Consider the following 265367-nt stretch of genomic DNA (forward strand, 5'->3'; position numbering starts at 1 on the left):
CACTGTACATTTCATACCCATAACTCATTTATTGTGTAACTGGAATTTTCTACCTCTTAATCCCCCTCACCTATTTTTCTCCTCCACCCACCCCCCTTTCCTCTGGCAACCACCTGTTTGTTCTCTGTATCTATGACTATGTTTGTTTTGTTATGTTTGTTCATTTGTTTTGTTTTTTAGATTCCCCATATAAGTGAAATAATGAAGTATTTGTTTTTCTCTGTCTGACTTATTTCACTTGTCATAATACCCACTAGGTCCATCCAAGTTGTCACAAATGACAAGGTTTCATTCTTTTTATGGCTGAGTAATATTCCATTGTGTGTGTGTGTACATATATCACATCTTCTTTATCCATTCATCTATTAATGGGCATTTAGGTTGCTTCCATATCTTGGCTATTGTAAACAACACTGCAGTGAACATAGGGGGTGAATATATCTTTTCAAATTGATGTTTTCATTTTCTTCAGATAAATACCCAGGAGCGGGATTGCAGGATCATATGGTAGTTCTGTTTTTAGTTTTTTGAGGAACTTCCATATTGTTTTTCATAGTGGTTGTATCAATTTACATTACCACTAACTGTGCACAAGGGGTCCCTTTCTTCCCATCCTAGCCAGTATTTATTTGCGGACTTTCTGATGATAGCCATTCTGACAGGTGTGAGGTGATATCTTGTAGTTTTGACTCTGCCCATTTTTTATCTGTTTTTTTTTTTATGTTGAATTTCATTAGTTCTTTGTATATTTTGGACATAAACCCCTTATCAAATATATGGTTTGCAAATATCTTCTCCTAGTAGGAGGCCTTTTCAGTGACAGTTTCCTTCACTGTCCAAAAGTTTTTTACTTTGATGTAGTCCCATTTGTTTATTTTTGCTTTTGTTGCCCTTGCCTGAGGAGACATATACAAAAAATATTGCTAAGTCAGATGTCAAGAGCATACTGCCTGCTTTTTAGAATTTTATGGTTTCAGGTCTTACATTTAAGTCTTTAATCCATATTAAGTTTATTTTTTATATGGTGTGAGAGAATAGTCCAGTTTGATTCTTTTGCATGTAGCTGTCCAGTTTTCCCACCTTCATTTATTGAAGAGGTTGTATTTCCCATTGTATATTCTTGCCTCCTCTGTCATAGATTAATTGACCATAAGTGCATGGGTTTATTTCTGGGCTCTCTATTCTGTTCCATTGATTTATGTGTCTGTCTTTGTGCCATTACCATACTGTTTTGATTACTGTAGGTTTGTAGTATAGTGTGAAATCAGGACACATGATACCTCCAGATTTGTTCTTCTTTCTGAAGATTGTTTTGGCTATTTGTGGTCTTTTGTGTTTCCATACACATTTTAGAATTACTTATTCTAGTTCTGTGAAAAATGCCATTGGTATTTTTATATGGATTGTATCTACTCTGTAGATTGCCTTGGGGAATATACTCATTTTAACAATATTGATTCTTCCAGTCTACGAATATGGTATAGCTTTCCAATTGTTTGTGTCATCTTCAGTTTCTTTTATCAGTGTCTTATAGTTTTCTGAGTATAGGTCTTTTACCTCCTTAGTTAGATTTATTCCTAGGTACTTCATTCTTTAGATGTGATTGTAAATGGGATTGTTTTCTTAATTTCTCTTCTAATAGTTCATTGTTAGTGTATAGCAATGTAACAGATTTCTGTATATTAATTTTGTATCCTGTAATTCTACTGAATTCATTGTGAATTCATTGATGAGTTCTAGTAATTTTTTGGTGGCATCTTTAGAATATTCTATGTATAGTATCATGTCATCTGTAAATAGTGACAGTTTTACTTTCTTCCCATCTGGATTCCTTTTATTTCTTTTTATTGTCTGATTGCTGTGGCGAGGACTTCCAATACTATGCTGAATAAAAGTGGTGAGAGTGACCATCCTTGTCTTGTTCCTGATCTTAAAGGAAATGCTTTCCATTTTTTACTGCTGAGTATGATGTTACCTGTGGGCTTGTCATATATGGCCTTTATTATGTTGAGGTATGTTCCCTCCATACCCACTTTGTTGAGAGTTTTTATCATAGATGGATGTTTTGTCAAAAGCTTTTTCAGCATCTATTGAGATGATCATATGATTTTTATTCTTCAATTTGTCAATGTGGTGTATCACATTGATTGATTTGCAGATATCGAACCACCCTTGCATTCCTGGGATACATCCCACTTGATCATGGTGTATGATCCTATTAATGTATTGTTGAATTTGGTTTGCTAATATTTTATTGAGGATTTTTGCATCTATGTTCATAAGTGATATTGGCTTGTAATTTTCTTTTCTGTGTGCTATCTTTGTCTGTTTTTGGTAACAGGGTGATGCTGGCCTTGTAGAATTAGTTTGGAAGCATTCTTTCCTCTTCAATTTTTGGAATAGTTTGAGAGGATAGATGTTAACTCTTCTCTAAATGTTTGGTAGAATTCACCTGTGAAGCCATCTAGTCCTGGACTTTTATTTGTTGGGAGTTTTTCTATTACTGATTCAATTTCATTACTGGTAACTGGTCTATTCATATTTTCTATTTCTTCCTGATTCAGTCTTGGGAGATTGTACATGTCTAGGAATTTGTTCATTTCTTCTAGGTTGTCAATTTTATTGGCATATAATTGTTCATAGTAATACCTATGAGCCTTTGTATTTCTGTGGTGTCAGTTGTAACTTCTCTTTCATTTCTGATTTTATTTATTTGGGCCCTCTCTCTTTTTTTCTTGATGAGTCTGGCTAAAGGTTTATCAATTTTGTTTATCTTTTCTTAACAAACCAGCTCTTAGTTTTACTGATCTTCTCTATTTTTTAAAAGTCTCCATTTCATTTGTTTCTGCTCTGATCTTTATTTCTTTCCATGTACTAATATCAGGTTTTGTTTGTTCTTCTTTATCTAGTTCCTTTAAATGTGAAATTAGGTTGTTAGAGATAGTTCTTATTTCCTGAGGCAGGCTTGTATTGCTATAAACTTCTCTCTTAGAACTGCTTTTACTGACGACCATAGATTTTGGATTATTGTTTTCATTTTCATTTGTCTCCAGGTATCTATGTATTTCTTCTTTGATTTCTTCAGTGATCCATTGATTGTTTAGTAGCATGTTGTTTAGCCTCCACGTGTTTGCATTTTTTGCAGTTTTTTTTTCCTTGTAGTGTATTTCTAGTCTCATAGCACTGTGGTAAGAAAAGATGTTTGATATGATTTCAATTTTCTTAAATTTACTGATACTTGTTTGATGGCTTATTAGCATGTGATCATGTGATCTGTCCTAGAGAATGTTCTATGTGCGTTTGAAAAGAATGTGTATTCTGCTGCCTTTGGATGCAGTGTTTATATATAGATTCTATTTGGTCTAATGTGTCATTTAAGGCAGCATTTCCTTATTGATTTTCTGTCTGGATGATCTGTCCATTGATGTAAGTTGGGTGTTAAAGCCCCCTACTATTATTGTGTTACTGTCAATTTCTCCATTTATGTCTATTAATATTTGCTTTATATATTTAGGTGCTCCTATGTTGGGTGCATGTATGTTTACAATTGTTATATCTTCTTCTTGGATTGAACCCTTTATCATTATGTAATGTTCTTTTTTGTCTCTTATGACAGTCTTTGTTTTAAAGTCTATTTTGTCTGATATAAGTATTGCTACCCCAGCTTTCTTTTTATTTCCATTTTCATGGAATACCTTTATCCATCTTCTCACTTTCAGTCTGTGTTGTCTCTGGATCTGAAGTGAGTCCCTTGTAGGCAACATATATATGGGTATTGTTTTCGCATCCATTCAACCACTCTATATCTTTTGATTAGACTATTTAGTCCATTTACATTTAAACTAATTGTTGGTAGATACGTACATTGCCATTTTGTTCATAGTTTTGGGGTTGTTTTTGTAGTTCTCTTGTGCACTACTTCCTTCTTTTGTCCACTTCGCTTGTGATTTGATAACTATCTTTAGTGTTACATTTGCATTCATTTCTCTTTTTTGTGTATCTATTGTAGATTTTTGGTTTGTGGTTTCCATGAGGTTCATATTAACTATATATGTGATTATTTTAGTTGATGATCTCTTAAGTTTGAACACATTCTAAGAATCTTGCATTTTTACTCCCTCTCACACACATTTAATGTTTTTCATGTTACATTTTACATTTTTTTGTTTTGTGTATCCCTTAACTACTTAGTGTGGATATAGATGATTTTTACTACTTCTGTCTTTTAACCTTCCTACTAGCTTTATAGGTTGTTGATATACTACCTCTGCTGTATATGTCTTTACCAATGAGATTTTTCCTTTTGTAATTTTCATATTTTTAGTTGTGGCCTTTTCCTTCACACTTAGAGAAGTCCCTTTAACATTTCTTGTAAAGGTGGTTTCATGGTGCTGAAGTTTTTTAGCTTTTGCTTGTCTGTAAAACTATTTCCCCTTCAAATCTGAATGATAGCCTTGCCAGGTAGAGTATTCTTGGTTGTAGGTTTTTTCCTTTTATCACTTTAAATATATTGTGCCACTTCCTTCTAGCCTGATAGCCTTATGGGCGTTCCCTTCTATGTAACTAGTTGCTTTTCCCTTGTTGCTTTTAATATTCTCGCTTTAATTTTTTTGTCATTTTAAATGCAATGTGTCTTGGTGTGGTTGTCTTTGAGTTCATCTTGTTTGGGACTCTGTGCTTCCTGGACCTGGATGTCTGTTTCCTTTCCCAAGTTAGGAAAGTTTTCAGCTATTATGTCTTAAATATGTTCTCTGCCCCTTTCTTCTTCTGGGACCCCTATAATGTAAATGTTCATATTCCTGATGTTGTTTCAGAGGTCTCTTAAACTGTCCTCATTTTTTCAAATTCTTCTATGTTCTTCTGTTCAGCTTCAGTAATTTCCACTGCTCTGTCTTCCAGATTACTAATCTGTTTCTCTTATCTTCTAATCTACTAGTGTATTTTTCACTTTAGTTATTGTATTCCTCAGCTCTGTTTGGTTCCTCTTTATATTTTCTCTTTGTTAGAAACTTCTATCTTCTCATTGTGTTCATCCATTCTTCTTCTGAATTCTTCTGGCCATCTTTACAATTATACCTTGAATTCTTTATTGGGTAGATTGCTTATCTCCACTTAGTTCTTCCTCTAGAGTTTTATCTTGTTCCTTTGCTTAGAACATATTTTTCTGTCTCCTCATTTTGCCTAATTCTCTATTTATATTTCTCTGTATTTGGTAGGTTGGTTATATTTCCTGATCTTGGAGATGTGGCTTTATGTAAGAGATGTCCTTTAGGCCCCAGCAGGATACTCCCCTCTGACCACCAGAGCTATATGCTCTGGGGGTGCCCTCTATGTGTGCTGCATGTGCCCTTCTGTTGTAGTGGGCTGACTACTGTGGGTGTGCTGGTAGGTGTGGATAGCCCCTGGTCAGGTTGGTTGTCAAGCCTTGCCTAGTGTGAATGCTGCCAGCTGCTGGTGGGTGGGGCCTGGGCCCAGGGGATCCTGTGGCTGGTGTCAGCCTGCTGGTGGGCAGGGTCAGGTCCTGAGGGCTGGCTCAGGGCCCTGGGTGTCCTGAGGCTAGTGCTGGCCCACTGGTGGGTGGGGCCAGGTCCTGGGGCAGCTTGTGGTTCAGGGGTCCTGTGGCAGCCAACCTGCTTATAGGTGGGGCTGTGTCCCTGCCTGGACAGCTGCTTGACCTGGGGTGTCCCAGGACTGATGCTGACCGGCTGGTGGACAGGCTGGGTCCCAGCACTAATAAACTAGAGGGAGGATCCCAAAATGGCACTTGCAACACTAGCATCCTCATGGTAGGATGAGCTCCCCAAAATGGCAGCTGCCAGCATCTGTCTCCAAGATGATTCCCAGTTGCCTCCTGCTTCTCTGGGAGGCTCTCTAAGATTAGCAAGTGGGTCTGTCCCAGGCTTCTTTCAAATTACTGCTTATGCTCTGGGTCTTGGGTGTGTGAGATTTTGTGTGTGTCCTTTAAAAATGGAGTCTTTATTTCCCACAGCCCTCTGCCTCTCCTGAAAGTAAGCCCCAGGGGCCTTCAAAGACAAATGTTCTGGTGGCTCATCTTCTGGGTGCAGGACCCTTGCGCTGGGGAACCCAATGTGGGGCTTGGACCCCTTGCTCCTTGGGGACAACCTCTGCAATAGTAATTATCCTCCAATTTGTGGGTTGCCTACCCAGGGGTATGGGTATTGACTATACTGCATCTCTGGCTCTACTATCCATCTTGTTGTGGGTCCTTCTTTATATCTTTAGTTGTAGAAGATCTTTTCTGCTAGTCTTCAGGTCATTCTCATTGCTTGTTGCTCTATAATTTTGGTGTGTCTGTGGGAGGAGGTGAGCTCAGGGTCTTCCTATTCCACCATCTTGGCCAGTCCTCCTCTAGTACATATTTTGTGGGAGTGGATTTGCTAAATTATAGGATACGTAGATGTTCATTTTTACTAGATAATGTCAAATTGTTTTCAAAGGTGTTGTAAAATGTACTCCCAACACTATGAGTTCCAGTTGTTCCATGTCTTTACCAACACTTAGGATTGTTGAACTTTTTCATTTTTGTCAATCTGGTGGGTCTACGATGGTCTCATTTTATTTTTGCTTTGATACAAATGAGGCTGACCTTTACATATGTTTTCTGTTTATTTTTTTAATTAGGGTGATTGGTTTATATTTGTTGTTCCAGCATAATTATTAAAAGGCCTCCCTTTGTTCTCTAACATCTCAGTTTGGACAATAAATTATGCAGCATTCCATTCTTAGTTGAGTTCCTCTACTAACATGGAAATTCCCTTCTTGCTCTTTAGGATTAAGGATGATACGTGGTCAAGCGGCTCTGAGGGAAGAAGACTAAATTTGGGTAGATACAGAGGATGGAGCAAAAAACAAATGAGAGGGAAATCAAATGTATTCACTATGACTACTCAGTCTGACTCAGGATGACCATTTCCAAAATAATGTGAGATGGTGCCTTCTAATGGGTACAAGCAGATGGGCTTGATCAATATCATTCAGCATCAAAGTAAAAGAATTTGTTTACTTATTTCTGAGACATGACTCAAGTCACAATCATTATTTGAAAGTTGGCCACAGTGTATACTGCAGCCGCTTACTTCCCTCTCAATCTGTAATAATTCTTTTAAACACTTGCATATGAAACCAAAGAGTACTTTTTATACCTTGAGATCATTTTGTGAAGTCCCCTACTCTTTAAAAACCTCACCTGTAATGGTGCTATTGAACCACTTCCATATTATACTCAACTAATGCTTCATTTCCCCCAAAAAGGAAATCAAATAAATAACATCTCTGTAAATAATTTGTATTGAGGGGTACTTTGCATTTGTTAAAATGATTTATGGTTCTAGTCTTCTTCCTTGAAGAAACCCTGAGAAAGCATTTTTCCCCATCCTTGTAGATGAAGGAGAAGAGGCCCATCAAGGCTGAGTGTCCCCCAGTCATTAAGGAGGGGAAGTCACGCTGTTGCCCCAGAACTTTGGAGTCTCTGGCTTAGCCCCGCACATTTCCCAGTAGAGCACATTTCCTTCCTAATATGATTTAATGGGGTTGCGTGTATGAACTCATGCTGGGGACCAAATGCCAAATGATTTTCTTGCTCAATATTCTTCTGCCATCATGTCAAACATGAGAAATTTCAACATTCCAAGTTCATTTCATTTCTAATCACTTGAACAAAAACTCTCCCAAGACAAGCTTGACAAATGTTATTTCTCCTATTTAGAAAGCTCCTTAATAGCTGGAAGGATTTTTCTTCCAAATCTCCCCCAAATTGAAGTAAGTTTAAAGATAAATCCCACCTTTGGAAGGAAACAAAAGGTGGGAAATTCTAGCTCTGTTTCTTTAGTTATAAGTGACTACTAGGCAGGGGCTTATCTTGTACACATTTGGCGAACATAAATACTAGTGTTTCCTGCAGAAGATGCTCTAATTCAGTGTTTAACAGATTAGATCCTGCCTGGTGGCTAACCAGTGGTTTAGGGTCTTTAGGAGGTGCCATCATTCTCTTTGCGCCCCCCCCCCCCACAACTCTTCAGATTGCTAGTAATTTAAATATGGAGCACTCAATAGCAAGAGGATCACTGAGTTCATTTGTTTGGCACAATCCTTTCCCAAACTGTTGATGTGTTGATGTGTTGGGAGACACGTCAATCAGTGTGTTATGAGGACCACATGGCTGTGTTATCCAATATGGTAGTCACTAGCCACATGTGGCTATTTACATTTTAATTACACAAAACATAAAATTCAGTTGCTTAGTCTCATCAGCAACATTTTGAGTGCTCTGTAGCCACCCCATTGGATAGTGCAGATGTAAAATACTTCCATCACTGCAGAAAGTCCTATTGGACAGGGTTGCTTCTTAGTGCCCTGGTGAGCAAGATTTCCCAAATGGTTTTGGTGTTTTCCTTGCGGGCTGTCTCAGATCTCTCAAAGCCCAGCCTCTAATTTGCTCTACCCCACACATATCACTCTTCATGAGGGCCAAGGTGCCTCTTGTTTGTTTCTGCATTCCCTCACCTCCACAGAAAGCCTCTTCCAATTTAATTCACAGGTGTATTAGGGAAGGAAACTTTTGGGCAATGACTTTTTAGAGCAAGGCGACAAGAATGCCAGTCTCATGAGTGCAACCTATTTAGTTCTGTTGGCTTTATTTAGCTCTTGATCCGCCTGGTCACCCAGCTATCTTCTGTTGGCTGGTGTCACAAATAAGCATTGCTGGTTACTGGTGAGCATGGGGTCATTCCTCACCATCCCCTCTCCCCCAGGTGCCCTGCCCTCCAGGCACTTCTTGCTCCCCAATGTTCCTCAGACTTCCTTGTCTCACGTCTTTGTTTCTTCCCTGGCCAAACCCTCCGCATTTATCCAATTTATCTTATCTGATTTCTCTCTGGATAAGCAGCTCAGTTTATGTACTTAACAGAGCAGAAAGAAAACTTGTCATTTCTGAAAAAAGGAGTGAGGTTGCAAATGTACAGGGTAGAACAAGATTAGGCAGGATCAAAGGGCAAGAGCAGGATGCTCATAACAAAGACAGTTTAAAAATTATAACCATAATTGTTCATCCTATTGGAATTTACTGGCTGTCAGCACACTGTGGGTGTAAATTGTTAGGCATTTTGATGAGTGATCGTCCTTCATTCCTTCTGGCTCTCTGATGACATCCTCTAGCAAAGCTCAATGTCATCTTTAAAAAGAAAGAACAGCACACTGATGAATTAATTTGCAAGTATTTGACTAGCTCTTCCAGTCACAAATTTGGAAATAAATAGATATTTTGCATAAAACAAGTGCAAGAGCATGGAGTTAAGTACATGGAATATCAGTCCTTATTTGCTGTTATTTGTCAGGGATCTCCAGAGAATCGGAACCAATAGGATGTGTGTGGGTGGTGGGAGTGTATTTTTAAAATAGGCTCATGTAATTGTGGGGCTGGTCAGTCTGGTATATGCAGGGAAGGCAGACTGGACATTCTGGCCAGAGTTCATGCTGCAATCTTGAGTCCAAAGACAGCCTGGAGTCAGAACTCCTTCCTCTTTGGGGGATCTCAGTCTTCTTATTTAAGACGTTCAACTGATAGCATGAAGCCCACCCATATTATGGAGAGTCTAAGTCTACTGACTTAAATGTCCATCACATCTAAAAAGTACCTTCACAGCAACATCTAGGCTGATGTCTGATCAACTAGATACCATAGCCTAGCCAAGTTGCCACATAAACTTAACCATCGCAGTCACCAAACATGTAATTAACATGATGAGTGGGTGTATTTGCTAGAGCTGCCATAACAAGTACTACAGACTGGGTGGCTTACACAACAGAAATGTATTTTCTTACAATTCTGGAGGCTAGAAGTTTGAGATCAAGGTGTCAGCAGGGTTGGTTTCTTCTGAGGCCTCTCTCCTTGGCTTGTAGATGACTGTCTTCTTTCTGTGTCTTACCATTGTCTTCCCTTTGTACAGGTCTGTGTCCTAATTTCCTCTTCTTCTAAGAACACCAGTCATATTGGATTAGGGTTCACCCTGTGACCTCACTTTGATGTAATTACTTCTTTAAAGACTATCTCCAGGGACTTCCCTGGTGGTCCAATGGTTAAGACTTCACCTTCCAATGCAGAGGGTGTGGGTTCGATTCCTGGTCAGGGAGCTAGGATCCCATATGCCTTGTGGCCAAAAAACCAAAAAAACATAAAACAGAAGCAATGTTGTAACAAATTCAATAAAGACTTTTTAAAAAATGGTCCACATCAAAAAAAACCTTTAAAAAATAATAAAAAATAAAGACTATCTCCAAATAGTCACATTCTGGGGTATTGGGATTTAGGACTTCAACACATGAAATCTGGTGGGGAAGGGGCACAATTTAGCCCATAATAGTAAGAAAATTCAGGGGTGGTGGTGACTTTCCATTGTGCTGAGAAGTGCTGAGTTCGATTTAATCGTTTGCAAGTGATCGGGGTGGATCTGGAAGCAGATAATCAGTTTACTTTGATGGATGGATAACTTCCCTGTGGTAAGCTTTAAAATGGTCTTCCCGTTTAAAAAATGAGTGTTTATATGCTAACTATTAGATTGAAAAAACTGAGATATGGGAGAGGGAATCAATTTGCTACCCCAAAATGTAGGATAGGCATGGTTCCACATGGGCATCATCTGCAGATGTCAACATCTCCTTCCCCAAATTGTAAAACAAAGCTGTTGGATGAGAGAAGCAGGATTGTTGGACTCTCCACAGCATATGCGGCTGTTGGTTACTTTCTTTGGTTTATAAACTCACTATCTGGTTTTAACACTTAGACTGAAGTAGTCTTCTTCTTGATTGACCGATTGGTTGATTTTTAAGTGTATTGATTTATTTTCTAATTAGAAAAATATTCTGGCTTATTGAATACATTTAGAAAATTCATAAAAGTATGAAAAAAATTATTAAAAATCAGAGAAATTTCACCATATATTTAGAAAATCTGTTAATAGGTTAGTATATTTCTTTTTTCTAGGCATACTATACATTTTCAGTAAAATTAGGATTACACTATAGTCTGTTTTCACATATTATATTGTAATTAACATTTCCCTGTTTCTTTCTTATGAAAATATTTAAATGGTTATGATGCATTTATCCATTTCCATGCATGTATCCATTCTTTTCACATGTTTTTTAGTGCCTTCAACATGCTCTGCCTTGTGCTAGGTGCTGGGAATGCACTGGTAAAATAGACAGGAGTCTTGCATTCATAGAGACTTTCCCATTTTATGGACATATGAACATGTACTTAAGCACACCTTTCTTCTGCTCAAAGAAAGCTGAGTTGGGAGAAAGGCATTTTGCCCTTTCCCTCTTCCAGCTGTACACCTAGAAATGTGAAATAATGGTTGGCACTCCAACAGCCATCTTGGACTGCTGTAACTTTGAAAACGGAAGCCAAATATTGAATACAGGATGACATATAGGAAATCTGGGTGTCCGAGCAAACCATGGAGATAGTTTATGGGCCCTGGGCTGTCCACATCACTTCATCTATGTGAAACGAAAATAAACTTCTAACCTGTTTAAGCACTGTTATTATGCTGTTAGGCACAAAATATATCCTAACTGATACAACGCTATTTGTATAGAGCCTGCAAATTTCTACATAATAGAATATCTCACATTTCATCAACTCTAAGACATGTTTGCTTTTGTTTCTACAATGCAGTGTCTCAAATCACTATCATCTTAAAATGAAAGACAGCTTAAATGACTTTTTTTGAGGTGAAATTCATATAACATAAAAGTCACCAGTGTACAGTTCAGGGAATTCAGGGAATGCCCTGGCCATCCAGTGGTTAGGACTCCGCGCTTCCAGGGCAGGGGGCACGGGTTCAATCCCTGGTTGGGGAACTAAGATCTCACAAGCTGCGTGGTACAGCGCCCGCCCCCCCCCAAAAAAATTAAAAATATAAAGTGTACAATTCAGCTGTTTTTAGTACATTCACAATGCTGTGCCACCACCACATCTAGTTCCAGAACAGGAAACCCTGTACCTGTTAAGTATCACTCCCCATCTCCCCTCCCTCCCAGTCTCTGGCAACCACTAACCTGCTTTCTGGCTCTGTGGATTTGCCTATTCTGGACATTTCATATAAATGGAATCATACAGCATGTGGCCTTTTGGGTCTGGCTTATTTTGCTTAGCATAATGTCAAGGTTGATACATGTTGTAGTACATATCAGTTCTTCATTTCTGTTTATGGCTGATATTCCATTGTTTGGCTGTACCACATTTTGTTTACCCTTTGCTCAGGTATGCATGCGTGTTTGGGTTGTTCCCACTTTCTGGCTATATGAATGACGCTGCTATGAATGTTGGTGTAGAGTCTTTTTTGAGGATGTGTGTTCTCGTTTTCTTGACTATATACTGGCAAGTGGAATTTCTGGGTCATATGGTCACTTTATTTTTAACTTTTTGAGGGACTGCCAAACTATTTTACAAAAGTGGTTGTACCATTTTACATTCCCACCAGCAATGTACCAGCAGTGTTTGTACCTTTTATCTATTAGGAATAATGCTGCTATGAACATTAGTGTACATGTTTTTGCTTGGACATACATTCTCAGTTCTCTTGGGTATATACCTAGGAGTGGAATTACTGGGTCATATGTAATTCTGTGTAAATTTCTGAAGAGCTGTTGAGCCGTTTTTTCACAGTGGCTGCACCATTTTACATTCATACCAGCAATGTATGATTCCGCATGCCCTCACCAACATGGTTTAAATGGCAAATTTCAAAATTCTTTCTTAGTGGTGTATAAAATAACAGTGCATCTTTTGGTCAGTGTCATGGAGTCAATGAAATATGATATGCAAATTTTCTTTGGACTCTCATTTTTTGCCTTTTTTATCTTAAAATCTAAATAACAGCGATAAGCATGTAGAATAATAAGCATTTTTATACTTAGCACCCATAATTGACAAAAATTAACTTTTTGTTCACTTTTTGACTTTAGATATTTTAAAAAAATAAATAGAATGTAACAGATAAAGAGTTCAAGCCCTCCCTTTCCCCTTCACCACACCTATTACATAGAGAGGGAGACCCCCCTCTCCAGAGACAATTGTTACCACAAATTTGGCATTTATCCTTCTAGACTACATTTTATTACCATTGATATTATAAATATATAACATTTCTATATGTTTTTGAGCTCTAAATATATGCCACCACATATTCTGCAACTTGCCTTTTAAAATAAACGCTGTTTTTGAAGTCTATCTAGTGATGTGCTGGTAAATATTTAACTACCAGCTCTTGTGTGGGGGGAAAGGGGGTGTGATTTGTAGCTTTTTCTAATTTCAATGTTGTAAATGCTCCTAACATGGCTGATCTCAAAGTACTGATGTAATATCAACCAGCTCGCAAAATTCCTGAAATTTTAACAATCAGCTCTTGAGACCCGGCCGCAGCATTCCACTAAATTTTCCATATCCATGTGTACATCTGGGTTCTGCTTTTGTTCTTCATTTTAATATTGTAAGACTGTGTCATGATGTTTCTATCCATTCACTTGCTGACAGACACCTAGATTGTCTCCAGGTTTTCATTGTTATAAAGCAGCACCGCAGCAAGCACCCTTCTACATCTCTCTTGTGCACATGTGCGAGATTTTCTGGGTCACCAGGTATGTTCATCATCAGCTTTGCTAGATGTGGAAAACTCCTCCCCTTAGTAGTTGCACCAGTTCACCCACTCACTGGTGGTACGTGAGAGATCCCACTTCCCCACAACCTTGCTGACACTGGTGTTGTCAGATGGTGATTTTTGCCATTCTAAAGGGTAAAATTCCATTGATTTCAATATATTTTTGAAGTATAGTTGATTTACAATGTTGTGTTAATTTCTGCTCTACAGCAAAGTGATTCAGTTATACGTACATACATTCTTTTTTTATATTATTTTCCATTATGGTTTATCATAGGATACTGAATAGAGTTCCCTGTGCTATACAGTAGGACCTTGTTGTTTATCTATCCTGTATACAATAGCTTACATCTGCTAACCCCAGCCTCCCACTCCATCCCTCCCCCAACTCCTGCCCCCCCACCCTTGGCAACCACCAGTCTGTTCTCTAGGTCTGTGATTCTGTTTCTGTTTCATAGATAGGTTTATTTGTGTTATATATTAGATTCCACATATAAGTGATATCATATGGTATTTGTCTCTTTCTGACTTACTTCACTTAGTATGATAATCTCTAGCTGCACCATTTGCATAATGCAAATGGCATTACTTCGTTCCTTTTTATGGCTTCCATTGTGTATATGTGCCACATCTTCTTTATTCATTCATCTGTTGATGGACATTTAGGTTGTTTCCATGTCTCGGCTACTGTGAATAGCGCTGCTATGAACATAGGGGTGCATGTATCTTTTTTTTTTTATAAATTTATTTATTTTTCCCTTCTTCTGTGCACGGCTTTCTCTAGTTGCAGCGAGAGGGGGCTACTCTTCGTTGCGGTGCGTGGGCTTCTCATTGCAGTGGCTTCTCCTGTTGAGGAGCACAGGCTCTAGGCGCCCAGGCTTCAGTAGTTGTGACACGCTGGCTCTGTAGTTGTGGCTTGCGGGCTCTAGAGCTCAGGTTCAGTAGTTGTGGTGCACAGGCTTAGCTGCTCTGCGTCATGTGGGATCTTCCCGGACTAGGGCTCGAACCCGTGTCCCCTGCATTGGCAGGCAGATTCTTAACCACTGCGCCACTAGGGAAGCCCTCATGTATCTTTTTGAATTAGAGTTTTGTTTGGATATATGCCCAGGAGTGGGACTGCTGGATCATATGGTAGTTCTATTTTTAGTTTTCTGAGGAACCTCCATACTGTTTTCTACAGTGGCTGCACCAACTTACATTCCCACCAACAGTGTAGGAGGGTTCCCTTTTCTCCACACCCTCTCCAGCATTTATTATTTGTAGACTTTTCAATGACGGCCTAAAAGTAAAATTCCAATGATTTCATACATAGTTGTCCTTCATCCTGAGATCCAGCACCTATTTATATGTAATTACTTATATATTTATCGTTTCCTATTTTTTATACACTTAACTCTGGCATTTATCTCTAGTGATGATAATAAATACAATAGGTTATTGTAGAGCTTCAAAGCTCAAAACTAGGGAACGTGGCTACTTGGCTTCTCTATGAATTTAAAAGAAATGTAAAACTTCAGTTTGGATATTTAAAGAGAAGCTAAGATGTGTGTGCAAGGTTGTATTGGTTAGTATTGCATTTGGCTGCAAGCAGCGAAGAACCACATTAACAGTGGCTTAAACAAGTGTGGCAAATATTTATTTCAAGCAATAAAAAATTCGGGGCTGGTAAAGGAGGCAATAGACCATCCTGGACTCAGATTCCCACCATATTTCTCTGCCATCCTTAGCCCGTGGCCCCTTATTCTCATACTCATCACTTCATGGTTGCAAGATAGCTGTTGCAGTACCTGGCTTCACATCAGCACTCAAGGCAGGAGGAAGGAGCAGTGCCCAGTTCAGGAAAACAAGGGCTTTCACATAACTACCGAGAGGACTTTTGTTAGTATCATTGACCAGAACTGTCACAGTACCATCTCATGTGGTAGGCAAGTATTTTTAGCGGGGGATACATTATGTCTCATCCTCTGAACAAAGCTGGCATTCTGTTAGGATGGGAAAAGAAGGGTGATGCATGCCACAGGTTATCTGAATGTGGATTTTATATGCATTATTTTTTCCTAGTATCATCAAATTGGGTAAATGCCGGGAACTTGTTCAGAAATTTCTACTATCCAAAAAAACACAGAACACACAGTTTTCATTGCCTTATTCATCACTGTTTTGTTCATTTTACACTGCCCATTAAGTATTTAGGTTTCACTTCCCTTTGTCTCTTTTCACTAATTCAAAAAGAATTTAATATTTAACCAGGCACATGCTATCTTATGATGAGTTTTCCAGGCATGCCTCATGCCATAAAAGTGCAGAAATTTTATAAGTCTATGTTGTGGGGTATGAGAAAGAAGCACATGGGGCCTAAAACATCTGATTTGTCATTATTGTTTTGTGTTTGTAGACAAGTCCCTTTTAATGTCTCATATTATTAACATAACTCAGGAATGCTTTCTCCCAAAGTTGAAAACTCTTAGCAATATGTGTAGGCAGGACCAAAAAAGGTGTGGTTCCTTATAGACCATTACCAAAAGGTGAATCATGGAAGGGTTGTAAATTAAACAGGAAGGAGGATATTTGGATATGAAAGGAGGAAATACATTAGATTCCACAGCAATTAGACTTTTGCATAAAAGAAGCATCTGGTTTTAGAACTTGCAAAAAGAATAAAAAGTGAGAATTTGAAGGAGATCTTGAAGAAAGCACCTAGGCACTCAACTAACAGTAATTAACTACTAAGTCCTGTGAAGAAAGGCTGAGCTGTGGAATGTAATCATTGCTCCACTTCCCAGGACATCTGTTATTTAATTTTTTTTAACTTTTTATTTTATATTGGAGTACAGTTGATTAACAATGTTGTGATAGTTTCAGGTGTACAGCAAAGTGATTCAGTTATACATTTTCCCATTTAGGTTGTTACATAACATTGAGCAGAGTTCCCTGTGCTAGACAGTAGGTTCTTGTTGGCTATATTTAAAATGGATAACCAGGACACCTGTTATTGAGATGGTACCTGCAGTGTATCACCATTAGGACCTAAAGAGGGTGGGTGTGCCTGTGTGTCCATGTTACTTTGTAATATTCATTTACTGAGGTCTCAATTTTATATATTCTACATTGTTCAATTTTATACATTCTAGAATAGATCAGAGAAGCAATTAGTCATCTACTACCAAGTGTTTCATTTAACATTTTATATTCCCACTGGAAGGACTTCAATTCAAGTTCTGGATTCAAAACTTTCTGAAATAAGAAAAGAAAAAACTTGAATGATGTGCTCTCTGATCTAAGACAACACAATGCGTATGTGAAGCTGAACTCATATGCCTCGTTAGGAGTGCATATATCACATAATGCAAGGCACACAGGTTATTAACAAGAATGGTTTTCTCCACCACGGCTGTGTGTGGCATCCATGCTTGTGCGCAGGTTCCTGTGAAAGGAAGTTTGAGACTCGCATCTGCATCAGGCTGCTGTGAGGATGGAGGTAGTTTCCATTTCACACCTGGCACACAGGGGATGATGAGGTGTTAGTTCCCATCCCCTCTGTCCTCCAGGGTCATCTGCATTCTAAGTTTGTCTGTACTTGCATAGGTTTAGCTTTTCCCTTCGAAGAGCCATTAGGAGGGGCAAAGGAATGGTTCTAGGGACAGGCCTTCCTCCCCAGAATCACTGGGGAGGCCCTTGGGGGGGCCCTTGAGGTCAGCTCCTACCTTCTGTTTTGGAGGACCCCTCAGACATCTGGATTAACATAGCTAAGAGAAGCAATGGCTCTTTCCGTTTCACAGATTAGCAGACACGGAAAATCAACAGGGGGAAAGCGACTACCTCCAAAGTCAGAAAGACACTTAATGGGGTAAGTTCAGATTGAGACCTGTGGGTGTAGGTCACTGTCCGGGCAACACCTGAGGACAGAGTGGTACCCATCAGAGCGCAGCACTGGTGCTTCAAGTGCCTTTTCTCTTGCTGACCTGAGCATTGGCTTGACCGGCCATTAGAGTCCAGGAAGAAGGTGAATTCTTTTCTTAAAAACAAAAGACTATTTTTTTTAGATCTGTTTTAGGATTATAGCAAGATTGATAGGAAGATTCAGAGGTTTCCCATGTAACCCATCCCCACACATGCACAGCCTCTCCCATTACAATATCCCCTACCAGAGTGTACATTTGTTACAACTGATGAATCTACAGTGACACATTGTTATCACCTAAAGTCCTTAGTTTACATTAGGGTTCACTGTTGGTGGTGTACATTCTATCAGTTTGGACAAATCTATAATGGCATGTATCCACCACTACAGTATCACACAGAGTATTTTCACTGTCCTGAAAATCCCCTGTGCTCTGCCTATTTATCCCTCCCTCCCCACCTAATCTCTGGTGACCACTGATCTTTTTCTTGTCTCCATAGTTTTGCCTTTTCCAGAAAGTCATACCGTTAGAATCATACAGTATGTAGCCTTTTTGGATTGGCTTCTTTCACTTACTAATACGCGCTTAAGTCTCCTTTTCAAAGTTTGATAGCTCATTTTTTAGCACTGAATAATATTCCATTGTCTGGATGTGCCACCATTTATTTATCCATTCACCTACTGAAGGACATCTTGGTTGTCTCCAAGTTTTGGCAATTATGAATAAAGTTGTTGTAAACATCCATGCACAGGTTTTTATATGGACATAAGTTTTCGACTCCTTTGAGTAAATACAAGGGGCACAATTGCTGGATTGTATAGTAAGAGTATGTTTAGTTTTGTAAGACACCGCCAAACTATCTTCCAGAGTGGCTGTATGTACCAGTTTGCATTCCCGCCAGCGATGAATGAAAATTCTTGTTGCACCACATCCTTGTTGGCGTTTAGTTTTGTCAGCGTTCTGAATTTTGGCCATTCTAATAGGTGTATAGTGGTATCTCATCGTTGTTTAGAAGGAGAATTCTTCAGGTAAAGATTCCCTTTATTTTCCTCCTACAGAGAGGATTTACTTTACGCCCAAATTTGTTATCTCTTTGGCTCTGACCATGGTGCTGAATCCTCTGATCTTGAAAATTCAACTCCTACAATGGTAGTAGATTCAACGCTCTCACAGCTGTGGGATGCATTAAAAGTGGTATAAGGAAGCATGTGCCCCTCCTAAAGCCATGTATTTAAGCTATAGACTTCATCTGCTCCCTTGAGCTCCTTTTAAGGAATATAAGATTTGGGGAGAATTTCTGTTTAAAATTTACAGCTTAGGATGCTCCCAGTTCCTGAACTCCATCTGAATATGAGTAAAAGGTTATTTTTTTGTTTTTGTTTATTTATTTATTTATTTATTTTTGGCTGCATTGGGTCTTTGTTGCTGCATGCAGGCTTTCTCTAGTCGTGGTGAGCGGGGGCTACTCTTCGTTGCAGTGCACAGGCTTCTCATTGCGGTGGCTTTTATTGTGGAGCACAGGCTCTAGGAGTGCAGGCTTCAGTAGTTGTGGCAATGTGGGCTCAATAGTTGTGGCTTGCGGGCTCTAGAGCACAGGCTCAGTAGTTGTGGCACACGGGCTAGCTGCTCCGTGGCATGTGGGATCTTCCCGGACCAGGGATCGAACCCGTGTCCCCTGCACTGGCAGGGGGATTCTTAACCACTGAGCCACCAGGGAAGTCCCATGAGTAGAAATAAAGTTTTTAAGTAGAAAACCAACCAGTGCCAAAATAAATGGAATGCAGGTCAAGTACAGTATTTCCCCCTCAGTTTCTAATGGAATAACAATAGCTATGTCACAGTTCCTAAGATAACGACCACAGAGAGGCTTCTGCTTCTCAGAGTGGGGATTCCCAACTTCACTGTGGTGCTGCCTTGCTGACATTCAGCAAATTTTTGTTTACGTAAAGCTTTGTCATAGGTTAATCCTCTAAAGACAGAATCTGCGGGAAATAGCACTTTTCATGTCAATTCAGTTCAATGCTGAGTGCCTACACTGTGCTAAACGTGTGCTGGGAGATGTGGACCCTGACATCAAGAAGCTTACAGTCTATTAGGTGAGAAAAACATGAATGTGAGTGATGCTAGTGGAAGGCAGAATGTACTATGTGATTTAACAGAGACACCATGTGTTAGAAGAATTGTGAAAGGACAGTGATCCTTCCTGATGTAAAACCTAAGCAGAGAGTTCTCCAGAGTCCTGAGCTCTGGTCTTGACCTTCCACTTACCCTCCATTCCAGGCCAGGGGCAGACGTATCTGAATTGACGAAGTCCGGTCAGCCATAAATTTCCTGTTAGAGATGAATTCCACTTTGCTACGAGATCCTGGTCATGACTCTTGGGACTCCCGCTTGCTGGGAGCTTGGGTGGATCGCCTTTTTTCCTTCAAGTATTGCCAACCGGGGAGCGGATAGTCTCAGGCAGGTTGGGGCAGATAGTGTTTAATCTGCTCCATGGACACAAACTGCAGCTCCATCTCCACCAGCTCTCTGCAAACAGACAAGGCAGAGATTAGTGTGTGGAGGTGGTGTAAACAAAGGGTCACACAGGAATTTGTTCAGCAAGGATAAACCACACGATCAGACTCTCCTCCACTGATTTGGGAGGACCCTGGTCAGCAACAGGATTACAGTGTCTTTCACCTGATTAAACAGCAGGTTTTCCTGTTGCCCTTCTTTGGGTCTCTTTCTCAGGACTTAAAAAAGTACTTCAGAGAGAAAGTTGTGGCATGCTGGGGGAACAGCATGGGGAGAGCAGCATGGGATTTTAATTGCATGAAAAGATGGCACTTGCAATCAGTTTACCAATATCTTGAGGTGGAAATGGCCTGAGAAGTAGAGTTCTGGGCACGTTACAGAGGAACTCGCCTCTCAAGGCCTAGACAGTGCCTAGAACATAGTAGGTGCTCAACAAATATTTATTCAACTGAATTGTTGCTGAGATACTAAAGGAATGGGGGGACCGCTGCTTCCCAGGGCCAGTGTTGTGTTCCAGAAGGCAAACAGGAAGTAGTCGTGTGTTCTGGACCTTTGGGACACTCCCACAACCCAGCAGACCATAATCCTCACATTCTACAGCACCGAGGAGAACTCTTGCTGCTGGGACGAGAGGCATGAGCTCAGGAAAAGCTCACCCAAGGACCTGGAATCTGGCCCATCTCAGCCGGCCACATCATCTTCAGATAAAAAAGGCCAATATACATGTACACAATTCCTCTTTTTCTCTTTATGGCCATTGCCACTTTCATTTTCAGGATATCTCAATGAGGTATTGCTATTGACCTTACCTTCTAGACAGGAAAAATGGGGCTAGTGGTTTCTTTCAGTCCATCAGTGTGGAAACAGGACCTTTTCCAAGGTCATTTCAAAGTCATTCACGGGTGGGGTCCTCCCAAGAATCTCGTAACTGTTCATTGTTTTGTTGTTGAATCTCTGCTCATTTATATTTCTCCCAGCCTTTTCCCTACCCAACTCTATTTTTTGCAGGGAGTCAGTCAGTGAGGTAGGATGAGAACACAGCTCCATATACAATCCACACCTTATTCCTTTGCCCTTGTTCTCCTGCCTGCCCCTTGACCTTCCCCTCTGGCCTGCTCAGTCACTGGAAGGAAGCCTGAAGGGAGGGGCAGCTGTTTTCATAGAGTAAAAATGCCTCTTACAAAAGTATACCCAAGGGCTGTGCTTTTTTCCGAGACCAGTTCTGACAGCTAAGAAGGCTGGCGCCCAACTGGCACACTCCAGTACCTTTGTCCTGTCACCTCCTGCCACATCAAGCCTTTGGCACAGGACTGGCTACCCAACCTCTGCCAGGTCTGTACCATCTCTGCCCAAACCATGGCGGGTGGTATCCAACATGTTCAGGGTTGATACAGACTGGTACAATGCCACACTTCTGTGGATTTTTGTTTTTACAAATCCTGGAGACAGGATTTGTAAAAGCAGTAGATGTACCATCGCCCTTCCTTCCTCCTCCTCTTTGACTTCCTCCTAGGACTTTTGATGAACAGCTCCCTGCCCGCCTACAGACCCCTCTTATCTCCCAGAAGGAAGAATTATGTGTCTACCGCCACTCATCTCTTCTCCAGCTTTAGAAAGTGCTAATTGTGAGACAGCAAGTCTGCACAGTTTGGCCACGAGGCTTCGCAACCGCACCCACATACCAGGGCAGTGCCAGCTAAGGCAATTAACTATTGTTTCCACACAGTGGGCAGGGTTGGCCATTGGGTACTAAGGCCACCTGGGTGGAACGAACCTTTTCAAAGCAGGGTGGGTCCAAAGCAGTTGGCTACAGTTTGTTCCTTGGCCTTGAGAAAGAGTGAATGAGGGGGGCGGAGCTCAGAACTTCTCTAGAATCCGGTCATGGGAATTAAAAATCAATGCCAAAAAATCCTTTCATCAACTTAAAACAATTTCGATGGGGTTCTAAGCTCCAGTCTCAGGAGAATCAAAACTCATGGCCATGGGTGGCCATCGTGCCTAGATAGGGTAGAACAAAGGGGATGCTGGTGCCTCTTCCCATCCCTCATTGACCCACCATGTGGGTACTGAGACAACGGTTCTCCCTTTGCATACCTCTGTTTTACCAACTGTAGAATGGGGTACATACTGTTAAAACTCATTTCAAAGTCTTTTTTAAAAAAGGAATGATTGGCTGGTGGAGCTAATGCTTTAACTATATGCTATATGAAATGATCAAACATAACTTGTATTCAGCAGACTCAACTTTCTAAAACTTACAGCAGCAAAAGAAAGAGGGTGAACAAAACTACTAAGGCAAAGGAAGATGGCACCAAGGTTACAGGTGTATGGCATCCATCCACTCGATAATAATCCTATTGTGGCCGTACACCTGGGTTTCCAAGTAGCCTCAACCAGATAAGAAATGAAGACATTAAGCCTTGTAGGGCTGTTCTAAGCTCGTGTCGGGTCCAGAGATAAAGAACTGCAACTGCAGTGTTGCTCTGATTTCTTGGAGGACAGTTAGTAGATATCCTTCCCTTCACAACTCCTCCTGACCTAGGCAAAAACTGCCCTCATTCCTTTCATCTTTCTCAGAAATACAGAAAAACAGTTCTGTCAGCCACTTACATGCAGCCCCAGACAAGTCATCTTGCTCCTTATCCACACACAGCATAACATGCACAGAATCCCAGGAGCTATGCTGCCCTTCAGGTCCTAAAGAGCTGGAAATAAAGATCAAAACTAATACAGAGTCGTTTGGGTACATAGTGATGCTATTACCTACCATCTGTAGTTTTACCTAGTCTGTAGTTCAGTTGAGCCTGTTTTCTTGACATCATTATTAAAAACTGTGTGCCATAAGAGTGCACGGTCAGAGAGGCCATTGCTAACGTAACCTGGACTACCCCCAGTGGCTGCTGGCAAAGCCTCTGCTGAGATTTCTCACCATGATTCCATGGCGTTTTTCATGATGAGCAAGTGAGAGACTTCTGGACCCCTCTTCCACCAGCCATGCCGACTAACCATCTAGAAGTCCACAAGCCACTTAAACTCTAAGCCCCCTTTTTAATTTACTTAAAAAAATTTTTTTTATTGATGTATAATCGATTTACAATGTTGTTTAATTTCTGCTGTAAAGTGACTCAGTTATACATATATTCTTTTTCATATTTTTCCATTATGGTTTATCACAGGATATTGAATATAGTTCCCTGTGCTATACAGTAGGATGTTGTTGTTTATCCATCCTATATACGGGGTTGGCCAAAAAGTTTGTTCGCGTTTTTCATAACACCTTACGGAAAAACCCGAACAAACTTTTTGGCCAAACCAATAGTTTGCATCTGCTAATCCCACGCTCCCAAACTCCCCGCTTTGGCAACCACAAGTCTGTTCTCTATATTTGTTTTTGTTTCATAGATGTGTTCATTTGTGTTGTATTTTAGACTTCACATATAAGTGATATCACATGGTATGTCTTTCTCTTTCTTACTTCACTTAGTATGATAATCTCTAGGTCCATCCATGTTGCTGCAAATAAAGCCCCTTGACCTCTCTGAACTGAATTCAGACTAATGCTTGGACTCCAGATTTTTTGGTTTCCTGATAAATAGTGCATTGAAAACTATTTCATTAACTCTTAAAAAGGCCTTGAAATGTCACCTTTGAAATATACTACATTTAAACCTTACAGCTTTGAAAAATCGGAATGTCAGGTGACCTCAAAGGTGATCTGAGCCAGGGGTTCTAAACTTGGGGGTTAATATCCTTGGAGGCTTCTTGGAAGGCCCTCAGGGACCTGTGACCCTTCTAAAATATACCCAATTTTGTGTGTTTGTGCATGTGTACTATTTTTCTTCTAAGGGAGAGGGGCCACAGCTGTCATTAGAGCCTTAAAAAAGGACCTCGATGGGACCACCCTGTTTTTTTTATTTTTTTTATAAATTTATTTATTTATTTATTTTTGGCTGCATGGGGTCTTTGTTGCTGCGTGGAGGCTTTCTCTAGTTGCGGTGAGCGGGGGCTACGCTTCGTTGCGGTGCACGGGCTTCTCATTGCAGTCACTTCTCTTGTTGTGGAGCACAGCCTCTAGGCGCACAGGCTTCAGTAGTTGTGGCTTGCGGGCTCTAGAGCACAGGCTCAGTAGTTGTGGCACACGGGCTTAGCTGCTCCGTGGCATGTGGGATCTTCCCGGACCAGGGATCAAACCCGTGTCCCCTGCACTGGCAGGGAGATTCTTAACCACTGCGCCACCAGGGAGTCCTGGGACCACCTTGTTTTAGAGATGAGAAAATGTGGTTCCTTAAAATGGTAAGATAGCTGTAAGTAGACTTAGGCCACTTGGCTTTGAGCTCTTTGCACGATATTATACAATTTTCCTTAAAAAGCTTACAGACGTTCAAGTTAAACACAGTGAACTCATGGGCTTGCTGACTTCCTTCTGAAATCCCACTAATATGATGATAAAGTGTAAAATAAGTATGAAGCAATAAGGACAAAGTGAATGTGAGAGTAGACAGCAGCCCCTGAGGCTGTCAACAAAATCTTAGAGAAGGGACAGATTTGTGGTAAGGAAACTTAGGCCGAAACCTAAGACCCCAGAGAAGAAAGCCTGCAAGAAGCAATCTGATTCCTGTGCAGATCGGGGGAAAGTCGGAGGTGCAGCCAGCCGCCTCTGAAGACGGGGACCGAAAACCGGTCTCACTGGGAGTCTGGGTAAGGGCTCAGTTAAACTGCAGTCTTCTCTCCCATCCTCCCCAACACAAATTCCATTCTCTGGAGAAGCTCTGGACTTAGGAATCTCAGGCACAGCCAAGGGAGGATTAGGTGCCTTACTACAAAGAGGGTTAGATTTAAGTCCACGTTGTGAACAGTGAGCTTTCCTCATTGTTCAGCTTCCAGCCATTTTCTTTAGTTCAGCTTCCAGAACCTGGCAGCCAGGCTTACAATATACCTCCGGCTGGGTTGTCTACTGTCAGTCAACTCACGGCCATCACCATGCCTGTCTATGGCTGGGAACCACGCTTCCCAGAACCCCTTTCCCGGCATGATTCCAGGCTCAGTCTGCCAGTGAGAGGAACGTGCGTAAGATTCGGGCGGCTGAGTGGAGAGAACGCCATTATTCCAATGGTCAGATGTGGCGGGCTCATGGATCTCTCCCCACAAGCTCCCATTTCACGGCCTCTTTTGGTAGATGCTGTGGCTTCTTGGAATTTCCTGGTACCTCCAGCTTCTCCCACCCCAGTGCTGCAGGCTCAAGTCTTCAGTGACGATTTCACTAATTCTCTAGCCGCAGCTTTCAAGCCCTTCCCTTCCTCAGCAGCCTCCTCCCACATTTGTGAAGGCCCTAATGTCTTAATTTATTCTAGTGAAACCTATGGTGATTCTGTTTGACCGAGTCTAACTGACAGACCCCCAGCAGGAGAATGAAGGGTTCGTTTCTGAGGAAATTGACCAGACCAAGAGAGGAAAAAAAAAAACCACCCCAAACTTTATAAATAACGACACTGGGAATCCTCAGCGAAGCAGCTGACTGTCCTTCCAATCACCTTATATTAGTTTTCTATTGCTGCTGTTACAAATTATTACAAACTTAGTGGCTTAAAACAACATGAATTTATGACCATACCATTCTGGAGGCCGGAAGTCTGATACAGGTCTCACTGGGGTAAAAGCAGTGTCAGTAGGGCTGTGTTCCCTTCTGGAAGCTCTAGCGGAGATTCTCTTTCCTCGCCTTTTCCAGCTTCTAGAGGCTGACTGTATTCCTGGCTCATGGCTTCCTTCCTCCACCTTCAAAACTCGCAACGTGGCATCTCTCTGACCTTTCTTCCGTAGTCACTCCCTCTGACCACAGCTGAGAAAGGTTCTCTGCTTTTAAGAACTCTTGTGATTAGATTGATCCCACCTGGGTAATGCAGGCTACTCTCCCCATCTCAAGGGCCTTAACCTGAATCTCATCTGCAAAGTCCCTTTTGCCATGTGAGGTAACATTTCCACAGGTTCTGGGATTTAGGATGTGGACATCTTTGGAAGGTCATTATTCTGCCTATCACCCACCCTAAGATGAGCCCACCAGTTGGGAAGTCCTGCCAATGTATAGAGAGTTTCTAACAGTTTTAAGATCCCCATCCTTAAATATGAACGGATAATCAAGGATCACAAGATATCTGAGCAAGCCTCTAACATGAAAGACAAAACCAAAAATTAAAACACAAAGAACCTGGAAAAAACAGCAACAATGCAGGGAGCAGAAACCTTTAAAAAGGGGGAAGGGGAATACCTATTTAACATCTTCAGAGGCATTTGTGAATCCTCAAAATAGGAACAAAAGGCTAAAAAATTAAAGACAAAAACTCTCAGATATTAAACACGTTAGCAGAAATAAGAATTCTGTATTAAGTTTTGAAAATACAGGTGGGAATTTTCCCAGCAAGTAGAACAAGATCAAAAAGGTAGGAAACTGGAAAGGAAAAAATAAGAAAAATCACAGGGTTAGTCCAGGAGGTCCAGTATAGGAAAAATAACAGTTCTAGAAAGAATAGTGAAAATGAATAAAGGAAATTACCTAAGAAATAACAGAAATATTTTTGAGAGTTGAAAGAATAAACCTCCAGAATGAAAGGGATATTAAATACCTGGTCAAATAAATGAACAAAACCTCTATCATACACATGATGAAATTTAAACAACACAAGGGAGAAACAGAATCTCCTGAAAACTTCCAGAGAAAAGGAGCCAGAAATCAGCATTGTATCAGGCTACTCAGCAACACGGGGGGCTAGAAAACAAACGTCTGTTTTCCAATCAGGAATTCCAGTCAAATTATCAATAAAATATAAGAGTTAAATAAAAAGCCTCAAAAAATTACCTCCTTGTCATCCTTTCTCAGGAAACTACTGAAGGATGGGCACCAAAAAAAAGGGGGAGAGGATGAGAGTTAAAAGTAAAGCAAGAAACATCCTGTGATCCAGGGTGGAGAATCCAACCCAGGAGAAAAGATAGAGAATTTCCAGGATGGTAATGGAATTAAGTCCTGGGATGATGGCTGGGAGCCACGCCCAGAGAGCAGCCAGCCCAGATCACCGCAGAAGGAGACACAGCTCCGAGAAAACAATGCTGACATGGCCTTATGGTTCTATAGTAAAGACTGGGAAATAATTAAGTGTAAAGAAAATTAAGCAAATTAAAATGAGGAAATTATTATTTCAGAAATTTCAGAATTAAAGTTTGAAAGGAAATGTAAAACTATGTGGCTATGCTGTCAACAGTATTTATATAATTATCAACAGTAATTTTTGATTTAACCAAAACTCGTGCTATAACTAAATTGTGACAGTAAATGGAGTAGTATACCTAAGTGGTGATGTTAGAGCTAAATCCTCATTTCACACAGTAGAAAAAGTAAAAAAAAAAAAAAAAAAAGCCAAAATGAAGAAGTATCAATATGAGCATTTTAAATGGAGGAAGATAATCAGAAGAAACAAAATGGGCTGAACTTCCCCGGCAGCACAGTGGTTAAGGATCTGTCTGCCAATGCAGGGGACACGGGTTCAAGCCCTGGTCTGGGAAGATCCCACATGCTGTGGAGCAACTAAGCCTGTGAGCCACAACTACTGAGCCTGCGCTCTAGAGCCCATGAGCCACAACTACTGAGCCCACGTGCCACAACTACTGAAGCCCGCATGCTCTAGGGCCCATGTGCCGCAACTACTGAGCCCATGCTGTAACTGCTGAAGCCCGTGCACCTAGAGCCCGTGCTCTGCAACAAGCCACCGCAATGAGAAGCTGGCGCACTGCAACAAAGAGTAGCCCCAGCTCGCCACAGCTACAGAAAGCCTGCGCACAGCAACGAAGACCCAACGCAGCCAAAAATAAAAAATAAATACAATAAAATGTAACTCTTTAAAAAAAAAAAGAAACAAATGGGCTGAAAGTGGTTGCTTGTGGGAGGGTAGAGGGTGGCTCATTGTTATTGTGGGACTAGCACCATCTGACTTGATAGTCTATGGACATGTATGCCATTGATAGAAATAAAAATGTAAATGTAAAGAACAAGCCAAATGCCCATCAAACTGATGGCAAATAAACAAAATGTGGTCTACCCATACAGTGGAATGTGATTCAGCCACAAAAGCAATGAAGTTTCCATGCTACAACATGGAAACATTATGCCAATTGAGTGGAGCCAGGCGCATATATTGTGCGAATCCACTTGGATCAATGCCCAGAATAGGCAAATCCACGGAAAGCAGACCGGTGGCAGAGGGGCACTGAGGCGTGCCTACTTAATGGCTACGGAGTTTCTTTTGGGGGTGATGAAAATGTTCTTGAACTAGATAGTGGTGAAGGTTGCACAACGTCGTGAATGTACAAAAAGCCACTGAATTTTACACTTTAAGTGGTTAAAATGGTGAACTTTATGTTAGGTGACTTGTATCTCAGTAATAAAATATAAAGAATACTGGATTCTGTCTATAGAGTATACAGATTTTATTTTTGGCTAAATGAGAGTTGTTTACAAAGTCTCTGCAACATATTCCTACATTCTTCTGGCTTTAGTAAGCATAGGATGATGAATATGATTGAAGCCTTCGATGATTTATGGTTTCCACGGTTTCTGAGGATCAGTCATCATCCTGCATAGCCAAGATTATACTTTAGGCACATTAGACAGAAATGAATTATGTACTAACCTCAAAATATAATATTAGAAATATTTATGCATGCAGTTCTTCAGTAAACTTAACAGCTTGCTTTCTTGTCATCTGACACTTTCAGAGTAGAGAAGTGCGGAAAACTTAATGAATTCAGAGTTCTGGGAAGTGACGGCTTGTGAATGAGGTTACATTGTATTCTGCTCCTTTTTTTCCCAATCATATTTATTTCTCATTCTTTGGCATCCTCTCCTTCTGCAACATCTTCTATTGTGTTTTATTCAATAGTCAATTACTGAAAATCAGGTAAGTCATTCTGACCACAAAGAAGAGCTTGATCCTTAAGAGACAAGCCAAGAAGCAAACCTTGGCCACTAAGACTTGGGGTCTCATGTGTGCATTATTTTCAGAGTTCAAATTTGTTTCTGTTGTTATTTTTTAGTGGTTTGTTTATTTGGGTTTTTGGTAGGTCACCAAGAAGATTTGAAAAATCCTATCTCACTTAATGGCTTTTTAGGATCTATCTAAAACTTCGCTATGCTTGTTATTTTCTCCTAAGTCACTTGATGTCCTCACTTATACACCCTACTTAAAAAACTCAACCACGAGAGTGTATGTAGAAATGGGATGTCTTTTCTCCTTTAAGCAACATCACTCATTCTTTCCTAAAAGTTTTACTTTTATGTGGATTGTTCTTTAAGAATCACTTGGAACAACGCTGCAAAATAATGCAGCTAAATGTTTAAGCAATTAGAGAGTGGTTAGTTTTATTAAACTTTGTACACAGAGTTTTGTTTGCAAAATGTTTACAGCTACTAAGTGGTTGTAGTGCATGACTAATTTGTGGTAAAATTCTAGTAATATAAATTCATTCCAAAGAAAAACCCAGAAAGACCAAGTGACTTGCCAGGATCACACTGCACAGGAATGAAGAAAAATGCAGATTAGTACTTTTAGTTGAATAGTTGCCATTTAAATAGTTACAAGCAAATTAGGTATTTGCATATTATATAAATAAAAATTAATTTATACCAACATCATAAGGCAAAAGAACCATTTGTGAATCTTGTAGTATTTGACATGCTTATTAATAAATGAAAACTTTAAAAGTTTTAGTTTATTAAAATATTATTGCTTTTTAGTAAAGTATATATTATTTTTTTAAAGTATTTGTGACTTGTTACAGCCTTATCATTTATTACTTGGAGCCACTCCCACCTCTCCCCTCAGTAACTTCACATAATAGTTTTCAGTTAAGTTAATGTAATGGTTATTTTTCCAAATAATTATAAAGAAGATCCCTGATTAAAGACTTTGGTAATATTCCTTTCTTATCTATGGGTAGGTCTCCCAAATTTTAGCAAACACATATATATTTCATCTCTCTTTCTCTACACATACACAAAGAGTTATCGGGTGTGATATCTATTAGGCTATTACAAATATGACCCCAATCCTGGAATAGAGAAAGGACCTTAGTGGAAAAACTAGTGAGATGTGAATCAAGTCTGAAATTTAGTTAACAATAAGGTACCAATGTTGGTTTGTTAGTATTGACAATGTACCATGATTACATACAATATAACAGAGGATGAGAGATAGAAAACTTCTTTGTACACCTTTTCTTTAAAGTTATTCCAACAAAAAGTTAGGTGCTGTAAGCAGAAAGTTTGAGTCTAGACATGAATACTGTGAGTTGTATAGTTATCTACTGCTGCATAACAAATAACCCCAAAATGTAGTGGCTTAAAACAACAAACATGTATTATGTCACAATTTCTGTGGGTCAGGAATCTGGGCACATTTTAACTGGGTCCTCTGGCTCAGGGTCTCTCACAGGCTACAGTCAAGGGTTTGGCTGCAGCTGCAGTCATCCCCAGGCTGGTTGCAGGGGGATTCATTTTCAAGTTCACTCATGTGGCTCTTGGAAGGCCTTGGGTCCTCATGAGCTACTGTCTGAAGACATCAATTCCTCGCCAGATGTGCCTCTCCATTGGGCAGATCCCAACGTGGCAGGTGTCTTTCCTCAGAGACAGACAGACAGACAGCACGTGCAAAAACATGAAAGAATCACAGTCCATTTGTAACCTAATCTCCACTTTTGCTGCATTTTATCTGGAAGAAGCAAGTCACTAGGTCCAGCCCACGCTCACGGGGAGGGGACTACACAGGTCATGAATACCCATAGGTGGGGATCAGTGGGGGCCAGCTGAGAGGCCACCTACCGAACTAGCAGCCCCATGATTACATCCACAATGAAGAGAACAGCACTGATCAGGAGAGAGCCACTGGAATCAGAGCGATCTGGGTTTGTACTCCTACGCAAAAACCTTACAGTCACATCATCGTGGACAAATTATTTAATTCTTCTGTTTGTTCTCTCACGTGCAGAAATTTGAATTAATACCTACTTCATGGGACTATTTTGAAAGTTAGATTACGTGAGATAATTCATGTAAAATGCTGAGCAAGTGCCTAGCACAAAATAAGAGCTCAGTGTTAGCTGTTACTATTGTCATCATTATTGTTGTTTCTTATCTGATTTAGAGTCACTTGAGCCTGACGCTGAAGAATTGCTGGAGTTCACAGGCTGAGGAGGAGGAGGAAGAGAGGGAAGATCTGGGCAGAGGGAGTATTACACACACGCTTGGAAATGTGCAGGTGCCTGCAGGTCAGTAGCAGCAAGCAGCTGGGTGAGCTCAGAAGCCAGGCCCTAACCGGGGGGGCAGGGGGGTGGGTGTCTGGAGAAGAGGGTGGCCACCTAGGCAGGGGTGAGACCCATGAAAGACGGAGAGGGAGCAAAGTCACGTGTCAGTAGAAGAATAACTGGAGGCAACACAAAAGCTGGACTAAAGGTTAAGAGGTGGGGCAAGAAAGCCACCTAGGAGGCTACTGAGGGTGCAGAGAAAGGGGTGGATTTTAAAGAAGTTAAGACAGAAGAGAGGCAAGGCTTGGAGAGTGTGGGTGAGGCCGGGGCAGGGGAGGCGGTCAGCTTTAACCACTGTGGAGAGCAGGGAGAGCTGGTTTTGGGCAATGAAAATGAGCACAGCTTTGGCACTATAATTGAAAGAGGTTTAGAACAGCAGGTTAAACTATCTAGTACCCTCTGGAGGCAAGGTTCAAGTACAGCTGCCCCATAGCCTGAGTAAGGCGTCCTCGTGGAAGAAGGTTGCAGGGAAAGTGGCTGCTTGGTCCTGACGTGACCAGTTGAAGAGTCATGCAAATTATCTTCCAAATACCTGTGTGTGTGTGTGACTTATTGGGTGGCCAAGTCTGGTAAAGCTATCTGAATGAACAAGTGATCCTTTCTTTTAAAAGTTAAAGATTTTGTATGAAAAAAACAGAAACATGGAAACAAGGAGTTGTGGGGAAAACAGAGCAAGTAAGAAAGCAAAAGACAGAGTTCTGGGGAAATAATAACCACAGGACAGAAAAGGAAGCGAAATGGTCTCATTTGATTTGCGTGGCAGACAGAAATTCCAAGTCCTAGCCCTGAGGTGAAAGGACTTTCCCGGACAAATTATAAGCAGGAGTGGGGAGAGGCAGGGCGGGTGTGGGAAGGGTAGGGAGGTGGAGGCCTGAGCTTTGGGAAGCAGGGCGAGCTGTCACCTGACGTCAGGCTGTGGAGCTGCTCCAGGCCGGAGGGAAAGTGGAAGCACAAGGCCTGGACTTTCCGAAGGTGCCCCTTCCATGCAGCAGGATGGCACGTGGAGACAGCTGGTGGGGTGGCAGGCTGACCTTCGGCTCAATCAGTGCCTGGGGCAGAAAGAAGCGGCAGAGGAGCCCTGGGAGGTGGGCTGGCTGAGACAGCTCCCTCCTGAGCCTTTTCACCCCCCTGCTCGGCCCTAGAAAACCCGGCGTTGTTTTCGGTCTAACAACTTCCCTTCCAGCGTAAGAAGGTAAAATTTAGGAAAGTAGTTCAAGTGTGACCTGGGGCCTTCTTCACCTTGCTTTCTAAACCGAATGGAAACGTTAACTTTTTGTCGTGTCCTGGACACAGAAACCTAGTCGTCTGTGCCATGTTTCCTCCCGTGCCTTGTCAGATTTGGCTTCCAGCCCACCTGAGCCTGGCGCCGCCTGTAAGAAGAGGGCCTGGTGGACCACGGAATCCACTCCACTCCACGGAGGCAGGGGAGCGTCTGAAGGTGAGGTCTACAAGCTCCTCACTGGGAGCGGGATATACTCCCGCTCTACGCCTTTCAAGTGACCCGAGGCATCGACTTCACCCACTTTTTCCTAGGTATCCAGCATCAAAACGAATATCCCCCACAAATTCTGTGGAATTCCTCTAAAATACAACCGTTAGCAATATGCTAATAATTAACCATTTATTATCATTAAAAACACAAGTAATTCAGGGCAATGAAACTCAAAAACTGAAAGAAGAAAAACCACCTTGGTATTTCTGTTTTCTTGTTTCTTATTTATGGCTGCAAAGGTCACCAATACATTTTCTCTTCTCAATCGGCGGCACGGTGCTCTTCCCCAATCATTATAACCGATTTCAGATGGTGCTAGAAAATTATATTGACTCTGAACACCAAAAGAAATCAGTCATCCTCTAAGGGGTCATAGGAGGATGCGAGGGTTGGGAAGGGCCCAAAGATTAATACATCCGCCATACACTCAGCCTTTTAACCCATGCACGACGGAGTCTGTGTTACAGGAAAAGTACTACAGAAGGTTTACTGTACAAATGAGTGTGAAGTTCTAGTAGTGAGACGTCGCATAATTAACCTGTTGTTTGTAACACCGCTGCTCACCGCTGGCGGCGGGGAGCTGGGGGGTGGGTGACGGCGGGGAGGATGGACCAGCTGCAGCGGCAGCGCTAGGTGGGCTCTCCTCACCGGCTGGTCTTTGCTTTCAAAGTCTTCAGGGCTGGTCCCATTCGTTCCTTTTGCCGCTGGCAGCGCAGCTGGTCTCCCCCAAGAACACTGATTTCAAATGGTGCTAGACAATCACTATTTAAATCTAAACCACCATGTGAAACCAGCTTCCTGAAGAAGCTTTAGGATCTGTTCTTCCTTCAGAGTGCTCTCTTACAATAAATAAGACAACCTAGAAAGGAAAAAGTTGAAACTGCGCTGTGAGGTATTTACTTTGTGGTCTAAATCGAGCTTTAGCAAATCTCTGTGCACGTGCTGTTCTCACCAAATCTGATGCGGGGCGGGGCGGGGGGGTGGTGCGTGTGCCTGTGACTCTTTATTCTTGAGCTGCCCAGACAAAGATTCAGTTTCATCATTTAAAGGCAATGGCACACGTCAACTCCTTCACTCCCGCTGGGAGGTCCAGGGAAATCCTTTCCTTGGGGAAAAGATTGGCCAGAGCTGATCCAGGGGTCAGAGTGCCCAGGTGCAGGATAAGTCAAAGTGCTACAACATACATGTAAATGGTACCAAGTAAGCAGGCGCTCTGGTATGAGTTCAAGAAAACGCTTCCCTAAATCTGGTGCTTTCGTTTGAAGATAATTTTGTTTGATTCAAAGGATGACTATGATTTGGGGGTCTAAGGAGGACAATGGAATAGCTCAGAGGCAAAGTAATATATTGATGCTAATGAGATCCTAATGTTTTTTTCCAGAATGGAATTCCTTAGATTGCACCTATGAGTAAAGGATTTTTGTTGGTTTTACTTAAGATTCTACTCCCCTCCACTCACTGCACTCCCAGTTCTCCTTAAATTATTTTTTGCTGCAGTTCTTTTCTCCTTCCCATTATGGTTCTTGATATCATTTTATTAGGAAGCTTACTGCCGTTCCCTTCAGGGTTCTAGGGATTCAAGAAGATACTTACTGTATCTGGGACACCTAACTAAAGAGATATGCATTCTTTTTTTAAAATGGTTATGAAAAATTTCACACATACATTAACTTTGAATGACAATAAATGTATTCCTAAATTTTTTCCACCTAAATTCAATAACTGTTCATTTCTGCCACCTTTGCTTTAGTGATGTTATCTACATGTACAACATACGTATACTTTTTGCTGAATCATTTGAAAGTAAATCAACAACCATCCTGACATTGTTTTCCTAACTTCTTGAGCAGGCCTAAAAAAATAAGGCCATTCTTCTATATAGTTACAATATCTTATTCATACCAAAGAAAATTAACAATTTCTTAGCATCATCTAACATGTACCCTATATCACAGCTTTTCCCACTTTCTGCAAAAAAATTTCTTTTGTGGTTTTGTTGGCTTGTTTTCAACCCCAAATCCCGTTGAGGTTCACTCATTAAGACTCTTTGGTTTCTTTTAACCTAAAACATTTCCCCACCCTTTTTTGGTTTTATCATGATAGCGTCACCTTGTGAGAATGGTTCTAATCTTGGCTGTACCGTTCACTTATTCTGCTTTCTTTGCTTAAATAAATTAACAGAAACTTAGCTTTTCTTAACTTTCCTCATACATCAAATGCCTGTGGGAAGAACAGGCAATTACAATGGAGGGAGAGGGGCTTCAGCTCAGGTCTGATTCCCATTCTTATCCCTGACAGGCTTGTCCAGTTACCCCTCAATAGGAGATCCCAACACAGACTCACCCTTCACAATGGAAAAGCATCACTGCACGTGCCTACCACTACTAGGCTAGTTTTTTCATCTCTTTAAATAAGGAAATAGAACACTATGGGCCGCAGAACTGGGCAGCAATCATTGCTGGGCAGCAATCACTAACTTCATCAAAGTAGCTCACTAACTGCAAAGAAATGCACATATTTTGTCAAGTGACAGGCAGTTAAATATTTCAACTGGATAGTAAAGTCAAGCATTTAAACTTGAAAAAGTGCCAAGAATCACTGGCACTCTCAAATAACTATTTCACAAATTTTGTGATTAATTTAGGGGTCCCCTGAATCCTTCTGGATATGCTATTGTAGTTGATAATAACAATGACTGAAGTATGCAAGATGCAGCCAGATTGTTCTCATTAGTTAAAAAATTCAAAATCCAGAACAAAAAGGTCTGTTTATTTTTTACAAATGACTAGTTACAGATTTTGCTTACCGCCACTTAGAAGTTTTTTTGTTTTGTTGTTTTTCTTTTGTTTCCCTGAAGAGTGAATTTCTTCCTTTTACTTATGACTAATAAGATCATACATAAAATATATGTCACACCCACACATGCACATATATGCGCGCGCGTGCGCGCGCGCACACACACACACACACACACACACACACACACACACACACACACACACACACACACACACACACACACACACACACATATATATCACCATACCGTTCTGTTACCTGAGCAGAAGCAAAGAGATATGGTAAGTTTTCTGTATTATCCTTTAAGTATGTTTTTCAAAAAATTCAGCAGAAGAATGAAGGTGGATATATTCTTTCCCATGTATGTCTCTTCACACGAGGAGGCATTTTCAGCAGACAAAGAGTAATTACTAGCACAGGGATCAGTCACGTAGTATACTTCTCTGAAGTCTGTAAGCCCTTGGGGGGAAACTGAGGTATTTAGTTGGTGACTGTGAAATGACTTAAACAAAATACAGTGAATTAGAGATCTTGAGTTGGATCTCTGTTTGTGTTTAATCGTCCAGCAAGAGGTCGGTTTCCTGCAAAGCCGTCTGCATGGGCAGACTGGCTATCAAATTAACACAGAGAAAAAAATCGCATTGTTCACTAGTAGGGAAGTGAAAAAAAAAACAGTTGATAAATTAACAGGGGCTCGTTCATTCTCTTTCCAGGACGTACATAGGTAAACAGGACGACAGCACGTGGTATCTGCTTACTTCGTTGAGTCTTTCAGTGACAGTCAACTGCAAGGAAAGATTTTACTCAGTAAACATCAGCATGTTTCCACTCCTCCCCATCCTCCAACCTCCAACAATCAACCTGATTGTTCTGTATTTTCAGGGCAGGAGACGGCAGGGCTGAACTTCTGTAACTCAGGGGGTCTCTATTTTAACCATTGACAGTTTTAAGGTACTGCATCGTTTGAAAGGAATGTTATTTTTTAACAACTCTTTCTTACACACAGAACACACACTTAACATTGTTAAACTCTCCACCTCCACATTAAAGTGATCACCTTTCAAGAACAAAATCCCTCCTTGGTGTCTCTCAGCACACGGGCTACAAGAATGCGTTTCTATTTCAAAATCCCACCTGCGATTCTTTACTTCATGCTGTTTTGGAGCAAGCTGCCATTCTCTGTTTTTTTTCTTCCAGATCTGATAGGAAAGTTAGAGCCTGAAATGTGAATCAATAAGCCACACCGGTAACTCCTGTGTGGCAAAAGCGGAACAGTGGAAACACGTTGTCTTCCTTGAAGTGAAATGCCAGTCTGTTCTTGCACGAGCAAACTGGATTAAGATAACGTCCCCTGGGGCTTGAGGATATTTCACAAGGAGACATCATCTGACTATGACGCTTCTTTAAAGAAGGTAGCTTCAGAACGTTACAGACTTCAGGATACAAGAGTCCTAACCCAAATATTCAGGCCAGGCTAAAGATGCAACTGTTATCGGTTGGAAGGTGCTGGATCGTACGGTGGGAAGTAGTTCTCTGTTGACTTACATGCCTTTAATGAATACTTTCTTACAGGAAGCAGATAAATAAGAGCGCAGGATCTGGAGCTCCGGCTCTAAGCTGAAGTCCTGGCTGTGCTGTTGACTAGCTATGGGATCTTGGGCAATCATTTAATTTTGCTGAGCCTTAGCATGCCAATCTAGAGAATGGAGATACAAATTCCTATCCTGCAGTGGTTCTTAGAGGCATATGGATTTCCATATATGGCAACAACTGTAATTTTTTAAAAAGCACTACACACAAATATTGTTCTATTAGACGGATCAGGACGCTGCAGTGCTTTTTGAGTGAAGGCCACATGAACTGCGAAGTGGATGGAAAGGTACTCTGATAAATCGTAACAGCTTCCATCTTTGGAAGACTTACTCTGTGCCAAACACTGTGCTACGTGCTTTCTATGCATTTTCTCATCATTCACAACCACCTACAAGGCTAGTGGCGTTATTTCCATTTTTCAGGTGAAGGAACAGAGATATAGCGAGGGTACAGGACTTGCTCTTGGTCACAAAGTTTAGGAATGGCAAGACCAGGATTCAGACTCCACTCTGCTTGGTTCCAGGCCCAGGCTCTTACTCACCATTCTTTGCTGCTTGGTGCTTTATAGATACTGTGACGGCCAATCTTCACATGGCCACGTGGACCTCTGAACATAAACGGGCTCTGAGGTGCAGGGTTTCGTCAAAAAGCACATGAGCAAACCACTGAAACCAGCTTTGGTCCCGAACAGCAGAAGCGGCACCTAACAACCAAGAGGAAGGAGAAAACTTGGAAACTGGTAGGATTTGGCCCCAGACCCTCCGCCACACTCTGACTTGCAGTGTGACCTTAAGCAAGTCACATCGTCTCTAAAGCCTTGTTTTCCTACTAGTCTTAAGCAAGCTCAAGTCTTTTTAAGTCCAGCAGCCCCCTCCCGCATGGGATTGTGGCAGTGCTAAAACACCGTCTCCAAATACAGCCCGCCAGCTCTTCCTCCAAAGCTGCCCGTTTCTATGGGGCAGTTCGGTGGGATGGTCCAACGCAGACTTCTGGGGCTGGAACGTCAAGTTCTGGAACTCACTCCCCGCACAAACTGGGGGAAGTTACTTGACTCTGTGCCTCGGTCTCCTCACCTGTGAAATCAGGGTAATAACAAGACTTACCACGTAAGGTTGTTGTGAGAATTAAGACAGAGAAGGAGAAGCAAGTAGAACTAGAAATAGCACATGTACACATTCAATAAATGATGGTTACAATGATAAAAATAAGAAATCGGTTTTCCTTCAGCCTGTTATAAGCAGAGATGTGGCTAAGAGATCTGTCACGGCTCCCAAACGGAAGGGCTCCCGGATCCCGCGCCCACACCCTGAGCTGTATGGGGCACATTCCACAGACGTTAACCACAGAGGAGTCTGACGAATACTAAATCCTGAAAAGATGCCCTCGGATCTACGAATGGCATCTCCAACTGAACTGACCGAAGTGAGTGGTTTTAATATTTTCTGCCTTCTCCTCTTCCCATTCTGAGACTTGAATACGGGATCCATACCCTTGATTTTAAGCAGAAGTTCATGTTATAGACTTTTTCTGATAGTAAATTGGAAGTTGAGTGTTTCAGAGAAAAAAAATCCGAGATCAAACACTGATGACCACCTAAAAAAACTTAACTGGGGGATCCTCCAGGAACAAAATAAAACAAAGCTCCCTTGAGACTGATTTTCGAGCACAAGCCTCTACTTACACAGGGTGTCAAAGAAATCTGTAGACAGATATTTTCCAGGCACAGAAATCCTCAGGGGGCATTTGTTCAGAAGATCAGCACCTGGAATTTAAAGGACAGTATGAGCCCTTAGGAAATATCCCAGAGTTGACAGAGGAAACAAAGTCAGTTGTTTTCTCTCATTACTCCACCAGTGTGATAAAGAGATGAATTTTTTAGAAGAAGGAAAAAGGAGCACCTTCTCTTTCCTGCTTAAGACACACAGGTCGGGAAAGTTCCTGCCCAGCGAGCGGCACACGCCTCCTCAAGCTGGAGGTCTCTCTGTGTGAAGCTGGTGTGGCTGCGTGCATTTCATAGCCCCTCAAGGTGTGTTCAGCTAGACGTCTTATGAAATAAAGCACCGTATGGACCCTACACCTCCAGTCACAGAGAAAGGCACGAAAGCAGCCTGCACAGGCGGCTTCTATTTTCAAAACTGGTTTCGCAACCTCCTGCCACAGCGGCACAGACTCCAGAGGGCCAGCAGAGGGCAGCACGAGTCTGTAAATTTGGCCTTTTCCTGCTTGGGAATCAGGCGGAGGACAATCTAGAACAGGATCCGGGTGACACTCTCTCCTTTGTGGTCTAACTTTAAAGGTGGAAAGCACCTTTCACCACATCACAGGAGCGGGAGCCCAGGTCGTCGAGGTCTTCGTTCCTGAAAGCTGGTTGTTCGAGGGAACGCTCGAGTCTTCCGCACACGGGACCTGCCCAGCTCCTGGGAGGGCTTCGGAGCAGCTCCAAGGAAGGTTCCTTAGGGAGGCCTGGCTCTCAAACGCTCACGTTTCAGCCAGCGAGAGGCTGAGTGACTCAGCAGTGCCATGCAGGAAAGTCTGTCCTGTCAAGTGACTGCCTATTGAAATGTCTAAGTTAATGATTACAACCCCTCGGAGGAGGAACTTAAACACAGCCAAGGCCAGAGAGCAGGCTTGCTCACCAGCGGACGCGTCAGACCTGGTTCACAGGCGTGACCTTTCAGCCGAGTGCTACTGAGCCGGACTGTGCTCAGGTGCTTCAAGATGCCGTCACAACAGGGACACACTATGTTAGGAAGATTCTTCAGAGTTGGGATTGAAATTCAAGAGGATCTTGACCAGTAAGAGAAACGGTTGAGAAAAACAACAGGTATATTCAGTACTGTCTTACAACAGAAAAATCAATCTAAAAAAAATCAAGCAAGTGGAGAAGTACACATGGGAAGGAAGATCTATCAGGGTAAACACACACAATTCAAGCCGACGTGGAGTCACACACGATTCTGGAATATTTAAACAACGTTATAAAATGATAGTGTGTTTCCAAAATTGTCTGATCATAAAAGTGAGGACAGGACCCAAGTCAGAGAGGAGGAGCTCTTTCCCTTTTTGACAGTGGCTGAGACGTGCATCAGACTGTGGGGAATGCCAGTCTGCTGTTTTCTGGGAGCTTTTCAGTCTTGGGAAAAGTATTTGGAATAGTTCATTTAAGCTGCTGGCAAGTCCTCCTTCAATTAACCTTTTCTTGTAAAAGCATGTGATAAAGCCTAATTCTGCACTATGCTTCTTCCATCCTTGCTGTCACGTCTCTTGAGGAACTTGGGACCTGTGCCTGCAGCCTCTTAAGACTTAGATGCACGGACATCATCTGCAGTTGGGGAGACCAGAGCACAGAAAGGTCTGGTCAAGAAAACTGTATGAGTTGGTGCTAAGGTTTCTTAACTATGAGGATATAAGTTTGACAGAGGCATTTTCAGCTTCCCATAACTTCTCTGCCCTGCCCCCTTCCCATGAGCACCGGAAGTCTGTGCCTTCCACAGTTGCTCTAATCTAAGTATGGTGCTGAGGCTCGTACTGAGCCCATCACCAGACGGGAGAGCGAAAGCCAGTGAGCACGCTTCGCTAACGGGATTCCTGCTGCTTTCTCGGGGTGGGGGTGGGGGTCAGGAGTCAACCTACACTCTCCACTGACAGCCCCCTGTCACAGAGCCCCCAAAGGTGGTCTTCTTAGGTGCTCAGCGGTCACCCTTTTGAACTTTTAAGGTGTTAGAAGCTGACCTCTGTCAATCCCTGCTTAGAATCAACCTACCAATGAGCATCTTCTCCTCACCTCTGCCTTTCCTCATGAGCATTAGCTTATCTGAGTTAGTATTTATGCGCTGCCTTTTTAACCTCAAGTGCTATTAAGCAACCTCCCATTTAATGGCCCATTTAACTGGGAACAGAGAGACGAGCAGCATAAGCTTTGAGATCCGAAAGACTAGGATTCAGATTTTCCCTCTGTCACTTGTTACACAGCTTGGACACGCTGTTTAACCCTTTTGAGCTTTAGTTTCTTATTTATAAAGTGAAAATAATAATGTTAATTCTCAGAGTTGTGAAAATATAACTAACTCAAATAAGACACACGGTAGGTACACAGACCTTCAATAAATGTCAACTAACCCCGTCACCCCCAAGTTTCCCCGTGAGGGGGTGGCTCATCTAACATTCTGGATAACAGTTCCTAAGGCATTATAATCAATATGTTAAAGTTGGTGTGAAAGACTGAAATAATATTGGCCATCAGTACACAGAACCTGTGGGTCTGGGGGCTTCTCTGGCGGGAAAGGGTAGCACATAAGCCAAGGGATGTTGCAGCAAGGAGTCGAGAGTCCAAGACAAGACAAGACAGATACAATCTGAAACTGGGATGAGGATATTCTAACCACGTCCCACCATCTATTCACGCATCACGGATTCACCGAGATGACAACGTAGCAGGAGCTGAATGAGGCTCAGAGGACACGAGAGCAAGCAAGGCAGGTGAGTCCAGTGTAAGTAAACAAATAAACAGATGATGATAGGATGTAACAAGGGCTCCAAAGGAAAACAGCCTGTATGGGGGCCAACTTAGGGCCACGTCCGAGGGAGGGGCTGGGACAGTCATGTCTTTCATTGAGGGATTAACAACAGCAGTGCTACAGAGCCACGAGTCACTTCTCAGTACTACTGATAAAGACAGATGCTTCAAAATCAATCAGCAGGCCTCCTGATTGCCTCCTAAGAGCCCGGCACTGGGCTAGACACTAGAAAACCAGGTAAGGAGATGATGTGGATGCACTTGCACAAGACCTTACAATCTAACTGTGGAATGACGTCTAACACACAGAACAGGTAAGTTGCTGCAGGGTGCACGCAGAGGAGAGCACAGCAGTCATTTAGGGCTGGGTGAGTGTGGGGCTGGCTAGAGGGGGCGGGGAGGGTGGGGTTCGAAGCAGAAAGGGGCCTGAGCTGGGCTCCACAGGCGTGACGTGGGCAGGTGGAAGAACGGGAGGGTTTCCGGGAGGGGATGCTAGCATTGTTAAACGTAGCAGGGAGGTGAAATCAGTGAGAATGGGGGAATGCCACTGCATTTGGGGCCTTTGGGAAATTAGACTGCCACGGATTTGAGGCAACACAGGACTGCAGTCAGGGGGTGTGTGTGTGTGTGTGAGTGTGAGCTCACGTATGTATTCCCCACACGCGCACACTCACACAGTGAAAGTTAACTGAGATCTGGGGTGGCAGGAGATGAGAAAACACACGAAATTTATGAAGAACAGAAGAAACAGATGTTTGTTGGATTTTACGTGGGAAGCACTATGCTGGAGACACAAAGTGAACAAGACAGGGCGCCAGTCCTCATGGCCTCAGCAAGCTAGCAGGGGTCCAGACAAGCAGGCAGTTTTTTTGGACAGTGGGTTAGGTTCTAGGACAGGGGAAACTCTAGGGGCTATGGGGCCCACAGGTGAGGCACCAGATTTTGGGGTCAGGATAATAAGCTTTCCCAGGGCCTCCTAGCTTCCTCCACGTCCACAGAGGAGTGGGCAAGAATATACTAGGGTGGTCGGTTCCTTTGGGTTCCCCAGAGAGACTGGGAGCCCCTTTCTCAGGATGACTTGATGAATAGGGTATGCGGGTACCCGTCTGTGGGGAATGCGGGCATCTGGGGTGCTGGGTTACATCAGCTGGAGATGCAGCACCTGCGCAGCTCAGATGCTGCTCTCTGCAGGTGCGCAAGACACTCGGGGAGGGGCAGCTCCACACCCTCCGCCCCAGTCCCTTCGTCTCACGAGGCCCGAGGCGCCTTCGAGTCCCATGAGAATACAAAAACCTTAAGGAGAACTCCGTGCGGCTTTCTATTCCGTTTCTCCAGCTTACCGTGTAATTTTCTGCTAGGAAAATTTTACCCACGGCTTAAATTGGAAACATTTGCTAGATTATAATTTTTTAAGCCCATACAAATAAAGCCAGTACTTAAAAAATCCGAGGCAGACGTAAGTTAAACCACCGCCCAGGCCTTCCCTGTGGCCACCTCTGTGTGCAGCACGTGGAGGGACGGCCCAGCGCCCTGGAGCGCGATGCCCGGGAAAGCTGGCAGGGACACGGCCAAACGCTTCTTCCCGTCTCTCTTTAAAATATATTGTCTACCTTAAGAATGAAGACAATATAGGTGATGGGGAGGAAAACGTTGTTATTCATCCCGTAAAATCATGCTCAGAAGCAAAACACAAGCTGACTGCCCTCCGCGCTGTCTCCCAGGGCTGGGAGGACGGAAGGCGGCACTTACTGTTGTTGGCACTACGGAACGGCTCCTCCCACGAAAACATCTTGTCGGATGTGCTTCACTGATACTTCTGACATGTTTAGTTAACGCAATCATCGTGCGGTTAACACAACAAAGCGATCCGTAACAGCTGCCTCCGCGCCACCTGGAAGGACCCTGCAGCACTTGCCCCCCCCCCCGCGCCCCCCACCCCCCCCCCCCAGGCCTTGGGTGGGAAACTTCCTTTGACTGGGTTTTCCTCCTCAGATGAGTAACTGTATCCATCTCTTGGTTCAGGGTGTTGTCCTTATACAAAGACAGGCAACATCGTCCTCCTAGGGGATCGGGGAAGCCGCTGGCAGAGAGCTAGGGACCTGGCATGTCCTTCTCTGCAGCTCTTGTGGACACGGAAGTGGAGAGGGGGGGGTGTCGGAGGACATGGTGGCGCGTGGGCCCAGCAGGGGTCACTGGTTCACGCCGGGGCTCACGGGGAACCGAGTCCTTTCCCGTGGGCTTCTCGAGGCCTGGCCTGCAGTCCTTGGCCAAGCAGGGAGGGTGAGTCACTGCTCCTCCAGCGGCGGCTCCCCTGCCCCATCTCCACCGCCCTTCTCTCTATTCCCAGGAGACACGTGCAAGCTTCTAGAGCATCTTCTGAACATCACATTCACTCAGTGCCCCACGGAGCACAGTGTGCTCTCAGAACATTGCTCAATTCTGTCTCCTGTGGGAAGGAGTCGACGTTTGTTTATTAAGAACCAGCGTGAAATAAGTTAATTCTCATCCAAAAAAAGAAGGAGAAAGGGGTCTATCAAGTCTCCCATTTCAGCACATAGATAGAAATTCTATCATTCTTATTTCTGGAAGCCCAGGAGCTAATAAATTCACCAGGCTGACAAAGGAGGTCGGGCGGAAGCTGTCTACACAAGTAAGTAACTGATTTGTTTCATTCTGTACAAATGAGGTTCTCCTTTCTGACCTAAGCCATTTTCTAAGCATCATCCAAGGGCAGCAGCTTCTCCCGCCAGGCTGGGACACGAGCTGTGTGGACAGAGGAGGGCGGCCCGGCTCCCACCGGCCTCTCCTTCCCGCGCCGTGACCTCCGGCCGACCACGGCCCCTGGTTCAGTCTCCTCATCTCTGAAACAAGCAGCTGTCTGTGACAGTTTCCCTTGTGCTCTAAAATGATTCTAAGATGTGACATGAAGTGTGAGGCTGGTCTCCACTCTGGCCTGCACCTAAGGGGCTTCAGTCGTCAGCCCATGAGTGGAAAGTGGCCCTGCCAAGAAAGAGACATTCTGAATCACTCAAAACCATGAAGAATGTTGGCTCTGACTTCAGAAGGGCAGGAAAAACAAATCCATGCCCAGACGGGCACTTGCTGACTGGCTGTCTCTGCCTTTTTAACTCCTCAGGGCCTGAGTGCTTCTCAAGAGCCTTCTGACGCTCTGATGCTTCAACGCTGTCAGGCTGGTACCCTTTGCCGGCTTCCTTACAGGCGGGCATGCCAAGTCCGGGGCGAATGCTCATTAATCTTTCTGTATGGTCACTGGGATTGGCTTTTTTGCAACTTCCACCCCCAAAGCAGATTAGTTCTCCCTCCCAACACAGGTCAAAAAATAAAGAATAAAGCTGCCCTCTTTTTAAAATCCTTTCTCCAAACTGCACGCTCAAATCCAGTGAGTCTAGAGATTCTTTAGACTGGAATGGATTCTAGAATCAACTGACCTCTGACTTCCAAATGCATTTCAATTTGGCCTTTATTGATCTGAGATCATAAAGGTTGTAGGAATCAGGATATGGCTCTGGTTGCTAGTAGAAGCTGCATTAATTCTTCCTGCCTTTGAGAAACTGGGAACACTTTGGACCATCCATAGTTTTGTGTGGCTCATGGAAAGTAAACAAGATAATAACAGAGAAAACCCAACTTCCTGGTCACAGCTCACAGCATCTTTGGCAACTAAGTAGCGAGTTCCCTGGCCCTGCTGAAAACTGCCCCAGGGTGGTCAGAGCATGTGCATACACCCAGTGCTCAAGACAATTTGCCCAAGAAAATGACTGGGTTTTTGCCTTCAGGGACACTTCAGCTGTAGAGAATAGCTAGCTGGGCACACGATGTGTGAAGTTTAAAAAATGAAGCTTTTTTTTTTTTAAGTTAAAGAACTGCATACTCAAAAAGCAAGAGATGTGGTGCTGTTTTCTCCGATTCTGAAAGCTCACAGTGGCCACAGCACAGTTAACCACACAGAGCATTCGCATTCAGGCAACTGTCTGATTAATTGTCACCAGACTTGTTACGGCCTTATAGGAACTGAGCAAGCTGGGAGTATTTCCTAAGAGCTATTCAGTTGTGAAAATGTAGAGGGCCTTCTGTTTTGTCTTTTGGAAAATCTAATCAGCTAAAATGATGACTTGGTAGTCAGACTTGCACTTCTTTTGCTACTTGAAAAAGGCTTATTTTGCCAGGCAAGGAGAGAGATTATGGTTAACTTGTTTTTTTAGACTGAGGTCATCTCTATTCATTGGTGTAGTAAATAAGCCAGACTTAAACAAAACAAAACAAAAAAACACCAAAAACAAAAACAAACAAAAAAACAACCCTCCTTTCAAGAACAACACTACATTTTTATCTTCTCTGGGATGAACTAAAAGCACCATAATTTTTTAAAAACAACAGCCATCAGAGTATCTATGAATGATAAAGAAAACTTAAAAGAACCCTAAACCTCATTTGCTCATTTCCGAGAATATCGACAGCTTAAGGTATCTCTTCATATCATTTTATTCCTTAAGCTCTCTTAATTTACAAGGTCTAACAGAATCTTAAACCATCGTTTTAAAATCCTCTTCATCCCATTCTTAAAGATATCCGTAAATGGATAATTTTGGTACGTTCAAATAAAACAACCACAGCCCATAAGTATAATTGTGAGGAAAAACTCTGTACTTTGCCAAAGATACCAGCTAGAAACTACCATTAGGACAGTTTCCTTTTTGGTCTTCAATTGCCTTTATTTCACTTTCCTATCAGCTCGGTGACACTCTAGATGCATAAAGCTTTCTCCGCAGCTCTGGCGGTGCCTTGAGAGCCTTGCAGAGCCGGGTGAGGTGGAGAACTCCCGGTGTGCCAGGGCACCGTTCCCAGGGCGGTGACTCAGCTCTGGAGGCCACCTGCTGCAGGGGTGCTGCCACTTTCCGGGTCATTGCCAGTCACGAGGGTAGAAGGACAGGACAGAGCTGAATGGACCCAAAGAATCAACAGCTCAGAGCCAGGTCAAGGGCAGCGTCAGAAGGAAAACCTTTGTTTATAGAAAGTCCAGCCTTTCCAGGTGAGGCTCTGCGTAGTAGAGGGGCTTCACAGCTGGGGGCTAAGCATCTTGGTCACCACCTGGGCCTCTGGCTGCGGTATAAAATGAAGGCAGGGCCACAGGGCAGCTCCCACTTTCAACACCACTTTGATCAAGTCACCACGGTTTTCAAAAGTAACAAAGGGCGTCCGCTGCCAGCAAGATAGCCCATTGCTTTTGAGGTCTTTCCTCCGCCTAAGTCCAAACTTTCTCCAGGGCATTCTCTCGACTTCCTTTAGGTAAACCCTCTGCTCCAACTGAAATCGGCTGCCTCCACCGCCCCACTCTGCGGGGCTCCCTCCCTCTGGTCTGTTTTTTTGTTTTGAGAGGCCGGGTGGGTTGCCAGCAGCCACAGACACTGAGCTACTCCACCTGGGATCCTTCTCATTCTTTGCCAGTTTTAGGTGTACAAAACCGCTAAGGTTCAGTTCAATATTCCCTTCTCACTCTACGGAGCCTCCCTGGACCACTCGGGCATGTCACCCTCTCCTGCACTCACAGCACTTAACATCTTAACCGTGCAAAGCCAACCGATGTTTACTCAGTCCTTCCAACGTGTTAAGTCCTTTCAGTCAACGACAAACATTTAAGGGACGTGTGCTCCACGTCAGACAGCATGTCAGGTGCTCCGAGTATGAAGGGAAAAGACACTGTCCCTGCAGCAGTTTACATCCCTCGCAGGACAGAAGCACGTGAGCATCGCCACCTAGCACGTGGAAGGAGCTCTGCCTGCAGACTCAGCAGGCTTTACGGAGGAACTCTAGGCTGAATTTTGAAGGAAAAGGAGGGTTTTAACGGAGGGACAAGGTTGGACAAGGAAGGAAGGAAGGCAGGTGCTACAGAAATAAGACGGCGAGTTCTCTTCGGTATCTCTGCAGCTTTGGGTTGAAGGGCTGCGGGGCACACGGGGCTGGGAGGTGGGCCGGGGCCTGGGCGTGAGGGGCTTTGCACTGGCCGAGTACCTACATTGTATGAGGTGGATCAACAGGGTGTGAGAGAGGCGGACGGCAGGGCTGGCTGGGGTCAAGAGTGCTGAAGGGCTGAGGCACTTGGACATACATTATCTTGCTCAATGGCCACCACATTCTTGAGCTCTTTGTTTGGCAATTAATCACACACTGCCTTGTGACACGTTCACATCTGCTATCTCGTTCCCTAACGTGGCCTGCATGCTCTGTCTTCTCCCCAGCTAGAAGATCAGCTCCTTGCAGGCACAGAACAATGCCTTCTCTCTGCTGGCCCACAGTGGCCAGCGCAGTGCCTCATACCCACAGACCGTCAGAAACACACGCCTTTTTTTTTTCCTTCCCTGTTCTTTTTTTTTAAATTGAAGTACGGTTGATTTAACACAGGTCTTAATTGACACTTCAGAATGTGCTCTTGCCGCCTGTCAAATAAGTAATTAAGTCCATCAGCAAATAATTCTGGATGGTACTTAGGGCACATATCAAAAAGGTGTGCAATATAGGTGGGTGGGTCCTGCCATGGAGTCTGGACTCTTCCCCAGAAGCATTCTGAGTGAGGAGCAGGAGGGCGGGCTGGAAGGAGAGGTTAGCTGGCCTGCTCCGCGAGGTGATGGACTTCTCTTCACCCGCACTGACTGGCTGTGCCTTTACTCTCGGGCCTGGAGCTTAGCTTAGTTCTTTCCCGAGCTCTATCACGCCCAAGGGGAATTAGTCGGTGATCTGGGTCTTCGCCTGCTTTTATCCTGCCTCCCTTTATTCCCTCTATAGTGGTGAGCAACAGTGATATGCCGGACACTGTGACACAGAGAAAAAAAGTCTCCCCTCTCAGGTACCTTATGTCTTGTGGGAGGGGAAGAAAAGCACTTGGTTATAACGCGGTGTGCTCACTTTTTCTCCCTCCCCTCCTCCCTCTTACTACATCACATTATCTAATGTAATCCAGAGGGCTCCCTGGAGGAGGTGATACCCGAGACAACTCCTAAGAATGCACAGGTGTCAGCAGATGAACGGATGAGGAAAAGAGAGGAACACAGGTAAAGACGTGGTCCGGGGCAGAGAAGCGGGCTTCAGGGATCTTCTGAGAGAGGCACTGGAACCTGGAAAAGGAGGAGCCATTAAAGGGCTCTGAGTAAGAGAAAGACAATCAGATTTACATTTTAAAAAGATCAGTTGGGAGGCCAGTGGAAGAGCTTACTGGAAAGTAGTGACCTTGGAGTCCAAAGAGGGCAAAGTACGGATTAGAAAGATAACAAAGCAGAATGGTTAAGCCCTGGATATGGAGTGACACGTGTAGAGAGAGAGTGACTGAGAAAAGTCTTTTCAAAAGACCTTTAAAATGACTATTTCAGAGAGCCTCCATCAACAGGTTACACACGCACTGCTGATGCTGGCCCCAAGGGGGCAGCCTCACACAGCCATTCCATGGCCAGACCCTCCAGGATGCTGGGAGAGAATTTCCAGGTTTTTGTGCAGAAAACTGGGAGCACTTGGTTTTAACCACCAGAAGGGGCTGGCCTTTTCTAGGCCTTTTGGACTAACAATTTTGAGTGATGAAGAATATCTACCATTCTCAGCTTAGTTCCTTGTAGTCGATTTAAGACATTGTTATTCTATTCAGGGTGGTTCTCTCCTTACCCAGAGATCTGACAAAACTTCAGGTTTTTGACTTACAAGGCAATCAGCACAACTTCACCTGCCCTCGACCTGGCTTTCTCTTCCCGGTTGCTCACCTCTTCAGCTCCCCCCTTGGATTCATAGATGCCCCTCGCCAATCCCCAAGGGAGTCCTGGACTCTCCTGCCCAGGCAGCCTTTAAAGATGTAATTCCCGGTGGAGGCTGGATGGAACCACCCAAACTTAAGAGAACGGGGTTCTCCACCACATAGGGCAGAGCCACCAAGTAAATTCTGGAAAGGAGACACAAGCTCTCTGAACTTGCCCCATAAACATAACTTTTCTCCCACTGAGAACCTCTGTAGAAAGCATGGAGTATCAGGTGATTTGGGGGGTGGAGAGGTGTGGGCAGCATGAAAACTGGTGGTCTTGTCTCTCACTGGGATATCTGAAGGGTAGCCAGCCAAGCCCTCAGAGAAGTGTGTTGGGCGTTTGAAAACGCAGACTGAGAAGGAAAAGTTTTCAGTTAAGTTTTCACCAAGGAGAACCAGCTAGTAAAGAGCTTGGCCCCATGATCCAGTCTGACAATGATCCTTGAAACTGCAGGAAACTGGCACATGCTGCCGGGACCTCGACAGCCCCAGGGGCACTGTCCCCAGGTCAGCGACACTGCCCACCTGAGACCCCGTGTCCCCCTGCGCAGTTATCTGCGGGGGCTGCTGGGGCCTGTGCTCTGTGTGGGGCTGAGCCTTTCCTGGGGAGGCGAGGGCTGCTGTGTAAGCAGCCGGGGAGGAAGGCAGGCACAGAGAGGGCACCAAGACCCCAACCCAGGGCCCCTCGGGCTTCCTGGGTTGTCACTTGCTCTGACTGGCTCTCGTGACCACGTAGGTCTATTTGCCTGAAGAGGTAGGAGAAAGTAACAGAGACTCCATCACTGGAACCAGAGTTTGTGATCCTTCCCAAGAAAGGCAAACCACCTTGCAGGCACTCCACACACTTTAACCCATTCAGGCCTCACAGCAGCCTGTGAGGTGGGTACTACTCCCATTTGACAGACTAGGAAACTGAGGCACCAAGACATTAAGTAACGTTAATGTGCCCAGAGTCACACAGCCAGCAAGTGGCAGAAGCGGGCTGCAGACCCAGGTAGCCTGACTTCAGGGCCTGTAGGTTATATCCTGTCTCATCTTATCGAGAGGGAGAGGGAGAGGCCCGGGAACCTCCCAGGGTCACTGGTGCTCACGGGCTGGCGTGGATATTGGGGAGGGGGCGGGGATTGGATGGAAGAGACAGGGATCCGGTCTCCTAATCCCACCCAGTGCTTCCTCCACACAGTACGTGGTGCTTTCTGTGCTCTTACTGGCACCACTTGCTCAGAGGGCCAGAGAGACGGACCGGCCCTCAATCAAAACAACGACCAGCCAAGCAGAAGTTTACCAAAGAGGCAAAAAACCTTGTATGGAAATTGACCTACACTTTTCTTACTACAGACAGAAGCCCTTCAGCTTGCAAAAGTGATTCTAGAGACAGCTGGTATATTCCAGACAGGATCCCTTCCTTTTATCACTTTTTGCAGGTTGTACTTGATTTATAACCTCACTGAAGTTTTCAATTGATCTACCATTGCTAGTGGTTAAAATCGGCTCACCCCAAATTTTAAGAACCTACTTGTAGAGGTCATGTCAGCATCAGAACTTCCACGCGTGCCTGAATCACCTCAATGTAGGAAAAGAGAAAAAGAGTGAACTATGTCCCCAGGCCCCGATTTCCAGAGAAAACCACACCTCAGAGGGAAGGCACTGGTCCCTGGGTGGGACACAGAGCCCTCTGAGAGGCCCCCTAAGCAATATCACAGACTCGAGCTGAATTGTGTGGGTTTCAAAGCTGCTTCGTCAAATCGGCAGCCCACCAGGCCTCATGAATATTTGAAAGCATAATATAGAAGTGAAGTGAACCAGAGCAAGTGCGCCTGGCACTGAACCTCCCGCTGGGAAGTACTGCGGTAGGGGAGGAACCCGTGTCTCAGAGCAGCCCTGACAGACTATAAAAATACCTTCTGCTTCTACTCTCATCCGTCTGGTCCCTGTCCCAGACGCAAGCTCAGCACAGCCTGGTCCACAGAATCTATTACATCACCGTCTACCTGCACTTCGTAACTGGATAAAGAAGGCGGAATATTCTTTTTTTCTTTCTCACAGACTCGAGTTCAAATTTACAGACTAGGATATAATGATATTCTATTCAAACACAGGCGCCAAGGGTACCTGCTTCAGCCTGGCATCTCAGGAAAACTTTGGAAGTAGAGTCCTTTAAAGGAAATCACTTACTTTAACTGCAGACTGGCAATAACGACTCACCCCAGAGATCCAGCTAAATGCGGGCACAGGAATTCTTAATGACAGTCAAGCAAATAAGATCTTATATAAAGGGAAACTTCTGCGTAAAATGCCTTGTGGACAAGCTGCTCTGACCTCCTCCTGCATCCTCAAAGCTCTTCTGCTCTGTTGCGTAACCCATAACCTTGAGATCAATCAGCCCTTCCTGTCAGCAGCTTCTCCGCGTCCACCTGCCCCTACAGGTAGTAAAAGACAAAAAGGATCAGGACCAGTGTTCACACAACACGTCCCAGCACTCTCTTCCTCCTGGCCTCACCCCACCCCCCAGCTTCGAAGTTCATTTCTTCTAAAATGGGGGCGAGGTGATTCAAAGAGCGAGGGTGCGCGGAGGAAAGAGGAGGGACGCGTGGCCGCCTGCCCCGACCTCACGGGCAGCACAGGGGAGCACTCCCTTCCCACACGGGACTCGGGGGGGACTCGCCAAGCAGGAGGCCGCCAGGCTGCTCGCTAGGGAGGCCCAGACGGGAGGAGGTTTAACGTCAGAAAAGGGCCTCTCTCGCCCCGCCCGCGGAAACAGCTCCACCGCTCAGCGGACCACCAGAACCTCGGGGGCCAAGAACGCAGGTTTCACTTTGCAGCCCTGACCAGGGTTTTTGTTTAAATCCTGCCGCCTGGCTGTGTTCCCGCCACAAGACTGGCACGTGTGACCCACGGCAGGGCGGGCAGATCATCGGTTTAAACCCAGTTCCGTTTAAAGTCACTGTATAGTCCTGTGGGCATATTCTCACACTTTGGGGCACCTGATACGACTACTGGTTTCACTAAAATCTGCTTTTGCTGTATATCCTTGTTTATTCCCCTCAACAAGTGACAGCATCAGAAGAGGAAAGGCAGGCAGCCTTCTGGGGGGACAAGAGCTCTCCTAAGAGCCTGGGTGCCTGGGCCGCGGACACTTCCGGGGGTCATCGAGCATGTCCCTGAGACCTCTGGGATGGACACCTTCCAGAGCAGGGAGGGACCAAGCTGAAGGCCTCTGAGGGGCCACACCTGCTTGCCCCTCTCTCACCTGGGCCACACCTGCCTTCTTCCTGATCCTCAAAGGCCAGGCTCATTTCCCACTCCAGAGCCTCTTAAACGTGCTGATCTCGGCGCTTGGAACTTTCCCCCCGACTCCTCCGCCCACACATTCCTTCCCATCCTGCAGCTCTAACCTTGGAGATCACCTCCTCACAGAACCACTTGAAAGGAAGGCCCTCTTGCATCACAGAGCACCTTTCCCCTCGTCTCATGGAGCCTGAGTTTTAATAGACTGCTTTTCTGTGCATTTACTCAAGTTCCATGGTGACAGAGATCACTGTCATCATCTTCTCAGTGCTGACCAGTGCCTGGCACACAGCAGCTCCTCAAGAAATATTTGTTGACTGAATGAACAATGACGCCAGACTGCCTTGACCTCCGAGTCACTCTGATCTGTGAATGTCCTGTAGAAGGTACTTCTAACTGCATCGCCATCTCATCCTGACCTTGCCCACCCCCCAGTTAAACCATAATAAAATGCTGGGATGGCTTCTTACTGTGGATAACCAGGTACAAAAGGAGACGTCCATAACTGACACTCCAAACCACCGCTGGAGGAATTTATGAACTTTGTCTAACGTTCTACCGTGGTGGCAAAATTAATTTCTGTGTGAAATTAAAAATTCCTCCCTTTGACAACATTCCCAGGAGTACCTAGAACAGAGCAGGGCTGAGTATTAAATCCTGAACTTTTAAAGTTTAGGAAATGTTGCCCAAATCTCTCTCTCTGACTCTGTATTCCGCGGGTTACCTGCTTATGGAAATGACACAGGCCCTGCACTCCAGGTGAGTCCGTCATACCTAGCTCTGTGTGTCCAAGATGCTGCCAGCTCACTAGCTTGCCCTGCCGCCCACCCCAGCCCGCCCCCGCCGGCAGGCCCGTGGAGAACACCCCAGTCTGACATTAAGATCTATTCAACTGGTCAATTACACAGCCAGCAACCTCTCAACAGCCTCTTAACTTGTCAACCGAACCAGCCCCCGACTCATATCCTCTTGCTCACTTTCTCGGTGCCCAGACACACACACCTCCCAACCTGCTCATTTCGTACTCCCTAATACACCAGGATCTTACTCAATTTGCTCAAGAGCTTTACCAGAACCCCCGCAGTTCTCCATTTTTCCAAAAGCTCTACTACTCCCCTCCCCCAAACAAGAGCAGCAGCCAGCTTGGTCTGCATACAAAAGATTCACCGTCAACACCTAGAAACTTGGAAAGGATCCATCACAGGTCACTGTAAAGCTTTCCCTGGAAACGTGGGTGGGGATGGGGGGGTAGGAGGATGCCAAGGAAGACATTAAAAGGGAGAGAAATTAAAACCTGTTGATTCTCCCTACTTGGTGAGGACAAGAATGACACACTGCTTTGTTACAGAGTCTAATACCTGAACTAAGACCGGCCTTGGAATATTCACATTGTATGTCAGAGACCTAAGCTCAAGTCCTGGCTTTCCCACCTACAAACTGTGTATATGAACCGGGGTAAGCTGATGTTTCCATGTCAGTGCAATGGGGTTAAAGAAATTGACTTCCCAGAGTTGCGGTGAGGATTCAGTCAGGTAATATCATGAATGTACCTTAGGAACTGTCAACACTGGATATTTCATATATTAGCTTCCCTTGTCACCAAGTATGTCATTTCTACCTCTCTCTCATTCGAACATTTGCTGAGTACCTGCCATGTGTCAGGCACTGTCTTGTGTGTCAGGGTGTTTATCCAAAGGTAAACAATACCAATCCTGGCTCTTAAAGGGCCAGCGCAAGTCAGGGAAGACAGACAAGAAACAGGAAGTTAGAATTTGGTATGATGTGTGCACAAAAGGGTAAGCAGAGGGTGCTGTGGAAGCATGTGGGGCACTTGACCTGGTCCTGAGCAGTCAGGAAAGGCTGCCTGGAGGAGGTTTCATCTGAAGGGAACAGTAGTGGTCGGCTAGGAAGAGAGGGAAGGAAAGAGCTTCCACGCGGAGGGCAAACATGACCAGCTTCATCTGGCTGGACCAGAGACCATGGAATAGAGGTAAGGATGGGGTAATGCCAAAAGATGAGACCAACGCATGAAGGGCCTTTGTGCCATATCACTGGAAAACCCGCTCTTCCCGACTGAGGCATTATGTAGTCAGTCTACCAAGCAATAATAGTCTCACAAGATGACAGATTTCTGGGTCCTGACAGTGCGCTTAAAGTACAGGGCCTGAACTTAGTGGAAGGCACAATATTAACAAGTTTCTATTCATTTCCAGTAATAAAAGAAAAGGGGATTCCATCATGGGCCACACCTCATCGCTTTTTTGGTAGCTGGGATAGTTGCTTTGTTAATTACCTTTTTGGGACATACTACTCTCTTATTACCAAAAGCGCGTTGGCTGGAGCCGTGGGGGCAGGTTGTGGTAACGTGCATCATTAATGACAAGCTGTAACCAGGTGAAGATCCAGAGCAAGGTAAGGCACGATAATGCCCAGCTTTGGGGGCTGCATCCATCCTCCCTAATATATGAAAACCACTACAAAAGATAATTGACTAAATGAAATTGAGTGGCCCCAAAGGATAAAAATACTTCCAAAATATGAGTCATTTATGGAAACTGAATAGGATACAAATTAAGAGCTTGGGTTTAGGAGCCAGACTTCTGTGATTTGATCCTGGCTCCTCCACTTACTAGCTGTGTAATCTTGGGAGAAAAAACTTAACTTCTCTGTGCCTGTTTCCTAGCTGTAAAATGGGTATAATAATAGCACCTGCCACACAGGATTGTTTATTAAAACAGACAACCAAGTAAAGTACGCGGCCCAGTGCCTGACATATGGGGCCCAGCTAAAAGTGTTACCTACTGTTGTTAGTATTACTAATCTCTTGCACCTGTGTTGGGTCAGGTCTATTCTCACCTATTGTTTACATGAATGAACAATTAGAGGCCTGAACACAGAAATGAGTTATTCCTTGTTAATCCTGCCCCCGGAATAGTGAGGCCACAGGAAATACCACCGAAGTGACCTGGAATCCTTGGTTAGTCATGGTTGGTACAGATTAGGTCACAGCTAACTGACACTGTTATCACCACAGTGGTGATGATATGCATACTTCAGTTTCAAATGAGAGGGCTCTCAATTTAATCAGTACATGAAAGATTCTGTACTGGAAAATATCCCCCATCTACCTAAAACATTGTTTCTGTGCCCTCTGTTGTTTTTTTAAATCCCTGAGAGTAACACCATAGGGTATTTCATTAGAGTTTTCTCTTCAAGACATCTATCTTAAAAGTTAAGGATGGGGCTTCCCTGGTGGCGCAGTGGCTGACAATCTGCCTGCCAATGCAGGGGACACGGGTTCGAGCCCTGGACCGGGAAGATCCCACATGCCGCGGAGCAACTGGGCCCGTGAGCCACACCTACTGAGCCTGTGCGTCTGGAGCCTGTGCTCCGCAACGGGAGAGGCCGCGACAGTGAGAGGCCGCGACAGTGAGAGGCCTGCGCACCGCGATGAAGAGTGGCCCCCGCTTGCCGCAACTAGAGAAAGCCCTCACACAGAAACGAAGACCCAACACAGCCATAAATAAATAAATAAATAAAATTAAAAAAAAAAAAAAGTTAAGGATGTACCTCACATATCTTATTTTCCTTACAAACCTGTTATATAATCCCACTGCCTGTGAATGTACCCCAAACCTTATTTTATGTTTAAAAACTTTATAATTTAATTTAAACTGATTTTAAAGCCATTTATATTTTTGACATGTTAACCCCTTTGGAGATACTAGGTTCCAAACAGGTACAACCCAACTTACAAAGCAGCTTTCGTACGATTCCCAAGTGCTAACATAACAGGACCTGGTAAATAACTTCATACTCACTCCATAGCATTTATGATCTCACAGTCGTATTTCCTGCAGACCTAGCCCGGAAGCTAGATTTTGAAACTAGCTGTGGATTTAGAAGACGATTCATAAACCCTATGCGCAGCATGGTGATGACTGGTGGGGACAGCTGGTTCTTACATCAGTCTGCTTTACATTCGAATAGCGCGGAAAATAACAGGTTAGAGTAGTTCTTTGTAACTACCCTCCCCTTGCTTCTGGCAAATTAATGAAAGCCAAATAAACTCCACACTTTAGTATCTGTGTATCTGTAGAGTGAAAGGCAGCACTGGGCTGGGTGGGGCGTGATGGTGTTCGGGAGGTGGGCAGAGGGGTAAGGCTGGAGGCGCCGTGTGTTCAAAGGGAGGGTAACAGGAAATGGCCCAGCGGGTTTGGGAAGCAACAAGATGAGTCTTGCTGGAGAGTAAAGGCGAGAGGGGACAGTGGCATGGGAAAAACTCAGGTTCTTGAACTTTTCTTTTTCCTGAAAATCCCTCAAATAGGATGCCTCTTCTGAATACTGATATTACTAGAATATCAATTTAGATTATGTTAAATTTTTTCAGTATAGCTATCCTTCCATTTCAAAGCACTCGTTGGCTAGACTTCTAAAATACTATTGCATCATCCGCTACGAGCAGAAAATTTAGAACAAAGGTGACACTGGACCACAGGATGAGTCTCCCGGAGGTCGAGGAGGGAACATGCTCTGTAAGCGGCTAGTCAGCTAATATGCTTCCTGTGAGTAAGGCTTCCCCCTCTGCGCCGTCTCAGGAATGCCCTCTCATTCCTTTCACAAGGAACTAACGGCTTTACAATTCTAGCCCTAGATCCAGAGTCTGGTGAGCTTCATCGATGGTCTTAACAGCCTGGAAAGTATTATTCAAAGAAACTGGAAAAAAAGAAAACAAAAAACTGTCTTCCCAGATTTCTGAGAAAGGGGTGAATACTGACCTACATTTAATGCTCTAGATTAAAATCAAAGGTTTAGGATAAAGAAAAAAAATCTTCTATATAATCTAATGAAATCAACTTATTCTGCATATAGGAAATTGAGGCTTGGATGGGGAAAAAAAAGTACAAAAATTAAACCATGGTTAATTTCTAGCGGTGACCACGGGTGAGTCTTTTAACGCAGGTTGTGCCTTCTTCCATCATCTAATTGTATGCTGCACCAAGAGGCAGACGCAGTAGGTCAGTCTGCTGTTAAGACATGGCTGCAAACCCATCTCTAAGCTGAGATGCTTTCAAGCACCAAAAACTCATGGGAATTTAGGGTGCTCATCATTTAGGCTGGAAAGAGGTGACTAAGCTCCTTGACCTAAGGTTTATTCGTCCTGATCACTCGCTGTGAACCAGGGACATTCAAAGCCAAACGTTAGCAGGGCAGGTCTGGGACAGGCTGCCCTGGGCAAAGCAGCCTTCATGCTGAGGGCTCCGGCGGCAGAGCCTGATGGCAGCCACTCGGGAACGTGGCTGACTCCGGCAAAAGCCTTCTCTCAAAGCCCACTGCGGCCCAGCCAGCCCCCTTGCCAGCTCTGGCAAGGCCCACCCACCACAGACTTCCACAAGCATCTCGGTGTCTACTGAGTGGCCTTTCTATCCCTTTCTTCAATGTCCTCTTCAGTTCCATCCAAAAAGAACAAAAAGCAACTGTACTGTAGTGGAGGACGGAGCCCTTAATAGAGAATGATGTTTGAAAAACAAACCCATCGTGATGTGAATCATCATCATAACGCTGACAAATCAAACCATATCCATGAAATTAAGAGAAACCAAGCAGTTTCTCTTGGTATCTATTAGGATGTTCACTATTTTACTGTATTAATATAAATTGCTAAAAGTTTCCTGGAAATCAAGCCTACAAGTTAGAGAAAAAACAGAATGAAGGAAAATGTCTTTGAGCCCAGTTTTGAATTCAAATGATTCAGGAGGTTTGAAAGGTATTACATGAATAGATAAATGATAAAGGAAAAAGTGCTAAAACATTAATTGCAGAATCTAGTAGGTGTATATATGGGGGTTCACTGTAAAATTCTTTCAACTTTGCTGTGTGCTTGAGATTTTTTATAATAAGATGTTGGAAAAAAAGTATTTTCATATCTCCGCTTGGGTGCTAATATCCACCAAAACTCATGGACTCCTACAGCTAGATATAACAGTACAGGGTCTTGAAATATAAAAGAAGCACCAAAGATTAACTGGGCAAATGCAGATGACTCAGCACACAATGCTGAGGGATCTACTTTGTGAAAAAAAAAACCCATTTGGATCTTTTTCTCATACTTCACTTCCAATTTGGTGGATTTTACATAAAAAATGTTTCTCTAAATTTTTAATTAGATGAATATTTTCCAACTTCTGGGTGGGAAGGAATTCCTAAGCCCAAGGTAACAGAAGTCACAAAGAAAAAAAAAAAAACAGACAAAAATCATTTCATTTTCAGCTAAATAAAATGTAAAGGTTCTATATCTCAAAAAATCATAAGCAAAATTAAAAATCAAAGAAGCTGGGAAAAATATTTGCTGCAAATATCACATGCACACGTGCACACACACATACACAAGACTAAATAAATTACAGAACAGTTCAAATACATTATAGAATAATTACACTCCAACAGAAAAGTTGGTAATGGACATGAACAGAACATTTACAAAAGGAAACAATGGACTAATAAACACATAAAGAAGTTAAACTTTACTGATAGCCATGAAAAAATGCCACATGCCTGTCACAGAATGGGTACTCATCAAATAGCTGTTGAATAAATCAACCAAAAATAATGTAATGTTTTTGTCTAAAGATTTAAAAATAGGTAAAACTCAAGAGATTATGGTGAAACGGGCATTTCATCCATTGCTAGAATGTGTGTGACTTGATATAAATTTTCTAGAAAACAAACAGGCAAAGGGTATCAAGAATCTTTAAAGAGTTCAGCTCCTTTGACTTAATAAGTATACTGCAAGGAATCTATCCTAAGGAAATCATTAAAAATATGTCCAAGACGCATGTATTTAAAAGGTTAATTACTGTCACAGCAAAGGAAACCTTCGACAAAACGAAAAGACAACCTACTGAATAGGACAAAACGAAAAGACAATCTACTGAATGGGAGAAAATATTTGAAAATGATATGACTGAAAATGGATTGATATCCAAAATATATAAACAGCTCATATAACTCAACATCAAAAAGACAAACAATCCAGTTTAAAAAATGGGTAGAAGACCTGAATAGACATTTTCCCAAAGAAGACATACAGATGGCCAATAGGCATGTGAAAAGATATTCAACACACTAATTATTAGAGAAGTGCAAATCAAAACCACAATGAGATATAACCTCACACCTGTCAGAACAGGTATTATCAAAAAATCTACAAATAGCAAATTTTGGCGAGGATGTGGAGAAAAGGGAACCCTTGTACACTGCTGGAAATGTTAATCGGTGCAACCGCTATGGAAAACAGTATGAAGGTGTCACAAAAAAACTAAAAATACTGCCATATGATCCAGCAATTCCACTCCTGGGTCTATATCCAAAAAAATAAAAAATAAAAACTAATTGAAGAAGATACATGCACCCCAATGTTCATAGCAGCACTATTTACAAAAGCCAAGACATGGAAGCAACCCGTGTCCATCAACAGATGAGTGGATAAAGAAGATGTGGGGGGTGTGTGTGTGTGTGCACGCGCACGTGTGTATATACATACACACATATATGTATACATACACACACACACACACACACACACACACACACAAAATGGAATATTACTCAGCCATGAAAAAGAGTGGAATTCCGCCATTTATAACAATGTGGATGGACCTAGAGAGTATTATGCTTAGTGAGATAAGTCAGACAGAGAAAGACAAATACTGTATGTTAGTGGAATCTAAAACAATAAAATAAATGAATGTAGGGACTTCCCTGGTGGTCCAGTGGGTAGGAACCTGAGCTCCCAATGCAGGGGGCCTGGGTTCGATCCCTGCTTGGGGAACTAGATCCTGCATGCATGCCACAACTAAAAGATCCCGCATGCCGCAACTAAGACCTGGAACAGTCAAAATAAATAAATAAATAAATAAATTTTAAAAATAATAATAAGTTTTAAAAAAATAAATGAATGTATATAACAAAAAAGAAACAGACTCACAGATTTAGAAAATAAACTAGTGGGTACCAGTGGGGAGAGGGAAGGGGGGAGGGGTAAAACAGGGGTACGGGATTAAGAGATACAAACTACCTTTTATAAAATTATTTTGTAATAACTTTAAATGAAGTATAATCTATAAAAATGTTGAATGACTATGCTCTACACCTGAAACTAATATAATATTGTAAATCAATTTTAAAAAAACTTCTCAGGAAAATGCTAGCCAAAATATAATTAAAAGTTTTATACTAACAAAAAAAGGATAATTATTGTAATGTAAAAATAGCTTTTAAAAAAATGGAAGCAAACTGAACACTCCCAAATTAGAGGATAATGCACCACTATTTTAAAACATTTAAAAATGTTTTTAAAGCATTTTAAAGCATGTGGAGAAGATGTGCATTTAATGTGAGATATAAAAATGCCTATACAGAATGATGCTGATCTTGCAACTGTGTGTGTGTGTGTGTGTGTGTGTGTGTGTGTGTGTGTGCACACATGTGTGCATATTCAGGAAAATATTGGAAGGAAATAAATATACATAAATATTAACAGAGCTTTGGGTGATGGAATCAGAGGTAATTTTTATTTCATCTTCATCTTATTCTATATTTTTTAAAAAGTTTCATTACAAGTTAGTCAGAAAAAATTTTAAATACCATATAAACAATTTGGAAGAGTGACCCACTGCTTTAGAAACAGGTCTTCACACAAGTCAAGGCCACCACCACTTTGAATTGTTGCTGCTAACCTACATTTCAAGGACCACACCCATAGAAACCGCCTTCCCGCTCGCTTGGGCTCTTACACCTCAGCCTGCTCCATCCATGTCGCCTTGTCTTCCCCTCCAAACTGTTTTTCCTCTCGGATTTCATTCTGTGGTGAACGATACCAACTAATAACCTAAGCCACTAACCTTACTTCACCTTTTCCCGATTTTCACCTCGCTAATCTCTCTGAAATCCACAGCCATCGGTGTCCTCGTCGTTTCCTCACTGGATGACGAGGGCTTTCTTTCTATCTGGTCTCCTTGCCCGACCCATCCCCTCCGCCCCCAACACACACACACACACACACACACACACACACACACACAGGCCGCTGCCTCCAGGGCAGCCCTGTGATCTTTCTGAAGAGTACATCTGGCCTCGTTACCCTCCTAGGTGGACACCTTCAGGCAAACACGGCACAGCGCATTAGACCCCTTTATCAGTGATTCCTTCTGCTTCACCTTCTCTCATCATTCCTTTCCCCACACCCTCCACCATACCACCTATTGCTCTGAGCCTGTGCCTACACTGTTCCTCCTGCCTGAAGCCCTCACCACAACGCCTGCCTCCCTGGTCCAGCTGACTCCTTGAAGGCTGTCCTTTAAGGGTCAATTCAGACACCACCTCCGCTGGGAAGACTCACGGATGGTGGCTGAGTGTTTTGAGGTCCTGCGGCATGTGCTGTTTTCTTGCCGCCAGAGCACTAATCATACACTGTGAATCTGTTTTTGTACCTTTGCCTCCTCTATCAGATCGTGAGCATCTAGCAAAGGAGGCCCTCAGAGCTTGTAGAAGGAATTAATAAATGTTTCCGCCGTCTAAAACAGAATTCCCCATTCTCATCTTGAAAGAGATCCCAGAGATTTCATAACTTCCCTCAGCCACTCGTTTACTTTATCATCTTGGCAAAGGAGGTTTTCTTATCTATTAATCAACAAAGAAGTGTATTTATTATATACTTTATATCCTGATGACATCTCTTTGGTTTTATTTGAATTTACTCTTGCCGAAGCTATCACAGAAGTGTTACAAATGTCCCTACACAGGACAGCCATTTAAAGTACTGCAATTTGCTGAAAGCAGGCAGTGTGTTACAAAGATAAATCAGACTGTTACTACTTAAAAACCTTTAGCAAGAAATCCTTTAGCCTTTTGGGGACTAAAACCCCTGGTTACTTTCTCTTTTGCTAGAAGGGTATATAACTTTCTGTTGCTTGTATATCGGAGCTCTTCACAATTACCCAAAATCTTTTTTCAAATGTGACTCAGATTGGACATAATAATGAGTCTGACTAATGCAAGTCTTATTTTCTTACCCTTTTATGTCATACTCCTTTTAATACACTCAAGAATCATGTCTATTTTTTTTCCACAACAGCATTACAGTACTGACTTAAATTTAGTTGACGGCCAATAAGAGCTACATTTTCTTTTTAATGGCGTTTTTTTGTGTACTCAGCTAAACTACCTTATATCTATCCCCACCCAGCAACCACAGAGAATGACTTCTTTCCGACCTGGATGCCTCCTCTTTTAAATTCTAGTGTTTGCTGGGAAGAGAGGGAATGGCAGAGTCGATGGTGAGGTCTTGCTCTTGGCGGGGCCCTTAAGCGGGGCCCGCGGATGAGCCCCACTGTGGCTGCAAAAGCGCCGAAAATGCGGGCAAGTGTTTGTGCATTAGTGTGGGAAGACGATTCGTGGCTTCCATCACAATCTCAAAGGGGTCCAACACCCTGGAAAGGGTAAGAGCCCCACACTAAGGCATTCAGACATAAAGCAGTAAATTAGATAAACAGCGCCAGCATGACCGAATCAACTTTCTCCTCATCCATCTCCAAAGAGAATGAGAAACTCTGTAATAATTATACACTAGGCATCTGTTGCATTAGTGAAGAACAGAACTTGAGGGTGTGATTTGGTGGACCCATCATATATGAAATTATACAGAGGCCATAATCTAACACTTTAAATACCAATCACTTCAAACACCCTCAGCTTCTACTTTTATCCAAGTACAGTATACTTTCTTTGTCCTCTTTTGATACCTTTAGCTGATTCGATAAAACTTACTTTAAAACCAAAACATCAAGAATCAAAAGTTTCTCTGCACATAAATATTATGTTAGTAGCCAAAAATATATGCCTTTCATGAACTATTAGTAATTATATTATTTTTGCTAGAATATACTGTTACCTTCCATACTGGTGTTTTAAATAACATTACCAAAAAAAATCACTTAATTATGTCAAAATCGAAACTGCCTTCATGTCATTAAGTTGCAAAAATCTATTCTATCAAAATATATCTTAAATCTCAACTTTCATTGCTGTCTACGGGTTATGCTATCTTTTGTAACTATCACCGCACCTAGTGTATTTTCTACAGGTCAACATAAAACGTAGCATAAATGTGTCAGGAAAAAATGCTCTTTAAAGCGTTTACTTGGATAAAATGCCCTTCAGAAATTGAGAAGCAAAAACTAGTAAAAATCAGAAACTGCTGTCTTCTGTACTCACCACTGAACAGCCACACAAAGGATCCCCAAGCACAGGCTAGACTTGTCCTGGAAGCAAGGGACTGAATTCCATTAGGAGAACAAGCAAGTAGAAACAGCAAGTGGCAACACTAACTTTCTCCAGCTCATCTTATTTGCAGACACACAGACTTTGGAATCCTCCAGGACTAACAATGAAAACCACACTAGGTTGTTTTCCCCAATTCCTATGAAATGAGTCAGTAGGTCAAACAACTTCTCCGCTCAGGAGAGAGAACAATTTCTGAAGCTGCACTCACTGTTTCCAGTAACTGGATTCCCTCTCTTTGCCCCCTCGATAAAAGTGCTGCCAATAATCTATGGAGAGCCCACCGGGTTCTGGGTGAGACACATCGCAGATACTGCCAGAAGGTTAGTCTTTTTCATGGGGTAGTTTCCCCTTGTGAATAGTCAGGAGGACAAAAATCCAGTTAGGAGTAACACGTGGATGAAGTTTCTTCACTTAAAAAGAGTTGGCATAACTTTTTCTCTGTTGAAACCGTGTAGTCATTTCTTTCTTTCACACAAGAAGATGGAGTGATACTTAAAATAAATACAGAAGAGAAGTAACTGCATCTCTAAAAGACCCCCAAAAACTGCTTCCTTCTGTAAAACATCTTTTCTTCCTCAAAAGGACTAGTATATTCAAAAGATTCAATGATTATGCAGTTAACCCATGCTCTGAAAAACCTTTCACAGGCTTCCATGAGTCCTGCAGCTCCATCCATTAAATAATACAAAGCAGAAGTATTTAAGAGCTTGCTAGCAGTCCTCTGAATCCATGACTCAAGAGGATGAGCACGGGGTTAGCAATAATCTTCAGAATCTACCACCTACTCACCGCACGTAACATTTCTTGTAGTTAGCGATCTTCTGCGTAGGAGATCACCAGCTACCGGCAATGAATCCGTAATTCCAAGGACTCACACGTTCAGGCAAATATATGGACATGTATCTCTAAATACAAGTACAGAGATCTTCTGTGACAGTGCGTCAGGAGGAGACTGGAAATACTTTTGCTTTCTGTATTGAGAGTACTTTCTTTCCTTTTAAAGAGGAAGTTTCGTTTTGATCTTGAGAAATTCTCTCTGATAAAACCACCAACTGAAAACCTGCCATTATAAACGAGGGATTTCACAACCTTCATTCCAAAAAACTGTGGCTATTCATTTCTGGAAGTGATTCATTGCAAAAGAATCGTCGTTGGCGGTGGAGGGAGCACTAATTTTTAGAAGACAGCCCGCCCTCTGAGAAGTGAGCAGAAACCTCAGAGACGGCGGCAGCCACGTGCCTCGCTGACCCCCCGTCACAGCTCCCTGAATCACCATCCACCAAGATGACGCGCGATGACCAATTTCCTCTTGTAACTCCCTCAGTACACAAAAACCCTCTGGTCTGTACACCCTGAATATTCTCGGGCTCTGGCAGAAAGGTTCAAATAAATCTGGGAGGAGGGCAGCAGCACTCTCCACCTGTCAATGCTCAGTTGCTGGCGAGTAACCAGCATATGGATACTCACTTCCTGTGAGTACTTCTAAAAGAGCTTATGATATTTCCTTTGGAAAAAAAAAAGTGGGGAGGAAAGCAATACAGGGAGGAGAAGTAACTCCAACAAGCATTCAAAGCTAAAAGCATGCAATGTGATCGCTGTTTACCAGCCACGCCTAATTTTAATTTGGTTTTTCAACCCCTGTGTAATTAAGACAGCCAAGAGAGAACAGCATCAGGAGAAAGAAAAAAAAAAAAAAAAGACATTTCACAAATGCTTAGACCTTCAGTGCGCGTGACCAGAAAAGTAATTTTAAGATTCAAGTGAACCAATCTGAAGCTGTTTAGAACATTAACCCTTCAAGGAAAAAGAGCTATTTTCGTTTGTCCCTGAATTTCAAACATGGAAATCATCTTCCCCACTGGGTGCTGAGACACTGAAGACACAGCCTCTGAGTGCCATCCCCGGGGTTTGGGAGAAGAGGGAACATTTTCAGATTTGTCTGTGATGGGGGCAGAAAAACACCTATTTCTAACACCCCCTCACATGAACAGTGACCACGTGATTTTCGCACCAAAGCGCCCCTTGAAAACCGACCACGAAGGGCTAAGATGTGACCTTTTGTATTTCTCTTGGCTTTAACCAAACCTGATCACTTAGAGAGGAGTAGAATTTCTTGATAACTGGGCAAACTAAGAAAAATTGCTTTTATCCCATCTTAAAGAGCATCAGTGTGACACAGCTCATTTTCTGAAGAGACTTGTAGACATTTTGCTAAATGAGGAGCTTAAAAAAAAAACCTGTCCTTTATTTTCAGGCTGTTTATGTGCTTCTATCTTGGGTGGGAATGGTGGGGTACGGGGGCAGAGAAGTTCATGCAGGCAGAAAGAGAAAAACACGAGCTTCCACTTAATGGGACTGAAGAATAAAAACAAACAGATCCAATGTGTTCACGTTATTTGTTACACGGCACCGCTCAGCCCTTAATTTCTAATGTGGTGACACCTTCGACCCCAGCTCCTGTATTTCTCATTTTTGAACACTCAAGATAAACATAAAGAATATATGTGAAAAATTTTAATAAAACCGTCTGTGTTTTATACTCTGGAAGGAAATTTTCACAAATGTGAAATGTTTTTATAATTTTACCAAAACTGATATTTTAAAAAGAAGAGTATGGAAACCATATGCATGGTGTGAATATAACCTTCAAATTGAGGATGAGTAAAAAACAGCACCAATAAATGTCCTTAAGGATTTGATTCAAACCAACAATACCACACAACAGTCATCCCTCTGTCCTCACCCCCAAGACCTCATCATGAACTTGCTCAATGTAAAGAGGACCTCTCTGTATGATGTCTAAAGAACAGGAACCCTAGAGGGAGTGCAGTTTTAAGTATCTACAGCTTAAAAAACTCCTATTGATACTGAGCTTGGTGAATGATTAGAGGCCACTTACTCAAATGTTAGAATATCTAATTTCCCCTCCCACTGTGTCATGTTCATACACATGCTCGAAGTTCTCAAAGCTTCTGTGCAGTTTGTTCCTGTTTCAGACTGTGCCTTATGAAAGTTCCTCTTAAGTCCTGGGTGGCCAATGCAGAGGTTTCAAAAAGAGAAAGGAAAAGTAGAACAAAACAGAATAAAGATCATAAAAATACATGCGGGGACATTATGGAGAATATGAACCCAACCCATGTGGCCGCTGCCGAGAAGCTCCTGCCCTCTAGGAACTCCTGTAAGTGGGGAAGGCTGAGGGGACTATTTTTAAGGGTGGGTATTCAGAATGTGATTAAGCTACAGGGACTATCCAGGTCCTGCTCTAATTTGCTATGCTGCGGACATCCTGCAAGCCCAAGTTTACAGCATCAGTGTTTGCTCTCCAGACCTCTGGGCCCATTGTCCCCCCATGACCCCCAAACAAAACAAAACCCTGTCACAAATGTTCTTCACAGCTAACGTTTACTCAAAGTTTCCTTTTAAACAACGGAAAGGAGTGCGCTCTTTAGTGGCCCTTTTATAGAAACGTTGGGGTGTGGCCTCACACAGGAAGGGCACCAGACCCAACACGGGAAGTCGGGAGGCCTCGCATTCGAGTTCCACCTCTTCCCCCGGTGATGCTTTGCTCTGGTCCAGATCACCCAGCCTCTTTCAGCCAGTTTGTCCATGGTGACAGCAACCTGACTACAAGGGCCGGTTTAGGCACCTATACGGATCTACTCATTCGATCCTCACAGCAACCCTACAAGCTCAGTTCTTTTGATTATTCCCATCCTACAGATAAGGACACTGAGCCTCAGGGGCTTTAGGGGTTTGACTACGGTCACACAATCGGCAGATGGTGGAGTCAGTGTTCAAAGCCAGGGAGGCTCACCTTGACCAGTCTGCTCGGAGCCTTCCATCAGCACGTCCGCCCGCCACGCCAGGCTGCAGTGCGTGTTAAGTAAAGCCGCCCTGAAAACTACTACTCGAGGCAGATTTTTACTCATGTCACATGCAAAGATATTCTCCGCAGAACTGAAAGAAAACTAATGACAACTAAGTACTGCTAACTCTAACACATCAGTTTGTTCTCTGAGAACAGCTTCGCGTAATTTGCAAACTACCACTTTGCAAAATTTGTGATACTGAGTTTTGGAGGCAGAAGGGATCTAGAGATCCCTTCAATCAGAGTGGTGAAGTGAGGATCCCCGGCACAGAGGCAAGGTTTGCCCCTCCATCACAAGGCGCTGCACCACTGCCTCACAGCCACCCGCAACTGGGAAGCACTTCTTGAGTATTATTTTGATCTCTCCAGGCATTCATTCACTCATGTGACGCATGCATGTGTAACATCAGTCCTCAGAAATGTGTCAGACATTTTCTTCTCACTACAAGCTCCTCAGGCTTTAAGAAGAAAAGAGAAAGATGAGGGAAAAAAATCTTTTCTTCCTGTTTTTTCTTCTTCTTTTTTAAGTCAGGGAAACACAAAGCCTCTCTTAAAGTTCTCCTATGATGAACATAACTTAAGTTCTGTCCAATTCTTTCTTTTCTCTGTAAACTTGCTCATATGCAGATCTGATGTTAAACAAACTATCTTTCCCATGTGCTTATGGAACGTGGAAACCAGAGGAATTGGAAGCTGGGGCCTCCTCGACTTCGATGGTGATTGATAATTTGGTCATTTACTCTTGAAGGAAAAAGTAATTTCTTACTTAGGGTATTCAAACTTTTCATGCTATTTATTCTATAACGTTTGGCCTTATTATATTCACTTAGAATTTTTTTAATGGTTCCGTGTCATATTGGGTCGCAACGAAATACCCGAAAATACCTCATCCTAAAACAAAGACATCTGTTGACAAGAAAAGTTAAGAAGAGAAAGAAATAAGATCACATTCTGCTTTTATTTCCGCTTAAGAGAGCAAAGATTCTGGGAAATTTATGTACGTTAAATTTATAAGCGGGCACTCTTCCCCCCAAAGATTTATTTGGCATGAAAAGTTACTTCCTGTAATCATAAAATCAAATGTTATTTACTCCTGTCATAACTATTCACATACTTCCTGTCATAAAAACTTGAACTTGGCTGGAATATTAAATAAAACATGCAAAAAACTACAGGTAGGAAGTGACTGTATAAATATGTATTATGATAAGTTCATATTCCAATCTAAGAAAGGGACGAATCACCTCTTCTTGGAAAAACTAGTATTATACTTTATCATCTTGGCTGACTAATCCCACAGAATGAACTTGGAGGGTAAAAAGCTTTCTCTATTTACTGAGCTCAATCAATAGTTTTAAGGTGGTTGTAGGATGCCTCCCAGGGGTACTGTATGTGTATCGGGGCTGCGATGTTCTTGAGGAGTTCATGGCCCAGAGTTAGAATCGTGAAGAGTCAAAAACTTACACAGGGTAGATGTGCACATTTTAAATGCATGCCCACATTTTTCTTTGATGGCTGCACATTTCTAAAAGAAAACAAGCTTCTAAATTCCTAGGCTTCCGTGTGTCTGGTGGGAAAAGCAGAGCCAGTGTACACATACAATGATAGAAGAAAGTGTGTGTGACCAGATTTGTTTACAAAACAGGGCCCAGCAAAGTCTGTTTCTCCATGCCACAGCAGGATCCATCCAACAAAACAAACACACAGACACAGAAGAATCTATGGGAATAGCTCTTCTTTCTGATGAAGGTATAACAGTTTGTAATTATAACTGAGCAGTTAAGTTATAATGTGGCTTAGTCCTGAATTGGGAATATGTCACAAAATCCAGTTTAACACACACATGCACGCGCATGCACACAGAGGTGTGTATACTTCTATATAGCACAGTGGTTTCAACGCTCCTTCTTTGGCATTAGAATCTCAAAGTTATTTCTTCACACAGGCGTCTTCTCCTACCTTCAATCCTACATACTTCCATCTGGACAGGGTGGTCCTTTCAAACTCATCAGGAAACAACAAAACCAACAACGTCTATTTATCTTAGCTTAATTAACTGTATGGCCATAGGACCAGGCTTGAGAACTTGGACCCTAACCCTTCTTCAGGGAGCAGACCTGAGCCAATCGGTCGCCAAGTCTAATCAGCACTTGTTTCCAGTGACTGCTGCCTTTGTCCTCTCCCGCCCATTCCCGATTCTAAAAAATATGTCGGACCTTTATCACTTTGTTCCTGGACAACTATGACAGCCTTTTTAATTGGTTCACTTGCCAACGAGCAACTACATGGCAGAAAAACACAGTAAAGAGTAGGAAGATTGGGTTCTAGGTTTGGCTCTGCCAGATGCAAACCATGTGGTCCTGAGAAAGTTCCTTGGAACTTGGTGTTCTCATCTACAGCATGAAGAAAATGGCTATCAGATGATATGATCTAATCTGGGATATACAAAGTCACCAAATACGACCTTCTGAAACTTAGTTTCCTCAGGTAAATGCACACCTTAAAAATCTTCAGTGACTTTGCTAAAGTTTAAGTTCTTCAGCCTGAAGCGAATGTGAAAGTCTCATAACATGTACGGCACCGCACAACTGCAATAGTGACCCTAACAAACAGGGATCATTTCTTGAGCTACGTGCACTATGCATTACCCAGGAATTTTATATATGTGGGCTCTAATCCCCATGACCACTCCACAAGGTTGGTTTTATGACTCTACATTACACACCAAGAATCTGAGGTTCTGCGAATAACACACCCAAGGTTATAAAATCTATTAAGTGCCAGGAATGGCATACAAATCTACATGTGGTTGATTATAAAGCCCACTAAGCCATACTGAGTGCTTTAAATGTACCATAATACGAGAGGGGGGGGTGTCCCTAACTACTTGAATGATCATTCTCTGAGTCCCTGTAGTTACCAGGATGCAAAAGGAAGCACCGATCATCAGAATATAAAAAACAATGACAAAAAAAAAAAAAAAACAATGACAAAGTGATCACTTAGTGTTTAGTCCTCGTTAATATCAGCATCTATTCCTGCTCACTTTCTTGGCTGCTCAGTACTACAGACTAAAAATGCAAATACAATGTAGTTCACTTGTAACAGAAACTGCAGTTTTACTCATAGCTGATAAAAGTGATGCTGGGGAACTGCCTGAGTCACACACAGTCACTGACAAATAAGGATCAAAGGGAGTTTGAACAGTTAACAACTGAGGAAGCAAAAGTCAACAGAGATGATTATAGGAGAGGTAGGCTCTTCAAGAGAATGGTTTGTGTATCAAAAGATTAAGAGAGGTCCTTGGGGAAGTTAAATGCTTATAAAAAAAATCACCTTCTTTATGATTCTGCCACAGAAGTGAACAATCTTTGGTCTAAGAAATAGTATATTGTTGCATCATAGCCCAAATTTCTGTTATATAATGTAAAACAAACTGAGATTCAACTTTTTTTTAACTTTTCAAGACTTAATCCCAACAAAATCTTTTTAAAAATTTTACTGTTTAAAATATCTGATTCAGTTTTAAGTCAATTCTCTAAAAGTAACAGTTTTCTCGGAGCGGTTATCTTCAGATAACAAGGACCTCTTGAAATGGGAATAACAGAAAAAGGAAGAATAAAAGAATTACTGATATGCAAATAGTAGTGAACAATAAGAGAACTAATTCTCCAGCCCACAATTGGAAAGTAATGTCCTAGGTTTCCTCTCATTTCAAGACTCTCAGGCTTACCCAGCCCAAATCACCCATAAAGAAGACGTGCTCATCAGCTCCATGCCCTGGTCCCACCACTGTATCTATGGTGGCATAGATACGGCATTCGTACGGCATTAGGCCAGCCTTTGGGCAAGTTTGATTGTCTAGGCAAAACTAGACCGCAGTCTAGTAAACTGTGTAAATCCTAACTTTACAAGATTCACTCCACCTATTCTATCTTTATCTAGTTACCTGAAGATCTCTACTTTTTTCCCCAGAAGACAAGAGTTTATAATCTGGAAGAATTTTGTCTTATAATAATTCAGATTATAAAGGCCTCAACGTGTATCAAGATCCCACATGACACGTGTATATACACCTCTGTATAAAATTAAATGGTTTTGGTTTCTGCAAATATCCTTCAATCAAGCGTTCAGAGAAGGGTTGTTTTGAGAAAGATTTAATGGGATTTGTAACATAAAACCTCAAAAGCATATTATTGACTTAACCAAGACAACGCTGGAATACAAAATGTGATTGCTGTGCTTTTTCTCGTAACTGTCATGTCCGCCTCCAAGAATCTAATAAAATAATGTTGTCTCTGGTGCCAGAGAAACCCAAGAAGGCACACCCTCGGGAGACTGAGTCTTAAGTCGGTGAATTCTGAGGCATGTAAGTAAGCGATCAGAACGTTATTTGTGAGCTTTCGGCCTTGCAAGATGGTTGTTTGCTGTAGGGATCTTGGCTTGTTACTAAACAGAGAGCGGTTTTGTGATACTTTGAAATAGCTCCTTCTCTCTGAAAAGCAAGAGGTGTTACTCTTCATAAGGAAAAATCCAGAGTCTGTGATCTACACCTTATAGTAGAGATTCTTTTTCCATATACATGCAGAGGCCATACAAGCACAAAAATGCACCATGAGAAATTAATATGTAAGTAAATACAAGAGGCTTTCTAGAACTCAGAAATCTGAAACTGGGGAACAGGGTGAGCAGAAGTGGGATGGGAAGAACCAGTGGCAGTTCCGCGGTTTTGAACTTTTGACTGTGATTCCGAAAGATTTATAACACAGCACTGGTTTTCCAAAAAGGGTTTTGTAGCACTGACCCCAAAGGCAGCATAATGTCGTTGTTGCAGTGTATGTTAATGAAGGCCATTGTTAATGATATGCTCTCTTTTAAGACTACACAGAAGCTGAATATGCAAGCAGATAATGCAGAGCAATGCTGCAGTTCCATTTACAGTCCTCGGACGCAGTGAAGCCTGTGCTTCAGAAGCTCAGGGTGGAATGCTTGTTTTGGAGAGCATTCAACGGAGAGCATTTGGTTTCCTCCATTTAACCAGGTCACCCAGGCATGGAATGCACAGCTCTGCCAGACAGAGAGCGTTGTGGATGCCTGAGAAACAACGGCTTGCCCAGGCTACTGATGCGAAGAGAGGCCACGGTTTCCTTTTTCTCTGCTTTGAATGGCAGCCTTGACGTCACAACAGCTAGGAACCGCTGGAGGGACAAATAAAAAGGCTCAAGCCAAGAGTGCCCTGCTCTGTTGCAGGGCCATTTTCATCCCGTTCTGGTATCTTCTGTGGCTGCAGAGAGTCAGCAAGAGCAGAGGTGAATGGCTGGAGCTTAAAAACAGAGGCGGCCTCTGGGCTGATAAAACAGACCTTTGACCATGTTAATCATCACCTTCAAGAAACCTGGATAAACCACAGCTCTTGCATTAAGCTTGTTTCTGACCAAGTGGACTCCCCAGGGAATGCCTGGAGTGATGTTGCTCACGGTTCAAACCTCTGTATTTTCCCCGAAGAGCTGAACTTCCTGTATTTCAAAGCGGACCTCTTCTAAGGGGGACTGCCACAAACGTCCTGAGAGAGGCAAGGAGCTCAGGAGAGCGGGCAGACAGTTTTTGCAAGAGACTTATTTTCTACGATAAAAACATCCTTTAGGGATTTTATAATTTAAGTTCAAGCAATTAAACATGCACGTTTAGCACCCAACTGCAGGTGTTTGAACAAATGGGTGAAAAATGTTCAGCTGGCTGGCAGGCTTAATTCACCATTATCTAAAATGAGTTGTCTGTCTAAGTCATCACAGCAGTTTGAAAAGCATGCTCTTTCATGTTTCAACCTTACATCAAAATTATAAATTATATTTAGCTACGTGAGTGTCGGATCACTTATTTCCATTATAAATGCAATGCTAACTGTAGACATACCGGGCAATCTGCAGGCAGGATCTGAAAGCATCATGCCACTGCTTTCATGGAACAGAGAACAGCTTTCTGTTGCCACATGTTTGCCCAAGTTCAGCCCTCTGCCTTTGAAGCAATAACAACTTTCACCAAACCCCAACTAGCCTAAAACCCACAGTGCTCGGGGTCCTTTGGGACAGCCGAAGCTCGAAAACCAGGAGCTGATGGGACGTCTTTGAGGTGTGTGTGCTGTAGCAGCACAACACACAGAGGGCAATGGAAACACCTGCTCTTATGACGTCTGTGCTCGTGTTTAGAAGAGAAGTTCAGCAGAAGGAACAACACCTCTGAGCTACTTGGTCCCTTTTATAAGCTCTTTATTTTCTTGATTTTTAAAAAAATATTTATTTATTTGGCTGCACCAGGTCTTAGTCGCAGCATGTGGGATCTAGTTCCCTGACCAGGGATCGAACCCGGGCCCTCTGCACTGGGAGCATGGAACCTTAGCCAGTGGACCACCAGGGAAGTCACTCTTTTCTTAATTTGATGAGCACTCCCAAAGCATCACTTCCCTGTGGTCATCGGGTCCATCTTGTTTCAAGATAATCATCTGCCATGAAGATATACTCACTTTCAAAGATAAAAGAGGGTATAATTCTGATACAAAATTCTCATTTAAGACCCCCTACAACAGAACACTTCTTGCCTTCAGGTTGTCTTGAACATCTCTCGTCTTCTGTAGGTATCTGAGGCCTGTTTTGCAATCTGGTCTTTGGACTCAAATGATCTTTACCTGGGTAGAGAACAAATTCCATGCCTTGTTTCTGCTGTTTAAAAAAAAATCCAAGTATTTTCAGTGATTAAACAATGGAGAAGATACAGCAAAAATTATTTGTTAACTGCATTTTCTTTCAAACGACGGTTATGCTCAAGAGGTGAAACTTATTCTAGCCTTACCCTTGTTTTTATTTTATAAGAGCTTTTTATAGTTTAAGAACTGTAATTAAATTTCCTCAGAACTGATTTATTAAACTTAAGTTTTCAAGAAGAGAATGATGGGATTTCTTAAACTATTAAGTTTCCAAAAGGAAGACAAATTATTTTTATTCTAATATAAAAGATGAGAGACTGAAAGGGAAAATTTTTTCCATCTGTATTTTGATTAGAATTTTTTAATGTTCAAATTCTTGGTTATAAACGACAGTAAACAACCAGTCATTCATTAAGAAGCAACTATTGAAAAGGCGATATTTAAAGGAGAAAAAATAAAACATGATGTGATTAAAACCCCACGCACGTCTTCACTTCAAGGCAAACGCTGTGCCCATCTGGGTATTTAGAAGGTGCCAAATATCATTGGGATCTAGATTTAATTCATGTCATAAAGAAAGTACTGTGTTTAATTTGTTTACAAAAGACCTAGAACCTCATGGAAATGATGATGGTGATATGAACATGAAGTGAACTCAACATTAAAATGAGGTACTGATTTTTAAATTATTTAAATATACAATCAGTCACAAACATGAACAAACTTTCAATGATCTAGTGTTCTACTCTTAATGAGAAAAGCTAATTTTAAAGATAACTTGCAGCTTTAATAGGTTTCTGCTCTAATTTTCTCCTCTGTTCGGAAATCTTTAAAGGATAGTCGGTTTAAAAATCTTGGCTGCTTTTAGTCAGAAGGGCCAAAGAAGAAGAGACAAGGTCTGTCCCGAGGAGACTCAAAGATGGATCGTGAGAATGTAAACCCTGGACATGTTACCTGAACTGAAGGCACTGTCTTTGCTCGCTTTAGTGGTGAGACTTGGGAAGGACCCGAGCTCCAAAGCCCTCTCTTCAGGTGACAGGAAGTACGAAGTGCACTGATCCCAGCAGCTCCCAGCACATGTGCAGAGGTATCCACGTTCAGCTCCCAGCACATGTGCAGAGGTATCCACGTTCAGAAGTTAAGCCTGAGCTGGCCAACCTGCCGGCCAGGGTGGCCACCCTCAGCGGGGTGGTGGCTTTCCTTCCACGCTCTCTTGCCCACTGAGTCTTACATGAACAGCAGACCCAATCCCTGATTTCAGTCTAAGGACACTGATGGGAATTTTCCATGAAATCTTCTTTAGGAACAGACAGCTATCGTAAACACCACAGAAATGAGCTCTCCCTTTCCAAATTCCTCTGAAAGTGGCAGAGAATATGTACAGCCTTGCTCTAAACTTATTTGTAACAAATAAAATAAAATAAAATAAAATAAAATAAAAGCTTCTCCTCCAGGTTATTACAACTCAACCAACAGTCATCATCCAACCCTATAATGTACATGAGACATCGGTTTTCACAAATTGTCTTTTGTACTTGTTAGGAAAAACTAACTTTCTATCTATCTATCTGTTCTTTACCTATATGGAAACAAACTCATAATACTAATCTCCAAGAGTGATTCCGTGATAGGTAGCTTAATAAAACCAGTTCCCCCCCCCCTTTTTTTTGGCCATGCCTCGTGGCATGTGGGATCTTCTTAGTTCCCCAACTGGCGATGGAACCTGTGCCCCCTGCAGTGGAAGCAAGGAGTCTTAACCACTGGACCGCCAGGGAAGTCTCTAAAACCAGTCTTTACGCTTATAAATCTACCCTCCAATAGGTAACAACAGAACAGCTCTGTCACTCTCCTTAATTTCTAATATGTACACGGAGAGGCGAACACAAGGTTTTATTGAGACTCTTACTGTACATGCTTCTTTTCTTCATAGCACATCATAACCTGCAGTTGCCTTTGTGCATTTGTACACTGCCTGTTTCTTCCACTAGTTTGTAAATTCCATGAAGGCAGGATTAGTGTCTGTGTTATCCTTATATAAACACCATGGGATGGATGGAAGGAGGGTGGGGAAGGGGTGGGGAGGGAAGAAGAAAGAAGTAGTAAGAGGAAGAAGGGAGGGAGGGAAGGAAAGGAAGAAAATCGTTGCAACAGCAGCTACACTGGTTTTAGCAAAGACAAGGAGTACTTTTACAGTTTCATCAGATTTTTCATTTATAGAATTAAAAATTCTTTATAACTATTATCTCATCAAATCTCATAATAACCCCAAGTGATCTTTTAGCATGAAATTAAAATTATTACGTATGACACGGAGGCACAAAAATAAGGAATAATTAGCTCCTAGATCTTTCATGTTTTATCTGTACAACAGCCACTACAGCAGGTCGTTCTGCTCACTGACTTTCCAGGTTATCTGTGTGTAAATACAGAGCTATGTTTCTTAAGTGAACAGTTTAAGAACTGCGACCAAGGTCCAGTATTTCTTCCCTTTTTATTCATTCAACATCTCTTGGAAACACAAAGCCCGATTTTAACTTTGGATATATCTATGTGAAGGCAGAACTAGTTCTCAAGCAACTCTTGTCATTTTTACCACCTACATAGAAATGTAGCTTCTGGTAAAGGATGCCTCTCAATGAGGAAATCATTTACCAATAATAAGCAGGGTCACTGGGGGCAGAGGACAACATCAGACCTGACAGCCAGGAAGGCAGGTGGTGTCACTAAGAGGATGCTCGTGATCCCTCCCATCACCTGGCTCCAGGGGGAGCATCCAAGGAGTCCTCTCCTCACGCAGCATATCCTATGAGGGTGTGATGGGCACTGTCGTCAACACAGGACTGAGGAGGACTCGCCCGAGTTTACACAGCCCGTGACTGACAGAGTCAGGATGCAGCCCCAGGTCTTAAAGGCTGCGTCTGCTGCCTCATCTGGCCACCAGGCTGTTCACTGCTCAGGCTCTGAACTGGCAGGGCCGCAGGAAGTGGCAACAAAATCATCTGCACCGCAGAGAAAGTGTCAACACAGACAAGCCCAAACCGATCATCATAGTTTTGAAGCATCTTGTCTAGGAACAGTTACCGACAGGAAAGTTAACCTGCTGAGCCAAGCGCAGACCTAATCGGGTCCGTTTTTGCCACAAATGCCTAAAGCCCTTCTGTCAGGGCAGAGACGAACCTCGACTCCCATCATCTGTGGCTGCCGTGGGAATTACGAGAATTAAAAAAAATAACGCACGCCCTTGTGCACCTTAACATTGTGGGTCTCCTGCGAAAACTACATTCAACCCCAGCTCCCATCTGAACACAACCAGACCAACCTTGGCAAGTCAGCTTTCATCTTGCTCAATCCTTTCAGTTTTTCTCTATCAATTTATCACAAAGTATTAGTGGTTGAGGGTCTACAATACGTCTAGCATTCTTCTGATGACAAAACAAAAAAATCACTCCCTGTACACTCTGCACTCAAGTACTTTATGATTCAGAATTTTTTTCTCCCTTCTGGATGCCTATAATTTCTTCTTGACTGACTAGGGTTTAGAGAATATGGCACGTTCACAACCATAGGAAGTTAACTGCACGGCACTCATCACAGAGCAAGAAAGGCAGAAAGGTGTCAGTTCTGACCGCTGGGCTAATTCACCTGGGTCCTGACCTGTATCACCAACGTCCCAGGAATGTAACCTTCCCCATCACACCCCCGACGGCAATCAGCTGTGACATGCTGATTCTGTGGGTAGGATGTCATGCGTTCCAGCTTCATTTGCAAGAGTATTTCCAGGTCCAACTGCCGCCTTGCGGCCACAGCAGAGGTCCTGACCCCTTCAGCCAGCTCCACTGGGAGATGGAATCAAGGCCAGCGATCTATGATCGAATCCCAGTGCCAAGGTGAGTTTGTCAAAGCCCCTGAGAGCAAATTATGGTTTCCCTGCTTGGGGCTTGGTTTCTATGCTTTAAAAAGGATTCTCAGTATTTATTGCAGTAAAATTAAGCACTTTCAAATTTCTGCCAGATCCCCTGGAGAAATACGGTTTATTAACACAAAATAAATGCGGTGCCTGAAAGGCAGGAGACCCGGAACGTAGTCCCTGGCCCACTACTGATTCACTGGGTGGCTTCAGGCAGGGAACTTAAATCAAGTGCATCATTTTAAACGGGCACAGAGTGGACACTTGGCAGGTGGGCAGTGCCCTGTGAGGTCTGAGGCTGGTCCAGTGGTGCAACTAAGTCAGTGCAGACAAGGCCCTTTGCCAGGGCCCAGGGCCTTGAATGCTGTTTTGTAGCTGGCTCAAGGTGGCCACGCTGAAATGTGACCATAAAATTTTTGAAAGCTTGAAGCTGAAGGAACTGGTTGAAACCTGTCCTTGAAAAGAGGGGCAGTCCCTCTTACATATTAGGTAAGAGCACAGGTTTTAGGAGCCAACTCTGTGGATTCGAATCCTGAGTCTACCATTTTCGAGCTTTAGTTTTCTCGTCTGTAAGATACGAATAAATACCATCTACCTGTCACAGGCTGTTGTGAGGATTCGATGCGTTAATTCTTGTAAAGTAAACACTAGGTAAACATTAGCTGTTAGCTAAAAGTTAACAAGGTATTAAAATCAAATGTAATAATTTATTAAGTATATATTTTTTCAGTTTCCAAAGCAAATTTACATAGAGTTTCAGTTGGAATGAATGAAACTCCATGAGAGAGGTAATAGTAAAATACCTAACCTTCTACACCCCTTTAGAGTTTGCAAGACACTTTCCCCTGTTTTCTTTGAGGCTCATATTCTCATTTATTCTTTTACAAGTCACACTTCAGCAAAGTGACCAGGCAGATTGGAAAGACCAGAAGCAAAAAGAAAGATAAAACTTAAAAACTTTTTTTAAAATAAAAATCTCAATCGATAGGTTAAATAGCATTCCAGAAACGGCTGGAGAAATAATGCTTTAGAGGCCATCTGCATGCTGGTATCTCCATCTGAGACCTCTCCCCTGAATTACAAACTTGAATATCCACTTGCCAACTCAACATCTCCACTGGAATTGCAACAGGCATCTCAAAGTCAACACGACTAAAACAGAACTCCTTCTTTTTCTCCCCTCTCCCCATAAACAAGATAATGGGTAAACTGTGATACATTCACACCTCTGGAACACTGCAGCAATGTATATGAAGGAACTGCAGCTATACTCCCAACAACATGGGTGACTTTTATAAACATAATATGGGGGAAAAACATAAGCTACAAAAAACTACACATGGTGTGACACCATTTTTTACGTATCTCAAAATACCTGTAGCAATGCACATTTGTGTGATAAAATTTATATGTTTGTTTAAAATAAATCGAGAGAATTAAAAACACAAATTTCAGAATTGTAAGGAAGCTGGAGAATAGTGGGAAGGAAGTTCACAGAGGGATCCAGAAGCATCTGTAATGTTCTAGTTCTTAAAGTAGGTGGTGGGTCACTGGAGTACATTTTTAAAAACTGTGCTTTAGAGCTTACTTGTATGTTATGCATAATCTTTTGTATATATCAAATAATCAACAAATTAAAAAGACAGAAATACAACCCGTAAAAATGAACTGTGTTGAAAGTTATACTTTAAAACAAACTAAGCGGTGAAGGAGAGTAAGTCTTGCTAAAAATATGAAGAAATTAATGTATACTAATAAAGTTGGGTTACGGAATATAATTATTTTTACAAGGATGAATAAAACACATATGTAATACATGGATCAAATGCCAAGGGAAAAAATGACTAGGTTTAGAGGTCAGAACAAATTTATTTATCGGGGATCTTTTTTCTATTTCGCTAGGCTTTCTTTCTTAAAAAGAAAATGGACTGATTGATATTACTTGTTTAGTGTTCCCTGTTTAGCTGGTGGACGATCCAAGGCCGCTAAGGATGAGAACATCTCCCTGTCCTGCCCGGGCATGGGTCTCTCGAGGCTTGTCCAGGAGAAGCTCAGCACCTCACCTGGTGAAGGCCTGTGATTTTGGAGTTACCCTTCTCTCCCCCATCAGCACTGATAGCGGCAGTTTATTGTAGACAGACTTAAAATATATGCTTTCTTTCTTTTAGAGCATCTAAGTTGCAATTCTTAAAACGAACACAGCATCAGAGTCTATTTTAGAAGGAAGTGACCAAGCTTAAAGCAGCACTAGGCATGATGTGCCTTGTTTATTTATCTGTTCGAACAGGCAATGAAACAAAAAGAGGCCTGTGCATTTCTTGTGCTTTTCAAATAGGAACTGGATCTATCTGAATGGCCAGGGAGGAGAAGACAGTTTGATTTAGGTTTGGCATGGGTTTAGGGGAAGAAATGTCTTTGTAACTGGTCCTAAATATTATGGCAACTTGGACTGAGTTAGTCTCCAAGGGAGAAGTCGCCACATGTTATAACAGAAGCCAGTGGGCTTGGCAAGGAAGGGAATGAAAGAATTACAATTAAAGCAACACCATTCTTCCACCATGGTGAAGATGCGCTGGCCAGGACCATGGCCTGTCCTCCTTTTCCATGGCTGATCAAACTAAGCACTGCCCTTTCAAATCAGTCTTTATCATCATGTTCTGAAGAACACTAAATGCTGAGATTAATGTTAATTTCTAATGAATTCTTAAGGAGAACTTTTTCTTCCTCCTTACTAAAAAAAAGAATAAACGATTCAGAACAGAGATTCAAAAAGAGGAGTGCCAGCAAAAATTCTGTTAAGAAGGTTGACAGAGTACATCTTTCAAATGTACTTATTAAGATTGTGATCTGTTTTGATGCATGCTTCCACCCCCCGCCCCCGCATTTAAATTTCTGAAAGTTAGATTCTTGCCTGTCTGTCTTGCTATTTTAACTGGTCATTCCCAAACATGAACTGCCCCACTTTGAAGCTTTCCAAAGCTAAGAGGAGGTGAAGTCTGGCACAAAGCAGGCTGTCAGTGTAGTGTTTACTGAGTGAATCTGCATTTTTGCATGGCCTTGAGTTGGATGTAAATCCTAAGGCTTCTTACATTAACAGTAATTTTTCGGTCAACATCATCATAACTTACTATTTCCAAGAGGAAAAATAAGCTTATATAAATGGTACTGAATACAGTATCTAGTTTTCATTTATGAGACGCAAAGGAAAGGAATTTTGAGAAAAAAATGAGACAAAATATAAATATAACTCATACAGTTTCATTTTACAAAGTGGTTTTCCACGTATACCAACGTATTTCACTAAAAAAGAAAGGAGATATATATGTTTGTGAGATAGGTAGGTAACAAACTAAGGGGTGTGTGTGTGCATGTGTGCAAGACCAAGAAAGCATGAGAGAAAGACACAGACAGAAAGAGAGACAAAGAGGAACCTGGAATAATTAAAGAAACAGAGAGTTTAAGGAATGTTTTAAAAACACATAATTGATGATTCCTTAAAAGCACCAGAATTACTTAGATGTTGCCCTAGACCAGTGTGGCATACCAGCTATGAAAAGTCGGTCCTGAATGCTAATGACAGGGATGTACACAGTATCATGCAGATTTCTTTTGGGAAGGAGAGTTACTGACAGAGCCATGTGGCACTGACTGAAGCCCAGGCTGATAGGCTCATCTTGAGGAGAAAACATCCTCCACTAGGTGCCTGAGGGCTAAATCCACATGCATCCGTAATACCCTCTCTCCCCATCCCCATGGCTATTTGGGAGTGATCTCAGAGAATAGAGTGAGTCCGTCAGTCACTCAACGTATATGTGTAAGAACCTACTATGTGTCAGGCACTGCACTTGGTAGATGCAGAAATATGATGATGAACTCAGTGAAAAAAAAAGTTCCTGCCCTCATGGACACCAGGGAGCTGGCAGCAGAGGCACAGCAGAGTGACTGAGAACACGGCGGGGGTCATTAGATGAGGTTTAAATCCTGCCCTGGAAACACTGTTTAACTCCCCAATTATTGCTTTCTTTATATGTAAAATGGGATGATAATGTTGAGAAGATTCCATGAGATCATGTTTGTAAAGCACTTAAAACAGTCCCTGGCACACTAAAGGCCCCATAAATGACAGTTACGAGGGTTATTTCCTCAGAAAGCTGAAGGACACACACAAAGAAGTTTGCCATCTTCTTCCCCAGAACACACCCCAAATTGTTGGACGAGGAACTAAGCCACATTGCCACTTGATCACATTTCTGTATGACTTTTGGCAAATCAGGTAGCCATCAGCGTCACTGAGCTAGACAGGAAAGTCTAGTCGCTAAAAATATACCCCAGCAAGAATATACCCCACACTGTTGCTGTAATGGGAATGTTTTCTGTTTCTCAAGGAGGTAGCAAGGGAGTATCATTGGAAGGCCTCTTGAAAAATCACTTAGAGCATTTCTCTTTTAAAACAAGCCCTACCAAAGCACCACTAACCATGATGAAGGTTCTAGATGATGGCTCCAAAGGGACAGATGAGAGGCCACATTCAGGACATCTTAGACTGAGAAGCAGTAGAGCAGAAGGGTTAGGAGCACAGCCCCCGGAGCCAGGCTGCCTGGGCCCCACGCCTGGCTCTCTCACTCACCTGCTGTGCAGCAATGACCATGCTGCTCACTGGGGCTCGGTGTTTAAAATCGGTAACAGGGGGTTAATATCAGTCCCTATCTCATTGGGTAGTTGTAAGAATTAAAATCACTAACATCTGTGAAGCAATTACGATAGAACTGAGCCCTAGAAAATAGTCTATAAATGTTAGCAATAATTATGCCTGGCAAACCCAGTAACTTTATTATGCTGCTAATAAGCATGTGAGAGCCAAATAGCAAGAGAGCAACTGAGCCACACCCGAGGAGTCGGGAGTTCTCTCCTTGGCTCTCACATCTTCTTTCTGCATCACACTGGGTGCACCACATCCCTTCTGTAATTCACTTTCCTCATCTACACGACAAGCAATATACATCTCCACCAGGAGTGCCTAGAGAGGCCTGATGCCGTTTTTTGCTAATATCAACAGCAGCTGAACAGTTTAAATTTCTGTATCTTCCTGTCTATATTAGTCAGAGTTTTCCAGAGAAAGAGAGCCAATAGGATGTGGTGTGGAGGGGGCGGGGGAGAAAGAGACAGAGATCAAGAGATGGAATTTTAAGGAATTGGCTTAGGCCAATTCCAGTGGGGTTTGACAAATCCGAAATCTGCAGGGCAGGCTGGTGACCCAGGGAAGAGATGATGCTGTGGTCTCAAGCCGGCAGGCAGTCTGGAGGCAGAATTCCTTCATCCCTGGGGGACAACAATCTTTTCCTCTTAAGGCCGTCAGTGGATTGAATGAGGCCCACATACCTTATGGAGGATAATTTGCTTTACTCAACACCCCTGATTTAAATGTTCATCTCAGCTAAAAATACCTTCAACAGGTATTTTTATACACCTTCTTGACTGGTGTTTCACCAAATACCTGGGTACTGTGACCCAGCCAAGTTGACACATAAAATTAACCATCACACTATCCTTTCAGAAGAGATGGTGTTCAGATGGTTCTTTGCTGCAGGAAAAGCCTCTAAGAATGCACAGCAACTTCACTTTCTGAGACCAGATTAGAGGCAAGAAATTCAGATGAGGCACCCATTTCTTTAGAGATGAATTCTAAGGCTGAAGAAAAACCTTGAAAGCAGACATAGAAGATGGTACCTGAATAGTAAGTAGGAAGAGTCAGGAGAATGTACTCCAGTCCACAGAAAGGACAAGCCTTTAGAACAAGGGCTGCAAACTCAGTACCTGTAAGGGCCGGACAGATAGACAAATGAGTGAAACGAACAGGGTGGGGGACATGCAGAGTGCACACCCCATGTAAAACTGCTCCCCAGCTTCTGGTCGAGGAAGGCTCCAAGTCCAACTTTCTTTCTGCAACAGCCCGAGGGCACACACAAGCATGATCCAGTGGGAGGACAATCGACTTTCGGTCAGGTCAAAGGAGCCCTGTCTCCCTATTCTACCACTCATTAGCAGCATGACCTAGAATAAGTTCCTTAAAACTCTCCAGGCCTCTGTTTTGTTTGTAGAATGAGGTCACTGCCACTTACACTACAGAATTATTGTGAACACTCAGGGAAAAGTGGCCAAAATGTGACGGTTGATATACATGCTTCCTACTTTGCTTTTATTAACCACCATTTATATGGCACTTACTATGTGCAAGGCACTACTTTGCAACTCATGTAATCCTCACAACAACCCCACGAGGCAGGTATTCATTTTACAAATGAAGCAGGGAAAGGGTAAATCATTTGACCAAAGACACACAGCAGAGAATACTAGAAGATTGTCAAAAGATATAAAACAAGAGGACTATTAGATGCTATAATAGATTCTATCCCTCCAGCTACCAGAAGATTGCTTGTCTTTTCTTTCAACCTAAAATTTGTTGCAAGTGTAGGTGATGCTCGCTGCCAGTACCCATTGACTCCCACTCACTCCTCCACATCTTGCATGCCCCCCCCCATCACTCCATGAACCTCTCCCCTAAAGGCACTCATGACTCCGGGCTCAGCAATCCGAAGGCCTCGCACAGTCCTCCCCTCCTTACCCCTGCGTTAGTGGGGCACCTCTCAACAGTTCCTCTCCCCAGCACCAACGTCCACTGGCCTTCTAAGACTCTGAAATTGCCCGTTTTCCCCTTTGAAAGCTCCTCCGTGGTCTCCTCCCACCCCTTAACGCCTCTCAGAGGTGAGTCCTGGGTCCCAGTCACTCTCTCCTCGTGCTCCAGCTCCCTTCTCTCTCTGACGCTGTGCACGCAGTCCGTGGAAATCACGTTTGCAACTCACACACCTCAGTGCCCAACCGCCATACCTACGCCACAGGTAGCGACCGACCTCCACGCTGACCCTCTCCACTCCAAGTCCTGCCAGCAACCTGTGTGACTTTAACCTCCACATGAACACCCATCCAGCACGGGTCTGTCAGCTCCTTAACCTCCTCACATCCCACGGCCAGCTCCCCCCTCCTCTGAACCTGTCCACTCCAACGACCTTGCTCTCTTACTATCACTTGAACTGCTTCACTTCTGAAATAGTACATGCTGATGTCCCTCTCTCTGACCACGATCCCCTCTCCTTCAGCTCCCATTACTATTTAGGATACCAGTTGGTTACTTAGGATAACCAAACCTAATAATCCTAAACCCCACACCTGATCCTTCCACCGTGTCCCCTAGGAAAGTACCAGCAACAACCCAGCGGCCCAGTTAGAAACTTACATGTTAACTTTTACCCTTCTCTCTCCCTCATCGCCCAATATCCAACAACCCCGCAAATTCCATATGTCTACCATTCTTAAACATCAACCAGAGTCTCTCTATCCGGATCTCCCTCACCTCTCATCTAGAATCCTCTCTCCAATGAACTTGTGACCAGTTTTCCTGCTTCCGGTACTTGCTTCCCTAAAATCTGTTCTCCAGCAGACAGAACGGTCCTTCTAAAACATGAGTCTAATCACATCACCCCAGTGCTTAAAACCCATGAATACTTCCCATGTCCTTAAAGAGATGATCAGATCCCCTAATACAGCTTCTGGGGCATTTCTTGACCTAGCTGCTGCCCACCTCTCCGGCCTTATCTCCTGTTTTCTCCGTTTCAGCGCCACATAATTTCCAGTTCTTCAGATGTATCATGCTTCTCTCTTGCCTCTGGGGTCTTGGTACATTCTAGTTCCCCTACCCGGAATATGCCTTTTTCTTCCTTTTTACCTTGGCACTCATCATGCGAGTGTCGTGTTAAGTACTATAACTTCCTTCAGAGACTTCCTGGTCCCCAGACTTGGTTAGGTCCCCCGGGTCGGTGTTCCTGTAGCAAATCTGCACTCCCCCCCCACATTACAGTCACCCCACAGTATGGAGTCTCCCTCACGAGCCTGTTCTGTAGGGTAAGACTATGGCTCTCGTTCAGCACTGTATTCCCACTGCCACGCGGTGCTCGTCCATAAGGACACTCAACAAGTATGTGTTGAATAAAGGAGCACGCAGCTGATTCTTAAATCCCTGTCTCCGATCCTCTTAACTTTGTCCTTGAGATTCGGCTCCACAACTCCAGTTGCCTGATGGATGTCTGAACCAGTATCTAAACTGAACATGTACAAAGTGGATAGGGATCATCTTCTCTCTCACATCTGCTCTCTTCAAAACCTAGTACAGTAGAAAGAGCACAGGTATGGAAATCAGGGATGCCTGGAATATGCTGCTCTATATCCTATTAGCTGGGCAGCTTTAGACAGATCTTTCTCCGAGCCTTAGTTTTCTCATCTCTGAAATAAGGGCAAAAATACCAACCTCATAGGATTAGTCTAAGATTGAATGAGATAATGTACATGAAATGCCTGGCAAATGACATAGAAATAACAAATGGCACCTGAGTTCAAAAATCTGGAGTAGGGGCTTCCCTGGTGGTCCAGTGGTTAAGGCTCCGTACTCCCAGTGCACGGGGCCTGGGTTTCCTCCCTGGTCAGGGAACTAGATCCCACATGCATGCCACAACTAAAGAACCTGCATGCTACAACGAAGACCTGATGCAGCCAAAATAAATAAATAATAAATATTAAAAAAAAAATCTGGAGTAATTCTGCTTCTATCCTCCTCCCCGCCAGGCAACCCCTCTCATCCAGGCCTATTCCAGTCGTGCCCCCTCACTTAGGCCCCCTGCACCTCCCTCCTGGACTATCACAGCAGCTCTGCTGGGCTTCCCTGGCTATGGTTTTCTCACTGTCCAGGCCACCCCACACACTGATTCCAGAAGATCCTATTGTCATTCACCTGACCGAAATTCTTCAACTGTTCCCATGACTTAGTATCCAGTCTAAATCGTTTAGTCGTAAGCCTTCACAGCCCTCCTGGGTCAGCCTCAACTGACCTTTGCTGCCTTCTCTTCCCGTTAGTCACTTATACACACACTGTTGCCCAGCAACAACACATTAGTCACTGCCCACTCTGTGCACCAGTACTTCCCATCCCTTTCTATATGTCTCTGCTCATGTGTCCTCGGACTCAGACCCTCACAGTCCTCAAGTCCAACACCACCTTTCTTTGTCCGGCCAAAGCCTCCTCGATCCATGATGCATTTCTTGATGGCCCAGCCTGAGAAAAATCTCTTCTACAAATGTGTAGTGTGTTTGATTTATCTCTTTTCTTTTATACATTTTATCTCTCTTCTCTATGTTTATCTGTGCACGGAACCTTAGCTGCAAGCTCTCCGCGGGCAGTATGACGTCCAGGCCTACACTGTCATGCTCAGGAAAGGCACCCAGGAAACAGCAGCTGAATGTGCACACCCACAGGGTCCTGCTGAGGATGTACCAGCACCTGGGGGGGTTGCAATCATCAAGCTTCTGCTCAGCTCCTAGAACAGTGCCTGGCATAGAGCGACACTCCACAAATAACTGTTAAATGAACTTATCCACAGGGAGATCACCTATTGGCTGTGGGACAGAAATTCTGTCCCTGCGGAAAAAACCACGAAAGAAGACCTGAGGAAGCCTTTTCTCTCCCACCATATACTTAGGATGCAGGCCAGCTTCAAGTTCACTGTCTCCCGAAAGCTAGACAGCTATTCTCAGGAATCAATATGGCATGTAATGCTTTGGTATATTTAATGTGTCAAAAGTACTCAATTTTAACATGTAAGTAAGAATGATTCCTCAAACATAATCTCCTTTGGAGAACACGGAGTTATTCTAACAATGTCCAAAATCTTTTTCAGACCTCACCTTTTATATAGCCACAACTTCTTTTGTTTTAAAAAAAGAAGAAAAAAAGATGTCTATTACAGAATGAACACCTTTTTTCATAAGGCTTTCAACTAGCTGAGAATTACAGAATTTCAGAAATAAAATTCCCATCTCCTTATCCTTAAAGTAGAAGGTGTTTTTCAGGGCTTTCATTTCCAAAATTCTATTATGTAAGCCACTTTATAAATCATGTACACCAACAATCCTCATTTTTCCATCAAGTTTTAACTCCCCCCCTCCAACCCCGCCGGGCTCTGGCAACACCATGCACCGCGTGTATCTCTGTTATAGTACTTGTCAATCTGTGATGTTACCTCTTTATATGTCATTTATCCCACTCAACTGTCCTCCTGGAGGCAGGCCCCTGACATGCCCGTTTCTGAATCTGCAGTGCTGACTGCTGGAATGTAGTCCGTGGCTCAGTAAATGTTTACATGAATCAATGACTCAAATCAGTTAGTGGATCATAAACCTTTTCATCAGACCTAACTACTGGCTCCTTCCTACCCTCCAAGGCCAGAGAATTCCCACCACTGTGGATAATGAAAAAGGATGGGAGGCTTTTAAGGCAATGGCGAAGAAAAGTTTTGAATGTGTCCTTGGCAAAGATGGCACTGCTGTAGGAGAAGTTTAATTTCTTCCCAGCTAACACAGTACTTTAAGGAGGCAACATCCATTTGCATGTCTATGTGTCTTTTGCTCTGTGAGTTAAAATATTAATTGCATTACTTTAGAGTCACACCTTATACATGTGCTTCATTTAATTCGTTTATTTAGTTGCCCTGAAATATATACTGATGGGTAAAAACAAATTAGTGTAAATCACAACTTTAAAAAGATAGTTAGGGAAGCATCTAGTTCAATGTCCAAATTACATGAAAAAGCCAAAAAGACCTGCCCGCTCAGCACCGTGTATCCTTCAGTGATTAGGAAATGAGCTACTTTTCAGGTATCATCCAATCATACAAACTGTTGTCAGTGTCTCCAGAATCTACAGACTGCTCTTCCCAACATTCAACAACATAAGCACATCTTAGTTTCCAAGAAACCTCATTACAGGTCGATGACAAATTTGAAAAAATACTCTAAATAAAATTACAGACAACGACTCTGACATTTGGGCTTTCCAAACATATTGCTATGGGTTTAAGAAACACATTTCCACATCACAAAGAGTTCTAAAAGTCAGCATATTCTGAGACGTCCATTATCTACTGCTTGGGGAGGCTTAACAGAGTGTGTTAAGGACCAAATCTTTTTAGATAACTGGTGGCACTTTGCTAGTTTTTGTATATGAAAACTGAAAACAAAAATAACCAAAGATTTTAGAATTTTTCAGTTATAATAAATTTTCTATCAAAGACAGGAAGTATTATTTCATATTCTCTTAAATATTTTTAAAAGCAGCACATATTTCTTCCATTTAAAGGTGTGGAAACCGAGGCAAGAAAGCTCAATCATTTTGTTAGAATACTCTATGTTTCAAAAGCAGTTAAAGCCATGACCCCAAACTACAACTAAACTCTCCAATAACCTATTCTCATGAGAAAAGGTTTGAAAGGCTTATTGCTTAACTGAAGGATAATCAATGTTAAGTTATTTCAATGACTGGAACAAAAAAGCTGCAGTAGACCAGTAGACCACTGAGTATCTTGGAGATCTGTTAACCTCTTTGTCCACAACTTCCCTTGAGATTATATATATATGTATATATATATGTAATAATAATTAACAGGTGTCCTTGGTTTTGGTAAGAAATAATATTCCTGTACATCCTCACTGGAGAGCTACATGCTGCCATCTTCTACATTATGCCTGGTGGAGTGTAAACAATTTTTCATGAAAAAACAAAATCAATAAAAGTAGAACCCCCCACTTTTTCTGCCAGTAGTGCCCTCAGCGACAAAAGGGGCAATGACACCAACAAAGGGATTACAATACTCTCAGACATAATTCAAGCAGAATTCTAAATGGATAAATTCATGTTATAAACTTATTATTATTTTTTTTTTGCAAGTGCCTTGCATGCTTATGTTACTATTCATTCTGAGATAGACAGATCATCAATGACCTTCTGGGTCACTGATTAGAGAGAAAGCCGACTATAAAAAAGAGTGGGAGAAAAATAAGAGGGGGGGTTGCTTCCTTCCACCCCAGACCCCCTACTGCCTTGAATGAAAGAAGACAGATGGCAGCCACCTTCCCCTTTAATTAGGAGGGGCAGCTCAGAAGGGGACAGCCCTGCTCACTTGGCACCATCTTTAACAAACTGTTTCGATGGTAATGCTCTGCTCATTCACCCTTGTTTCAAACTGTTCTCAATCTTTGATTTATAAACCAAATCTCTGTAAATTTAATTGTGAAAAACTATAGCTCTGAGCACAACACTATACAGAAAGAAGGTACTTAAAGATGTTTGCTGAATTAATAATTCACAGACATTCATATAGGGAGCCTGGAGTGTTTCAAATGAAATACAGACACCTCAAGTCCTACCATCACCACTTTGAGATAAAATGGGAACTCCCACGGCACAGAAGCCCGAACTTAAATTCACACTGTATTCCACACTAGATTTAGAAGTAAGACCCCTGACTTCTGCTTTCCAACGCCACACTACAGACATGCTGCCCCCTTCTACCTTCAAAGTGTCACTCTTTAAGTTCAGAGAAGTCAAGAAAATTCTCCGGTAAAAGCAGTCCATTTTATGAGGAAGGATAATTTTAATTACAAATCACAAACCACTCTGCATTTCTATTCGTTTTGCATTTTCAAAACCACAGAACTTTGTATTAAAAATTTATCAAGCCATGTAACATCTTTGGAGACAAGATCAGCGTAAAAAACAAACAAACAAAAATGTAAGACAGGGGCCAAGTGTCAGAATTAGGCTGATGTCACAGAATCTTCTGTGTAGGAGATGAAGCCTCTTAATTATTATTTTTTAAAGTTATTAAACATATTTTCTATAAATCTACAAGGCACGAAACTTTCTAACATGAAGGAAAAATTCGGTTAGGACTTTATACATTTTATCCCATTTTTATATTAAATTTTTTTCCCCAACATCGTTAAATAATTTGTATTCTTCAGGTCCTTTCCATTTCCTGACAGGCTTTAAAATTACAGCCTTTTATCCAAGAGCCATTCATTCCCACCTAGTGTCTGCAGTTCCCACGTGCAGACACCCCCGTCCTCATACCTGTCTTGTACACGCACCCTTCCTGCTTCCCAATGGAAATAAGGGCAGTGAACTGGGGCTGTTTTGCTAGATGTGCTCCTGGCTGCACCTCCTAAAAAGCCTTGTCTGTGTCACCGTCATTTAATTAATGGCAAAGTTCTTGAACCATTTAAAAAGAGAAAAAAAGAGAACTTTTTGTTTTCTCATTGATGATAAATTTCAGTCTCTTTCTACCTCTTAACAAGCCAGCCAGCACGGCTAGATACAGGAAGAGAGACAGAAAAGACAAAAGAAGCAATCAGCTATTTAACAAACTTCATCTCCTACTTCCCAATGAAAAGGAAAAAAAAAAACCTTGGCATTTGCCAGATACTGAGTGTTTAATAATGTTAGCAAGAAAAACATGTAGGAGAGACTGACTAAAAACAAACAAAACTTACTTTGTTTTCCAGCACAGTAAGCAGGTCCCGACGAGATGAGGGTAATTCCCTTGCTCAAGGCCCCTGCTTTCACTTTATAAGCTGTGTTGACACTTAACATCCAGGTTTGCTGCGGAACTCCAAAATGCCTGCGCTTCTCAGGATGCCCCAAGTTCACAGTTCAACTCAGAAGCTTCAGCGAGGACCAAGAATCTCCAGGACAGACCAAGGCGACCTCTGGGCGCCACGTGGCACCACTGCTGCTATTACCACACGCACGCCTGGGACACCCACTTGTTAGCTCAGGAACCAGGCCACCAGCAGATAACGGCTCAGACGAGCATTCAGAGACTTGAGCCTCTGGCAGTCTCAGGTTCAAGGTTGGAAAATGTATTAAGACGAGAACCATGCGGTCAGCAGCATTCTGCACCATTAACTTTCTCCTACGTAGATGCCTAAGTAAGAGCGAAAGGTACAAAATTAGAAGGAGTGTTTTACTGGTGATGGTGATTGGCATTTGCTGTGTGCTGGGTCATATCTTGCTCCATAAAACTGCATTTAAGAATCCTAGATCAGAAGTCTTTTCATTTCCTCTGTGGAAACTACAGAGAATCAATTAGAAAAAACAAAACAAAACAGGAAAAAAGTATAATTCTGCTTAAAAATGTAACCCTTACTAAATCTCATCTGGTTAATTTTTTTTAAAATCCAAAAAGTAGGAAGAAAAACCCAACATATAAATTTGATGTTTGTTTTGAAAAATTACTTCATCCATGTACTGTCCAGCTCATAAAAACAAACCTTCTTCCAGCAAAACGGGACACTATGACCTTGTTTACTGCAGTGTTTTGAAACTGCTGTCTCGTAACTCCTGACATCACTGGACGTGTATTAGCACCTTTACTGCTGTTGGCTGCACATGCTGCTACCCTGACTGTCTTGAACCACCTCTGGTTGAACAAATACTCCACACAACAGTAGGGATACTGGCGTTAGCATTAAGCCCACAGAACTCACATGATACCTTTTGTAAGTGTCACATCTCTCTGATCACTTTTACAAGAAAACAAAAGCATCCAACATCTGACACTTTTTCAAGTCCCAGCATCTAGACCTAGTACAGACCATTCTTTCTTCTGACCCTCTCCCTGCCCAAGAGGGGCTTCTTTCCTCACCGATCGCCATGTTGGCAAGAATTTCTGCCACAGAGCTTTGCTAGCAGAAGATCCTGACCTACTTTCTCCCAATAAAAAAATTCCCACAAACTTTCCTAGAGGATAATTTATTTTAGCGTATTTTAGAGTTTCAAAGAGCACTGTTGTTGCATTTTCAATTTTGATAAAGTCAGATTTATCCATTTCTTTTTCTTTTGTGGAACACAATTTTGGTATAGTATCTGATTGTTGCATTTTTAAAGAAATAATTTTCTCCTGTAAGTCTGACATTTCCCTTCTGTGTTCTTCAATTCTTACTCTGGACCTAGCAGAATTAAAAAAAAAAAAAGAGGATAGTTGCAACACAATTTAATTGTGTAAGTCACAATAAAATTTGAGCGAACGTCTCCCATAACCCATCCCTTTAAATAAAACTAAATTCTGGTCCTACAACGGTCGTGCAATTTTACAGAGAAGTATTTAAAAACCCAAGTTTAAACTATCTGAAATCAATTGATAACATTCTCGTTCCTTTCCTGAAACAACTTGCAAAACATCAAGTCCTCAAACTATAGTCACCAAGAAATAAAGAACACCAAATACATACTTGAGCAATTATGGCCCTTGTTTGTCAGAGAAGAATAAAAAGAAAAACGTCCAGGGTTAATAAAATTAATTAACTCTAGCTAAAGAACTACTAAAAAGACCCTCCAAATATCATGCCGTTACTATGACAACTTCAAAACTGCTTTGAGAAAATGTGAGGGGTTTTTAGATTCATGATAAACCAAGTGTCATCCGGCCTGCTAGAAATTACTTTCATTTATATCAGGCAGGAGAAAGGCTAAATGACCATTTACAACTCTGAAATATCAAATCGTTACCTTTCGAGAGATGCTGCACTCTCCATTCAGATCATGAAAAGAATAAGTAAATGAACAGCTCTCTCAGTAATCGGAACCATTTTGATTTCAGTCCTGCAACTACACCACTCCTACGTTCTATCTACTTGGTACTTTATTTTTATAATGAAAGCAAACTCTGATGCAATCTGAAAGGGAAGGGATAAAAACAAAAACAAAAACAAAAACAAAAAACCACCCTAACAGTCTCTAGTTTCCAAATACAAATAGGCAAACACACACTCCGATTTTCTAGGCATCAATAATGAAACAGAAAAAGAAAACAGCATTTTTCCCTTAAAATTCCTGCTCTTAGGTATTTAGACTGATTTACATTTTACATAATCTTGATGGCTCAATCAGGAAGTGAAATTTTTAAGTGCGTGTGTTATGGACGGGAGGAATCACGTGACCCATAGAGCAAAGAAAATTATGCAGTAGACTAGCATGCTAAGAAAAATAAACTTAACAGGAGTTTAAAAATACTGTCTTTGGGATTCATTGAGCCATGAATATATTATGGCTTTTAAGAAATAAAAATTCATTTGGAAGCCTTGAAAATAAACCCTCAGGATGTTTTAAAAAATATTACGAGATCAAAGCAATGCACTATGAAAAACAAAAGTTTAATTAATAAAGAAACTTTCTATGAAGATCATAACCATTCAAGGTTTATTTTAAAGATGATTTTTCATGTTATTTGAAGATCAGGCAAGACATAATTGTAATGAAATGAAACACAGTTGCAGCTATGTATAAATATTTGTGCTTTATTTAATATATAGTGCTGTGTGCTCCTGGAGCACAAAGAAAAAACTGTTTAGGTTTATCCAGACTTCACACAAGTTTTATAGATTTCAAGTGGTTACTGTATTTTATTACAGCAAATACATTCTCAAGAGGAAAACGTCAACACCACAGAAATTTTCATCTGAGGTATTTTACTCTGGAAACCAAAAAGTGGGAGATAAACATTAAAACACCTTAAAAAGTGTAATGGATTGACTGATAGATGACTTCATCATATAAAAACTACCTGACCATAGTCTCTCTGCTGGTTGTCTAAAACAGAGTATGTTAACATAAACATATTTGAAATTCAAAAGGTTTGGCCTGTGACTGTTTTGTTTCTCAACGCAATTTCTGTTATTAATTTGTTAATAAATAATAATTTATTAATACCAATAAAAACAATTAACATGGTTGAGAGCAGGTATTTGTACCTCATAACTATTACTTTTATCACCTAATGCTCCACATTTTTCAAAATGCTTTTCATATCTTTATTTCAGCTTTTTAAAAAAATTTATACCCCAGGCAAGTGGCAGTGCAAGGTCAGTGACAAACATCAGTTCTGAGTGTTTCCTGATTACCAGCTCATCTTTTTTAATTCTTAAACACAAGAGGTAGCTGGAGAAGAAATTATTAGGGAAGACAGAAGACTCTCAAAAGGGAAGCTTGAAATAGACTAGGAACGGTCAGGAATGGTAAGAAGCAGAAACGCCCCAAGGTGGAGTATTACGTGATACTGTGATATTCTTCCTAAACTTGGTACCATACTGGCTGACTGGATTAATAAGGAAAGATGAACTAGTTACCAAGAAATGTTCCCCAACAAAGTCATAGCACAACCTACCTCTGCCACTTGCCGAGACCATAACTTATTGAGACTAAATCTCAGATTTATTCTATAAATCAGGAAATTAGAGAAGTTAAGAGACTTTCCTATGTTACACAGATAGTTGACTGACAGCTGAAACTGGACCCAAGCTCTCTGACTTTCCCAGGCTAGGACTATTTTTTCACCACGTGCCGCCTTACCTTAGCTATAACCTGAGGTTCAAGTAAGTCTCCAATGAGCTGAGCCCTGGTAGCTTATCTTAGTCGAGGAAAACTGAAATGGGGTCAAGACTTTGAGAGGCTCACTCTGGGCTACTTAGTCCCTAGCTCATGGGCCCCCATCCCTTATTACCGCTGCTGTCTGTGTCCCCCACCAACCCGTGTGAGGCATCACACTTCCTGAGCTGGAAAGAGACAACGGCAAGTTCTGAGCTGAGAAGTAAAGCTTCTGATCCTGTCCACAGGTATATCGCAGCCTCCTCATTTTTCTCAGTGGGAAAAGCAAGGCATTAAGATAAGAAAAAGCACTTGTTTTGGTTCTCATCACAATTTTACTGGGATTTTGGACAAACATGAGAACAAGATAATATTCTTGAAAAAATAAAATTAGCTCCCACTTTATAACCTTCATCAGAATTAATTTTGTGGAGATTAAAGAGTTAAATGTAAAAGGGGAGAAAAAGAAACAATTAGAAGAATATATTTCTGAATTTGAGATAGGAAAAGAAGTCTTAGCTTTACAAAAGCAATGGAGAAAAAAGCAACAAAAGGCAAGGTAATCAACTCAATCTGACAACATTAAAATATTAAAATCTGTAGCTTCAAAACCAGCAGACAAAACTGCAAGGTAAACAAAAAATAAAATACTTGCAAGAGGATAATATATTTTATATTATTATAAATGTAAAAGGTAAAGATATTAACAAACAATTCACCCCAAAATATAAAATGTCAATTAACACGAAAAAGTATTGAATTTCACTAGCAAACACCAAGGTTTTTTTCATCAATCAGATTCACAAAAATGCACAACAAAAAGAGCAAAGCAGGTGAAGTGAGGTGAGACAATCATTTCAGGAAATCAGCAATATCTTTTTACAAACCCTCAAACTGTTTTGACTGATAACATGTCTATAAATATCTCCTGAAGAAACAATCACAGATACACAGGAAGATAACTATACAAGGACATACATACAATAACATAAAACAGGAAACAACCTAAACATCAAAAATTGGAGGAAAGCATGTGACTAAATAAATTAGCAAATTCATATGTTTAAATCATGGTTTTTGGAGAATACTTAACGACACTGGAAATCACAAAATATAATATTAGGTAAAAATGCTGGATATAAAATTGTATATAAATATGATATCAATGGAGAGAGGGACAGACAAACGGTGGGGGGTGCGGGGGTGTAGAGAAGCTAATCTCAAAGAGAGACTGGAAAAGAATACATTTAAAAAGCTTAAGAAGGGGTGGGCAGAGGACTTACATTTTCATTACTTCTTTGCAATACTGAGATATCTGACATTTCATATGAGAAACATTATTTTTATAATTAGAAAAATGTTATTTAACCTAATGAACACCCTGTAAATATCTCTCAGTCATATAAAATAATTAAACTATTTACAAAGACCTAACAAGAGAATGCTTACACTTTAAGTGCAAAAAAGAAGTGCAAGACAATATGATCTTAAATAGATAAAAATTCACATTAAAAAGACCAGAAGAATATGCATCAAGATGTTAACAGTGTCTGCTTTTTGATAGTGCTATTGTGTGTAACATTTTTTCTATACAAGTTTTCTATGATTGTCATATATTGTTTTCATGAGGAAAAACAGATATCAATATCACAACTATAGGACTGATACATCAAGAAGATGCTACTATTAACAGTTAAATTTCAAAATACAGAAGGTCAATAGCCACAAAAATCTGCCCTGTCACTAAGGTGTCTTTTTTTAAAAATTTAGGAGCCACTGGTATGTCTTCAGAAAATAGCAGGAATTGGTGGGTGTCCAGGAGGTGGGAACGAATAATACTTCTTAGTTGCCAAACTGTTTTCTCCACATAGCAGCAGCTCTGTGAGGGCCACACTGAAGCATGAGAATCTTGACAGTAGGATGTTCGTTATTAGCAAAATGGCAAAGAAGATTGATGGGCGAGGGGTGGTAAATGGCCAAAAGAGGAAGGCAAGAGTTCGTGAAAACAACAGAAGCATCAAGAAAGAAGGTTCAAGAAATCATTAGATCCAAAATAATTAAAAGAAGGGTCTCAAAGAATTATTTGTATACCTATGTTCATAGCAGCATTATTCACAATAGCCAGAAGGTGAGAGCAACCCAAATATCCAATGAATGGATAAACAAAAATGTGGTCTATACGTACAACAGAATGTTACTCAGCCTTAAAAAGGAAGGAGATTCTGATACGTGGTACAACATGGTTGAACCTTGAGGATATCATGCTAAGTGAAATAAGCCAGTCCCAAAAAGACAAATACTGTCTGAGTCTACTTATATGAGGTTCCTGGAGTAGTCTAATTCACAGAGATAGAAAGAACTGTGCTTGCCAGGGGCTGAGGAGAAGGGAGAATGGTGAGTTGGTGTTTAATGGGAATGTAGTTTCAGTTTTGCAAGATGAGAGGGTTCTGGAGATGGAGGATGGGGATGGCTGTTCAATAATGTGAATGTACTTAATGCCATTACACTTAAAAGTGGTTAAGATCGTAAATTTTACATTGTATGTATTCTACCACAATTTAATAATATGTGTGTGTGTGTGTGTGTGTACACATACCATTAAAGGAAAAAAGAAAGAGAGAAAAGAATAAAGAAAGAAAGAAGTCATTAGAGTTAGTAGTTCTGAAGAAGGCTTTTGACTTGGCAGGAAACACAATTTAAAGGATGTCAAGGGTGCAGGCATCAAAATAAAATAGACCTTATTTCTGATACATCTTTAAATACAATTATAGAAGTCAGCTCAGAAACAGAGACAATCAGAAGTGAAAATCAGAAGGGACATTATGTTTAACTTGAAAAGAACATACCAGACCTCTCTGTGGTTCTTTGAGACCCTCTCATTATAGCCAGCTTGAAAAATTCCCCAGGACTAGGAAAGAACCTGCAAGCCCAAGAAACAAGATGACATTTTCCCACCAGCTAACAGGAAAAAACATAACTATGAGGGAAACCCTGAGTGTCCTAAAAACGTACTCTATCCTTACTGCGCCCTGTTACCAGAGAACTGAAGAATTCTGGAACTGGACAAAGGCTCTCAGGCAGAGCTGCTCCAGAGACACCGACACCCAGAGAGCTTGCCCAGGCCCACTCGGTGATGCTGGATTTAAAGACAAACCCCTGGAGCACAGTTACGTTTTGTTTGTCATGTTTTATTTTTTAACAGGCATGCTTTGTATTTTAAAGGCAGCTTATTAAAGGTAAGAAGTATAGAATATTTGGAATACTCTTTTTACAAGTCATTTGATTAATTCCAGTCAAAAAATATTTATTGAGCACACAGTACATACCATACACTATAATACCAGGCACTGGGCTAAGCGCTGAATGGTGAACAGGATGCCATCATCCTTCCTTCACCAAGCTAGCAAGTATGATTTAAAAGAGGCATAGGATGCTATTGGCACACATAAGAGGGGGCTCCCATATGGTCTACATAGGTTGAGGATGGAAACCTGTATGAAGTGACATTTTTAATAACAGTAGTAGTCATTATTATCATTGTTGCAAACTTGATTGACTACTATTATGGGTCAGATCGAGTTTTGGGATTTTTTTTTTACATTTTTTTAACATCTTTATTGGAGTATAATTGCTTTACAATGGTGTGTTAGTTTCTGCTTTATAACAAAGTGAATCAGCTATACATATACATATATCCCCATATCCCCTCCCTCTTGAGCCTCCCTCCCACCCTCCCTATTCCACCCCTCTAGGTGGTCACAAAGCACCGAGCTGATCTCCCTGTGCTATGTGGCTGCTTCCCACTAGCTATCTATTTTACATTTGGTAGTGTATATACGTCAGTGCTACTCTCTCACTTCAGACAGACTTTTTAAAGCACTCTCCATGCACAAATTAATTTAATTTTCACTATAAAGTGGAAATTAAATCTTATAAAGTGGAATTTTAAAGATGAGAAAATTGAGGCACAGAGAGGTCACCCAGTTCTTACATAGTGGAGTCAGACCAGACTGTATCCTTTTCAGAACCTGCCCTGAAGGGAACCCAAACTAAGACAAGACAGGGATGAAACTCAAGGATCAGAACATTCAGCAAAGAGCTGCGCTCTCTGAATACGGGGGTGGTAAATGGAGTAGGAGTACTACAGGTAGGGGCGGATGGGGCTGGGAGGCATGACCAGGTGAGTGGGGGAGGGTGGGAGGAATATGAAGCCCATGATCAGGAACCTTGGAGGGCAGCGGTGAGTGATGTCCAGTCGGGATTTTCATTAGGTTCTGCTGTGCGGAGGGGGGAAGTCACTCTCTTCTGCGTCCCCCTGTGAATCCTAGTGTTTGATGATTTGTTTACGAGGACACATACTCTATAGGGCCCTGATCAAGTTGGGTACAGGATATCACAGAATCAGGTGAGAGTCAAGCAGAGAAGTGACACGATGAGGCTGCTTTTCAGGAGCATCACTCTGAATGCAGTCGGGAGAATGGATTGGGGAAGAACATCAATAAGCAGGGAGAGGGATGCTAAAATGCAGTAATTTAGGTCAAAGGTGATGGTAACCAAGAAGGACACACTGGAGACAGAGTAGAGATGGATTTGAGAATGGTTGAGATGTGGAATTTTGACCAGATTTTGTTTCTTTGTGGATTTGGAAGATGAGGAAAGAAAAGGCGCAGTAAATCACAGGTTTCAAGCTTGGGTAACTGGGATCAGTTTGGAATCTGTTGGCTATGAGGCGCTATCAAGATATCAAGTGGGAATGTCCAGTTGGCATCTGAATACAAAGCATGGCGCTCAGAGGTGGATAGAAAGAACCTGCAAAGGGCAAGGAGGAGAAAAAGGCAAAGGGGCAGGGCAAGCCAGAGAGGAGAAGACATCAAACAGGTCACGGTAGAACCAATGCTAAATATATCTGGCGAATGTGGCAACAGAAGGATAGGAAGACAACTATCACCTTTGGCCAGAGCAATATCAACTTGGTCACAGGTGCAGAAGCCAGACTGGAGTAGCCCGAGGAGGGGGCAAGGGTGAGGAAGTGAAGGAAGCAAATGCACACAATTCTTCCAAGAAATTTGGCCCTGGCAGGAGAAGTGAATGGAGAAGTAAGCGAAAGGGAAGGCAATATGAAAGCCGGTGGTTTTGTTTTCAATTGGTAAGCCTTGAGTAGGTCAACACGCTCATGGGAGAAAGTCAGTGGTGGATGGCAGGTAAAGGTCAGAGAGAGAAAGTCTCTGAGGAGGTGAGAGGGGATAAGGTCCAGAGCGTGGACACGGGGAAGGGCTCTTCTTCCACTGGAGCAGGAGGCAAGGAAAGCAAGGCGGGTGCAGAGGAAGTGTCGACTGGGGCCAGAACCTGAGTGAACTCACCTTTTGGTGTCTGTTTTCTCCGTGCACGGGAGGCTGGGACAGCTACAGAGACCGAGGAGTGAGAACGAACACCAGGGAGAGGGCTGCTGAGAGATGAGAGGGGCCTGGGACGGCAGGGAGCAGCCACGCTCAGCAGATAGTGACCTCCCGGATGTCAAATCGTGACAGCCACATGCCACCACTCTGCGCCTCTGCGGCATTTACCAAACAACACTGGGAACATAAACAAAAACCCGACGACACCGAGTGGACCTCGTGAGAAGTCCACCTTTCAATACAGTAGGGTCGGGTAAGTCAGCTGTAATAACATCAGTCTTCCTTAGGCCTTAACCATGTACGGTACAACGAAGACAGATGCTTCCAAGGCGTATGACGGCCTTCCTGTGACAATGTGTGGAAAGCTCACACTTCAGTCTATAGTCAAACCCGGTTTGTAGGTATAACCAAAATGTCATATTTCAACACCATTAACAACGCATTAGCAACCTTCGTGTTTGGTCTGAGCTGGATTTTGCTTTCGGGCATCTCCAACCCTGCTAAATGGGCACACGGATTACACTGAGGGTCGGACACACCCCTCCTTCCAGAGTCGTGCGGGGAAGCACGGGTGGGAAAACAGGCCTGTCACAGTCGCTTCTCCCAGACTCAGCTCTAGTTCCTGCTCTGGCCAGGAAATTGCTAGAGAAAGCAAAAACAGGGGCCAGGAACTGAGCACAGCGGTACAAGTCCAAACACAGGCTAGGGGAGGTGGTATTTCAAGTGAGCAACTGTTGCGTTTTACTTGAGCTCAGAGCAAAGTAGGAGGAGAGGAAGATGCGAACTCAAAGAATATCTTTCCCTGTAAAGTCTCTTTGTAGCGACAAAAGGAATTCTAGTAATTAGTATGAAGCACCTCTTGTATTTCCAGGGCATACACCTCCCAAGAAGCTCAAAAGAAAAACCTTTAATTCAGCATCCTTTTGGGGGGGGGGGTGGAGAATGGAAATTAACAGTAAAACCTGACCAGTTCAATCGACTGGGGAGCGTGCTACAAATAGTGAGATATCCGGACCGTAGGAGAGTAGTGTACTTTTGCTTTTTAGTTTCTTCTTTTTAAAAAGATTTCCTTTTCTTGTGCACCTTTATTATAAAAGTAATATCATATTACTACCGGCCGACAGTCCCCACGGTGCTCACTCTGACTCAGGCACAGCTCTGAGCCTCCTGCCTTCCTTGAACTTGAGGAAGGCGCTCTGATTCTGCCGGTTTTAGGGAGAAGCACAGAGGGGCTGAATCCTTCGCCTATGGGGACCCGCAGAGCTGGTGTTCCAACCCAGGCCGTCCAGCGTCAGAGTCCTGCGCTCAGCCACTTTCCTGCGCTGCCATACCATGAAAACACGAATTCTAGTACTCGAAAATTCAGGGTGTCAAAAAGAGATAAGCAGCATTTATTCTACCCCTCTAATGGAATAATGCGGTGTGTTTCCTACTCTATTCATCCTTCGGTTTTCAAATCAAGGACTCTCTGAAAAGAAGATGGTTTTTAACCATATTCAAGTAAAAACGCTAGATAAAACTGTTTACAAAAACCCTTCCAAGCAGAGATTCTACTCGTAGACAAGACTTATTTAAAGTCAGCAGATCTATTTTAGTGTACAATATGCACAAACCAGCAAAACAATTTTTTCGTCACAAGTTTCTTTACGTTACGGAAAATTTTCTTAAGAGTAGTATTTTTTTGTCTGACCCACACTTAATTATAATGAGTTCCAACATCAGTCATTTTGAATCCATGCATATCCAAGTTTTCAAATAAGAAAACTGAAGTTCAAATATTTTGTTCTCTTTGAAGCTGCCTGCAGGCTCAGGTTGGGTCGCACAGATTTGATGGTATACTTCTGTGCAGATAAGAACCTGACCTTCAGTGCGGGAATGCTGGAACTTCTAGAGGCCTCAGCTGGGTTAGCTTTATAAAACAAACAAAAAATGGCCCCCAAAATGGCCCCTGCAAAGTTTCTGTTAGTGACCTCTGATGCAAATGTTCCATGATATGTAAGTTCAAGACTGTCAGTCACTTGAGGCTTATTAAGGTTGACCAGTGTGAACTGTTATTTGCTAGACTTAAGTGCATGCCACATGTGGTCTGCACAAACATTCTTTAGGGTTCCTTTGAAATAGACTCACACATACATGGATAACCAATTTTCAATACAGGTGCCAAAGCAATTCAATGAGGAAAGGGAAGTCTTGTCAACAAATCATGCTGGAACAACTGAAGAAACATATGCAAAAGAATGAGCCTTAACCTCTACCTTACCCAATACACAAAAATTAATCTGAGATGGATCATAGACCAGAGTATAAAAGCTAAAACTATAAGGCTTCTAAAAGAAAACACAGAAGGATATCTTTACAATCTTGAAGAGGCAGATTACTTAGGAAACAAAAAGTATTGATAATATATGAGGAAATTTGATTAATTAAGTTACTTCAAAATTAAAACCTTCTGCTCATCAAAAGACATTTTTAAGAAAATGATACAGACTGGGAGAATATATTTGCATTAGAAGTTTCTGACAAAAGAATTTTATTCAGAGTATACATAGGAAAAAAAACTCCTTCCTATCAATAATAATAGGGACTTCCCTGGCGGTCCAGTGGTTAAGATTCTGAGCTCCCACTGCAGGGGGCACGAGTTCGATTCCCTGGTTGGGGAACTAAGATCCCTCATGCCATGCAGCCAATCATCATCATCATCCAATTTTTAGAAATTTATTTATTTATTTATTGGCTGCGTTGGGTCTTTGTTGCTGCGCGTGGGCTACTCTTCATTGCAGTGCACGGACTTCTCATTGCGGTGGCTTCTCTTGCTGTGGAGCAAGGGCTCTAGGGGCGTGGGTTTCAGTAGTTGTGGCACGCGGGCTCTAGTGCACAGGCTTAGTAGTTGTAGCGCACGGGCTTAGCTGCTCCGTGGCATGTGGGATCTTCCAGGACCAAGGCTCGAACCCGTGTCCCCTGCATTGGCAGGCGGATTCTTAACCACTGCGCCACCAGGGAAGTCCTCATCATCCAATTTTAAAATGGCCACGAGAAAAATAAAAATGGGTAAAAGATTGAACGAAGGTATACAAGTGGCCAATAAGAACATGTTGGTCATCAAGGAAATGCACATGAAAAATCACAAAGAGATACCACTTGCCATCCAGTAGAATGGCTAAAATTAGAAAAACCGACAATCAACAATTGTTAAGAAGGAACTGGAACATCTGGAACTCTCATCCACTGCTGGTTGGAGTATAAAATGGTATAACTATTTGGAAAATTGTTTGGAAGTTTCTTATAAAGGTAAACACAGATCTACTGTCTGGTCCATCAACTAAGCCTAAATCCAAAAAGGAATGAGACTGAGAGAAAGAGGACTTGTTCATAGTAGCTTAATGTTCATAACAGCCAAAAAGGTGAAAACAATCCAAATGTCCATCACCAGGAGAATGGATCAAAGAATTGGGTCCATTCATACAACAGAACACTACCCAGCAATAAAGGAAGAATGAACTAGGGTACAAACAACAACATGAAACTGCTGTGTGAAGGAAGCCAGACACGAAAAAGTACATGCTCTGTGATCCCATTTAGATGAAGTTCAAGAACAGGAAAAAACAGTGATATAAATCAGAAAGTGTTTGCCAATGGGGGTGGAGGCTGATTGGATGGGGCATGAGAAAACCTAGGTGAAGAAATGTTCTACGTGTTAACCAGCATTGGGTTACATGAGTGTACTTAACATCACCAGCATTGCACCATGGCCGTCTCATTTCTTTGGGACCATCCATACAAGGTATTTCCTCCAGAGGAAAAGATAAAACTTGCTGATTTTTCTCTCATCCAACAGTAGCAGTCAACTGATATGACAGGTCCCAGAACCAGTGTGACGGTGCTCTAAATTCTCAGTCATAGTGTCCTTTTAGGCCCATCATTTTTCAGTAGACTACAGACAAGCCGCACTCAACACATTCCAAGTGGATATGGACAGAAGGGCACGTGGAACAAGCTGATGATATTTGTTCTGACCAATACCAGAAATAAATTACAAGCATGTTCTGGGAGCTTGCATCCTCGGAGCTCAGGACATTTCAGCACTCTCCACATCTGCTTCTAGGGCATGGCCTCAGAGGGCCTGCTCTTTGATCTAGAACAGTCCAGAGGCTCTAAACTGGTAAACAACTTACAGAATACAGAGGTCAGATACCAGAAGATCTTTACTCTCCTCAATTACATCTAAGCCATTACACAAAGGATAATTAATATGCAACAGTACTACTTTGCAAATTCTCAAGATAGATTTGGGGCTTCTAGTATTGTACTAGAGATCAGGATAGACTGAGAAGATTCTGTGTTAGGTTCAATCACATGGGAGCAACCGGCCCTAACTGTGGGGACCTCTGGGGAAGATCTCCAGGGATTCGTCACAGGGAAACAGCTGCTTTTTCCGAGTAAAATGAGGGAACGGTAAGACTGGAAACATCAGTTCAGAGTTTCTTCTGAGATACAAATGGATACCCCTTGTGTGAGGGAAGTTAAAGGACTAATTAGTTAACATCTGATTTTTCCCATCTTCATGGTATCTACTATGCATTTTCAGGAACTATGGGACAAATACGAGAAAGGGATGATCAATAAGAATTTGGAGCTTTTTTCCACAAAGGAAATGGGAAGGGAGAATATGAGATGCTTCTTACAAGAACAGGGAGAAGTATGAGGGTCTATCCGCTAAGGAATAAAAGTTATAGAAACGAAGGAACAGGAGATTCTTTCAGAAATTCCTATGTCTAAGGGCAGACAAGAAATTAAAAAGTAAGCATATGCACATTTATACTTGTATTAAAGATCAGGAACAACTACCACTACTTCTATAGATTTTTTTTTTTTAATGACTAAGTTGCATGTTTCACAAGATGCATCTTTTCTTCTAGCAACAAAGCTAGAAGAGTGTCTTGGGGTGTTCTATGATGAATGACTATAGCCTCCACAGCTGGAAAGTATGTCTTTGTATAATAATGTCAGCTCACTGTTTCTTCCCAGCCAAGTTATTTTTTTTTTAATTTTTATTGGAGTACAGTTGATTTGCAATGCTGCGTTAGTTTCTGCTGTACAGCAAAGTGAATCAGTTACACATATAATATATCCACTCTTTTTTAGATTCTTTTCCCATATAGGTCATTACAGAGTATTGAGTAGAGTTCCCTGTGCTATACAGTAGGTCCTTATTAGTTACCTATTGTATATATAGTAGTGTATGTATGTCAATTCCAATCTCCCAATTTATCCCTCCCAGCCAAGTTATTTTGAGGGTTAGTTTTTCCAAACCCCAATACCCACTGCAGTTATCACGCCCTCATTTAAACGTTTTCCTGGCTAAATGCATTCTGACTTAATTCTTCAGATGTGCTTCTGACAAATCAACACATGAAAGGACTTCTCATCTGTTATGGACTGAATGTTTGTTTTCCCCCCAAATTCACATGTTGAAATCTTAATAAGATGCCTTTAGGAGGTGGGGCTCTGGTGAGGTGATTAAGTCACGAAGGTGGAGCCTTCATGAATGGGATTAGTGCTCTTATAAAAGAGACCCCAGAGAGCTCTCCTGCCCCTTCTACCATGTGAGGGCACAACGAGAAGACAGCTTTCTATAAACCAGCCTCCCGAACTGTGAGGAATAAATTTCCGTTGTTTATAAGCCACCCAGTCTATGGTACTTTGTTACAGAAGCCCGAACTAAGATACCGTTTCAAAATGGTGGTCAGGGCACATGAAAGATCCCATTACAGTTATAAAAAAAAGTATACATACCCACCACAATTAAAAGACTATCATGGGCCTGAGAGATTTCCACAAACATCTGGAAGCCATAAAATGATGAAGTCCTGACGGATGAAGCTGAGCAGAGGCAGCTCACAGCCCCAGAGGTTCTCTGAGACGGCTGCTGCTGAGGAAGGCCATAACCCAGTGAAACCCCAAAGCGGCTCCAGACTCAGAAAAAGCAAGGACCGTATGGGCCAGAGATGACAAAAAGGGTAGAAAGGAGAAGATTAACTGAAAAGTCTAAGTCTCAACAACTGTTACTTCCGTGCCTAATTCCTATCTTTATGAGAAACAACAAACCTTACAGCCCCCCACCCAGGCAAAAACTAAAAATTAAAAAAGGGAAATGATTCTCGAAAGAAATTAAACACAATGTCTAGTGAGAACTAAACAGCTAGTGTGGTTCTGAAAACCCCAAAGTCAAGCCCTCTTCACTCGGACACTTAGCGACTCTCCACACAAGGGCTGGCTCTGTGCCACCAGAGGCACGCAAGATGCACCCAACATTAACGAGCCCTGGCAGCCTTAAGGCCACCTCATCTCTATATGAGTGAAGAGTTAAGCATAAATATACAATTAAAGAAAGCCTGCCATGTGAAAGTGGAAAACCAAGACACACAACAAAAAGACCCTGGAAGAAACAGAAAATTCAAAAGAGTGAAGATATTTCGTCAAGAACCCTCAAAACAACTTTTATTAGTGTCCCTAAAAAATATTTGAGGAGCGATAATTACATCCACATAAGAATAACAACAACCAAAAAATGCACAAGAAATAGCAATCCAAGAAAAAGGTCTACAGAATTAAAAATGTGGCTCCAAACAACAAATATCAGTGAGCACTGCATGCATGTGCCTGGGTACCCTGACCTCACAGCTGTGACTCTGATGATATAATCCTGTGTCACAGACAGTACCTTACCTAAGATGCACTATATTTACAGCACACAGTCAGAAGTCTAAAATGGCACATGCAGAACATGCTCCTGGGAAGAAGACAGTGACACAAAGCCCCCTTGTTCAAAAAAATCTGAGTCTGTTTTTAACTCCTCTGCTCGTTTGCAAGATGACCTGTAAGCTTCTCTCCATACCTGTCTGTCCTTTCCTACAGGAAGGGAGAAACCAAAGGTGGTGTTTTTAGAGTGACATAATAAAGACTCCTGGAAAGTATTAATAAGAACTAGCTTAACGTGAAGACCTCAAGATACTAAAACATATTAATGTAGTACATGTGAAATCTTCCCTGGAGATCTTCACATAGAAGATAAACATCCCTCCCATCTGGGTGATTTGCATACTGTCCTTCCCGGAACTACAGAGAGGAACTGAATCACTGGTTCAAAACCCCACTAATCCCAAAGCCTTCTTTTTATAACCAAAAAATTCTGTAATGCTCTATTTATATTTGCTATTCTGAAATAAAATTCATTGGTAAACATTACCTGGTATACACATATTTTTAAAACATCAATATGATACCTTAAATGTAACATAAAGGAGAACCTAAAAGCAAAACAATTTATAATAAAAACACAACATATTTCAATATGTACATAACTTTCAGGTCCCATTAACTATGTAATGAAATAGATGCTTATCACTTACTTATAAAGAATACTTGGGGGCTTACCTGGTGGCGCAGTGGTTGAGAATCTGCCTGCCAATGCAGGGCACACGGGTTCGAGCCCTGGTCTGGGAAGATCCCACATGCCTCGGAGCAACTAGGCCCATGAGCCACAATTACTGAGCCTGCGCGTCTGGAGCCTGTGCTCCGCAACAAGAGAGGCCGCGACAGTGAGAGGCCTGCGCATCGCGATGAAGAGTGGCCCCCGCTCGCCGCAACTAGAGAAAGCCCTTGCACAGAAATGAAGACCCAACACAGCCAAAAATAAATAAATATCTTACAATTAAAAAAAAAAAAGAATACTTGGATTAAAAGAAGTCAAATCAGAAGCTTTCCATATTAAAAGTACAGGAAAACAAAAGAGGAGAGGTACAGGTGAATGAAAATGAGTATATCCTGTGTATATTTAAAGTATGCCAAGGTTATCTTGTGTTTTTATGTAAAATGAATTTAGGTCTAAGCTCGGATAATTATAAACTAATTTTCACTGCATGAATATCTGACAGGATAGTTGAAACTCATGTGGGATACAGGGCAGCTCTTACCTGTCTTTTCCACTGCGGGACATTTAAAATCTCTGATTCAAGGCTCTTCACTGCAGAACCAAACACCGTACCAAATTTCTACTATGTCCTCTAGGGGGCAGCACTGTTCCCATGAGAACCCCTGGCTGATGACCTATGGGAGTTTCCTTCCAGCCTTCACATTCTACCACAGAGAATCGAATCCTAAAGAACAAAATCAGTAACATACCTAAGAAAAATATTAATTTAATAAGGAAAATTACTATGAAGAAATTAGTTTAGGTTTATGCCATTAACTATAGCCATATTCAACATTATTTCCTCTTTTTGAATTCAAGATAACTAGTTACTCTATATAGAATATGGAATGAAAAGCTGTTATCTCTGTGACATTTATTTAGATAGCACAAAGTGATTCTGGCTTTAGAATTTTTAACTTTCAAATCTAGTTAATTAATGATGAACAGGGAGTTTTCCACAGAACTCTACAACTCTCATTTCCTCAAAACAAGAATTAATGCATTCTTTCATATGTGGTCATTACAGGAAAGGGGGAGGGAGCAATTTACTGTAAATGCCTTTCTGATGCAATTCTACCACCTCTCTCAAAGAGAGAATTCATCTAAGAAGGCTTAGTCACTTCTTCAAGAAAAATGCCACTGCACTGAATATCCACAGTTGGAACCCCCTGCCTGAGGAGAGAACTGGAGCTGGTCCCACCAGGAGTAAACATGGGGGAGTGGCAGGGGGAGAGGTCTCACGGCTCCTTCCTCAGAACAGATTAAGCAGTATGCCTCAAAATTTGGCCTTTAACATCGGGAAAAGTCTGACACATTTGTAACATCATTGTTTCATAAATCATATGCAAACACCGATTTTCCCCGCCCAACTTTTAAAGCATACTTCCTAAAAAAACATGAGACTTAAGTTATGAACTAGTAACGTATGTGTAATTAGCATCTTAGCAACGAGTTATTTTATTTTAATTTAAATATTAATTTAATATTATTTAAAAATTTCATGCACAGAAAGAGAAATGGAATCCTATGCTTAAAAGATTTGAAAATGAAACTACATTTTGAAGAGGGTGGATTTCACATCAAAGGGATGATGACATACAGGGTAATCCTAAAAAGCAACTCAGAGGGAAAAACTTAAAGACAAATAGTTCTGAGCTCTTCTCAGAGGACTAATTTTTCTAAAATCTCAAATCCACCCAAAGGAAAACAAGGAACGATTTCTCCAATCTACCCTTACCTGGATGCCCATTAATTCTTCTAACAGCCAGATGCACCCCTTGTTTCTGTGGAGGAGTCAGTGCCAAGCCCAAAGCCCAGAAGTCACCCAAGACTCAAGGCTGTTTCCTGCTGGAGTCCGAAATCCGCCTGATGAGTGAAACTGCACATCGTAATATACACGTTCTGAGCAAGCTATTGGCTAAGTGAAGGCAACGCGTGTGGAAGTCTGATTTGCCACCTTTGGGGCATGCCTCTCATATCCCATCTCAGAAAGACGAAAGACACACCACGTCTGAGTGAGTCAAAACTAGACAGGGTTCGTTTTTTTCTGTAGCATTCTCCCTAACCCTACGGAAACCACCGGGAGAACAAACCACAGTGAGACAGGAGTCCCTCATCAGGCAAAGTCAATGAAGAAAGAATTATGTCGACGCTGCAATTTAAAAATAAATCTCATGCCACTGCCAAAGTTTTCTGTGTTATGCAGCTGCCTAAGAGTTATACGTAAGTATAGGCACGGTCCACATATTTTTAAGCCAAGAACTCTGAGCCATGGTTTTGGGGCTCAGAATTACCAAGAAGTGGTAACAATTCTCAAAAGAAATTTAGTCTTTATGCTACACTGATGATCAACCAAGAATAATGGAGCAGTGGTGTAACTGATCTTAGAATTAGGGGTTTTCAACACGCAGCTCTTGGACCACGTGCATCAGAATGACCTAAAGTTGACTCAGAACTCTGGGGTGGAGCCCAGGGATCTGCATGTTAAGAAGCATTCCAGGTTATTTTTAAATCCTTTAAAGTTGGAAGATGATTTTTTCCTGTCAGTGGAACTGAACAGTGGATTACAGCTGCTGCCATCTTCTCTTTCATTCAGTTATTTTGTCTTTGACTCCTGCTGAAATCAGGAGCGATAAGGACGCTAAAGCCACCTCAGTCCTGAGGCTTTAACTCCAGGGGAAAGGACAGCCTGCCTGGGTTCACCTGGCCTCTCCTCCCCACCACCTCTCTACCTGAGAGACAAAAACTCAAGCTGCGGGAGCTGAAAAACACAGTACTTGATGTTGAATGTGAACATTACATTAAAAGATGTTACCAGAATAAAACACGCTGCTAAAAACAAGAGGAGGAAAATGAGGAGAGAGGACACTAACGTTTACTGACTGCTCACGATGTTCCAGGCACCACATCAAGAACGTTATAGACAGTCTTCCTTGCCACAGAAGTCTCACCGAAACAAAAACAAAAACAAAAACAAAAAACCCTGCTTCACAAGGGTATGAACACACGGAGTCCACGCCTAACAGCAGGGACCCACCGGCAACGCATTCTCTACGTCAGACTTCACGTTGGCCCTGTATGCCCACCTCCACCCCCATTATCCTCTGAACATAAAGGATTTTTAAAAAGGAAACTGAGCAACATTGTCAGAAATGCACTTAAAATGATATCATCTTTCCATATTTCTTGTTCCTGGTTCCTTCTTTATCCACCGCAAGACTGTGTGAACTTGCAGAAAACTCACAGTCCTTTTCCATTAACTGTTCTCCATTTTAAGCAGCCAGTTCACTTCAGTCCAAAGTGCTGGGCGGCGGGGTGGAGGTGGCGGTGCGGAAGCACCATCATTACAACGTGCACAGAGAAATGTGATTTGAACATCACCAACGAGTATAAAAATTATGTTTCACTAAATAAAAAGGGTTTACCTGTTCCTCCAACATACATAAAGTTTCTAAGGAAACTTTCTGGATGAGGGGAGCCCAACTTAGAAAACAGTGTGCTTACGAACAAGCTTTTCCAAGTGCTCCCCTCTGTGTCTCAGGATGACTACACACTCTGCCATCCTAACACAGACAGGGCTATAAGGAAGCCGACTTTATATCTTTAATTTTGCTATGAGCTGATCTAGTGTATTTGGTGTTCCAACTATTTTGCCTAATAGGTAAAATTTGTATGTCAGAGCACCGGTTCTCAAACTGTATGTTAGCGCTGGAAGCCCTCCCCCAAATGAAATCTTAGGTGAAAGCCCAATATAGGCACTAGATGAAAGCAGAGCATCCTCGGTTGATGTGGTGGCCTAGAGGATGCAAAGCCCTCCTGATCTGGGCCTGCTGACTCATCTCACCCCTCGGCGTGGCTACCGAGGCAACACTGCCAAACCCCAGGGGCTCTGTTTTATCTTTTCTCAGACCTTGATGATTTTTTAAAATGTATACTTTATTATTTTGTTCTATGTATGCCTTTATGTCTCAAAGTTGGGCATATATAAAAATTGTTAAAAGCCATAAGTCCTATTTCAAATGCTGCTTATTTACTACATTAAGTTTAGGAATTCTGTTGCGTATTTGGCTTGTGTGGACCCGAACAGAAAGATTATAATCTCTACTGGTATCTCTTTGTCAATAATACTCTTAGCATATTTGCAAGTTCAAGGTCATTTTATAAACACAAAATTGTGTCAAGATAATGCATCTTCAATGAATGAGAACATATTCATGGTGTACAAGACCCCTTGCCATGATTTCACTTTCACCAGTGGCCTTTAGCTTGCTACCTACAGTACAGTAAGTTTCAGACTATATACTAAAACTCAAGCAAAAGAAAAATATTACCCTGAGATTAAAAATGAATAATGAATTTGAAGAGTTGTTTGGTAACCATTATTTTAAAAGGTACAATACCAGGTCGGCAGAGAGAACAAAGATTGAAATGCCTTCATGAAGACCCAAAACTTTTAAAATTCTACTAATAGGAAAGTGTACTAGCCTTTTCTTTTTAAACATTTTCTGACTGCTGTTTCCAGGTCTTCAAAAAGATAATGTGTTTCATCAGCCAAAGTCATCACATTTCAAGTGTACATGTGAGAAAGTGGCCAGAGTGAAGGGGCTGTCCTGAGTCACCTGGGACCACCAACTTGAACTGGGGAAAGGCCCTAATGTTCTTCGTTCAACTGTCCCTCAGAATAAACGTAGTGTTTGAAAGTAGTAAACTTTATGTACAAGAGAGTGTCATAAACACTTACATACACAGAAGTGATAAAAGTGATTTGTCATTTCAAAATCCATGCTTAAACATATTCTATTTTCAGAATACTCTAAATTTTCCTATGATTTCCATTTTAATTTGTTATTGAAAATAATTATGGAGGTTGCTCTGCTCATACTACTCTAGTACTTAAGATAGTCAACCTTTTTCCATGAATAGAAGCATGGCTAAGAGAAATAAAGACATTAAGTAGTCCTCAAATACCTGGTTACATACCCAAAATGTACTTACGTTGGTGGATTAGAACTGGTGCCGCTTTTCCCTTAGGATTGATGCTGCTAATGAAAGTGAGTACCCAGAGGTCATTCCACAGAAACTTATTTCACTCATAATGTATCTGTAATACAATACTATATAAATATAAATATATATATACACACACACACACACACACACCTGAAATGAGATGTATACTGCAACTGCGTTGCAATACTAACAATTATATGAGGAATAAAATAAACTAAGAATGACGTTTACTTCTCGATGCAAGTGTGTAAGAAGGTATAATCAGAAGAGGATGAACCAGACTAAGACACTTAAGAGATCTGAAAGTTAATGACACTGACTATTATGCTTTATTCTACCTCCAAATATACTACGCTCTTTCCTCTTGATAATGATTATATCCCTACTACTGACTTATCAGCTATGACTACCACCACTGCGGGCTCTCCAAAATCAAACAGAGGGAAGAAAGAAGAAAATCTTAGAGAGAGATTTACTTGAAATATGGGGGAAATATGATAAAGAAGTATGTATGGATTTAACAAAGACTACGACCTAAAGCGGGATGGGCAGGAAAAGAAGAGAATGTAATATTCAGACTTTCACCAAGTTCGATGGAAAAGGTGCTGGATTAGACACAGCACCTGAGCCAGGACAGCTTGGCTGCTGTGTGGAGCAGGGGTGTGGGAGGCTGACCAAAGGCAACGTGCAACTGGTCATGTGTAAGGCCTTGTGTGGTAAACTTGGTCAGAATCTGGTTGTCAATCTTTCAAAGAAGTATCAACAGTTGTTTGGTCTGGCTGGTGGCTCAGTTGGTGAGAACAGAGTATCAGGGCTCAGCAGGGGCAGTGGCGTATGTTCGGCTTCATGGTCACAGGGCATGAACAGCTCTAAGCAGTAAGTGCCCAACAAACGGTGCTGGCCGAAGACGGAACACACTGGAGACTATGGACAGCTCAGGACGCCAACAGCTCTCAAGAGCTCTGTTCTTCCAATAAAGCCACTTTTCGGCATGATGTTCTTAATGCCTTATTTAACTGGGGAGGAGCGGGGCAGAGAAGTTAGGTATCACAATCTGAAAAATCTGTTACTCTTGTCATACCTAACCTTAAACGCCTTCCTAAAAATGATTATTGGATCCGGGCTTCCCTGGTGGTGCAGTGGTTGAGAATCCGCCTGCCAATGCAGGGGACACGGGTTCGAGCCCTGGTCTGGGAAGATCCCACATGCCGCGGAGCAACTGGGCCCGTGAGCCACAACTACTGAGCCTGCGCGTCTGGAGCCTGTGCTCCGCAACAAGAGAGACCGCGATAGTGAAGAGGCCCGCGCACCGCGATGAAGAGTGGCCCCTGCTCGCCACAACTAGAGGAAGCCCTCGCACAGAAACGAAGACCCAACACAGCCAAAAATAAATAAATAAATAAATAAATGTATTAGAAAAACGATTATTGGATCCTATCTTATAGTGATATGAGCTCTATGTATTTTTAATATTACAAATGTGCTGAAAGTGAATCTGAAATACAGTAATACTTAAAGTCCTTTTAAATGAGAACACAAACTTTGCCCTTGTTAAATAGGTTGGTGGCATTTAAATATGTGGGGGGGTGGGGCAGGGGGGTGTTTAAAGCTGGTGAATCCCAGCTCCACTCTCAGGGGAAGTTAGGAAAGAGAATGAAAAGGAAGGGAGTATTGGTTATAATCAAAGGTATCCCCCCTTTGGTTCTAGACAAGAGTCAAACAGGTTTAATGCAGTGTTCTTCAAACTGTAGGGTAATTCATTAGTGGGTTGTGAAATAATTTCAATGCATTGCAAGCAGCACTTTTACAAAAATGAAACAAGAGAATAAAACAGAAAACAAGAGCTCACTGAACTCAGTGTAACTATTATTTCATAAAGTTAACCACTCCATTTATGTGTGTTGTGTGTACTTCTTCATGATGTAAAACACAATCCTTTTCGTGAGTTCCAGGAAAGAAAATGGTTTATTAGAAAGAAGATAAAGCACCATGTTTGAGATGAGGTGGGAGGATCATGCTTGGATGTAATTTAATCAGTGCGGTGCCTACATGGCCTTATGTTGAAAACTAACCAAGTTAGTTTACAAAATGCATTTACATTACCAATCAATAATTCTAAAGATACCATGCAAGTCATTATTCACTCATTCACCCAGTTAAGTGTCTATTCTCCCTACATGAGGGTTATGGAGAGAGGATGAAATTTTAAAAACTAAATAGGGTCACATATTATAATAACAGCTAACACATACTCAGCGCTTATTGTGTGCCTGATAGTGTTCTAAGCACTTTACATATCATTAACTCATCTGATCCTCTTAATAACCCCAGAAAGGTAAATACTAATATTATCCCTGTTTTACAAATGAAGCATCTGAGAAATTAAGTCAGTTGCCTAAGAGGCGAAGCCAGTATCTGAACCCAAGGAGACTGGATCCAGACTCCTCCCTCTTAATGTACAGAATCCTTAACAGTTAAGAGAGTCAGACTGTGGCACTGGGGAAACGGGAGCCCAGAGGCAAACTTACGCCGTTAACACTACCGCCCAGGCTTTGCTGTCTGTCCTCATTTCTCCTGCTATTAAAGTACAAGCCACAGTCTAGGCCAAAGGTAGCTCACCTCTTTTACACTTTGATATCCTGGATGCATTCTGAACATGATTCCCAGCAAATCAGTTCAAACTCCATCCTTTCCTCCTTCCCTAGAAAACATGTAAGAATGCGACTGAGTAGGTCCCTACGTTTCTGTAATGAATCTAACTCTCATTTATTTAAAAGTTAAAAAGAATTCATTCTCAGGTGCTGGCACTTAAACTTTTCTATTAGCCAAACATTTCTGACACATCTTCCATGTCTTATCTCCACGAACCAGTGAATCCTGTAGCTGCAGTGAGCACTGCCAGTCTGGGTGATACAGAGCTCATAGGGGTACCTCTTTCTTTGCATCCACTTGTGTTACTCCCCTCACTGGTTTTCAAGTAAGATCCAAAGAAATTGCAGGTGTAATATACACTGTGGCAAGTGAACCATCGTGTTTCAGAAAAATATGAAAGAATTATGTACTAAAGAGTTCTTTTCCTCCCATCTACCCACCCTTGTCTTCCGGTTATATACTAAGCCCTATAGGTAGGGCCTAAACAGATAATAAATTAAGTACAAATCAACATCATTCCTGGTAGCATGGTTACCCTTCCTCAGCTACCTCAGAACCCAAAACAGCACCGTTTAAATGCTGAGTAAACACTATATGCTTCCACATATTGAAAGGAGAAGGAAGTACTATTCCTCCTCTTATTTAATCTGAATTAAAACAGCCAGTGCAAATGAATTCTGGAACAAAAGCGAAACAACATTTAGGTCTCTGACAACTACACCTGGCCACACAATTTGAAACCTCTCATGAAAGCATCTTGTGACAAAACAAACATCATTATCTTTCAAACTTAAAGAAGTTATAAAAAAATTAATGCATAATGAAGCACTGTACATTGTGATGTGGAGGATTAAATTATTAGAATAATTCAGGATTCTTTCAAAATGCAGTGAAATACTCAGATAACTAAGACAAACTCTGAGGCTTCAGTGTATTGTGAAAATGATTTACCACACTTTGCTACATAGACATTCTCTAAGGAGTCTGTCAAAAGTAAGGCAGTGGTTTAACACCCTTTTGAAAAATACATATGAGGTAGAGTGCTGTCAAAATAAAATTTCTAACTGAATAATAACTGTGTATATGCCGGTGTCAATACAATACTAGAAGCTGGAAATATGATTTTACTATTTACCACTATCACAATTTTTAGGTTAATTTTAGGTATATTTAGGTTACTTCTTTTCCAGGTCAGATTAATCTGTTTACTTCTACCAGGTATTGTGTCTAAAACCAATACTTTTCACATGGGTTAGAGGGTACATTTGCTGTAGTTTAAAAAAAAAGGATGAGTCAAGTATATACCAATCTAGTCAATCAGCTTCTAAGAAAGATACACTTTTGGATAAAAGAGTGGTAAGGTCTGCACTCTACAAACATGACACTTTTGACTAGTGGTATTACACATGGGGATTTTTTTCTTTTTTTTTTTTTTTTGTGATGATGCTCATTTTCCTGCCCCATTTAACCCTGTCTCATTAACTGTACTTGGAACCAAGAGCATTCATTTGGTCCCATGCAAATGAGAGTAGTACCTGGTTCTAAGAATTCGACTTTTTAAAATTGGGAAGCAAAATGATTTACGGGGTAGGGGGAAAGAAATCCAACATAAATCTGTAGCCTCAGCAAGCTCAGCGCACTAACACAGTAAGTTAATTGACAACACTAAAACTGCCTTTCTACCAGTAAAAAATCATGCAAGTAATAATATTCTAAACAGGAGGGGATCTGCCAGAGACCTCCCTAGAATACAGGAATTAGGGGGTGTTGTTTTCTGGGTGGGACAGGGGCACAAGCAGCTGAGAAAGACATGGAACTTCTCAGGGAGCAACTATTTCTAGAAAAGCAGGTGGTTCCAGGTTTAAAAATTATCCCATAAACCCTTCATTGTCATTGAAGTGACGATTGGGCCTCTCTCTTCCTTTCCTATCTGTACCCATCAGGCTGCCCCCGATCGAGCAGAGTGGAAAAAACAGTACCCACGGTATGAGTGGGCTTTGCTCTCCACTACCTTTTCCTAAGACACACACTTTCCAAGTAGTGTGTTAAAAAACAAAAAGCAAAGACAAAAAAGACTGCGGTTTACGATTAATTTTTGAAAATTATTCAAGTGAAGAGAATCCTTTCACAAGGTATATGTTCATCAATCATGATGTTGTACATTTTAAACATTTTATAATATCATTTGTCAATTATACCTCAATAAAGCTGAAAAAAATCATTAAAAGTCCCGGTTGAAGAAGTGCTATCTACCTGTCAGTATTAGTTCTGCCCTTTAATAACTCTGTGGCTTTGTGCAGTCCTATCAGCTCTCAGAAACTCAGTTTCCTTGTCTGTAAATTGAAAAGGTTAAGGTAAATGACTTCTAGCCTTCCTTCCCATTCCAAATTCAAATGGTTAAATTATTCTGTGACTTATTCTCCCCTTCAAATATCTTTGATCTTCATTCTATACTAATTTCAAAAAGATAGGAATAGTGGGGGATGGGAGACAGGAGGGCTTGTTAAGATAGATTCAAGTGTTAATTAACCTGTTTAACCCTGGACATTTATAGTTTTAAGAATAGGCAAATGAATTTGAATCTACAATGGAAATGTAATAAAATCCATAATTTAATTGTGTATTAATTTAAACTTTTTGCAATATTTACAACTTATTTTAGATTATAGGGATATTCCTCTATTTTACAAATATATGTTGAGCCACTTCCAAATCCACTGCTGTCTGCTGTGCATTCCAGAAAGCAAAGAACCCAAAGCAAAACTAAACAAGAAGATAAGTTACTGTGAAAAGAAAACTTTTTTATTTTTTAAAGAGAAGTAAGCCTTTATTTCCTTGTTACACAAAAAAAGCTGGCTGAGTTGGCTGCTGAAAACTTTTGATTACCCATGCTAATGTTCCCTTCCATTAAGGTGGTAAACTGAAAATTGATTTTACATATATACTTATTTGCCTCTTCAATCAGAGGTACTGGATTTATTTTCTTCCAATTATTGATGTGGACATAACATACCCCCAATATGGAAATCCTTCGGAGTCTGTCTGCCTAAAAGGTCCATTTCCTACTGAAATCACAAGATGTATCGTGTACAACTGAAAATAGCAAATATTCAGGAAATACATGAAACATGTTGATTATATACATTTTAAAAGGGAATATTACTTTCAATTTTCTTATATTACACTATTCTATCCCTGAGGACTAAACAATAGATTGTAAATTGCAAATATTTACTTAAAAATCTTTAACCTCAAGAATATGAAAGTAATGCTACAAACTTAGGAAAATCTGAGTTACTTTTTTACTCTGTGAAAACCCCCTCTTTTAATAAGGAGTACTTTCCTTGTGTGGCTATCACAGCTAATCAACAATGTAAAAAAGCTTTTTAAACCTTTAAATATTGCTGCAACATTACTTAAAGCCAACTACCATTTGGTTCTGATGAGACTATGGTCTCTGCTGGGAACTGACTAGAACCTTCTGTTATCAAACACATTCTGTAAAACTGGGATGGTGGCAGTATCTCCCCTCACACTCATCACCCAATGCTTAGCACGTAGGAAATAATAAAGGGTATTAACCTCACTGTTTTCTTTGCCACACAAATTATCACAAAAAAATAGGATAGATCAAAACAAACCCATCCTGAACTATAGGAAACACGACTAAAAGAATGTCCTGAGAGCGCCACCGAGTATCTTTCTATGTGTCAACAATATCAGCTGCCCGTCCTTAGCACTTAGAATGAACCAAGCATTTCACTTACTTTATTTTTTGTTGTTGTTGTTATTTTTTTATTTGGCCACACCATATGGCATGCGGAGTCTTAGTTCCCCATCCAGGGACTGACCCCGTGCCCCCTACACTGGGAGCACAGTGTCTTAACCACTGGACCGCCAGGGAAGTCCACACTTACTTTATTTCTTGACAACATAAATACTTAGGCTCTAGTGCTGTGAAGGACTGAAGTTCAAAACTAGCAACCCATAACACACTATGTCGTATCTCGTTTACTGTCTTCTTTTTCTTTTATTCATGCTTTTAAAAGAAGTGCTTGGCTACCTGACATGACTTCTCATGCTTTTCATGATCAATCTAGTAGGTGCCTTAATAAAGGGGATAAAAATAGTTTCTATTTTCACTTCAGTTTCCCCTCACAGAAAATGAATAAAGGAAAACGGCCAGAAAAACTGGACAAGTATGAAATAAATACTTTTAAAAATACATGTTGTTCTTGTTTGGGGGTTATTATACTCACGGTAGTTTATGTTCCCAAATACTGTTCAGATTTCTGCTGTAATTTGTCCCCTTGAACCATCAATAATATCCTTTTCAGCTGTGCCATTCTCTGAAGCCAGTACAACCTTGTCCGATGGTAACGTGGTTTACCTTCTGAAATGGGGGCGCGGGGCGGGGTGGGGGGCGGCACAAATGCCTATGAACGGAGCCAGGCAGGGGGCAGGGATCAGCTCCTGCTTCTGTACACTCTCAAAGCTGCTGGTTAGAGGGACTAACAAATATACATTCTGGTGTTTTTCTACTGACTTCCAGGCATGTACTGTGCACCAGGACTAAACAAGAGCAGGCTAGGAAACAGACTAGAATTCACTCTTAACAAAAAGTTTTTTCCTAGTTAAAGGCCTTTTATGGTTTCTTATTTTTTTTCAAAAAGTAGGGATTCAAGTGAAGTAGTTTTAAAGTATTTATTTGAACTCTCTCTTTCACTACCTTCTAGCACCTGCCCCTGCCTATGCTGTGCTAATGCTGTGAGCTCACTGGTCAGGAACGGAACAGGACAAAGGGAGGACCCAGGGCTCACACCAAAGTTTTAGGATCGCTTATAAGGTTACTTGGAAGAAATCATCGGGGAGGTAAGAGAACATGTAGTAGGTGTCTCAAAAGGCAAGAGGACAGAGAATGGAAAGGAATGAAAATAACCCCCTGTAACGGTAAACACAAGACCGAGGTTGGCGCAGTCTCGGTGGCGATGGGGATGTGATGAGGGAACTACAGCGCACTGACTGCTATCTTGGGAGAGGCTGGAAGGATTTGTCCTCATGGTTTATTTATATATGAGCTGCTTACTCAGTTCTTCCGAGACAGGATCTTCCATTAGCTCTATGCATACTCCCTTTTGTTTTTCCTCAATTTAGAGAGGGCTCTGGATCACTACCAGTCCAGCCCCTCTGGCATCTTCCTAGGACTGGCCTTCAAACTGCCTGGAGGCGATATGACTGCCAGAAAGGTACCACTGCATCACCTGCACCTTCCTAGGTCCTCTTCCATGCAGAGATGATGCATTAATTGTGTCCTAGCCCAAATGATATAAATGCACATGGCTGTAGAATACTGCACCGATTTAATCAATCTTCAAAGAAATTAGTGAGTAAAAGAAGGAAGAATATATCTGAGGAACAGTCGTCCAGGAAGAAGTTAGTGCCCCTTAATTAATTAAGACTAAGAAGAAAACATCAGAAAATTTATTGTTGTGCGTGCTCTATTTATTTAATGGAAAAAATACTTTATGATTCATTTAAAATTGCCTTAGAAAGTAAAAAAAAAAAAAAAAGAAAGGGAAATCAAAATGAAATCCTAGATAATGATTTTTTTCAAAGGATTTTGGTAAATATACCTTAACATCTACTAGCTGTCAAAGTCTGCTTTATTCTCTTCTCACAATACTTTCAAACCCTAGATAGGGCAAAACAAAGCAATCCAAATTGTGCTATATGGCATTTAAAATCATTGTAAAGTATAGGAATGTGTTCACCTATAATACTTCGCTAAGTAATATTATAATAATATAAAATAATACAATATAATAATTTAACATTTGGCTAAATTTTGGCAAATATGCTATATTTATAATTATATGGAAAGGCTTCATTAATCATGACTGAAATAAGAACATACTCAAAGAACCAAATGAACTTTGGCTTGGCTTCAATAACAAAATATTTAGAAACTTCTATGACTACTCAAAAGAGATCTTTTTAACTCAGCAAACTGGGATATTCTGTCTCATTTATTGCCTATAAACCTTAGAAATAATCTTCAAAGACAGGCGAATACTGGTTTATCTTAGGTTAAAAGAACCATTTTGCACATTATAACCATTAAAATTTATTGTACATACTGAGTAATCTTAGATGTATATAATTACGATTCTTTTATAAATAAACTTGTCTCTGAAATCAGTGAGAATTTTGCTAGCACTGCACAGAAGTCACCACGATATTGTGATAAGGGGTTCAAAACAGATTAAGCAATAGATTTTAGCTTCTTGTTTTTCCAGCACTAGCCTTAAAACTAGAACCAAATGTATCTCTCATCTAACAAAACAAGCTGCAAACCTACAACATTTAAAATGAAGTTCTTGACTATCTTGGAAGAGTGAATTATCATTTCCAAAAGTTTTGAATGGATCCTGGCTTGTTGGGTGCTTTACTAAACCATCATTTTATAGTCCCATTAAGAAAGAACACATGAAGGTAAGGAATCAAGTTTTACCATGAAATCCTTTTCCCTCATTACATATCAGCTCCCTGACTGAGTGATATAGCATGAACGCATTTCAGTTTATTAGATGCTGAGCCAGAAATCCTAAAAATACTTAAGGAGATTAAGTGATTAAAGTGGGTAACTTCTGGGGCTTCCCTGGTGGTACAGTGGTTGAGAATCTGCCTGCCAATGCAGGGGACACGGGTTTGAGCCCTGGTCTGGGAAGATCCCACATGCCGCGGGGCAACTGGGCCCGTGAGCCACAACTACTGAGCCTGCACGTCTGGAGCCTGTGCTCCGCAACAGGAGAGGTCGCGATAGTGAGAGGCCTGTGCACCGCGATGAGGAGTGGCCCCCACTTGCCGCAACTGGGGGAAGCCCACGCACAGAAACGAAGACCCAACACAGCCAAAAATAAAATAAAATAAAATAATAAATAAATTTTTTTAAAAAGTGGGTAACTTCAACGCATTCCAATATACAAGCTTTCCTGCACACTATGAAAGTTTAGTAAACACTGAAATTAATGAAAAATACATGTGTTACTTTTTAAAAATTATATTTAATATGCAAGATTGAATAGCACAGAGGTATCTATTTCATTTGAAATAGTAATTCTTGTCTGTTGGTCAGGAGAGGAATGTCAAAGTTCAAACAGAAAGAAAGTTGAGGAGTGAATGGTATGTGACAAAACAGAAACATAAGCTAAGTTACAAACGAGGGAGAGAGTTTCGCACATAAAGAACTAAGTTAAGGCAAGTTGGGGGGCGGGGCGTTTAGGGATAAAAGATATACACACCTTACCGCAGAATGTGGACAGAAAGGCAAGAAAGCGGGTGCCCCTACCATAGCACAAAAATACTGCAAGTCTGTCAAAGCACTACTGACTAGTAGGTTATGAAACCCATTTGGTAGGTTATGAGAAACGTTAAAATGAAGAGAGAAAAAAGAGAAAAAAGAAAAAGTGATAGAGAATACAATAGACTAGAAAAGTCTATCACACTCACATATAGTGAAGATGTATCGGGAAACCATACATCCATGTGTGCAAGTGCGTGCACTGGGTCCTAACGTGACACGTATTTCTTCCTGTGGGCTCCAATAAAAAGGTATGAGAACCACTGACACACTGAGCACAGCACTAGTGCCCGCCTCCCTCAAGTTAATAATGTCACACTTCTGAATAGAAAAGTAACTTCCAAAGATAATAATATCCCCAAATGCCAGAGGGGAAGCATGGCAAAACACAAAACCACGGAATATTTAAAATGAACTATGTGAACTATGACACAGAAGTCCAGGGAAGGCAGGCCTTCTAGAGAAATGTCTAACACTACCAAACCAGACTGCGGGGCCTCCACTCCCAGAGTTTTTCTCCCCACCCTGAATAAAGAGTGGAGGGAGTGCAGCCGGGGGAGACAGAAGAGCTGAAAGTGAGAGGGAAGGTGGGATCTAGAGCATCACTCTGGCCAGGAGACCCCAGTCTCCCCCACAGCGAGGTAAACAAGGCAGGAACCGGTACAGATCCAGAAAGATGGGGTGGGTGAGGAGAAAGGTGACATGTTCAACTTTGCAATCTCAAGGCCAAGCACAGCACTTGGCACATAATAGGCCCCTTATCAATGTTTGTTGAATGTGTCCGTAGGTCTTAATAACACCGACAGTTCTGTGATGTGAAGGCAGTGCCTGGGCAGGGTCAATAGTTTGAAACTTCTTATTCCAAGTAATCTCGGCATCATCAGAAAATGTGAGTTCTGTTCTTAATGCCATCCTCTCTACCTTTACTAACTATCCACAAGCCATTTCAGTGGCTACCTGTAAACGAAGCCATCTCCACAAATGATAAGCTCTTCAAGAACTGTAAAGAAGCTTGTTTTGTTTCAAAAAACTGAAACTGATCTGACACAAGGTCATCAAGAATTGAGTGCTCAAAAGCAAAAGTGAATGGGTATTCAACTACTTAAGAGTGCTCAAAGATTAAGAAATTAAGTTTCTCAGGCCACTGTAACAGGTCACACACAGACCATTTCAGAACTTACCAGTGATGTTCACACTTGCTTTAGGGGCAAATGGTTTGTTTTTTTGGGGTAGTTTTTGGATGTATGACTGGTTTATTTTAGGCTCAGGTACAGCTAAAGGAACTTAATAGTAGCAAACACTTATGTAGTTATTTACTGCGTGCCAGGTAACCTTCTAAGGACTTCACAAATATTAACTCTAATTAATGTGTACACAACCCCTGATAATGTAGTTACCTGTTCAGTGGTTTATTCGGTTCCATTAAAAGTACCTCTGTTTTTTCCATTTTCTCCTGCAAAAGATGAGGAAAATATTGTTAGTGAGTGGTCACAAATGCACACATAATGTTTTATATCATTGTTTGATATCTTCTGGACTTGAGAGTACCAACGGGGCTTCATTAAACTTTAGTGAATTATTTCAACTGCCTAACTTATACTGAGTTCCTAAATAAAACCATTAAGACAATATCATTACATGTATCGATAATAGGAGATTTGAAAAACAAATATTTTATGATTTCAAAAGAAATCAACATGGCATAATAATAAAAAGATAGGTGCATAGGGAAACAATGTAGGGTAAGATTCTCCTTGACTCTGAATCCTTCTACATTTAATATGCCTTTTCAAACTACGTTCCCTCTGAAATTCTTTTTTAAGGTGGCAGCACCCTTCCCCACTGGGTGAAATAATTGCTGTTCTAAAGATAGAAACAATTGGTGAATATAGCTATTGATATTACAGATTTACTTAAAAATTTTAAAAATGATAATGGAAAAGCATTCATCAAAAAAGAGGGTGTTGCTTAGGAAAGGGAGCAGTTCAGAGAGTCTCCACCAGGTGACATTTACCTCGGGGAACCCACAACTGTCCAGGTTCTGTCCCTCCCTCTGTTGGCTCCAAAAGTCTATCTCACTAAGGTTCCAAAAATGATGATGTTCATCAATACTGATTCATGTTAACAAAGCTCATAAAAGATTGACAGATAAGCCACAAAGCCTATGGATTCATTTCCAATGAAAAATATGTCAATCAGACAGCCTGGACACTTGCTCCATCCAGCTTGACCAACATACTCACATTTCTTTGGTCAATAAATACTTCCTGAAATCCCAGGTATGGGTACCATACAGGCAGATCAAGCCAAATGAACAGCAGGTTGTTGGGTGAGCATGTCAGAGCAATGACAGTCCAGACGCCAGTGGCCTCCAATATTCTCTCTCCCGACAAGTGTTCTCCTACCTCCTCCACTACCACCATCCTAGTCCAAGCTGCTATCATCCTTTTCCTGGACAAACACGAAACACTTCTTGCTATTTTCCCAGCTTCCGCTTCCTCCCTTCCAATCTATTATCCACAAAGTGTCCAGAGTAAACATTTAAAAATAGAAAACAGGTGATGGCTCAGCCCTACTTCGACTCCTTTAATGCTCTGCATGGGTCTAAAGATAAATACCCGAGAGCTGACTCTCAAGCCTTGGTCTGGCCCAGCTCACCCCTCCAGCCTCCTCCGTGCACACTATTCCTGTCACCCTCACACTTCAGCCACACTGGTCTCCTTTTACTCTCTTAAACGCACAGATCCCTCAACACCTCAGAGATTTTGCACACCTCGTTTCCTCTGGCTGGAAACTAATGCACATACTCTGCACCTTCCCCAAAAAGCACATACGTGCCTAGTCGTCTGCAGCTCCTAGCTCGTACGTCACACGACCCCAGACTAGGACATTCCCTTATCTTAAGCTCCCATAGCATCTTGATCTTCTCCGTTGTAGCACTTACTACCGTTTATAATTACACATTTATGTGATTATTTAATTTACGTTTATTTCTCTCACTAGACTGTAAGATGCTCCATAAAGGTGAATACTGTGCTCATTTTATTAGCATGTTCCACAACAGTGGACACTCAAGAGATATTTTAATGAATGAATGATGGCTTTGGGCCGTTAGAACCTGCTGTATCCATCGCCAAAACAGGGATCATTGTGCCAGGCAGACCATATGGCTTTCCTGAATGGGCTCCATCCTCCCTGATGTGTCCTGCCCCTGGGGGGTCAATAATTAGATGGGCACTGTCTAACTCACTTCCGTAACTTTACTGTTTCCTAGACTTCCACAGCCAAAATAAATCTTAAGATACTAAAAGAGAAACGGCACAAAGTTCAAGATACATTTGAGTAGCACCTCTGCAGACAGGACTTGTGGCAGTGGGCTACTAAGAAACACTGTAAACAAAAAGGAAAACATAAATTGCAGCCAAAGGAAACTCTTGCTGAGACAACACTGGAAAACAAATAAATATACACGCACGCATGTGCACAAGCACCCAAAGCAGTGGTCCTTGGAGGGGGGCATGAAAGGCTTTGAGTTTGCTGTGGGATGCCTCCACGACTACAGGGCCGACAGCAACAAAGTGTGCAGCTCTCTGAAGGAGGCCCCATACACTGCACCTCCTCCTGTCCCTGGGGCCTGACTCTGCACACTTGGCACACAGGAGACCTGGTGTGTACCGACCGTGTCATTCTCCTATTTGCCTTACAAATCAACAACTAATCGACATTTCCTAACTCGCTGCACAGAATGTTTTAAATGGCTCACAGCTGTGGTTTACACTGTAAAGATATTCTAACATTTCAGTCCTCTTATGTAATGAGAATGAGAACAAAACTGACAGGAAGAAGTTCCACAATGCCCTTGGCTCTACATTCACATCTAGTCATCGGGGCCTAGAAAGGGCCAACTTCACTCATTCATTCAACAAACAGCATGCACCTGAATAAGCCAGGCATGGTTCTAGGTGTTGTGGACACACAATGAACACGACAAAACCCCTGCTTCTCAAGGAGGTAACGTTCTAGGAGGAGACAAACAATGAACATATGTTAAGCACAGGTATACCTTGGAGACACTGCAGGTCTGGTTCCAGACCACAGTAAAGCAAGTCACACACATTTTTTGGTTTCCCAGTGAATACAGAAGTTATGCTTACACTATACTGTAGTCTATTAAGTGTGCAACAGCATTATGTCTAAAAAAAAAAAAAAACAACATACATACTTTAATTTAAAAACTCTTTATTGCAATAAAATGCTAACCATCATCTCACACAGAGTTGCCAGAAACGTTCAATTTGTAAAATGACAACATTTGCAAAGCACAATAAAGCAAAATGCAATAAAGCAAAGTGCAATCAAATGAGGTATGTTTGTAAAATGTAAAATATGTTGGGGGGGGTGTTAAATTTTAAATAGGAATGGTCAAGGAACGCCTCACTGAGAAACTGACATATGAACAAAGACCATGACTCTTTTGGGAAAGAGTCATGTAGACATCTTGGGAAAGACAGTTCCAGACAGAGGATCAGCAAGTGCAAAGGCCCTGAGACAGAAGTGTGGCCTGTCTGACCTGGGGCATGCATGGGAGACAGCAGTAGGATGTGGGGTCAGAGAGGTAAACAGTGACCTTGTTAGGATACCCAAAGGTCTTTGGCTTTTATTTTGAGGGCCCTGCAATGCAACAGAGGTGTTTGGGGCAGAGGCAAATATGATCTGGCTGCTGTGTTGAGAACAGACTGAAGCGAGAGCAAGGGAGGGAGCAGCAAGACCAGTTAGTAGGCTTCTGAAACAGCCCAGGCAAGAAATTACAGGGGCTTGGACTGGACTGCAGCAGTGACGCACAGCAGTGCTTCTAAAAAGCTGACAGACTCTTCATGGAACTTTAAGAAAATGCCCTAGGATTAGCTCTAACTCATTTAATGGCTGATTTTAGCAGTCAATCTTTTTATCACTAAAGGGGTTTTTTTGTTTCAATTATTACTTTTATAAAAGAAAACTTAGTGGATTTTTAGCTATGAAGAAGTAATATATGATCATCACAGACAGTGGAAAAGATCAAACAGACAAAACATCATCACACCACATTACAAAAGAATTGCACATTCAAGTACTTGTGACACTGGTCACCACTGTGTATGAGCATTTTTCGTTTACTCTGAGAATAAAAGGCTCCTCTAAGTGAGGAGAAAGATCATTGAATACATGTGGCCATGGGAGTTAATGACTATTTAACATGAAGATTTTCCACTTGAAGATCTGTTGATGTACAGCAGGATAAACCCCAAACACAAGTATTCTTCTTAAAATCAGGCTTAGGCCAACATGGTCCAACGCTGACCTCTGTCAGCTGTGCCAGTTTGAGCTTAGCCCAGAAGGAATGTTTGCACATCACTGAGGAAGCTACGCTTTTCTGCACAGACTTTTCCCCTGAGAAACCCATGGTGATAACATGATGTAAAAAATGGACACGACGAATTCTAAAAAAAAAATTTTAAGTATTCTTTTTATTCTCTGCTCTGTTGGTTAATGAGGTGGGGGGGGGAGGTAGGGGGAGATCACAGCTCATAACTGTCGTCATGGAAACAATTCCACTCCAGGGCAGGGAAGCAGCTCTTCACTTGCTATCCAAGCCATGGGGCACATCATCTGTGCAGTAAACAGAACCCCGTCCTCCCCTGAACAGGATTTGCTGTTTAGTCAACCGTGACAAACAAAATTAAACTCTGATTCTCAACATTTAATTCTTTTGGCGGATATGCCTTATTTGTTCAGCTTTTCTCAAAGTGTGCTAAGACAGGTAAATCGCTCATGGTGAATCAGGTACTGTCATCACCCACTAGAGCAGTCCTTCTCAAACTTCAATGTGCACAGGAATTGCCAGGGGGTCTGTTAAAATGCAGATTCTGATTCAGAAGCGCTGGGTTGGGGCTTGAGACTCTGCATTTCTAGTAGGCTCTCTGGTGATGCTGCTGCCGCCGGTCTATGGACCACAATTTGAGTACACAGTGGCAGAATATTTAGTATCCTCCCCTCCTTCCCCTCTCCCTACTATTCCCTCGATAAGTACCACTGATGGAGACTGAAACTACTGCACTGAAGACTAATTGTTTTATTACTCTTACATTAAAAATAAGAATTTGCCCTCCACGGTGTAGGATACTTATATCCCAGCAATAAGCAAACAGTCTCTTCCGGGGCATCCTTAGCTAACTGATTAGATCTGAAACTTCTACTTGAGCAACCACATACGGTTTTCTTTTTATTCTCCCTTTTCTTCACTCATCCTCTCCCCACATGGAAGAATGGTCCGCACAAAGGATCACGGCTATAGGGTAAGCTCCCGGCTTCAGCACTAGGTGAGGGTGTGAAAGAACCAAAATGACTGAACCTTTTCCATCTCGTCCTTTTTTTGTAAAGAGGATAATCCATAGACAACCATGGCACTGGCTTGGAAAGTACAGAATTTTTATCAAGGGGTTAAGAGTGGTCGACTAATGATTGCTTACAGGTACTGACATTACCGGCTGCCATCAACAAACAGGCTTTGAGAATCTCTCTCTAGGACCCACCCAAACCCTGCACTTTCAGACAGAGGGGTCTCATATTACACACCCGGCCAAATCTCTCATTCAGAACATAACTGATATTTTCAAATTACAGATAATTCATGTGAAAATGTAACCTGAGCTTTAACATGCCTCTCTCAACCCTTAACTTCTAAGCTATTTTAGTTCAATCCTAATTAATTTTTATTAACATTTCACAGGTACGTATTTCTTTCTTAGTTTGCTTCTAAAGTAAAAGATAATAGTTACAAGATTGTAAAGAAAAATACGGTTCCTCTAGGACAAGGATCCCCGGCGTATGTTTGAGAAAGGCTTACTTTTTGTTTCTCTAAAGCCGTTAGATGACCAAAAGGAAACGGTGTGGTGGGGAAGAAGCGGAGGAGACGCTGGACTAACACGTTACTCTGATTGCTTCCTGCCCTCTGGAATCCTGTGAAGCCACAGAGGGAGGAACCTGGCAGAAACGAGGCCGACAGACAAGAGGGTACAGCAGCAACAGCTGCTTTGGAGATCTGTGAGATCAATCTAGGCAATCACAATCAATTGTTTGTAGATTCTAAAAGGAACAACTGGAATTATCATTGGGTTATACTAAGGAAACAAACTACTAACCAAAACCTATTAAGAAGGACAAAGGTATACCCAGCCTGGGGCAAGATTTAAAGAAGCAAAACACCACTTACACATAAAGGCAGGTGGCAAAGAGCAGGCAGGCTCATTCTGTGCTGCTCCTGCGGCTTGAACTCAAAGGTAAAACAGAAAAGGAGACAGACTTGGCACAATACAAGGAAACACTTTCTAACAAAATACAATTCTCAGCCACAGAACTATCTTTCTTTCTTTCATTTTTTTTTTTTTTTTTTGCAAAGCAGCGAGCTCCCATCACTGCTGAGACAGCCTCATCCTGCTACCCTGCTCCTCCCCAGCATCCAGCACCACAGCTATGCCAGGCTGCATGCCACTCCCCGAACATGGTCTCACGGCTCTCACGCAAGTACCACGCCTGGGGTGCTTTTTCATTTCTAGGCCACCCCTTCAGGCTTGGAATCTCAGCTTCCACGTAACCTCTGTGCATCGTACGCTGCCTCTCTTCCTCCCAACAGGTTGACAGCCTGCCCCTCACGCAGGTAACCTCACACGCCTCCTCCCTGCACATCCTCATCCTGCTGTACATACTTTTAGACTGGGAGGCCTTGAGGGCAGGATTATGAGTACTGATCTGTGTATCTGCAGTGCCTGCCATAGTGACCTGGACACAGCACGCATCAGCTGGAAGGTGAAGGAAGGAAGAGGAGAGGAGGGAAGTGGAGAGAGAGAAGATGATGCCTAAATTATCACATCTTATGTACATTGCAGAAGGAATCCTGACGTTGGGAGAGAAGTTAATTTGAATGAACCTTTTCTACATAGAAAGACATGAATTGCCGTGGCTTTAAGGTTTATCATTTTAGGTATGTTTTGATCTAATTATTGTTAATGGCTGTTTAGAAACAGTCCCAATATTCTGCTCTTATTTATGTATCTAAATACACATATTTACTATGCTATTTAATAATACAAATAATTTTCCCAAAAGTTTAAAAAATATTAAAAAAAAAATCTTTCATAGTTACTGGGAAGCCTGCAGAAAATGCGTCCATGCCATTTCCCTCAAGTTTGGAATAAGTATATCACTAAAGCAAGTACAGGGCCACTACTGGCAAAAGACCCCAGCAATACTTTGTAAGCCTTTATGCTAAAACTCTGCATACCAGAAACAGAACTCTGTCTTCAAACTTTTCCTAATTCATGCAAGCCTTTACCATCAGTTCTCGTTTTCCTAAGCATCTACACCCAATTAATCTGCTCTGTACACCACCAGTGGCAATTCTCAAAACATGATGAGTATGTGAAGGGCCATTCTGATGGCCTCAGGGGAGTGACAGGGCAGTGACAGGCAGGTGAATACAACTGGGAACTACAGAACCATTGCTAATGACCATAATTACTCTTTGGGAGGATTTCTATAAACCGCACCAGCACCCTTCCCAAAGAACAGATGACGACAGGTGAACCCACACCTGAGACCAGAAAACTGTCCGCCAGAGCCTGGCTCTACATCAGCCCCAACGTCTTCCCCCCCCAGACGACTAGGAACACACTGCCACCCTTGCCTCCCGCACAGCCCGCTTCCGTAAGTCCCACCTTCTTTCCCGTGCTGCTGCCCTGGGTGGCAACAGAACGGGTCTGGGCTCTGTGGGCACCCACCTGGCCAATTGCCGCGGCTGTGGGGCAAGGCTGAGGAGGATGCTGACCTCCTCGCAGTGGGTGGCGGGGTATCTGCATATGAACTGCTGCCCTGTTTCCTTTTTATAGAAGGAGGCACAGTGAACCGTCTCCATGAGAACGTTAGTCTAGGAATGAATGAAGTCTTTTTTTTTTTTTTTTAAATAAATTTATTTATTTATTTATTTATTTTTGGCTGCGTCGGGTCTTCATTGCAGCGCGCAGGCTTTCTCTAGTTGCGGCGAACGTGGGCTACTTTTCGTTGCGGTGCGCGGGCATCTCATTGAGGTGGCTTTTGTTGCAGAGCATGGGCTCTAGGCACGTGGGCTTCAGTAGTTGCGGCGCATGGGCTCAGTAGTTGTGGCTCGCGGGCTCTAGAGCACAGGCTCAGTAGTTGTGGCGCACGGGCTTAGCTGCTCCGCGGCATGTGGGATCTTCCCGGACCAGGGATCGAATCCGTGTCCCCTGCATTGGCAGGTGGATTCTTAACCACTGCACCACCAGGGAAGTCCCTAGGAGTGAATGAAGTCTTTATTGCACTTCATGAGACTTAAAAAAATAGCTTTGAGATATATATGTATTTCAGAGGACAGCAGAAGTCTTCTGGCCTAACATCAAGTCACACAATCGATAAACTTATATTAGCATATCTTTTTACCCAAAAAAATGCTAGATTTGTAAAATGGAAAAGGGCAGGATGGTGCAACAGACTGGCCACATGCAGCTTTGATCATATTGATTTCTTTTCATCCTACAGGTTTTACAGTGGCAGTAAGAAGTGGCCTGGGCTGAGTGACAGAGGACACGGATCTGCTTCAAGGTGAAAAATGCCCAGGCAGCACCCTGAGCACAGCAACACCGGAGCAGGGCGGCTGCCCCAGGAGCGACCAGCGAACATGCTGAGAAACAGGATGTCTGGTGGTTACTCTTGATCTGAGGCTGTTTGTCAATAGAGGAGAATTTTCAAAACAAAATCTTTTTTATTTTTAATTTTGCCAGTTCTTCCTTATATCTGAGCAAACTAGAGGGGAAATAAAGTGGCAAAATTCAAAGTGGGTTTTTGCTGCCCGCCCCCCGCTCCAATTCCTCAGCCGGCCACGAGGGAGAAGGATGCTTCTTTCAGGAAGACCCACCTGGACCCTGACTGAAGGGCAAAGGTCCCCCAAATATCAGTCCCCCATCCTGACACCTGGTCAGGTCATTAGGAAGAATCTGCCCAATACCTACTATCCCCACAATAAGCCTGGGTTCCATAGTCCAACAAGGAAATGGAGGGAAAGGAGCCGTTACTGAGAGCTGGTTACATCCCACACAGTTTCACGTTCACCTTTTATTTATTTATTTATTAAAAGTTTGTTTGTTTGTTTGTGTATGTATGTATGTATGGCTGTGTTGGGTCTTAGCTGCAGCATGAGGGATCTTTGGTTGCGGCGCCCAGGCTTCTCTCTAGTTGTGGCGCGCAGGCTCGAGGGTGCGTGGGCTCTGTAGTTTGTGGCACGTGGGCTCTCTAGTTGAGGCGCGCAGGCTCAGTAGTTGTGGCACGCAGGCTTAGTTGCCCTGCAGCATGTGGGATCTTAGTTCCCTGACCAGGGATCGAACCCGAGTCCCCTGCATTGGAAGGCGGATTCTTTTCCACTGGACCACCAGAGAAGTCCCCATGTTCACCTTTAGAACCACCCATGGGTAGATTTAAATGGACAGGAGGTGTGAGTATGTAGGCTCAGAGAGGTTAAGTACCCTTCTAAGCTTAGCTCCCACCAAGGAGATTTCCCGAGGCCTGAGAGGCCTCTTGCCACCCTCTCCCACGATGCCACCTCCAGGGGAGGCCCCAAAACAGGCCCCCTCTCACACTCAGAAAAAGAACACACCTGCTCTAATGACAGGACTTAACTAGGACAATGGGACTGAACGCTAAATAGGCTAACAATAAAAACACGAACCAAGCCAGGAATAACTGAAGGTCATGCAGACCACATGTCCTGATGTGGTGCACTTTACAGGAACGGGAAAACAAGCCCCTCTCTGCAGTGCTGTGCGGAAAACCCCTCACCAGTCTCCCCAGGATACAGACAAGAGACAGCCTGCAGGCGTACCTGTGATATGCCCCAGTGCAAAGGCAGGGGGCCTCTATCTCTGGTTACAAGAACTAACAGAAAATTCCAGGACATTTCTAGAGGGCCTTGCCCCAGACCCTGAAACTCGGGATCCATGCAGGGAGCCCTACAGCTCATCATCTTACACTGCATGTTGCCTTCCTGGGCTTGGGAGAAAGGTGCACAAGTGCAATACCAAGGGACAAATAAAGACCCAAACTGTAGCGAACAAACAAGCAGGAAAGGGGGGGGGGGCGGGGTGGAAGTTCCCTGGAGTCGGGGAAAGGAGAAAGAGAAAAGCATTTTTAAAAAAATAAAAATATTTGTTTCTCTAGAATTGAGAATGAAGAGAAGTGACCAGAAAGCACTGGTGAGCGGAGGAAGAAGGGTGACACCACGGTCTCAAGCCAGAAGAGAGAGTTCACATCAGCCCGGGTGTGTGCTTGCTTCCATTCCCGCCCACCCACGGTTCCTGGGGCAAACAAATTCTTGGCTGAGCAGGTATGTGTGGGAGGCCTGGTTTATTTTCCAACCATTAGAGCTTTGCCCAGAACTACTTAATCATAATTTTTCAAGGTCATACATTCAAATATGATGTTACTACCTCACAAGACAAATAACTCTAGGGTCTGTGGAGTAGGAGGAGGGGAAAGAAGGAATTAACCATCCTCACTTGAACTATCTTCTTATCCACTCTTACTGTGTATCTCTTATATGTTCTCAGAAAATCAACAAACTGCCAAAACGCATAGCTAAAAGAAATAACAGCTAACTTTAATATAATGCTTACACTCTATGGCAAGCACAATTCTAAATGCTCTGTATATATTAACTTATTTGACCCTCAACAATTCTTTGAGGTGGGTACTATTATCATTATCATCCCTATTTATATAGCTGCATCCAGAGGGTAAGTGACTTGCCCGGCTACCAGCAGCAGGGCACCCTGTGCGCCTGCTCTATGCTATACTCCTTCTCTGTGTTCGGCTCTCTGGCACCCCCAAAAGGCAAAATCGTAACAAGAGCTCTGTTCCACTACGGAATATCTAACTGACTCTCCCTGTGCAGCAGGGCTTTTTTCTTTAAGCTACTTTTCTGGGAGGAATATTATCAGAGCCAGCCCCCACCTTTAACCCTGCTGCTCAAAAAAGCCATATAAGCTGGAAAAGTCCCAGAGCTCAAACCACAATTCCCCTTACACGCTGCCTGATTAGAAGCAGTTCGAAGCAAAGCTTTGATCCCTGTTAAAATGTAAAAGCTCTGGGAGGTGTACTCTTTATGCTGTTATCAGTTTGTAGTGAAAGTTGCACTGTTATCTTTTTAATGGTAAGTTTAATGATAAGAACTTCAGGTGGTTTCCAGGCATCCAATTCACCTGTCCAGTTTGGACCTGTTCACTGCTGGGTGCCTAGAACTCTCCAGGACCTGGCACATTAACAGTTGTTCAATATACCAGCGTGGGTGAACAACTGAACAAATGAATGGCTGTAATTCTTGCAGACGTCAGTTTTAGGGCACATTTATGATGCAGGTAGGTCTTAAAGTGGTAGCCAGGTTGGGCAAAGTATCACTGGCAAGGTCTAAAGAACAAGTAAATCACTGTCTCACAGTAATGACTTTGAAAGAAACCCCAGGCATATTTAAATATATGAAAAGGATCTCTCTTTGAATTTATTAAGAATGGATTATATTTTTAAATGTATATAGAGCTAATTTATTAATGAAGAAGGTAATCTAAGAGGGTAGTGATATCTACATCATCTTCCTCTACAATTACACTTTCCCAAAAGATGTGGTGCCCTAGAACAACATCTCTTCTCCTTAATATTCTCATACCCAAGTCCTATATGTCCTCAAGGGCCTCCACAAATGTCTTTTATTCCAGGAACCCTTCCCTGTGTTCCTGGCCAGAAGAGGTCATCCCCCACTTTGTACTCAAAGTTACTTTGTCCTTTCTTTTGTGTACATAAATGCACTTCCTGAATTGTTGTATTTTTCTCGTCTGTACTACCTGGCTGTCCCCAACTCTATCTCCGTATTCCACAGGAAACCAAACATTTTTCCTAACATATATCAGCATCCAGTCAATATCAGACTAATGTTTTTAAAAAGACTCCTGTGGAAGTGCTCCAAGGACACACTACCATCTGTTTCTAATGTTCAAATACATTTTAGATATTTTAAAAGCCGTAATTTTTTTTAAGTGACACTGAAATGGTTTATACACAAGCTTCTCACCCACTGCGGACACACAGCGTCATGTGCCAAAGATCCTGTCTGGGAGATCCAGGCGGTCCCTGTAGTAGGCTCCCCTGCCACCTCCACGTGCACATGTGGACTTCTTGTAAGTGTGACACTGGGAAGGGAAGCTGTAGCTCCACCCGGTCGTGTGAAAAATACTGTGTGCACAGTCTGCTCTCAAGAGGTTGTTCAAGTAAGCACATGAATACAAACCGCACCCCAGTGTCGGCTGCCATTAAATGCGGGCGAGGCACAGGGGGCATCTGGTCGGCCTTGCTTTCATCACAGTAGAAAGTCCTTTGTGATAATACCCTACTTGAGAGAGGGTAAATATTTATTCTAAGAATTAGATGTTTCCTGTATGACTTTAGATTTATGATAAGGAATGTGAGCTATTGTTTCCATACGTTTAGTTACAGGGTTACGATTTTGAAACAAATATTCCCTACCTTAGATTGGGTGAATTGAAAAACATCCTGGGATCCCAAGGCAAGTTATTTAAAAACAAAACAAAAACAAAAAACTCTTGTTATAATTTGCAAGTAATTATCTATGAGAACAGATTTTTAAAAAAATATATGATGCATTTAAAGCAAAGTATATAATTTCATTAAACACAGCTGATAATGTGAATATAGCTATTATTATACAGTTATTATCAACACCAGATTTTTTTAAGTGTTTCATTATATCTTAAGAGCTTCATTGCTCTTGCTGACTCTTCAGTAAACATTATAAATGTAAACTTCAAAAACATTTATAGTACTAGGAAATGTCACTTTAACTGTTTTATATGGTAGAGTTTAATTTCATTTGATGAAAGGATTCCCTGCCCCCGCAAAAGTTTGAAAAACTTGTTAGTTTTTCTCAAATCCCAGTCTAGGGAGCAGCTGCAGTAGACCTGGATGAGCTTTTTTACCATATGGTTTTTCCTGGGCTCTTTTCTCAGTAGTTTCCTTCCGATAGGCATGAAGTGAGGTGAAAATATGGCAAGGAGTGGGGAGGGGCAGGGAGGGGGGGATAAAAAGGAAACCGCTGATCTAATCAACACACAACTGTCTTCATAGAATTTTTGGTCAAATGCTTCAGTAAAATCAAGACAAAACAAGTCAACAACATACCCTTAATATGTGAACTCTTTCACAAAAGGAAACAAAGTTAGTTTTATATTATTTGTCCTTTAGTGAACTCATACTGGACCTACTAATACCATATACGTCTCAAAAAGTTCACAAATCAACTATTTAACTCTACGTTTCATTGGTGATCAATAGCCAGAGCATGTATTTGGCTTCTAGAACCTCTTGCTTTATTTAAAATTTGGAAAAAGGTTGTTTTTCTCCTGTCTTCAACCCCTTTTAAATTCTGTATGATTTGTCAACATTTAGTAAACACTGAGGTCTTTTGAGATATGTGCAAGCTCCTTCAGCAAACTAGAGAGTTTGAGAACCACTAATTTATAACAGTCATCACTGGCTATCTCCTCCACACTGAGCTACACTTCCCAAGACACTGCTGCAGTTCTGTACACTTTACAATTTCAAAATCATTTTTCTTGCTGGAAAAGATTGGAAGTAAAAACAGCAGTTCAGTAAAATCACAGATTTTTTTTACACAGAAGGATACTTTTTAATGTAACTACTCTACTACACTGATTTTTCTTAAGATAAGGGAAATACATTTAAGAAACATACCCAAGATGAAACAGTCACTGGCAAAGTGAGAACTCAGCACCCACCTTCCACAGTTTAGTAATCAAAGATATAAGTTCACATTCAGATTCTTCTACTCACTAGCTGCAGGCGTCTTGGTCAAACCCCATAAGCCACAATTTCCTTAGATATTAAAATGGGAATTATATCTTCCAGGGTTGTTAGGTATATTAAAATGAAGATACTTAACGGTCTTCTGGAAAAGCTTCTGACTCCAAGTAAGTACACAATAAATGTTAGCAGTTGTAAACACATTTTTTTTGGCTGGAGTTTTAGAACAAAAGAGAATTCTCCAGGTATGGGGTAGACTACCCTGGAAAACCTTTGCGTTCTTAAAGTGGGGACAAAAGGAATTAAGTGCTAGAATATTCCCCAGTGCTATGGGTATGAAGGTTGTGGGCTTGTGGTCTTGAAAAAGGGAGTTAACCGTTGGGGATGATTTCTCCAAAACTGGGAGAGGAAAGGGTTAGGGTCCCATAAGGGCAGAGCCCTGACCCATTCACACGCCCACAACCTTCATACTCATAACCCTGGGGGATTCTAGCACCTTGATTTCCTATTTAAACAGTAAAAGAAATGGAGAGCATTTGAAGGTGGGGGAAAGAAAGGTGACTGGCCAGGAGAGACCAGCCCCTTCCTGGCCACAGGTCAGTGGAACCTCATTACTTTATATAAGATACATCAGCCACCTGCCAATTCCAAAGAAGGGCCTGTCCTCAAATGCAATTTCTGCTAAACATATTTCTATACAGAAATTTCTCATCTATTGTATAGCTCTAGAGTAGATGGGTTTAGCATCCTCTCTTGCACCCCCAGTGGCGGTGCAGCACCCCCTCCAGGTCCTGCAGGTTCTCCTTGGAGCAGCAGAGCTACGCAGGGGTTGAGGAAAAGGAGAGGGGTGAACCACACACCTCTTTAGGGACAGTCACCAAGTTAATTTCTCCTTATCCACATCCATGGGTAGTATGCCCAATGTAGCACTATAAAATACCAAAGCTAGAGTACTAGTGAAGTTGCTGCCAAGCTATTTTATCATTTCTAACATTCCTGGTAGCAACTACCACACTTGAACCAAAAAGAATAGGCCATCTGAGAACACACATAGGCACCTGGCAAGTTTCTAAGAAAACTATTTGCAGATCAGTAGGGATATCCATCTCCAATCTCAGTCTTTCACCAGAAAGTTCTACTGCACAACAATAGTTTTTGAAAAGACACACCTTCTAAAATATTTATCTACCGCTCTAGACTCCAGCTCCACCCATTCAAGCCCTACCCATTCTTTTACTTTCTGCACAATTGCCACCTTTTGTATCGAAACTTTCCATAAACCATATCCATTCTTCTCAGGGAGAAAGGAGTGAACTCCCACGGCACTCTGTCTCTAATGTCCAAATAGCACCATCGTTTCCTACCTGCATGGTTTTATTTCCTCTTTAAGCAACATGGGCATAGGACCTGTATGGTTCTGACTTTCTTCTAGTGCCCAGCATCTTGCACATACACCATGCGTGTATGTATATATGTGTGTATGTCCTGGGAGGACACATGGACACACACCAAGATTTACTGAGCAGCTACTATGTCCCAGGCACTGTGTTTTACCTACACCATTGGTTTTTATCTTAACAACATCTCTATCAAGTAGTCCTTATCAGCCCCAGCTTGCAGATGAGAAAACTGAAATTCAGAGAGGTTAAGGCTTGGCCAAAATCACAGAGCTGAGTTTCAAACCCAGGTCTGACTGATTCTAAAAGCCCATGCACTTATAAAGTTAATATCCAACAAGCATTCAGTAAATCACTTAATGAAAAGCATTTCTATGCAGGGTATTGTGCTGAGAACTACTGAGAATCAAGATGCTTTAAGTTCAGCAACTGTAACTAACTATACTACAAAGTAGTAAGTAACAAGGCCAAGAAAAGTAGTAAGTAACAAGGCCAACTAACAAGTTAGTTACAGCAACTGTAACTAACTATACTACAAAGTAGTAAGTAACAAGGCCAAGAAAAGGGTTTACATAAACACTAAGGATGTTCAGAGGAGTATGAGACCACTTTTTTTGGAGGTGGAGCAGGTAAGTGGAGACGGGTGGGAGTAGAATTAATTTAAGATAATCATGAAGAATATGGCAGACCTGAAACTTGGATTTAGACAAGCAGAGATGAGAGGCAATAGTATGTCAAAGATTAAATGAGCTCACCCTAATATTCTTCCTAAAGCAGGAAAGTGGACTAACAAATTACATTCAATAAGATTGTATCCTTGACAGCAAAGACAATGTCATATACTTGTTTTTTTATGTAATATTCATTCTGGAAACATTTAATAACTATTTAGTGATGGAGAAAGGACAGGAAAAGGGATAAATGGTGTGGGGTTTGTAGTATTCCTTAGAATATTTAATTAACTCAGACACACTGTCCCAGACATGCAGTCTGATTTTATAATACATATTAATTAAATCCTATTCCAGTCATTAACAATCTTTCACTAAGTTGTATATGTTTTCTACCCTATCATAAGTCTTTATGGGTACTTCATATTCACAATGACTAGCCCAAATCACTGTTATCAGTTTTACTCCCAAAACTAAGCACAAATGTATTTTAATCTATTTATCTGTACATCAAAGAATTTTTCTTTGGAAAATAGCCTAGTATTTAAAAAAAGGTAAAAATTAGCAAAAGGTGCCCATCTACCTAAAAGAGAAAAGAGGAGCCATCTACATGCAAAGCAACATAATAGAATTACAAAGCCAAACTTAAATGCAACATCTGCTTCTAAAGGATATGTTGGTAGAGAAAATTAACCAGTTGTATTATGCCTTAAGCAATGAAAACCTGTTTCCTCATTTCCTTCTTGTCCTTTTGAAAAAACAACATGTCACAGTAAGACTTTTTTAAATAACAGCATCCATTCTTGTGACAAATGTTTGCCAAGGGGGGCGGGGAGGAAGGAAAGGAATAAAAAGGAAAAGAAAGTGGAAAAGAGATAGGAAACAGTAAGGCGCCATCTGCTGACAAACGGGAGAAAAAAAGGGAAAGAAATTTGAGAGCACCACTTCCTGACTAGTGTGATTGAAAAAATGTCAAATGAGTTTTCCAGTCATCCTCATGAAATAGAAAATGTTACTATGAAAATATGTGGAATAATTTTTTTTACATTTGTAAAGTTCATGTCCTAAAAATTTACTGTTACTACTAAATCAAATTATAAAGACCACCATTCCTCGAGTGCAGACAGAATTACACCGGAAACTATTTTAGGCATCAGAGGAGTATTAACACTGAATGAACTAGAAATATCCCAATGATATATTTCAGCTTTTCCAGGCAGAGTCAGCTAAGGGATGATTTCTTTGGTTAGAAGCAGTCATCTAAATTTTAAGCACACCTGTAACAGCAGAAGACTACAGAATACTAAAGGATGATCATTCTCTACAAATAGGATGTTGAACATTATTCACCACTGATTACAAGCTAGCTAAGCAATATATCAATTACTCATTCTATGCTACAAAAAGGTGTAACAAATTATAAGAAGTAAAAGCTCAGTGGCTGTGAATAAAATTAAAACTAAATGATAAGTCTCAGAGCTGAGGAGAAAGGGAAAGAGGGGCTTACTTGCATGTACACCTTTAAGAAATTGTAACAAACTGGTTTTCTTTTCTTTTTTCAATTAACCTGGCCACCACACACACACACACACACACACACTCACACACACACACACACCCTCTACCTGTTTCCATTTCAAATACACACACACACACCCTTTACCTGTTTCCATTTCAAATACACATAAACACACACACACACACACCCTCTACCTGTTTCCATTTCAAATACACCCATACTCCCAGCTGAAATAAGACATCTCAGCTTGACAGGCAGTTTCTTTCAATACCCCAATTTTCAGTATGCGGCATTTCTTAGCATTTAAGTACTACTATGTATTTGTATATGGAGCATCTGAAGGCCAGCTACACACCAAAGGACGAAAGTACCCAGTGGACATCACTGTGGTTTTAGAGCTGGAGCATGTTGTCTGTAAGTTCTCATTTCACAATACCTTCAAAAATACATGGTTTCCATTGATTTGTCTATATACTATTTGATTGTTTTGCATTAAACAGAATTTAAGAGATATTTTGGGTACTTCCCTGGTGGCGCAGTGCTTAGGAGACCGCCTGCCAATGCAGGGGACACGGGTTTGAGCCCTGGTCCGGGAAGATCCCACATGCCGCGGAGCAACTAAGCCTGTGCGCCACAACTACTGAGCCTACGCTCTACAGCCGCGAGCCACAACTACTGAGCCCGCGTGCCACAACTACTGAAGCTGGCGCGCCTAGAGTCCGTGCTCCGCAACAAGAGAAGCCACCGCAATGAGAAGCCCTCGCACCGCAACGAAGAGTAGCCCCCACTCGCCTCAACTAGTGCACAGCAACAAAGACCCAATGCAGCCAAAAATAAATAAATAAATTTATTTTTAAAAAAGATATTTTGTTACCGAATCATGGTATTTTTTGTTTTTGATTGTGGTCTTAAACTCTGTGTACAGAGGCTACAAAAGCTCAAGAAAAGTGGACAAAGAGCCATATTACAGGGAACATAATGTCTTTTTACCTCATGTTATGGTAACTATGTTACTCCTTGAAGCAGTTATGTCAGTTTCTAACTGAATGCAGTGTTGTGTTAGTATCAATGGATGTCAGCTTGAGGGCTTAGGATCACTAACATTTTTCCTATTGAAATTATTTAATTATTGACAATTTTTTTTTAGAGATTTTTTTTGATGTGGACCATATTTTAAAGTCTTTATTGAATTTGTTACAATATTGTTTCTGTTTTATGTTTTGGTTTTTTGGCCTGGAAGCATGTGGGATCTTAGCTCCCCAACCAGGGACTGAACCCATACCCCCTGCATTGGAAGGCGAGTCTTAACCACTGGACAACTTTTAAGAATTTATCCTACAGCGATTTTTCGGAACAAATGACCCACATAATGTTGAGGCCGACTTATAAAACACCTCGGAGGGAAAAAAATAAATGTGGGTTGACCCTAATATATTTTAACAGAAGACAAATGCACTAAGGTTTGATGATCTATGCAATTGCCATGGTTTAATAACGATACCTTAAAGCACCAGAGTCCTCTGAAGTGCTCTAACGGGAGGATACCAAAAAGGGTTAAGGACATGGTACCAGCGACATACATCTACAGAAAAGATCCTTCATTAGGGGAGGACACACGGTGTGGTGCAGGGAGTACTGAGCAAGCAGTCAGAAAATCCTGATTCTTATTCCCAGTCCCATCACCAGCAACCTGGATTTCCATCCCTGCCTCTCAGTCACCTCGTCGTCAAAGGGAGATTAGTCCTTCCAGCCCCACCTGCCGGTTTCTATCAGCCCTATTAGCCAATAAAACAAGCACACACTCAAAACCCAAAACCCGTATCTATTACTGAGAATAGGATCCTAGACAGTGTCACCTCTAAAGATGATTGAGGACTATTAAATCACGTATTAGCAAGAAAAAATGGGCTCAGCTCAAACTACTATTCTAAATTTAGCATTTATCAATCCATGGATGTCTTCATATTTTTACCACTTATTTCTGCATCCACAAAAGTTAAATAGTGGTGTCTTCCTGCACTTGTCCCTTTATACACATGTTCCAAAGCTTCTCTAGGGTATATTCCTGTAAGTGGAAAGGCTAGATATGGGGTTTGCCCAGATTTAACCTTACTATAACGCACTTGGTCTATGTCTCTGGTCCAGAATGGCTTCTTGCATTGGAATCTACTCTTAATTCCAATTCCTTTCGGTCTCTGACTTTACCTCCCCTGTCCCATTTATAGTTTTGTCCTTCATACTTAACACTCAGCCTGGCTTTTACTGTATGACTTTACCTCCCCTTTTTGATCATCGATCACTAGGTACTACTCCAGCTATGCTGTCTCCATCCAATCCAGCCTCAGGACCCTTTCGCCACACAGCCAGTGCATGGTGTGTGAAAGGCACTCCTACAGTCACCCCCTATTTCCCAGTTTCAAAGACCACTGCTTGCTACTTCAGAAGTCAGCAAATATTTATTGAGTCTTTACTCTGTGCAATGCACAGAGACCCAATATGTGTATGTGTAGAGTTTGAATATCATTTGCTTTCCCTACATAGACTCAATGAGTGCTCTATACCAAGAGGCCTCAATTAACAGATTACAATTAACCAGCCATAAGAAACTCCAGTCTGAAGTCGGCGACATTTTCAGAGAAGAGGAGGAAGGGAGCAGGTATGCGTATGATAAGAAGGTAACCTTCTCGTCCCTTCCTCCCACACTATTTCAAGGTATATGTTGGATTAAGGGAGATGAAGATTAGATTTTCTGTGTAGCACTGAGGATCCTGGAACTTGTTCCATCAAGTGTCATCCTGCTCCCCTTCCCTCTGCTGAAGGGCCACTGTAGACAGTCAGCATTACTTGCTACATCATGACCCTGGCAAATCATTTCGTTTCTAAAAACACTGAGGATCTCCAGTTGCTAAATCTCAGTCGCCTTATCTATAAAAGAGAGGTAAATGATACCCACCTGCCAGGCTTTTTCTGAAGATTCAATGAGAACGTACAGAACAAGCATATGCAGTGGGGCTTTGTGCCTTGCTCCAAAACCAGGAACACGGGCCAAAGTCACCATCAGACAGACACCTACTGAGTATAAAGAAGAACTTCATATATAATAATTAGAGCAATCCAAAGACAGAAGGAGCAGTTAGGTACCAAAGTTCAAGCAGGGGGTTGTAAGGCCTACTCAATCAAAAGGATTTTTCATAAATCTCCCTTCCATAGGAAGAATTATCCTAGTTCAAACAGGAGAAAATACTGTGCTTAATTATCTTTCTCTCTCCATCTGGATATTTCATGATGCAAAGGACTGGACTGTCAAATAAGCAGCCACACGGCTCTGTCTGCACCAGGCACCACTTGCCCCCATCCACACTCCCCAGAGGGGCTTCTCCTCTGGGCTCCCTGCTACGCCCGCCACCGACGGCCCATCACTGCACCTCTCCGCCAGAGGGCGGTGCCACACGCATGGACGGGGGCCCACGGGGCAGGAAGAGCACTAGAAATGAGTGGCAGCACCCTCCTCCTGCCCTCAAACAGGGGCTGACCAGAGCGGATGTGTGAATGATCCAGCTTCTACACCCTCAGGTGAGCCCACCCTCAGGTGGGATCCAGTGAGGCAGCTTCCTCAGTCTGCCTCCCAGAGGCCCAGCAAAGCTGGGCTCCAGCTGCCCACAGTGGTGACTGGCTTGGTAACACACTGTTGGTGCTTCTGGTGTTTCCCTCACCTTGCAAATAAACTACAGGCACAGGCATCCATGTCTCTCTCGGGGGAACTCAATCTAAGAAAACACCTCATACCACGAGGACTTGAAGAGACATATTTACAAAGCACAGAAGGGTCTTGTCTTAGTCTCTTCTTAAATCTCCTTGCAACAAATAAATAAACTTCAGAGTCTCGGGTTTATCACAGAATTAGCAACACACAATCTAGAGATATTTATACAACATTAAGATAAAATATCAGTGGTGTTTTTGTGATGACCGCAAGAGTCCAGTGGACTCATAAAAGTAATTCAGAAGAATACTATCATGAATTTTTTCAATTTGGATAGTGAGTGAGTTCATCCTAATTCAAAAAGATAAAATCACTTTGATAACAATGAAAAGAAATTCTAAAACACAATTTTATTACGTGGAGAAGTTCAGTTCCAGAAATAATTATTGAAGACCTACTAGGTTCCAGACATGAAGACGACCCAGGCCCTGTCTCCAGAACACTCAGTGTCTAGAAAAGGGAGACAGACATGTAAGTCAATAATTACATTAGAGTCAAAAAGTGTGGTAATTAAACTGTGAACAAAGACACTAGCGGAAGTCCTGTCTGGACGGAAAAGGGTCGAATAAGGTTTCCCAAGCAGGTACTGTTGGAACAAGGTTTTCAAAGATGTCTAGGAGAGATGACAAGGCATTCCAGGAGTGAGAGAGAGAGAGCACACAAGGTAGAGGGGCCAGCCTGTGAAAAAGGAGAGGCAAAAGCAGCTCTGTGTGTTCATCAGGCCCGGGCTCCTGTTCAACGGATGTAAAATTAGTACTCATGTGTAAAAGAATAACTTTTTCCTCCAAATTGTAAAATCCTCACAAGAATCACTTGACAAAAAAAAAAAATCAGACAAGTTTTCTGCTTCAAAAAAGCCTCTAAAATGCTGGGCCCTCATGTATTATCCTTGAAGCATAAATAAGAGAAAAATTGTCTGACTCGAAATACAGTTACTGGCTACACACCATATGATCCCAACTATATGACATAAAACTATGGATACAGTTAAAAGATCAGTGGTTGCGAGAGTTGCAGGGGGATGAACAGGTGGAGCACAGAGAATTTTTAGGGTGGTTAAAATACTCTATGTGATACTATAATGAGGGATACCCGTCATTATACATTGGTCCGAACCCAAAGAATGTACAGCATCAAGACTTCAGGTGATTAAGATCTGTCCTTGTAGGTCATCAACTGTAACAAATGTACTGCTCTGGTGGGGGATGTTGATAATGGGGGGACCTGTGCCTGGGGAGAGGGGATGTATGGGGTATATGGGAAATCTTGGTTCCCAAAACTGCTCTAAGATAAATTCATGTATACATATATAATCATAAATGTTCATTATTACTTGCTAAAAGCCATCAGATCTACAGCCATGGGAAGAAAACTAATACTTTTAGAAATAAGACTTATTCTGTTATCTTCTGCATGCTTGGTTCAATTTAAACTTATTCTCAGAGTTTCAATAAATATTGATTGCTACTGCCTCTTTTTACTGAGGCAAATCTTCTCTTTCAGTTCTTTACAGGAGAGGAGAGGCTGAAACAGGGACTAGAGACTTTAGAAATTGTGTCCCAGAGTTTGGCATTATAGGAATTTTCCTGACTTATTTAACAGAAACACAGCAATGCTACAGTCTTAGGATTCTTTTTCTTTGCCTGGGCTGTCAGGAAGAAAACTTAATATCCTTACAGTTTGAGGTCAGATGTGCAGCTTTTATTCTGAATGTAGCACCTTCAAAAGGGGACATGTAAACAGAAAGCTTTGGTTGTAACAGATAAGATAGTGTTGTTTCACTGTATGACCAGAGATAGCATTTCATAAAACGTAAGAAAAATACTCAAGATGAACTCCACAAAAATTAATGACAGGTGACATTCTGATACTTAATAAATAAAACAGAAAAAGAACCTCGCACAGCAATAAAGGATTCAATTTCAGGGTCTACTAACTTCACCATGAAAGAAAAAATCTAAATCAAAGCAAAATAATTTGGACCCTAATGATGTCAATACCCTAGGCCTTGTTAGAAAAAAAATTTCCAGAAGTCATTCTTTCCAAATCCTTAACTCCATGAAAAACAGACGAGTGTTACCTCTGGCAGCTGACGAGCATTTCCCGATGGGCTCAAGGCAGCTGCCACCCTATAAAATATGACAATAGCGGCAATACTGTCTGTTGAGTCGTTCTTCTGTTTATTGCTTAGGAGCCACGTGGAAGTAACTCGAAAAGAGAGCTTATTTTAAGTCATTCTCAGCCACACAAATAGGATAATTTTTCAGAACACTCCTAAGCCGGGCTCTTGCTTTCCTCTGCAGGACTCCTTTTACTGAGCTCCATCTCTGCCTCCATGGCCTTGCCCCCTCTTTTGCTCACTTTACCTCTCCCAAGCCTTGACAGGAAAGCAAACATCCACTCTTTTGGTCTTCTCCCATCCTAATCCAAAGATATCACTAAAAAAGTCTTGAAAGTAAGGAACTACATACCTCAAGTAATTTCCACTAGGAGTTGACTACTGGTGCATTAAGAGATCTTGGCCCCAGCATCCTCACTGATTTATTAGCTGTTTGGCCTTTGGCAAGTGACTTAATCTTTCTAAATCCTACTTTCTTCAACTAGCAAATGAAGAGGCCAAATTAGATGACCTCAAAGGGCCTTTCAAGCACTCAAGTTTTGCTTCTGTGAAATATACACAAGCAGAGATGCACTGAACTTTAAAGAATACGGCCTGGCAGATAAGAGCACACAGGACACCAAGAAAAGTCCCATGTTGTTAGATTCAAATCTTGTATTTTCTCAGGGACTCAGCCCACTCAAACAGCAACTTCCAAAAACGTTATTAACTGCTTATTAAAAGAATCATGAAGTAGGTTCCACAGGACATTAAATTTTAAGATACAATTTCTATTTTCAAGTGAGTTTCAGAAACTCTGTAAAGTTAAATAGATTTCTCAACGTCTTAGACTTTGATATGCTTGCTGCATGTGCGCTGTGAGTTTCCAGGAGAGCTATCAGAACACAGCCATTTTCCCAAACTTTATTTGCCGCAGAATCCTCTTCTATACAGCAAATCCTACAGATCCAGTGTTCCCAGGAGTACACTCAGAGATTGCTGTTCTGAACCAATTAAATGTCTGCCCTGCGATGAGTGAATGAACTTGGAGCGGCACCCAGGGCACCAACAGGAGCCTGGGCAGCAGGTCAAGATTCCTGTCTCTACTTCAGGTTCTGCTGCCAAGTGGTTGTTTGCACTGGACCCAGTTCACCAGCCTCCCCAGACCCGCTGGGCCCCACCTGCCCTCCAGGCATCAGCTGCCAACCTGCCCACTCCAGCCCAGCCGGGAGCAGCTCGGCATGCAGCCATCCCAGGTCTGTGTTCTGTATCTACACTGCAGAAAATGCTGGCTGCAGAGGCTGCCTCCGTGTGATCATCCAGATAACCTGTAACCTTCATTCCACCGTCATCCTAATTTCTACATTATCACATAAAAAATATGGGGGAATGGTCTAGAGTTGCTGCAGAGTAAGAAGAATTCTAAAAAATCCCCAATTTTCTTCCACATAGACATAACTAAAGAAAACGAACTACAAATCTCTTTTCGAACTCTTCTCTTTTCACAGAAATGTCCCAATTAGCAAATTACAATTAAGCAAATACTGGTAATTAGAGGAACAACACAGGTTTCTTTGAATTAAAAAAAAAAAAAAGCTTTTCTGATAAGTATTATTGACTGAAAAACTGTTGACATGTTTGTCACATTCAAAAAGCCACAAATGAATTTCTCTGAAAAACCGAACGTCTATTTAAAAAATCCACAAAACTGGGTCTGTGCCAAAGCATGAATGTTACAAAACCATACACCACATGCCCTTCTCTATGTTTCGTATGAATCACTAAAGCAAGGATTAAGCTTTTGGTGGTCTGATGTCAGGAAGATCAGACATGGATTCAAATGCTGGCTCTAGCTGGGTGTATTTGGGCAAGTTACTTAATTTTTATTCAACCTCAGACTCCTAACCCATTAAATGAGAACAAGAATACCTAGCTCACAGGATAATTAGGAGTTTTTGTTTTTTTGTTTTTAATTAGGAGTTTTAAGTAAGATAAAGCTGAATCTTCCTAGCAGGTTACGGACCTGCTACATTACTTAGAACTAGGTTTGGCTGAGAATGACAGGAAGCTCAAAGTATCAGCGGCTTAAACAAGAGAGGTTTCTTTCTCTCTCAGGAAAACGTCCAGGAAGGCAAGTGGGGCACTTCATCTGTTTTGCTGTTCTATCACGTGTGACCCAACTTTATGGTCCAAGATGGTGGCATCTAAATTCCAGACAGCAGACTGGGAAAGATATAAATAAAGAGAGGGCAAGAGGGGCACATACTGTCCCTTAAAGAAGGTTCTGGAAAGGATCACATAGTAACACACTTCCAATTAACCAGAATTTAGTCTCATGGCCATAAAGCTGCCCAACGCTCCAGCTGTGAAGCAGGCTCCAGTGGTTCTATAAAGAGGGGGTCATGGATACGGGGGGACAGCCAGCAGGCTCTGCCCCAGCACCCAGGAACAGCTCACCTCCCATCGCAAATGGCTTCGCCTTTCGGCAGGAGTTACATCCAGCCTGTACACATGGGTACAGCCAAACCAGTGAAGACTAGCATCCACTCTGAATGTCTGGATTCCCATGCCGTACTGATTGTTAACTATTTTGAAAATTACCCTTGCCTTTGGGAAGCTGTGCCTTAAAACTCCACAACAAAGATTTCTTGGATTGGAAGAATCAACATTGTGAAAATGACTCTACTACCCAAAGCAATCTACAGATTCAATGCAATCCCTATCAAACTACCACTGGCATTTTTCACAGAACTAGAACAAAAAATTTCACAATTTGTATGGAAACACAAAAGACCCCGAATAACCAAAGCAATCTTGAGAACGAAAAATGGAGCTGGAGGAATCAGGCTCCCTGACTTCAGACTATATTACAAAGCTACAGTAATCAAGACAGTTTGGTACTGGCACAAAAACAGAAATATAGATCAATGGAACAGGATAGAAAGCCCAGAGATAAACCCATGCACATATGGTCACCTTATCTTTGATAAAAGAGGCAAGCATATACAGTGGAGAAAAGACAGCCTCTTCAATAAGTGGTGCTGGGAAAATTGCACAGATACATGTAAACGTATGAAATTAGAACACTCCCTGACACCATACACAAAAATAAACTCAAAATGGATTAAAGACCTAAGTGTAAGGCCAGACACTATCAAACTCTTAGAGGAAAACATAGGCAGAACACTCTATGACATAAATCACAGCAAGATCCTTTTTGACCCAGCTCCTAGAGAAATGGAAATAAAAACACAAATAAACAAATGGGACCTAATGAAACTTAAAAGCTTTTGCACAGCAAAGGAAACCATAAACAAGACCAAAAGACAACCCTCAGAATGGGAGAAAATATTTGCAAATGAAGCAACTGACAAAGGATTAATCTCCAAGATTTACAAGCAGCTCATGCAGCTCAATAACAAAAAAACGAACAACCCAATCCAAAAATGGGCAGAAGACCTAAATAGACATTTCTCCAAAGAAGATATACAGATTGCCAACAGACACATGAAAGAATGCTCAACATCATTAATCATTAGAGAAATGCAAATCAAAACTACAATGAGATATCATCTCACACCAGTCAGCATGGCCATCATCAAAAAATCTGCAAACAATAAATGCTGGAGAGGGTGTGGAGGAAAGGGAACACTCTTGCACTGTTGGTGGGAATGTAAATTGATACAGCCACTATGGAGAACAGTATGGAGGTTCCTTAAAAAACTACAAATAGAACTACCATACGACCCAGCAATCCCACTACTGGGCATATACCCTGAGAAAACCATAGTTCAAAAAGAGTCATGTACCAAAATGTTCATTGCAGCTCTATTTACAATAGCCAGGACATGGAAGCAACCTAAGTGTCCATCATCGGATGAATGGATAAAGAAGATGTGGCACATATATACAATGCAGTATTACTCAGCCATAAAAAGAAATGAAATGGAGGTATTTGTAATGAGGTGGATGGAGTTAGAGTCTGTCATACAGAGTGAAGTAAGTCAGAAAGAGAAAAACAAATACAGTATGCTAACACATATATTTGGAATCTAAGGGAAAAAAAAAAAGGCCATGAAGAACCTAGTGGCAAGACAGGAATAAAGACACAGACCTACTAGAGAATGGACTTGAGGATATGGGGAGGGGGAGGGGTGAGATGTGACAGGGTGAGAGAGTGTCATGGACATATATACACTACCAAATGTAAAATAGATAGCTAGTGGGAAGCAGCCGCATAGCACAGGGAGATCAGCTCGGTGCTTTGTGACCACCTAGAGGGGTGGGATGGGGAGGGTGGGAGGGAGGGAGATGCAAGAGGGAAGAGATATGGGAATATATGTATATGTATAACTGGTTCACTTTGTTATAAAGCAGAAACTAACACACCATTGTAAAGCAATTATACTTCAATAAAGATGTTTAAAAAAAAAAAAAAAAAGATTTCCTTTGTAACACATGCAGTTTAGGACTTAATTTTCCCCTAACTAGTTATTTTCCCCTTGGTTTTCTTTCCCAAAAAAGCACATATCCTAGCAACTTGCTTTAATAGAAAAAGATCAATTTTGCTGAATGATAGGGTTGTTGTTTTTTTTTTTAACATCTTTATTGGAGTATAATTGCTTTACAATGGTGTGTTAGTTTCTGCTTTATAACAAAGTGAATCAGCTATACATATACATATATCCCCATATCTCTTCCCTCTTGCATCTCCCTCTCTCCCACCCTCCCCATCCCACCCCTCTAGGTGGTCACAAAGCACCGAGCTGATCTCCCTGTGCTATGCGGCTGCTTCCCACTAGCTATCTGTTTTACATAGAGTGTTCTGCCTATGTTTTCCTCTAAGAGTTTGATAGTGTCTGGCCTTATATTTAGGTCTTTAATCCATTTTGAGTTTATTTTTGTGTATGGTGGGCACTCCATTTTTGATGTCGTAGTCTCCTGAAGGCTGAAATACAAAGACTTGATGGTGGAAGAAAGCAGCTCCATCCCCACTGCCCATGCCCCCCACGCTGCTGGGCCTCGTCACCTCCTGGTCACTGGTAGTAGTTGTAAGCAAAGGATGACAAGGAGAAGGAGCAGTGTAGACTATTAAATCCCTACTCAGTGCACATGTGACATATGTGGGCGGCATGTGCTGAATAAACTGTACCCCATTCACCATTCCAATTAAACCCAGTTAACACCAGTATTCATCTTCTTGAAAAACTGGAGCTGAAGCAGAGTGCCCCAGACCAGATCTTTCTGGGATAATAATTTCCAAGAGTTTAAATCCTAAGCTGTGTTCTACAGGTGTCAAGAAAACTCACATAAAAAAAAAAAAAAATTCAGTATTAGGAATATTTTTCCTTCTAAAATGTATTAAATTAAATGTAATAAGAAACAGTTTAAAATAGCTTTAATTGCTGTAAAATAACCAGCCTGTAAGAAATGGTGCACCAACCTTAGGTCCTGGTGTGCTATGAAAGCTCTGGCCAGCCCTCTGCTCTTATTCAACTATTTAATTCTTTCTATCTTAAGTGACCCTTACCTCCTAAACAATCTGTTCTCCATCCTGCACATTTTAAGGATGTGCTTTATTTTTTCCTTAATTACTTTATTGATTTTTTTTTTTTTTACTAACAAGCACATAGTTACAAGGTACATTAAGAAAAGAATATACAGTGAAAAAGTCACTCTGTTCTATCTCTGTTTCCCTTACACTATTTCCCTTCCCAAAGGGAACTATTCTTACTGTTTCCTGTGAATTTGTCCAAATTATGTATTTTCTAACATGAATGTCAACATAAACACATTCTGTTTTGCATTTCCAATATTCTATTCTTTTCTCATTTTAAAAAGCTTAAACATATTTTTTTGTCAGCACTCACTGTAATTTACTTTCTATTCTAAACTGAACAGTGACGTTTACTGTATATACAGGTGCTATTTAACAGTGTGTGTGCACCAGCAATTATCACAAAGTAATAGTCTAACCTTGAAAAGCTCTTGGTACCAATTTTCTTTCCCACAGTTAACGTCTACGGAACACTAATTCTCAACAAATAGCTGGAAGAACATGCGCCTTCAGAGGGAAGAATTAAAATCTTGAATGGGAAGGGCATGAAAGAGCAAGCTCTCCACCCACCCCCAGAAATTCTGCATGTCCCCCTGGGCAGAGTCCCCCATCCATCACCTGTGGAAAACTCACTGAATTTAAGGAGAAAGGTATCTGAAGAAAGCTTCTAGTGCAACACTGCCCACATGAACGTTCTGCAAACTAGCAATACTCTATATCCACGCTGCCTAACACCCATATCCACCAGCCACATGTGGCTAAATGGATACTTGAAACGTGCCTAGTACAACTGAGGAACTGAATTTTTAGTTTAATATAGTTTAAATAACCACATGTGCCTAGTGGCTACCATTTTGGACAGTCCTGGTCTACCGAATAGTGGATAAACAGAAAAAGATTACAATCCCTGTTATAAAACAGGGACAGTAGGAAACGTGTGTGTATGAATATGTATGGTAAGCATGGTAGATTAAGCTCAAGCTACATCTCCTGAATCTTCTTTCTTTACACACCCAAGGCTGAGTGGACTATTTCAAAAAATAATTTCTTTAGTTAAAGTTGGAACAAGCCTTAAAGCTATGCTGCAACTACCTTTAAGATCTGAAATTGAAAGAGTTTTAATACTGAAACTCTATGTTTGATGATGCACTCTGTTTTATAATTTTCCTGGCATGATGTTACGTGTGCATCACACTAAATTAACAGTTTCTCCGTTAGGTGGAAAAAACAAATTGCAGAAGCATATGTACAATATTATGCCAACTGCACACATATATATATATATATATATATGAATATATATATTTATATATATACATGTTTGTGTATGAATAGAACTTATCTACAACAGTGCTGTTCAACAGCACATTCTGTGATGATGGAAATGCTCTCTACCTACCCTGTCCAACATGGTAGCAACTAGTCATACACAGCTACTGAGCACTTGAAAGATGGCCAGTATGACTGAGGAACTGGACGTTTACTTATATTTAATTTTAATTAATTTAAATTTAAATAGCCACAGTGACTTCCCTGGTGGTCTAGTGGTTAAGACTTCACCTTCCAACGCAGGGGGTATGGGTTCGATGCCTGGTCGGGGAGCTAAGATCCCACATGATCCCACATGCCTCGCGGCCAAAAAACCAAAACATAAAACAGAAGCAATATTGTAACAAATTCAATGAAGACTTTAAAAATGGCCCACATCGGGCTTCCCTGGTGGCGCAGTGGTTGAGAATCTGCCTGCCAATGCAGGGGACACGGGTTCGAGCCCTGGTCTGGGAGGATCCCACATGCCGCGGAGCAATTAGGCCCGTGAGCCACAGCTGCTGAGCATGCACGTCTGGAGCCTGTGCTCCGCAACAGGGGAGGCCACGATAGTGAGAGGCCCGCGCACCGCTATGAAGAGTGGCCCCCACTTGCCGCAGCTGGAGAAAGCCCTAGCACAGAAACGAAGACCCAACATAGCAATCAATCAATCAATCAATCAATCAATAAATCTTTAAAAAATGGCCCACATCAAAAAAGTCTTAAAAAAGAGAAATTTAAATTGCCACAGGTGGCAAATGGCAACTTTGTTAGATGGCATGGGTCTAGAAGAATAAACCTCAAACTGTTCAAAGGCTACTTCAAAAAGTCTTATGATCGGAGGGAAGAAGATAAAGTTTTACTTAAACTTTATACACCACTGTAGTGTTTGGATTTAATTATCTAGCTTTGTACAACTGGCATGTATAGCTCATCAAATGAATAAATACGAAGGGAAGGTGTCTCATTAGCTCGGGCCTCCGTAACAAATTCCACCGACTGGGTGGCTTAAACGACAGAAAATTTTCTCTTACGGTTCTGGAGGCTGTTAGGTCCAATGTGAGGGTGCCCGATGGTCGGGCTCTGGTGAGCGCTCTCTTCCTGGCTTGGGGACAGCCCCCTTTTCACTGTGTCCTCACGGGGGAGTGAGGGTGGGGGGAGCAAGCTCTGGTCGTCCTCTTCTTACAAGCACACTAATCCTTCATGGGGACACCACTCTCTAAACCTGTTATCTCCCCAAGGCCCCGCCTCTGAATACCAAACACTGCAGGTTATTAGGGCTTCAATATATGAATCTGGGGGACACAAACATACGGTCCGTAACAGAAGGACACAGGGAAGAATGAAAAATTCCTTCTACTTTGTGCATCTCTCTACTCCATTCACTTAGCTCAGCAGGTGCCCTAGAATCCGTACTATTAGGTCCCGACATCTGGTTCTTGAACAGCTGGGACAACGGCATTTTCAACTGAGGAGAGTGTGGCCAGTCTCAAGACCTTAAGGTCTTACAAATTCCCGTTTGAAAGAACACATTAATGATTCAATGTTCTCATCTCTTTATGTAATTTCTTGATGCCCTCAACAACTGAATGGTGGTGCCAGATGTACGACAGGCAAAGCTGCAAAGGACACTTCACATGTTTCCTGTAACCGTGCTTGTTCATAGTTGTGCCAGAATGAGCAGAACTGCCTTAAACCCTCTGGGTCACCTCAACACACTCGTTTTTCCCAGATCATTTGCTGGGAAGGTACCTTTCTGCAGGAGAGAGGACAGAGTCAAACTCAGCTTCCCACAGGCCCAGTGCCTTCTCCTCTCTGAGTTTTGGGGAACTTCTGCAGCTTCCCACAGGCCCCAAGGTCTCCAGGTACGGGGTCGGGGGGGCAGCTGGTGTTCCCAAACAATGCCTGTAAACAGCAGGTGTCCCAAATCCAGGCTCCCTGGTCCGAAGCAGCCTGTGTATTCACCCACCATGAAAGGTGCTTTCTTGTGCCCCATAAAAAAGGTGAAGATGTGAAGATGTTTGCCAGGACTAGGAAGAGGGGGAAATAAGGAGTGACTGCTTAACGGATACACAGAGGTTTCTTTTGAGGTGATGAAGAGGTTTTGGAACTAGACAGAGGCGGTGGCTGCACAACGTCAATGTATTAAATGCTACTTTTCACTTTGAAATGGCTAACCTTATGTTATGAACTTCACCTAGAAAAACAAACAAAAAAATAACCAAAATCTATTTTTAAAAACATAGGAAGGGGGCACCATCCCATCACTCAAACACAGACCTACACTACACTGAGGGCTCACTGGCCACACACACCTCTCTGTGGGACGATGGGCACTGGTGGACCCCCTTCCTTTCCGTTCTCAACCAAGCCTTGTGAGCTCTCCCTTCCCCAACAAAGCTTTGTCCTTTACCCGTGCTCACTGACACTGCAGAATGTGCCCTAAACCCTGGGAGGGCCCATGAGGAAATGCACCTCGCTGGAGAGTCTAAGTGCATCCTCTCCAACACTCTGTATTCTAACTCAGCCACTGATCTATCTGTTGCTCTCAGGTTATTCCCTGTTAGTATTTTTTCATCTTGTTCTGCTGTTTCCTACCCGTATTCCCTAAGGACCTCCCACTCAGCATTCTACCAGAATCTAACATTGAGGGCAAATGCCATCTTCCTGCTCTGTAGTGGTAAGAAAATTCCTCAGGAAACCTTGACTGCACTCTTGATTGCTCTGGCTTCCACCAAACACAGTGGTTGACTCTATCTGAACAATCAGTGCAATCATTATGGTTGTGGTTAATTAAAATGTCAAATCAGTTGTCTGAATAAACTGACAAATGGTTGGACTGAATTAACTGGTTTTTTTTCTAGGTACCACACCAACATTCAGTAACTGTTGGTGGGAATATGGATAGTTAGGCAGAAAAAATAGAGAAATAAAGAAAAATGGTTTTCTTTAGCCTCTTCCCTGTATTCTGTCATATCTGCTCCAGCTCCCCTGATCATGCTCTAGAACCATTTTTCCAAAACGTATTTGACTATGAGATCCTTTTTCACACCAACATCTTTCACTATCAACCCTTACTTTCCCCATCTCAGTAAACGGCACCTTCCTCCACCTAGTTGCTCAGTATACAAATCTCAGGGTTCCCCTTGGCTCTTCTTTCGTTCATACCCCACAAATGATCTATCAGCAAAATGTACCAGCTCTACCTTCAATGTCCCCAATCCAAGCACCTCTTCCCCAATCCAGACTGAGCTACCAGCCCATCTCAGGCACACCAGCTCTCCCCTAAACCACCCCAGCTTCTACTTCTGATCCTCAACCCCACAGCATCCAAAGTGACCTTTTAAAATTCTAAGTCCTAACACGTCTTTCCCCTGTTCAGAAAGACTCCTCATGCCTGGGAATCAAATCTAAACTGCCCACCACAGCTACTAGCCTTACGTGGACTGGACCTCCATCTCTGTCCAACTTCATTTCCAAATGCTCTTTCCTTTCCTGCCTGTTCTGCTCTGACAGAGCTGTCCCTCTGACAAGCCAAGCCCAGTCTCATGCCAGGGCCTACGAACTTGCAATTCCCTGTGCCTGGAATGCTCTTCCTCACTTCACTCAGCGCTGTGGACTGAATGCTTGCGTCCCCCGGAATTCATATGTTGAAGCCCTAATCCCCACTGTGATGGTATTTGGAGGTGGTGCCCCTGGGAGGTGATTAGGTCATGAGGGCGGAGCCCCCATGATTGGGATTAGGGCCCTTATAGGAAGAGACACAAGAGAAATGATCTTTCTCTCTGCCCTTTGAGGATACAGCCAAGAAGGCAGCTGTCTGAAACCAGGAAGAGTCCTCACCAAGTACCTGCCCGTGTTGGCCCCCTGATCTCAGACTTCCAGCCTCCAGAAGTGTGAAAAATAAACGTCTGTCGTTAAGCCGCCCATCTATGTTGTATTTGTTACAGCAGCCCAAACTGACCAAGACACTCAGGTCCGTGGTTAACTGTCAGCTCCTCAGAGAGGCCTGGGATGTAGTGAATACAGCAGCACACCCCCCCCTCCCGTTTCTCCCACCCTTTTACTCGGCTTTACTTTCTTCCCAGGATCAACCACCATCTGGCTTCACAACGCATGTTTATTGGTTTCCTGGGAGCCTCCCACACCAGAACAAAAGCTCCAAGTGGGCAGAGGTGTTACTTTGTGCCCTAATCTGTCCCCAGCACTCAAGAGTGGTGCCTGGCTGGTAGTAATGCTCAATAAACGTCTACTGAACAAATTAATAACTAGTTCTTACAGAACAGTCTCTCAGAATAATCAGTGAGTTGCTTCTCTAGAGTAAAATAATAAAAACAAAAGGAGTTGAGTTGGGAGAGAGGGGAGGAACTATGACGTCGGGACACAGGAGCCCTCCGCAAAGAAGTGAAGGCCAGGGCACATCCGTGCACAGGACAGAAGCAGCTCAGGCTCCTCAGCAGGAGGCAGAGGGGCTAGTTCCCAGCTGCCTGTGACACATAAAACTGGACTGAACTATCATCTTCAGTCATCTGAAAGGGGTTCTGATATACCCTCTGCGACAGATAACCTATCTTTTTTCTCTTTAAGACATAAGGCACTGAAGGTATCAGGCTTGTGGTGAAGTATGTCAAGGCATAAGTCTGAAGTTGGCCTTAGACGGTAACAGTGGGGCAGATAAAATATTTTGGTGAGAATATGTTACACCTGAGAATCACAGTGATAACAAATGCACCATAAACTGAATAAAGGTGGTATGAAAAAAACAGGATGTTTTTAAAGACTGTATGAAATTACATAAATATAACGCTCAGCACAGACTTTAATAGTCTTTATTATAATATACTGGAATGTCACATTTAGATGTTTCTCCCTATGATCACCACAAGGGCAGTACTATGTCATGCTCATAAGCTTTGCAGCCCTGAATGCCGGCTCTGGAATGAAATAATTAATAAATCAGTGAATAATGTCTACTCAATGTTCCCGTTTTTATGTGAAAGCCAACCAAAGAGATGACAAAAGAAGAGAAGGGGGAGAAAACGAGAGAAGCGAGGAGCCGAGGAGCAGCAGGAGAGTGGGCAGCAATCCTCCAACAGCGGATCAGAGAATCAGCACACGGAGGCGTAGACGAGAACAGAGCTGAGGCTGACTTGGCAGAAGTGCGGGCCAAATCCCTCACCTCACTGCACCTCGATAATCTGCAAAGGTGAGCCATGCTGAAGACAACGCTTTTAGAACACTGTAATAATAAAACTGATCTATCTACGAAATTCCTGCCCATTTCTAATCTGAAAGATGCCAATCAAATTTTCCACTGCATATATGCAAAATAAACCCTAGGGGACTATCTCTGCAGAGCACAGAACCATCCAGCAGCCGAGGGAGGTGGTTCCTGTGTGAGGCTTGGCACTGCATCTGGCTAAGGTCACAGAATGAAGGTCTGTGGCCCACGTGAGTGCTCACACACACACAGCACAAGAAAGCCAGGGGCCTGCCACCCTCCAATAAATTCCAGCAGAAGGCAAAGGACAGAAGCACAAAAATGTTTTACTGTACTTAGGAGAGAAAACAGATGTCTGTACTCGTCTTGTCACAGAAGTCAGTCTGATGGAAATGAAACCTACAAAGACGATTAAGACAGTATAAAAGGTGGATGAAAAACCAGGAGGTCATCAGGACCAGAGAAGGCTCCGTGGCAGGTGGGACAGAGAGTTCCACTGCAGGAACTCGGCTCACTCTCAGCTGACGAGAGTAAGTGGGGAGGGAAGGATCATGAGTTTGAGGACTGGACTAGCTTAGGAACAGGCACCACAAAGAACGAGAAGGACAGTTAACCAGAATCATGCAAGTGCTGTGCAGTGTTGGGCAACACCTCAATTTATGCAAACAGATACCAATCTACCTCATCGTATGATTCACTCCAACACTGCTCAGCAGCCTGGATGCAAGCAAAAGGACAAAAAGGTCAGGAGGTGTAAGCTTTTGGCAAGAGAGTGACTTAAAACCTGGACCACGGATTCTACGTGGATAAGGAGGGAAATAAAGACAGGAAGGAACTAATGGCTAAGTACAGAGCAAAGGAGTCCACCGATTAGGGAGGTCTCAGTGAGATCAGAGGAGAGGCAGAGGGTGTAACTCTGTGGGACAAGGTGGATGGAGAGGAGGATGTGGTCAAGGAGGGAATTTCTGACTTACTGATCTGAGCCATGAGTAGACAAGGTCTAGGAAGTGGGGAACTGAGGGGAGTTGGGGAGATCACTGGTGAAGACAAGCCCCAAAACCCATGCAGTCAGGGAAGGAGGTGGGTCATCCCGTGAAGCTGGGGCAGGGTGGAGAACAATGAGGCAGTCATCAGTGATGAGTGGGAGGAATGAGGAAGTCAGCAGATAAGACTTATAGGGGGGTGGGGGGCAGAAGGATGGTTAAACACACAGCTGATGCTCAGAAAAGTAGGGGATGGACAGGAAGGTGGAAAAGCAAAGACGCAGCACAGCCAGGCCAGGCATGGGTGCCACCAGCCCACCTTCCGAATAGTTTTTCATCTCTGTAATGATGAAACTAACTTACCTAATCAGGTAGTTCTGCCAATTTTTAATCTGAAAGATGTAAACCAATCTTTCCCCTGCGTTTACACAAATAAATACTAGTAGTAGACTATTAGATTACTACAGGTTTCCCAAGATAAAATCTTCAGTGATTGGGCATTCATTTTAGAATCTTCAAAAGGATCACACATTTATCCCACATGCTCACAGAGTATAAGTAAATTAACATTTCTATTAGATTTTTTAAATGCCAAGTTTTTACCGTACTTTATACCAATTGAAAATAAGCGTTTGCCTCAAAATTGGAAATCTTTTTCTTTGTCATTTAAATTGAAGATGCAGGGATCTGGTATATTTTTACTATCTCCTCATCTTCCAGTATTTGTCACTGATTTGACCTATAAACTCATTTATGATGCAGCATTTATGTTAATAAATATTTCAAAGAGAAATTTGGCTCTTCCACCCCACTTGTTCAGGGATTGTCTCCTTTGGGAAAATGTCACTGATACATCTCCATTCCCCATTTCCCCAGCTGGATGCTCCCCGGTTCTGCCAGAGCATTCCATAGGCAGCTCTGTTTCTGCACTTAACTACATTCGACTGTCAACCAAAACAAGCTTTATGACCTTGGACCTTTATGACCTTTATAACTTCTCCGGGCCCTAATTTGTTTGTATGTAAAATAGAGAAAATAATAGTAAGAACATCATAGGGCTTTTTTTATCAATTCATGAGTTAAAGTTAATGCCTAGAAAGCACTCAGAACAGTGCCTGGCATATAGTAAGTGCTACGGAAGTGTTTGCTATTCTTATAACAATATGTATTTATGCGTCTCTCCTTGTGTACTTGTTAGCACCTTTAAAGTAAGAGACTAGGTCTTAATCTTTGTTATCTCCAGCACCTAATACAGTGACCGGCAAATAGGAGACATTCAGTGAAGGAATGCCATGAATCAATTGATAAATCAATTTTTATTTCACAAAAAAAGTCACAGATAATAAGTCACAGATAAAAAGTCACAGATAAAAGTCACTAAAAATAATAAGCCAAAGTATTATCTTATTTATAACCCCAGTGTAAAAATAACTTAAGGAAGCTCGTGAACTACAGCCTGACATTTCAAATATGTAATTAAATGAAAGAAGTTAATATTAAGGGTAGAATTGCATCATCAGTACCACTAAAAGGTCATTGTCAAAATGGACTTAAGAATTAAGTAGCTTAGATACATTTTGACTCTAAGAATTAGTAAATTTTCACTTTCAATATAGGAAAAAAAAAAAAAGAGTTCAGAGGCTTGACTCTAGACCAGGGATTTGTTAAAATTTCTTCCACAGATCTAGGTACCCAGGGAGGAGATAAAAAACCATAACAACGAAGTTCACCTACTTAATCTGTCACATTTCTGCAGTAAGAGTCTCAAAGTTGCTGGCGATAGAAGGGAATCGACTGAGGTATCCAAAAGAAAATTCAAATTATTGTGGCTAAAAGTTGAAAACGTTCATCAAGCCCTCAGGCCCTCAGAGTGGGGAGGTGGCTTCTCTCAGTCTCCAGTTAGAAAACAGCCAATCGCTAGATTTCATCTTGGGTTTAACATTTCTACAGAACACCTGATCTAGGATCACAGCATAGCCCTATTTAAAATTAGCACCGCTAATGATTTAATATTATGGTTCTCTTCAGATTATCTCTGACACTACTGAAAACGAGCCTGTCGTATAACTAGTAGGACTTTCCTCTTTCACTGGCGCATGAAAAGAAGCCACCTTATTCATTAAGATGGAATTTAGTGCAAGTCCATGTTTTGTTTTTGTTTTTAATTTTTATTTTAACATCTTTATTAGAGTATAATTGCTTTCCAATGGTGTGTCAGTTTCTGCTTTATAACAAAGTGAATCAGCTATACATATACATATGTCCCCATATCTCTTCCCTCTTGCATCTCCCTCCCTCCCACCCTCCCTACCCCACCCCTCTAGGTGGTCACAAAGCACCGAGCTGATCTCCCTGTGCTATGCGGCTGCTTCCCACTAGCTATCTATTTTACATTTGGTAGTGTATATATGTCCATGTCACTCTCTCACTTTGTCCCAGCTTCCCCTTCCCCCTCCCCGTATCCTCAAGTCCATTCTCTAGTAGGTCTGCATCTTTATTCCCATCTTGCCCCTAGGCTCTTCTGACCATTTTCTTTTTTTAGATTCCATATATATGTGTTAGCATACGGTATTTGTTTTTCTCTTTCTGACTTACTTCACTCTGTATGACAGTCTCTAGGTCCATCCACCTCACTACAAATAACTCAGTTTCGTTGTTTTTTATGGCTAAGTAATATTCCACTGTATATATGTGCCACATCTTCTTTATCCATTCATCTGTTGATGGACACTGGTTGCTTCCATGTCCTGGCTATTGTAAACAGAGCTGCAATGAACATTGTGGTACATGACTCTTTTTGAATTATGGTTTTCTCAGGGTGTATGCCCAGTAGTGAGATTGCTGGGTCGTATGGTAGTTCTATTTTTAGTTTTTTAAGGAACCTCCATACTGCTCTCCATAGTGGCTGTATCAACTTACATTCCCACCAACGGTGCAAGAGGGTTCTCTCTTCTCCACACCCTCTCCAGCATTTATTGTTTGTAGATTTTTTGATGACGGCCATTCTGACCGGTGTGAGACGATATCTCATTGTAGTTTTGATTAGTGCGAGTCCATGTTAAAGAAAGCCTGGGAGCGTTAGTGTTTCACAGAGGAAGAGAAATATTTATCATATCCTCATGGACACCCAAGTAGAAACCTATTTAAGAAGGATGAGAGTGAAGAGTTGGAGGAAAATCTTTAGCAAACCGAGGTTGTGTCTACTTGGTGGAAGAGTCCCTCACTCCCTTCCACATTTTCCCTCAAGCCACAGAGCATTACACTTCAGCAACCATCTAAGGGAGACTGAAACAACTAACACATAAGGAGAGATATAAATTTAAGAGTGAACATTGAAAGAAGAAACAAATGATTAATAGACTTCCCTGGTCCCCATACTGATATTCTGATAATAACAAACTCAGATACAGGCATGTGAGAAGATTATCTGCTTTTCCAAATAACTTCACAGCTAAATGAAATCACTTCAAGCAGTAACCTTCTATTCTGCTTTCCCAAATAAGCCAGCATTAATATATACAAACACTCCCATCAGAGAAAGAGCATCAAGAAGATACAGCACAATTGACACATATACACTATTAAATGTAAAACAGATAGCTAGTGGGAAGCAACCGCATAGCACAGGGAGATCAGCTCGGTGCTTTGTGACCACCTAGAGGGGTGGGATGGGGAGGGTGGGAGGGAGGGAGATGCAAGAGGGAAGAGATATGGGAATATATGTATATGTATAGCTGATTCACTTTGTTATACAGCAGAAATTAACACAACACTGTAAAGCAATTATACTCCAATAAAGATGTTAAAAAAAAAAAAGACACAGCACAAAACATACACATATCTTAATAGTGTGTTTTTCTATAATTAAGTATTAAGCATTTTTATTTACTTATCTTAAATGAAAAAAATGAAAACTGAGGTTTTCAATCTGACAGGGATTGCATCTGAGGATTAAAATGTCCAAGTACATACCTCTTAACTCATCTTTTAATTGCTGCATAAATGGTTGCCTAGGAAACGTCCCAACTGGATGAAGAGGCGCAAGCGAACTCTCGTTTCCAAGCTTGCAGGTATGACTCACTACCTTTGCTCCCACCAAGTAGGTCCTCCTGAGTTCTTAGAGGCAGATATTTTTGCAACCTGGATGACAATTTTAAAAAAGGAGAATTATTATTTATTTTGAATATACGTTTCTAACAGGAATAAAAGTTAAGGGCAAGTCCCTATTCACATCAAGTTTAAAAAAGAAGTGCGTATTCTCAAATATGCCTGTACAATTTATAGCAGGTAGTTATGGAGGGTTATTTTTATGGCAGTATGTTAACAACACAGTGATTAAACATTATAATAAGAGAGAACAGAGAAAACACTGGAACAGTAAGACCACAGAGACACCTGTCAAAGAAGAATCCGGTTACAGGGGTACGACCCCACAAACCACTGAGACCTAGCCCAAGTTCAGGTTCCCTGAGAATTCTTGCAACTTAGCTACACCTGTGCACAGAATGACACCGTGACATCATTAAATAGTGACAAGAAAACACAGCGCAGATCGTCACATGCCAACAGGTATGCAACCTGGGGCAAGGGCACTTCTGAAGGTTCTATTTTAACCACAGCAGATGCACTGAAGCAGGCTGAAGTAGTAGGTTCAGCCTGCAGGTTTCTGAGGAAGGACAGAACCTTATGTAATTACAGCGTATTAGGGCAGAAATGCTGAGAACAGCCTCAAGGCCGAGGCCAAGTCCAGGTGATACCCTGGGTTCTGACACTGCTTCTGGTGTCTCAGGACAGAGATGGACCAGGCCTGGAAGGAGAGCGTGGGGGACCAGGCCCAGGGCTGGAGACAGACGGGGCCCACCTCCCACTGGAAGGGTCTCGGCTCTCCTCCCTGAGCTCTTCCTCTAAAATCTTTTCACCTTCATCCTAACATAACCATCTTTTCTTTTATTGTGGTAAGAAAAATGTTCACTTAAATTTAAAAAGTTAAAACCGACTCTTCTGGAGGAAAAGCAACTGCTAATTCCCATCTCCACCCCCCAGCTATGCTTCTGTCTCAGAGCTGCTCCAGGTGGAGGGGCTGGGGAGGAAGGGGGCTAAGGAGGAGACAGACTGAACTCAAAGCTCTCATTTTTCCCCTGGATAGTTAAAATGCTCTACTAACTTCCACCCCTGCTGCTCCAGCCTCACACTGCAGCTAATCTAATCCCCTCCCCACACTGATGGGTGGGGTTGAAGATTCCCTCACCGACTCCCTATTGCCCTCAGGATAAAAATCCAAACTCTCCTCAGCTTAGGTTACAAAGCTCTTCACCAGCAGATCCCTGAAAACTCGAGGGCGCTCCACTGTGACCTTGAACCTATAAAAGAAAAACTGCCCCAAACCTGGTCTGGAACAGAACCAAATTGCCTACTGTAAAATTCACAACATCCTAGTGAAAAGACATCAACAGCATTCCAGGTAAAATGCTTTTTTCTGTGCAACTTTCTAATGAACTTTAAGAAGATTAAGGTTTGTTCTAGGGAACTCACTACCACCCACCCAGTTGACTGTCAACTATCAGAGTCTAAGGATTTATAACCAGACGTTCTTTTCAATGATGATTTAATCATTCTTCCTACCAAGAGTGACTCTCTGAATACACCTACCATGGGTCTCTTCCTTGCATTGCAAAACTGTAATAAAACGCTGGCACGTGCTCATAACTCAACTGTCTGAGAAGTTTTCTTTAACAAACACTAACCTCAAGCAGGTCCTAACACCCTGCAGTTTCCAGCATGTTCCTCAGTCTCTAGACTCTATAGGCCTTTGAATAGGCAGCAACCTCCCCCAGGAGCACCTCCAGAGCCTACATATCCCCTGGCTCTCACTCTCCTTCCTTTACCATAACCCCCGTCTTCTCCGCCATCTTCCAGCCTCCCAAACCTAGGTCATCTGTCAGTTTCTCCAGAACCATCTGCCATGAGTGTCTGGACTGCAGGCCTTCCCAGGCGCTTCTATAGCAGAGCTGTTACCACACTGCACTCTACTTATCTCCCTAGACTGGAAGCTTACTGAAGACAGTGCTGTGCCTTTTTATTTCTGTTATCTCCCACCTCATCACAGAGACTGGTTCAAAATGAGCACGTAATAAATGTTTGTTGAATGAATGAATGTAGGAGAGAGATGAAGCTGAAAAAAAATTTTTACTGCAAGAGGTATTCACTGTGCAGCTTCAAAACCGCCCCTGAGATGCAGTGTGGTTCTGGACCGAGGGGGGCTGGGCTCCACAAGGCAGCCCATGCAGCGCTCTCCAGCAGACCTGCTCAGAGCAGGCACGTAAGGACAGTAAGGACTGTCCCAAGTCCGCTGGAGCGCACAGACAGCTCAGCAGGAGGCGGTTCAAAGGCACAATTCCCCAAAGTTTCGCAACCAGAGGAAAACCACAGGGGATCTTAGAGGAGAAGCAAAATAAAAAGGGGGGCAATAGAAGATGGGTAACAGTTTCAAGGCACCCTCACAGATGGAATCTTCCTGGCATAGGAACACCAAAATTCAGTTTTTCGTGAAAATATGTTAAGTAGGGTTTTGAGATATAAAGACCTGCGGAAGCACCAGGAAAACTCAGGAGAAACTTTTGTTGTTGTTGTTGTTGTTTACTGCTGGTTGGCTTTTGGATGGGGCTGGGAGGACTTGTAAATGCCTAAGGGAAAGACAGCCTCTGTTCCATGCCCACCTCCCACAATACTCCATAGCTCTTTCCCCAACAACAAACCCCACCGAGGCCCGGGCACGGCATGGAGGACGAGGCAGAGGACGCCCAGGCACCCTGCCTCCTGTGTACCAATTATGAGATTTCCTCTTATCGAAGACAACTTCCATTCAGTACTAAATCGTTTTTGCAAGTGCGCGTGCAGAGTGGTGGAGTGGACGGCCGCCTCCTGTTTGCTGCTGGGGTTCTCACATGTCCCTGGCGGGACAAGGTAATGGAGTCAACGGGAGTGTAAACATAACCCTGTCCCCCCAGAAGCCACGGCTTCGCCCACGCAGCTCGGGAAAGTGCAGCACAGCGCAGGTGGCCCACACACACGTTCTCTGACTGCCTTCCTCAGAGTATACCAATTACCTATGGTGTGTCATGGATCTTCAACCTGGTAGAGTTTCCCCAAAATGGCTCAACATTTAATATCTTTTTGAAGAGCACTTCTAGTCCTTAGGAATCTGACCTGACGGTAACTGCAGGACACATACCTGCCAGATCTGAGCAGTAAAAATCTGCCTGACTCTGAGCATGAAGGACAGGAGAGCCTGCAGCTAACCAGAGAGGGGCTGGTTCGTGCAGCGAAAGGCAGCTGACGGGGCCTCCTGTCTCCAAAGCTCTGTAGAGTTTTCTTTACTTATTGCAGAAAAAAGAGCCAGCGTATATCCAAAGATCTTACATTTAACGGGCCTTTAACCGGCCTGAGAACAAATTAATTTTTTCTATTTCATTTTATAAAGCTCAGCCTTTCTCATTCTTGCACATCTATACTTAGAAAAAAGAATGAGTAATATTAAAACACAGTACCAGTACGCTGAACAGCACTCACACAACAGATAGAAAACGTATGCAGTACTGTCCTCCATTCCACACATATATGAAAGCTTCTAAAGAGACTTATTATAGAACACGCGGGAATTCCCCACATGAATCTAAGACTCTTTTGACTGACTGAAAGTAGAATTGAGGGGCCAGGGAAAGGACTTCCCCTGCCGTTGATTAAAAACATTATTCTGTTTTTGAGCTGTCATACCGAGTTGACCATGAAGTGAACAAAAGCCCCCTTAAAATGTACTTTTTGAACTTTCCCTTCTAGTACTGGATTCTAAGATGGACTTAAAGACAAAATCCTCTGACACACTCAAAACAATTTCTTAAGTTCACAATCGTAAGAAGAAGGAACATGAAGTTCTAATGTTCTGAAAACACACTTTAACCAGTCCACCTTAATGAAACGTGCGCACCTATGGATGAAATGAAGTGTCTGCAAATGTGGATTTGCAAAGTCAGTCATTTTTGCATCACAAACTTATTACAGGGTTTTTTTTGAAATAGTACGTTCCTCAAGAGCACATACAATGATGATTTGATGAACAATTTCTATATATCATTTCAAGAACATTCCTATTATATGCCAAAACAATAAAATATTCTTCTTTCATTCTTCTTTAGAAATGGACTTGAAGCGAAAATGTAAAGTCATTTGAGTTGAGTTCAAAAAACTAATCAGACAAAAAAAATCAAATTAATTGAGAATTTCACCCCACAAACAACACAACAAGCAATCTGTAATGTGAACTCCTAAGGTTCGAACGGAGTAGCCCACGTGGTACGAGGATGTAGCACACAGGATATGAAGATTTTTAAATAAAACCAATAAAGCAAATATACAAAGACTGGGAGAAACATAGTTACTAACTACTTCAAGTCCTCTTTAGGCCTAGGCAGTTTTTATTTATTCTTAAGGCTTTAAACACAAAGTACAAAAAATAGTACAAAAAATAATAGGCATGGTTTAAATATAACAGGGTCCAGACAGATAGGACAATTAACAAGTCTCTTAAATTGGGACTACACTCTGCTTACTGACTTGCTTCCAAAGAGTAGAGTATGCTAAGGGGTGGGGCAGGGAGAATACGTTTACAGTGGAGGAACCTTGCAAACACTACCCTGGCCAGGTGATCAAACACTACCCTGGCCAGGTGACCAAGGTCAGCATCATCAGGGGTTAGTCATGATGATGGCATGCTCCCTGCACACAATGTGATAAGAATGTCACTTCACCTCTGTGGTCTTCCTCTTAAAACCCCACAACCCCAGGCTAATAATCAGAAAAACATGAGAGATATCTGAACTGAGGAACGTTCTACAGAACATCTCACCAGTATTCCTCAAAACTGACGTCATCAAAAACAAGGAAAATCTAAGAAACTGTCACAGACCAGAGGAACTTAAGAAGACATGATGACAAGATGTAATATGATATCCTGGGTGGATCCTGGAACAGAAAAAGGGAATTACGGAAAAACTAGTGAAGTCTGAATAAAATGTGGATTTTAATTAGTTAATACTAATGTACCAATGTTTGTTCCTTAATTGTGACAAATATGATAAGGTAAGAGTTATCAACTGGGGTAACTGGGTGGGGGATGTATGGGAACTCTCTGTACTATCTTTGCAACTTTTCTAAAAGTATTCTAAATAAATAGTTTATTCAAACTTTTAAAAACTCCGTCCACGGCACCAATGCCTGGTGCTTCAGGTGGGTGCTGCAGCACTGGCTTGCACCAACAGGGACAAACACAGGCTAGGACCCCGGCCACTCTGTATGCTGACCGACTTCGGCCAATTTGGGAACCTAAGATGCCAGGGACCACAGATGGTGTGCATGTGAAACAGGAACAGACATCTCTGAGTGCCTAACACCCCCATTTGAAGTGAAAAACAGGCAATTTTATGCAAGAAAAAAAGACAAAGGCTAAATGGGTTGGCCTGGAGCCATCAGTGCTCTGTGAAAACACACGACAAACCAGCCTCTAGCCTTCACTTAGCAAGTACCACTGCCAGAATCCAAGCAGGTGTGAAAAAGAGTTATGCAGGCTTCCCTCCCATACCCTACAGGCTCTGTGTCCTATTTCCTTACCATAAAAAAGGTAAATCAGAGAAGGGGGGGGGGCACAGAATTCCTTTAAAGATTTGTAGGAGGAAGACCATTAAAAGACTTTTCTGGCCAAGGAGTACACAACTCTAGTTTCAAGAACCTGTCCAGCCAGGACACATGGTCCCGTGGGAGCCATGTTCTGCAGGGGGGAGGGGAGGCCCCTGAAGTGCTGCTCAACGTAGAAAGACACTGGTCTACAGAATAATCACGTGGCATGACTCCGTTTGCTGCGATGGATTTCCTTCATTGCCTTGAATTTTAATCGAAAAAGAAATCTGGGGATTTATCTTCTCTAACCAAAAAGTTCCAGAATCCATAAGCTGGATGAATATGCAGTACTCGTTAGGCCAGAAAATTAAAATACAAATGACTAAATTTTTTTCAGAAAACTAACACACTGTCAATCAAAATCGTAACAGTTCTAGAGGGAAAGTGACCAACTATTTAAAGTTTATCTGAAAGAGAAATGATGTAGAAATATCCCAGACAAATCTGAAAAATAGTAATAGTGCTGCTGCTGATGAAGAAGGGTGTTCTAACAGTTCTCGTAGTTAAGACAGTGTGGTATATATCTGGAATCAACAGACGGACCCATGGAAGAGTAACATGCCCGAAAATACAACAAATATTAAAAATTGGTTCATTTACTCAAATGTCTATCGCGGTATGGGCACTACTGATGGTTCCTTGACGGTGAAACAAAAAGGGCAAAGTCAGACCAAAAGGACAAAGTATGTGAATACGGCCAACCCCATGCGGTAAGTTAGATGTTTTTCTCACATCTTACATCTGAATCTATTCCAGATAAATGTTTAACTATATAACAGCCTGGCATTACAAGAATAAAACACAGGTGAATATTTATACATAATTTAGTGATGGGAAAGATGTAAGTTCAAGAATAATCATTGTGAACTGTGTTAACCTGAATGTCAACAGGGGCATGATTAAATAAATGGATGGTTACGTAGACCTTAAACTGTTGATTAAGGAATGTATTTATTAACATGCAAAATGTCCGTATTTAGTAAAAAGGTAAGGTATAAAAATTATGTGTGCAGTACAAATACCTAGATATAGATATTAAAGATGACATTGACAGGAAACACCTATTCTGCAAAGATGTCAAGACTCCTCAAATTAATCTATAAAGTCAATGCATGAACTCAGTCCAAGGAAGATTCTTCATGTAAGTCTAAAATGCATGTCAGACAAAAGGCAAAAAGTAGGGACAATTTTAAAGAAGAACAAGGAGAAGGGAGGATTTACCCTACCAGACAATAAGATACAATAAAGAAATAAAGATATCATAAAGAAAGTGTAGAACTGAAGCAAGAAAAAAACCCCAATAAAACAAAAAAGACCTATATAGATGGAAACTTGACGTGGCAAGATGGCACTGCACATCAGTGGAGAAAAGATGCACCATTGATAAATGCTGCTAGGAAAACTGGCTGTCCACGGGAAAATAAAATGAGCCAACTACACCTCACAATATACACACAACTCCATTTTAGATGGATTGCAGGTGAACCTGTGAAAAGCAAAACTTTAAAACTTTTAGTAGAAAACAGAGGAAAATATTTTTATATGACCTCAGCCTAAGGAAGAATTTTTCAAATAAGACACAAAGAAACAATGCGAAAAGGACTGATTAAATTTGACTGCATAAAAGGAAACTCCTATTCAACAAAAAACATTATTTAAAAAGTGAATGATCAAGCCCAAAACCAGGAGAAGATAACTGTACACATATAGACAGCAAAGAAGGGGTAAGAAAAATATATAAAGATTGTTTAAATTAATAAGAAAAGGAAACCAATAGGAAAAGGGGGCACATGACTGGCATATTATACACACTTCACTGAAGACGCTCAAGTAGTTAATAAACACATACATTCTCAATATCACTAGTAATCAACAAAATTTTTATTAAAACCACAGTGAGATACCATTTTATACCCATCAAACAACAAAATTAAAATCTGACAATGCCAAGTGTTTGTGAGGATACGGAGCAAGGGACAAGCACTGTAGAGAGCAGTTTCATTACAGTTACTCAGTTTGAAGTGGTGCACATTCTAGACCCAGGAATTTTCTGGTTATATACCCCAGATGAACTAAGTACATGCACTAAGGAGATACAAAAAAATGCTCACAGCCACATTTTTCAATAGTGAAAAAATTGCAAAACTTACAATGTCTGTTGATAGGAAAATGTATTTTAAAAAGATGACGTATTTATAAAACAGAATACTGTAAAAACAAATTAAATGAGTGACTACACCTATAGATATTAGCATGAGTAAATCTCAAAAACATAATATTGGACCAAAAAGGCAAGCTCTGATGATGCACATGATATGTACTAAGTGATGCTGAGATGTGCTGCTTAGGTCTCCCTTTAACGATGAAGGGCTTATTCCCCCAGCTACTGGGAGTGCTGCAGGCTGACAGCCCTCAGCTGAAAAGAGTCACCTTGTCAAAGTCAGGTCCCCTCTCCGGGGGCAGCCTATACCGAATAACTGGTCATAGTGAGGCTACAAATGCTCGGCTCCTCACCCCAATTTAGGACAATTCTGAAGGGCTATCCCACCTTCAGTGCTCCCTCTGGAATCGGCTAAGGCCTTTCCTGTGACTGCACTGCAGCCTAATTTCTCTCTCTCTGCCCAATCCCATGTCCTTCTCTCTCACAGGTGTTAATCCTAAAATCTCCTTAATAAACCTCCTGCCTGTTAATCTCCTTCTCAGAGTCTGCTTTCCTTGGAACTCTCCTTTCAACAGATACAATTTATATCTTGTTTGAAAACATGTACCACACAAATTTAAGAAGACTGAAATCATACCAAGTATTTGTTCTGACCACAATGGAACAAAACTAGAAATCAATAGCAGAAGAAAAACTGGAAAATTCACAAGCATGTGGAAATTAACACAGTCTTGAACAACCAACAGGTCATAGAAGAGATCAAAGGGGAAATTAGAAATATCTTGAGACAAACAAAAACAAAAACAAAAACACAATGTACTGAAATTTATGGGATATAATAAAATCAATACTAAGAGGGAAGTTTATAGTGGTAAACACCTACATTAGAAAAGAATAAAGATCCCATATAAACAAGCTAAACTTATACCTATACCTCAGGGAACTAGAAAAACAAGAACAAACTAAGCCCAAAGTTGGCAGAAGGAAGGAAATAATAAAGATTAGAGCAGAAATAAACAAAATAGAGAGCAGAAAATCAATAGGAAACAATTAACGAAAGAGTTGGCTTTTTGAAAAAAATCAGCAAAACTGACAAAACATTTAGCTAGACTAAGAAAAAAAGAAAACTCAAATAAATAAAATCAGAAATGAAAGAGGAAACATAACAACTGATGCAGCAGAAACAAAAAGGACTGTAAGAGACTGCAATGAATAATTATATATCAACAAACTGGATAACACAGAAGAAACAGAAAAATTCCTAGAAACCTACAGCCCACCAAGACCAAATCATGAAGAAGACCAAATCTGAATAGTGTTAAGGAGGCTGAATCAGTAGTCAAAAACTTCCCAACAAAGAAAAGCCCAGGACCAATGGTCACTGGTGAATTCTATCAAATAGTTAAAGAAGTATTAAAGCTAATTCTTCTCAAACTGGTACTGGCATAAAGACAGACACGTTGACCAATGGAACAGAAGAAAGAACCCAGAAATAAATCCACGCATATAGGTCAGTAGATCTTCAATAAGGGTGCCAAGAATACACAAAAGGGAAAAGACAATCTCTTCAATAAATGATTTTGGGAAAACTGGATATCCACATGCAAAAGAATGAAATTGGACCCTTATCTTATGCTATATACAAAAGTCGACTCAAAATGGATTAGACTTAAACATTAAGACCCAAAACTGTAAAACTCCTAGGAGAAAACATAGGGGAAAAGCTTCATGACACTGGTCTTGCAACAAAACCAAAAATAGACAAATATCTGTACATTAAACTAAAAAGCTTTTGCACAGCAAACAATCTAACAGAGTGAAAAGGAGTATCTACAGTTTGAGGGAAAATATTTACAGACCACATATCTGATAAAGGGTTAATATCCATGATATTTAAGGACTGCTACAACTCAATAGCATAAATAAATAGATACACAAATAGATAAATAAATAAGTTAAATGATTAAAAATGTGCAAAGGACTTGAATAGGCTTTTCCCCAAAGAAGACATACACATGGCCAACAGGTATATGAAAAGATGCTCAACATCACTAATCTTCAGGGAAATGCAAATGCACAATGAGATGTCACCTTACACCTGTCAGAATAGCTATTATTAAAAACACACACACACACCCACACCCCCCCAAAAAAAGCAAGTGTTGGTAAGGATGTGAAGAAATTGGAACCCTCGTGCACTGTTGCTGGGAATGTAAAATGGTGCAGCTGGTATGGAAAACAGTATGGAGGTTCCTTAAAATATTAAAAATAGAACTACCATATGATCCAGCAATTCCACATCTGGATATTTATCCAAAACAACTGAAATCAGGATCTCAAAGAGATATTTGCACTCCCATATTTACTGCAGCTAACAGGTGGAAACAACCTAAATGTCCATTGATGGATGAAGGGATAAAGAAAATGTGTAATAAAATATTAATCAACCCTAAAAAAGAAGGAAATCCTGTCATATGGGACAACATGGATGGACCTTGCGGACATTATGCTAAGTGAAATAAGCCAGTCACAGAAAGACAAATACTGCATGATTTCCATTTGTATGCAGTACCTAAGGTATGCAAACTCATAGAAGTTCCAAGTAGGATGATGGTTGTCAGGGGAAATGGGAGTTGCTGTTTTAGTGTGTATAGTTTCAGTTGTGCAAGATGAAAAAGTTCTAGAGCTCTGCTGGACAACACAGTTACAGTTAGTAATGTACTGAACACTTAAGAAATTTGTTAAGAGTGTAAAAAAAAAAAACAGGTACCACAATTCTATCTACGTTTAGGAATACATCCATATGTAATAAAAGCGTAAAAACATTCAAGAGAATGATAAACACCAAATTCAGGGTAGTTACCTCTGTAAGGTAGAAAAGGAGACAGGCTTAGGAAGAACACACATAGTGTTCTACTATTTACATAACACTTTAATTATATACTATTCCTTATGCTTTTTTTATATGCTTGAAATATTCCATTATTTTTAAAAGTAACTTTAAAGGAACAGCTTGCCCCTCTATCAGCTATTCTCTACCTTCTTTTTACCAAAATAAAGAAGAGAGATGACATTCATGTGGACAAGAGTTTATCACCGGGTGTTCCCACATTTTGAAACAAGATCACATTTCATGGTGAAAGCAAAGAAAGCAGAGCTACAGAGTTCTTTTTTCTTTTATATTCTTTCTTTTTAAAATGTTGCAATCTCAAAGTATTTAACATGTTTTTAACTCGTTAGAGTGTACCAGGAAGATCGTTTGAAATTGGCTGCCACACAGATAAAGTGCATCATTTTCTACAGTATTTCCACTTCTCTTTCTCCTGTTCAAGAAACTATCGGATTCAAATGAGAGAGAAATTATAAGGCTAACTTTGCTTTTGTCACATTTCAAACACAGCAGCACAATAATTTGAACCTGGGCAGTCTGACTCTGAACTCGGACAGTGTTTACTACCAGGAACAAACCCCAGAGAAAACTTCTAAAAGTAGGATTCAGAGTAAAAGGAGATGCCTATGGATCATTAATTCAGAACATTTTCCAATACAAAAAGTGTTAAAAGTATAATTACAGTTATGTAAAACACAACATGCTCATGATTTTTGTATTTATAATAAAAAATACTAGCAAAATAAAGGGATTACCTGGATAATTTAAATCAAAGAACACATTCACATGAAACAGTCACATAGCTGAGATGAAATGATTTCCCTAAATTTATCAGAAAAATTCCACAACTGCCAGTGTCACTGTATTTGTATAGCTCTGATCTTGTCAATTGTAAAGATTTCACTGTATATTAAAATTAGTTCCACGTCCCTAGGGTTGGTTCACAGAACAATGTTCTTCCTTGTCCCCCACCCAACTTTCTGAGCTATGTATGACAGCAAAACATCAAAGAACTCAGAAACTCAAACAAAAGGAAAAAAGTCCATGGAGGGAGGCAGGATGAAAAAATTCAAATTTTCCTAATTTGGGGCAAACAGATTTTGTACATATCCAAGGCACTGAGAACAAACAATCCAACTTATCTTTAACCAACATTAATCACTCAAGACCACTACTAAGAAACTAAACTTTGGGTTCTATATTTGTTTGATATAACCGATTTATAAACACATTTGCAAAGAAGGAGGAAAACAAAATAAATAAATAAAACTTCTTAGAGGCAAAAAAAGAAAAAAGGGTTGTTGACTGGCAATGGAAATCTGTAATGATCTATGTCACGAAAGTTTTCACATCTTAAAGGGATCTTATTCACAATCCTTCCCTTTATACCACTTTATGTTTCGAGTACCTCTTTCCCTTGACACTGTCAAAAAAATCTTTTTCTTTCACATTTTCCCAGCAATCTACTCGTCCCTAACTTTTCAGCCACATCTTGCAAAGGAATTCAGGCCTCAGCTCAGGTTAGCAACAACACAGGCACGCCCTCTTGTGGCACAAAAGAAAACTGCCTGCTTACGCTGGCACTCATGCCCAAGAAGTTATTTCTGAGTTTCACAGCACTGGAGCACGTACCTCATTGCCTGTGTTTTATAGACAAGGAAACAGCCTCACTGAGGTCAAGCAACTTACTTCCTCAAGGTACCTCAACCAAGAGTACATTTAAAGCAGGATCTGACCACATATTATTAAAAGATAAGTTGGAAGCAGTAAGTAAAACCTAATTTTAACTTCTGTTTTACGTAGTTTCAAAGCAACCGTTTACATAGTATCTTTGGCTTAATGTAATATATTCATGATCATTAAAAAAGACAGGAAAGTGCAGAGTGGGCAAAAATTTTCAGAAGGAAGAGGAGTTATTTTCCAAATTATTTTTCAATATCCTCAAAAAGTATAGAGTATTATTTTGTGTATCATGGATCTATTTGTTACCAGTGTACTTCTTTCAAAAGGACAAGGTAGAAATGATTAGAATTTCCAAAATAATAATTTGTCATCCTCATTTACATGCTAATGTCAATGGATATGAATAAGAATTTATGCCTTGTGTTTAGGCATATCAAAAATTTTTAAACCTGTTGACTTCCAAATACTTTTATTATTAATCTTTATCAAGAATTAATAGGATTAAAAGTGCCTCCTTTACAGGGTTATTTTAAAAGTTAAATGAGCTAATACATATAAAGGATGGAGCAGTCTTTTCTACAAGTTACCCTTTTAATCTTCTTTGTACCAAAGAAGTATAAAGAATGTACTTTATATATGATAAAAATGTGGAGACAAGAGGTCAAGTAGCTAAAAGTAATAAAAAGGAATTACTAAATTCTTAAACGTGATAGGTTTTCATGTCCAAGAATCATTCCACTCTGTAATTGCCCTGAAGTTTTCAACAGTGATTTTACCTGTAAACATGAGATCCACTACAGCCCGAGATAATGAACAAACACAGACACCCCCAAGACCACGTTAGTTTTCACTTTCCTCCCTAATGCTCCATGTGTGTTCCCCCAGTGGATGATGGGTCACAGAGGGGCATCTTTAAAGTTCAATCAGGTGTATGCAAATAGCTGCACTCCTCTGATAAAACCTCTAGAGTGAATTATTGGTTTCCCAAAGCAACAATCAAAACAAATAAACCTCCTGGGTGTCTTGTATTCTCACCTGGTGTGAATGGTATCACCACTTGTTGAGATGGCCAACGGCAAAGCTGAACTAATCCTTGATGTCTTTTTCTCCTACATTCTTCAAATTCTGCCAGTCACAAAGTCACGTCACTCAGACTCATTGCATCTCTTGACCCTATTCTCTCTTCTTTAAACCCAATGCCACAGCTTTAAGGTCCTCGCAACTCCCCCCGCCACACATCCGACAATCTGGCTAACAGCCAAGTCCTGTTCATCCTCCAAATCTCAGCTTTCTACATTCCCTGCTCCAAAGCTTCCCCAACCTCTCTCTGAACGCCCCTCCTTCCAAGGAGGCAGGTTACATATCATCAGGCCCCCACCCTCAATTCCATGCTTCTTTTATCCTTGTAGGTATGTCTTATCTTTGGTGTGCTTGACAAAGATGAGTGTTCCATAAATCTTTGTCGAATAAAGGATTTGCTTTGGGGGGGGGGGCGTGGGAGGAAAAAAAAGAAAAAGAAAAATTTGGTTAAATAACTGGTACTTTATTTGGGAAAATGGCTGAATGAATTTCAGGTAAAGAATTGGGTTGTTTCCAGAATAAATTTTTTCTATTTGAATAGACTTAGGCAGAATCACAGGCAAGATGTTCTAGAGTTGTTAATTTTTTCATTAAAATTAGGTCATTTTCTGATTTTATCTAAGGAAGTAAAAATTCAGTCTCCCCAGAGATCTTGATTCGTACTCTGGTGCAGAACATGGCCAGACCCAGCTGGAAAGTGCTCCAGGGGAGCTCTCTCGGTTGCACTCGACCTCCCATTCCCAAGGACCTTATGTCCAGATTACTTGCTGTCTCCACATATATGGTGTTGGGGACAGGTGGGTGGGCACCTAGAAGGGTGTGCTTCTCTGCATGTAAAAATGCAAAGGCGTTAAGCTGTCATCAGTTTCCTTCGTGAAGAACTGAGAGGTGGAGGGTAACCTACACGTTTGAACTACTGTGCACGAATAGACTATCAATCTAAGAAACTACCATTTCTTCTGGCCAGGGGGGTGTTAATAGTTGTTAAACATAAAGCCAATCATTCTAAATCAATGTTCACGTGCAAGGGAAATGCAGCTGTTACTGGTCACTAAATTCTGGGAAAGACAACTAATAATGATTTCTGTTTCACAATTAGAATTCAAAGAACATCTGACATAGAAATTAATTCAATAGGTCTCACCAAAGTATTCCAAAGCAATAGAGTACAATGAAATCAGCAATACTGTCCCATTTCTTGAACGGTCCTCTTAAAGAGGATTCAAAATTTTGAGTGGCCACCCATTTTTAATGGCTTTATTGAGGTATAATTTATATGCCATGAAAGTCATCCATTTTAATGGTACAATCAGAAGAGTTTCAGTAAGTTTATACATAAACAGCCGCACGACTGTCAATAAAAATACTTCCATCATCCCAACAGCTCCCTCCTACCTGTTTACAACCAAACTCTGCTTCCACCTCTGGCCCCAGGCAACCACTGATCTAATCCATGATTTTGCCTTTTCTTAACATTTCATATAAATAGCATTATACAACATACAGTCCCTTTGTTTCTGGCTTCTTTCAACCGGCATAATGTTTCTGAGGTTCATCCATGTTGTACTATGTAGCATGAATTAGGAGTTCATTCTTTTTCATGACTGAATAATATTCCACTGTGTGGATATCACACATTTTGTTTATCCATTCACCAGCTGATGGATTTGGATTGTTTCCAGTTTTTGTCTACTGTGAATAAGCTGCTATGAACATATGCTTGGTTTTTGAATGGACATAATTTTTTTACAACCTTATTGAGGTGTAACTGATATACAATAAACTGCACATATTTAAGTATACAATTTGATGAATTCTGATGTATGTATACACCCATGAAGCTACTATGCATAATCAAGATAATGAATATATACATCACCCCAGTGTTTCGTTGTGCCCCTTCCTTTGGAATCCTTCTCTCCCTCCTCTCCCGAGCCATCCTCAGGCAACCATGGATCTGCTCTCTGTCACTACAGATTCGTTTGCATTTTCTAGAATTTCAATTAAATGGAATCAGACAGTATGGCACTTGGGGGCGGGGGGAATCTGGCTTTTTTTCATACAGCATAATTATTTTGAGATTCATCCATGCCATTGTATATATGAATAGTCCAATCCTTTTCATTGTTGAACAGCATTCCAGTGTATGGATTTATATATTCATCTGCTGATGGATACTTACATTATTTCCAGTTTTTGGCAATCACAAATAAAGCTTCTATGAACACTGTATACAAGTCTTTGTATGGACATATGCTGTTATTTCTCCTGACAATATATTTATAGGAATGGAATTGTTAGATAATTTGGTAAGTGTATGTTGAACTTTTTAAGAAACTGCCAAACTGCTTTCCAACATACCTGTACCATTTTATATTCCAATCAGCAATGTGTGAGGATTCTGGTTTCTCCACATCCTTGCCAACACACGGATTGTTAGTCTTTTTAATTTTAGCCATTATAGTGGGTGTGCAGCAATATATCATTATGGCTTTAATTTGCATTTCCCTAATGACTAATGATGTTTAAACTCTTTTCTTGTGTTTATTTGCCATTCATATATCTTTTTTTGTGAAATGACTCTTCAAATCTTTTGTACATATTTAAATCGGATTGCTGTCTTATGACTGAATTTTAAGAGTTCTTTATTTTTTTTCTACATACAAATCCTTTATCAGACATACGTTTTGTAAATATTTTCTCCTAGTATGTGGCTTGACTTTTCATTTTCTTAAGAATGGTATCTTCTGAAAAGTAAAACTTGAATTCTGATGAAGTCCAATTTATCTTTTTTTTTATACTTCATGCTTTTTATATCCTATTGACTAAATCTTTGTCTAACCCAGGACACAAGACTTTCTGCTATGTTTGCTTCTTTACATGTTGGTCTATGATCCATTTTAAGTTATTTTTGTGTATGTTGTAAGGTAAATGTCAAGGTACATTTTATTTCACGTGGAAATCCAATTGTTGCAGCGCTGTTTACTGAAAGGACTATGCTGTCCCTATAGGATTACCTTAGTACCTTTGTTGAAAAGCAACTGACCACATATGTATCTATTTCTAGATATTTTGGTTCCACTGATCTATATGTTTATCCATATGCAAATACTACACTGTTCTTATTATTATAGCTTTATGATAAGTTTTGAAAACAGGTAATATAAGTCCTCCACTTTCTTCTTTTTTTCCCAACTTTCTTCTTTTTTGAAGTTACTTTGACTATTCTAGATCTTCTGCATTTCCATATAAATTTTAGAATCTGTTTGCCAATTTCTATAAATATATTTCTACAAAAATCCTGTCTGAGACTTTGGCAATGACTTCGTTGAACCTCCAGATCAATTTGGAGAAAACTGCCACATCACCAATACAGAATCTTCCATTTATTCCCACTTATTTAGGGATACTTCAATTTCTCTCAACAAAATTTTGTAGTTTTCAGTATGTAGGACTTACAGTTCTCTTGTTAAATTTATTCCAAAGTATTTTGGTTTTTTGGATGCTATATGAATGGACTTGTATATTCTTGGCATTTCATATAAATGGAATCATACAATATGTGACCTTTTGTGACTGTCTTCTTTCACTTAGCATGTTTTCAAGGTTCATGCATGTTGTAGTATGCATCAGTACTTCATTCATTTTTACTGCCCCATAGTATTCCATTACATGGATATACTGCATTTTATTCATCCAGTCATCAGTTGACAGATCTCAGTTTTCTAAGGGTTGATGGTTCTTTTAGTAAGTAGCTTGAACTTAAACTGTAGAATCTGTCTTCTCCCCATGAAGTGTAGCCTCTGATACCTTTGCTTTGTTTTTAAAATTCCTATTTCTGTTTTCTGGCCTGGTTCCCTGGAGGTTACCTCTGTGTCTGCATAGACAATAACCAGTGCTCACATGATGTTACCATCCATTACCTTTCATCTTCTCTCCCCATCACTCACTTCCCTCCAATCAATCACCTCGCCTCCCACAATTCAAACAAGCCAGGCACACTCCTGCTATTCCCTCTGCCTAGAACACTCTTCCCCCAAATATCTACAGGGCTCTTTCTCTCACCTTCTTCAAGTCTTTGCTCAAATAACACCTATTCAGTGAGGCCTTCCCTGAACAATCTATTTAGAATTGAACCCCTCCCTTGCATTTTCTCCAAAGCACTTATTGCCTTCAAATAGATTATATGTTTTACTTATTTATGTTTTTAGTCTAGTTTCACTAATGGAATGTGAACTCCATGAAGGCAGGAAGTTTTGTTTATTTTGTTCACTACTGTAACACCAGTACCTAGAAGACTGTCTGGCACATAGCAGGTACTCAGTAAATATTTGATGAATCAAAGAATCATATTCTTAAAACAATATAGATTTATATTAATTGATCCATACACAGCCCAGAAGGGTCAAGGCTTACAGAATGTTGAGTAATGGATGACTAAGCATGTTGATCATATACAACAGGCCAGTTCTGTCCACTGGAAATATAATGTAAGCCACAAGTAATTTACAATTATCTAGCAGCCACATTAAAAAAAAAAGTAAAAGAAAACATGTGAAATTAATTGTAATAATATTTTGTTTCACTCAATATATCCAAAATATTATCATTTCAACATGATTCATACAAAAATTATTAATAAAATATTTAGTCTTTTTTTCATACTAAGTCTTGAAATGTGGTGTGTATTTTATGCACAGCACATCTCAACTGGGACCAGCCACATTTCAAACGTCAACAGCTACTATTGGCTACTATACTGAACAGCTCAGATACAGACCAAAATTAAATAACCCCACTGTAGTGGGAAGCATCTTGTGTATTTATTAATTGTATTCACCTCAGCATTCCAAAAAAGGCCCTGGTACAGCCTCATCGTTTCCTAGTTTTGTCAAAACAGATTCAATGGATATAACAAGAGAACTAGTAGCTTTCATTCTGAAAAACAGTTTATATCAAAATGACTGGCTCAACTCTTTAAACTTCACTCAGAAGTTTTAATTAGAAAGAATGAATGCCCTTCTTTCTCAGTCTCTTTAATTAAGAAACAAAGTCAAAATCCAGAGAAATTTTGTAATCTTATCTATATTATAAGGAAAAAAAATCTTTATTTTCAAATAGAAAGAACTTTTAAAATTCTACTTCCAAGAAACAAACCAGTATTTATTTCAAGTTAGCCAAAATACATTCCGTATTAAAATACAATTTTTATATAGAGTTGCATTTTAAAAATTCATAACAGTTGTCTTACCAATATTTTTGCATTCATAATATAAAAGTGAAATAAAGCCCTAAGGAGAGTGCTCTTAAATTTTTAATATATACATTTAGGTCCTCAATATGTTCCTTAAAAGCTAAACTATTACGCATGGAAAATGTTTTCATTAACTTTTTTTTTTATCATCAGGGGATTAATTTCTTCCAGAATCCCATTATTTAAAAATATTCACTTATTGGAATTATAATAATTGACATCATTATTCAGCAACAAAATTTAAAGAACCCAATTAAAGTACCTGATAATTTAAAACTTTAAAGTTATAAAATTTTCCTTTTTTTTTTTAAGCAGTAAATCAAAACACACCGCAGCACCTACTTACTCAGATGTTAGAGGGTGTTTTCTATCATCTCCCATAAACTGGCAGGTTTGAGCTTAGATCATCAGCGAGGCAGAGAAACTCCAGATGATAAAATATCCCAACTCTTTTCACCCTGAAAAGCATAAATAAAATGCCAGTGTGAGAAAGAAAACTCAAGTTACAACCAAGATAGAACTCTCAGGAGTGGCTTGTCTAGATAGGGAGTAACTTCTGTTTCTTCTTTTCTTTTCTTTTTTTTTTTTTTTTTAAGTGAGAGCTCACAACAAGTTAATTCATGGCCCTGGAGTTGTGGGTGACCTGATATAGCGATACTTGGTATTACAACTGCCCTTCTGTTTTAAGAAATCTCTTTAGGAGGAAGTCTAAATTAGCTCAATAAAATATGCATCCTGTACTGTAACTTGATGGCTTTTTTACCAGTCTGACCCTTCAACTGGAGAGATCCTCTATCTCTAATCACATAATTTATCAAAAAACTAAGATACTTTTGAAAGTGAAAAGGGGAACTTTTGAAATATTTATTTATTAATCAATAAACTGTTTTTATTATACAGGTTTTTTTCTAAAAAAAATAAAAATAATGTACATCCGCTACATTAAAGCAAAAAATTTAAGGTTTCTTTATATTATATGAACACTTAAAATATCATAAGTAGATTAAGTATTCTTGGTGTATATTCAGTACTTTAATCCATTTTCTTAAAGAGTCTGTCTCTAATATTGTGTCACTGGTATTTTGTCCGGAAAAAAAAGTTTGGAAAAAAAGTTTATTATTTGAAATTTTTCACCAAGTTACTGCAATCTTTTTTAAAGTTTCATTTTATGTTAAGCAATCTCAAATCACTGACATCTTCATCTGACTCTTCTGTGTTGATATTATTTTTAACAAGAAAATGCTCTCTTCGCAGGTGCTGAGAAACCTGGTAAGCTCAAAGCAAATTCTGCTAAGTAGAGGATATTCTCAATTCTATTTTTTTATAAGAAAACTGTAAATATCTCAGTCTCACTATTTTACAGATACTCTCTTTTTGCCTAAATTGGAGTTGTTTTTTCCCACTCTTGCCGCCTCCAATCGATTCACCATGACACTGCAGCACAGGTAGTTTTTTCCACCAATGCAAACTTATCATGTCACTTCCCACCTAAAAACTTTTCAACAGCTTCCCACTGCTATTAGGATATAATCCCAAATCTTAGAAGGCCTCCAAAGTCCTGCACAACCTGGTCCCTTCCTACCTCTCAGGCCATACTGATGACCTCTCAAATCCTCCAAAGCACCAAGTTCTCCCCTGCTCCAGGTCTTTGCATGCTCCGTTCCCTCTGCTTGGAATGCTTTTCTTTTCAGTCCATCTTTTCTTCTAGGACCATCTTTCCTATCTGAGAGGCCTTCTAATGCCACCCAATCTAAAGTACACCAAGGCATTCTCTCTCTCTCAAAAGTACTCCATACTTTTCCTACGAAGCATTCATTGAAATCTGTATTTATTTATTTGTGTGTTTTTAGGAAGCCTATCTCCACCAGACAGTAAAAACTCCACCAGAGAGTGTATGGATTGTTTGTTTGATTCACCCCTTAATCACTGTTTTTTACCCAGCCCCTGGCTTGATCCTTGGCACCTTGTGAACCTTCAGTAAATATTTGATAAATGAATAAATGAAAGACAGAGGAGAGAAAGTAAAGAGACAAAGGACAATCTAGTTATTTCCCCCAACCTGTTACCTATGATCAAAACAACTCATTATCTTAAATCCAACTACATCATCAAGCTCTCCCCCTATACAGGATTATTCTCATCAGCACTTAACAGTCTGTACTTTCTCCCAACCTAAAAGAGACAGGCAGACACACACACACACACCTTTCTCCTGACCCCACATTCCCATGAATAAATTCCCCATTTCTCTAATGCAATTTCACAGGAATACTCAGAAGAGCTGACTGTATCTGCTGTCTCCAATTCTTTCCTCCCATTCTTATTTGAACCCATTCCAACCAGGCTTTTATCCCCACTGCTTCCCTGAAACTGCTCTTGTTAAGTCACCAATGACTTCCACCTTGAACCACCCAGTAGCCAGGTACTGAGGCAGGCACTTTAATGAATTCTCTCATCCATTTAAACAGTTCATCACAGCCACCTTTGAGGCAGGTACCATTTGCTATCTCCAGAGAGAGGATCCTCTCTTTTTTTAAACACTTTCTTGTTTGGTTTCCAGGACAGGACACCACACTGCTGCCTCTCCTCCTCCTTCACTGGCCATTCCTTCTTAGACTTCTCATTATCTCAGCCTCTTGATGTTAGAGTGACCCAGGGCTCTCAGTTCTCCGTCTTCTTTTCTATCTATACTCCCCTTCCCTTGGTCGTCCCAATGGGTCTCATCATTTTAAATACCACCTACAAGAGCCTAAACCTCTTCCCTGAACTCAAGGCTCATATTTTCAGCTGCCTGCTTGACATCACTCCCAGATGTCTAATAGACATCTCACACTTAACATCACCTCATGACAAATTCCTGATGTTCCCCACTAAGGCTGATGTTCCTACAGGATCCCTCATGTTAGTAAATGACAACTCAACCCTCCAAGTCATCCCTGACTTTTCTCTTTCCCTAACACCCTGTATCCAATCCATCAGCAAATCCCATTGGCTCTATCTTAAAAATATATCTAAATTCTGCCTACTTCTCCCTACTTCCACCACCACTACTGCCATCTAAGCCTCCACCATCCCTATCTAGATTATTGCAATAGTCTCCCAGTGGATTCTTTCCTTGCCTCACTGCATACTATTCTCAAAACAAAAGGCCAGAGTCATATAGATTAAAAAAAAAAAAAATCAGATCATGCCACTTCTCAAAACCCACCAACTGTTTCCCTTCTCATTAGAATAAAAATCATTTTTCTTTTTTTCTCTTCCGCCTGTAGCATTTAAGCTTCTTAAGGGGAAAATTTTTTGTTTCGTTCAATACTGTATCCCTCCGGTGGCATGAAAATGCCTGGCACCTAACAGGTCTCCAATATATATTTACTGAATAAAAAATGGGTGAAAACAATATCATGGATAGGCAATCTAACTAAATCTCCAGACTCTACTGCTCTTAACAGCAAGCTCTTGGAGAGCATGGGCCATGCAGTTACAATTACATTTGGCACAGTAACTTGCACACACAGTCTTAATATAATTTCATCATTGATATGTTGTATTTCCCACTGAAATTTTAGTTTCCTATATTATATGAATGTTACTAACTTTAAAAGTTAAGCAGAACATCTTAAAATATGACATCTGGGTCTCAACTATCAATACCAGCTCCCTCAACTTACACTGCAACTACCCAGCCGCTTCCTCCTCCGGGGAGGTATACGCTTACTTATTAATGCTCTGCATTGTGTGAGCATTGTCTTGACAGTTGCTCTGGAGCTCTCACTGTCACATTATTTGCTGCACCGTCTGTAGGGGGACCTCATAGCCATGCGGGGGCTTAGATTGGATGGCAGGAGAGTCCAGCTCTGGCTGCTTTCTTTTTACAAAGTTCTTCTTTCAACTTCTGGGGTATATCTATTAATGCTTTAACTCTCTCAAAGGCATTTCTCAGCCGATAGCCAAATGTTTCCAAGGTCCTTTTCATGAGTAAGCCTGTCTTCCAAGAGTTCTATGACTCCTACAGGCTATATCAGCCTGCACACACTTTCATTTCCAATCCCCAGACTCCAACCTCCTCTTGGTTCTTACTGGACTCTACGTAAGAATATTTTATCAATGCAGTATCTTTATGTGATAAATTATATTTCACAGATAAACCTGGAGCAAGTTGAATTCTGATACAATTATTCTACTCTCGAACACTGTTAAACCTTGTCTCATTCCACCAAGAAATTCAAAACCATTTGCATTATTTTTTAAATTATCATCATTCTATAATTTAATGAGAAACTATACACTTTCAACATGTTATTAGTGCTTTTCTTAAGTATCAATATAAAACAACACTGCTAAAATCAGGATAGATCCCAACGTGCCTAAAAATACATATTTATATGATCCAGCATAAAAATTCTGGAAGAACTTTAACGTATGGCCATCATCAATAACAAGAGAGGATGATGAACTAACATTTATTAAGTACTTACTATGTACCAGGCATTTTATCCATGTTATCATATGTAATCCTTATAATAAGCCTTGTATGACAGGTATGTATCACCAGACTTCAAACCCCCGCAAGACGCCTTCCTAAAGCCCAGTACCACATCTTCTTACGTGCCAGACACTTGTGACTCAACCTTAAGAAGCATTGGTCAGTTTTTACCAAAATGAGCAGCTAATAATCAACATCTATATTAAAACTATTGTATCTGGTAAACATGTAAAGGTCACCTTATAACCTACAGGACAGGCTTAAGTGTTTTAAAATTTTTTCAGTTAATTCACCCTAGCAGATCCAAGGGATACAAGCATTCTTTAAAGAAATTGCACTATGATGACGATACTGAAGTTTTTCATGGAAAAGATGAATAGTTTGTTATATCTGGCCCTTACATATTTCAGGCAAAAGCTGTTTCTTCCATGTCACATAAGTTGCGAAGTCACAAATTACTCTGTTATGAAAACATATTAATGAGCAGATGCTCCTTGAGGAAAAAAAAAAAGATTCCCTTGTTGACCTTCACTCTGAAGTGAACTAGACCTCTGAATGGTCAAAAATACAAGCCCAGCTCTTGAAATTCCATAAGAAATGTTGCTTGCGTCCTTCGAAGCTTAAAAGTGTCACATTAATCTACAGAATAAAACATCTCCACTGAAAGCATCTGTCAGAGAACTTGAGGACGAACAGAAGAATAAAATCAGCACTGATACAAAAACCACGCTGACAACACCAGCTATTTAGAGAAACAAACAACGGAAGGGTGCTATTGACGATCGAGATTTCTTAAGCCCCTTCCTTAGCGGCGTTTCCCCACAGCAGAGGTGCTGGATTCCGCGCTCCCAAAGCCACCACCCTCAACCCTGTGGCGCACGCACCTCCCAGCCCTGGTTCCCGCAGCCTCCTCAGACTCTGGAGAGCCCAGTCCACGTGAGCTGCACCCCTGGGTCTTTTACATAACTGTGGTTGAAGATATTTTTCACAAGGTTCTTTAAACAATGATTCACGTGATAAATTTCTGCTCGAGTTTAGTTCCAGGAAATGTTTGGTTTCTGCAGATGTTTGTATGCTTCCGGTTGTCAGTACATGAAAACGATAGAATTCTGTGTTTCTTTTTCTTACTTGAGCAACTAGAAAATGTGAAATCAAATATATTGTCCAAATCTCTCAACATTGATGGATGGAAATACTTAATCCTTCAACTTCTTTCAGGTGAGATTGGTTTTATTTTTATATCAAGTTACTTTACTTTTGGCCTGAAATTTGTAAGTTGCTTTAAGTGTTTGCAGAAGCAAGGAAAGTTGCAAAATGTTTAAAACAGGAAAGACATATCTAATGTTGACCTGTTTGTAAGTTCCAGAATACATTTTTAAAAAAAGAGAAAAGTACACTGAGAAGCCACAAACGCCCAGAATTAAATTCTCTGTTATCTAAAAGATACAGGAGACTCCACAAAGAAACAAAACAGTCCTCTAGTCTCTGTTTAAGCCCGGTTAACCAGTTTGAATACTCAAATAGGTTCTTGGTTGAACCTCCCTAGCAATACTAAAAAGTCTGAAATTTTTACGAAGTATTTTAGTAAGACAGTTCTTCAAACATTATTTTGAAAAATAAAAACGTTTTAGAAAAGTGAATTAAACTGGGTTTATGACAAGTGTACATTCTAAGTCACTTCATCTGTAAAGCAGTCCAGATTACATGTGCACATACTGTAATCATAATCAGCCAAGAACTGTTTATAGCTCCTTCACGTCTTTTCAGTACTGAGGTTCAGTAATAAATGGCTCCTAATAAGTCAATAAAGTAATAAGTGACAAAAGTATCCATAGAAATCTTGAAGGTACTTATTTATTACTATTTTTATACTCTACCTCTTTTCTCAAAGCATTTGTTACAACCTATAAAGATGCAGACATTACAATAAAATTATATTTTACAAATATAAAAATTCAAATAAGAGAAAAAAGTATGCAATTATGTGGGCCATAAATTTGGGCTTTCACTTTTTGCTTTATCAACCAGATAGTGTAAGCCAATCAATTACAAAATTCACACTAGCCATGATGCAATGGTAAGTCTCAGGAGAAACAGAATTTGTCCTGGTATGCAATCTGAGAAAGATGTCTCTAGCAGATCATTATACAGTAATACACTGGGGTCTTCAATACTGTCCCTGATAGATATCTTGACTGGTTCATCCGGCAGTTTCTTAAAGCAAATAACATGTACAGTAAAAATATAAAGCTCTCAGGTAATCTGGATGAGTAAAAAATAATAGCTAGAAAGTCTGTCTTAACAGAACTTTCTGTGATGATGAAAATATTCTAAACATATACTTGTCCAGTATGTGAGTCACTAGCCACATGTGGCTACTGAGCACTTGAAATGAGGCTAGTACAACCAAGGAACTGAATTCTTAATAATATTTACTTTTAATTTTAAAATATTTTATTTAATTTTAAAAGCTGTATTAGAAGGGCAAATACCTACCCATTGGACCATACAGGTCTAAAACATAAGTTATCAAACTTTTTTTGGTAGCAGAACCATTTCTGAGTTGGCAAACATAAACCAAACCTAATACATAAAAAATTAAAATGGTATATTCTATATATTTATTATTGTAAGTTCAAATTTATAATATTAATTTGTAGTCAATGTGAATATGAGTTTTCCAATGGGTGGAAACTAGAAATTGAAGGTTGTAAGTGAGAGTAATAAACTCAGATCAGCCCCAGTAAACACTTACTTCTGTATTTTGCTTGGATGCACTGTGCACTGCCCATGCGGGACCTCTCTCTACACATTCTGAGCTACCCACTTACCAAAGGCCACACGTAGCAGCCATCTACTCAGAAAGCATAAGAAGAAAACACAGCATGCCAGCAAGGCAGTTTCAGGTATTCCTCCTCATGGGAAGAGTCCACCTAAGAGTCCACATGGCCAACCAGGAGCATTCAGATGACAGCTCAGGTGCAAGGAAATGAGAATCACAGGTTAAGTGCAGAGTCACACTGGCTTAGAAGCCTTATGTCCCAAATAGAAACCAATACCTCAAATAACGATCCCAGCCACAGCTTCCAGGGTCGCCATGAAGTTCATACCCATCTCTGAAAAGTGCCCCAGGGAAGCTCAAAGCTACTGCTTCTAACCAAGAATTTAGAGTTCATGTATAGTTCCTCCCAGTCCAAATACATTTACCAAATAAAGATCATTTTTACCATAAGCAGTGTTGCCTAGTAACATGGTTGACTTTCCCCTTTATCGGGATTCAGAGAAACTAAGTAGAAAGTTCATCCAAGGTCAGGTTTGTCCTTAGAGAATGAGAATGGTTTGGTTAATTCTTTACCCACCTTCCTGATTAAAAAAAATAATAATCCTAGCATATCAAGAATAGAAAGAACTTCCTTAGTTTCACCAAAAACCTATGACAAAACCATACTTAATGATTAAATAAAGTATTCCCTTTAAAAGCCAGGAAATTAGACCAAGAAGACTACAACTATTGCTTCTATTCAATAGCATAGAGGTCATCAATGTAATAAAAGAAATAAAAATGAGATATAAAATTTTAAATGAAGTGACAAAATTTCTTCAAGTGATAATTATTTATAAAGAGAATTATGAAGGCAAGCTATTAAAAGTAATATAAAAACAAGTTCATCAATGTTGCTGGATATAAGGTCAATATACAGAAATGAATGTAATTCCTAGAAGCAAGAAAACACCACTTTGTAATTTAATTAGGAAAAGCTACCATTTAAAATGGCACGACTTCCTTATTGGCGCAGTGGTTAAGAATCCACCTGCCAATACAGGGGACATGGGTTCAAGCCCTGGTTCGGGAAGATCCCACATGCCGCGGAGCAACTAAGCCCGTGCACCACAACTACTGACCCTGTGCTCTAAAGCCCGTGAGCCACAACTACTGAGCCCGCGCGCCACAACTACTGAAGCCTGCGCACCTAGAGCCCATGCTCCGCAACAAGAGAAGCCACCGCAATGAGAAGCCCGTGCACAGCAACGAAGAGGAGCCCCTGCTGAGAGCAACTAGAGAAAGCCCACACGCAGCAACAAAGACCCAACTCAGCCATAAATAAATAAATAAATAAAATATATGTATTAAATAAATAAATAAATGGCAACTTTAAAAAAAAACCCTAAGCTCATGGATAGAGCGAACAGACCTGGTGGCTGCATATGGTACAGGGGCGGGGGGGAGCGGGGTGCAAAACGGGTGAAGGCAATCAAAAAGTACAAATTTCCAGGTATAAAATGAAATGTCATGGGGATGTAATGTACAGCATGGTGACTACAGTTAATAATACTGTGTTGCATATTTGAAAGTAAGAGAATGGATCTTGAAAGATGTCATCACGAAAAAGAACTGTGTAATTATGTATGGCGACAGATGTCAACTGAACTTATTGTGGTGGTCATTTTCCAATACATAAAAAATGAAAATCATTACATTGTACACCTGAAACAAATATAATGTTATGTCAACTATGCTTCAATAAAAAAGAGAGAGAGAAAGAAAAAAGAAAGAGAAAAAAAAAGAAAAGGAGAGAGAAAGAAGGCAATTAAAAGGCTATAAGCTTTCTAATAATAAATTTCTAGTAATAAATCTAACAAGAAAGTTTCAAGCACTTTACAGAGAAAATTACAAAGTTGAGTAAATGAAAAAACAAAGCATGTTTGTGGATGGAAGACCTGATAAATATCCTTAAATGGAGTGGGATTTCAATCTGATTCTAATAAAACTCTCTACAGGGTCCTTCTTAAGAAAAAGAGAGCCAAGAATAGCCTTGACAAACTTGAAGAAGAACACAGGCAACACGCCCTCCGAAATGTTAATTCATATTAAACCACAGTAACACAGTACAGACAAATGAAAGCAAGAGAACACCCAGAAAAAGACATATATGTTTGGAAATTTGATATGTAATAGAGGTAGTACTGTAAATCAGTGGGGAAAGGATGAACTATTGAACAGTGGTGCTAAGACATAGGTCATCTGAAAGGAAGTACAATTAAATCCATGTTTCACACCGTTGAGAAACATTATCAGGCTAATCAAAGACATAAATGTGAAAAAATTTTTGAAAACTTTTAGATAAAAAATCCTTGCTATAATGAGGGCTTTAAAAAATAAGATACAAAAGTAGAAATTGTACAAGACTGATAAATATTACTATGTTAAAATTTTTAAAAATTCTAAACAATAAAAGATTCTTTAAACAAAATGAAAAATCAAGGCATGGACTGAGAAAAGATAGTTTAATAACCAACAAAGTGTTAATTTACAGAATACAAGAAAAACTCCTAAAAATCAAGAAGTAAACATAAACAACTGAATTAATAAAATAGAGAAAAATTGTGGGCAGCCAACTAATGGAAAGGAAATCTAAGTGGAAAATAAACACAAGATGTCCACACTCAGTACAGTGCAATTTAACACTACAATGAGATACGATATCATAGCAGACTAGCAAAATATCATATAGTAATAAAAAAATTTTAACATATTCAGCCACTTTGGAGAGCAATTTGGCAATATTTAATAAAGGTAAAGAAGCTCGTATCTATGACCAAGCAATTCCACTCCTGAATATGTGCACTAGAGAAAAAACTGGCACATGTCCATGAGGAGGCATATGTAAGAGTATTTGTTAGCACTGTAACAGCAAAAAACTGGAAACAACTCAAACATGAATTAACAGGAGAATGGATAAACATATGGTGATATAGGCTTATAATGAAATACTACATATATTTAAAAGAATCAAGGACAGCTACAAATACCAAAGATAAATAAATGCTACCAAAAAAACCAATGTTAGCTTCTGCAGAGCCAAAGAAATAATCAACAGACTGAAAAGGCAACCCACAGAATAAGAGAAAATATTTGCATATATATATCTGATAAGGCGTTAAAATCCCAACTATGTAAGTATCTTTTACAACTCAATAGCAAAAAAAAATCATGTAACCCCCTATTTAAATAGACTTTTCCTTAAAGAAGACATACAAATGGACAACAGGTATATGAAAAGATGTTCAACACCACTAATCATGAAGGAAATGTAAATCAAAATCACAATGAAATATCACCTCGCACCCATTAAGATGGCCATTATTTTAAAAAAACAGAAATTAACAAGTGCTGACAAGTATGCGTATAAACTGGAATCCTTGTGTGCATGGTGGGAATGTAAAATGGTACAGTTGCTGTGGAAAACAGTAATCGTTGCTCCTTAAAAAAATTAAAAATAGAACTACCATATGATCCAGCAATGCCACCTGTGGATCTTTATTCAAAAGAACTGAAATGTGATCTCATAGAGATATCTGCACTTCCATGTTCACTGCCACATTATTCACAACAGCCAAGAGGTGGAAACAACCTAAATGTCCATCAACAGGTGAATGGATAAAGAAAATGGGGTGTAAACATACAACGGAATATTATTCAGCCATAAAAAGAAGGAAGTCTTGTCATATGTGACATGGATGAACCGTGAGGACATTATGCTAAGTGAAATAAGCCAGATACAGAAGGACAAATAGTGCATGATTCCACTTATTATATATAATAAGGTAGCTAAAGCAGTCCAACTCATAGAAGTAGAAAGTAGAACAGTGGTTGCCAGGGACTGGAGGGGAGGGGGAGATGGGAGTTGCTGTTCAGTGGGTATAGAGTTTCAGTCATGCAAGATGAAGACGTTCTAGAGCTCTGCTGGACAACACTGTGCTGAGTTAACAATAATGTACCATACACTTACAAATCTGTTAAGAAAGAAGATCTCATGTTATGTGTTTTTTACCACAATAAAGAAAAAATGTTTGAAATCATATAAAATAATATTATATGTATGTATGTATACAGTTGTATACAAAGGCAGTAACAGTATAAAATATGTGTGGAAATATTAAACACTAAATTCAAGATAGTGGTTTCTACTAAGGAGGAAGAGAGGAGAATAGGGTCAAAAATGCTAAACTGGAAGTTTCTATTTTGTCTGTGATGTTTTATTACTTAAAAAAACTAAAGCAAATATTATAACTGATAATATTTGATATTTTATTTTCTATTTATTTTTCTGTATGTTTGAAATATGTTATTACAGAAACAAATTTTTTAGAACCTAATAAATACGAAGAACACTTTCTTCCTTTTTAAGGAATGGGTATAGTTTGTCTTCTTTGATAACAAAAGGTTCCATGGGGAAGGATGGGCCTGAAATTATAGCAAAATTGAGTTTGTGTGTGTGTTCACTCTTCTCAGAAGAGAAGCCACAGATTTCATCAAAGGGGTCTGTGACTTAAAATGTTAAGAACCACGAACATAATTGATGATATCTGCCATTTTCCAGCAGGAGACAATAAAAAAACAGTACCATTGGGTACCATCTGAACCATCTGAAGAAAATGAAAACACCAACTCAGAAAGAGAGATGTACTCCTGGGTTTACTGCAGCATTATTTACAGCAGCCAAGATATGGAAACAACCTAAGTGTCCACTGACGAATAAATGGATAAAGAAAATAAATAAATAGTATATACACACAATGTAATATTATTCAGCCATGAAAAAGAGTGAAATTTTATGACAACATGGATGGACCTCGAGGGCATTATGCCAAGTGAAATAAGCCAGACAGAGAAAGACAAATACTGCATGACCTCACATATATGTGCAATCTAAAAAAACAAATACTGCATGACCTCACATATATGTGGAATCTAAAAAAACAAAAACCAAGCTCACAGATACGGAGAACAGATTGGTGGCTGCCAGAGGTGAGGGGCAGTGGGTGGGCAAAATGGGTAAAGGGGGCCAAAAGGTACAAACTTCCAGTTATAAAATAAATAAGCACTGAAGATGTATCGATAACGTACAGCATGACAACCACAGTTAATAATATCGTAGTGCATATTTGAAAGTTGCTACGAAAGTAAATCTTAAAAGTTCTCATCACAAGAAAAAAAAATCTGTATGGTGACAGATGCTAACTAGACTTACTGTTGTGATCACTTCCCAATACATGCAAATATCAAATCATTATGTTGTACACCTGAAATTAATATAATGTCTGTCAATTATACCTCAAAAAAAAAAAAACCAGAACCAAATCTGAATTTAAATCAATCAGCATGTTTCTCATCTTTTTCTTGGTTCTGATTTTCTGTTATATGCTTTTTCATTGTATGTATTTTTGCTGTAGAGTTGCCTCAGACTCTCTCTGAGGAAAGGCAAGCTATCAATAAAAAAAGAAACACCCTTCAAGAAATCCCACCAAATCCACGTAAAAAACACGAAATAGAAGAATCATTTGGAATAAATGTAAACAATGACACAGCAGCCTTGGGATCAGGTGTCAAGACAAATGGTTCCATTACTAACTTTAATAGGAAAGGCTACACAGAAGGGATTCAAACACAGGGCAGGCTATGTCCGGGTTCTCACCTCCTTTTTGGCCACAAAAAAACGAAATGCCTAAGGCATATGACAGTTAACAGGAGCAGGTCAGAATCTGGGGGTAGGAAGTACATTGTTGAGAAAAAATTCCCCCACATGATTCTGCTACACTTTCCCCACATCCCACCACTAAAGCCCCCAATCCCTGCCCCAGTTGAGATCACTGGGTTGAATTTATTCTTTTAAATTGTTCAACACTTAACAAATAGTTTATTGAGCACCTACTCTATCACTGTTATGAAGCGAGTATTTTTGTACTTCTGCACAGTTAGAGATTTCTGCGAAAATTTACTGGGACCTGGGTTAAAGGACAAGCCTTAAAACTTAAAAAATGACTAAATAGATAGTAAAAGATTGATCTCCCCTGAGGTATGTGTTCACATTTCAGAAGGATGATGAAACCAGGGTCATGGAGACATTCCAGAGTTACAAACTCAGAGCCTCTTGTCTTAGGTTACTGACGTAAGTAATAATCTATCCCTGCCTCAGAAACCCTGTGTCTACTTTCAGGGTAATATGAACAAATATAGATATTAAAAACTTATCAGTCACCAGGCACCAGGCTAGTTCCTAAGAACACAACTGTGAGTATGAGAAAGTTCCTGCTCTCCCAGAGCTTGTGGTCAATTGTGGTACCAACAATGATCCATCACAGCACAGTACAGCAAGTCCATGACAGGAGATGTACATGGAGCTGTGAGAGACTGGAGAATCTAAACTGAGACTGAAGTGGGAGGAGTTAGCCAAATGCCTCTGTCTGCAAATCAGAGAAAATCCCCAAACAGAGATTCTGTTAGAAAAGAAGAGTGGTGAAAGGTCGCAGGGAAAGTGGCCAGTAGGATGTGCTACAGTCATTAAGGTAATATTTCCCTTTTTAGAATATTATATTTAGCACTAACAGGAAATGCAAAGAAATAAAAGACCACCTTATTTTTTTTTTTTACATTTTGCATAGTTTTAATATATATTCAAAAACCATGGACACAAAATAGCTTTGTTCAGAGACTTACAACAATTCTTCACATTATAGACAGCAACCCTCTCCCTGGTATCATTCTGAATTCCCAGCTGTCCCCTTCAGAATAATTCTCTCTCTAATTGTAAGCATCTTACTACGTCAGTTATGCATTGTAACACATCATTTAAAATTAATTATTTATTTAAAATTACTTCTCCTTAGGTTACAGTTAAGGCATTATATAGGTTATTTTTGGATACAGTTCTTTTATCAGATAAATATATTGCAAATATTTTCTCCTAGTTCATGGCTTATCTTTTAATTCTCTTAACAGCTTTTTGAAGAACAGATGATTTTAATCCTGACCAAAATATAAATTAGGCTTAATATTCAGTGTTTTTGGTATTCTGTAAAAAGTGTGCCTATTCAAAGTCCACAAGGATGTTCTCCTGTTTCCTTCTAGAATTTTTATGATTTTGCCCTTATGTTTAGGTCTATGGTATATTTCAATTAAATTTTATGTCTGGCATGGGGGAGGAGGATTTTTGTTTGTTTGTTAGTTTTTGGTATAGGATGTCTACTTGTTCCAGAAGCATTTATTAAAAATATAAAGCTCTTTGCCATTGAATTACCTTAAAGTTTGTTAAAAATCAATAGCTTACATGTGTATAGCTCTGTTTCTGGACTCTTTCTTCTGTTATGTTGCTCTATGTTTCTCCTTACATAAACACCATGTTGTTTACTGTGGCTTTATATTGTCTTGACATTAGGTGGGTGTAACTCATCTAACTTTATTTTTCTTTTTCAAGACTGTTTTAGCTCTTCTAGGATCAATACATTTTGACATAAATATAAGCATTTAAGCATGATCTTGTCCATTTCTAGAAAAGGCATGTTAGGATTTTGATTAGGATGGCCTTCAATGTATAGATCAAGTTGGGAAGAAATGGGCATCTTAACAACATTGAGTCTTCCAAACCATGAACATTTGTCTGGGTCTTTTGGGTTTGAAAAAAAGGTTTCTAGTCAGAGGACACACGTGACCAAAACTATTTCTGATGAAAACTCTAGTTTTCAATAAATAGAATGGACTAGAGGAAAATGAGACCAAGAGTGTGATCAATTAAGAAGCTACTGAAATCATCCAAGCCTAAGGTAGTCAGGGCCTGGATCCAGAGGTTCAAGAACTAAAAACCAGCAGTACAATTTTAAAAAGTGCATTCGTAAGAATACACACTTTGCTTATTTTATTTACAAACAACGTCACAAGCATATAAAGAAGCAGCGTTGCATATTTTCGACTCATTTATCACTGCATTATGAAAACTAGGATGACTATCTAGTTTAACTGTTCCTAAATTTTAAGTTTTTACAGCACATCAACTGGGCTTTTTACCCTAGGTTTCTTTTTCAACTCCAACAGGAAAGATGCATGAACCTGAGTCCTTCAGAATCACGGTCTCTGTGGCCTCCTAGTGCTGGCCGTCGATAATGACAGCTTCTGTAGCAAATTCTCTATGAAAACAGGACAGACTCATTCTGTCCTCTAGTTTTTCTTCTACACATAGATAAAGTAATTATGACATCCCCCCAAATAACATCTCAGACACTATTCACAAGCATACCAGGTCTATGACGGAGGTAAACAAAACATCTACAAGCTTAGAGTCACTGGATCATTCATGCTTATGTCTCCAACATTATTTCTTAAAACAATCTGAGAAGCTACTGCCAAGGGTTTTTTCTGTTTTATTTTTGTTTCAAACAAAATTTTAATTAATGTCTGCTCATATCTTCTATGCCATTTATTCTTTATTTCACCCTGGCAACTTTATTTATCCACTCGCCTATGACTATTCACTATAAAAGATAACCAGTGTTTCCACCTGTCAAAAGACTCAAGTAAATTTCCCTAATCAAAGAATCTCTGATCTTCTGGATGGACTGAGGGTATTGCTAGCTTATTATGCATGCTTGACACAGCTTTTGCTGACTAGCAGTCTTGGTCACACACAAGTGGGGCTCCACTTCCAGCCAGACCTTGAGTCCCATGCCGCCCTGGAGCAGAGACGCTCCAGCTACCCGAGAAAAGACCACCAAGGTCAGAGAGGAGGGCTGTGTGCTGGCTGGCAGTGCTGTCCACTAAGGATGTGATCAGCACAAAATATCCAGATGTCTGTTTCATGCAACCATAAAGTTTTAAAGATACAAGTAGCATAAGTCTTCATGTCATCTGGACCTTTCACACCATAAATGACAAAATATTTTAGCTGAAGAGTTAAACAACTGGGTCAAGGTCACATACCCTAACTATATTTAGACGTCTGGGGACGAGTTTAGGGAGGAAAAAGTGACAAATACATAAAATCTAAGTAAGCAAACATCTTCTCTCCAAAAAAAGACAATTATTAACACCAGGGAAAACAAAAAGCTGTGTTGGAAAGAAAAAGTAACCATGGATTATATGCCTCAGCTGTGAATAATGTTTTCATGGTCATAATAATGTAAACACTGATTATTATTCAAAATTTAGTTACAACGAGAAGGTAGGAGGGTTCTGCACATAGAGTGAGGGTGCATAAGAAAGATAAATCCTCTTCCCCTATCATGAGAAGTCAAAGGTAATGCCTAAGACTGAAAAATTAAAAACTGGAAAAAGAGCAACATGCTATTTGGAGATTTGGAGGTAAATAACAAAACAATTAGGTCTCAGAGTTGAACTTCAGAGAGCAGGAACTGGGGTGGGGGTAAGAGTTGGGAGACTGCTGAGTTTTGTAACAAGCCTTGTACAACCCCTGGACTCTTTGAATTCTGTGCATGTATAACTGAGATTAAAATTAAATCTAGAGACTACAACCTAGGATTTCTCACTAGGTATAATATTTTTAAAAATTATACATTTTCTTCACGCAAAGAAAACATAGAGAAAACACTGATATTTTAACTAAACAATTTAATTTTATATTGTCTTGTTGTGGCTATAGTGTCTTCATTTTATGGAAGCAAAAATAAAAAATCAATAAATCAAATATTCACCAGCTGAACTGGAGACATATGAACCTGTACTAGGTGCTGGGAAAACAAATACTAATAAGACCTTCCCTGCAAAGAGTCACTCTGTTTTAGAGAAACAAACACACAAATAACCCAAAAGCAATGAGATTAAGCACCCTAACACTTAACTGTTCTGTGAGCCTTGGTTTCCTCATTTGCAAAATGCCTCATCAGGTTTTCGTGAATATTTAATGATTCAGTACATATAAAGTTCTTGGAACACTGCCTGGCAGATCATAAGAAAAATAAGGTCCAAAAGACAAACCTTTGCCTGCCTGATTTTAAAGCCCACGTTCATTCCACTACATCACGCTTCTAAAATAATCCTATTCTTTTCAAAAACAAAAAATTTTTCCTCCTCCAAATGGTATCCAGTAAATGGACAAATTGTGACTCATTACATATGCAGATGTAGATGTAGAATAAAATCTGAGGATAAAAAAACTTTCTTAGCTCTTTTTTTTCTGGTTATTTTTAATTATTTGCAAATATTTGGTTTATTTAGGAATAGTCCCCTAATATGTCTTAGGAGTTAGGCATGATTAAAAATGAAGTTCTTGATTTATCAAGAAGCAAAATGTAGTAGCAATCTTCAACCAGAAAGTAAATTATTTGGCATGATTAAAAATGAAGTTCTTGGGACTTCCCTGGTGGTACAGTGGTTAAGAATCCGCCTGTCAATGCAGGCGACACAGGTTCCATCCCTGGTCCAGGAAGATCCCACATGCCACGGAGCAACTAAGCCCATGCGCCACAACTACTGAGCCTGCACTCTAGAGCCTGCAAGCCACAACTACTGAGCCCACACACCGCAACTACTGAAGCCCAAGAGCCACAACTACTGAGCCCACGTGCTACAACTACTGAATCCCACGTGCCTAGAGCCTGTACTCTGCAACAAGAGAAGCCACAGCAATGAGAAGCCCTCGCACCACAATGAAGACCCAACGCAGCCAAAAAATAAAGAAGTTCTTGATTTATCAAGAAGTAAAATGTAGTAGTTATCTTCAACCAGAAAGTAAATTATTTATCACTAGATGGCACTGTACTGGATAATTTTTGTTTTGTTTTGTTTTGTTTCTTTTAGCTCGAGGTTCAAATTACTTAACAAATTAAAAGAATTCTTTCAACAGAAGAAGGTAAGATTATATTACTCCTGTTTTAAGTTATCTCATGGCTTTGAAAATAAAGATATAGTTTAATGGAAAAGGAAACAATGATATAATCAAGTTAAACTCTATTTTTAAACTATTCTGGTATCTTAAATAACTTCTGATATCTTCTAAGCAGAAATAATTCTGAATGTCTCTCCTGTTTACAATACAACAAACAAGTACAGGAACGTGTGCTGGTTTGTACTGTATCGACTCGACTTAGGTGGAACTACATTTCCCAGAATCCCTGGCCACAAATGGCTCCAGGCAGAGTTGGCCAAAAGAGGAATTCACTTCAGACAGAGGAGGAGGAACTGCGGCAGCCGCTGATTCTCTCTTCTCGGTTAGTTAGATGTGGTGACAGACACCGATGCCAGCTCGTCCTCACACCCCTCTGGTCCGTTTCCAGCTGTTTTTCCCAAACACTAAACTGACTGACCAACAAAGACCCCAGGCCCACACCAGATGCCTGGCAGGAGACAGAGAGGTGGCGTTCTGGAAATATTTAATTATTGACCAATAATGTTTAGTAAGCTGTAATAATGCAGTAAATGAGTTAAGCTCCTCCTCACACAGTAGCTTCAATGTACTGATAATGTTCTACTGATTTACAGATTTATATAACCTTCTGCATGTATCAAATATTACGTAACTTTTTTTAAAGAATAAAGCACGTGACAGGGCAATCAGTGATATTAAACATTTACAGATATTTAAAGAAGTTGAGACCACAATGTCTGAACAAAATAGTGAGCTAAGAAATCCATCTCCACCACTTCTTTATTATTTACCAAATTATTATTTAGCAGTTTCATTCATTGTGCATGAAAACTCTCCAACATCTATAGCCACCTATCTTTAATAGTCAGCCAAACTCCTGAGTTTGAGAGCTAACCACCCAGATGGCTTCTTAGTCTGTTTTGTTTTCAGAACTGAAAAAGTAGATCTAGTGCTAGAACCCATGACAGGTGTATACAACAGGCTCAATAACTGTGTGTTAAAAAGAGTTGATGAGTTAAGTCATCTTCATATTGGTATCAGTCTGATTCAACTCCCGTAGCATCTGAGTTACCACAAGGTAATAAAACAAAACATCAAAGAAGATAAGAAATATAATTGCTAGTCCACTTTTGTGGATTAAAAAAAAAAAAAAAGATTCTGTGTTCTGTCCTGTTATTTCTTGTGCTTATCTCTGGCAATGTCATTCAAAGTCATACAGTCTGGATGATTGCTTCCATATAGATAACTCCCCAAGTCCTACCTCTAACGTTGAACTTCCAGCAAAGTCATAATGCCCTAGACCCATAGGGAAGCATTCTGTTCAACTGTGTGTGTTGCCAGTGTTTACAGAGGACTTCCTAAGTTCCTGAGTTTACAAACTATTATCTCCAGCACTCCTATGAAATAGGTACTACTACACAGATCCTGGTGTTGACATGTACTAAATGTGTAACCTTGGAAGGCTTAGAGAAATTGAGCATCTTTTTCCAAGGTTATGTATCTAGAACATGTCAAAACCAGGATCTGAACCCAGGTTGGGTCTGACTGCAGAACCCAAGTTCCCAACCCTCAGTCCATCCTCCCCCCCCACTAGATCAACTTGAGAATAATGTCTGCCTCTGATTTCATCGTAGTATCCACCCAAAGCAGGCAACACACTTGTATTTAGTATGTGTCAAGAGCTATCTGTTGGGGCTTCCCTGGTGGCTCAATGGTTAAGAATCCGCCTGCCAATGCAAGGGACATGGGTTCGAGCCCTGGTCCAGGAAGATCCCACATGCCACGGAGCAACTAAGCCCGTGCGCCACAACTACTGAGCCTGTGCTCTAGGGCCTGTGTGCCACAACTCCTGAGCCCACGTGCCACAGCTACTGAAGCCCATGTGCTTAGAGCCCGTGCTCCGCAACAAGAGAAGCCACAGCAATGAGAAGCCCGTGCACCGCAATGAAGAGTAGCTCCCGCTCGCCACAACTAGAGAAAGCCCGCGCGCAGCAACGAAGACCCAATGCAGCCCAAATAAATAAATAAATAAATAAAATTTATTTAAAAAAAAAAAAAAAGTTATCTGTTGACTAAACATATCCTGATTGAGGAAGTTAGGTAAGGTGTTGCCTGATATCAAAGAATAATTCCTGCTCCAAATTAGAGAATGCTCTACTAAGTTTCATAAAACATAACAACAGTGCAGACAATGAAGACAAAAACCAGAGGATAATAAAGTCATGTAACCTCTACACCTTAAATTTATCCCAGTGTTTAGGATTCCACCTACACTAAGGACAATCATGTTATATTATCATATCTCCAGGTTCTACATTCTATGTATCCTACTGGGGTTCCTTCCCAAATGAATGAATAAACTCCAGATCTCTACCCTTCCTGGACCTACGGCAGTTTAAGTGGGCCAAATCCAGCCATGTTCTGAGAGATGATAATTAGAGAATAATTTTTAAGGATCAAATGCTATACAAAAAAAGGGTACTTTTCTGCCCCCGAGATTTCACACTTGGGTTTTGTCACCTTATCTGAATTAAATGTATCGGAGTTTTGTCCTGTGAAGACATCATATCCTGCTCTCTCTTGTCTGCTAACAGGAATCCCCTACTTGGTACTCCGTAGTGAATAACAGACTTGAGAGTTTGTTCAAATACACCAAAAATATTTACTACGTGTGTATCTCGGGAATACAAATACTATCCACTTGGATTAAGTTTTAAGCACAATAGTCTCACAGTATGCAATTTCATGGTAGGTTTAGAACATTAAAAAGACTCTCCTAGGCCTTCCACAATATCTCCTTTCCCTCTGGGTGGCAATTCCCTGGAGTCAGTACTCTCTGTTAGGCCACTCTACCTCCACTCCCAGATGCAGGCTGAGCTCTCCTCTCAAGTCCCGAGGTAAAGAGAACGAGTCCTTTTCCCTCTGGGCCCCAGATCTAGTCCTCTCAGGTCAAAAGCTTTCTCCTCAGCCACTGGACCCACCACCTAACCACTCGGGCGTCCCCCTTCCAAAGAATTCCTTCTCCTTGAGCATATTCTCAGCCCCACTCCTGTTCTCTTTAGCCTGGGTCCTTGCTAGAAGTTGGTTTTTCCTACAACTCTCTCCTCCCAGCATCACCCACTCACCTGACTCAGCAAGGGTCACACAAATAGCATACTTTAAAGATTTTGCTATATCTTGAGCATTGTTCTTTCTTTTACATCTGAACAAAACAGTAAGGCATGAACATTTGATTACAGTTTAAGTCCCTGACTCTATGTAGGGAAGTGCCCGCTTTATCCGTGACTTTTACGATGAGAAATTTTTTGCTACAGATATTAATTAGTTGCTTTTAAATGTATGCAGTCAGAACAAGAGAAGAGCCTTGAAATAAAGCAGAAGAGATCAGGTACTTCTTAATCACCTGGATACTAAAACACTTAAATGTACCACTGATGGGGGTTGTAAAATTTCTAATTCTGTCAATCTTCAAGAAAAAAATAAAAAATAAAATGGAGAGAAAACAATTATCTATCCTTGATGATTTGGTATCATTTGCCTGAAGGAAGAATTTAGAGTGTTTCATAGTCCCTCTGACTTATTCTTTGTTTTCATCATTACTTTAGAAGGTAATTTGATCCACTCTAATGGTCCCAGAGAACCACTTATCCTTTTCCAAGCATCCACTATAAGACTGAAACTGGCTTTGGTACTCCCCTTTCTTTAAGCTCACTCCAAAAATGGGCTTCAGAGAATGACTTTTCTAAAGTCAACACAAACTTCAGACTTCGGGTCTCTATAACAATTGGTCACAGAATGCAGATGAAACTCAAAAACTCAGTGGTGCTCTCAAAGTTTTCAAAGCAAAACAATGAACAAAGATGCAGAAATAAGCACAGTCTTCAAATGACACCAAAGCCCACTGGCTTACTTCCATGAAGCTCCCGAGTTCTAGAAATTACCGTTCTGTAAATGACTTTTAAGGCGTGTATCAGATTGTGGCTTTCAGCATCAAATACTGTAGTCAAATTTCTTGAATATGTTTTGTGAGATCCTTAAAAATGAATGGTTATACATTTTTCATTTTTAAATATAAATTTTCTCATTTCCTACTTGTGATTAGGATTGAAATATAAATTCAGTCAAAAAAAGTATTTTCCTTCAAAAATCTACGCTATAAATCTATCAACTTAGTTCTGTAAACTACCTCAGATAAATTCTAAGTTGGACAAATACACCAGATAACATCAATAAATAACTATGTTATTTATATTCATTATACCAGTAATTCTCCACTTTTGGCAAATGTTTGATTCTGTTCTTAAAAGCTTAAATACAAAAGAGCAATAGTTTAATGTTATGAGGAGCCAAGGACATTTGCTGAACACCAGGAAAACTTTAAAAACCACATCTTCATTAAATTCAAAGCAAAGAGATTTGACTCCTTTAGAATAACAGAATTGGAGACAGGACTACAGAGAGACTGAAGGGTTTTAAAAAGAGCATGGAGCCTGGCATCAGGAGGACCAGGATTTGAATCCTGGCTCAGTTACGCGTCAGCTGTGTGTCCTTGCCCAAGCTTCTTCAGCTCTCTGAAATTCAGTTTCTTCAGCTGCAGAGTAACAGGAGTATCCACCTCCCAGAGCTGTTGGGAAGACTGAGTCAGACAAAGCATTTGCAACCAGTACAGACCTGACACACAGTAAATGCAACGAATTCCGTTCTTCTGCCTGCCTCTCCCCTGTAAAACCAATGCGGCGGGTCTTGAGAACTTAGAATGGCCGTGGAATAGCTGTGTTCTTAAAAAAAACAATGTGTTTAAATCATATTTTAAGAATACTGATGGGGATGTTGATACATGCTACAACGTGGATGAAGCTTGACGACATCATGCTAAGTGGAATAAGCCAGTCACAAAAGGACAAATACTGTATGATTCCTCTGATATCAGGTCCCTAGAGTAGTTAAATTCATAGAGATAGTAAGGACAACAGGGGCTGCCCAGGACTGGGGGCAGGGGGAAATGAGTTGGTGTTTAATGGGTTTCAGTGGGAAAGACGAAAAGGTTCTGGTGATGGATGGTGGTGACAGCTGCAAAACAATCTAAATGTTCTTAATGTCACAAAACTGTACACTTAAAAATGGTTAAAATGATCAATTCTATATATATTTTACCACACAGAGACTACTGAAAAGTACTTGTTATTTAAAAGAACCTTATAATAAGTTCTTTTGACAAAAGAATTATTTATAGTTAAATAAATAGTCATGTTGTAGTTTACTTGTTCCAGCTCCCAGGCTAAGGAGAGCACTATGGGAGAAAATTCAAGTATCTCTCCCATTTGGTGGAAAAACTTGCTTTCCACTTCAGCCAGGCCCTCGCTGCTGGGCAATACTCCACAACCTGTCCCTAGTCAGCTACCTCTTGATTCCTACGATTGCTGTTCCAAGCATGTGTAGACATTCAGACCGTCAAAGTATACCTATACTACCTTATGTCAAAATAAAGACCCTCCCTCTACCCTTTTTCCGTAATCTACCTCCTATTTCAAATTGTTTTTTAAGATGGCCTGTACATACTCACTGCCTGTACTCATTAATGCCCACTGCACTTAGCCATTGGAATGAAGTTTCTAATGCCAGTATTACAATTTTTATCACTGAGACCCTCTGACTTGACCAAATCCAATGGCCTCATTCTACCTCTCATCCCAACTTGACCTCTTATAGTGGCATCTGATACTGACTACTTCCTTTTTTGAATCGATGGGCTTTTCCTTCGATGGGTTTTTCCTGCTCTTTAAATGCTGGAATGTCCAGAGGTCCTCTGCTTGGCCCGCCCTCATTCTGCTCAGGTAGCTCCCCTTTTGTAATCTCACCCATTCACACACGTATGACTCCACCCTCCACATCTTTCTCTCCTAAACTTTGGAGTCACATTTCCAACGGTCTGCTAGTTGTTGCCATTTAGATGCCCCCTTCTCAGATGTCCAAAACCAAATCCAAGCTTCCTTTCTACTCTCTCATCCAATGGCTAGAGGATTAAAAAAATCTACAGCCATTTGCTATTCTTCCATCTCTGTCACAACTGCTATATGGAGCTCCAGTCAATAAGCCTCACAAATTCTACTTCCCAAAGTATACTCCACACTGTCTCCTCCTCCTCATCTCCACTGTCAGTGCCCTAATCCAGGCCCTTTATCTCGCTCATCTGGACCGCTGCTCACTGGGCCAGTCTCCTAACCAGTCTATTCTCTTTAGTTTTTTCCCTTCCAGTCCAATTTTCACACTGCTGCCAGGGCGTTTTTCTAAAATGTGAATCTGTGCCATTCCTCTGATTTTAAAACCTCCGATGGTTCCCCCCAGTCAACAGGGCAAAGACCAGATACTAGGACTACAAACACAGCTCCTTGCAATCTCATTTCCCACCACGTGCCCACTCCCCAACTCCCATGAGCCTCAAGCTCCTTCTCAACTGCTCAAAAAATGATCCTCGGACCTCTATGGCTGGTACATGCTCCTTCTTCTGCACGTGGTGAGCAGCTACATTTCCACTTCCCAGCCTCCCCAGGCCGAACTGATCACAGGCTTCCAGTCTGTCTGGGAGGCCTCTGCTGCAACACTTAACACACAGAGTCTCATTTCCTTGGCTCTTGCTCCCAAGCCATCGCTGAAACCTACTTGGTGGAGCACCTCAAGATCAGGAACTCCACCCCACTCGTTTTTCAGTCCACCCCAGATTCTCTATGGCTCACGTGATCTGTCTCCCTAGTCACCGGATCTCCTGACCATCAAAGCGCAGCGACTCCACTGCCATGCTGCTGTACCATGGTGAGTGTGTCTACTACAAGGCGTGGAAATCATTCATTTGTTCATTCCACTAACACTTTTTAGACATGGGGATACATAGATGAGTAAGACTTGACACCTTCCAGTAAGGAGTTCACGCTCTAGTAGGGAAAACAAACACGTAAACAGACATTTATATAACATGTTGGAGGAGCCCAATGACAGAGTGATTCCCAGGACATTCTGGAGTAGAGGGGCCCAGAGGAGGACAATGAACCCAGCAAGTGGGGGGAACTGGGTATGAGAAAGGCCACTGGATGAAGCTTCTGGGACTGATGGTGCCCAAAGTGAGTCTCAGAGAACATTACGGAAAGAGGAAGGGATAGGACAGGTGGGAGACAGGAAAAGGAAAATACAGCAATTAACCACACTAACTTTTTGTCCGCTGCCCAAGTACAAGTAGTAAAAGTCATAAGACAGTCCTCGCAAATATATCCAGACATTTAATTGTGAAAACAAACAACAAAATTGTCGACCTCCTAGGACACTCCTTCTCACTCCCTTTTTGTCTGTCCCTCTCTCTCATACCCACTGACACAAGAAAAACTTAATACATGTAATGAAAAGTATATGTAAGACCGGTCATGGCAGTATTGACATGTTTAGAGCCCATGTTTTCATGCCCACTTCAAGAGTCACTTCTTATCTGTGCTCTCCACGCCAACGTTTCTCAGACTTCCCTCACTCCTGCTGGCCTTCTCCCCCCTCCCTGACCCTTTCAGCTCTTTCTGTGCTCACCTTCCATGCGCAATGCAGAACTAGGCTACATCATTTAATGTTGCCCTATTTATTCAAATATGACGTTACCATGTCACTTAGATCTTTTTGTGCTAAAAAGAATTTATCAATACTTTTTTTCATAGCATAAAGTCTACACTTTAATTTAGAACCACAGTTACTATTGATATACTGCTTTCGTTTCTTTAAGTCTTTAGAAGACCCAAAGTTATTCTTAAAGGAAAAATAGCCCTATCAGAAAAAAAATTGAAATAATAATCATCACACCATATAGCAGAGAAAACTCAGCTTTCATTTCGGGCTATGTCGGTGTTTTACTACATAATTCCTTGGTCCATCTGATCTCAAATCCTTATACAAATCTTGATATATACTATCTCACATAAAGTAATTTTTTAAATATTTTCACGTTTTTGTTCCATCTTATTGACAATTATTTTACTAATTTGAAAACTGATTAAATACATGTACAGAAACGTAACATAAAAGAACACAAAATCATCTTTCAATTTAGTACTTACATTTGTCAGCAGCTATCTTAATCATATTTACTAATCATCCCTGCAAGTTCAGTAAACAAAACCTATGAATAACAGAACTGCACTTAAAGTTGGGAGGTAAGGAAGAGGGAAAACAGATGATCCCTTGTCTTGGTTCTGATCTTGAAGTGATACTAATCAGGAAGAAGGGAAAGGAAAGAAGGAGGGGGAAGAGCACAGATAAGAATAGTTAAAAACAGTGTGTGAAGTAAAAAAATTATAAAGTTGATTTCACTCACAGTTAAGAGTCCCTGAAAACAAGTGAAGTAAAATCCTACTCCATCCCTCAGTCCAAGAACTGAGCAGAAGTTCCCTTCCAGGGAGGCTTGGTGGTGCTAAAAGGAGGCAAGAAGGATGTGAGATCTCAAAATCTAAGTGATGAAAGGCACGCCAGCCATTCATCCTCCCACTTCAGGCACTTTTTAAAAAAAAGTTAATCATCGAATTAAATGTTATAATCCAATTTCCAAAATTGTTCTACTCCACTTAAACTGCTGTCACCTCTAATAATCTTACAGGCAAATGCATTCATTTCAAACATCATTCTCTTCAGATTCTGCGATATCTGAAGCTCTCGATCACTCCACCTTTTTTGTTCCTGCCAGGAATACAGCAGGCTCTTTCTCTAACACTATAGATCTAGCTCCTCTTCCTAACTGTACTCCAAACCACAGTTTCCCCCTGAGGCTTGGTCCTCAGTGCTCTGGCCTGCCTCCCTGCATACGCACCCCTTGAAGAATTTAACCCTCACTTCTGGGATGACAAATGTGAAGTTTCCCTCTTTGGCTAGACATTTCAACATGAGCCCTGGTTCATGTTTCAACTGCTTAGGAATTTCCCCTTGAACGTCTAAAACCAGACAAGCACCTTTATCTCCTCAAAATTGGTTTCTCTTACCAGTTATTACATGCCTGATCATCCTGCAGGCATTTTTTTTACTCACATCTTCCTCTCTCTCATTTTGCTGCACCCCTCGTGTGCATCCTACCCTTCTCCTCTCTCATCTCCTCCGACTAACTCCATCAGTATTCTACCGCTGGATTATTGCACTCGGGTCTACCTCCTATTTCTCCCTTCCTTCAATTCATCTTTGCCACTGCTACCAGATTAATCTTCTGCTAGATACCATGGTATTCTTCTTTTTCAAAATCATACCGCCATTCTTCTTCTTCAGAAGACAGATGGTGTGGTGGTTTTAAAATGCTCCCAGACTCTTTGACACACCTCTCCTTAAAAGGTGGAAACTAATGCCCCTCCCTTTGAATGTGTGCTGAACTTACTGGCTTGCTTCTAAGGAATGTCGCAGGAGAGCTCACTGCTCCCAAATCCCTGACCCACAGAAATTGTTAAGAGATCCGTAAATGCTTGTTGGTGTTCTAAGCCACTAAATTTGGGGGTAATTTGTTACATGGCAATAGATTATTAATTCAGAAGGCCTTTGTGCTGCCGAGTAGATCAAATCCAAACTCTCTGGGCACCCAAGGTCTTCCAGTAACCGACTTTATCTTTAAATACAAACACCTGCTTCAGTCTAAGGCCAGTTATTTCACTGACTTCACATGACATGGTAAAATTCTGCTTCTTTAGCCTATGCTAGTCTCACATGAAACGTCCTTCTTTGATTCTGCCTACTAATCTATAAATTTATTTATTTATTTATTTTTGGCTGCGTTGGGTCTTCGTTGCTGCACGCGGGCTTTCTCTAGTTGTGGCGAGAGGCAACTACTCTTCGTTGTGGTGCGCGGGCTTCTTATCGCAGTGGCGTCTCTTGTTATGGACCATGGGCTCTAGGTGTGTGGGCTTCAGCAGTTGTGGCTCGCAGGCTCTAGACCGCAGGCTCAGTAGTTGTGGCGCACAGGCTTAGCTGCTCTGCGGCATGTGGGATCTTCCCGGACCAGGGCTCAAACCCGTGTCCCCTGCACTGGCAGGCGGATTCTTAATCACTGTGCCACCAGGGAAGTCCCTGCCTACTAATCTAAATTCAACACTTTCCTTTTAGGCTCAGTTCAAAGTCCACCTACCAAAGAAATTTTTCTATTTTCTAATGCATATAAATAAACATATATCTGATTTCCAAAACTGTAAGTTATTTAAGGGAGAAATCATGACTTTGCTATCTTTATATTCCCCATATTAACGGATACATAGATATACTTTTTGTTTAGAATTAACTTTTATGACCCTTCCTTCAAAAAAAAGTTTTGAATGTCTTTTAAGAGAGGACATATACAATAAAGTTTAAACTTTAAAAAGTGTCAAACAGTTTGAGAGGATAATTTGGTAGAATATATTACCAAAAAAACCTACATGGCTTATGGATAAGCAATTCCATTTCCAAGAATCTATTTTACAGATATAATTATACAAGTAAGCAAAAACAAAAGTACAAAGATATTTTCCACAGCATTGTTTATAAAAGGGAAAACTCAGAAGCAACATAAAATACATCAACAGAGAAAAAATTAAATTAGGGTACAATAGACTACCACAGATCCATTTCAAAAAATGAAATATGTCTACATGTACTGACCTGTTCAAATTGCCATGATACAGTAAGTGAAAAAAAAGCAAGTTTCAAGTTTCACAAAGAAAATAAAATATTTAAGAATAAATTTGACAACAAATGTATAAAATCCATCTGAGGAAAACTTTAAAACATTCCTAAAAAAGACACAAATGAAGACTTTAACAAATAGAAAGACATTTCTTATTTTGGAAGAGAACAAGCCAACATCATAAAAATGTCAGTTCGTTGTAAATTAATTTATCAATGTAATGCGATCCCCATAAATATACCAATAATTCTTTTTACTGAAGCTGGAAAATTGATACTGAACCGCATTTTAGAAATACATGTGCAAGAACAGCCAGGAAAACACCAAACGGGAGAGGGGAGGACTAGTCCTACCAGACATTAAACTATACTATAAAGCCTCTCCATGAAAAGTGTGCTACTAGCCCACAAGTAGACAGACAAAGCAGTGGAGTAGCACGGAAAGTTCAAAAACAGACTGAAGTACAGATAGAACTTTAGTACTGTGTATGATAAAGGGGGCGTCTAAAAATCACTGGGGCAAAAACTGACTTTTTAATAAATGGTTAAAGCAGTTGATTAGCCATTTGGAAAAAGATAAAATTAGATCCATTCTTCATACCATACACAAGAATAGGCTCCAAATGAATGAGGGATCTAAATGTAAAACAATGAAGTCATACAAGTACCAGAGGTGGGGAAATGGTGAATTCTTCTCCAACCTTGATATAAGGAAGGGCGTGCTAACTATGACTCAAAATCAGGAAGAATAAAAGACTGATAATTTGATTACATAAAAATGTTTAACAATTTTTTTCTGCATGGCAAAAAAATCATTAACCAAAGACAATAGATAAAATATGAGAAAATATTTGCATCATATCACAGATATCCACAATAAATAAAGAACACTTAAAATTGAGGAAATAAAAAACTAGTAACTTGACAGAAAAATAGGCAAAGGACATGAATATACACACACATACATATACAGACACATATACATGTATACACATTACAGATACACACATGTATATGAACACATGAAAAGATACTAAATTTCACTTATAAAAGAAATACAAATTAAAACTACACTGACATGTTATTTCTGACCTATCAGATTGGCAAAAATTAAACAGTGTGAAAAGTCACCCTTGGCCAGGATATGGAGAACTAGGCACTCTCATGCAGAGCTCCTTGGAGAAATGGCCACTTCCAGGGCTGAGGCAGAGAAAATAGATGAGGATCATTCTGTGTCAGAAAGTAAGGATGTGTCAAAGCACGGTGGGGGTATGCTGAAAGGACACAGGAGCCACCTTGAAGAGGCTCCCACTGGCCAAAGCTGGGACAATTTGAGCTTCAAAATAAGTAAGGATCATAAGATAAAGGAAGAATTCATGAGTCTAAACTGATATTTTAAAAAAATAAATAAATGAGAGATAAGGGGACACTCTTTGTGGAAGAAAGCCAATGAATAAATGAAGAGGGAATGATGAAATTTTAAATCCGATTGGGCAACCATTATAAGGCTAATTGAGTTGGGCAAGAATCATGCATGGATTCTAAAGCCTATAAGTAAAAATCTGAGGAGTAACAGGTTATTAATGGAAAACATCACTCCACAAGACAGTTATCGTCTGAAAAGGGGGAAAGAGTAACACTGGTCAAACCTGGCAGGCTGGGCCTTAACCAAAGGATCAAAGTCAACATGCCCAGAAGTGGGACAAACAGACATTGTGTGCCTCTGAATATGATGAACTGAGAAGAACACAACGTCCCCTGTGCAGCATTTCTGCCAAAAATGCAAAACCTGAATCTAAACATGACGAAACTTCAAACAAACCAAAATTGAAGGATATGCTAATAATAATTGGTTAGCACTCTTCAAAACTGTCAATGCCATGAAACACAAAGAAAGACTGAGAAACTGTTCCAGATGAAAGGCGACCAGATGCAATGTATGGCCCAGGATTTTCTTCCTATAAAGACATTTGGGGAATAACTGATGGAATCTAAGATCTATACTTAGATAATATTATTGTATCAGTGGTAATTTCCTGATTTTGAAAAAGAATAAACTTAATAAATAAGGAGAAAGAAAAGGAAAATTTGGCTGAGAATGCATAACCTGCATCTAACGACGAGGAAACTTCAGACAAACACAAAAGGAAGAATTTTCTACTATTTCCCAAAAAAAGGCACTATATTCTTCAAAAAATGTCGATCTGATAAAAGACAAACTGTAGAAATATTCTAGAAGAAAGGATAGTAAACAGATACGACAAGTAAATGTAATATATAACCCTAGACTGGATCTTATACCACAGGGGAAAAAATGTTATAAAGGACAGTATTAGGTCAACTGACAAAACTGTGATATGGATAGCAGATCAGATGAAAATATTTTAACAACACAAATTTATAAAATAGTTACTGTTGTGTAAGTGAAAATTCCTGTTCTTAGGAAATACACACTAAAATATGGGTAAAGGGCCATGATATATGTAACATTCTCAAATGATTCAGAAAAAAATATATACACATACACACATACACATACATAAATACACAGCAAGAAAATATGCACAAATGATAAAGTAAATGCGGGAAATGTTAACAGTAAATGAATCTAAGTAAAAATAGTTTTTCTTTGCATTATCCTTGGGTTTTTTCCAACCTTCTTCATTTTTAATGGTTCATCCTCTAAATGAAACTACTACTCAGAATTACCATAAAATAAAGACCAACAATCTTCAAAAAGAAACTACGCTAACAGTTACTGCTTAAATATTTTAACAATAACTGTATTTCCTAAGTGTTCTCTTGAGAGGTAAGGAGTCTCAAAATGGCCATGCTATATCCTAAGGAAAACACAACTGGAAAGAAGCTGAAACGTGCAAAAGAAATTCTATCACATGTGGCTAAGATCCCAAGCTTCTCTAGAGTCAGGCTACCTGGCTCTGAACTTGGGCTCCAAGCCCTGAGCTTTCCTAAGCTTTGATTTTCTATAAAGTGGGAATGATGATACTATCTATTTCCTAGGGCTGTTGTGCAATTAATGGAATAATAGGGGAAAAAAACAACACATTTTAGCAAAGTGCCCAACACATGGTAAGCCCTCATTAGTATCATTACTATTATTTCTCCTTTGTATTGTAACATATCTGCCACAGGGTAATGGGGCTTTTGGTAACTAATTACAAAGAACACCAGAGAAGAATTCGTTTTTATCCAGCACCACACAGTAAAGATGCTCTGACTTTAAGGCCCAGTTTTTAAGGTAGAACAGCCCCTGGAGCGAAAAAAAGTCCTCTATCAAATTCTCATGACTTGATGAAAATATCAGTTGAAAAGATCCCATTCTTCCCCATCTTATTTCTGTTTCCCAAGTAAAGTTATGATCCAAATTTTATCCTTTCGACCAGTCTACAACTGACCACAGTACACCTCCCTTGGCAAGTTACCTCACTGGTATACCCAATCTCCCGGAAGCTTGTAAGCTTGCTTAGCTTACTTATCACATCGTTCAGTCTCACAGTCCTCATCGACTCTGAATGAATTGATAAAAATCAAAATTCTTCACCTGCAAGGTCACACCCTAGACACCCAAACAAACCATGCAGTTTCCCTCCTCTTGAAGGCCTGCCTGAGCAGTCAGCGCCTTCCCTCCCTGACAGGAATGTAACTACCACTGTTGACATGTTAACTTTCCAGAAGCATCTATCAATGGTGGACCATCTGTCTCCATTAACCACAGGATGCCTAATGGACACTGGGAGCAATTCAACACTCATTGATTAATAAACATTGGCCTTCAAGAGAAACAGCACTGAGTACCAATCAATACCTTTGTGTTAATCATTCAAAAACAGAAAAAAAAATTGTGGCTGAGTTAACTCAAATTAAATTTAAACTTTCATGCAACATATTTCAAAACGCTTCGAAAGAGTAATTTTTAAGCATAAATATCAAATTCACCATATAATTACATCAAAACGATCACACGAAATAATCAAATTACTATCAAATGGAAATAATTTACTAATAACAGATTTCTAGTACTTATTCACTACGGCTTTCTTTTAATCTTCATATAATCTTCAGTAAAACCCAAGAATCTCTTTTAAAAATAAAGAAAATAGCCAGCCCTTATTCCTAAATGTTCATTTTCTCTTAGCAGCTTTTTTAATGTACTTATCTTCTTTCATCATCAAAGGCAGCATGAATATATACGCAATGTAAATTCTGCGTCCCCTTTGCCATCTTCTGTACTTTTCTACTGAAACAAACTACGAAATTCTCTTCTTGTTTCCCATTCTTAGAGGAGGAAAAAATTATTAAAGAGGAATAAACAAACTCCTTCTACATCTTCCTTTGTGCTTCCTCTATGGAATTCCCAGACTTTCTGGATACCAGACCCCCACCAAGTCCCTCCTCTCCACACCAGCAGTTCCTGAAAAAAATATATTCTTACACCAAGAACATCTTTTTCCATTAAGTGACACAAACATCAAACTTCAAAATTTAAAAGATAAAAAATTTCCTCCATCAGGTCTCATTCTCCAAATTTCTTTAAGACATAAAGAGAAGTATTGTCCTACACCCTACACGGTTAATAACAGTACCAATGTAAGTCTATGCTTACTTACTATTTATTTTTGAATAAATAATATGTTCAAAGTTCAAAAGGTAAAAAAGAGTATTCAGGGAAAAGTCTCCCTGTCCTCCAGCTACCTACTTCCTTCTCCTAAAGGCATGAAATGTTATAGTTCATTTTTTATCCTTCCAGAGATGTTCTATCTATCCATCCATCCATCCATCCATTCACAGCTGTTTATAAATTCTTCTTTACACTCTTCTATGCCTTTTTTTTTTTTTTTTTTTTTTTTAATTTATTTTTGGCTGTGTTGGGTCTTCGTTTCTCTGCGCGGGCTTTCTCTAGGTGCGGCGAGCGGGGGCCACTATTCATCGCGGTGCGCGGGCCTCTCACTGTCGCGGAGCAGAAGCCCCAGACGCGCAGGCTCAGTAGTTGTGGCTCACGGGCCTAGCTGCTCCGCGGCATGTGGGATCTTCCCAGACCAGGGCTCGAACCCGTGTTCCCTGCACTGGCAGGCAGATTCTCAACCACTGCGCCACCAGGGAAGCCCCTATGCCTTGTTCTTATCTAAGATTGTATCTTCAAGGATCTAGCATATCAGAATACAATGAGCTTCCTCCTTCTATCTTAATGGCTATACAGGAATTTTAAAATATGTAGAAACCAGTTTCTGTGGCCCTATTCTCTTGTCCCACAAATTCATTAAATATGCATTGTGCCTGACAAGTCCACCTGATTTTAAATAAATAAATAAATACACATTCCACCCCCGAATGTAAATATTTTCTATATACTAGACCATGTTGTTATATCAATGCAAAACTTGTTGGGTGTGATAATTGTATTGTAGTTGGGTGTGATAATTGTATTGTAGTTATACAGAAGAATGTCCTCTTTAGCAGGTATTTAGAGGTGAAATGTCATAGTATCTGCAACTTATATTCAAGTGGTAAGCAAAATAATACAAATGTATATACCACATTTGATTCAAAAACATACATACACAGAACATGAGGCAAATGTGGCAAAATGTTAACAACTGATTAATCTAGAAGAAGAGTAAATAGGTGTTCACAGTACTGTTTTCCTAAAGGTTTGACATCTTCAAAATAAAAAGGGAGTAAAAAGGCTCTGGTACTCCCATAGGGTCCCCTCATTTGCTACCTAAGAACATAAAATTGTCATTTCCCAACTCCCAGGCCTATGTCCTAACCTAACCCAATCTCATCCCTCGTATTCTCTTCCAAAAGAAAATTAAAACAAGTTCTTTAGCTATTCTTAACTCAAACTGCTCAAATGTCATGGCTCCTTGGGGTCTTCCCCTACTGCTTGAGTCCTTCTCCCTTCTCTCTCCTTGTCTAGCCACTCTTTGGGGCACTCAGACATTTACTGCATCTTTTCTCGGCCTAAGCATTGGGAACCCAGTGAGAGAGTAAATACCTAGAGGATGAAGCTCTGGATGAATAATCCTTTTGTAATTCCCACAGCACCCAGCTCAAAAAGTGTTTATTGAAAGAATAGGTTTCTACAAACAAAGAAGGGCAAGGGAACCACCGCTAAGCAATGAGGGAAAGGTCTCAAAGCTCAGTCTTCTTAGAAAAGCTTCTCCAGTCTCCTCAGCTTTTCCTCCAGTATGTTATGAAAACTCATCTCATCTTTCCTGTCCTTTCAGATTGCCACAACTGTCTACGCTCTGACACAAGGACAGATTATCCTACTGAGAATGGAAAAACCTGTTCCACAATCCCAAATAAAGCAACTCTAGAAGTTAGAATAGCCAATTCTCTTACATTTTATTTATTTGACATTACTCTCTAACGCTGTAATAAACTGTCAACAATTTGGAAAAAAAAAAAAAAAGCACCTCTCAGTCATCTGTCTATGGAATATTCCTGCATGGTACTCTCCCACCAGTTTGAAACTAAGGGAGACCAGCCTCTGAATGTGTATTTACTTCAGTTAATCAAGGTGATGCCAGAGGCGGCTATCATGTTGACTAAGACAACAACCTGTGTCTAACAACAATACACTTCGGAAAAGTTGATAATAGGAAAACATACAAATGACACCTACTAAAAAATAGGAGCGCTTCTTCTTGAAATAAGACTCAAATTGAAATTGCACAAATTGAGATTTTACAAATGTAAAATAGGAAGATTCTAAATCTATTTCGTTTTTCTCACCTGAGTACAAGTCACAGACCTGGAAGAGATCTTTAAGTTCAACCCTCCAAAAATGAGATCCAGAGAGCTTAAACACACAGTCCAACACCCCATCACTAGCAAATGAAAGTCAAGCTAGGTTTAGAACTCATATACTCTTCCCAGGCTTCTCTGTCCATTTTACCTCTAAATTTCATAAATTTAACTTTCTGTCCAAAAAAAGCAGAGTGGATAGGGAAGTGGAAGGCCTAACTGTGGTCAGCTATGCCACTAACCAGGTGTGTAAAATTAAGTAAACTGTCTCATCTACAGAATAAGAAGACTAAATTAAATTAGCTCTGAAGCCCCCGCAGAGCTAGAATATACTCTGATCCTTGACAGTGGCATAAGTAATAGTTGTGTATTTAACACAAATTTGATGCAGTCACATTTTTTATACCAAACTTAGTTACAGCTTAAGCAATTTAAAAACATTATTGTAACCCAAACCACATCTTTGTTTACCAAAAATTTCAAAAATACAAAGAATCCTGAAATTCATTATCTATATGATTATTATCACCTGAATTTTGGCAGGATGTCCTTTAGCACAAAATTTAAACTTCAATCTAAAACCTGTTTGAATGCTTATTTAAATATCCTAAAGAGTTTGGGAAGTCATACATTTCACATATATTTTCCATTCAGCATGGCATCCGCTGTATAAACATAGTCAAATCTTCAGAAAGAGTCTGCACCAGCATCTTGTCATAGTAAAACCTGTCTTTGGCTCTGGGCTGCCATTTAGTCAGGCTAAAAAAGTGCCTGTGGGAACTGTCAGCTGTTATTGGCTATTCATACGGTGAATGGGAAAGACAAAAGGGAAAGGAAGAACAAAAGAAACAGAAAAGAACCCAAGAAGGAAAAAAAAAAAAAAGGAAGGAAATCAAGAGAGTAAAGAACATGGGAAGACAGAAAGAAAGGAGATAAACAAGGAGAGGAATGGCCCAAAATGGCTTGTCAGTACCCCTAAGGCCACAGGGTGCCGGCATCCACAAGCCTTTAGACAGACTGCAGACACCTTTAAGTGTTCTTGTTTGTTTTCTTTTTTTTTTTAATTATTTATTTATTTATTTATTTATTTATTTATTTATTTATGGTTGTGTCGGGTCTTCGTTTCTGTGCAAGGGCTTTCTCTAGTTGTGGCAAGTGGGGGCCACTCTTCATCGCGGTGTGCGGGCCTCTCACTATCGCAGCCTCTCTTGTTGCGGAGCACAGGCTCCAGACGCGCAGGCTCAGTAATTGTGGCTCACGGGCCTAGTTGCTCCGAGGCATGTGGGATCTTCCCAGACCAGGGCTCAAACCCGTGTCCCCTGCATTGGCAGGCAGATTCTCAACCACTGCGCCACCAGGGAAGCCCGTTTGTTTTCTTTTGTTCAGTTCTGGACAGAAAGTTTGCCCAGAGAAGACATGTTTACTTGTGCCTGCTCCTAGTCTCCACATCGAGGATCAGGAGGATTCCAATGCATGAACAGTAACACAGAAGAAGCCATGATCCAAAATACACTACACTGTTTACCAGGAATGTCCAGGACCTGACATGTTCCTGATGAGTCATTTTTCCAGAGCTTGTATCTCAACTCTGAAAGAGCACAATGATCCAAAAAGATGTTTTACCAAGTACTATGTATATTTATACAAATGCAATTCAGTGCTTTCAAGCAACTGGTGCTGTCCAGAGACAACAACGAAACACAGTCCGAAGGAGGGCATTTCCAGTCATATCCTCTGGATGCCACTGCAGCCGTTCCTCAACCACACGGGCCCCTTCCTCAATCAAAGGGCTGGGACCTCGGACACAGAAGGAGCCTAGGCTATCAGGCCATCATCATGCTCCCCACACACAAGCAAACTCAGCTATTATAAGGCATGGTTTCTTATACAGATGATCACTTTAAAAATCTTTTTAAAGCAAATCTGTTGTTGGAAATATTTGTTTTTTAGGATCTCAAATGATCTTCTATTACGAAAAATATGTATCTTCAAAATACTCTGCAGTTGACATGAAATGACTAAACAGATTATTGATTCACAAAGCTAATGAAGTCTTTGTTCCAAACTGCTAGTTAGGTAGTAACAAAGATATACATACGGCAAAGGGCAAACTCCTCTGTTCCTTTTCAGAAGAATTAAATTAATAGCAGAAGGCATCTTAATTTTGAACCCTTTAAAAGTTGGAGCAAAGGAGGATTTTGGTATCTTTTTCCATAAAAATAGGAGAAGCCTGCATAGTAACTTCAACAACTAAAAGGCATAAAATAGACAACACATTTCAAAGATGAAATCCAAAGAAAGGCTATGAATGGCATTTTATTTAAAAATACTTTTTACCTGTTGCTATCAAGTACCTGCGTTTTCAGGCAATAATCACTAAAGACTGAAAAGCCCTCACAAATTCTTTTGGGGCAGAGCCTACAAAAAGTAGGTATTACATAATTTTGAAGAGCTAAAAATTAGAAAAAGCTGAAAAATATTAGTGACACTAAGGACAAAGCTAACGAAGTAAGTGTTCCTAGTATAGCTAACAATGATTAATCTCTCTGGAAACACAGAAAAACAAAAACAGATAATCGTAGGTTTTTAGAAAATGGACAATATGTGCAATGAATGCATGATACATCAGTATAAAAGCAGAAAGCAAAACAGTTGTCAATGGCCTTGACAATGAACAGATAAGTGTGGTTGTGAACATTATGAAAAGATTCAGTACTAACAAAAATTCCCCTGCAAATAGGAAACAGGCACTCAAGGTCACAGACCATGTACCATTTTGCAAGAGAAAGACCTGGGGTAGCATTTTTTTAATGAGTTGTACAAGAATTAACAGAAGTATTAAGCAGGTTCCCAGAAACTCCCCTAGTGGTCTAAATCTCGCCCAGTGCCTCTATCATGGAGATGAAAGAAGCAGAAGAATCTTCCAAATTGGGGGTCAACAACCCTTCCAAACTGGAGTGTTCAGGTTCAATTAATTTCCAGGTGTTCTGATGTAGATACTACAAGTATGGAGAAGGGTGCCCTCAAGACCCATCCCTAACTTCAAGGAGTCCCGGATCTCCTGATCCTGGGACTCAGAAGCAACGCCCCTACACTGAGGCCAGTCTTGATTAACATGGATCTTTCAAAAAGCTAAAGTACTCCTTTGAGGGTTTACCATCCTACCACAATGGGAAAAAACTCAATCACAGCACTTTAGGGCCAGAAACAGCTTACTCCACATTCCACCAAGCCCTCATTTTACAGACAAGCAGCCTGTGGCACAGACTTGGACACTCTCCCAAGTTCTGTACCGAGTGGGAACTAGACCCCAGTGGAAAGAATATAGAGCCCCTAGCACAGCATCCAAAGAGGCAGGTACACACTAATTATTATTAGAGATAGTAACACTATTCTAACCTCAATACTCTTTCCACCGAACTAAATAAGATCCGTCACAGCACAGATCTAGAAGGAAAAGGAAGAAGCACATGGAGGTAGGACCATAAAGGACATCCACGGGTGACTTCGGTCAACTAGAGGCCAGGCACCTGGCTGTCAGAGAAACAGAAATGTCAGAAGCTGGAAGACAGGAACCTCAAGAGATGTGGGAAGACAAAGACAGATGTTGCCAAGTGCTAGTGTGTTGTGTCTTAACTCCCTAAAGCACAGGAAGTTTTTCAAAGGTAGTGGGGGTGGGGATGGGGGTGGAGAACCAATGAAGAGAGATGGAGGGTGGGGATCACACAGCTGCACCTCCCTCCCTCTGGCTGCTCAGTGAAAATGGGCCCACGGGCCTTCCCCAGCAGTCTTGTCATGTAGACCGCCAATCCCAGCCTCAAACTGCCAAGTCTAAAGAATCCAAAACTGCTTCACAGATTCAGTTACGAAGATTATACCACAGATATTCGAGTCCAGAAATGACTGCAGATCTAAATAGCAAATCACATGCAGTTCTTTTCAAAGAAATCAGCAGTAGATCAAAATCTAAGGCTGCATCCATGAAATATAGTCTAAAATCAATTATATGGATGCTAAATCAACTCTAAGATTTAATATGCAACCATTTTATAAAAGAAGTCAGAAAATAAAGAATTTCAAGAAAAAATTAAACTGCTAGATGTGCAAAGCAGGGAGATTTCGTGGCCTCAGCCCAGCTTTGTGGCCTGTGCTACACAAATGATGTTTCCTAATCCATAAAAAACATCCATAATAAGGACCACGTGTGCCTTCCAGGAATTTGATTTAAACTAGTTAACGATCATAAAGCAATCTAAAATTGTAAGCACTGCATGAATTCTGGGCATAACTTTGGAAAGGCATTTGATTTAAGTCAAGTAATAGCATCTGGTGATAATTTGAAGGATTCACCGGAAATGAAAAGGAAAACTCATTAATTTATTTTCTAACAAAAGAAACCTGTGCTATTACCTAGCCTTGACATACCCACAATAAGGTTTAGAACATTTAATACTCAAAACCTTTCATTTTCATCCTCCCATTCCTTACTCCTTACCCATTTCTTTTTTATTTCCTTGCTCTCAGATAAGATTATACTTTCCCCCAAATCTTACTATTCTTTCTTCTCCAATAAATTCACTCATATTAAAATGTACTGTCAAACCTCACTTCTAGTCACTTCAGCCTGGAATCATTCTGACTCTGGGAGTCTAGTTTAATCTGGAATGCTTCCAGAGCACCACCTGTTAGAATGCCTTGGCATCTCCATGAACCCCTCCCCTAAGTCCTCCCCCTCAATCCTCCCCTTCTTCCCCCTCCACCCCGACCCCAGCCTAGCAAAATAAACATATACTCTGGGTGAGAACAGTGTGCTTGCTCTGCGAGGGCTGCTTTAACACATCTCCTGGCATCTCCACTGCCTTCCTACCAGATTCCAGCCCCAGAGCCCCTTCACTGAGAAACTGCAGAGCCTCCACTCTTCCCCAAAGTCCTCAAAATAGGGAAGGGCCGTGCCCTGGCTTACTCTTCATCTCCTGATGCGTATCTCATTCCTGCAACCAGGAGTCTTCTACGAGGCAGTTATCTTCAGAGGACAATGCCCAGGTTAACGCTATCAGAACCCACTATGGACCCACAGACTAGCTTTAACTAGGAAAAGAACTGCATCTCATAAAAACCATTTATTTAGTAAGTTCACAATTATCTAATGTGATATATCACGCTCCATAGCTGTATATTAAGAGGCACTTGGTTAGATTTGATACCTAAACATTTAGGTTTAGGGAGCAGCAAACAGTTTTGTCATTTAATAACATCAGTAATATTTCAATATGTTTTAACTGGAGACTTCCACTATTGGGTTAAGAATCCCAATGTGAGTTTTAACAGACTCAGAGTTTTTGCAAAATATATGGGATTCTGAAGAAACTCTCAAAATAAAATTAATTTAATCCATTTTAAACTTTTAAACCTCGGTTTGCCATATAGCAATCTTTAAATGAAATAATTTTGCAGAAGTCCAAGGGTAGGTGCTACAACTTGAAAAGGTAGAAAAAACAGGCATAGAATCATAGAACTTTAGAAGAGATGATCAAATCCTATGGTTCTCAAAATGTAGTCCTCTGACCAGCAACACCAGCATCACCTGGGAACTTGTAAGAAACGCAGATCATTAGGCCCACCCTAGACCTACTGAGTCAGAAACTCTGGGGTGGGTTCCAGCAATCTGGGTTTTAACAAGCCCTCAGTGATTCTACACACACTGAAGTTTGAGAACCACTGACCCAATCCCACCACCCCACTGATGAGAAAGAAATGAAGCTTGCAACTTCCTTCAATTCTTACACCAAAGTTAGTGACCAAGGTCACTAAAGACAGTTCTCAATAAACCTTCAAAACGATTCTTAAACTATACACCTAAATCCAAGTAGCCACACAGGATCTTCTAGGCTGACTACATCTTGATCTACCACAAGCAGCAATTCTTATATCACTGTTAAATACTTAGGCAGATATAAATTTTTTTTGTCACGAGTAATTCACATTTAATACCTAAAAAAAGACTTCACATTATTGGCCTCCCCACAAAAGCAACAGCTCAAATCTCATAGGCTTTCTTATTTATTCGTTTGGTTGGGTGGGCTAACTTTTGTTGCTGACAGCAGTGGTGGGTTTTGTCTTGTTATGGTTGTGTTTGGTTCCGTTTTGAGGGCAACAGCAGGGACACATGGTTGATAGTTTGTTTTTGGTTTGGGGGCTCCCCACTACCACCACCAAAGAGGTTCATACACCAAAGGCGTTTGAAAGCAGTCATAAAGGACTAAGAGGCCAGAAACTGCTAAAAGATCCCCCTCAAAAAACTTTACATTTTACCTTGGAATGTATCATATGATTTTTTTAGACAACAGATTTATATTTTCAATTATGTTTTACTTACCCTAGTTTAAAATTAGTTTTCATATGTGCAACACATAGTGGCAGAATGATAGGAAGCTAGCCTGTGTCCTAGGAATGATGACAGGGCTATAATCCAGCCACACATAACCCCATAAGCTAGGTAAGTCTGACGCACAGCACTGAGAGGAGAGTCTGTATCATCTTCTACAAGTACCAGACCACATATGGGGCTGCGTCATCAACCCACCAATATAGCATCTACCACGTGAAATGAAATCTATAATTTTCTGCTTAGGGCTCTCGCTCTAAACAGATGTTTGATGTATCTCATACCTTTTTATATAAATATTTCAAAGTCTGGTAGTGGTTATCTGCACAACTAAACATCTGTTTCTATTTACATTTTAAAATATCCTCTTTGAGACGTTTATCACTTGGGTGTTAGGATTACCACAGACTGAGATTTAGAGGTTTAAAGGTTTCCATTCCTGTTTCTCATATAGAAGCTGTTTTCTCAATGTCATGCCATACAAGAGCTATTTTCAGTTCTCTTTTCAGACTCTATTAACATATATAATTACCTTCGATTTCACAAACCAACTAACATGGCTCAGCGCATGACTATTTCTTTGAGGAAGAATCACGGACAAGCGCACAAAGCAACAGAAACAACTACCTCGATTTGATTTACACTTCCAACCCCCTCTGTGTGACCTGAGCGCCAAATCTTCTTGTGACTTTATTTTTCTCTGTCATTAATTAGGGGTAACAATTCCAGCTATATATATACTTACAGAAGAGGAATCAAAGTCACTGAGTTAAGGAGAGTGCCCCTGGAGAGACTGCATTCATTCCTCGGAAGAATTGTAAATTACAGTGTAGTTATTGATTCTAGGCCTCCTCCTCAGCTCCACAACACACCCTCTGAGGCTAAATTAGAGGGGTTAAATTATTTGAACGTTCCTTCATTCAACAAATATTTCTGAGCACTTGCTATGTGTCAGGTACTATACAAGAACATTGGGAATATAATAGCCAGCAAGACAAACGTAGCGCCTGCTCTTCAGAAACATCTTAAGGAAGTGTTTGGTTTTTTTTTTAGGGAAGTGTTGATTAAGCTCACAGGACTTCCAATCCGTTTATACACCAAGGGCTCAATTCCATTTGATTTTTTAAATAATTACTCAAAATCATAATGACTCATAATCACTCCACTCTGCTCCTAAAAATGGGAGACCACATGAACTACATGAAAAGCCCACAGAACACACAGACAGATGCTCTACAATATGAAGGCCTTACAAAGGTCAAAAATATCACCCTGGCAACACCTTATAATCTATGAACGGGAAGCATGTTGCCATGCCCTATAAAATGAATTAAAATTTTTCTTTTAAAGGCAGAACACTGTAAGCTAATGTTTACCTATCAAACACTAGACTTAAACCTAAGCAAATCCTCTATAACTGTGCTGTCCAATGCAGTAGCCACCAGCCACTTGTAGCTATTTGCATTTAAATCAATGAGAAGTTCAGTTCCTATGGCACACTAGCCACATTTAAAGTGGCTCACTAGCCTCAAATGCTTAGTGGCTACCACTTATAAGTCGTTATACATATATCATTATAAGTCCTTTCTATCATCCCAGAAGCTCTATGGGACAGTGCTGCTCTACAAATACTTCTGCGATACTAAATCTGAAAATTACAGTGTAATGAAATGTGATGACGCATCCGTACTCTGCTACTACACATAAAAAGCATGTTCATCGGTAATATAGTGCCACTTCTTTCTTCCTAAGTAAGTTGAAAAATGATAATGTTGAACATCTCTCCCAGTGTACATGAGTAAACAATTGGCGAATTGAGAATAAAATTGGGAAACAAGTGAAAAGCTGATTACATTTAGCCCCTTCCTTCCTATTCTTTTTACTAGAATGTGTTGGTGGTACTCTGAATTCTCTGTGCAAGGACGTGTGCTTTTAGCCTAGTAGCTAGCAGACGTGAGGACAGTTAAGAATGAAGATGGGTGATCAACCCAAATAATGCAACTCAAATTCAATTTAGACTGACGCAACAAACTTGGGTGCCTACTGTGTGCCAGTGATACACAGATAAACAATCACCATTCAACCTTTGATGAAGTCAATTTAGTAGAGGTGTCCAACGTATAAATAAAAACAATATATGTTGTGAAAAGTGCACTGAGACAAGTACGTGCAAGGCATAAAGGTGACACAGGAGGATATTTTTAAATGTCTTCCGAGGAGAAATCAGGGGAAATTTTCTAAAGGAGGCACCCTAGGAGCAGAAGACAAAGCTGTGCAAAGGAACAAGTGGTTTGGCAATGCTGGATTAAAGTATCTTTGGTGGTCAACTGGGATGGAGACGACAACGGAGGGAGGGAGATGGGGTTAGAGAGCTATTTCCATGCCAGAACGCGACACTCGCGGTTATGTCAAGCTTGCCCTGGTGGGTCTATAAGCTTTCCTCACCAAAACTGCAAGTAACGTGAAAACCAATCTCAAAAACTTGATAGGTAATTTGCCTATGTCTGCCGTACAGCTAACAATATTAGACAGCAATCATTAGTAGGAATAAAGAGATGTCTCTTTGTTACACAGTACCATTTAATAATACGTATTGGTCACAAAAACATTGTAATTGGAACTCTTTGTTTTCAGGGGAAAACCTCTGTTGCCTGTGAGTTTTATTTGGAATATCCTTAGAGTATATATCAATGAACACATTTTCAAAACAGATGGATTACCCCCGCATCTAAATATTCCCAATAGGAGTTTATCTGACAGAGAAGCAAATGAAATAAATAAAAGGAGGACGCAGAAGCAACACTTCTGTACTCCAGACCAGAGTAGTTGCTTTTTCCTCCCAAATTTTCACAACAAAACTTCTGCTACTCTGTATACTGCCTTGCACTTTCTGCTACAACCAGCCTATGACCAACAAAATTATATCGTGTCCAGCAACCTAAAGGACTTCTGTGGCTGCTCAGGTAAATCCTTGGGAAATTATCTGCATCTTCTGGACTCTCCCCTTCATTTTACACGTATGTTCAAGTCTCAAAACAAAACCAAAAACTTCCATGGAATCAGTTCTCTTCAAATTACTGGGATCCTCTCTCCTCTCTTCACAATAAACTTCTAGAAAATGTTAGCAACCTAGAGGCCTTAACGAATTTACCAAGCGATTCTCCTCCCTTTGGTACAAGCAAGACTTGCAGATAAAAATACATATATAAATATATGTAGATAAACTGGCTGGTCCTTAGGCAAACACAAAGTATTCCTATTCGCATGAACACGTGGCCCTTAGGTAAAGGGAGATTTCCAGTGCAGCATATGTAATGATTGAAAGAATGGGTTCTGGAGTAAGCCTCCCTGGGTCCTAGTTACGGGTCGTCACTGACCAACTCTTAATTAACCTCCTGAGCTTCCATTTCGCCAACTGTAAAACATGGGTTACAATGTTTCATCAAGTATGTCCCCACACGTCTGCACAGAGTTAGCCCTATCTAGTGACAGATCAATACGTGTTAGCTATTTCATCCCTAAAGACGGATGGTTTCACAGCTATCTATTCCATCCAGCAAGCTAGTTACCTCCGTAAGTTCTCATCCCTCACCGTGCATCAAAAATACTTAGGAAGATTTTTTTTTTTTCCAATACACTATGTTTAGGACCTATTTGGATTTGGTTTCGATTGGGCCGGGCATCGGAGTTCTTTCTAAAGCGCTCCAGTTGCTTAAAACGTGCAGCCTGGATTGAGAACCACATATAGGTCTCTATATGACCACCGATACACAGGCCGGCAAAGTCTGTTCGATTTCTAACTGAATCAGCGCAGGCCGGCCCCCCAACCCGAACGGACCAGGATCGCCTAGATGCTGTGACGACGAACTCAAAGGGCGGTGGGATTTACACCCACGTCCGCATACTGCTCACCGAGGATCAACTCCCAGAAACTCCACCAGATGCGGCCTTGACACCCGGCGCGGTCCGGATCTGTCTGGGGCACACGCCCCCTCGCCCCTTTGGCGACAGCCCCCCGCGGGCTGCCGGCCCTCCAGACGCGTGCGTCACCGCGCCCTCGCCTCGCGCGCCCCAGTCCCCTCCCGCCCACGGCACGTGACTCGACACGCGCCAGCTGCACGCGGGCTCCATCAAAACAAAAACAGAGAGGGCTGGCCGGCCGGGCAGCGGGGGCGCGCGGGGGCGGCGGGGAGCGGGCGCGCCCCCGCCGCCACTGCCCGGCGCCGCGACCGCGCCTCCGCCGCCCCCGGCGCCGCCGGCCGCGCGCCCCGGCCGGCCGGGGGCGGGAGGGCAGAGGGCGCCACCCTGTTTACAGCCGTCGCTCCGGGCCCGGGACCCCGCCCGGAAACGGTCTCCCGGGAGAAGGCCCTGGCGTACGCACCCACCCGCGGCCGGGACGCCGGCCCTGCGTGGGAGGCTCCGGCCGCGGCTCGGAATAAAACCGTCGCCACGGCGCTGGGGTCGGGCCCGCGCGAGTCTCCGCTCCTCCTCGGCCCGCCGCCCACGGCTGCTTCGTGTCAGCCCCGGTCACGACTCTGCTACGCACTTCACCCCCATCTCTCAGCTCCGGCGCTTCCGCAGACCCTCCTCACGTGGCCGCCTCCTCCCGGCCCCGGCACTCCCTCACGACTGGGCTGCGGACCCTGGCGCACTTCGGGACCCCGAGCTGCTCCCACCCAGAGGAACGTCACCCCTCTCGGACCCCCCCAACCCACATCTTCCGCCCCGGGGGCGGGGGTAGCCACAAGCTGTCAGAAGACTAGTTTTCCACATGACGAAGCTCACCCCTCACCCTTACACATCTCCACTCACCCTTCAGCCTAGCTTCGAGCTGAATCAGATATTTAAAACGGGGTGGGGGGTGGTCTTGATTTTTCTCCCTAATCGGAAAAAAAAAAGACGCAGCTCTGCCCATCCACTCGCTTTAAGACTCCCCACGTCGTCCCACCAAATGCAAGACATGCCCACCACACACCTGCTACGCCACTCGCTCTCTGGAAACCTGGAGACCCACCCAGCCCGCCTTCTGGAACCTGCGCCGGGGGGGCGGGGGGGTGTTGGAAGCGACGCCGTCCGGTTCCCTAAAGTAAGAGGGAGTGAGAGGTGAATCAGGCACCCCGGCCCCGCCCGGGAGAGCGGTCCTCCGGTCCCCCAGCTCCAGAGCACAGCACTGCATCCTCCGTCCCTCTCGGCGGAACGAGGGAGGTGGCCAAAGGCCTGGGTGCCAGGGGCTGTTTTTGCCTTTAGAACTCAGACACCGCGTCCTCTACGAGCACTCCCCCCCACCCCGCCCCCCGCCGCCGCCGCCTTATTTCTGGTCGACAGCAAAGGTAGGGTAGGTGGGAGAAAGGAGCGAGTGCTCTCGAGGTTCGGGATGTTAGTCTCCGCGGAGTGAAGAGGTGGGATCTCGAAATGGAAACAGTCTCCCCCCTCCCTCCCCTCCTCCTCCTCCTCTTCTGTTTACCTCAAGTTTGAATTTTATCTGCGCAACATTAGCTGGAATGCGGACATTGAAAACACACACACACACACACACACACACACACACACTCTCTCAAACCGGCAGCAGCTCCGGAGGAGCCATGTGGCATCAAGCCACCTCAAAGGGGAAAAAAGTGCTCTTAGCAACACAAACATGGCGAAATCGCCTCGGCATTCCCGGATAACGCCACAACCCCTACCTTCCCTCGCGCGGCTCGCCAACATCCCGGCCGGGACCTGCGGCCCCTTCCGGGGAGAGGCGAGGGACCCCGGGGAGTCCCAGGGTGGGACCGCCGGGCGTGCGAAAGAGGAAATAAGAGTCCACGGTGGAAATGTTTCTGCTGGACCATCGAACCCTCCGCCTCGCCAGCAGCGAGAGGATGCCTTGCTCACCTCGAGAGGTCCAAACGGAGAACAAAATTCCCATACCAAAGTCCGGCTGGGCCGGCTTTCCCCACCCTCCAGAACTTACCTTGGGGCTGAACACACGCTGCTGCTTAAATCCCTTTCTCTTTCCTTCCTCCGGAGCGAGACGCAAGGGGGAAAATGATGCGCATGTATATTTGTAGAACATATTCTTCTAGAATGCCCCTTTGGTCATCACGAGGAGCGATGGAGGCTCCGGAGACAGGTGCAGTGCTGGCCGAGGCTGCCGGCTAAAAGTTGTTCTCTTGGCGGTGGGCAGCGGGGTCCCCGGGCCGGGGCTGGGGACCGGGTCTCCCTTCCCCCCCGGCGTCGCCCACTTCCCGCGGGCTGCTGCTGCGTGCCGCTCGGCTGCAGGGGAGGTGGCGTAGTTTCTCTTCCTCCCACCTCTTCTCACTCACTTGTTTTTGTAGCCGTGGGCTCCCCTAATGCTTTCCTCTCCACAATGTTGTTTCATTATATCATGTCCATCATGTGACACCGGAGAGGCCTCTCTATGGAAACTTAAAGGGCCTCCCACGTGACTGCAGCAGCAACAACAGCAGCGGCAGGACTGGCGGCAGCGGCCGCAGCGTTTCTACCACCACCCACCGAGAGCCCCTCGCAGCATCCCGGAGGGGCTTCTGGCGCTGCAGAAGCCCAGATAAGTGAGCCACAGCATCCGGGAGCTGTGGCGTCTGTGCGTGCGTGTAGCCTTTGCTCATTACATAGGAAACCGAACAGAAGGAGCGTCCTTAAATCCTTTCCTACAGTCACAAAACCCACGCTCTGTTAAAATTACATTTCGTGGCTCCTACTTTATTTTCCCCAAGAGCAATGAGTTTTGTATCGGGTCCGATTAAATTTTACCAAGGGAAAAAGAAAAACTGGATTTGTCCCTCTGCGAGTTCAGCCTGCTCTTGAGTAGATCAGAAATGACAAAATAATAACAGAAATAGAATCAGGCATCTGATACATAATTACCATCACACCAGCTTTAAAGCTTTTCTGGAATTACATTCCTCCAGTAACTGTGTTGATGATGCTTGCAGGAGGCAAATGCAATGCAGTTTTTCTCTTCCGCAGCTATATTAGGGCTTTGTTGCTGACAACAGTAAAAACTTGTTTGTGTCAGGAAGTGAGGTACGACGATATGACCTGGAAGGTACAGACAAAACCAAAGTGGCAGTTTTTGCATTACTTTTCTGACCACATTCTTTCAAATGGTGAGAAGCAGCTGATCTGCTGTAAAATGCGTAGTGTGTGTTTGGTGGGAAATCAAATAATCAGAAAAACACATTTTCCCCTTAATCATTGTGGACATGCTAGACACTAGAAATTACATATAGATTTACATATACATGTATATGTGTGTATAGAGAAAAAAGTAAAGTGTATGCCTTTTTATGATATTTTGAACCAATGATTTTGTCATCATTTCTAGCATTTAACTGAAGCATTTAATAAAAACTTTGAAAGACTTAAGTCCAGTGATGTGGAAACTGTAATATCAGTTTTGAGTGCCTTCAGTGTTATTGAATCACAACCCCCAATCCTAAATCTCTGCCTTAAAGATTGGGTGGACCATGAGATTTTATCCTGTAAATCTAAGCTAAATGGTTTTTCTATGTTTTAGTTCATGCTTTTCCATTTATAAGGAAAACTCCCTGTCGGTTTGGCAGAATTATGAAAAACTTTATAGGAAACTGAAGAATGGAACGGAAGATCATCCTTTCTTTTTGGTTTTGCCTTGACTGTATCTCTTTCCAGCTCATCAGTTTCCCTCATCAGCCATGATGTATGATCTCCACTACATCCTTTCTGATTCCTTAATATGTCCCCCAATATTTACCTTCCTATCTAACGCCTAATTCTTCTATCCCTTTCCCCTTTTCTGCCTTTGCCTCCCAATTCAGCCCTGTGCTGCCTGGATACTTAGCTCAAGCCTCCCCAAATATTCCCTCCCAATCCTCCTTCCCCAGCAGGTCCCCTCCTCCCCTTCCCTGCTCGCTCTCCCTTCTCAGCAACTCTACCTCCTTACCTCTCTTTGACCTCCTTTATTCTCCTTCACAGTCTGGCCCTCGACTTCTCGGCCTCTTCTTCCCCTTCTTTACCTGCAATGTCCTGCCTCAACTGGGGTCTCCTTCACACCCTTCTCTCTGGTCCCATCCCTGCTGACGCCGAACCCCAGCTTCCCTCAAGGGCTTGGCCTGGTCGGTTTTAGCCTGATTTTGTTCCCTTGCCCCTGAGCTGGGAAAAGAGTGTGTGGCGCAAAGTGGGGGGAAAAATCCCCCTCGGCTGTGGCCCCAGCCTGGCTCCCTCTCCGCCCCTCCCGAGTCTGGGTTGCGGCGCTTCCTGGGCGGATGGTTGGGACTTGCTGCGGCAGCTGCGGTTCTGCTGTGTCATGCAAGAAGGAGGCGGCGGCGGCGGCCGGAGCTGGAGGGGGAGGAGGGGAGGAACCTGATCTCTCCAGCAGCGAAGGGCTGGAGGCAAACACCGAATTCCCCCAGAGCCGCCCGGGAGCAGGGAGGGTTCCGCTACCCCGGGAAGCCCTCCCCGCGGGGCAGATGGTAAGTGGGGCGGCGCAGGTGGTCGCCTTGGGAAGGGAGTGCGCAGGGGGGTTAGGTGGGGAGGCGGGGAGAACTAGGAATCACCCCGGCCAAACTGAAGAAGTCCAGTGTCCAGCTGAAAGGGACCCAGGCCACGATAAGGATGACCCGCGGCAATAGTTACCGTTCGAATAACGCCCCGCAGTTGACCCAGGCTACATAGAGGAGTTGTGCATCCTGAACCAAGGACCGAGCTAGAGGCAATGATTCAGAGTTAGAGAACCATCATCCCATCAGCCCTGGCGCTTTAGGGTACAGCTGACTAGCAAAAGTCAACATACACCATATTCCTATAGCCTGGCTGAGCTTTATGGGTTGTCTTGTTTAACACTAGGAAAGGGTATGGAAACCTGCGCAACCTCACTTTAGCCACGAACATAATGCTCTTGGCCAGTGGCCTTGGACAAACAGCCTCTGGTGCAATTAAACAATCAATAGGAAAAACAGCTTCATTCCCTTCACCACCCTCCTTCCCCAAGCAGCTTCAACCAGGGTAATTTACTCTGCTTAAAGGAGAAAGAAAACTGTGCCTTACGGTCCCTCCGCCCCTACCCTCCCCCCCCAGCCCCACCCCCGTCAGCCTCGGTCCTACACAAACTGCCCACCCCACTATTCACTCCACTTTCAGACTGTGATTTATGTTGGTTACGGGGACTGCCTTAAACTCTGAACAATTTCACCTGTGCACAATTTCGCCTCTGCTGCCCTTTACCGGGAGGGGATTCAGAGACCTAGAACTGAAAGCAGTGAACAAGGGGACAGGCTGGGCATATAGGAACATTACTTCTTTTACCTGAGTGCAATTCTCAGGACAACTTTTTAAAAAATTATTATTCTTTTCCATTTTGCTCTTGGAAATTTCAAAGCACTTTCTGCAACAGCTTTTTTTTTTTTTTTTTTTTTCTCTTTAATGTCAGTCATACATTAGCAGTAAGGGGTTGGTGGGATTAACTGAAAGGCTAATGACTGTCTCAAAAGCACATGCTGTTGCTAGGGAACTCAAGCTCATCCTGCTCTCTAATCACTAGCATGTTATGTGGAAATCAAACTTCTCAGGGTGTTATTAAAATGAATGGCATTTGGTTAAAGGCGTTCTCGTTTGTGTTGTAGCATCCTGGATTATTATCGATTGCCTCACACCCACATATCTTGTTTTCCTAATTTGATTTCTGTATGTGCGTCACTGCCAGGGACACGCAGACTAGACCAGTCAGGTTCACTTCCTGTTTCTCAGAACTGGTTTATATTTGGTCTCGTAGCTTTAGCTGGTAAAACATTATCAAACTGATCCTCTTGGAAAGAAATCTGTGCTTTCCGTGAAAACAGATTATCCCAATTAAATTCTAATTCCCATGGAAAACGTCATCATTTGAGGAATAAAGTAGACTGCCAGTTGCCATTTGAGAAAACCATTCTTGAAATGTAAAGCCTAGAAAAACCCATCATCTTTATTTCTCTTACCCAGAATCTTGATTCCTCAGCATTAGAACTAAAACAAACCCAATTTGAGAGGAGACTTCAGTATGATATTTATAAAATAAAGCTCAAAAAATACACATTGAAGCTGAGGAAATCATTTAGACTAAATAAGGCATAGAACTGAATAGAATCCAGGCCCCAGAAGCACAAATAAGCTTGGTTTAGCATTGGGGCACTCAGAGAACAGAGTGTGATTACAAGGCTACACTACAAATAGGAGCCCATTTCTTTGTATTAATTGTCTCTTTTACCAATTCTTTTATGTTCCTGGATAAGACAGCCTTGCTTATTTTTCAGTTCCTTCCTCTTTATAACAAGGATATCACAAAGGCAATATCATAAAGATAAGCACTATGTAAATAGTTAGATAGGTTCCGATGTAGATAATTTGTTTAGATGGAAAATAATAGGGTATCTATGGCATTGAGGAAAGATCGGCCAACTGAAAGTTAGGAAATTCTATAGACTGGATGATCCTGGGTGAGCTATTACAGGTCTTCTCGTGTCTGTTACCTCATGGAAGCTTAACAAAAGTGCTGGGCTAAAGGATCTCTAAGATTAGAGATCTTAGAGATCTCTTTTCCATTTATAAAACTCTGTGATTATATTGAACTCACTACATAAAAATTTCAATTTTAGCTGAATTTTGCAATGTTAAATTTTCACACTGAAACTTTAATACCCATAGAGACCTTGGAGGAAATGATAATGGGAAATGGTTTGCTGTTGACACATCACTTTTTAGTGTCAGTTGCCAGACAAATAAAATCAACCCGACTCCCAATGTATTTACTCTCTGCTTGCTTTTTGGTGCTGTGGAAGCAACAGGATAAAAGGTAGAAAGGATATAAAAGTGTATTGAAAGATCTTTCAGTCATTTTAGATATAATTAACCCAAAGTACTTTGATGAGCAAAACGGTGGAATGATGAATAAGGGCTATTCAAGAAATACATGGTTAACTGAACCCTCATGGAGTTAGTAATCTATTTGCCTGTATTTTAATTAGTGATAGGCAAAAATGTAGCATGGATTCTTGAAATTTTCAGATTCAAGATGTTAAGTAGTAGGATAAAGAAATGTGAGATTTGTGCCAGAGAGAGAAGATCTGACTTTGAAACCCAACTCTTCCACTTTATTTATTCATTATTGAGTGCTTGCTGTGTGTCAGGTACTGAGCAAGGCACTGGGAATACAAAGATGAAAAAGACAGTCTGCTCTGAAGGATCTTGTAGTTTAATGAGGAGACAGATGAGTACATAGTTGATCACACAACAGTGAGATGCTAGCAACAGGGGAGCTCATTGGAAAGGTACTTAACCTTGACTGGGCATAGTCAGGGTCCCTAACCATAGAAGATGAATTCAGAGAGGAGTTCTGAAGCATAAGTAGAATAATCCAGACAAGTGAGAAAGTTAAAGAGAAATGTAGTTCAGGCGAAGAAAGTACTATGTGTAAAGTCCTGGGGGTAAAAAAGTGTGCCCATAGAGTTGAAGGTGAAGGACAGTGCCCAGCAAGTAGTAGATTCTGTCTTGTATGAATGCATGGTGGAACCCAGAAAGATCAGCAAGGTCTTGTATTATGAAAAGTCTTTTATGTCTTCCTAAGAAGTTTCAACTTATCCTAAGGCCAGTGGAGAACTACTGATGAATTTTAAGGAGCATAGTGAAGCAATCAAATGTCCATTTTATAAAGATCACTCCAGTTTCGAGAATTTATTAGTGTGAGTAACACTGTAAGCACGGAGACTAGTTAGGGGGCTGTTTCAGCATTATGGGGAAAGAAATGATGGACGTCTAAACTAAGGCAACAAGAATGGAAATGGAGAGAGGAGAAGGATTCAAGAAATATTAGGGACATAGAACCAACTGAATTTTATTATTGGTTATATCTGCAGAATTAAGGAGTAGGAGGAGATTTATGGCTCAGGTAAATGGGAAGATGGTGTTACCATTCACTAGGTTGGGGACTTCAGGAGGAGATGTAGGTTGAGGAGGGAAGGTAATTAGTTTAATTTGAAACATGTTGAGTTTGAAGTGTCCATGGGATATCAAAATGAAGCTTTCTACTATGTAAATGCACAGGGGAGTCTAGAACTCAGGAGAGAGATTTATGCTGGAATTATCTGAGTGAGTGACAGTCCATGGAGGTAGATGGAATCCCCAAGAGAAAAGTTATAGCGTAAGAAGAGAAAAGGACCTACTCTGGAACCTTATGAAAATGCAAACATTTAAAAGGTGAGGAAACAAAGATACAGGAAAGAACATTCAGAGATGTAGGAGGACCAGAAACAAGTAGTTTCAGAGAAGCCAAGGAGGAATTGTCAATAGTATTAAATGCTAGAGAAAGGCCAAGAAAAATAGACTGAAATTCCTTGGTTTTAGCAGCAAGGTCAATGTTGTGTTTAGCAAGAAGGAAATTATTGGGATAATGGGGATAGTAACCAGATTTCAGTGGATTGAGGAGTGGATAGGAGTAGAGGAGGTATATAGAGGAAGTTCTTTTGGATAAGAAGGACTAAAGTCCAAGTAGGGAAGGAAAATGAAAGTATTGGGAAGAGAAAATCATGATCTGTGAGGTTAAGGATGCATAGGGGAAGAAAGAAATAATACAGTAATACAAAGTTCTGGATTTTTTTAGCCTTCTTCAAATTGAATGGCATCACCATCTACCATTTGCTCAAGCCAAAAAGCATGTAGATGTTCACGATTCTTCTCTTTTCCTCAGTTCTCATGTCTACTCCATGAAGAATTTAGGTCAACTTTAACCTTCAAAACATTTCCACAATCTGTCTCTTTCTATCTCCAGTGCCATCACCCTAATACAAACATCATCTTCTGGGCTCCTGTAATAGATTCTAATTGGTTTTCCTGTTTCCACTTTTGCCTCCTTTCTCCACAGCACAGCTAGAGTGACATAAATCATAAAAAATAAATCAGATCATATCGCTCCCATCTTAGAATCCTTCCATGTCTTCTGATCGCACTGGGAATAAAGTCCAGACTCCTTTGCTGGCCAGAAAGCCTTATGTGGCATCCCAGACCACCTCTTTAATCTTGTCTCTCACCACTCTCCCCTGGCTCCAGTTGCAGTGGTCTTTTTTCTATTCCTGAAACACATTGGATTTGCTCTTGTTTTTAAAGGACTTACCCTAGATATTTCCTTTTCCTGGAATACTCTTTTGACTATTCTGATCTCTTTTTAAATGTCACCTCCTCAAAGAGGCCCTTCCTGCCCACCCTGCTGAAAGTATCCTTCCTTTCCCCTTCCTACCAATCTTATATATATTTTTCATAGTAGTAAAACTTTGACTGTTTGTTTTTATTGCTTATAAATGTGAACCCCTCTAAAATGTAAACCCCATGAGAATTCCTAGCACATGGTAGGCACTTAAAAATGTTCATTGGATGTTTGTAGAAGGCAAAAGAGAAGAGCAATTGATTTTTAGAAATCAGAGGTATCAAGGATCAGAGCTTGGTATGGCTGAAGAATGGCCAGTGATGATGGATTACTAGGCTTTCAAGGTTCCAGAAGTGGAAGAGTTATTAGCTGTGGGACCCTGGACATTCACATTCTCTGAGCTTTACTTTGTAGTTAATAATAATACATGCCTCACAGGGCTGTTAGGAAAATTAAATGAAATAATATAGGTATAGGTATAAGGCAGTCTGTCAGTCTATTTTCAGGGAGTCTGGACTTCTGCAAATCGATTCATAACTTCTACATTGAGCTTTTCATGTGGGCTCCCCTATAATGGAGTTAACATTTGAGGATTACTTATTATTAGGGAAAATTTGACAAAATTGTGACTTTTTAAAATACTAGGATTCTGAAAGAATCCGGTAACTAGATTATTTAATAAGAAATCAAAGCACTCCTACAAATCAATAAGAAAAACATCAAAAACTCTGGGAGATTGGGCAAAGGGTATGACAAATAGATAGCAGTTAAGGAAATACAAATGGGTCTTAAAAATATGCAAAAATACCCACCCTTTCTCATAACAAGAGGTATGCAAATTACAACTGCAATGAGATATACTTTTTACATATCGGGTTGACACAAATCAGAAAGTTTAATTAGCATACTTGGTTTGCCAGGCTGGGGAGCAGGCACTTTTTTACATTGTCAATAGCCTGAAAATTGGTACAGCTTCTGAGGAGGGCAACCTGGCAGTATTTATAAAATTTCTAAATGTACAAAGCCTTTGACCTAGAAACTCCATTTTTCTATATTTATCCAATAGATGTACTCACCCATATTGAAGAATGACTCTTCTAGTATCATCACTGAAGCATTATTTATGGTAGATAAAGACTGAAAACAACCTACATGTCCATCAATAGAGAAATGGTTAAATAAATTTTGGTACAGTTATACAAGTGAATGGTAGTCAGCTGCTAAAAATTGTGAGGCAGTTCTAGGTGTTCTGATGTGAAAAGATCTTCATGATAAATTACTAAGTAAAAAAAAAGATTAGGATGAAGAACAACATGTGGATTTTGCTAGCATTGTGTTTCTTTCTAAAGACTATTTACATTTTTGGTTTTTTGCCTGAAAAACATTAACTGTGAGAAGATAAAATAAAGCAGGGCAAGAATAGATGTGGAGAGACCAACTGGGAAGGTATTTCAGTGATTCATGTGAGAGATGATGGTTTCCTGGTCTAGGGTGGTAGCATGCTCAGGAAGAGAAATGATCAGAGTCAAGAGTTATTTTAAAGAACTTGACAGTTCAATGGAAATGGTGAGTTATGGAGAAGGAGGTAATACCATGATTGACTTGAGATTTCTTCCAAGATCCGATGCATGAGCAGAGACATCAATTACTGAGATGGAGAATCCTGGGATAGTTTCAGAAATGCAGGGGAAGATCAGAAGTTCTGTCTAAGTGGAGATGTCTACTGCAGATCTGTGATATGGATTAGAAGCTCAGAAGAGTTGCTAGAACTGGATTTATAAATTGGGGAGAAGATTGCCTAAGGAGGGTAGATATAATCAAAAGAAAAGCAGGCCCATGACTAAACTCTGATCATTTAGAGATTGGATAGAAAAAAGAAAAAAAAGAGCTGGCAATGGAGACCAAGAATCAGAAACCAGAAAAATAAAACCAGGAGACTATGGAGCCAAAGGAACCAAGAGAGGAATATATTAAGGAGGATCAACTCATGTTAAATGCTTCCAAAAAGTCCAGGAAGATCGTTTTAACTTGTTTCTTTCATAAACTCTAAGCTCCTTGAAAGTTGGGATTATTTGATTTATTTTTGTATCCTCAGGGCTTGTACTGTGCCTCACACATATAATCAATGATCAGTACATTTTTGTTAAATTGGATAGAGAGACAAAGATACAGAGAGAGAGAGAGACAGAAAGAGATACAAAAAGACAACAGAATGTGTCTTTGTGTCTTGAAAAATAAATAAGTAAGGCATATTCCCTTGAACTGTACTGCAAACCAAACCTGATCTTAGGAAAAGTAAGAAGTTCTACTCCCTTGCTTTTACTCCTGAGCTAACACATTGATTGAGCTCTCAAAATCCCACGTTGCTGGGATGTTAAGAGCGTCCTGAAAACATTTTGATAAGTAATATTCACCAGTGTCTCGTCATTCTGAGTCATTTTTGTCTTTATTTAGGTCCTGGATGATGACAAAAAGAGCAATTTGCTTTTCCTCACCTATGTGACTCCATCATACCACCTTGAAGCAGTTGATGGAGTCTGGAGAATCCATTTTGGTGCCACTACAGTTCTGTAATACACTGTAACCACTCATAAGGATGCCCAGCCCCAGTTTCCCATCAAAGAGAAAGATGACTTTGGGCAGGAAGAGACATATCACCTCTTAGAGAAACCACCAGCTTCTCAGTCTGTTATTGTTTTTGCAGAAAGGTGCTACTGCTATCAGGAGAGAATATAGAGGATACCAAAGGAGGAGAGGGTTTGCCTTTGTCCTGAGAACATGGAAACCTTCTACACAGCAAAAGAGATGTCATGACTTTTGAGTCCAGTGTCCTTTAGTTAGAAACCAAAATAATAGATGCTGTTTAAACAATATTTAAGATATTATGACATCCTGTATTATTTAGTTAGACCAGAGGCTAGCAAATTTTTCTGTAAAAGGAAATATTTTAGGCTTTGTGGGCCACACACTCTCTGTCCCAACTACTCAGCTCTGCCATGGTAGTGCTAAAGCAGCCGTAGACAATAAGTAAATGAATGACCTTGGCTATGTTTCCAATTAAACTTTATTTATGGAAAATGAGATTTGCATTTCATATAATTTTCACATGTCATGAAGTATCATTCTTCTTTTGATCATTTTCAGCTACTTAACAATATGAAAACCATTTTTAGCTCACAGGCCATGTGAAAACAGGGGTGGGCTGTATTTGGCCCACGGACACTAGTTTGGCAACCTCTGATTCAGACAAACAAGAAGATCATGTCGTGAGAAAGATTTTCAGATTGAGAGTTCTGAAGAAAATAATCTGTTTCATATATACCCTTTATTTTAACTTCTCAAATTTATTGGAACATATAAACACATTTGCCTACATCTGACTTAGTTGGGAATAAAGTATGTCTCCTCAGTTCAGTATTCATTTAACACTTGGCCCCTTCTTATCCATGTAATGATTCAACGTGCATGAATGTAGTGTTTCTATAGAGTAAACTGAAGGATTCTTACAGCTTGACTATGTAAATACCCAAACCAAGAGAGGATATAGTAATTCTAATCACATCTTTTAACTTTTTAATTCATTCAGTAAGTACTTACTTTTTTTTTAACATCTTTATTGGAGTATAATTGCTTTACAGTGTTGTGTTAGTTTCTGCTATATAACAAAGTGAATCAGCTATATGCGTACATATATCCCCATATCCCCTCCCTCTTACGTCTTCCTCCCACCCTCCTTATCCCACCCCTCTAGGTGGTCGCAAAGCACCAAGCTGACCTTCCCGTGCTATGCGGCTGCTTCCCACTAGCTATCTGTTTTACATTTGGTAGTGTATATACGTGCATGCCACTCTCTCACTTTGTCCCAGCTTATCCTTCCCCCTCCCCGTGTCCTCAAGTCCATTCTCTACGTCTGTGTCTTTATTCCTGCCCTGCCCCTAGGTTCATCAGAACCTTTTTTTTTAGATTCCATATATATGTGTTAGCATACATTATTTGTTTTTCTCTTTCTGACTTACTTCACTCTGTATGACAGACTCTAGGTCCATCCACCTCACTACAAATAACTCAATTTCGTTTCTTTTTATGACTGAGTAATATTCCATTGTATATATGTGCCACATCTTCTTTATCCATTCATCTGTTGATGGACACTTAGGTTGCTTCCATGTCCTGGCTATTGTAAATAGTGCTGCAATGAATATTGTGGTACATGACTCTTTTTGAATTACGGTTTTCTCAGGGTATATGTCCAGTAGTGGGATTGCTGGGTCATATGCTGGTTCTATTTTTAGTTATTTAAGGAACCTCCATACTATTCTCCATAGTCGCTATACCAAATTACATTCCCACCAACAGTGCAAGAGGGTTCCCTCTTCTCCACACCCTCTCCAGCATTTATTGTTTGTAGATTTTTTGATGATGGCCATTCTGACTGGTGTGAGGTGATACCTCATTGTAGTTTTGATTTGCATTGCTCTAATGATTAGTGATGTTGAGCATCTTTTCATGTGTTTGTTGGCAATCTGTATATCTTCTTTGGAGAAATGTCTATTTAGGTCTTCTGCCCATTTTTGGATTGGGTTGTTTGTTTTTTTGACATTGAGCTGCATGAGCTGCTTGTATATTTTGGAGATTAATCCTTTGTCAGTTGCTTCATTTGCAAATATTTTCTCCCATTCTGAGGGTTGTCTTTTCATCTTGTTTATGGTTTCCTTTGCTGTGCAAAAGCTTTTAAGTTTCATTAAGTCCCATTTGTTTATTTTTGTTTCTATTTCCATTACCCTAGGAGGTGGGTCAAAAAGGATCTTGCTGTGATTTATGTCAAACAGTGTTCTGCGTATGTTTTCCTCTAAGAGTTTTATAGTGTCTGGTCTTACATTTAGGTCTTTAATCCATATTTTTGTGTATGGTGTTAGGGAGTGTTCTAATTTCATTCTTTTACATGTACCTGTCCAGTTTTCCCAGCACCACTTATTGAAGAGGCTGTCTTTTCTCCATTGTATATTCTTGCCTCCTTTGTCAAAGATAAGGTGACCATATGTGCGTGGGTTTGTCTCTGGGCTTTCCATCCTGTTCCAGTGATCTATATTTCTGTTTTTGTGCCAGTACTATACTGTCTTGATTACTGTAGCTTTGTAGAATAATCTGAAGTCCAGGAGCCTGATTTCTCCAGCTCCATTTTTCTTTCTCAAGATTGTTTTGGCTATTTGGAGTCTTTTGTGTTTCCATACAAATTGTGAAATTTTTTTGTTCTAGTTCTGTGAAAAATGCCAGTGGTAGTTTGATAGGGATTGCATTGAATCTGTAGATTGCTTTGGGTAGTATAGTTATTTTCACAATGTTGATTTTTCCAATCCAAGGACATAGTATATCTCTCCATCTGTTTGTATCATCTTTAATTTCTTTCATCAGTGTCTTATAGTTTTCTGCATACAGTTTTTTTGTCTCCTTAGGTAGGTTTATTCCTAGGTATTTTATTCTTTTTGTTGCAATGGTAAATGGGAGTGTTTCCTTAATTTCTCTTTCAGTTTTTTCATCATTAGTGTATAGGAATGCAAGAGATTTCTGTGCATTAATTTTGTATCCTTTGACTTTACCGAATTCATTGATTAGCTCTAGTAGTTTTCTGGTAGCATCTTTTGGATTCTCTATGTATAGTATCATGTCATCTGCAAACAGTGACAATTTTACTTCTTTTCCGATTTGGATTCCTTTTATATCTTTTTCTTCTCTGATTGCTGTGGGTAAAACTTCCAAAACTATGTTGAATAATAGTGGTGAGAGTGGGCAGCCTTGTCTTGTTCCTGATCTTAGTGGAAATGGTTTCAGTTTTTCACCATTGAGAACAATGTTGGCTGTGGGTTTGTCATATATGGCCTTTATTATGTTGAGGTAAGTTCCCTCTATGCCCACTTTCTGGAGAGTTTTTATCATAAATGGGTGTTGAATTTTTTCAAAAGCTTTTTCTGCATCTATTGAGATTATCATGCAGTTTTTCTCCTTCAGTTTGTTAATATGGTGTATCACATTGATTGATTTGCGTATATTGAAGAATCCTTGCATTCCTGGGATAAACCCCACTTGATCATGGTGTATGATCCTTTTAATGTGCTGTTGGATTCTGTTTGCTAGTATTTTGTTGAGGATTTTTGCATCTATATTCAACAGAGATATTGGCCTGTAGTTTCTTTTTTTGTGACATCTTTGTCTGGTTTTGGTATCAGGGTGATGGTGGTCTCGTAGAATGAGTTTGGGAGTGTTCCTCCCTCTGCAGTATTTTGGAAGAGTTTGAGAAGGATAGGTGTTAGCTCTTCTCTAAATGTTTGATAGAATTCGCCTGTGAAGCCATCTGGTCCTGGGCTTTTGTTTGTTGGAAGATTTTTAATCACAGTTTCAATTTCAGTGCTTGTGATTAGTCTGTTTATATTTTCTATATCTTCCTGGTTCAGTCTCAGAACGTTGTGCTTTTCTAAGAATTTGTCCATTTCTTCCAGTTGTCCATTTTATTGGCATATAGTTGCTTGTAGTAATCTCTCATGATCCTTTGTGCTTCTGCGGTGTCAGTTATTACTCCTCCTTTTTCATTTCATTCTGTTGATTTGAGTCTTCTCCCTTTTTTCTTGACGAGTCTGGCTACTGGTTTATCGATTTTGTTTATCTTCTCAAAGAACCAGCTTTTACTTTTATAGATCTTTGCTATTGTTTCCTTCCTTTCTTTTTCATTTATTTCTTATCTGATCTTTAAGATTTCTTTCCTTCTGCTAACTTTGGGGGTTTTTTGTTCTTCTTTCTCTAATTTTGGGTCGTCGTGTTTTCATTGTCATTTGTCTCTAGGTATTTTTTGATTTCCTCTTTGATTTCTTCAGTGATTTCTTGGTTATTTAGTAGTGTATTGTTTAGCCTCCACTTGTTTGTATTTTTTACAGTTTTTTTCCTGTAATTAATATCTAGTCTGATAGCGTTGTGGTCAGAAAAGATACTTGATACGATTTCAATTTTCTTAAACTTGCCAAGGCTTGATTTGGACCCACGATATGATCTATCCTGGAGAATGTTCCATGAGCACTTGAGAAGAAAGTGTATTCTGTTGTTTTTGGATGGAATGTCCTATAAATATCAATTAAGTCCATCTTGTTTAATGTATCATTTAAAGCTTGTGTTTCCTTATTTATTTTCATTTTGGATGATCTGTCCATTGGTGAAAGTGGGGTGTTGAAGTCCCCTACTATTATTGTGTTACTGTTGATTTCCCCTTTTATGGATGTTAGCATTTGCCTTATGTATTGAGGTGCTCCTATGTTGGGTGCATAAATATTTACAATTGTTATATCTTCCTCTTGTATTGATCCCTTGATCATTATGTAGTGTCCTTCTTTGTCTCTTGTAATAGTCTTTATTTTAAAGTCTATTTTGTCTGATATGAGAATTGCTCCTCCAGCTTTCTTTTGATTTCCATTTGCATGGAATATCTTTTTCCATCCCCTCACTTTCAGTCTGTACGTGTCCCTAGGTCTGAAGTGAGTCTCCTGTAGACAGCATATATACAGGTCTTGTTTTTGTATCCATTCAGCCAGTCTACGTCTTTTGGTTGGAGCATTTAATCCATTTACATTTAAGGTAATTATTGATATGTATGTTCCTATTACCATTTTCTTAATTGTTTTGAGTTTGTTTTTTGTAGGTTTTTTCCTTGTCTTGTGTTTCCTGGCTAGAGAAGTTCCTTTAGAATTTGTTGTAGAGTTGGTTTGGTGGTGCTGAATTCTCTTAGCTTTTGCTTGTCTGTAAAGCTTTTGATTTCTCTGTCGAATCTGAATGAGATCCTTGCTGGGTAGAGTAATCTTGGTTGTAGGTTTTTCCCTTTCATCACTTTAACTATGTCCTGCCACTCCCTTCTGGCTTGCAGAGTTCCTGCTGAAAAATCAGCTGTTAACCTTATGGGGATTCCCTTGTATGTTATTTGTTGCTTTTCTCTTGCTGCTTTTAATATTTTTTCTTTGTATTTAACTTTTGGTAGTTTGATTAATGTGTCTCGGCGTGTTTCTCTTTGGGTTTATCCTGTATGGGACTCTCTGTGCTTCCTGGACTTGATTGACTATTTCCTTTCCCATGTTAGGGAAGTTTTCGACTATAATCTCTTCAAATATTTTCTCAGACCCTTTCTTTTTCTCTTCTTCTTCTGGGACCCCTATAATTCGAATGTTGGTGCTTTAATGTTGTCCCAGAGGTCTCTGAGACTGTCCTCAATTCTTTTCATTCTTTTTTTAAAATTCTGCTCCCTGGCAGTTATTTCCACCATTTTATCTTCCAGGTCACTTATCCGTTCTTCTTCCTCAGTTATTCTGTTATTGATTCCTTCTAGAGTATTTTTAATTTCAGTAATTGTGTTGTTCATCACTGTTTGCTCTTTAGTACTTCTAGATCCATGTTAAATGTTTCTTGTATTTTCTCCATTCTGTTTCTGAGATTTTGGATCATCTTTACTCTCATTACTCTGAATTCTTTTTCAGGTTGGTTGCCTATTTTATCTTCATTTATTTGGTCTTGTAGTTTTTTACCTTGCTCCTTCATCTGTAACATATTTTTTTGTCATTTCTTTTTTTTTTTTTTTGGATGTGTGGTGCTGTATTCCTGTCTTACTGGTTGTTTGGCCTGAGACATCCAGCACTGGAGTTTGCAGGCAGTTGGATAGACCTGGGTCTTGGTGCTGAGATGAGGACCTCCAGGAAACCTCACTCTGATTGATATTCCCTGGGGTCTGAGGTTCTCTGTTAGTCCAGCGGTTTGGACTCGGAGCTCCCACCACAGGAACTCAGGCCCAACCCCTGGCCTGGTAACCAAGATTCCACAAGCTTTCTGGTGCAGTAAAAAAAAAAAAAAAAAAAAAGAAGAAGAAGAAAGAAAGAAAAAAAGGAGCAGAATAATATCAAAGAATAAAAAACTAAATAAAACTAGAAAGATTAAAAAATATATTAGGAAAAATAAAACTATAATTGAAACAACTGCAACAAGGTAAAATAAAACCACAACAGAAAAAAGAAAAAAGAGGGGGGGAAAACAAGCCAAAAGGAGAGACCACTACCAAAGTATAAAGAATAAAATAAAATTAGAAAAATAAAGGATTTATCAGGAAAAATAAAAATATAAAAGAATCAACAACAATGAATCAACAAGGTAAAACAGATCCCTAATCTAAAAGAGGAAAAACGAAAAAAAAAAGAAAAAAAAAAAAAAGCCTTGGCTATGGGGGTGGAGTTTAGGTGGGGGGGTGGAACTTAGGCAGGGGCGGGGTTTATGGTGGGGCGGGACCTGGGGGGTGACGTTTGAGCATGGGGTGGGGCCTGGGAGGGGCAACGTTGACGCGCGGGGTGGGGCCTCTGCTTAGGACCGGCCCAAAGGGGAGAGGCAGCATGTGGAAAGTAGGGCCTCTGGAGTGTGGAGTTCCGGAGTTTGGAGGTAGGGCCCTGCGTGTGGGTGTGTGGGTGGGGTTTAGGCCCAGCGCATTGGAGGGGGTCTCCCAGTGTAGAGGTAGGGCCCTGGGTGGGTTTGCTGGGGCGGGGCTTGAGCTCTGCGCTGCAGGAGGGAGGCTCCGAGGGCAGAGGATTAGGCCTTGGAGCCGGACAGGCTCGCCAGTGCCTAAGTGGACAGTGAAAGCACTGGCCCCGTTCCGTTCCATTCCTTCGCACCCCCCCACCATCTCCCCCAGGGTCTCCCCCATCCCTGCTGGACCCCTAGCCGCTGGACCCCTAACCGTGGGTGGGTCCTGCTGGGTGCAGGAACTCCTTCCCTCCCCTAGCCACCCCTTAGAGGTGCCAGTCCCGGAGGTCCAGCCTTTACTTTTGCTCCCCCTTCTCTCCCTCCCACTCCCTCAGGACCCACGTGGCTGGAGGGGGTCTAGGTGGGCAGAGGATCAGGCCGGGGATCTCAGCAGGTTCCTGGGGGTCCAAGTGGGCAGGGGAAACCTGGCCACGCTCCCTTTTGATCTTCTGCCCTCCGAATGGTTCCCCAATTTCCCCCCTCAGGCGTGGGATCCCTTCCCCTCCACTAGCCGCCCCTCAGGGGCGCCAGTCCCGTCCCGCCTCCACTTCTCCCCCTTCACTCCCCCCACACCCCACATCCTACCCGGTCTCTGGGGGCTCCTCCTGTCCCCTTAGGTGTCCGTGGTCCCCCACTGGTGCCTGGTAGGTGCCCTAGTTGTGAGGAGATGCGAATTCTGGGTCCTCCTAGTACACCATCTTGACTCCACCTCTCAGTAAGTACTTATTAATAATCATTTTTACATAGCGCAGTACTGAGTGTTAGGGAGTTAGAGATAAAAGAGGTTAGAAGATAGATAGATGAAAAATCTAGTGGCTGATAGGTGTCAGTGAGAATTGTTTGACTGTATTACAGTATAAATGTAGTCATTTAAGCCACAGATAGGTAGTTAGACAAAACTAAATTTAAATCCGAGCTCTTTTGTTTCCCTGATGTGTGACCTTGAGCTGATTACATAAACCATATAAGCTTCAGTTTCCTCTTTTTAAAATGGGCATAATAATACCCACCTCCCAAGGAGGAGCTGTGGGAATTAAATAAGACATAGTGTATGTAAATCATCTAGCATGGTACCTGTACATGATAGGTAATCAGTAAACAATAACTGTTGTATTACACCAATATGAAGGTATGTAATTTGTTCAAAAGAAGCACACAAAGGCAAAGTAGAGTAGCCCTGTGAGTCAAGAACTTATGAATACAAATGAAAACCCACAAACCTGGAGGTTGATGCCTGGTAGAGAAGATTTGGGTGAAAATAAAAGCAGAAGTGACATTGTCACAGGAGCTTACAATAAGGCAGCTGGCTAGTTGTCTTGCCTTTGCCTTCCCTAGGAACCAGCTGCTGGATTGTCTAAGGAGCTCTGCCTATAGGTCTAGCTCTCCAAGTTCCCCAAGACTTAAATGCCAGTTCTGACTAGGGAGAAAGTGTGTCATCAGTATCAGCCCCAGCGTCGTGCTTCCTTCTAGCCAGGTGAGCTGTGAGCTATGGATATCTGTAGGTCCCTCCTATTGTGCCTCCCACTCCACGTTTGTCCAATTCTGGGCGTCCACCTTAACCTCCACACCTTCAGTCTCTGCTCATTCTGCCTTGCATCCAGTCTTCTTGTAGATTTGGGACACTCTCTTGAACCCTGGTCTTTTTGACCATGATTCTGATGTCTTGTTTAAGCTTATCTCTGACCAGTCCTCTTTCCAGAGGGCTGTATTCTGCTATTCACACCCCTGCCGTGATCTCCTTAAACTATGATACACCCGTGCCTTACCCTTCATGCTGGACTTCTTAGTATTAATAGCTTCTTGAACTTCACCGTGGTAAGAGACATCAGGTCTTGAACAGACCACCTGCCCTAATCCAAGCCAGCTTCTGTATTCACAGCCCATGCCCTGGGGAGAGCTCTCCACTCCCTTCGGGGCTTATGCTCTCTCTCCACTGGCCATGTGTTGTCAGCTAGTTCTAGCATGCTTTGTGATCCTGTTATGGCCACATCAATAATGCTTTCCCAATACAAATGACAGAATTAATAGCACAGGGCCACAATGTAGGGGTAATGGAGAACTTCAACATCTACTGACAAGCTCATTCTGCTGAAAAGTGAACGTCAAATAAAGTTGGCATGACTTAAATTTAAACTAATTGCTTATTGAAAAGGTACTATTCTATGCTTAATTCTAACCAGCTAAGAAGAATGTGTTGGTGAAGTGGAAGTGACAGACAACTTAAAGTAAGTGACCACAGTATCCTTGAATTTGTAGTAGTCAGAGAAGGCAATTCTTCACTTGCTAACCGGATACAAAGAAAAGTTGAGCAAGTTAAGAGAATATATGGACATAAGGCTCTATCTGGCCAGGAACTAGGAAAGAAAGCTCAAGAGGAGTAAAGTGACTTGAAATTTAAATTCTTATGAAGCCAGTGATTTCAATAAAGAAAAGGGAGCATCTAAAAAAGATCAATGTGGCTGCTCAAGAAGTGTTCTGATTAGCTCGTATTTTTAAAGGACATGTACAAAAATAGATAGCAGGAGGGGGAGGCCTCACTCTAAAGAAGGACTCAGACCTGTGAAAATAATGCCAGAGGACTTAAAGTCAGAGAAAACTAGACTCTGGGAAAAGTACTGAAGACAATTTTTGTTTGTTTTTTGCTTATGGATATAGTAAGAATAATAATAAAGAAGGGGTAGTGCTACTGAATGGGGCAGACTGTCTGATGTTAATAGGTAGCTAAAAACCAAAATCATTCAACTATAGCATTTCCTAGATGCTAAGGTACAAGGCTTTTCCCACACATTTTTAATAATTCTAAAATCAGAAAGTGTCTTCAGTAGATGTATTTAACGTGGTAGTGTTTTGTGGGGAAGGCTCTAAAAACAGTAAGTGATGATGTATCATACAAGGAGTTGAAGAATAGAAGAGCAGCAAGTACTAGAGAGAGGACTGAGACAAGAGAGGAAAACTGTGGTCAAAACCTCTAAGAAAGGGTAAAAAGAGACTTCTCTGGGCCCACAGAAGCCAAGTCACTGTACAGGTATGTCACAGAGGCAGGGAGGATGATGTCTTTGTCCGTTGGAGCTGCTATAACCAATACCATAGACTGGGTGACTTGTACAAAAAACATTTATTTTTCAGTTCTGAAGGCTAGTAAGTCCAAGCTCAAGGTGCCAGCAGATTTGGTATCTGATGCAGATGAGCACCTTCTTGCTGTATCCACACAGAGAGAGAGATCATCTCTCCTTATAAGGCACTAATCCCATTCATGGGGTCAGATAATGGGTTGCCCTGGGCAGGACATTTTGAACTGTGCCTGGCACACAGCACATGGGTACTATTGTGTCCTGCCTCTTCTGAATCACTGCTGTAGTCGACTTAAAGCCCCAGTGCTCCAAAGTCCAACTTACCTAGCTATAGTTAGCCCTTGGAGGGCTCCTCTAAGAAGATATTTAGGTCAAGATATAGGTCTCAGGTCACAAACCAGGAAAAGACATTGCAAAGTGGTATAAGACTTCTAGATTAAAAAAAAAAAAAAAAGACAGGAATGGTCCAAATAAGTAACCAGAAAAAGTAGCCAGGGGCTTCCCTGGTGGCGCAGTGGTTGAGAATCCGCCTGCCAATGCAGGGGACACGGGTTCGAGCGCTGGTCTGGGAAGATCCCACATGCCGCGGAGCAACTAGGCCCGTGAGCCACAACTACTGAGCCTGCGCGTCTGGAGCCTGTGCTCCGCAACGGGAGAGGCCGCGACAGTGAGAGGCCCGTGCACCGCGATGAAGAGTGGTCCCCGCTTGCCGCAACTGGAGAAAGCCCTCGCACAGAAACGAAGACCCAACACAGCCAAAAATAAATAAATATAAATTTAATAAATAAATTAATTAATTAATTAAAAAAAAAAAAAAAGTAGCCAGGAGACAGAGACTTTGCCAGAATGAATTCAGGGGAGAATTGGAGCTATGGTCTTATTTCTTCTACTGAGTCTATGTAACCTGTTTAAAAGAAGGAATTCAGAGAACCTATAGATTAGTTGGCCATGGAGGAAATTGTTCCAGTCACATATGATTAGACTTTTAGAAATTGTGATGTGCCCAGGTGGTCCCTATGCAACTTGAATGTAAGCGGTTTAGTACCTAAGGAAGGGACCATGTCCTTTCATGATTTTAACTCTAGTTTCTACTGCATTAATGGTGGTAGAACAAATGTTTTCAAATGGCAGAGGATTTGTCATTTTCTGTCAAAAGCAATGATCTTGATACTTAAAGATGTAGTCCTTACCTCAGTTGTCTTCTCGCATGAATCCCTCTTTCTCAGCTGCCCTTTCTGTAGGACATCCATGTAGTTTTGAGAAAGCTGACTCCGCCTTTATCTCCAGGAGATAGGGCATGTGGTCCAGACTAAGTCAATGACTGAATTTCATCCCCTTGGCCCCAGTGACCACTTCATGTATGGGCATGTAACCTAAGTCAGTCCAATCAAAGAAAGAGAATGTCAGGATTTTTGTGCTAAGACAAAGACACTTTCCTCTAGAAGTGAATGCAGAAGCATGTAACCTGGGAGTTCTTGGACACCATTTAGGGACCAGGAGGGGAGAGTCTCTTGGGAGAATGGAGCTGTCACCAGGGACTAAAGCAAAGAAACGAAGAGGGAACCATAAGGTCCTCTCCACATTGTGTGAGCCACCTAACCATACATGGCCCTGAAGCCTTTGAACTTTTCTACTAACAGGAGGCAATAAATTCAATATTTTGTTTAAGCCAATTTGAGTTAGATTTCTCTTTCTTGAAACCAAAGCATCATCTCTGATTCAAAAGGATAGAACAAACATGATTAAGAAGGAATAGGGGACTTCCCTGGTGGTGCAGTGGTTAAGAATCCGCCTGCCAATGCAGGGGACACGGGTTCAAGCCCTGGTCTGGGAGAATCCCACATACCATGGAGCAACTAAGCCCGAGTGCCACAACTACTGAAGCCTGCGCGCTTAGAGCCCGTGCTCCACAACAAAGAGAAGCCACCGCAATGAGAAGCCTGTGCACAGCAACAAAGAGTAGCCCCTGCTCTCTGCAACTAGAGAAAGCCCACTCACAGCAACAAAGAGTAGCCCCCGCTCTCCGCAACTAGAGAAAGCCTGCGCGCAGCAACGAAGACCCAGTGCAGCCAAAAATAAATAAATAAATAAAATAAAATTTATAAGAAAAAAAAAAAGGAATGGAATAAATTTCCAATGGATTAAAGAGTTAAATATGAAAAATGACCCATACAAGAGAAGTGATATGTCTGGAAAAGATGAAAGTGGTGTAAGCATTTCTTGACCTTAGAGTGGTAAAAATCTGAGTGAAAAAATAAAGGTTTATGATTTGTAAAAGAAAAACATTTATAGATTTGACTACTTAAAACTTTTTAGTTTATGTAGATGAAACAGTACCACAAACAAAATTAAAATATAAATGAGAGACTAGAGCTTTTGCAACCAAATATATATGTGACAAAGGGTAGTGTCCTTAATATATAAAGAGCTCTTACAAATTTATAAGAATAATACAACATTTCAAAAGAAGTGTGGGTAAAGAACACGAAAGCCATGTGGGTAAAGAACATGAAAAGGCAAAAAGAAAAAAAGGAATTCGATTGGTCCAGTCTTAGTAGTAATTAAAGGCAGACTGGACTGGATCAAGTGAAGACTCCATAGTAGAAATATAAAGTAAAACCAGATGTCTTTGTACCTAACAAATTGTCAAGAACTTTAAAATGATAACTTCCATGGATAAAGATTCAGGGAAATAAACACGCTTATATGATATGGGGCATGTAAATTGCTTCAAGCATTCTAGAGAGCAATTTGGCATTGTGTGTAAAAAAATTTTAATGTATGCAAACTATTTAACACAGTAATTTCATTTTTAAGACTTTATCCTAAGAAAATAACCAGAAACACTCACAAAATTTAATGTAGAAGAATATTTAGTAGAGCATGCCTTCTTTATAATATTGAACACTTGGAGATAACCTAAGGGTCCAAAAAGAAGTATTCTATAAATTGTAATATATTCCTTTGATGAAATCTATGCATCCAGTAAAAAGAAGATTATGGAAGATGTCATGATATCAGAAAATGTTGGTAATTTATTTTTAAATATATCTGCTCAGAAAAAAAGACTGCATGGATACACAGAAAAATATTGTTAGTGGTAATATCTCAATAGTGGACTTACAATTGATTTTCTTCTTCATGAGTATTGAATATTTTAAATCCACCTCAGTAAGTGACCGTGTCGTGAATATCTTTTTAGATACTGAAATGCCAAGCCCAATGCTTTAGACAGAGCAGGCACTCAACAAATACATGTTGAACTGTGCAGGATGATCAATTGCTAGTTAAAAATGCAACAAGGTTGCCTTGTGGGGTAGTGAGCTCACAAGAGTTGTTTAAGCAGAAACTAGCTGTCTGTCTGTTATACTAAAGACTTCCATTTCATAAAAAAAATTTCTATACCTTGCCCAACTCCATTTTCTTCCCAGCCATTACCTGCTTCCCTTAACAGTCAACCTTCCAAGAGGAGTCTTCACTTGATCCATTCCAGTCTGCCTTCTAACACTGTAGAAACTGTGCTCATCAGATCTAATTACCAAACCTTATCACTCATCCTACCCCAGAGAGAACTGTTGATCATTTCCTCTTTGAAGGTCTCTTCTCCCTTTACTTGCAGACCTCTGTCCCGTTCTTATGCTATCTCTCTGCTCCTTCCCAGTCTCCTCCCCTGGCTCCTCTTCCTCTGACAGCTGCCTGCATGCTTTTTTTTTTTCAAGGTCTTGGCACTCTTCTCACTGTATGCCCTCCTCAGGATATCCCATCCACTCTGAGGACTTAACTACCAGTGGACACTGACTTCTGAACCTATGTATTCAGTCCAAACTTCTCTCCCGATCTGCAGACGTGTCTTTCATTTGCCATTGTATATCCTATAATCACTGCAAATTTAATATGCTACGCATCCTCCTCCCCCCACCCTCTTGCTCTCCTTCTCCTATTTAGCTTAGTTAATATCATTACACTTCAACCTTGGCCTCTCTCCCCTACTCCCAAATGCCTATCTAATCAATAACTATGTCCTCAATGCTACTTCTAAATCTCCCTTGGATTTGTCACTACTTTTCATCCTGCTGCTGCTATGGTGATTCAGACCATAATCCTTTCCTTAGACTATTACAGTGACCTTCTAATTGGCTTTCTTGGCTCCAGTCTCCCCTTACTCTAGTTCAGCCGTCGTCTTGCTACTAAATTTTTATGTATTTATTTTTAGTATGAATAATCACATCCCTTCCCTATTTAGGAACCTCTGATACCTTTCATACTTATTGTCTTCAGTGTAAAGTCCAAGTTCCTTAGCTGTAAATCAAGCTTCTTCTCAATATGGCTACATCCTACCTTACCAGTTACTTTCAGCCCACACCAGACTTCCCTCTCTTCTCTGAACACAGTTTGCCTTTTCACACTTTTGTGCCTTTCCCCATCCTATTCATCTAAGTATCTTCTCTCCTCAGCCAACTCATTTCCTCCTTCAGTGCCCAACCCAAACTTCACTGCCTCTAGGAAAAGAAACCCCCTCTGCAGCTTCCAAGTCATTAGGACAAAAGATATGGTATTTAAAGCAGTGGATCATATGATATCGCTTATATGTGGAATCTGAAAAAAAAGGTACAAATGAACTTACCTACAAAACAAATAGAGTTACAGATGTAGAAAACAAACTTAAGGTTTTCAGGGGGTAAGTGGCAGGGGGGATAAATTGGGAGATTGGGATTGACATATACACACTACTATATATAAAATAGATAACTAATAAGGACCTACTGTATAGCCCAGGGAACTCTACTCAATACTCTGTAATGGCCTATATGGGAAAAGAATCTAAAAAAGAGTGGATATATGTATGTGTATAACTGATTCAATCTGCCGTACACCTGAAACTAACACAACATTGTAAATCAACTATACTCCAATAAAAATTTAAGAAATAAAATAAAATAAAGCAATGGACTGGATGGGAAATTGCAGAGGACCAAGCCCAAGGGGGCTCCCAGCATTCAGAAATCAGGAAGGACCCACCAAAAGAAACTGAGAAGGAATAAACAATGAGGTAGAAGGCAAGCCAGTGTGGTGTGATGGAAGCAAAGTGAAGAAAATGTTTCAACAAAAAGGGACTGATCATTAGTGCCAAGTAGCTGCTGAGAGGGCAGTAAGGTGAGGATGGACAACTGACCACTGGATTTGACAACAAAGAGGTCACTGCAACCTTCACAGGTGTGTTTGCAGTAGAAGAATGGGGGACAAAGGCTGACTGGATTGGCTTCAGGAGAGTCCGAAATGAGGAAGTTGATGTTCTTTGAATGGGTGAAGTAGTAGATGAATGAAGAAATAATGTCTTAGAGGGACTTCCCTGGCGGTCCAGTGGTTAAGACTCCATGCTTCCAATGCAGGGAGCACAGGCTCGATCCCTGGTCGGGGAACTAAGATCCTACAAGCCGCGTGGTGTGGCCAAGTTAAAAAAAAAAGATGTCTTAGAGAGGATTCTATAATTGGTCAGGAACCAAAATAGATTAGTTATTTTGAACTCTTAGAGTCTCTGAAAAGTTTCCAAATAGAAACAAGGATGCAATTTGGTGGTGCAAAGTTTTTCTTAAGTGACAAGGGAATTCAGAGTAGGATTACCAAGGCAGTAGAGTTAGTCTAGGGAAGGTTCTATGTGAGTTCTCTGTAATGGTTGCATTTTATCTATTACTGACCTGGTTCACAAAGGCCTTCATGCAGGACTTCTCAGAAGCTTCAGGGAAGAGCTGTCCCTGCAGGCACTTGGGTGTAGAATTTTCAGAGACTATTTCCAACACCTCTTGCTGGTGTGTAGAGGTGCTGATAAGAAGTCTGTAAGGCTGGCTCTCATGCTTTTGGAGGCTGGGCAGCACCAAGGCTGAATGGTTGGGAAGAGGTAAACAGGAAATATCTGACTCACACAATGTAGTGCATTTGGAAATGCTGTATTTGGAAGTATTTCTATATAAAAATTTTATACTGAAATCATAATGGAGGTGGACTAAGTATTCACCTACCTGTATTTGATGAATAGGTAGGCTGTTCTTACCTGCCGCCTCCTAGAGATGAAATATGGAGAATACAAACTTTGGGTAGACCAGACCCAAGCTTTGATTTTGTGCTGTTACCTATGTGACATTTTTCAAATTGTCAGAGTTTCAAAAAGTACTTTGATACAGATCCCATGTAGAATGTGTTTTTACTTACATGACTGAAGACAACCCATGGACCATATATTTCCCTTTATAGAATTATTTATGTTGACCTCTAGGGCCTGGATTATGGAATAGAACCAGTTATAGAATATTGAAGAACCTCCTGTTATACCATGTTTCCTTGGTTCCCCAAATGCACAGGATGCTCTTATACGTGCCTTTGCTTGTGCTATGCCCTCTACCTGGGATACCCAAATCCCCTTCTTCCTGGCATGCTCAGATCTAAGAGGCCTTCCTCACCCTCTCAGACAGAGATCAATCCCCTCTCTGTGCTCCCCAGACTATTTTCATGTGTCACTCCATCTCTACACCAACCACACTTAACTACAGCTGTTTACTCTTCTGGCTCCCTCACTGGGCTGAGTTTCCTGAAGTCAGTGATTTTGTCTTCCTATTTCTATCTTTTACATCTAGAGTAGTGTTTGCACATTTTGGACACACAATCCATGTTTGTTGAATGGATGCATGAGTGCTTGAGAGTATGAATAAATGAATGAGTGGATGAATACATGAAAAGATTAGAAAAATGTTACCCACAGATGGAAGCTCACACAAACATGAAAGTGTCAGTGACTTTACATATACACAGAATTAGCCATGGAATGGTACTTTCCAAGTCCAATCGAGATGACAAGATTACTGTAGCATAATGCATGTAAAGAGGAGAGTGATACACACAAACAACTCGTAACATGTGTGACACAAGGTGGTGAGAACTGTGCTGATTAAAATGAGTTGGGTGATAGGAATTGATTGGTTTTCATCTAGATTTGGGAGAGAGATTTGATCTGTGGAACAGAATGAACATTTTGGCCCTTGTGATTTCTTTTTTTTTTTTTTAATTTATTTATTTTATTTTTGGCTGCGTTGGGTCTTTGTTGCTGGGCGCGGGCTTTTCTCTAGTTGCGGCGAGCAGAGGCTACTCTTCCTTGTGGTGCGCGGGCTTCTCATTGTGGTGGCTTCTCTTGTTGCGGAGCACAGGCTCTAGGCGCGCGGGCTTCAGTAGTTGCAGCGCGCGGGCTCAGTAGTCATGGCTCGCGGCTCTAGAGCGCAGGCTCAGTAGTCGTGGCGCACGGGCTTAGTTGCTCCGTGGCATGTGGGATCTTCCCGGCCCAGGGCTCGAACCCGTATCCCTTGCATTGGCAGGCGGATTCTTAACCATTGCGCCACCAGGGAAACCCCTTGTGATTTCTTTTTATTTATTGATTGATTGATTGATTGATTGATTGCTTGATTGCTATGTTGGGTCTTCGTTTCTGTGCGAGGGCTTCCTCTAGCTGCGGCAAGCGGGGGCCACTCTTCATCACGGCGCGCGGGCCTCTCACTATCGTGGCCTCTCTTGTTGCGGAGCACAGGCTCCATATGCACAGGCTCAGCAGTTGTGGCTCACGGGCCTAGTTGCTCCGCGGCATGTGGGATCCCCCCAGACCAGGGCTCGAACCCGTGTCCCCTGCATTAGCAGGCAGACTCTCAACCACTGCGCCACCAGGGAAGCCCCCGTGATTTCTTTTAAGCAAGGTATTTTTCATCTTAAAATTTAAGGGCAAGGTACACCTTTATAAGCATGTTTATCTAAAGCATGGCTTCATTGTAAAACAAAACAAAAAAAAGAAAAGGAAAAACCAGCTATTACACCTTTAAAATGGAAGTTACATTGAACTAGTCATTTCATTCCCGCATGCCTCAGTTTCTTCTATGCATACTTTGTATGCATGATAATAATAAATGATAATAGCCCTTACTAGTATTTACACTATATAAAAGGGTTGTTAATGTAAATTAGATAGTATAAAATGGGTTATGATGTCTTCTTTGAAAGACAAGCACTATACACAAATGGGATATTATTATTTAGTTTTTCCTTTTCAATCTCGTTAAATGAGAATTAGATGAAAACTCTGCCCCTTAAGCAATATCCAGTGGGTAAATGATTACTGAGTCGAGTAAAATGAAAAAAAAAAAAATCTTCAGCTGAAAAGTCAGTTTATGCAGCTTAGCTAGTCTGTGCACAAGACAAAAATATTATCTGATGTTTACCACTGCTTTTTATCTCCTCTCTGTGCTGTAATCACAAACTGAAGACAGTTAAGCCTTTCAGTTCAGTCATAGTGTGCATTTTAGAGAACATAGATATCCTGGAATGATTACAATTGAGAAATAATGTTTCATTTAATCAAGCCGTGCAGCCAGTTTTGCTATTGATTTAGGGCTAATTCAGCTACTAGTTCTTAGGTTCGGGATAGCTATTACCGCAACCTTTTCGGGTTATATACTGCCATTGCCTCTGTGCGCTCCCTGTTTGCACCATCCAGGCCAGAGCTTCCCTATCTTCTCCTTGGAATACAGGTTACTAAGAGGGGTTGAGGGTATAAGATTTTGGGAGTCGTCGTGAACGTCAGAAACGTCACTTCATTGTCATGAAGGTGTGAGAACTGAAACAACGCAGTGGAGGATTCAGGATAACAGAGCTGGTGGTGACAGGGCCACCTGTCCAGCACAGTTGTGCCTGGCCTCTGTGTGCATAATAGCTCCAGCCCACTTCTAGTTCCTGGTCCCTGTTCTCTGACTGCTCACTGCTCCTCTCTCATCCAAAGCCCTTACAGTGTTCACCCACTGTATCTAGGCTCACCTTCACTCCCTAGGACCAACCTCAGCACTGCTGGTAGTTGTGATCATCTGTTTTCCCCCAACCCAAATCCAGAGCTTTTGGCTTCTGGATTTTGCTCTCAGAGATGACCCCTGCCTAGCCAGCTGTGGGCCAGCTGTCTGCTCCAAGGTGACCAGACTCCTCTCTCCTCCCTCTGACTGGTCCCAATACATGAGCTATGGCAATAGGTGTGACAGTTGTGTCTGATCAGGTTTTTATCGATACCCATGAAGGTCATTTCATTGGTGGGCTGCTCAGAGAGGTCAGAGCCCAGGAAGCCTGTGTGAAGTTTAGAGGCCTAGAGAAGGGGCAGGTGCAGAAGAGGAGTCAGAAGGAGAGCACGAAAGGCAGATTTGGTTTACCGGACAGTTTTAGCCACTTCCAGCACCAGTTGCAAGACCACAGCCCAACACAAAGGCCATGCCTACCAAGAGCATCGCCATGTGGTAACTGAGCTAATGTAAAGGTGGTGAGGGAGCCTTCGTAGTGGCACCATTTCCCTACCTTTGGGAAGAAAATCTAGGGATTATATCTTCTACTTTTAAAGCAAATTGTTTGAAACAGTTGTCTACATTCACTGGTTCCACTTATTCCTCAGCTTGCTGTGACCTGCCTTCTGCCTCCACTGACCCCGCTCTCACCCAGCTGGTCAAATACCTCCTTGGTGCTCCCTCCATAGGTGCTTCTCAGGCTTTTCCTACTTGATCTCTTGACAGCATTTACCTTTGTTGACCATAACCTACTTGTTGAAATGTGCTTTTCCCTTGTTCTCTATGATATCTCACTCTTTTTGTTTCCCTCCTGTCCCTCTGGCTGTACTTTTTTCAGGAATCCTTTCTCTGCCCATGTTTTTTTTTGTTTTTGTTTTTAATTAATTAATTTATTTATTTATTGGCTGCGTTGGGTCTTCGTTGCTGCGTGCGGGCTTTCTCTAGTTGCGGTGAGTGGGGGCTACTCTTCGTTGCGGTACGCAGGCTTCTCATTGCGGTGGCTTCTCTTGTTGAGGATCACGGGCTCTAGGCATGCAGGCTTCAGTAGTTGTGGCTCATGGGCTCAGTAGTTGTGGTTCACGGGCTTCGTTGCTCTGCGGCATGTGGGATCTTCCCAGACCAGGGATCGAACCCGTGTCCTCTGCCTTGGCAGGCAATTCTTAACCACTGCACCACCAGGGAAGTCCCTCTCTGCCCATGTTTTAAGTTTTGGTGCTCCTCTGGGTTCTCTTCTGAGCCCTTTTCTCTTCGGTGACACTCTCCCAGTGTATCGCTTTCATCCCCTTGGATTCTATTGTTGCCTACCGTGTACTGATGCTTCCTAAGCCTGTATTCTCAGACTTCAAGATCAACCTGCCTACTCGTGCCCGGAGAGTATTGCCCAGGCATTTCAAACCAAACATGACCACGGCTGGTCTCATCCCATTAGTAAGAGCCTTAGTGAGTGATGCCACTGTCCACCCAGCTGTTCAAGTCAAAAACCTGAGTGGCAGCTTTGACTTCTTCCCTTCAAAACTCCAGCATTCAAGCAATCACAGATTTCAGTAGATTGTACCTCCTCTATGACTTGGCTTGTAAGGCTCTGTATAAATTGGTTCTGTTTACCTTTCCAGTCTCATCTCTGACCACTCTGTCTCAGCTATCCTGCACTGTTTTCAGTACTCAGATAATCAGTGATTTCTGTCACCTTCAAAACGTGCATCCACTCTTCCTCCACTGAGACAGATCTGCCCCACCTCTTTATTTGACTAACTCCTCGTACCTTGTAAGTCTCCACGTAGAAGTCACTAACTTCCAATTCTCCCAAATTCCGGGTTAGATGTCCCTCCTAGAGCTCTTGGTACTCTTCTCTTCATAACACACTGCTTTATCGGAGCTGCCTGTCCCGTTTCTACCTTGCCCTCTACTGCAAGCTCTACTGGAAGGTTTCTGTGAGCAGGAACCATATTTATCCTATTCACCTTTGTACTCGTAGCACCAACAAAGTATCTGGTACAAAATAGACGCTCAGTGAATGAAAATAAACATTAGAAGTATCACTGTGAGAGTAGAAAATAAATTTCCAATCAGAGGTTGCAATTAGGATTTTACAAAACAAAGATTTATCAAGTCCCTCTAACATCAAAGGGATTTGAAGATTATCTAAAACTATTCAGAAGAATTTATCAACATTAGATTCATGAGCAGAGAGTAGTTAATAGAGGTAGATTTCAAATCTGTCCCTTATGGGCTTCTTTTCCAGAGTTCAATATCCAGACTCTCTGAGCCATGTTTTGGGGTCACCCAAGCATTCCATCCTCCTGACTTCCCATAAACTTTTGGATTCATAACCCACTCCATACTTGAGAACATGGGGATTGGAATAAGGTAAGTGTTAGCTTTTCTGTTTTTTCCTCTATTATTTCATTTTCAACCATATACTATACTTGTAGAGCAATAATTTTTAGTCTCTCTCTGGAGTCTTGATCAGGAGGTATGACCAGCTTCCCTGCTAGTCTAGCTGGCCTCACAATGTTTGAATATCCTATGCATATGAAGAAATGTTGCAAAGTCTCTTGAGGTATTATGTCCTTTCATATTTTCTTTTTTTTTCCATGGCTATCTAAATTCTTTATCATCGTTCTATTGATTTTTTCCTAATATGATTCCACACAGAAAAAAGTGAGTTTTGAGAAACCAGAAAGACTTGCTTCCCACTCTGGGACACCTTTTGGGCCAGATGCACAGTAAGAATGCAGGGCATGAACAGTGCAATCAAACTTCAAAAACAACTCTGCTTTAGCCACACTGCATAAGGGTAACTGCTCACTCCACCTCTACTGTAAACATTCGTGAACCCCCTCCCTGCTTTAGTTTTTCATTTTAAAAAAACTTATTATTATTTATATATCTTCATATTTGTTTATTGCTTATCCCCTAACTAGAATGTAAGCTTTATGAGGACAGGGATTTTTTTTTGTTCACCACTATATATGCTCAGCACTTGGAACAATAACTGGTACATGGTAGGCACTCAATAGATATTGTTGATTGAATGAATGGTATCTTTTAAAAAAAATTTTAAGAGGCTGATGCACACCCAGGCCTCTAGGGATCTAATGCAAATCTGGTTTGCAGCTTTGTTGCCCTTAACACTTTGATTGATGGCTAAGATGATAACATTGACCGCGTGCTGAACGAATTTACAGATGACGCACAGCTAGAAAAGATAACAAATAAGTTGGATGATGCAATCAGGATTCTCCTCCCCCTTATCAAATCCTGAAAAAATACAATAATGAATCACATCTAACAATATAAAGTTTACCAGGGACAAATATAAAGTACTCAAAGATCTCCAAATTCAATTGTACAAGTACAGGTTGGGGACAAGGTGACTTACAATAGCTCACGTAGGAAGATTTAGAGCCTTCTGTTGATTGTGAGTAGATGATGAGTCAACACAGTGTGATGTAACTTCCACAAAACAAAAATCAATCTTTTGTTGTATTAATAGAAATATAGTGTTCAAGTCGGGGAGTAGTTCTCTAGTTCTCACTGGTGATCAGGTCACATTTGCTCTGTTTTATGAATTCTGATCTTCAGCCTTTAAGAAAGACATTGATAAACAAAAGGTTATTCAAGAAGAGTAAAAAGGGTAAAACGGGATCTTGTAATCAGTGTCATATCAGAAACGATTAAAGGATCTAAGAGTCGGTGTGGGTGTGTGAGGAGGATGGTGATAGCTAGCACACGTAGCTGCCTTCCAAAGTTAAAGGGGCTGTCCTGCAAGGAGAGATTAGATTTCGTCTGGGTAATCCCAAATGACAGATGGAAGACCCTTGAGTAGAAGATGTAAGTATGTATATTACAACCTGTTAGAATTTATCAACAATTCTGTTTTGCCCAGTAATGAAGTGGACAACTGGTGGAGGTTGTAAGTTCCCTGACCCTGATGGTATTCAAGCAAAAGCTGGGCACTCATGCCTCATGTCCTGAATACACTTGTGATGGAAGTTCAAACACTGGGGTGAGGGATTGGGTTAATCACAATAGCAAACACATACTAAGTGCTTACTCTATGGTAGGTACCATAAAAAGTGATTAATGTGGGTTATTTTTTGGCTGCGTTGGGTGTTCGTTGCTGCGCACAGGCTTTCTCTAGTTGTGGCGAGCGGGGGCAACTCTTTTGTTGAGGTGCGTGGGCGTCTCATTGTGGTGACTTCTCTTGTTGCCGAGCACGGGCTCTAGGCGCGCGGGCTTCAGTAGTTGTAGCTTGTAGGCTCTAGAGCACAGGCTCAGTAGTTGTGGCGCACGGGCTTAGTTGCTTGCAGCATGTGATTCCTCCCGGACCAGGGCTCGAACCCGTGTCCCCTGCATTGGCAGGCGGATTCCCAACCACTGATCCACCAGGGAAGTCCCTGGGTTATTATTTTTAATATATCAATCTTACTAGCTCCATCTTAGAGATGAGAAAACTGAGGCTTAGAGGGGTTAAGTAACTTGCCCAAGGTCTTACACCTTGTACATAGAAGAGGAAGGATTTTAACTTAGGCAGTCAGATCCCCAACTTTAACTTATTGTTCTATAAGGACTCCCACTACTAAAAAACCATTCTTTCCCACCCTGAGATTCTACCACTCTAAT

General features: G+C 41.2%; 1 long non-coding RNA gene across 2 annotated transcripts; it reads right to left on the reverse strand.

The window, feature by feature from the left end:
• Positions 1-36288: 36288 nt before the first annotated feature.
• Positions 36289-232504, reverse strand: LOC133096464 (uncharacterized). 2 transcript variants are annotated; one of them, XR_009701781.1, is made up of 8 exons: positions 232088-232504; positions 184528-184639; positions 165357-165524; positions 125337-125392; positions 92180-92613; positions 39010-39090; positions 37870-38401; positions 36289-36520 (listed from the first exon to the last, which is right to left on the reverse strand). It is a non-coding gene; the product is annotated as an uncharacterized LOC133096464 (long non-coding RNA). The 2 variants fall into 2 exon arrangements; XR_009701782.1 differs by lacking the exon at positions 36289-36520 and adding an exon at positions 36909-36934.
• Positions 232505-265367: the final 32863 nt, after the last annotated feature.

This window comes from Eubalaena glacialis, chromosome 8 (genome assembly GCF_028564815.1).
Source record: "Eubalaena glacialis isolate mEubGla1 chromosome 8, mEubGla1.1.hap2.+ XY, whole genome shotgun sequence".
Taxonomy (NCBI): domain Eukaryota; kingdom Metazoa; phylum Chordata; class Mammalia; order Artiodactyla; family Balaenidae; genus Eubalaena; species Eubalaena glacialis.